This window comes from Sapajus apella, unplaced genomic scaffold (assembly GCF_009761245.1).
Source record: "Sapajus apella isolate SASKATOON/1434 unplaced genomic scaffold, GSC_monkey_1.0 scaffold46, whole genome shotgun sequence".
NCBI lineage: Eukaryota > Metazoa > Chordata > Mammalia > Primates > Cebidae > Sapajus > Sapajus apella.
Window position 1 is genome coordinate 18,101,281 of NW_022436986.1, and position 288,358 is coordinate 18,389,638.

The 288,358-nt window shown below is 41.4% G+C and overlaps 2 protein-coding genes and 1 non-coding gene across 18 annotated transcripts in view; 1 reads left to right on the forward strand and 2 right to left on the reverse strand.

The window, feature by feature from the left end:
- Nucleotides 1-50,171: 50,171 nt before the first annotated feature.
- On the reverse strand, nucleotides 50,172-190,364 carry SUSD1 (sushi domain containing 1). Of its 8 annotated transcripts, XM_032240355.1 has the most exons (17): nucleotides 190,206-190,364; nucleotides 171,774-171,887; nucleotides 166,396-166,551; nucleotides 160,279-160,431; nucleotides 159,140-159,343; nucleotides 138,807-138,986; nucleotides 127,212-127,309; nucleotides 126,084-126,270; nucleotides 115,264-115,373; nucleotides 111,705-111,897; nucleotides 92,730-92,821; nucleotides 90,031-90,217; nucleotides 73,335-73,431; nucleotides 68,815-69,073; nucleotides 62,132-62,171; nucleotides 51,245-51,338; nucleotides 50,172-50,874 (listed from the first exon to the last, which is right to left on the reverse strand). In XM_032240355.1, coding segments are annotated over exons 1-17 (2,268 nt in total). In that variant the 5' UTR covers nucleotides 190,309-190,364; the 3' UTR covers nucleotides 50,172-50,873. The 8 variants fall into 8 exon arrangements, with proteins under 8 accessions (XP_032096246.1, XP_032096239.1, XP_032096242.1 ...); XM_032240348.1 differs by lacking the exon at nucleotides 159,140-159,343; XM_032240351.1 differs by lacking the exons at nucleotides 62,132-62,171; nucleotides 159,140-159,343 and having other exon boundaries at nucleotides 50,174-50,874.
- LOC116524948 lies at nucleotides 154,924-155,027 on the forward strand. The gene has a single exon (XR_004257545.1). It is a non-coding gene; the product is annotated as a U6 spliceosomal RNA (small nuclear RNA).
- A 40,551-nt stretch (nucleotides 190,365-230,915) lies between the features above and the next one.
- PTBP3 (polypyrimidine tract binding protein 3) overlaps nucleotides 230,916-288,358 on the reverse strand; it is a 116,662-nt gene continuing 59,219 nt past the window's right edge. For 7 of the 9 annotated variants that reach the window (XM_032240362.1, XM_032240361.1, XM_032240360.1 and 4 more), the window contains 12 exons: nucleotides 287,509-287,678; nucleotides 280,748-280,894; nucleotides 275,112-275,276; nucleotides 264,680-264,790; nucleotides 262,928-263,102; nucleotides 248,174-248,251; nucleotides 245,393-245,532; nucleotides 244,795-244,828; nucleotides 241,487-241,579; nucleotides 240,205-240,421; nucleotides 236,485-236,562; nucleotides 230,916-236,335 (listed from right to left, as the gene is read on the reverse strand). In XM_032240362.1, the coding sequence (XP_032096253.1) occupies nucleotides 236,203-236,335; nucleotides 236,485-236,562; nucleotides 240,205-240,421; nucleotides 241,487-241,579; nucleotides 244,795-244,828; nucleotides 245,393-245,532; nucleotides 248,174-248,251; nucleotides 262,928-263,102; nucleotides 264,680-264,790; nucleotides 275,112-275,276; nucleotides 280,748-280,894; nucleotides 287,509-287,678 (1,541 nt within the window). In that variant the 3' untranslated portion in view covers nucleotides 230,916-236,202. The remainder of the gene's footprint in view (nucleotides 236,336-236,484; nucleotides 236,563-240,204; nucleotides 240,422-241,486; nucleotides 241,580-244,794; nucleotides 244,829-245,392; nucleotides 245,533-248,173; nucleotides 248,252-262,927; nucleotides 263,103-264,679; nucleotides 264,791-275,111; nucleotides 275,277-280,747; nucleotides 280,895-287,508; nucleotides 287,679-288,358) is intronic. The other 2 variants (XM_032240364.1, XM_032240365.1) reach the window with 1 other exon arrangement.

Consider the following 288,358-nt stretch of genomic DNA (forward strand, 5'->3'; position numbering starts at 1 on the left):
AACTGCCCCATGCACGTACACACAGGTTTATTTTTTCTGTGTAACATGTGTCCTTGTGGTTTGAGCTGCCTCATGAAGATGGAACTGACCGACCTCGCTGATGGCCTGAATGTGGAGAGTGAGAGAAGAGGAGGAATCAGGAATGACGCTGAGATTTTTGGCCCGAGCTTATGGATATAAAAAGGATTAATGGAAGGGACTTTCCAGTAAGCAACTCATAATTCCACTTCCTGAAAAAGGAATACCCTATCCAAGAAATTATAAATAGGAAACTTGGGAAGGATTCCCCAACTCCCTGAAATGGAGGAGAGGCCAGGGGCCAGGGCAGGCCATGGGACTCTTGGGACCCCTTGTGCTTGTGTCACCTTTTTAATTAATTTATTTATTTTTGAGACGAAGTCTCTCTCTGTTGCAGAGGCTGGAGTGCAATGGCATGAGGTTGGCCCAGTGCAACCTCCACCTCCCGGGTTCAAGTGATTCTCCTGCCTCAGCCTCCCAAACAACTGGAACTACATGCACCTGCCACCACGCCCAGCTGTTTCATTTTTACCATTGTAGTGAAACATACATTCCATAAAATTTACCATCTAACCAGTTGTAAGTGTAGAGTTGAGTGACATTAAGTACATTCGCAGAGTTGTGCAACCATCGCCACTATGCATCTCCCTCTTTTCATCTTGTAAAGCTGAAACTCTCTACTTATGAACAACTGTTCCCCATTCCTTCCTCCCTCTGGCCCCTGGTAATGACCTAGTCCACTTTCTGTCTCTATGAATTTAACTACTCTAGGTGCCTCATATAAGTAAAATCATACATTATTAGTCCTTTTGAAACTGGCTAGTTTCGGGCCAAGCGCAGTGGGTCACTCCTGTTATCCCAGCAGTTTGGGAGGCCACGGTGGGAGGATCATTTGAGGTCAAGATTTCAAGACCAGCCTCGCCAACGTGATGAAACCCATCCTAATACAAAAATTAGCTGATCGGTAGTGGTGGGTGCCTGTAATCCCAGCTATCCAGTAGGCTGAGGCAGGAGAATCGCTTGAGCCTGGGAGGTGGAGGTGGTGGTGGGCCAAGATCGTGTCACTGCAGTCTGGGTGACAAAGTGAGACCCTTTCTCAAAAAAAAAAAAAAAAAGAAACTAGCTAATTTCACTTAGCCTAATGTCCTTAAGTTTAATCATGTTGTGGCATGTGTCACTACTTCATTGTTTTTTATTGGAAAGTAGTGTTCCATTGTATGGGTATACCATTTTAAAAATCCATTCACCAGTTAATGGATGTTTGGATTGTTTCCCCTTTCTTTTTTTTTTTTTTTTTTTTTTTGAGAGGGAGTCTCGCTCTTATTACCCAGGCTGAAGTGCAATGGCGTGATCTCGGCTCACCGCAACCTCTGTCTCCTGGGTTCAGGCAATTCTCCTGCCTCAGCCCCCTGAGTCGCTGGGATTACAGGCATGCGCCACCATGCCCAGCTAATTTTTTTCTGTATTTTTAGTAGAGACGGAGTTTCACCATGTTGACCAGGATGGTCTCGATCTCTTGACCTCGTGATCCACCCTCCTCGGCCTCCCAAAGTGCTGGGATTACAGGCTTGAGCCACCGCGCCCGGCCTGTTTCCCCTTTCTGGTTATTACACATAAGGCTACTAGACACATTCACATCTAAGTTTTTGTGTTGACATCTGTTTTGATTTCTGCTAGGTGGATACCTAGGAGTGGAATTTCTGGGTATATTAGTTTCTTATTGCTGCTATAACAAATGATCACAAACCTCATGGCTTAAACAACACAAATTTATTATCTTACAGTTCTGGCGGCCAGAAGCAGGCCAGGCACAGTGGCTCACACCTGTAATCCCATCACTTTTTGAGGCCGAGGTGAGCAGATCACTTGAGGTCAGGAGTGCCAGACCAACCTGGCCTACATGGTGAAACCCCATCTCTACTTAAAAAAAACAAAAATTACTTTGGGAGGCTGAGGCAGGCAGATCACCTGAGGTCAGGAGTTCGAGACCAGCCTGACCAATATGGAGAAACCCAGTCCCTACTAAAAATACAAAATTAACCGAGTATGGTGGCACATGCCTGTAATCCCAGCTACTCGGGAGGCTGAGGCAGGAGAATCACTTGAACCCAGGAGGCAGAGGTTGTGGTGAGCCAAGATCATGCCATTGCACTCTAGCTTGGGCAACAAGAGCAAAACTTCATCTCAATGAAAAAAAAAAAACTAGCTGGGCTTGGTGGTGAGCATCTGTAATCCCAGCTACTCAGGAGGCTGAGGCAGGAGAATCGCTTGAATCCGGGAGACAGAGGTTGCAGTGAGCCAAGATTTTACCACTGCACTCCTGTCTGGGTGATAGAGCAAGACTGTAAAAAAAAAAAAAAAATAGGCAAAATGGGTCTCATAGACTAAAATCAAGGAGTGGGCAGAGCGTCATTCCTTCTGCAGGCTCTGGGGGTAATGAGCTTCTTGTGTTTTCCAGCTGCCCACATTCCTTGGCTCTGCATCATTCTAACTTCTGCCTCTGTTATCACATCTCCTCTGACTCTCCCCTCCTGCCTCCCACTTTCTCATGTAAGGGCTCCTCTGATTACACTGGGCCCATCCAGTGACCCAGGATAATCTTGTCTCAAGATCCTTAATTTATCACATCTGCAAAGTTCCCTTTGCCACGTCAGCAACATAGTCAGTTTCTGGGAATTAGGATGTAGACATCTTTGGAGGACCATTATCATGCCAACTACACTGGACTATAAAGTAATTCTATATTAAGTATTTTCAGAAACTGTCAAGCTGTGTTCCAGTTTGTCTTTCTATCAGCAGTGGATGAGGGTTGTACTTTTTCTACAGCCTCACCAGCACTTGGTATTGTCCCTCTTTTTATCCCTTTATCACAATGGGAATGAAGTGGCCTCTCATTGTGGTTTTGATCTACATTTCCTTAATGAGTAATGATGCCGAGAATCTTTGCAGGTGCCTAGGATCCACTGCCCCTCTTTGGTTTGTTTTCATCAGGGACTGGGGGAACTGCAGAAATAAAATGCATCCCTAAGCTTTCTCCATGCGCTATCTCTTGCCCTTCCACCCCTCTATCTTAATAGTATCTTGCACAATTCAGTGAAGTCGGGAAGGCAGCCACAGGGCAGAGCGTATAGACCCTGCAGAACAGAGGGCCTAGGTTGCCACCCTCAGTAGCCTGCCTTATGTCTCATAACTGGAACTACTCCTGCAAAGCCAAGCCCTTTCCCAGGTTCTTGGCTTGGAGAAGTTGAGAACTCAGCTACGGTGTGATAACATATCTCTAAGGGACCCCCTAGCCTAAAAACTGTCCTTACTCGGAACCTCCACATGTAAGCACTCTGTTGCCATTTCAGTTTTACAGATGGAATTACACAAAGCTGGGTGGGGTCAAGGGAGTTCTCTATGCAACAGTGATGAATCATTTATTTATTTATTTACACATTTTTTGAAATGGAGTCTCACTCTGTTGCTTAGGCTGGAGTGCAATGGCGTGATCTGAGCTCACGGCGACCTCTGACTCCTGGGTTCAGGTGAGTCTCCTGACTCAACCTCCTGAGTAGCTGAGATTCCAGTCATGCACCATCCCACCTAGCTAATTTTTATATTTTTAGTAGAGATGGGGTTTCATCATGTTGGTCAGGCTGGTCTCAAACTCCTGACCTCAGGTGATCCACCCATCTTGGCCTCCCAAAGTGCTGGGATTACAGGCATGAGCCACGGCACCCAGCCAATGATGAATCATTTAGCTATAGAAACTCAAGACCCTTCACGACTGAAGCCATGGCAGAAGCTCTCACCCGCACAGCAAGTGAAAGAAGCCCGGCTCAGAATGGCCTCTCCCTGCTCCTTCACAAACCTAGTGTCAACCTTCTAGCTTCTGAAGAGAAAGCCAGAAACCCTCAGGAATATTCACACAGTTCTGGCCCCAAAAGGCTTGTGCCAAACTTGAGCATGCTTGAGAGATGGTAATTCTAACCAGACTGCTCAACGCCCAGCCACAACAGAGGCGAACTCTCCACGGCCATCACCTATCTCTCCCCTCCTTACCTCTGTCCTCTTTATACCCTGGGCCCCTACCCACCCTCAGTTCAGACCTAAGACTTCCTAAGGCTCTTCAGTAAGCCCTGGAGATCTCTCATTCAGCAAAAAGACAGGCCCCAGGCTTGGGTTGACTAGGTCCCCAGTTCAGGCAGCTGAGTGACACAAATCATGAAGGAAGGGCCATCTGGTTCAGGCCTGCTTTCCCGTTGCCACCAGCTGTCCCCCACATTTCACAGTTCCCATTCGGCAGCCACCAGTACCAAACAAATGTGAGAAAAAGAAGCCCCTGGTGCACACAAAACCCACAGGATCTTATTTTCAGACTACAGCTGAGGCTGGTTAAGCCTAAGTGGCAAAACCCGCCATGTCTCATATCTTTATTTTTATCTCTCCTTTTCCACTGTTGCCAGACAATATGGCCTAGAAGACTTTTTACTTTGGGGAATGTATGATCATATTTTTCTGGCCAAATAATTGGTGTCATTAATATTCCATGGGCAAGGGATTCCGATTAATAAAGCAGATTGGCCGGGCGCGGTGGCTCATGCCTGTAATCCCAGCACTTTGGGAGGCCGAGGCGGGTGGATCACGAGGTCAAGAGATCGAGACCATCCTGGTCAACACGGTGAAACCCCGTCTCTACTAAAAATACAAAAAATTAGCTGGGCATGGTGGCGCATGCCTGTAATCCCAGCGACTCAGGAAGCTGAGGCAGGAGAATTGCCTGAACCCAGGAGGCGGAGGTAGCGGTGAGCCGAGATTGCGCCATTGCACTCCAGCCTGGGTAACAAGAGCGAAACTCCGTCTCAAAAAATAAATAAATAAATAAAGCAGATTGAGTGCATAAATGTATCACTCTTCATTTAAAAAAAAAACACTAAAATGATGTTAAAGGAAAGTTCTTCAAAAGAACAACGAAGATTGAAGAGAAAATTATAGTGGATTCATACGATAATAATTTTTTTTTAAATAGAAAGCAGATAGAAGAGGGGTAACTGACCTAGGAGGTAAAAGAAAGGAAGAAACCAAGAAGAAGCAAACTGATTCTCATCCAAGAAAAGCTCAGCTCTTGGAGATACTAGTACATTCTACAGCAATGAAAGAAGCCAGAAAACAGACAACAGCAGAAGAAACTTCTACAAGTAATCATTCTTCAGTTTGTCTTCCTCATCCTAAGGGAAAAAAATGTGGCCGGGCATGGTGGCTCACACCTGTAATCCCAGCACTTTGGGAGGCTGAGGCGGGCAGATCACTTGAGGTCAGGGGTTTGAGACCAGCCTGGCCGACATGGTGAAATCCCATCTCTACTAAAAATACAAAACTTAGCTGGGCGTGGTGGCGCATGGGAGGCTGAGGCTGGACGATCACTTGAACCCAGAAGGTGGAGGTTGCAGTGAGCTGAGATAATGCCACCACTGCACTCCAGCCTGGGCAACAGAGTGAGACTCTATCTCAAAAAAAAAAAAAAAAAAAGCATCACTCAATCAACCTCTGTACTCTTTAAGATACACGGTATCCCATAAAAGAAATAAGTTCCAAAAAAAAAAAAAAAGGAAGAAATAAGTTCCAGTGTTTTACAGCACTATAGTATGACTATAATTAACAATTTATTGTAAATTTTCAAATAGCTAGAAGAATGGATTTTTAATGTTCTCAACACAAATAAAGGATAAATGTTTGAAATGGTGGATATGTTAATTACTCTGATATGATTATTATATATTATATACATGTATCCAAATATCACAGTGTACCCCATAAAAATGTGCACGTATGTGTCAATGAATAATAATGATAAAGCAAAAAAGATATACTGTATCATCTCTATTTTTCCTTCTCTTCTGTAGTCAAATTGATCTTTTTTTTTTTTTTTTTTTTTTTTTGCAGAGTCTCACTCTTGTCTCCTTGGCTGGAGTGCAATGGCATGATCTCGGCTCACTGCAACCTCTGCCTCCTGGATTCAAGGGATTCTCCTGCCTCAGCCTCCCAAGTATCTGGGATTACAGGCGCCCACCACCACATGCCTGGCTAATTTTTATATTTTCAGTGGAGACAGGGTTTCGCCACATTGGCCAGGCTGGTTTTGAACTCCTGACCTCAGATGATCCACCCACCTCAGCCTCCCAAAGTACTGGAATTACAGGGGTGAGCCACTGTGCCCGGCCCGTACTACCAGTTTCAAGGGTAATCTTTGATTTTTGCGTCACTTTAGAGCTACATTTCCAGTTATTGTATATACTAAGTAAGTGAGTTTCAGTGCTGCCATGATGCTCCCATTCCTGAGTTCTTTCTCTAGCTCACCTTGGCTATTATACTTTTTTCAGGGAGCTGGGTAAAGGCATTCCTTGATGGGCCTTTCAAGAGCCAGATAGCAAGGCAAAATACCTCGTTACCATGCAAAACTGACACATTCGTGATTCATCACCAACAGGAGAACCTAGCACATGGAACAAGGCTGTGGTTTAAAAATATGAAACTTCTGCAAGGTTATAGAGAGCACTGCTCAGTTTTGAAAGAGGCATGTTTCTAAGACTAACTAGAGGGTTTTTTATATATAGCTCTGCAGAAAACTCTAGGGAAAATTATAGAGTGGCTGAACAAGGATGATTTCTGCATTCCCAGATATAAATATTACTACTATTCACAGGTGTTATAAAAATTTCATCTTGATTTCTAATATCAACCAATTGGAACTAGAAAAGACTTCATACCTCTCCCCACCAAACTAAAATACTATTGCAAATTATTTAGAAAATACAACTTAGAAATACTAATGGGATACTGTCATTTAATAATGCTTTAATTACTAGGAATAGCAAAAGATGTTTAACATTTAATGACAGAAATTTAAACAAAATTCATCCCCTAAAAACCAAGAAGATTACAACGATAAAGATGGAAGTGAAAGCTTACTAATTAGGAAACAAAAATGGACAGAACAGATAAATCAGCTCAAGAGCTGTTTCTCTGGGAAAACAAAAACCAATTAAAGAGATAAATCTCTGGCAAGCCTAATCATTAAATATATAAAGCAACAGGAATAACTGTTTATCCTGAGTTTCAAAAGAATTTAATTATTGACATGAAGATTTAGAGAATGTTAACAAATACCACAAACTACTGTGTGCTAATGAATATGAAAATCTCTGATACACAGGTCTCCATTTCTACCAAGATCTCTGGTAACCCAACACACTTCAAAGCTTTTCTCCTGGCTATAGTGGCCCTAAAGTAAAAAAATTTTCTCAAAGCAAGGCCGTAAATCAGCTCTTCAGATGTGGCAGGGCTGTTTGACCCCTTTCTCTACTAAAAATGCAAAAAGTTCAAGTTATATTGCAAACCTCGGAGCACATGCCCTTTCAAGTAACGTAAGCATGTCTCTTTTCAAGCTAAACTATCGTCCCATGCTCAGTCCTGTAAGCAATTTAAGCAAAAAATAAACTTAGAGAATGTGGAGACTAGAAGGCAGAACACCCAGAGTTTGGCCCCAGAAAATACTAAACTAAGGATTTTGTTATAAGAGAAAGCCAATGGGGAAGTGGGTTGGGTAGGGAGGGGATGACATGTTTCATGTAAAAAGTTAAACAACTTTGTACCAAGCTAATCAGTTAAGCTTCTGATCAAGTCCCATCACTTCTAAGTTTTGGTTGTATAACTTCCGATTTTATCTTTTCTGTAAATTGGAGATGATCACCACTTTTTTCAGAGAAATGTCAGTAGGAAATAAGGTAACATATGTGGAAATGTTTTGCAAAGCTTGATTTGGGGTATAGATGGATAATTGACCTTTAACTGTGAAACAAATATGTGAAAACCTCCTTAGGACCTAGACTTATATAAGGAAGCATAGACCAAAAAAAAAAAAAAATACTTCATTGCTAAAAAAATATAATGATAATCTGAGCCTCTAAGAAGTCTGAATCTTTTTGCTGGTGAAGGGTCTTGCCTCACTGTTAATGGCTGCTGACTAATCAGGGTGGTGGTTGCCGAAGGTTGGGGTGCCTATGTCAATTTCTTAAAATAAAATTATAATGAAGATTCCTGCATTGATTGACTCTTCCTTTGGTGAAAGATTTTTCTGTAGCATGCCATGCTGTCTGATAGCATTTTATCCATAGTAGAACGCCTTCAAAAATTGGAGTCTATCCTCTCAAACTCTGCCATTACTTTATCAACTAAGTTTATGAAATATTCTAAATCCATTGTTGTTTCAACAATGTTTCTAGCATCTTCTTCAAGAGTAGGTTTCATCTCAAGAAATCACTTTCTTTGCTTATCAGTAAGAAGCAACACCTCATCTGTTCAAGTTTTATCATGAGATTGCAGCAATTCAACCACATATTCTGGCTCCACTTCTATTTCTCTTGCTATTTCCACCATATCTGCAGTGACTTCCTCCACTGAAGTCTTAAACCCCTCAAAGTCATTCACAAAAGTTGGAATCAACTTCTTTCAAATTCTTGTTAATGTTGATATTTTGACCTCCTCCCATAAATCACAAATGTTCTTCCTAAAAGCATCTAGAATATTGAATCCTTTCAATATTCTAGATTGAGAGTTTCAATTTATTATACTTTACCCAGATCCATCAGAGGAATCACTGTCTGTGACATATCTAACCTTATGAAATGCATTTCTTAAACAAGACTAGAAAGTAGAAATGATTCCTTGATCCATGGGCTGCAGAATGGATGTTGTGATAGCAGGCATAAAAACAACCTTAATCTCTGTGTACATCTCCATTATAGCTCTTGGGTGACCAGGTGCATTGTCAATGAGTAGTAATATTTTGAAAAGACCCTTTTCTTCTGAGCAGTAGATCTCAACAGTCAGCTTAAAATATTTAGTAAACCATGCTATAAGTAGATGTGCTGTCATTCAGGCTTTGTTGTCCCCTTTATAGAGCACAGACAGAGTAGATTTAGTGTAATTTTTTTTTTTTTCTTTGAGACGAAGTCTCACGTGTTGCCCCAGCTGGAGTGTAGTGGCACCATATCGGCTCACTGCAGCCTCCACCTCCCAGGTTTAAGCGATTCTCCTGCCTCAGCCTCCCAAGTAGCTGGGACTACAGACACCCACCACCATGCCCAGCTAGTTTTTTTGTATTTTTTAGTAGAGACAGGGTTTCACTATGTTGGCCAGGCTGGTCTTGGACTCTTGACTTCGTGATCCATCCACCTCAGCCTCCCAAAGTGCTGGGATTACTGGCGAGAGCCACCACACCCGGCCATTGTAGTTTTTTTTTTTTTTTTTTTTTTTTTTTTTTTTTTTTTTTTTTTGAGACAGAGTCTCACTCTGTTGCCCAGGCTGGAACGCAGTGGCGCAATTTTGGCTCACTGCAACCTCCGCCTTCTGGGTTCAACCAATTCTCCTGCCTCAGCCTCCCGAGTAGCTGGGACTACAGACGCATGCCACCACGCCAGGCTAATTTTTTTGTATTTTAGTAGAGATGGGGTTTCACTGTGTTGCCCAGGCTGGTCTCGAACTCCTGAGCTCAGGCAATCTGCCCACCTCGGCCTCCCAAAGTGCTGGGATTACAGGTGTGAGATTTAGTGTCATTCTTAAGGATCCTAGGGTTTTGAGCATGGTAAACGAGCACTGGCTTCAGCTTAAAGTCACCAGCGGCATTTGCCCCTAAAAAGACAGTCGACCTGTCCTTTGAAGCTTTGAAGGCAGACTTTTCTCTAACTATCAAAGTCCTAGATGGCATCTTCTTCTACTAGAAGCCTATTTCATCTATGTTGAAAATCTGTTGTTTACTGTAGCCACCTTCATCAATCATCTTAACTAAATCTTCTGAATAACTTGCAGCTTCTACGCCAGAACTTACTGCTTCATCTTGTACTTTTATGTTATAGAGAAGGCTTCTTTCCTTAAACCTCTTGAACCAACATTTGCTGACTTCAAACTTTTCTTCTGCAGCTTCCTCATTTCTCTCTTCCTTCATAGAAGTAAAAAGAGTTAGGGCCTAGCTCTGGATTAAGCTCTGGCTTCAGAGAATGTTGTGGCTGGTTTGGTCTTGTATCTAGAGCACTAAAACTTTCTCCATATCAGCAATAAGGCTGTCTTGCTTTCTGATTTGTATGTTCACTGGAGTAGCACTCTTAATTTCTTTCAAGAACCCTTCCTTTACATTCATAACTTGGCTGTTTGTCATGAGAAGCCTAGCTTTCAAAGCTTATTTTGGCTTTCATCATGACTTCCTCACTAAGCTTACTCATTTCTAGTTATTTATTTATTTATTTATTTATTTAAGGATGGGGTTTCACCATGTTGGCCAGGCTGGTCTTGAACTCCTGACTTCAGGTGATCCACCAACCTCGGCCTCCCAAAGTGCTAGGATTACAGGCGTGAGCCACCGCGCCCGGCTAGTTTTTTATTTAAAGTGAGAAACACTTGATGCTTCCTTTCACTTGAACACTTAGAGGCCATTGCAGGGTTATTCACTGGCCTGATTTCAACATTGTTGGGTGTCAGGGAATAGAGAGGTTCAAGGAGAGGGAGCCAGATAAGAACAGCCGGTCAGTGGAGTAGTCAGAATATACACAACATTTATCAATTAAGTTTGTGGTCTTGGAGAGGGTAGTGGCTCATGCCTGTAATCCCAGCACTTTGGGAGGCCGAGGCAAGCGGATTATTTGAGGTCAGAAGTTTGAGACCAGCCTGGCCAACATGGTGAAACCCCATTCTTAAATAAATAAATTTTAAAAACCCCATCTCTACTAAAAATTAGCTGTGTGTGGTGGTGGGCACCTATAGTCCCAGCTACCCAGGAGGCTGAGGCAGGAACATCACCTGAACCAGGAAAGCTAGGTTGTAGTGAGCCCATATTGCCCCACTGCACTCCAGTCTGGGTGACAGAGTGAGACCCGTCTCAACAAAACAAAAAAGTTTGCTGCCTTAAATTGGCATGATCCATAGCACCCCAAAATAATTACAATAGTAGCATCAAAGATCACTGATCACAGATCACCGTGACAGATACCATAATGAAAAAGTTTAAAATATGGCATGAGTCACCAAAACGTGACAGAGACACAAAGTGAGCACATACGAAGAAGAAAATGGCACCAAGAGATTTGCTTCATGCAGGGTTGCCACAAACCTCCAATTTGGGAAAAATGCAGTATCTGTGAAGTACAGGAAAGTGAAGCGCAATGAAACAAGGTGTACCTGTATGTAGGTGAATATTTATATAATATTGGCATGTGATGGGAGGCAGAGGCGGGTGGATCACCTGAGGTCACGAGTTTGAGACCAGCTTGGCCAACATGGTGAAACTCTGTCTTTACTAAAAATGGAAAAAATCAGTCTGGCATGGTGGCCAGCATCTGTAATCCCAGCTACTCAGGAGCCTGAAGCAGAAAAATGGCTTGAACGTGGGAGACAGAGGTTGCTGTGGGCGGAGATCCCACCACCGCACTCCAGCCTGGGTGACAAAGTGAGACTCCCATCTCAAAAAAAAAAAAGAAAAGAAAAGAAAGAAAAAGAAAAGCCTTTAGAAGCATAGCATAAAAATCAGAAACTACAAAGGAAAACATTAATAAGACTAAAGGTGACGTAAAAGTAAGTACTCTTGACCAGGTGCAGTGGCTCAGACCTATAATCCCAGCACTTTGGGAGGCTGAGATGGGTGGATCACCTGAGGTCAGGAGTTGGAGACCAGCCTGGCCAACATGGTGACACCCATCTCTATTTAAATAAAAAGGAAGAAAAATGTTCACAGTATCTTACAAAATGGTTTATAGCATATGATCCTATTTTTAATACATATGTTATGTATTCTCATATATCCACATATAGAGAAAATCTGAAAGAATTTAAGAGTCATTTGGGCATGGTGGCTCACGCCTGTAATCCCAGAACTTTGGGAGGCCGAGGCGGGTGGATCACAAGATCAGGAGTTCGAGACCAGCCTGGCCAACATGGTGAAACCTCATCTCTACTAAATATACAAAAATTAGCTGGGCATGTTGGCGGGCGCCTGTAGTTCCAGCTACTCGGGAGGCTGAGGCAGTAGTCCTTCAACCCAGGATGCAGAGGTTGTAGTGAGCCGAGATTGCACCACTGCACTCCAGCCTGGGCGACAGAGCAAGACTCCACCTCAGAAAAAAAATAATAATAAGAGTTAAAGTTCTTTCGTTTGTAAGAAACTAAGACTGATCTAGTCAACTTAAAGAGAAAGAGATGGAGTGAATTTGAGGAAATGTTAGACTTATCTCATGAAATTGCAGAAAGTGTTATACTTTTAAGATCTGATCAGATAAGGAACAACAATGCCGGGATTCTTCTCAACAGATAGATTTGAGGAACTTCTTCCTCTACAACTTTGATGAAATGATTCCCATCTAATCTGTGTCTTTATAGTCCAAAGGTAGAATTTTAGGAATTTTTCTGATAGTCCCAATATGGTCCAGAAGTAAATGTCTGGAATAACAAACTATGCCAGATGAGTAGGAACGAGTGTATTCACATGGCAACTGGGGGTCACTCTCTGTGACTTGGGGCCATGATCAGAATGATGGAGCCAGACGGGTGCTTTATGCGATGCTACTGGGAGAATACACACCACCATGCGAAGATGGGTGATGTCTGAGGGTGAGATTGTGGGTGCGTGTTTGCTTTGTCTGTGTCATTCAAGGATGAGTTGGTTGCAGGTGACAGAAACTCAACTCTAACCATTAGGCAGAAAGTGGAAATTATTAAAAGGTTCACAGAAATGCAGCAAGGGCAAGATACACTGGCCTGGGGACAGCTGGAAACAGCCTCTTGGACACTGCTGCCAGGCTCCTCTCTGCATCTCTCACTTCTGATTTTCTCTAAATGTCAGGCTGACTTTCCTCTGAATTTCTCCATATGACAGGAAACATGGCGAGAAGAGGCTCCCTGGTCTTGCGTCTCCGTTTTGCTACCGGTTATTTCCTCCATCTAATTCCAAATTGTGCAACCCTGGCAGGGCACGGTGGCTTATACCTATAATCCCAGCACTTTGGGAGGCCGAGGTGGGCTGATCACTTGAGGTCGGTAGTTCAAAACCAACCTGGCCAGTGTGGTGAAATTCTCTCTACTAAAAATACAAAAATTAGCCAGGCATGGTGGTGGGTGCCTGTAATCCCAGCTACTCAGGAGGCTGAGGCAGAATCGCTTGAACCTGAGAGGTGGAGTTTGCAGTAAGCTGAGATCACGCCACTACACTCCAGCCTGAGTGACAAAGCGATACTCTGTCTCAACAAATAAATAAATAAAACACACTATGTACAACCCCAGAGAAGACCCTCATTGGCTTAACTTTGGCAGGAATCTTTACTCTCTTATTTGCCATTGTACCCATACTATCTGGCACGTGGCAGACCCTCAACAAACATATTAGATAGATGTGAGAGGAATGAAGAAGGCCTAGTCAAGATGACTCCTAGTTTGGGGACCAGTGGGTGGGGATATCATTAACTCAACCACGCTTCAGAACTGTAACAGTAGGGCCCAGAACAGTGGGTCCCAGAAGCATTGCTTAGCATTAGGAGTGTAACTAGCATAGTCAGACTGTTTGGATTTGAATTCCAGTTCCACCACTTACCAGCTGTGTGACTGTGGACAAGTTACCTCAACCCTCAAAGCTTCAGTTTCCCCACCCACAAAAAATGGAAATGAGAGTAATACCCAATTTGTAGGGCTCACTGTGAAAATTAACTAAAATACCTTGTGCAAAGTGCTCAATAAACATTAAGATTTTTATATCCCTCTTTCAACCATGCTGCATTTTGCTTTCAAATTCACTTTCATTACCTTTGCAGTTAGAACTGATTTTTTCCTTTTTTGTTTTTTTTTTATTTTTTATTTTTTGTTTGTTTGTTTTTTGAGATGGAGTCTTGCACTGTTGCCCAGGCTGGAGTGCAATGGCTTGATCTCGGCTCACTGAAACCTTGCAACCTCGGCCCCTGGTTTAAGCGATTCTCCTGCCTCAGCTTCTTGAGTAGCTGAGGTTACAGATGCCCACCACCATGCTGAGCTAATTTTTTGTATTTTTAGTAGAGACAGGGTTTTGCTATGTTGGCCAGGCTGGTCTGGAACTCCTGATCTCGTGATCCACCCGCCTTGGCCTCCCAAAGTGCTGGGATTACAGGTGTGAGCCACTGCGCCTGGCAGAACTGATTTTTTTCTAATGATATTGTAAGTTTCTTGTTTCAACATTTCCTGCCAGTTGATCAGTCTGTTTCTCCAGTAAGCAGAGCTAGGATATGTGCTCAATCATACTTGCCTCATTGGGAAGAAATAACTTTGCGGTTGTTTCTTGCTCTGGTCCATGTCATAGCAGAGCCTGTGCTATAAGAAGAGTTTGTAGGTTGCACAAGACATCACCAGGAATGCTCTTGGCAGGCTTTCAGAGGACAGTAGCTGGAAGATGGTATCTGCCATGTTACCAAATATTCAGAGCACAGGCCTGGCTCAGCAGATGCTGGGAGTGTGTGTGGACAAGTATACAGTCATGTCCCTCATTAGTGCTGTCACGCCCAAAGATGGGCATATCCAAATAGGTCTGGCCTCTCTTTCTCTTTTTTCCTTTTTTTTTTTTTTTTTTATTTTTGAGATGGAGTCTTGCTCTGTTGCCCAGACTGGAGTGCAGTGGCGCGATCTTGGCTCACTGCAACCTCCGCCTTGGGGTTCAAGCAGTTTTCCTATCTCAGCCTCCCGAGTAGCTGGGATTACAGGCAGGCACCATAATACCTGGCTAATTATTTTGTATTTTTAGTAGAGACAAGGTTTCACCATATTGACCAGGCTTGTCTCTAACTCCTGACCTTGTGATCCGCCTGCCTTGGCCTCCCAAAGTGCTGGGATTACAGGCGTGAGCCACCATGCCTGGCAGTTTGGCCTCTCTCTCTGCATCTTAAGGTTGAAGCTAATTTTCCCCTTCTCTAAGTTTTTAAGTAACAGATAAGGGGTTGAAATACATTTTTTAATGTAGAAAGGATGTAGGTTTGAAAGCAGAAACTATTTATACGGTCTTTTTTATTTCTCTGTATACAAGAACCAAGATTTTGGAGCCACCTGCTTGAGACAGGTGATGCTTGGAAGATATAAGTGGAACCCAGATGAGGAACTTTCGTGAGTAAATTTTACTTTCTTTTTTATTGGTAGAACATATTTTAAAATCTTATATAAAGGTCCTAATTTTTGAAACATCTATGTTGGAGTAAGTTATATTTTCCAAAGATTGCCTCACTAATACACAGCATGACCCACATGCTCTGAGTATAGATATGTGCAATTAACAATATGCTGACTACACCCAGTAGCTATTGATCTTTGAGTCATGAGCCAACATTCAGACCCTAACACTTGACTGAAAGTCTTCTCTCTATTCTGACGTAATGCAATGTTAAGAACGCAGGAGGTAGAGTGGAATTCCCTGGGCTTGCTTCTTGGTTTACCACTAACCAGTTATATGACCTTGGATGAGTGACTTACTCTGCTTCTTTTTTTGTGAGATAGAGAAATAACCGTCCCAAAGTCATGGAGTTGTTGCTAATTGAGTTAATAGAGGTAATACCCTAAATATCTTAGAACAGTTCTAAAAACAGTGTATGTTTAATATATACTAGCTGATATTCTTCTTCTTCTTCTTTTTTTTTTTTTTTTTTGAGACAATCTCAATCTGTCACCCAGGCTGGAGTGCAGTGAGGTGATCTTGGCTCGTTGCAACCTCTGCCTCCCTGGTTCAAGTGATTATCATACTTCAGCCTCCTTGGTAGCAGGGATTACAGGCATGCACCACCACACCCAGCTAGTTTTTGTATTTATAGTAGAGATGAAGTTTTGCCATGTCGCCTAGGCTGGTCTCGATCTCCTCACCTCAGGTGATCCACCCACTTTGGCCTCCCAAAGTGCTGGGATTACAGGCATGAGCCAGTTCGATTGGCCAAATATTATTCTGGGTGGTATCTCTCAAATGGCTGATACAGAAGAAAAGATAGAAGGAAACTGAGAAATATTGTAATCCAAGCACCAAGCTGATTTCTTTATTCTAGTTAATAAGTGGAGCGAGGAATCATCTGTTGACTCACTCTACTGATTTCTGCTCTACTGGTCATTTCTTGAGCTAGCAAGAACATGCTGTGGTGGGACTGAGTCTACCCCTGGAGGGAGCTGGCCTGATTCACACACTTTCTGGAAGCTGAGGGTTGGGAATGGGTGTGTGCGTGTGGAGGGGAATATGGAAAGGAGAGATCAGGATTCATCGGGGAAAGCTTACCCTAGGAGAAAAAGGACTAAATTCAGGATATTGGTTGCACCAAGAACAAAGCACATATTTTATTATTTTCCCCAACTTTAGGCCCCACACACTTACAGCAAGCCATGCCAACCCTCAGCCTTGGTGCAGGAGAAGGGGGCAAAGCCTATAAAGTAAGGGGCTAGGTTGAAGATGCTGGGTCAGAAGTGAGCTCTGAAGAGAGAAGAAGAAAGTCAGAGCCCTGAAACCTTCTTGCTTCATTCAAGGAGGAAAAAGAAGGGCCCCACCTCCCTCCATTTCCAGCTGAACCCCACATTCTTTTTTATTTTTAATTTATTTTTTTTGATTCAGAGTCTTGCTCTTTCACTCAGGCTGGAGTGCAGTGGCATGATCTTAGGTCACTGCAACCTCTCCACCTCCTGGGTTCAAGCTATTCTCCTGCCTCAGCCTCCCAAGTAGCAGGAATTACCGGTGCCTGCCACCATGCCTGGCTAATTTTTGTATTTTTAGTAGAGACTGGGTTTCACCATGTTGGCCAGGCTGGTGTTGAACTCTTGACCTTAGGTGATCCACCCACCTCAGCCTCCCAATCCTGCTGGGATTATAGGTGTGAGCTATCGTGCCTGGCCTGAGTTTGATATTTTTATGTCCAGGTAAGGATGGGAAATTCAGTTTCATGTTAGAACTAGAATTTAAATCTGGTGCCAGTTCCAAGACTCATAATTACACCACACTGACTCCCACAGTAAAAAATTAAATTTATTTTTATTTTGTTTGAGACAGGTGGCTCACTCTGTTGCCCAGGCTGGAATGTAGTAGCATGATCATGGCTTAATTGCAGCCTCAACCTCCCAGGCTCAAGCAATCCTCCCACTTCAGCCTCTCAAGTTGTTGGGAATACAGGCACCCCCCCCCACCAGCACGCCCAGCTAATTTTTGTATTCTTTGTACAGACGAGGTTTCGTCATGTTGCCCAGGCTGAAAAATATAAAGTTTTATTCCCATAAATCCAATCCCTCCCCTAACTACAGTTCCAGGAAAAGAAGAGAAAATTGGACAGTAAATGCTAAAGCAGACTGGAGGCCTATAATAACAGGATATGCTGAGCACAGCAGAGTTCTTGGGTTATCATAAGTGCCACTAACCTACTTTCATCCTGCCTGTTTACAAGTCAGGAAATGAAGTGAGGGAGAAATTGACAAGTAAGCGAACTCTAGAAGTTTTGCTCATCAAGATAGAAAAACGTCAACATTCCAGACAAGATGAGCATATAGCCCACGTCTCCTGCGGCCATACCAGACTGGAGGCCCAGTAAGATAAATGCCATCATGAGTGCTGCTTCCACCCACAAGGAGAACCCCTAGGGCACCAGCAGCTTCTTCTGGCCAATTCTGATTGAAGGGCTCATGTAGGCTCACAGACTCATAAAGACTTAGTTCAGATCCCAGCTCTACTGTGTCCCCTCATAGGGTTGTTGTGAGAAACACAATGAGACATCTGTTAAGGACTCGCACAGTAAAGTGCTCGTTCACCTCACCTGTCAAGGGTAGTTCTAGACTTCTCCAAAAGGTTAAAGAGTCCTGACAGTTCAAGGCCTTAGATATTTCAAATTAGCCTTCTTCCTCGGCCTCAGTTCAGGCTACCAGGATGCTCCACCAAAACATTCAATCTGACTTCATCATAGTCACATGAATACCAGTTTGAAAGGAAAAAAATAGTTTATAAAACAACTGGCCAGGCATGGCAGCTCATGCCTGTAATCCTAGCACTTTGGGAGGCTGAGGCAGGTGGATCACCTGAGGTCAGGAGTTCAAGACCAGCCTGGCCAACATGGTGAAACCACATCTCTACTAAAAATACAAAAACCAGCCAGGCATGGTGGCACATGCCTGTAATCCCAGCTACTCAGGAGGCTGAGGCAGGAGAATTGAACCCAAGAGGCGGAGGTTGCAGTAAGCCGAGATGGTGCCACTGCACTCCAGCCTAAGAGAAAGAGCAAGACTCTGTCTCCAAAAAAAAAAAAAAAAAAAAAAACACAACTGTAAGTGTGTATTCTACGGTCATGCCACATGCCTGCGGTGCACTGTTAATTAATATAATTTAGAAGTCCTCTTATGGCTATGTTATGGAATAGCATGTTCTGTGTTATGGGAAAGTGTGGTTTCTAGTTGTTTTGGTGGGAAGAGTCATTTCCAGGTTGGAGTTCCTTATCTCCTCGTCACGGCTGACCTTGAGTGCATCCCTGGTCCAGATGGCTTAATTCAGCAGCGGTGGTTCCAATTCTCGGGTAAACCACAGATGATTTTCTTTTTTCTTTTTTTTTTTGAGACAGAGTTTTGATCTTATTCCCCAGGCTGGAGCATAATGGTGCAATTTCTGCTCTCTGCAATCACCACTTCCCAGGTTCAAGCGATTCTCCTGCCTCAGCCTCCCAAGTAGCTGGGATTACAGGCATGTGCCACCGCCCCCCGATGGGGTTTTTGCCATATTGGCCAAGCTGGTTTCCAACCCCTGACCCCAGGCGAATCACCTGCCTCAGCCTCCCGAAGCCCTAGAATTACAGGTGTGAGCCCCCACAGCCGGTCATGATTTTTTTTGGACACTAGTGACACTTGGTACATTCACAATGCTGTGTAACCATCACTACTATTTTGTTGCAGAAATTTTCATTACCTTGAAAGGAAACTTCATACCCATTAAGCAGTCATTTCTGCAGCCGGGCATGGTGGCTCACACCTATAATCCCAGCACTTTGGGAGGCCAAGGTGGGTGGCTCACAAGGTCGGGAGTTTAAGACCAGCCTGACCAACATGGTGAAACCCTGTCTCTACTAAAAATACAAAACTTTAGCCAGGCATGGTGGCGTGCACCTGTAATCCCAGCTACTCAGAAGGCTGAGGCAGGAGAATTGCTTGAACATGGGAGGCAGAGGTTGCAGTGAGCCAAGACTGTGCCATTGCACTCCAGCCTGGGTGAGAAGAGTAACACTCTGTCTCAAAAAAAAAAAAAAAAAAAAAAGCAGTCATTTCTTTTCTCTCTCTTCTCGATGTTGGAAACCACTGATTTGCTTTCGATCTCCATGGATTTGCCTATTCTGAATATTTCATATAAATGAAATCATTCAGGTGATTTTTTAGGAGATGGGGTCTCACTATGTTGCCCAGGCTGCAGTCCAGGGGTCCACGGGGGCAATTGTAGTACACGCGGCCCAGAAATTCCTGGGCTCAAGCAATCGTCCTGCCTCAGTCTTTCAAGTAGCTGAGACTACAGGTATGCACCACCACTCCTGGCCAGGTAACATATTTTGAGAGCTAAAGCTAACCCATCTGACTGAGAGGTCCTTGCTTGGGAGGCCCTGGGCCAATCAAGGATCCCCAGTTCACTGGCCCCATCAGAGTCTATCCACCTTTAACAGCCCCCAATGAGTGGCTTTTTTTTTTTTTCTGAGGCAGAGTCTTACTCTGTCACCCAGGCTGGAGTGCAGTGGCGCCATCTTGGCTCACTGCAACCTTTGCCTCCAGGGTTCAAGTGATTCCCCTGTCTTAGCCTCCCGAGTAGTTGGGATTACAAGCATGCACCACCACAGCTGGCTAGCTTTTGTAGTTTTAATAGAGACAGGGTTTCACCATGTTAGCTAGGCTGGTCTCGAACTCCCAACCTCAGGTGATCCACCCGTCTTGGCCTCCCAAAGTGCTGGGATTACAGGCGTGAGCCACTGCACCCAGTCGAGTGACTTTCTTAGATGAGAAAAGAGAATTGGCTGAGCTGCTTCTTCAGTGATTCCCATGGGCTGAAAACCCAATTTTCTTCCCTGGGTGTATCCTGACCCAACCTGGCCTTACACATCAGAGCCAACTGCCCCAACACCATGAAGAGCCATCCTGTTATAAGGAGTGTGCTCTTCAATGGCATACAAAGCCAAGGAATTAGAGGCAGTCAGGTATACGATGACACAGAGCTCTGAGAAACTCCAACAGAAGAGACTAGATAGAGGAGGGGTTGTTAAAGGAGACTAAAAAAAAGTGGCTGGAGAAGTAAGAGAAAAACCCAGGACTGTGTGATGTCATGGGGAAAAGCAGACTGCAAGAACAAGAGAGGAATCAATAGTGATCAAATAAGGTGAGAACCGCAGGAAAGCAAGCTTCAGGAGAGAAGTTTTGGTGATGAGAAGCCTCAGCTGGAAGCCACACTGCTATGGGTTGCGGGTGAAATAGGAGGCGTGGAGACAGTGAGGGTAACTGACACTCTCAAGATGTTTGGCTGAAAAGGAGAGTAGAGAAAGTGAGATGCACCCAAAGAGGAGCATTTCCCAGGCACGGTGGCTCACACCTGTAATCCCAGTATTTTCAGAGGCGGAGGCGGGCAGATCACCTGAGGTCAGGAGTTCAACACCAGCCTGGGCAACATGGTGAAACCCCATCTCTACTAAATACAAAAATTAGTCAGGCGTGGTGGTACATGCCTGTAATCCCAGCTACTGAGGAGGCTGAGACAGGAGAATCACTCGTACCCAGGAAGCAGAAGTTGCAGTGAGCGGAGATGCCGCCACTGCACTCCAGCCTGGGCGACAAGATCGAGACTACCTCTAAAAAAAAAAAAAAAAAACCAAACAGAGGAGCATGGGCTCTAAGGAGGGTTATTTGAGTTTTTGTTTTGTTTTGTACTCTGTTGCCCAGGCTGGAATGCAGAGGCACAATCATAGCTCACTGCAGCCTCACCCTCCCCAGGTCCAAGCGATCCTCTCAGCCTCCCGAGTAGCTGGGACCACAGGCACGCACCACCACCCCCAGCTAATTTTTTTTTTATTTCGGTAGAGACAGGGTTTCACCATGTTGCCCAGTCTGGTCTCTAACTCCTGGGCTCAAGCAGTTCTCCTGCCTCAGCTTCCCAAAGTGCTGGGATTACAGGCATGAGCCACTGCGCCCAGCCTATTTTGGGTTTTTATGTGTTTGGTTTCGGACATGGAAGAAGAGAGCAGGTTTTCATGTTGATAAAAAGGTTCACATGGAGGAGAGATTTCAGGTGTAGGAGAGAGGAGCGTTACCACCTATTGGGCCTCAGAAGGCAGAGGACAGATCCAGTACAAAGATCTTTTAAAGGGGAGCCTGCCTCAGCCATGAAGGCCTCGTGGGTTACTCCACCAGGCACACAGTCTGTCACACATGTCTGAAAGCAGGGAGACCCTTGGCAGAGACTGTGAGGGAGAAGAAAATGGTAGTGGAAGGCACAGGCTGGGGTTCCAGGGTGACCTCAGCCTCTTCCCCAGACTAGTCTGTTCTCACATGAAAATGACTTCCTGGAAGTGTCTTAGATGAGGAATTGATAGAAGGCCAGCCTGGCTCCTGTCAACGTACCTCCCCAGGAACTTTCTCAAAGCAACTTAAAGGTGGACAACACCTCTATTTCAGTCTTTCATTGTGGAAAAGGAACAGAAAAAAGTATAGAAGCCGGATTAGAGCAAAGCTAGAAAACAAGGTTTCTGACTCCCAACCTCTGATCCTGACCCATCTGACAGAGGCGACATTCCTCCGAAGGAGCAGGTTCAGAGAGGCAAAGCAGCTAAGTGGTTTAAGGAAGTAATCAAAGTAACTGCACAGAGTACATTTCACAGGAAGAAGTACAAACAATATGTCCATTTTTTTAAATAAATAAACTTGGAGGGTTGTGAATCATAAATTAGCCTGTCTCTGCAGGATGTACTTCCTGAGATTTGCTTGGCCTCTCAGGGCTAACTGGCTCTCTTTCCAATGAGATTACACAAAAGGCAGGGCCAAGCAGGAGCAGAGAGGTAATTGTCACATCTCACGCAAAGCCACATTGTCAGCCATGGCACTGGTGGCTGGGTGGCAGATACCAGCACACTCCGAAAGGGCTGGGGTGTCCAAGTGTGGATCAGCTTGCAGCATCAGTGAAAGCATCAGTCAGATCTCCTCCGCTTCCTGGCCTTGGGGTCTCTCCAAGCCGCCTCCCCACTCTGACCTCTGATCCCATTCAAACTCTCCCCTAGCTATTCTCTTGGATGTTCCCATCATAGCCATAATCATGAGACTATGATGTGATTGTTAGAGGCACAGTGGGAGGGCGGGGGAATGGTATTAATTCTCAGGACTAGTTACAACCATCAAAAGAAGGGGGAAATGCATGGGGCAAAATGTTTTTTCCAAAGCCGGGCCTTAGCTTGCTAGCAGTGTGATAGCCACAGTCAGGAGCGTCAACAATTTTTGTATGCCTCCTGCGTTGGACTGCGAAGGAGACAGAGGTGCCCCTAAAATGCACTTTCAGGGTACTATCTCATTTAATTCTCACACTTCTGGAGGCACAGAGATTGTTGCTAGAATTTTGCAGATGAGAAAACTGAGGCTTGAAGATGTTAATGATGTGGGGTGATCATACAGCCAGTGGAAGGACCAGAGTTCGAACCCGGGTCGTGCTGATTCTTGTCCAGTATGGCTCACCTGCCTGAGACTCAGTCCCTGAACTCCAGAAACTCAGAAGAAATGTACAAGTGTATCTCATTCTGTTGTGCTTAGCTTGATTGCACTTTGCAGATACTGTGTTTTTTTACAAACTGAGAGCTTGTGGCAACCCTGAGTTCAGCAGTGTGTTGGTGCCATTTTTCCCACAGCGTGTGCTTACTTCATGTCTCTGTGTCACATTTGATAATTTTGCAATATTTCAAACTTTTTCATTAACAATCTGTGATCTTTGACATTACTATTGCAACTGTTTTGGGGTGCCACAAACCATGCCCATGTAAGATGGCAAACATAATTGATAAATGTTGTGTGTGTACTGACTGCCCCACCAAAGGGCCATTCCTCTGTCTCTCTCATTCTCCTTGGCCTTCATAGGGAAGAGGGATTCCCTGAGAGACAATAATACTGAAATCAAATCAATTAATAACCCTACATGGGTCTGTAAGTGTTCAAGTGAAAGGAAGAGTCACATGTTTCTCACTTTAAATAAACACTAGAAATGATTTAGCTTAGTGAGGAAGGCACGTCAAAAACCAAGACAGGCTCATAGCTAAGCCTCGTGTGCCAGACAACCAAGTTGTGAATGCATAGGAAAAGTTCTTGAAAGAAATTAAAAGTGCTACTCCAGTGAACACACAAATGATGAGAAAGCAAAATAGCCTTATTGCTGATATGGAGAAAGTTCAAATGATCCCTACAGAAGGTCCAACCAGCCACAGCATTCCCTGAAACCACAGGCTAATCCAGGACAAGGGCCTAATGTTCTTCAGTTCCATGAGGCTAAGAGAGGTGAGGAAGCTTCAGAAGAAAAGCTTGACACTCCCTCCCCCCCCAAAAAAAAGCTTGAAAGAAGCAGAGATTGGTTGGTGGGGTTTAAGGAAAGAAGCCGGCCAACTGCAGTGGCTCATGCCTGTAATCCCAGCACTGTGATAGGCCAAGGTGGGAGGATCACTTGCGCTCAGAAGTTCAAGACCAGCTTGGGTAATATAATGAGACCTCATCTCTATGAAAAAATGATTTTTAAAAAGTTGGCTGGGCATGGTGATGCTCACCTGTAGTCCCAGCTACTTGGGAGGCTGAAATGGGAAGATCATTTGAGCCTGGGAGGTCGAGGCTGCAGTGAGCCATGATCATGCCACTGCACTGCAGCCTAGATGACAGAGCAAACCCCTGTCAACACACACACACACACACACACACACACACACACACACACACACACAAAGAGGCTGTCTCCATAACATAAAAAAAGTGCAAGGTGAAGCAGTGCTGATACAAAGCTACAGCAAGTTATCCAGAAGATGTAGAAGATGTAGCTAAGATCATCGATTATCTAAACAACAGATTTTCAGTGCAGATGAAACAGCCTTCTATTAGAAGAAGATGCCATCTAGGACTTTCACAGCTAGAGAGAAGTCAATTCCCGGCTTCAAAGCTTCAAAAGACAGGTTGACTCTCTCATTAGGGGCTAACACAGCTGTTGACTTTAAGTTGCAACCGATGCTTGTTTACCATTCCCCAAATTCTAGGGACTTAAGAATTATACAAAACCTACTCTGCCTGTGGAGAGTGCTAGATCACAAAACATCTGTTTACAGACTGGTTTGCTGAATGTTTTAAGCTCACTCTTGAAACCTATTGCTCAGGAAAAAAAGATCCCTTTCAAAAGATAACCCCTAGTTGACAACGTACCTAGTCACCCAAGAGTTCTGATTGAGATATAAAAGGAAATTAATGTCATTTTTATGCCTACTACACAACATCCACTCTGTAGCCCATGGATCAAGGAGTCATTTCGACTTTCAAATCTTATTATTTATGAAATACATTTCATAAGGTTACATCTGTCATACATTTCATAAGGTTAGACAGCAATTCCTCTGATGGATCTGGGCAAAGTAAGTTGAAAATCTTCTGGTGAGGAGTCATCATTCTAAATACCTTTAAGAGCATTTGTGGGCAGGGTGCAGTGGTTCGCACCTGTAATCCCAGCACTTTGGAGGCTGAGGCAGGTGGATCACCTGAGGTAAGGAGTTAGAGACCAGCCTGGCCAACATGGTAAAACCCCATCTCTACTCAAAATATAAAAATTAGTGGGCATGGGGGTGGGTGCCTGTAATCCCAGCTACTCAGGAGGCTGAGGCAGGAGAATCGTTTGACCCCGGGAGGTGCAGGTTGCAGTGAGCCCAGATTGCATCATTGCACTCCAGTCTGGTTGACAAGAACAAAAAAAAAAAAAAAAAAAAAAAAAAAAAAAAAGAGCATTTGTGATTCACAGGAAGAGGTCAAAATATCAATATTAACAGGAGTTTGGAAGAAACTGATTCTAACCCTCATGGATGACTTTGAGGGGTTCAATACATCAGTGGGGGGAAGTCACTGCAGATGTGGTGGAAATAACAAGAGAACTAGAATTAGAAGTGGAGCCTGAAGATGTCACTGAATTACTGCTATCTCATGATCAAACTTGAATGAATGAGGAATTGCTTCATATGTACAAGTAAAGAAAGTGGTTTCCTGAGATGAAATCGACATGTGGTGAATTTCCTGTGATCACTGTTGAAATGACAACAAAGGATTTAGAATATTATGTAAACTTAGCTGAAGAAGTAATGGCAGCGTTTGAGAGGATTGACTCCATTTTTGAAAGAAGTTTTACTGTGACTAAAATGCAATTAAACAGCATGGCATGCTACGAAGAAATCTTTCATGAAAAGAAGAATCAACTAATGGAACAAACTTCATTGTTGTCTTATTTAAGACATTGTCACAGTCACTCCAGCCTTCAGCAACCTCCACCCCAATCAGTTAGCAGTCAGCAACACTGAAGCAAGAACCCCCCCACCAGCACAAAGATTATGACTTGCTAAAGGCTCAGATGATCCTTAGCATTTTTAACAATAGGGTATTTTTAAATTAAGGTAAGTCCATATTTTAGACATAATGTGATAGCACACTTAATAGACTCCACGATAGTATAAACATAACTCATCACTTTTTTTCCTTTAGAGACAGGGTCTTGCTCTCTCACCCAGCCTAGAGGGAAATAGTACAATTGTCTCTCACTGCAGCCTCAAACTCTGGGGCTCAAGCGATCCTCCAGCCTCAGCCTCCCAGGTAACTAGGATTAGAGGCATGCACCACCATGCCCAGCTAATTTTGAAAATGTCATCACCTGGCAGAAATGCCAATGCAGAATGACACTTTTTTTAAGAGATGGGGGCCTCACCGTATTGTCAGGCTGGTCCTGAACTCCTGGCCTCAAGTGATCTTCCCTCCTTGGCCTCCCAAAGTGTTAGAATTACAGATATGAGCCACTGCACCCTTGTAAACATAACTTGTAAACATAATTTTTATATGCACTGAGAAACCAAAAACTTTCATGGCTCACTTTACTGCCATATTTGCCCTATTGTAGTGGTATGAAATTGAACCTGCACTATCTCTGAGGTATGCCTGTAAATTAATTACCGTAACACGATGTGAGTAACAGCATCCAGGGGAGATTCGGAGGGTGGAGAAATCCCATCAAGACTTTCTAATTTGGGAGAAATGGTCCAACAGCCTGAGGAAAACTAGTTATGATATCTGAAAGTAAGTTCATACTGAAAAGTCTTAGGTGGACCTGCAAGTTGCAAAAGCAGACTACTAGGGGCAGAGAGGAGAGAGAACGTTTAAGTTGCGCTCTAATGGTAGGATTTGGACACGCTGAGATGGAGGAGACCTCAGGGTATTACTTCTAAAATGGGACCAGTAAGACTAAAGCCATGGTTGTCTAATAGAAAGTCTTTACCAGGGAGGCTTATGAGATAAAGCATGATAAAAATCAATTTGCAACACAAACCTGAACGTTCCAGAAAGATCACATGGCTTTATTTACTTTACATTAGATTACGGTAGGAATGACACTGAGCTTTCATTCTGCTTAACTAGCGGGAAATTTAATTTCAGAGATTGAGAGGAGTGCCTTCTCTTCCCCACCTCCAAGTCCCATGTCCAATCCCAGAGCTAATGAATGTTTATGTGAAGCAAAACATTCACGCAGCGTCTCTAGTCATTGGTGTGCATCAGAGATCCGCAAATGTTTTCTGTAGAGAACAGATAGTCAATATTTTAGGCTTTTCAATCCGAGCAGCTCTCTGTTACAACCACTCAACTCTGCCACTGTTGCTTAAAAGCAGCCATAGATAGTAGGAAAATGAATGAACTTGACCATATCCCAAAAAGACTTTATTTATGGACGCTGAAATTTGAATTTCATATAATTGCATGTGTCATAAAATATGAGTTTTTTTCTCAAACACTTTAAAATGTCTCCGTTCTAATCTCATAGGTTATACAAAAACAGATGGAGGCCCAGACTTGACCTATGGGCCAACCCTATCTACATGATTTCCACCAAGTTGCCTGCAGGTCGAGCTTATACCTGCAGATGGACATCCCTGTTGCCCCCCTGGAAATCTTTGCCAGAGCTGACAGCCTCCATACCCAGAGTCAGAAAGACCTTTCTGGGCTCATCATCCAGTCATTGCTCCCAGACATCCTGTCATCTCCTGAGATTCTATGGAGGGTGGGCCTCAGAGTCCCATTATTTTAAAAACTGCACATGTCCGTTTTTCCCTTAAGGAACAATCTTAGCTTTCTTGATACTAAGGACCCTGTCTCTCAAAAGCAGTCTACCTTTTCCTAGCGCAGTATGCTCAGATCCCTCAGTGTAAAGGAGGAAAAAGTCAGGAAGGGAAGTGAGGTGCAGGCACCTTCTTTGGTCCCTGCAGCAAAAAGCACAAAGTCCTGGCGACCTGCCCTGAGGGCTGAGTAATGCACAAAGAAAACAAAGACAAATAACTCAGTAAATGATCCAGCCTAGGACCAGCGCTTTCTAGCCCCAGAGCCAGCTCAGGCCTCAACATTCTAAGCTTAAGTGGTCAGGCGGTCCCTCCGTATTTCAGTGGGTACAGGTCTTGAGTTTCCTCAGAAAACCTCAGAAGGGAGATCACGGTTATGGGGACAAAGAAGGAAAGTGTTGGATTCAGGACAACAGACTCCACTGAAGGTAACTCATGGTCTTGGCTTGGAAGGAACCTTGCTGATCACTTTGACCAACCATAGGTCCCTGCCAGCTGCCCTCTCCAAGAGCGCTACTATTTTTATATCTGTGGTACAGAGAACACCTACCAGCTCATTTCCACTTCCCCCACAAAAGCCTGTTTTACTTCTGCTTTGGGTGAAAAGCTTCCCTCTTCCTGGTATCAAAGCACATACTCAACGGTGCCTGTTCTTCACAGTATCTGGTGCCCTTGGCCAATCTCAATCTCAGGCCCCCGTAGAAACGACTGGGCCTAAGCATGTCTCCTACAGCCACAAGCTCCAGTGGGGTAGCTAGGCTCACTGGAAGAGAATGTTCCCTCCATAAGGCAATCTGAGACAGAAAAAGTCATCCTTAGAAGATGGGGATTGGTTGACATTTGAGCCTGGGAAATGAGAACAATTTGTGCTGGGAAGTTGCTCATATAAAGAGTTCACAGAGCAGGTATCTGCTGCTCAGACTTAAACGCTCAAGTGGAAACTGGAAACCATCATCCCAGATTGACTTCTCACCCTCTGTCTGCGCATTCATCAGCCATTGACAATAAGGTCATTTTTTAGCTCCACACATAGTATATAAGGAAAGATTCATCCAAGCACTGTTATTATAGATGAATAAACGAAACATGTTCAGGAGGTTGGCCATAGAGTATTTGGCTCATTTTCCCTACAGCTCTACAGAAAGGACATTTTTTAAGGTCTATCATTCCGCAGAGTGCCCCCTGGCTTAATTTACTTAAATAATAATAATAATTATTATTATTATTTGAGACAGGATCTTGCTCTGTCACCCAGGCTGGAGTGCAGTGGTATGGTCATAATTCAATGCAGCCTCCAACTCCTGGGTTCCAGCAATCCTTCCACCTCAGCCTCACAAAGCACCGGGGCTATAGGCATAAGCCGCCATGCCCGGCCTTCACTTTTTTGTTTAACTTGACAAAATGGTTCTTAAGTTCACGATAGCTGCCACACATCTGCTTTCAAGACAGAAAGAGGGAGAAGAAAGAAGAAACAACCACAATTGTTCCCTTTATCAGCCAAGTAAAAACTTTCCCAGAAACTCCCCTAGTAGACCTCACTCCATCTTAAGAAAATAGTAATAATAACAAAATTGGCCAGGTGTGGTGGCTCACACCAGTAATCTCAGCACTTTAGGAGGCTGAGGCAGGTGAATTGGAAGGCTCCCTTGAGCCCAGGAGATTGAGGCAGTGAGCCAGGATCATGCCACTGCACATCCAGCCTGGATGAGGGAGAGAGACCTTGTCTCAATAGTAACAATAAGAAAATTAATGACATCCTCCCCATTGGTAAAAACAATGATGAGGTTTAATTCTCTGGCAAGTATGGTGACCCTGGGGGACAGACACAAAGGAAGAAGACTGGTGGAAGGTACCATCATCAGACCCCAAGAACTCCCAGCGATGCTGCCTCCCAAGACCCAAAGTAGTCACAATGATTCTGCTTGGCATGAACATTTTCCCTTTTGTTCTGCTCCCAACAGGACTGTGGCTAAACTTTCATCCTGGGACTGTGAGGCAGAGGTTTCCAAATTAAACTGCACATCAGAATTACCTGGGGAGTTTTTTTCTTTTTTTTTTTTTAATTTCAGTGCCTGGCCGGGCATGGTGGCTCATGCCTGTAATCTCAGCACTTTGGGAGGCCGAGGCAGGTAGATCTCCTGAGGTTAGGAGTTCAAGTCCAGCCTGGTCAACATGGTGAAACCCTGTCTTTAAAAAAAAAAAAAAAAATTCAGTGCCCATATGGCACTCCAGATCAATGAAATCAGAATCTCTGCTTGTGAGACCTGAGCACTGGTATTTTTTATTGCCTCCCAGGTGATTATGATATGCAGCAAAGGTTGCCAACCTCTGATTTTGGGCGTCTGCATCAGTTGACAATGTGATGCAGCTTTTTGAAACTGGGACATGTGCATTTTGAGCAGATCTAGAGTGAGGAAATGTTAGGAACAGGCAACCAAGATGCCTTCAGATGACAGAGTATTCTCTGTAAGCCAGTTTACTTAGAATGTCCTTTAAGGAAAATGCCACTGATGCCTTGAATTGGGGTATTTTGCAGTCTGCTAATGGATACCCAGGGGGTTTCCAAGACGGCCAAGAATTAGAAAAGAGTGCAAAGTGAGGTTCTTTGGTAGCTGTGCAGAACAAAAAATTCAATATCACAAGACATAAAAGAGAAGCTACTTCCAGTATGGAGTCGAGCGTGAAATTTAATTACAACTAGGAAGAAAGTAAGCTGGTAGCTCACACCTGTAATCTCAGCACTTTGGGAGGTTGAGGCAGCAGGATGGCTTGAGGCCAGGAGTTCAAGACCAGCCTGGGCAACATGAAAAACCCTTCTTTTAAAAAAAAAAAAACCTTTAAAAGAAAAATACAAAAAAGAAAGTCATTCATTTAGTAGTTTCCTAGGAGGCAAACTATTTATTTCTCAACTCTCCCAGTAGTTATAATACTGTTTAAACAAGCTGTGAAGAGTCATTTTAAAAAATAACTATCTTACAAATTGTTTTGACACACAGGCACCTAGGGCATATATTTAAAAATTAACTATCTTGGTCAGGCACAGTGGCTCACGCCTGTAATCCCAGGACTCTGGGAAGCCGAGGCGGGCGGATCACCTGAGGTCAGGAATTCAGGAACAGCCTGACCAATATGGAGAATCCCCATCTTTACTAAAAATACAAAATTAGCCAGGCTTGGTGGCGCATGCCTGTAATCTCAGCTACTTGGGAGGCTGAGGCAGGAGAATCTCTTGAACCCAGGGGTTGGAGGTTGCAGTGAGCCAAGATTGCACCATTGCACTGCAGCTTGGGCAACAAGAATGAAGCTCCATCTCAAAAAAATAATAATAATAATTAACTATCCTACAAATTTTTTTGACATGCAGGCATCTAGGACACATATTCACATCGACCCTAAAATCAAAGTTTGCAAGACTGGGAATATGTTTAGCAGGAAACAAAATGAATCATACTGAAACTTGAAAATAGCACACTAAGATGTCACTTTTACATTGAGAAGCAAAATGAATCATTTGGTAGTGTTCAATGTTAAGTATCAGTGGTCAGGTAATTTTTGTTTGAGGTCAGTCTCTTTTGGTCTCTTAACTGGAAAATAGGAAGTTGAGTTTATCAGCCAGAGAATCTTTTAATAAGGACGCAAATTTCTGCCTTGACGTATTTTTTTTTTTTTTTTTTGAGACGGAGTTTTACTCTTGTTGCCCAGGCTGGATTGCAACGGCACCATCTTGGCTCACTACAACCTCCTACTACTGGCTTCAACCAATACTCCTGCCGCAGCCTCCCAAGTAGCTGGGATTACAGGCACGCACCACTACACCTGGCTAATTTTGTATTTTTAGTAGAGACAGGGTTTCACCATGTTTTCCAGGCTGGTTTAACTCCTGACCTCAGATGATCCACCTGCCTCGGCCTCCAAAAGTGCTGGGATTACAGGTGTGAGCCACCGAGCCCAGCCTCGTATAATTTTGTATACGCAAAAAATTTTCAAGCTCAGGTTGTAGGGCACAAAGCCTTAGGTTAGGAGCCCTGGGTTGGGATCCTAGTTTTGCTAGGTACTAGCAGGTGATTCTGGATGACTTAACCTCCCTAAACCTCAGTTCCATCAACTTTAGGATTGATGATGATGATGATGATGACGATGATGATGATGAAGATAATTGTTTATAAAGTACTTGGCTGTATTCCTGTCATAGGTAAACATTCAATAGATAATAATCATTCCTCTAGCCATCTTCTATTTATGAACTGCCTAAAAGACCCAAAGAAAGGCCAGGCAGGTTGGCTTATGCCTGTAATCCCAGTACTTTGGTAGGCAAGGGGATCACTTGAGCCCAGGAGTTTAAGACCAGCCTGGGCAACATGGCGAAACCCTGTCTCTACAAAAAATACAAAAGTTAGCTGGATATAGTGGTGTGTGCTTGTAGTCCCAGCTACTCAGGAGGCTGAAGTGGGAAGATCATCTAAGCCTGGGAGGTTGAGGCTGTCGTGAGCCATGATCAATCACTGCACTCCAGCCTGGGTGACAGACCAAGAACCTGTCTCAAAAAAAAGACACAAAGAAATATCCCTACTTATGATTACTTACCTGTTACGTGAAGATTGCATAGAAATCGATTAAACGTTTGGACATTAATTTAAAAACATGTGGTTTCATTTAGAGATGCACTATTCGGAATCTTAATTCTTGATTTTGATCCCTCAGCTGGACCTGCTCTCCTTCCAAAGTTGGACTCCTCTCTCTTAGTTACTCTTGTGCCCTTCCTCTAGTAAAAAACTAAAAATACACCAAGTAAACAGAGTGCAAATTATTGGTTTATTTTTAAACTTTACAGATTCCCTGGGAGACATAACCATCTTCCGTAAGCCTGTCAGCTCAAGCTTGCTTTTCCTGGCTCTCTGCTGCTGCCATCATTCCCACAATCCCCACAATTGGAACCTCAAAATTCCCCATCTTCAGTGCCATCAGGGACTGCCCTCCAGGACAGGCATTATTTCAGTTCCATTTGTCAGTCTTTCTGTCTGCCTCCTACTTCTGCATCAATTCATGGTGCAGACTTTTCAAATAGTTTTGTACATGCCCAAATACAGGGAGGCTCCCTCATTAGTAAAGTTTATTTTATTTATTTATTTATTTTTGAGACAGAGTCTTGCTTTGTTGCCTAGGCTGGAGTACAGTGACCACGATCTCCGCTCACTGCAATCTTTGCCTCCTGCATTGAAGTGATCCTCCAGTCTCAGCCTCACAAGTAGCTGGGATTACAAGTATGCACCACCACCCAGCTAATGTTTGAATTTTTAGTAGAGATAGAGTTTCCCCATGTTGTCCAGGCTGGTCTTGAACTCTTGACCTCAAGTGATCCACCTGCCTTGGCCTCCCAAATTGCTGGGATTACAGGCAGGAGCCACTGCACCTGGCCTCATTACTAAATTGTAATCATTCACTTGTACACTAGAAGAGCCATACCTAGGATTTTATAAACACCTGAATCTCAAAGTTTCCAAATATTGCGCTCTATTCTCCCTGTTCTCTCTTCTGAAATCCTAATTATACGTATTTCGAATTTTTACCTTCTATCCTCCATATCTCAACCTCTCTTTTATATTTCACACAATCTTCTCTGTCTTGTCTTCATTCTGGGTAATTTCTTTACATCTGTCTTCCTGGTTTATGCATTCTCTCTCCATCTATATTTAATATCCTATTAAACTCATCCACTGAGAAATTTTTTTTTTTCAAGACAGAGTCTCACTCTGTCACCCAGGCTGGAGTGCAGTGGCGTGATATCGGCTCGATGCAACCTCCACCTCCCCGGTTCTAGCAATTCTCCTGCCTCAGCCTCCTGAGTAGCTGGGATTACAAGTGTGTGCCACCATGCCTGGCTAATTTTTTTATTTTTAGTAGAGACAAGGTTTCACCATGTTGGTCAGGCTGGTCTCAAACTCCTGACCTTGTGATCCACCCACCTTGGCCTCCCAAAGTGCTGGGATTACAGGTGTGAGCCACCGTACCTGGCCTGAGAAGGGTTTTTAATTTTACATTAATGCACATATTTTGAGGGTACATGTGATAATACATTCATATAATTTGTACAGATCAAATCAATGTACTTGACCTTATGTATTTGTTTCTCCTTTATGCTAGAAACAGTCAAATTATTCTCTTCTAGCTATGTTGCAATTTACAATAGATTATTGAAAACTCTAGTGACCCAACTGATCCATCTAACACTAGGTCTTACTTCTATCAAATTGTGTATTTGCACTCATTGATCAACTTGAGAAAGGTTTTATAAAAAGTATTTGTGTTTGGGCCAGGTGCAGTGGCTCATGCCTGTACTCCCAGCACTTTGGGAGGCCGAAGCGGGCAGATCACTTGAGGTCAGGAGTTTGAGACCAGTCGGGCCAACATGGTGAAACCTCGTCTCTACCAAAAATACAAAAATTAGCTGAGTGTGGTGGCACATGCCTGTAGTCCCAGCTACCTGGGAAGCTGAGGCAGGAGAATCACTTTAAACTGGGAGGCAGAGGTTGCAGTGAGCCAAGATCATGTCACTGCACTCCAGCTGGTCAACAGAATGAGAATCTGTTTAAAAAAAAAAAAAGCATTTGTGTTTCATTTATGTAAATTCTTCTTGACTTTTTCTTTCTCCTTCTTCTTCTTTTATTTATTTATTTATTTATTTTGAGACTGAATTTCGCTCTCGTTGCCCAAGCTGGAGTGCAATGGTGCAATCTTGGATCACTGCAACCTCCACCTCCCAAATGGATTCTCCTGCCTCGGTCTCTTGAGTAGCTGTCATTACAGGCATGCATCACCACGTCCTGCTAATTTTTTGCATTTTTTAAAATATTTTTAAAAAATAGAGATGGGGTGTCACCATGTTGGTCAGGCTGGTCTCCAACTCCTGACCTCAGGTGATCCACCCATCTCGGCCTCCCAAAGTGCTAGGATTACAGGCGTGAGCCACCATTCCCAGCCAATTTTTTTGTATTTTTAGTAGAGATGGGGGTTTTACCTTGTTGGCCAGGCTGATCTCAAACTTCTGACCTCAGGTAATCTGCTACTTCAGCGTCCCAAAGTCCTGGGATTACAGGCACGAGCCACCACACCGGGCTGCTCCTTTTTTCATTACAGTTTTTGAGCAGACGATAGAGCCACATGATTCAAAAATTATGTGGCTTTATCTGCTCAAAAACTAAATGTATACCTTAAAAAAAATAAATCAAGAAATTTCATTCCTACTCCATCCCCGCCTATCCCCCATAGATAATCACTTTAATTAATTTCTTGTGTATGCCTACAGTATTTCTTCATGCAGGAAACACATGTATTTTTATTTTTCTCTTTTTCTTACACAAAAGTTAGCACAATATATATGCTGTTACCAGTTTAATTTTCTTTTCCCTTTAAAAGTATAAGTAGGGGATGATTTAATTTGGTTACTTTTTTAATCTTCCCAGTCACAGTCAATACTGTCTGATTTCTTACCCATTTTTTAATTCAATCTTCTTTTTTTTTTGAGACAGGGTTTCACTCTTGCCCAGGCTGGAGTGCAGTGGTGGGATCTTGGCTCACTACAACCTTTGCCACCCAGGCTCAAGCAATTCTCCTGCCTCATCCCCCAGAGTAGCTGGGATTACAGGTGTCCCACCACCACGCCTGGCTAATTTTTGTATTTTTCAGTAGAGACAGGGTTTCACCAGGTTGGCCAGGCTGATCTTGAACTCCTGACCTCAGGTGATCCACCCACCTTGGCTTCCCAAAGCATTGGGATTACAGGCATGAGCCACCATGCCCAGCCTTATTTATTTATTTATTTATTTTATTTTATTTTTTTGAGACGGAGTCTTGCTCTGTCGCCAGGCTGGAGTGCAGTGGCGCAATCTCAGCTCACTGCAACCTCCGCCTCCTGGGTTCAAGCGATTCTCTTGCCTCAGCCTCCCAAGCAGCTGGGACCACAAGTGTGTGCCACCACACCTAGCTAATTTTTATATTTTTAGTAGAGACGGGGTTTCACCATGTTGGCCAGGATGGTCTCAATCTCTTGACCTCGTGATCTGCCCACCTCGACCTCCCAAAGTGCTGGGATTACAGGCGTGAGCCACCTATTTATTTTTTATTCAATCTTACTTCTATAAATATCCATGCATAGTTATTTTATATTCTGTGTCTAATAATTCCAGTATCTGAAGTCCCTGGAGTTTCCAAGTGATTAATTATAGATTTGGCTAACTCTCACAGGGATTTGTTTCCTTGAATGCTTTGTGGTCTTTGAGGTATATTTCATAATAATTAATGGGAGCCTGATCCAAACTGAAGATCTTTTCCTCCAGAAAGAATCTGCACTGGTTTCTGCCAGGAGCTAGGGACAAGGGGTATTACCAACCGACAATAAGCAAGCACCAATCCAGGGTCTTCTGCTTAATCTCAGTCTCTCGTTTAGTATCCCCTGTTCCACCCACTGGGAACTTCATTGTTACAAAATGTAGGCCTTCGTTGAAACATTGACACCAGTGTTTGCCTGGTGTACTTTCATTTCATATGTATTTTCATTTAATTGCTCTATTTCAGCACCAGTACCAAGTTATTTACTGCAAGCCTTATGGTAGAGTTTAATATCTGATAGGAAAAGTCTTTTCTTTTTCAAAATTTACTAGGTTCTCATAATTTATTTTCTCAAATGATCTTTTAAATTATTTGTTCATTGCTATAGTTTTGACATTTGCTCCACTCAAGTCTCATGTTGAAATGTAATCCCCAATGTTAGGGGTGGGACCTGACGGGAGATTTTTGGATCATGGGGGCAGATTCCTCATGAATGGCTTGGGCCAACCCCTTGGTAAGCTCTCACTCTGAGTAAGCTCTCACTCTTGAGTTCACATGAGATCTGGTTGTTTAAAAGTGTATGGCAGGCTGGGAGTGGTGGTTCATGCCTGTAATCCCAGCACTTTGGGAGGCCGAGGCAGGTGGATCACCTGAGGTCAGGAGTTCCAGACCAGCCTGACCAACATAGAGAAATCCCATCTCTACTAAAAAAATGTAAAAGTAGCCGGGCATGGTGGCACATGCCTGTAATCCCAGCTACTCGAGACGCTGAGGCAGGTTAATCGTTTGAAACTGATAAGTGGAGGTTGTGGTGATCCAAGTTCATGCCATTGTACTCCAGCCTGGGCAACAAGAGCAAAACTCCGTCTCAATTTAAAAAAATAAACAAATAGATAAAAAATAATAATAATAATAAATAAAAGTGTATGGCACCTCCCCCTCACTCTCTGTCTTTCTCACTCACTCCTGCTTTTGCCATGTGACGTGCCTGCTTCTTCTTTGCCTTCCACCATGATTGTAAGTTTCCTGAGGCCTCCCTAGAAGCCAAGCAGATGCCAGCACCATGCTTCCTATAAAGCCAGCAGAAATGTAAGCCAGTTAAAACCTCTTTTTGTTGTATTTCATTCAGTCCCAGGTATTTCTCTATAGCAATGCAAGACTGGCCTAATACACTCATGGACTTTTCCAAAGTAAAACAATCTGTGAGGACTTATAAGGAAAATGATGGCAGAAGTGCATGTTACCCTCCAAACCCTAGGTCAGCATAAACAAGAATGAATAAAAAGAACTGAAAATTATGAAAAGGACTGTATATTGCAGTGAGGAAAGTCCCTGGCACCATACCACACACTCTGAAGAAGAAGAAAGCCAAATATCATGTCATGTGGAGCCAGCTGACAGAGTCCCATGATCAAACACAAATCTCCAGTTCATGGGCACGGTGCAGCATGGCAGGTCCTAAGTGTAAGAAATTCCTAAGGATCCCACCAATATAAGTGCTAGGGGCATGAGCAAGCTGCTGGTAGAATAAGGAACACTCTTCCTTGGAGCCCATTGACCCATCATTGATTACTAAGGAATGTGGTGTTGCAAGACATTCTGCCCGGCTGAGCACACTTTGTTCTCCTTCATCCTTTTCCATCAGATTGGGTATCTGGAGGCAAAGTCTACTTCGTGATTACAGGGAGCATTGAATAATCCCATGATGACACAACTGGAAAACCAAATAAAAAATGATAAATAATTTATTTATTATTATTATTATACTTTAAGTTCTGGGATACATGTGCAGAACGTGCAGGTTTGTTACATGGGTATATATGTGCCATGGTGGTTTGCTACACCCATCAATCCGTCATCTAGGTTTTAATCCCCACATTCATTAGATATTTGTCCTAATGCTCTTCCTCTCTTTGCCCCCAACCCCCTGCCAGGCCCCAGTGTGTGGTGTTCCTCTTCCTGTGTCCATGTGTTCTCATTATTCAACTCCCACCTATGAGTGAGAACATGCAGCATTTGATTTTCTGTTCCTGTGTTAGTTTGCTGAGAATGATAATTTCCAGGAGATAATTTCTATGATAAACTATTCTAGGGTAGAGAAAGAAGAAATTCTTGCCAATTAACAAAAACCAATGTATGACTGTTTTATACAGATAATGCCCAGGAGAAAGCTAGAGATATCTCAAAATTGATTTTTAAAAGGTTCTTAATAAAGTATCAGCAAATATAATCGAGGAGCAGATTTAAATAGCAATATACCATGACTGCAACTTTTATTCCAAGAATGCATAGGTGGTTAAATATTAGGAAATCTATTAATATTGACAAAAGGAAGATAAAAGTGTATGATCCTATGGTAGGTATCAACAAAACATTTCATAAAACTTAGTGTCCATACCTGAAATATGTTCTTTGTAAAATGGGATCCAGTGAATATTTCCTTGCATCAAAACAGCTCTTAAACCAAAAGTTGATATCATGCTTAGTGATTTTAATCTTATTATCTCCATAAGATGGCTGCTATTATGTGATAGACATTGCAAACAGATAAGAGAACAAAATAAGTGATTTAAAAATTGGAATGAAGAAGACAAAATTATTATTTGTAGTTAATAGAAAGTCTAAGAGATTCAGCTGAAAACTATTAAAGAGTAAAAGAGTAAAAGAGAGCTCAGAAAGTTTTCAGGACATAATATTAATATTCAAAAATCAAACATGTTATAATGCATTAAAACATAATCCAAAATAAATCAATTTGTGAAAGTATAAAATACAAATAAATTTGAATTATATGGAAAAAAAAAAAGAGGAAGTTTTCCAGGAAAAAAAAAAATGTGACTAAATGAAAAGGCATACTCTGTGAGGGAACAGAAATATTTAGTATGGTGTAAAATACAAATTCTTCCAAAATAATCTGGAAAATCATCATCACTATACTCAAAATTCTAACAGGATATTGAGGAAGGGAGCATTTAAAAAATATTTAAATTAAATGATACAAAGGTGGCATCTCAATGGTGATTGGATAAAGATCATCATATAAATAATTGTATTATAATTATGATGAGTGAGATGAAGAAAAATACAGATTGGTGTGAAATGTTTTAAATACAATGTGGGTTCTTGTTTCACTCATTACACGAAGTAAATTCCAAATGCAACACATGTTTCAAAGTACAATTAAAATTGCAGGAGAACTAGAAAAAAATGGATAAATATTTTTAAATCTTGGGTGGAAAGTCTTTCTGAGTATGTCATGAAATTCAGTAATCACAAACAAAAGATGAGTAACAACTAAGTAACCACGAAAACTTTCCCATGGTAAAAACAAACAAAAGTCTTATAAATAAAGTAGAAAGATAAAGAGCAAAGATGAAGAAATATGTGCAATACAGAGCAGCTTGTGCTGCTCTAATATAAAAAGAGTCATGTCATTATTTAAACTAAATCACCCCTCTTCCCAAATAAAAAAAAGTATAGGTCTTCAGCCGAGGAAACGTTTTCTCCTGTCTCTGCTGAACTACTCTCCCATACTCTCAAATTGCAGGAAGGAGGTATGACCAATGGCAATTGCTATCACTCACTCTTACCAGGATCCTCCCAGTGCCCTTCACACACACAAACACACAACGCACACAAATGTACACACAAACAGACACAATGCACTCAGGTCTCACACACACACCACACACACAACATGTATACACAAACATGCACCCAATGCACTCAACTCAAATACACACAACACATATACAGCACATATCTTGGGGAGTTTATTGTGGGATCATACCTGCCTGCATAGTCTGATCTGTACCTCTGCCTCCCCTGTGTACCACTCAGCTTTTTCCAAGCTTTGCACTCTATCTGGACGCAGAATAATGCCAGTAAACGTTGTCATGAAGGGGGCATGTTTTGCCTGCTCCCCAAGGTAGAATCAGTGCATAGAATCCAATGGCTGCCTATTTGCTGGTTCAGGTCACGGGAAAGTCCTTTCCTCCCTTTGCAAAAGGGTACTGTTTTTGTGAAATGAAGCCAGGGTATGCTTCGTGCATACCTAAAGTCACAGCCTTCTGAGGTTCTTCCATTAGAGTGTCCATCTTCATTGTCGACGGTATTAGGAAATTCCCCTCCTTTCCCCAGCTTTGTTGGGTCTTCAAGGGCGACTGAAAGAGAGGTTCTTATTATGAGTCATTGCATTGAAGACTACCAGCCAGACACCACTGTGAGCCATAAACTGTCATATAACAGCTTTTCCAACCACAATAACAAAAAACATCCTCAGAACATAGATATACACAGAATACGGTCCCTGTGTTAGCAGTTGCTTATGGGGGCTCAGCACTGACAGTAGTGCAGTGACTACTCCAGATATGCCTACAATCCTTCTTTGAAGATCGCCATCAGGACCAGAAACACATATTTTTGGTATTCTGAGTCCACAAGTGTAAACTTTTTAGATTGTGTTTGATTTTTGGAAATGGTTAAAAGTCATTCGCCACATACTTCAGTTTATAAAAGAAACGTCCAATTGGCTGGAAAGGGTCGTGGAACGGGAGAGGGGTGGGAATGGTTAATGGGTACAAAAAATACAGAAAGACAGAATAAGGCCTAGTATTTGATAGCACAACAGGGTGACTATATTCCATCATAATTGAATTGTACATTTAAAAAATAACTAAAAGAGTGTAATTGGATTGTTTGTAACACAAAGGATAAATGTTTGAGGAGATGGATATCCCATTCTCCATGATGTGATTATTACACATTGCATGCCTATATCAAAACATTTCGGCTGGGCATGGTGGCTCATGACTATAATCCCAGCACTTTGAGAGGCTGAGGCGGGTGGATCACCTGAGGTCAGGAGTTCGAGACCAGCCTGGCCAACATGGTGAAGCCTTGTCTCTACTAAAAATACAAAACTTAACCGGGTGTGGTGGTGGGTGCCTGTAATCCCAGCTACTCGGAAGGCTGAGGCAGGAGAATCGCTGGAACCTGGGAGGCGGAGGTTGCAATGAGCCATGACAGCGCCACTGCACTCCAGCCTGGGAAACAGAGTAAGACTCCATCTCAAACAAACACAAACAAAAACAAAAAATCTCATGCACTCCATGAATAGGTACACCATGTACCCACAAAAGTTAAAAGTGAAAATAAAAAAAGAAATGTTCAACTGGCTAAGTTTTAATGATATATAGTTTATATGCATATATAATATTTTTACCCTACATAGACAGACAGAGACCGAGAAAACTGTAACGTAATGAGACTAATTGATGTTCTTTTGCAGCTCATAAACACTCTGAAGGCAATTCCCAAAGGCAACTTCTGAAAAAAAAAATTAACACCAATCGTGAGACTGGAATATGCATTTAGTCTTTCAAAGTAACTACTTAGAAGGACAAATATAATTCAGATGAATATCTAGTATGTTTTGAGGAAATCTCATTAGAGTCACAATTTGTCTAGAAGACGTCTTTTTAAATGTTGGTTTGAAAGACTTAATAAGCAAATTGTCCCCTACCTTTACCCACTGCCCTGCAGCCCCTCAACACTCAGCCAATCCAGTGCATTCTCAAATTCTTCATTTTTACTTTGTTAACGTCTCCTTTTCATTAGAACCTTCCTCTCTGATCCCTCTGTTCCAATCTTTAATGTTATTCTTCGTGCCATGTCAAGCCTTTGTTTACATTCTTATACACACACACACACACACACACACATCCCATTCTTGGAATTTCCCTTCTTGTCTTCTCTGCCTGAAAAAAACCCTACTAATCCTTCAAAGTCAGCTCAACTCCACCTGTGTGGCCCTTGCTGACCTCCTGTGCTTATTTTCTGTGTTGTTATGCTTGTCACTCTGAACCACTGTGTTAGGTGAGGTGTTGCTGGGTGTTGTGAAATGAAGGTTAAACTGATTTCTCAATCACAGGGGAAATTCAGCATCAAAATTAAAGCAAATGACATGAGTTCATTTCAGAGGTCCAATCTGCTAATAATTAATGCTAGATTAACAACAGGAAGAACTGAATTTATGCTTCCAGTCTCATTCCTTTGAAACCATATTGGGAGACTTCCTGGGTACACCCAGTATAGAGAATACACACCTACTCCCGCTTTGGGTTTAAGAAATATGACTCAAAGAGATGGGATAAATTGGAAGCCATCAATTAGAGAACAGGAATATTACTCAAGAAAAGACAAAATTAGTACTTGGTAATAGAAATGTTGAAGATACATAAGCAGGGTGCAGTGGCTCATGCCTGTAATCCCAGCACTTAGGGAGGCTGAGGCAGGCGGATCACCTGAGATCTGGAGTTTGAGACCAGCCTGGCCAATGTGGTGAAACCTAGTCTCTACAAAAAATACAAACCTTAGCTAGGCATGGTGGTAGTGGCCTGTAATCCCAGCTACTTGAGAGGCTGAGCCAGGAGAATCGCTTGAACCCGGGAGGTGGAGGTTGCAGTGAGCTAAGACTGTGTCATTGCACTACAGCCTGGGGGACAGAGCAAGACTCCATCTCAAAAAAAAAAACAAAAAAGGTTGAAGATGTTGTGTGAACTAGGATAAAAAAAATCACACCTACCATTTTGAGAGTGAAAATTTTGGTGAGCTGCCTGATACCTACCCAGATTTCTACTCCAATGTTCTCATGTTCTTCATTTGTTGCTTCATTTTCTCTGGTACAAAAAAAAAAAAAAAAAAACCCAGGTATGACACCAGAAGCCCAGGCAGCAAAAGCGAAAAAAAAAACAAATGGAATTACACCAAACTATAAGTTTCTGCACAGCAAAGGAAACAATCAGTAAAACACAAAAGCAATCTACAGCATGGGAGAAATATTTACAAACCATACATCAATAAAAATTTAATACAAAGTATTATATGTAAGGAATTCATGTAACTTAACAGCAAAAAATAAAGCAAGTAAAAGTAACTTGATTTTTTAAAAGATGGGCAAAGAACCTGAATAGATTTTTGTCAGAGAAGATATATAAGTGACCAACACATATATGAAAAGGTGTATGACACACTAATCATCAGGGAAATGCAAATCTAAACCACAGTGAGCTTTCACTTCATATCTGTTAGAATGGTTATTATCAAAAAGTCAAAAGATAACTAGTTTTGGTGAAGATATGGAGAAATGAAACCCTTGCACACTTTGTTGGTGGGAATGTAAGTGGTACAGCCACTATAGAAAACAGTATGGTAGTTCCTCAAAAAATTGAAAATAGAACTGCCGTATGATCCAGCAACCCCAGTTCTGGGTATATATCCAAAAGAAATACAATTAGTATGTGGAAGAGGTTATCTGCACTCCCATATGTATTACACAGAGTTGTTCACAATAGCCAAGACATAGAATCAATCTGAGTGCCCATAGACAAATGAATGGATAAAGAAAATGTTAACACACACACACACACACACACACACACACACGCACACAGAAGAATATCATAATATCATTCAGGTAAAAACGAAGGAGGCTAGGCATGGTGGTACACGCATGGAGGCCCAGCCCCAGCTACTCAGTAGGCTGAGGCAGGAGGATTTCTTGACCCAGGAGTTCAAGACCAGCCTTATCTTAAAAAAAGAAGAAGAAGAAGAAGAAGGAGGAGGAGGAGGAGAAGGGGAAGAGGAAGAGGGGGAGGAGAAGGAGGAAGAAAGCCCTGTCATTTCCAACAAGCATGAACCTAGAGGACAATGCACTTTTCCCCTGCAGAAGGATCGTACAATTTTTTTAATTGTTGTGTAACAATTTTATGTAGTAAGCCTATTCACTCCTTGTTAACCATATTTATTGCAAACAAGTTTTCCCCAAATGTTTAGACATTTATTCCCATTTATTCTCACACTTCCCTGTAATTCATTGAAATTGTAATCAAGGCTTCATTTTTAGCAGGAAGTTCTTGTACTTCTCTAAGTGACAGACAGGCTCAAACAGTGAGTTCAAGGGTGGACCCAGGGCAACTGCAAAGAGGCTGATTAGACAACAACATTCAGCACCTAGTAGTTAAAATAAATAAATTAAAACTGTGGTGATTCAGCAAGCTCATTTCTGGAAACAATTTTTTTTAAATCTACATACTTTGGTTTTGGAGTACATGGCATAAATATTGAATGTGGAGCATTTCCAAAATACAATATAACTCAGACTAACTTAAATAATGATTCCTTTTACTGTGCATCAAACCTCACTTGTTTGTGTTATGGATGACTAAAACCAAGTTTTCTTTCTTTATAAGCATTTGTCTTATTAAAGCAGACATAAATGGCTCTATAACCACTCTTGCAATGGGGCTCTTGAGGGACCGCCTCGAAATTAGATTGGAAATTCACTGATATCAGAGGATATTGGAGCTTTACAGTTGGAAAACACTTGAAAGTTTAATCTAGCTGGGCATCCTCTCTTTTGGACCCAATCTCCGGTTCTCATTTCACTCAGAAAGTGCCTGCTCAAAAGACGTTTGCTTTCCTGTTGCTCAATTTAGATCATTTATTTTCCTTTCAGCTTACCAGAAAGCAGCTTGATGGGTGACCAAGCAAGCAATTATGCAAAGCAGAAGTCACAGAGTGAAAATGGTCAATGGATTTGAAAATTACTTGAGTTTCCCAAAAGGCAGGCTAACATGCAGCAGCAAACTACAGGTGGTACCAACCATTTCTTTTTGGGAAATTAGTGAAGGCCCAGGGATTGAAGGCAAACTGAACAAGTTGGGTGGGAAGGCAAGGGCCACTTGGCAACCTAGTTGCAGCCAGGGACTGAGGACGATGACCTGGTTAGCCTTAGAAAACTAAACGTGTGATACAATCAATACAGACCGTCACAGGTCAAGTGTAGAGTAAATACGGTTAGCTCTCCCAGGTACACAGTCAACTGTCCAGAGCTGTTCAACAATCTGTATCTTTCCAATAAAGGCAGACTGCCTTATTCCCTCCAGAAGTGGTGTTTCGTTTCTTTTACTTCATGCCTTAGTCATTCTATGCCTGGCTCTTCCCGGGAGATCTAAGCTAGATCTCCTAGAAAGGTTTCAGCTCTGCATCTAGCTCCACCCCCATCTGAGTAGTGTCTCTACAGAAGCCCACAAGGGTCTGAGGCAGGAGAGCAGCAGCCTGCAGGTTGAAGGAGAGGAAGCCACAGGAGTGGCCGCAGAAATGAGAGAAAGTAGAGGAACATGGCTGACACCAGAGACGAACAGATGGAGACTCTGAGAAGTGGCCTCTGGGGGTCAGGATGGGGACCCGTCCTTCTGCCTTTGTGAAGTTTCTTCTTTTTCCATCTAATCCAGAGAACTGTTTTGGAGGCACCAAACTCAGACTGACATTCAGACCAAATGGTTGTGTATTCACTTTCCATGAGAACTCTGTTAAGAATGTTCACTAATGCAGATCACAGGAAGCCAAGTCAGGTTCAAAAAGCTGATTTCTGCCCTTGGAGCCAAGCCAGGGCAGTGGTGAGGTACTTAGGCTAGAGTCTCCAAGGCTGACAGCCCCCTACATCATCTCCTCCATAGGACTACATGCAGTGTGGACACGTACATTCTCTAGCCAGGACCTTGTCCAATGCAGGAGTTGCACTGCCCAGCTGCTGCTCTCCGACTATCCATTTCTAAACTCCATAATGGCAATTCCCCTTTCATGTTTAGGCAGAAGGCAGCATTGGAGAGAGCCTCACTTCTCTCCCTGACCATCAACAGTAGCACAAAGCCCATGCAAACCATCAAGGGTACTGGAGCTCATCTGCTGCACACCAATTCTGGTGTTCATCTCTGTGACATCCTGAGCCACAGTAATTATCCCAAAACAACCCAAGATCCCTCTGGTCATTGGAACTGAGTCCCTTTTCATGTCCTTGGGCCTTCCTTGGACGGAGAGAGTCATATCTCATGGCTAAGAGCTATAGGTGCCCCCCACTGCCTCTGCCTATCTCTGCTACTCACAGCTACTGCCAAGTTCTTGGCTTGGAAGTGCCATGGGGGCTAAGACGGACCTTTGTGCTCTCCAGTACTGGTCCCTGGAGTTCTCACCACCTCTGGAGGCTTTGAATCTGCTCAATGTCTCCTTACTTGCCAAGCCCACCAAGACTCAAGATGGCCAATCCCAGGAACTAAAGCAAGAGCTAACCCTTTAGGTCCACACACTAGGTTCTCCTCCATCTGGAGAGGAAGACTTTTGCAGACCAAGCTCATAAATTCTGAATCCTGCTAACCCCAAGGCTAGGGGATGGGACACATGCCCATGGACCCAAAGAAACGGTGCCCTTTCCCTCCCCCAAATCTCTGTGCTGAGTACATCTGGTCAAAGGTGAGAAAGTCAACTTAGAAGCCCAGCATGCAATGGCTTCTGGCAGCTTTGGCACCACATGGTAGAGGGTCCGTAGGTCCCTCAGTACAAGCCTGGAAAGAGGAGCTTCAAAGAGATCCCCACTCAGAGAATATGACTTGTGTATTCTACAGCATCAGAAGACACAGGGCCTTGTATCTGATTCTAAGGATAAGAAACCTAAGGGTCAAGAGGAGGAGGCTGCCAGCATAGTGGCAGGGCAAAACGAAAAGAAGCAAGCTCCATTTCCACCAGTCAGAGGACAAAGGCTCTAACAGGTAAGAAAGCTGAAGTCTGCAGCTGGAGCCAGCAGTGATGGCAGGATTATCCTCTGCTATGCCAAAAATCTGTGAGTTTCCATGGGTCAAGCAGACACTCCAGGAAGTAAATGTGCTGGAGGAGCCATCTTGATGTGATTTCCCAAAAAAGGCAGACTGGCAGAGCAAAAGTACTCCTGTGCTTTCAGGGACTAGAGCTAAGATGGAAGTCAAGAGTTCAGAATAACAAAATATAAAATGGCTAGACAAACACAACAGCATATGCATATGAATGACCTTGTAAATTACAAACTAGAATACTCAGGCCAGCCTCTGTAATCCCAGCACTTTGGGAGGTGGAGGTGGGAGGATCACTTGAGGTCAGACCAGCTTAGCCAACAGGGGGAAATGCCCCTCTCTACTAAAAATACAAGATTAACCAGGTGTGGTGGCACACCCTTGGAGTTCCAGTTACTCAGGAGGATGAGGAGGGAGAATCATTTGAAGCCAGGAGGCAGAGATTGCAGTGAGCTGCATTTGAGCCACTGCACTCCAGCCTGGGCAACAGAGTGACGGAGTGACAGAGTGAGACCTTGTCCCAAAAATAAAAAGGAATTAACAGGAAAATAATGGTAATTTATTCTTAGTTGGTATAAAGAAACCCTAATTCAATGGTACAGTAGGTGTACCTTTAAATAGATCAGTAGAACAAAAGAAGTTCAGAAATAGACTTTAGTATATGATCCAGTATATGATTTCAAATCACTAACAGAAAAAAACAGTCAATTAATTGTTTGTTTGTTTTTGGAAACAGGGTCTTGCTCTGTCACCCAGCTGGAGTGCAGTGGTATGACCATGGCTCACTGCAGCCTCAACCTCCCCAGTTCAAGGAATCCTCCTGCTTTGGCCTCCTGAGTAGCTTGGACTATAGGTACACACCACCACACCTGGCTAATTTTTGTATTTTTACTAAAGACAGGGTTTCGCCGTGTTGACAAGGCTGATCTTGAACACCTGGCCTATCCACCCGCCTTGGCCTCCCAAAGGGCTGAGATTACAGGCATGAACCACCACACCTGGCCCCTGCTAATTCTTATTTTTTGTAAAGACAGGGTGTCGCCATGTTGCCTATGCTAGTTGGAACTCCTGACCTCAAGTGATCCTCCCACCTTAGGCTCCCAAAGTGCTGAGATTACAGGTATGAGCCACCGATCTTGGTCTCAATGACTATTAATAGGACAACTAGCCAACCATTTAGCAACGATTTTTATTTAAAAAGACTTTCCCCAGCCTTACTCCCTATCCTAAAATAAATTTCAGATGGATTACAAATTTAAATGTTTAAAAAAATGCTAGATTATATTTAGTACCTTGAGGTTAGAAGGTCCACCATAAGCGAAAAGACTGACAAATTTTGACCATACGAATTTAAAATTTTTGTGTGGCAAAATATAATACAAACAAGGTTTAAAAAAAACAAAGTTATTGTTTCTAGAAATTACAAACCACAAAAATTGTTTACAAAATATATGACAGTTAGGAATTTAAATTACTAAAATATAAAGAGCTTTTTCAAATCAATGAAAGAAAAACAGGCCAAGTACTGAGAAAAAGACAACTCACAAAGAATTACAATTGACCAATCAACAAGCAAAATAATCAGAGAGATGCAGCAAAACATTGAACATCCTTCTTCACATACCAGATTAATCAAGATTAATAATACAACAGCACTCAGTGGCACTGAGGCTTTCTGCTGGTGAGAGTGTATAAATTTTTGTGTGAAACTCTTCCAGCAATCTGCACTCCAATGTAAAGTGTACATAGTTTCTTTTCCAACAACTTCACTTCCGGGAATGTGGCCAAAGTGATAATCGCATACCTTTATACAGACTTGTATAAGGACAATAAACATGTGCACAACAGAGTATTGGTTAAATGAATTATGGTACAAACTTATAATGCAGTCAAGAGTGACATGTAAGAATGTAGCCAGGAAATGTTGATGGGTGAAAGAATCATGTTACAAAATCACACACAATTTGACTCCATTTGGGTAACCCTGAGTTGAGTCTGACTCTATTTTGGTAACCCTGTGTTGAGCCCAAAAAGTATGGGTCTAGATGTGCAGCCCCTCCCCACACCGCCACACAGATACTCCATCACCACCACCACCACAATGATTCACTCTCCCTGAAACAACAGCACCCACTGCCTTTTAAATTGACTTGCTCCATTGGATCACCCTCGCACAAACTGGGGCACAGGAAAGGCCACACCCTCCCTCCCCAGAAGCAGACACTGCTTTGTTGGTTCAGTCTAACCAACAAAGGATGTGGTAGGCAAAAGGTTCTTACAATGCTATTTGATTGACTTCTATGAGACTGTTGCATTCCTCTCAGAAGAACAGAATGGGAAAACAGAAGGTTTAGAAAATCAAAATGTGAGATCAGGAATGAAAAGGGAGCATTGAGTATTCTTTTTATTTCCTTTAAAAATCAATTTAAATATTAACTTTATTCCAAGCTAATGTGGAATTTCAAGATAATCACTTCTGCTCTGATCTTACCTTAAGCGCCCCATTGCAATTTCAGGTCTTGAGTCAGAGAATAGACTATTACCTCTTCCCCCTTTAACCTCCTTCCGTTTGCTTGGTTGTTTGTGGCTGCTTCTAGAAGGGATGGGTGAAGGTGCCTTACAGTGAAAAGACAGGTATACCTACACACACACACACACACACACACACACACACACACAATATATATATATAAAATTTGGAAATTCAAAGGCCTGAAAATTCCTGGGAACCAAAAAGGCTGTCCAAAGATTAATTCCATAGCTAGCTCAAGGGCTTTCAAATGCTAGAAAAGAGAACTACTGCAGTCAGGAGACTTGGCCCCACAATTCAGGTACTAACACTGAGCAATTCTGTGTTCTAATTTGCAGCAGTTAGAGGAAATGCTGAAGTCCACATTTTTGCTTTTTTACTAAATTTTTTGGAGACAGGATCTCACTCTGACACCCAGGCTGGAGTGCAGTGGTGTGACCATGGCTCAATGCAACCTCAAACTCCTGGGCCAAAGTGATCCTCCTGCCTCCACCTCCTGAGTAGCTGGGACTACAATTGCATGCCACCATCCCTGGCTAATTTAAAAAAAATTTTTTTTTCAGAGATGGGGTCTTGCCGTGTTGCCAGGGCTGGTCTTGAAGGCCCTTCTGGGTACAATGCAGAAAATAGTTCCTCTTCAAAAGGTTTCAGTTTCTAGTTTCTAGTTCTTTGTTCTATTCTAAAAAGTAATCTTACCCATTCATCTATCAGCCTCCTTATCTCTGCTGTGACTAAACACACCTAAGCATTTCCCATCACCTATGTACCTGTCCTTCTTGTCAAAAGCCCACCCTTGCCTCCTTTGATGATGTCAACAATAGGAATCAGAATTAGCCTAAATTGTGCAGTCTGACCCCAGCTCACAGGAGGAGGACACAAGATCAAAGTCTGCATTGAAGATAAAAACTCTTGCCCTCCTTTGTTCTGAGTGATATCCCTTGCCTCTGCCTTGCATGCAAGAAGTACCCTTCTATAGAAGTAAATTGCCTTGCTGAGAAAGTTTTTGCCTAAGTGTTAGTTCCATTTTGCGGCACCAAGCACTTTTACTTCTAACAACAGTCACGGTTACTGAAGTTTAGATAAAAAAGTGTCACCCCCTATGTCAGCCCTCCCCTGAAACACATGTGGACTCTAGTCTGGCCATGGGCACAATACTGTTTTAAGCCACTGTAACTACACTCCCACCAAATCCCAGTTTCTAACAGGGGGCACAGAGCATTTTTAGAAGACGCTTGGTAACAAAATAATTAACCAAGGAAAAAACAATCTTAGTCACAGGATATTTTTACTGGAATTCAGACATTACTTTTGAATATAAGAAATTGGAATTGCATCAAAGCAATGCTGCCTAACAGACACAGCAGGAAACTTATTGGCATGGCCAGACTGGTATATTTTCTTATTAGTATATCAACTAATTGTAGGAAAACAACTGTTTCTAAAGTGCTTGAAACGTTTGCCTACGTGACTGCTCTCTTTTTCAATGACCTCCTTCATAAAGTCAAATTCTCTCCCAAACTTAAGCCCATCTCACTGCATATTGTAAAGAATGGATTATGAATGAATTAACAGAGATGTTTATATAGGAAGTTGCAGAGATTCTCTTGCAGTCAACGTCTAGAGGAGCTGACCCTCAGGCATCATTCAGAGGAAGTCCCAGCCAAGATCCACAGATGTGTAGCCTTTTGTCAATATCACACTGTACATCAGGAGTTTCAAGTTCATTGCACAAAACTAGTCCCATAGTAGGGAATACTCAGCATTCCTGAGTTTTCTCCTTTTGGGGGACCCCACAGGGATAGCCACCATCTTGATCTAGGAATGGCACCAAGCTGGGAATGGAGAAAGTTGCAGGCCCACATGCTCCCTGGATAGAAGTCACACGTGCCTCTGTGCTGGCACCTGAGAAGCTGTCAGAACAACTGCCCCAGCAGCAGTGCATCCTCCCCATGCAGTGTCCATCTGTAATCTAGACATGGAGAAGGAAAAGAAAAGAGACAAATATGAACACACTTTGGTTTTCCCACTGAGCATCTCTACGCACAGCTCACATGCACACTCATGGGAAGAGGCAAGGGGAAGCAGCACGGAAGCTCAGCCACCCCTCTGTGTGTGGCCAGGGCAGCCATCACTGGTCCTGCTCTTTTCCTGGGAAGGCCTCCCCTGTGCTACCTGGAGGTACAGGGTTAGCCATGTCTTTACCACTGAGTGTACTCTGCTGAGCTGAGGACAACTTCCACACACACCCCTTTTGACTCCCTTCATCCCCAGCTGTTCATGACTCGAATCCATCCTCCCCTCCATTCCACTCATTTCTCAAAAATGACACCCTCACATACCACACCGCTGAGAAGGAGAGGAATGCGAGAATGATCACAACAGCCACGGAGCCCAGTCCAACACCCACCATCTGCAGCAGGGTGAGTGACGAATCTGTGGGACAAAACCACATGCTGAGGGCTGAGTGCATGGCATTGCCACCTCCCAGGAGGCACACACCCCACTGCCCTCATTCCATTTTAACCCAGAGCTTGGCCCCATTTAACAAAGAATTCCAAGAATGCCCAGCGTGCCTGTGTGTCCCCTGAGCTGGCCCTGTGGATATGCAGCCTCAGTAAATTACAGTTACAGGGTATTTCTGAAAAGGAAGTGTAAAGCCAGACCATGTTAAAGTTACAAAAGAGAAAAAAGCTGATCTTGTTGAGCATACAAATACTACGCAACTTGCTAGGTTTTTGCTGGTCCTTTCTCAAGTCAATTACATGTGATAGATTTTTATGGCGCATTTTCTTTTGCATGGAGGGAGAAGTCTTTATGACATTATTTGAATTTGGTTCCAAAACTGATAGCCCTGATGATCAGATATAGCAAAGGAATATCCTTTGTTGAGTCACCTGTTGTTTGTCACCTGATTCACCTTTGTTGAGTCACCTGTCATTTTCTCTATACCTCAACAAGGATCAAACCTCCCTGCTTTGCTCAGCAGGTTTACTGAGAGGATAAAATAAGAAAATTGATGTAAAAATACTTTGAAAGACATACTTTCTGTTTTGGGACCATCATATGCCAACTCCAGGGAGAGAGATACCCGATTACAAACTAACAAACACCCACATCTGAGTTGCACATTTGGGCCAAGTGACTGACTTAGAGCATCATCTTCTAGATTAGAGCAAAATTTTCATTTTAATTTGCAAACACTTATTTAGCATTTACTATGTGCCATACACTGTTCTAAGCACCTCACACATATTAACTCAGTCTCCTAACCAGGCTTTACATTGGATACTATTATTATTTCCTTTAGGAACCAAGGTGGGGAGTGGTTAAGTACAGCTCAGGTCTTTACAGCCAGTTTAAGAGCAGTGCATTTCTATTGGAAACTCCGTACAGTAACTGGCACTAGTAAGAGGAGCCATAGAATACACCTTGTGTTAAACAGCCCTGCAGAACTTGAAACCGCCTTTGCAAAAATTATAACTGAGAAAATTATAACAGTGAAAAAGATCTGACCTAACTGACTCCATCTTGCTTCCAACCTCCAACTGTCCTTGTTCATTCCTGGGCGTAGGCTGAACTAACTTTGGGAGGAACTCAGTTTATAGGATTTTTTTTGTCTCTTGTTTGTTTGTTTTTTGACATGGAGTCTCACTCTGTTGCCCAGGCTGGAGTGCAGTGGTGCAATCTCGGCTCACTACAACCTCCGCATCCTGGGTGCAAGAGATTCTCCTGCTTCAGCCTCCTGAGTAGGTGGGACTACAGGCACACATCACCCTGACTGGCTAGTTTTTATATTTACAGTAGAGATGGGGTTTCATCATATTGGTCAGGCTGGTTTTGAACTCCTGACCTCATGATCAGCCCGCCTCAGCCTCCCAAAGTGCTGGGATTACAGGTATGAGCCACTGCACCCAGCCTACAGTTTAACTTTGAAACAAAGATGATAACAGCCCTTTCCCAAAACAAACCCTCTTCCTGCCTGGGGACTAGACTGCCTTTGCAGGACTAACAAATTAGCCATGAGATTAGAAATTACGGTTTAAGAGTCCTGCAGCTGGAGCTTGCAAGATTCTGAACCTCTCAAATTGCTCCTGGGGATAACATCACTACTGTAAAACCTAAGATCAGTGCTTGAGATATTTTGCAGACCCTGGAGCAGATGGCACAAAGGAGATCCATAAACTGGCTCATCTTACCTTGTGGCCCCCACCCAGGAACTGACTCAATGCAAGAGGACACCTTCGACTCTCTATGATTTCATCTCCAACCCAACCAATCAGCACTCCTGACTCACTGGTCCTGTACCCCCTACCCACTAAGTTATCCTTAAAACCCAATCCAGAGTTTTCAGGGAGACTGATTTGAGTGATAATAAAACTCCAGTGTCCCATACAGCTGGTTCTGTGTGAATTAAACTCTTTATTGCAATTCCTATCTTGATAAATCGGCTCTGTCTAGGCAGCAGACAAGCAAAACCCAACAGGCAGTTACTAATTCTCAAAAAGCACTGTTAAGAGTCTTTCTAGAAAACATGGTGTATCTTATTTGGTTGCTTTTAGTCTTTATAAGAAAAATGGCCTTGATACTTTAAGACAATAGATTACTTATTTTATTTTTATTTATTATTTTTTTTTGAGACAGAGTTTTGCTTTGTTGCCCAGGCTAGAGTGCAGTGGGATGATCTCAGCTCACTGCAACTTCTACCTTCTAGGTTCAAGTGATTCTCCTGCCTCAGTCTCCCTAATACCTGGGATTACAGGCATGTTCCACCATGCCCAGCTAAGTTTTGCATTTTAGTAGAGACAGGGCTTTGCCATGTTGGCCAGGCTGGTCTCAAACTCTTGACCTCAGGTGATCTGCCCACCTTAGCCTCCCAAAGTGCTGGAATTACAGGCATGAGCCACTGTGCCCGGCCAAGAAGCTAAATTATAAAATGGAAGGAGAAACCATGATTAAGTGAAGAATTAGCAAAGAAAAAAATATTAGGAGAGTGACTTGAATTGCAAGATGTAAAACAGTGCAGTATTAGTATAAGAATAAATATATTGGAACAAAATAGCCTAGAAACAAATCCAAGTATATCAAATACTTTCAAAGCTTGAATACTGGAGTCAGATGTCCAAGTCTTTATCTGAACACCACCACTGTCTGTGTGACTTTGTCCAACCTATGCATCCATTCTGTGCCTCAGTCTCCATGCTGAGGGATGCTGTAATAACATGGGAATTATAGCAATGCTACCCACCACTAGGTAGTGTGAGAAATCAGTGAGTTAGTACAGGCTAAAACAGTGCCGGGCACAGAATAAGCAATAAGAAAATGTTAGCTATTGTTAATTATTGTTTTTTGTTGTTGTTGTTGTTTTGATACTGTTTCAGATCATTGGGGAAATGATAAATTATTCATAACTAGTGCTGAGAAAATTGGCTAACCATTGAGAATCAATTAATTTTGATCACTAGAGCTTATACCATATACAAAATAAAATCCAAATTTTATTTTAGATTAAATTGAAACCTAAAAGGATCAGGAAATGTTAGTGAATATTTACCTAGTATTAAAGGGGGTAAGAAATTTCTAAACATATTTGTTAGCACAGAAACCTTAAAATAAGAGAATGAGAGATTTAACCACTTTACAAAGCACGCACTTCTTATACCAAAAACTACCATAAGCAAGATTAAAAGGCAAATGGCAAACTAGGTAAACTATCTAGATAAGAAGTTAACATATAGAGAGTGTTACAAATTACTAAAGACATACCTCCATAGCAAAATGAGCCAATTCTATGAAAAGGTAAATCACATGTAAAACATGATTACAGATGATCAACAAAACTTTGATCAAATGCTCTATTTCAAGTAATAAAAATGCAAATTAAGGCATTAAGATCCCATCTTTGTGCATAACTCAGAAACATTTTTTTTAATGCCATCTTTGCATACTAATTATCTCGGTTTGTTTTGTTTTGTTTTGAAGAGAAAATACAGTTCTGGAGATGGATGGGGGAGCTGGTACTTTCCTGTACTGGCATTTCATCCAATCTAGCCAGTATTCCTTCCAAATTCCGTCGTCAATTTTTTTCCTGGGTGTTTTTTCCTCTATACTTTTGCCCTCTGTATATTTTAATCACCGATTGATGAGTATGTTAAACTGAAGATGACTGTGGACAGAGATCCATGTCATGCATATTCTTGGGTTTGATTTCAACTCATTAATAATTGTTAATGAGTTGATGTCAACTGTGCTTAGTCATTCAGCTTGTTTGTAAGCCCACATAGAGCCCACATGTCACCACATTTTCCACAAGGACATTATTAAATGTTTGTTGAAGTCAAAATACATTATGCATGCCATATTTTCCTGTCCAATTACTGACTCTGTGCAAGAAGAAATGGAAAGCAATTGACTTAATCTGCTCTGACTCCTGGGAACTGCTGTTTCTTCTACTAGGAATACACAAGCCATCACTTGAAGACCTTGTCTTGCCTTGACTTCAGGTTACCATCACCTACACTTCCGGTGGCTCTTCCTTTGTACAAAGTTCCTTGTTCTTTGCTCATCTCTAGTCTTCTTACATCTCTCCATTTCCTTCAATATTTCTCAAAGATCACTTGCAATGGTTTATCATCTTATGTGAAAATTATATGAGCCTGCCAGAATGTGCTTCATCCATGTTGGAAGACTTGAACCTATGTAGGGGTAGTGAGCTCTTTTCTTGCTTCTAACTCTCCGCTCACAGACCAAGAGGACAGAAGCAAAGTAAGAGTTAAGGAAACTGACTTTCTCTTGACCATCCACCAGCAGGATCTACCTGGGCTCAACAATTCCTTACTCTAGACATAGTATTGTAAAATAATGTTTATTTATTCAGCATAGCACATTTGGGTTTTGGCTCCAGGAATGATTCTTGCTGGTAGACCAGTTCCTGGTTATATACCTTTTTGTCTGCTTTGTATATATACTCTGAAATCTGATTCAATCTAATCAAGAGTGCTTATGAGTGTTGCCACACAAGCTTCCTTAGAGACTTTTCTCATTAATTCCTTACTAAGAAAATTTACAACTGGCAAATTTGAATAGTGTTTTTTATAGCCTCACCATCCTTTGGTTATCCTCCCTTTCCGTGGTCTCATGCCACAGAACCATGCTTATTTTTCTTCTGAATCACTTGTAGAATATTTTTTTTATAAACCCAAGTGAATAAATTATGTATTATATCCCAGATCAGTTACTCAGTCTTGGAGAAAGTAAATCCGTTAGGACTAAACTTCACCATTCTCTTTATGATGGCTCCCTCAAGAGAGCTAGTGCTCAGGAGTGATGGGGCCTTCCTGGGCTTATCTTTTACCCCTTTCCTGATAGAAATATCACAGGTGCTGAAGAGGAAGTTAGAAAAGTCCTATTTCTACTCTCAGACTTTGTGACTGCTTGAGGACTTCCCACAGGTGTGGACATTTTTTCATGCATATACACAGGCCTGGTCACTTCCTGGGAAAGCACCAATTCTGTTCTCCAAATGGTAAAATAATAATAATAATAATTAGCAAAGTGACTTCTATTTACTCTGTTAAGTTTCTCTTTGCTATTCTGAATTCCATTCGGAGTAAAGATGGCAAAGGAAATCAAAGCAGAAAACTAATTTAGAGATCAATAATGCTTGTTATTCCATTTGTATGGAATAACATTGCTGTATTCCATTTTCATTGCAGCTTAACAAATTACCATAAACTTAGGTAGCGTTAACCCATTTATTAGCTCAGAATTCTGTGGGTGGTAAGTTCAGGCACATTGTGGCTCGTTCTCTGCTCAGGGCCTGTATTAGTCCCTTCTCACACTGCTATAAAGAATTACCTGAGACTGGGTAATTTAAAAGAAAAAAGGTTTAATTGACTCAGTTCCACAGGCTGTACAGGAGGTAAGGCTACGGAGGCCCCGAGAAACGTTCGATCATGGCAGAAGAGGAAGGGGAAGTAGGCACAGTCTTCACATGGCCACAGCAGGAGAGAACAGTGAAGGGGGAAGTGCTATACACGTTCAAACAACTGGATCTCATGAGAGCTCTATCATGAGAAGAGCAAGGGGTAGGTAGACCATTCCCATGATTTGGTCTTCTCCCACCAGGCCCTTCCTTCAATACATGGGGATTAAAATTCAACATGAGATTTGGGTGAGGACACAGAGCCAAACCATATTAGGGCCTTATAAGGCTAGAATCAAGGTCTCAGGTGGACTGCATTTCCTTCTGGAGTCTCCGGAGAAGAATCTACTTCCAAGCTCATTCAGGTCATTGGCTAAATTCAGTTCCTTGCTGCTATGGTTTGAGTTTATCCCCTCTGAAACTCACTTGAAATTTAATCCTTATTGTGGTAGTGTCAGGAGGTGGGGCCTAGTGGGAGCTGTTTCGGTCATGGGGTTGGAGCCCTCATGAACAGATTAATGACCTTCCTGAGAGGTGAGTGAGTTCTTCCTCTGGAGGGTCTGTATTACCAGGGATCTGCTCGTTGTAAAATCAAGTCAACTTCCTAGACTGTTTCTTGCTTCCTGTGTCATCATGTGATCTCTTTGTATATATACCTGCTGGCTTTTCCACTTCTCTGCCATTGGCCTGACCCAGCATGTAGCCCTCACCAGAAGCAGGCCAGATGCAGCACTATGCTCTTGAACTTTCCAGCCTAAGGACTCATGAGCTAAATAAACCTCTTTTCTTTATAAATTACCCAGCCTCCAGCATTACGTTACAGCAACACAAAACAGACACTTGCGGTTGTAGGACTAGGGTCCCCATTTTCTTACTTGCTACAGCCAGGCCATGCTCAGCTCCTACTGTTACGCTGCACTCCTTGCCATGTGGACCCCTCCATCTTCAAGCTGGCAGGAGAATTTCCCTGTGTCAAATCCATCTCATTCTTTGAAGCCCCAACTCTCCCTATCTCTAACTTCTAACCAGATTTAAAGAGCTCCTGTGGTTAGGTCAGGCCCATCTGGATAATCTCCCTGTTTGGGAGCTTAATTACATCTCCAAAATCCCTTCACAACAATAGCTAGAACAGTCTTTGAATGAATAACTGAGAGAAGGTAGATGTACACCAAAGACCAGGGATTTGGGAACCATCTTAGAATTCTTCCATCACAACTGTAAAAGCTTAAAATGATTGTGTGCATGAATATCCGTACAAATATAGTAAATACATATGTATACATACATACCAGGTTTATATCTTGATGTAAGTCTTCTTTGGCTTATTTAATTTGATAACTATGCTTCATTTCCCATAAAACTAACTGCTGGTTCCTCAGTAATCATTCAGCCCAATTCAATGCATTCTGATTGAATACCCAGTGCATATCTGGCTCTGTTCCTGCTCTTCAAATGCCCTCTAAGGGTGTGAAATGTAGTAGTAGAAGACAAAACAAGTGCACACCCATTGCTCTAAAATATAGCAGAATAGCCCAAGAGGGCCAGATCCTGTCCTGTTGAGGAGATTTAAAAAGCTTCAGGGAGGAAAGGACATCTGACTTTAATCTTGAAGAACAGATGAGATTGTAACAAGCAGAGATTCACAAGTAGGTGATTGGAAAATCCAGATAGAAGTCGTCAAGTAATTATATGAGCAAGGACATTAAGAGGAGAAAATATGGGCCAGAAAACAGCTGGCACATATGTTTGAATGGAGAAAAATAACAGATGGGATTAGAAGAGTATGTTTGTGTCAAACAGGACTTGGAAGCCAAATTAAAAAATAATGGAGGATCATGGAAATGGAGGAAACAACAAAATTAGTGCTGCAGAGGAAAATCCTGAACTCTATTTTTTTTTTTTTTTTTTGAGACGGAGTCTCCTCTGTTGCCTGGGCTGGAGTGCAGTGGTGCAATTGGCTCACTGCAACCTCTGCCTCCCGGGTTCAAGAAATTCTCTGCCTCAGCCTCTCAAGTAGCTGGGATTACAGGTGCCTACCACCACACCTGGCTAATTTTTTGTATTTTCAGTAGAGACAGGGTTTCACCATCTTGGCCAGACTGGTCTTGAACTCTTGACCTCGTGATCCCCTTGCCTTGGCCTCTCAAAGTGCTGGAATTACAGGCATGAGCCACCACACTCAGTCAAATCCTGAACTCTTGTGATGGGAGATGAGGAAGGAGAATTTGTCAGTCATCCATGCTACAAGTAGGAAGGCCTATGCTCAGGGAGTGAACAAAGAAATGAAAATCAGAGAGGCGTGCCCACAGTGCGAAATGTGGGTTAAAAGAGAAAGAGGAGTAGTCACGAATGACTCAGAGGTTTCATGCTTACAACTGGAGAATGTTCCCTGATTGCAGCTTATTATCACCTCACATATATCAGTTGACCTTGCTTTGTGACTCAAGAAATCACAGACTCATAGGACTCTGTGGCTGGAAAGGATCTCAGAGATCTCAGAGAGAGGGTGATTGAGAACTGGCCAAGTTAAATATCATTTCAAAGGCACTTGGCTGATTAATGGCAGGAGACTCAGGCAAGTAAGCTCAGGCCTCTGCATCTTCCATCAAACTGACTGCTGGTTTCCTAGTAATCTTTACAAAGCTCTTCTAGAGGCAATATGCAAAAGGCAAATAGCATAATTTGTCACTGGGCAGAGGCCAGAACGGGGCTGAGGCTTGGCACGCATGAACTGGCACCATTTCAGGACTAATTTAGATCTCACTTCTTTGAAGATTGCTTTCTGAAATGGCAGTCTCCAAAATTTTTTGAAAAAGTAGACTGCCCGAGATGGGTGCACAACACAGGCAAATGTTATACGTGGATAAATATGTGCTAGAATTGCCTTCAGGATTTCCACAGAACAGTGTTTTTCCTACTATCTTCCAGAGATTTCCAGTGTTTTAATTTCAAAAATTCAAACTCTCCTTCAATATTGGTTCTTAAGCTGAGGGGAGACCAGGGCACTGCCAAAGCCACTAAGATATTTTCAAAGCAAAATCCTTCCTGTTAACTCAATCATAGCAGAATGACTGTAACCAGCTCTTTGGCAATTTCTTCTACCCAGCTTGAAGGTTTTCCAATCATAGCAAATAGCTGCTGAGTGGAGGGGACTCTGGAAGCTATCGCTTCTGTGTCTTGAAAGTGTGCACATCTTAATTCTTCTGATAAAAGCATCTCTTTTCCTCATGAGAATGCCATTCCCAACCCTAGAGCTTCAGGGGATGGACTGGCAAAATACATATATATATATATATGTATATAATATACATATATATGTATATAATATACATATATATGTATGTACATATGTATATAAAATATATATATGTATACTATATATGTATATATATGATATATATATATATATATATGAATGTTGAATTGTGTGGCTGTTTCTTGTGGCCCTTATTAAAGTCCTACAAGTAAAGGGAGCTTGGCCCATCTGCACACAGAAACTGCACAGCACCCATCTTTGCCAAGAGAGGCCCTTGCTGCCAGGTAATCAGCAACCCAAGATGGCCAACGGTCATGGCCTTGCACCCTGCTGAAAAGCCAAGTCCTCTACCCTTGTTGCAGTTGGTTTGAGCAGAGGTAAAAAGATGAAAATTAGATTAGGAGAGAAGCAGACAAATAGAAGAAGCCTAATTACCCAGCCCCCTGCACAGTATTCTCTATTTACAGGATTAAAAAATCCCCCATTAGAAAGTGCTATCCACTGGAATCCTTAGGGAAGGAAGTTTACACCGGCACTTCCTCACCATGCCAGTTGATTGTTGTATGCTGCTCTGAAGCAGGGGAAAGGATGTAAAGGGTTAAACTGATACTGTGGGCGAAGGGCAGAATTTCTCAGCCTGTTGCTAGGACTCATAAACCACACGGAAAAGGTCCAGATTCCAAGGTCATAAACGGGACAAATTTCTGGTATTAGCTACAAACGAATGGAATTCCTGGGAATCAAATCCACTGGCTGCCTGCCTGTTGGTTTTAAAGAAATGTACCCATACTGCCAGGGAAATCCCTAGCCTGGAAAACAAAGACCTGTGATTGCTCAAACCCTAAGGCAATTTCCCCGCCTGAATAACTCTTCCAAAGCAAAGAAGGTTTAAGCTGTACAGCACTCAGTAAAGATGTTCCCCTGCATCTCTTAGGAAAGGCTTTGGAGGAAATGGACAAGGGGTACCATCAGGCAGACCCAAACTGACCACCCAAGTGACCCATTCTGCTGCCAGGGCAGAGGATGCTTGCTTCTCCTGGCCAGCAAGAGGTGATCATTGCTATAGCCCCCCTGACCACTACACATTATCTTTTCCTTCTTTCTAAATTAGAGTATTTATTGTGTTATTCAGTTTTCCCTCTCATATTATATACTGTGGTTTGAGGTTGGTTAAATTTGCCATTTAGTCATAGATTACTTACAAGCACAAGAAACACATCTGGACTTGATCAAGAGGAACATGCTATCCCCAGGATTCCTGGTCTTGGAGCTGGATGCAGTAACACACCCAGCTTTGAGTTGTTTTCCACCAGGGTTCCATGTGAGATTGTACATGGGATAGTTCCATTTTGTTAAGGGAAGATGTTTTTCTCAATATTATATGTGTATGTGCACAAGCTACGCAGCCAAATGGTAATGGACTGTTGTAGCCCTTGTACTGGTCTTTCAGCATCTTTTCCTGGGCTCCACTTCTTGATGGGGATTCTGTCTCCCTCTCGATTCAACCCTAGTGAACGTATTGGTCACATTGCTCTGCCTCCAACCAGCCATGAGGAGGCATAAAACCCAAGGGAGGCCGATCATCCTAGCCTTCCTCCTATTAACAGTGATTCATCCAATGGACAGTCACTAAACCTAGGAAGAAAGCACCTTTCCCTGAATTGAAAAGCTATGTGTTCCCAGTGAAATTGCAAAGCTGGGGAAGCTTGCCATCCCTCCCTCTCATATGCCTTGTTGTAGAAGGAAACGAAGCCAAGTCACGCTTAAAAACAGAACTGAAATAAGAGAAAGATAGAAAGAGAAGTCCCACTCACAGTGTTGAGTCCCCAGGCCCAGTTCCCAGAGCCTTGGTGGAGTAGCTCTTAATTCTATAAGCTCCCATCCACTCACCCTCCTCCAACCTTTTTCAGCTATGAAGCTTTTTGCTTAAGGTAGTATGAATTGGGTTCTGGTCACCAGTGACAATTTTAAAAACAGATCTCATCAATATGAACTTGATGCTGCAAAGAAGAAAGAAGGACAGCATTTGTAGACAGAAAGTAATTTTACCTTTCACCTGAGCCCAAACTGCACAGGAGTGTCTTCTCACCTATAAAGGAAAACAAAGCAATGCATTTAACCAGGTGGCACACAGTGTCAGTTGAAATAACACAGTTTGGAGGCTGAAGCCCTCTGAGTTTCAGCTTTTTCAATCTCTTCATATGAACTAGATCTTTAAAGTCCAATCTAGCTCTAATATCTTGTGATATCACTAAGTGCTCAAGGGACTGGCATGGATTGCACGGACAGAAGTGACCCTACAGATCACTTCTATAGGCTTCCAATAGGTCTTGGAAAGCACACATGATAGGCCAACAGCAGGAGTGGCAAAAAGGATCATTCCCCTGGCCAGCTCTGAGCAACTGGCATGGACTGCCTGGAGAACTATGCTAAAAAGAATTCTGAGGTCACACGTTCAGAAGGTTCTGCAAGAAGTGGTGATGCATGCTACAGGCAAAGCTATGGGAAGTCCCAGGATACAATACTTCACCTATCTGAATGTCATTTGGCAATGTCAGTTACCCAAATATGTCCATGAACCAGGAAGAAAGGAACAGGAACATATTTGAAAGTTCATCCATAGTAGAAGAAACCTACAGATTCATTGGAATGAACACCTCTTCCCTGCTACCATTATGATATGCGTATTTACCTCTTAGAAATGCTGGGGACTTGCTGTGTATAAGACTTGAAAATATTACCCAGAGGAAGCTGAATGGTGAGGGTTAGAGAAGAATCCTTCCAGCCGGGCACAGTGGCTCATGCCTGTAATCCTAGCACTTTGGGAGGTCGAGGTGGGCAGATCACCTGAGGTCAGAAGTTCAAGACCAGTCTGGCCAACATGGTGAAAGCTTGTCTCTACTAAAATACAAAAATTAGCTAGGCATGATGGCAGGTGCCTGTAATCCCAGCTACTTGGGAGGCTGAGACAAGAGAATCACTTGAACCTGGGAGACAGTGGTTGCAGTGAGCCAAGATAGTGTCACTGCACTTCAGCCTGGGTGGCTAAGCAAGACTGTCTCAAAAAAAAAGAGAAGAATCCTTCCAATGTCATTAGGAGATTCTCTTTCAAATGACAGCCTTGGGCATTCTGGTCTTGATTTTATTAATTTTCTTTTTAACTTAAGGTTAAAAATTCTGAGAAAAGCTGCTGGGTGTAATGGCTCACATCTGTCATCTGTAATCCCAGCTTTGGGAGGCTGAGGTGGGCGGATCACCTGAGATCAGGAGTTAGACACCAGCCTGGCCAACATGGTGAAACCCCATCTCTACTAAAAATACAAAATAGCCAGGCATGGTGGTGGGTGCCTTTAATTCCAGCTACTTGGGAGGCTGAGGCAGGAGAACTGCTTGAACTCAGGAGGCAGAGGTTGCAGTGAGCCAAGACCATGCCATCGCACTCTAGCCTGGGCAACAGAACGAGACTCCATCTCAAAAAAAAAAAAAAAAGTCTTGAGAAAATCTTAAAATAGCCATAAGTGTTTGAATGTGACTAACATTTGCTTTGATGCTAAGTGCAGAGATTATAAATGGAAGGTAATGTGCAAGAATAACCAGCGAAGGACATATTTCAAGACATTGGAGAATGGAAGGGACCTCAAATAGCAAGGCAGTTTGGGGGAATGGAGTATATTAAAGGAGAGAAACTGGAAGGGGCCAGGTGAAGGAGGGAGCTTACTAAACTGAAATGCCTTGATCATACTTGCATTTTATAAAACTCATGCTGGCAGTGAGTGGTATGGAGCAAGGAGATGGGTAGAATAAGAGACAGGAGATGAGTTAGAAAAGTGGTGTTCAGGTAAGAGATGACAAAACCCGAGCAGTGCAGATGAAGGAGAGGAAAGGATGATTTTAAACAGAATTAAGGTGACAGAACTGACATGATTTGCTGATGGTCTGGATAAGAAGGTAAGCAAGAAGGAAGAGACAAGAACTATTCACAGCTTTCTGTCTTAGCACCAGGAGGCATGGTGATGCTATTTATTAGGACAGACGTACAAAGGGAAAAACAAAATGAGGCAGTTGGAAGACTCATATTCCCTGATTTCAAAATTTAGTAAAAAGCTACAGTAAACAAAACAATGTGGTACTGACATAAAGAACAGACATATAGACCAATGGAATAGCATAGAGAATCTAGAAATAAACCCTTGTGTATATATCAAATGATTGTTAACAAGAATGCCAGACCATTCAATGTGGAAAAGACAGTTTTTTTTCAGACTTGGCACACTGGCTCACAAATGTAATCCCAGTACTTTGGGAGGCCAAGGTAGGAGGATCACTTGAGATCATGAGTTTGAGACCAGCCTGGGCAACATAAGGAGACCCCATCTCTACAAATAGTTTTTAAATATTAGCCAGGCATGGTGGTGCACACCTGTAGTCCCAGCTACTTGGGAAGCTGAGACAGGAGGATTAGGAAGATCACTTGAGCACAGGAGGTTGAGGCTGCAGTGAGCCATGATTGCACCACTGCACTCCAGCCTGGGTGACAAAGTGAGACACTGTCTCAAAAAAAATTTTTTTTTCTACAAATAGTACTGGGAAAACTGGATATCTACATATTAAAGAATGAATGTGGAAATGGATCAAAAACCTAAGCATAAGACCACAAACTATAAAACTCTTAGAAGACAGCATAGAGCAAAAGCTTCGTGAAACCGGATTTCTCAGTGACTTCTTGGAAATGGCACCAAGACACAGGCAATAAAAGAAAAAATAGACAGACTGAACATCATCAAAATTTAAAACTTGTATGCAGCTAAGAACACTATCAACAGTAAAAATGCAACCCAAAGAAGGGACAAAAATATCTGCAAATCACGTATTTCACAAAGCATTACAGTAATATCCAGAGTATATGGAGAACTCTTAAAATTCAACAAAAACAAAAACAAAAACAAATAACCCATTCAAAAATGAGCTAAGGTCTTAAATAGACATTTCTTTAAAGAAGATACACAAATGGCTGCTTAGCCCATGAAAATGTGGTCAACATCACTAGTCATTAGGGAAATGCAAACCAAAACCAGAATAAGATGTCATCTCATGCTGGGAGTAGCAGCTCACACCTGTAATCCCAGCACTTTGGGAAGCCAAGGTAGGTGGATCACTTGACCCCAGGAGTTCAAGACCTGCCTGGGAAACATGGCAAAATCCTGTCTCTACAAAAAATAGAAAAGTTAGTCAGGTGTGATGGCACATACCTGTAGTCCCAGCTATTCAGAAGGCTGAGGTGAAAGGATCATCTGACCCCAGGGGGGTCAAGACTGCAGTTAGATGTGACTGAGCCACTGCACTTCAGCCTGGGCAACAGAGTGAGACCTCATCCCCCACTTCCAAAAAAAAAGCTGTCACCTTGGGGCCAGACATGGTGGCTCCTGCCTGTAATCCCAGCACTTTGGGAGGCTGAGACGGGTGGATCACCTGACGTCAGGAGTTCGAGATCAGCCTGGCCAATATCGTGAAACTCTGTCTCTACTAAAAATACAAAAAATTCACTGGGCGTGGTGGCAGATACCTGCAATCCCAGCTACTCCGGAGGCTGAGGCAGAAGAATCACTTGACCCCAGGAAATGGAGGTTGCAGTGAGTCGAGTTCGCACCATTGCACTCCAGCCTGGGTGACAAGAGCGAAACTTCGTCTCAGAAGAAAAAAAAAAAGATGTCGCCTCACACCCTATATTATAATAGGATGCCTAATTACAAGAAGAAAAAAAACAGCAAGAGTTAGCAAGGACATGGACAAATTGAAACTCCTACACACTGCTGGTGGGAATGACAAATGGTGGTACTTCCTCAAAAAATTAAACATAGAATTATCATTTGATCAAACAATTCCACTTCCAGATATATATACAAAAGAACTGAAAGCAGGGACTCAAACAGATATTTGTATACCAATGTTCACAGTAGCATTATTCACAATAGCCAAAAGGTGGAAAACATTCCATTATTTATCCATGGATAAATGAATAAACAAACGTGGTATATTCATATAATGGAATATCATCCAGTCTAAAAAAGGAAGGTAATTCTGACACATGCTATCACATGGGTGCACCTAGAAGACTTTAGGCTAAATGAAATAAGCCAATCAGAAAAAGAAAATACTGAATGATCCTTATATGAGGTACCTAGAGTAGTCAAATTCATGAAGACAAAAAGTAGGGCCGGGTGTGGTGGCTCATGCCTGTAATCCCAACACTTTGGGAGTCAAGCTGGGAAAATCACTTGAGCCTAGGAGTTTGGAACCAGCCTGGGCAACATGGAGAGATTCCATCTCTACAAGAAATAAAAGATTAGCCAGGCATGATGGTGCACACCTGTGGTCCCAGTTAACTCAGGTGGCTGAAGCATGAATATTCTCTGAGGCAGGGAGGTTGAGGCTGCAGTGAGCTATGATCATGCCAACTGTACTCCAGCCTGGGCAACAGAGCAAGACTCTATCTCAAAAAAAAAAAGACAGAAAGTAGAATGATGGTTGCCAAGGGCTGTGGGAAGGAAGGAATGGGGAGTCATTTACTGGGTATAAAGTTTGTTTTGCAAGATAAAAAGAGTTTTGGAAATTGGTTGCACAACAGTATGAATGCACTTAATGCCACTGAACTGCACAATTTAAAATGGATCAGACAGTGCCCTTTAAAATGTACTGTATACTTTCAAATGGTTAAGACCATTTTATATTATATATATTTTACCACAGTTAAAAACTAAAATTAAATCACTATTGATTTTATTGTAATTATCACACAAATATAGTTGAAACCTATGGGAAAGTCATTGCAATTCAAATATGTAGATTCAAATATAAATTTTTTCAAAGCCCTTTCATCTTCCTTAACATCCTAAAGAATAAGCACATATTCTTTTGTTCAGCTGCATGAAAAAGAGTATCAAGGACATCACAGGAAAGTTTCCTGTCAGCCAGAATTTGTATGTGTGTCTGTGTGTGTACGTGTGTGTGTTTGTGTGTGTGAGAGAAAGGGAGAGATTGGAGAGACAGGGTCTCACTCTGCTGCCCAGGCTGGAGTGCAATGGCATAATCTCAGCCCAGTGCAACTTCTGTCTCCCAGCCTCAAGCAATCCTCCTGCCTCAGCCTCCCAAGTAGCTGTGACCACGGGCACACACCACTGTGCCTGGCTAATAAACCAGAATTCTTGTCTTCTTAACCTCCAACTTCATTCCCTCTATTATGAACCAAATGTGTGTGCCCCTGCTTACCACCCAACCCCTGCCCCAAATTCACATGTTGAAGCCCTAACCTACAATGATATTTGGAGGTAGAATCTTTGGGAGAGAGATAGATTCAGAAGAGGTTATAAGCGTGGAGCCCTCGTCATGGGATAAGTGTCCTAATAAATAGAGGAAGAGCAATCAGAGTTCTCCCCACCCAATTCCACCCCCACCCCCATGTGAGGACACTATAAGAAGGCGGCTGTCCATAAGCCAGGAAGAGAGCCCTCCCTGGGGAAATGAATCAGCTGGCACCTTGATCCTAGGTTTCCCAGCACAGACTGTGAGAAATAAATGTCTGTTGCCTAAGCCACCCAGTCTATCATATTTCACTATAGCAGCCCAAGCTGACTAATATACCCTCCCCAAAGAAAGTCTTAATCTAGGACAGTGGCTTTCTGAACCATCTCTAAATTTTACTCATGTTGTACTGCCAGTGTTTTGTCTGTGGCTAAAAACTTCAAGTCAGAAACCCCAAGTAATTTTCTAACAAAAAGACCTTGTCTAAGTTGTAAACATCTTTTTAGTAAGTTCAGGGCAATATATTCTGGGCTTTAACTTTCCTTTCTTTATTCCTACCTATTGTCACAAAGCACTACTAGACATCTTTGCTACTTGGACAGTCTTACAAGTAACTGTTGGTTTCATAGCAAGCATGTTTATGACACATTACATTTGCATCTTACACAGAATTTAATAGAGTGTCTCAGTTTTAAATATGTGATGAACTTTACACACAAGATGACAAGATACTTTTACCTCAAATTCATCAGTCAAGAGATGTTTGCATTAGTATTAATATAATCTCTCTAGTTTTCATTACCAACCCTCATGAAATGACAAGCTTAGGGTTCTCCTAGGTCAGCCATCACAGTGGTTCTTCCAGATCTTCCATCCCTGATGGACAACTGCAGCTCCATGATATTTACTAATCATCTAATGAATATTGAGTCCCATGTCTCAGGAAAGAACCACTGCTGGAAGAACACCAACCTTTCTAAGGACTGAGGAGGGGAAAGTGGGACCTAAGCCATAGCCGCAGAAGGGATGTAAGCAGCAAACAGGGCAGTGCTGTGCTTAGTCTTCTGCTCCCCAGGAGAATGAGGGAGGCAGCAGCCTGGCAGGGGCACAAGGAAGTTAACAGAGAATCTAGATGGTTTTTTCCAACTTAGACTTCAGCAGTGCAATACAATGAGGGCATCTGTAAAGCTTAAGAGCAAAAACAAAAATCAGTCCCAATGCTGATTCAGCAGGGTCCCCCAGGAGATTTAGAATCCCTATCATCTGTAAGGGTTTCACCTGTCCATCCTTCATAAAGGCAAAGTATTCACACACATTTTATGATTGTGACATGCAGTGTCCCTCTCAAACACTGGGAAAACGAATGTTCAAACGTTGACATTTCATGCGAAGAAGAAAATACAGAGCTCACAAGCACTTGGAAGGAAAGGTACCTTATTCCATTCACTTGTGATTCGTAATATAATGCAGTAATCCTTCCCTGTTTTCAAGGGTGCATTATAATAGTGCCCATAGTACAGTCTGTCTCCTATAGGTATCTCCATGGCATCATCTGGAACATCTTTGGCCAGTAGTTCTGCAGCCACGTATCCATCAGCATCAGAGGTGTTACTGAAGAAGGAGGAAGCGCCTTCAGAATCACAAGAAAATGCGCTTTGGAGGGCCAGGGGAAGCACTAATACCTGATATGAACTGGAAGAAGAAAGAGAAGTGTCCATCAGACCCTTGCATGGGGAATTCATTCATTCATTCATATTTATTGAGCACCTGCTATGAGATAAGCCTCTTTCTTCTTGTTTTGTTTTGTTTTGTTTTGTTTTGTTTTGTTTTGTTTTGTTTTGAGACAGAGTCTCACTCTTTCACCAGGCTAGAGTGCAGTAGCACAGTCTCGGCTCACTGCGACCTCCGCCTCCTGGGTTCAAGTGATTCTCCTGCCTCAGCCTCCTGAGTAGCTGGGATTACAGGAGCATGCCACCACACCCAGCTAATTTTTGTATTTTTAGTAGAGACAGGGTTTCACTGTGTTGGCCAGGATGGTCTCGATCCCCTGACTTTGTGATCCTCCTGCCTCAGCCTCCCAAAGTGCTGGGATTACAGGCGTGAGCCACTGCACTCAGTCAAGGTAAGCCTCTTTCTAGGCACTGGAGACATGACACTAGACAAGAAAAAGTCCTGGCCCATGTGGGATTTACAGTCTGATAGCTCCAACCATCATGGAATTGCAATTTGAATCTAAAGGGTTAATGCCAGATGACACAGGGCAAGGGACCTCTCCAAGTTCTGGCTGCAGAGGGATGCCAAGTACATCCTCTTTAGCTGGGACAAGTTGTTGCACATATCACTGCCCTGTGTGTGTGTGTCATAAAGTTGATCTAATCGGTGATTTTCACATGGGCAAATAAAGCCCAACTGTGGAAAGGGTTTAGTGGTCACATGGAGACCAAGTGCCTAGCACAGTGAATGTACTAAGTCCGGAAAAAAGGCTGCAGACAATCATGTGGTGACCTGAAACAGAGCTCATGTGATTTACATTCCCCACAGTTCATGGGCTGATACCAAAGTTCATGTGATATAAAGGAGACGCCAAGAGTGCAAAGTCACCGTCAGTTAGTTAATCTCGCCTGACAACACCCTGAAACAGCCAGAACAGTAACGTGTCACGTATGCACTGCAAAAATTGTTTCCAATTGTGGACAGAAAAATGCACTAACAACAGGTACTGTTTTTGTTATGTGTTTCACTATTTATCCCATCAAATAGAAAGCCTGGCAGTGAAAGGAAGTGTGAGAATAAAAATGCACGGAGAATGGATCACGCTTCCTTTCTATTCCCATCTATTCGGGGCTTAGCTCCTGCCTGTAGTACCGTGTTTGAACATCTGCTTGTCTCTATCAGGCTTGATAGTACGGATCTGAATGACTAACTCTTGTATTCTTACAACTTCTTGCACAGTTTTTTGGTAACCCCCACCACCAACAATTAATGCTTCTTAAGTTGAAATTTCAGAAAAGAGGAAAAGCATTCATCAGCATGAAATATGATTAGGGTAATTTCCAAAACTCACTAGGCCATGTAATTCTATTTTACCAGTAACTTTGCACTTCCTGCTTCACATGCCTAATACCCTATCTCCTGCTTCCTTCGAGCCTATGCATCACTAAAAGATTGGGTGTTGAATATGGAAAGTCTCCCCCCACCAGGTTCCTAAACATCCTAGGTGTCCTCAGGACCCTGATTTATTGTTTGTTTGTTTGTTTGTTTGTTTGTTTGTTTCTTTCTTTCTTTCTTTCTTTCTCTCTCTTTCTTTTTCTTTTTTTGAGAGGGAGTCTCTCTCTCTCTCTCTCTCTTTTTCTTTTTTTGAGAGGGAGTCTTGCTCTGTCACCCAGGCTGTAGTGCAGTGGCATGATCTCGGCTCACTGCAACATTCACCTCCCAAGTTCAAGCAATTCTCCTGCCTCAGCCTCCTGAGTAGCTAGGATTACAGGCACCTGCCACCATGCCTGGCTAGTTTTTTTGTATTTTTAGTAGAGATGTGGTTTCGCCATGTTGGCCAGGCTGGTCTTGAACTCCTGACCTCATGTGATCTGCCTGCCTCTGCCTCCCAAAGTGCTGAGATTACTAAACGTGTGAGCCACCGCTCCTAGCTGAGGTCCTGATTTTCATAAAGCCTTGGCTCATTTCCAGCCAAGGGCTTTCTACAAGAGACAAAGAAAACCTGCAGGGCAATAAGTTGTCACTACTAGCAAACAGTGCATTAGGCATCCACTGCCTCTGGGGAACATCTGGAACAACAAACTTTCCCTGAGACTTGAAGACATCCCTACATCATAGTTGCAGGCAAAAGTAAAAGTTGCAGCAGCTCCATGCTGTCTATAAGTACATCTTCAAATCCCTCTCATCTTTCTATGTAGGTGGTGGTGGTGAAGAGCAAGGTCAAGGCTCACCTGTTCCCATTTGGTTCTGCACGTTGCTCACTAGAGGCAGCATTGACAGAGTATTAAGCAGATCCCCAATTAGCCTGATCATAATCACCTGTGTTGCTTGATTATTATACAAATTCCCAGACCTCATCCCAGACCTACTGAATCAAAATCTCTAGGAGCAGAGTCTGGGAATTTGCAACGCTGATAAAGCTCCCAGGTGATTCCTATAATCTGGCAAGTATGGGAGATACAAGCATTAAGGGAGCCCAGCAACAGGCTACAACCTCTGCCCAACATCATCAAGCTCAGGAGAGAGACTTGGTCCCAAGGACCTTCCTCCATTATGTACTCCAAGACGCTGTCCCCAAACCGTGCACAAAGCACACTCAGGCCTGTCTCACACACTGGGAAAGCTGCTGCCCCCACAGCGCAAACCAGGTAGTCAGGCTGAGGAAGACACCCTGCCTGCTGATAATGAGCCGTGTGACGTTAGAGAAACAGCTGTGGCTGTTTGGAACAGGACTGTTCTGGAAGGACTTTTCTCCTCCTTTTCACCACCGCACTCCCTTGGATGACTCACAGATCTCCACTTCCTGTTTTGGAGGTGCTGGCCGGCATACAGCCACAAGGGGAAACAGTCATTGGGCTTCTCTTTTTTGCATTATGTAATTATTTGACTTAACTATCACATTTGCTCTTGCAAGTGCTCTCAGGAAGTGACATCACAACTTCTGTTCTCTTTATAATGACAGAATTACAATGCCTTCTGGTAAATGGTGGAGAATTAGAACAATTTATACAATGTCCATCCCTGGAAAGATCTTTGCACATTTACTGAATTTAAACGAATGTAAAAGCAGGAAAACCCTGAGTTTTATTGTAAATGGATATATAGATAATATCGCCAGACTTTGTTTTTTGTCATTTTATAATATCTCATTATTTTTTTTTTGAGATGGAGTCTCGCTGTCACCCAGGCTGTAGTACAGTGGCATGATCTCGGCTCACTGCAACCTCTGCCTCCCAGGTTCAAGCAATTCTCCTGTCTCAACCTCCTGAGTAGCTGGGATTACAAGCACCCACTACCACACCCAGCTAATTTTTGTATTTGTAGTAGAATGGGGTTTCACCATATTGGCCAGGCCGGTCTTGAACTCCTCACCTCATGATCTGCCCGCCTCAGCCTCCCAGAGTGCTGGGATTACAGGTATGAGCCACTGCGCCCAGCCCACATTTTTTTTTAACCTTGATTTTACTGAAGGGTCAGGAGAGACAAAGGCAGTGTTGGTTAGGTCATGTACATTGTCGGCTACTTGACCAGGTACCGAGAGAAAGCTGTTCATCTCTCCAAGCCAACCTCAATCTTCCTCTCTAAAAAAGGAAGATTGAGTAGACTGATGCTACTCTCCTAATCCTGCCATGACCTTTGCAAATAAAACGCTTAACTGAACACAGTGTAGTCCTCCAACTGAGGTAAATTAATTCCATCCTAATGCCATCTGGAATCCCAGAAGCAGTCAGTAATTATGCAGTGTCTTGCCCATAACTCAATACCTGAAAAGACAAAAAGATTTATCTAAATGATCTTTTCAGAAATCACTGCACAACCCCCAAGATCTGCCTTACATAAACAGCAACATATTCTGCCTTTGGGAAATGAAACGATGCCCCTGACCTGCCATTGATAAAGGATGCACTATGAGACATGAGTGCAAAGAACAATCCTGACATGTTCTAAGCATGCAACCAAATGCTTGCCCAGAAACCAAAGGAATGGATTTAATTTCTTGGGCTAAACTGCCCAAATGCTAGTATATGGTCCTTTAGAAGTCTCTCTATGCATTAGAAAGGATGCTGGTTGGGATTAAAGGCCAGTCTATACCCAAGGAAACAAAACAGGCCCCAACTGCATTGTTCTAACAACTCGAGTGCAGCCACCAACACAGAAGTCTTCTCCTCACTGAAATCAAAGTTTCCAAAACACTCCACGGGGATCACTGGGCAACCATGGAGAAAGGACGGCTACTGACCTGATTGGTCCATTTTTCTCCTTGGCTTTCCTCAGTCTGAGGCGTGGTAGAGGTCCTCTGTGCACCATAAAAAATTCTACTTCTGGAAGGGGAGGCTCTGAAAACATGTTGAAAAGAAGAAAAGGGGTATGATCAGAAGAAGTAAAAAGCAGGACAACAGTGGTCCTCGTGAGGGCTGCTAAAAGGGAAGTTTTAATTTCAGAAGCAAGGAGCATGGTCTGTACATGCCATAACATGGATAAACATGCTAAGTGAAATACAGCAGGCACAAAAGGACAGATTCTGTATCATTCTACTTAGATGAAAAACCTAACACAGGCAAATTCATAGAGACAGAAGAGGTTGCTGGGGGTGGAAGGGGCAATGGGAATGGGAATGTATTGCTTAACAGTCATAGAGGTTCTACTTGGGGTGATGAAAAAAATTTGGAAATACACAGTGGTGATAGTTGCATAACATGGCAAGAAACCACGTGCTTCAAGATGGTTAAAATGGCACATGCTATGTTATGTGTGTTTTGCCACAATAAAAAGAAGTGATGAGTATGCCACAGCACTGGCAGAGGATGGATGTGGTGGGCATTACAGTTTGCTTGGTGGGTTGATTCCCACTTGGTAGGGAAGACACAGCACATCAGACTTCTATATCCTCTCTAATCACAGAGCTCTCTGTCCTTATTTCCCACCCCCAGCAATAAGATTTCCCAAATAGGTTTTCCAACAGGAGGAAAATATACTGACTGGCTGACTGCAGTGCTCTTGCACCTCACTGATAGTTCCATTCACGGTGTAAACGTGCTGCCATTCTGCCTTGTGGGTAACACGCTAAGCTAGACATACTGGCACTAACCATTCACACTAGGTGTGTTCTATATATGCCTCATCTTACTTCAGCTCAACAAGGCTACCAAGTGGCTGGTGTTTATAAAAGCAATTGCTTGTTTCCTCTCTAGGGGTTCCTACCTTAGCCCATGCAAGGCAGGAACTTCTTCCCTCTCCAAAGTAGGAGAAAAAGAGCTTTCACCTGGCCCTCTCTCTCTGTGATTTGTGAAACAGCTAGTTCCCACCTGGCCCCATCCTTATTTTTTTCTTTTTTTTTTTTTTCATGGGATGGGGGTTACCTGGATGCAGGACAGGTGATTTCCCACCTCCTAGTCCCATTGTCCCTCTCTAAGCAAACCTGAGTCAAAGTAAGCCTGAAGCCTGGTCCACATTTGCCCTATGGCCGGGGTTCCCAGCCCCCAGACGGTGGACCGGAACCAGGCCACACAGCAGGAGGTGAGCAGTGGATGGGCGAGCATTCCCACCTGAGCTCCACCTCCATCAGATCAGCAGCAGCATTAGATTCTCATAAGAGCACGAATCATACTGTGAACTGTGCATGGGAAGAACCTAGGTTGCACATTCCTTATGAGAATCTAATGCCTGATGATCTGAGGTGGAACAATTTTATCCTGAAACCATCCCCCAACCCACTCCGGCCCATGGAAAAATTGTCTCTAGAGAAACCGGTCCCTGGTGCCAATAAGGTTGGATATCACTACTCTATAGCTTCACCTTCCCCATAGGTGGGGCACAAAGTGTAGGTATGGGAGGAAGTTCCAGAAGCTTCATTTTGGCCGGGCATGGTGGATCATGCCTGTAATCCGAGTACTTTGGGAGGCCAAGGCAGGCAGACCTGAAGCCAGGAGTTTGAGATCAGCCTGGCCAACATGGTGAGACCCTGTCTCTACTAAAATGCAAAAATGAGCCAGGTGTGGTGGCCTGCGCCTGAAGTCCCAGCTACTTGGGAAGCTGAGGCAAGAGAATCGCTGGGACCCAGGAGGCAGAGGTTGCAGTGAGCTGGGATCACACCACTGTACTCCAGCCTGGGTGACAGAGACTCGGTCTCAAAAAAAAAAGAAGCCTCAGACCCAAACCAGTTTTACCAGCAATAAAACTGTTTACTTTGATCCCTCTCTTACTCTTGTGTATCTTCTTCAATTTCCCCAGAGGTAGAACAAGTACAGCTTTTATCTTAGAAAAACTCATTTTATAGATAAGGAAACTGATACATGAAGAGATTGTTACTTGTCCAAGGGCACAAGTAGTAGTAGAGCCAGAATTTGAACTCATGCTCTGCTACACACCTCTCTCATTCACCTTGGGGTATCTTGAATATTTGGTTCTACCAGTTGATCCAACAAATTTTCATCACCTTTGAGTGAACTAATAAACTCTACTTTAAAAACACTGGCCAGGGGCAGTGGCTCACACCTGTAATCCCAACACTTTGGGAGGCAGAGGTGGGCATATCACTTGAGGTCAGGAGTTCAAGCCTAGCCTGGCCAACGTGGTGAAACTCTGTCTCTACTAAAAAATATAAAAATTAGCCAGGCGCGTTGGCACACACCTGTAATCCCAGCTACTCAGGAGTCTGAGGCAGGAGAATCGCTTGAAGCTGGGAGGAGGAAGCTGCAGTGAGCCAAGATCGTGCCACTGTACTCCAGCCTGGGTGAAAAGTGAAACTCCATCTCAAAAAAACAAAAATAAAAACACTGAATCCCCAAAGACTTTATAAACACATCAACTCCAAGAAAATGATCCATTTGCCACAATTACTGCAGTTAGAGGTCTACCCAATGTGATTCATATCAGAGAAGCTAGACCGTAGTTAAACTGCAGAAATAATCCACATGATGAAGTGGGTAGGAACACGGAACCTGGGTTGCTATCCTGGTTCTACCACTTACACCTCCAGCAGCCTCATCTGTTAAATAGGGGTAAAAATAATCTCCACCTTATAGGTCTGTCGAGGGAATTAGTAAGTCAATTAATAATGATTAACCATCATAGTTAATGAATCAACACAAGAAAAGATAATAAAACAGTGTGGAACACAGCAACCCTCAGCACCTGCTGGCATCCATCTAATATCACTTGAGCTACTAGTTGCCAATTCTATGCTAGGAACTTTGTCTCTGCTCTTTCGTCAAATCCTCACAGCAGCTCTGTGTGACAATCATCTCTATCTTATCAGTGAGGAAATCAAGGCTTTGGCCAGCTGAGTCACACCACTAGAAGACAGCTGGCCGAGCCAAGCTTAACACTCAGGGTAACTGGACTCCAAAGTCTCATTTGCTTGCCAGGCTCTGACAATACTTGTGTTCACTTTGCCTGAGATTAAACCACGACCTAGAAGTAGAAACCTGGAATTACAAATCCCTGAGGAATGAGAGACCTCTGTGCCATCCCCAGCCTGAGATGGTAAAGAACAGAGCTTGGGAGTCCTGGGGGTGTCACACACCAAGGATCTCTCAATTAGCAGATGTTCAAATGGAAGGAATGAGTCGAAAAGAAAGGACCCCAGGGGGAGGCCATAGGGACAGGTTTCGCTCTTTCCCAGCTTGAGCACACAGGAAATGTAATTCAGGGGACTGTGACTCGTAATACAGAAAGAGGGTTCCCTACAGGACAGGGGGCAGCGACAGAAGCCAGGCAAAAGAGGCAGTGTCCCTAAGTCAGGGCTGGAAAGCATTCTGCTGAATGAACAGGTGCTTGCAAGAAAATAAACCTAGAAGAGACCAAGGAAAGCTGCAACCCTGTAATTGCAAAACTCCCAAAGATGAGACACCTGTGCCTGAGATTCTCCAAGTCCGTATATGCTGTCTTTTCATATGTTACATACATTATATGTATGTGCTCAGCATCCCTTTTTCTGTGGAGAGCAGCCCTTCCCCTTCCCATATGGTTCTTACAGGGCCAGCATTCCCAGTACTCCAAATCCCCGCTGGCCCAGGGCCCGGTGATCATGGGATTGCCATTCCCCAGTCAGAAGACAGGTCAAAAAGAGTGATCTGTTTAACTTTAGGAGATTGGAGGCTTGGGTTTTTTATTGTTTATTTGTTTTTTTGGTTTTTTTTTTTTTAGATGGAGTCTTGCTTATTGCCCAGGCTGCAGTGCAGTGGCACCATCTTGGCTCACTGCAACCTCTGCCTCCCAGGTTCAAGCAATTCTCCTGCCTCAACCTCCTGAGTAGCTGGGACTGCAGGCATGCACCACCATGCCCAGCTAATTTTTGTATTTTTAGTAGAGACGGGGTTTCACCATGTTGCCCAGGCTGATCTCAGACTCCTGACCTCAGGTGATCTGCCTGCATCGGCCTCCCAAAGTGCTGGGATTACAGGCATGAGCCACCACGCCCAGCGTAGGAGATTGGAGGGTTTTATTCTTCTTTTTAGATTGTAGCTGTAAGTACCAGGTAGGCCAACAGTACAATGTCCATCCTCCCAGGTCTGCCTGGAAAAGTTTGGCAGAAAGAGGGACTCACGGCTGGATGAGCAACGGGGCTGTGGTGTCACCACGTGTGGCTGGAGCTTGCCATGCTCCAAGTGAGATCCCTCCCTGGCCTTCCCAGTTCTGCAATCCCACAAATTCCACATGCTTAAGCTGGTTGGAGTTGGGTTTCTGTTACTGCAACCAAAAGAGCCCTGGCTATAGAATGCATCCAGTGCCCTGGTATTCTGTGGAAGGGCAGAGCCCTCAGCTGTGTACTGGCAGGAACTCTGGTGCTAGACCAAGTGGACAGGATAGGGAAGCAGTCCTTATGCATTTGTGTGAGAAGAATTGCTGTGAATTTCAGGCCCATCCTAAACCCCTTGGGTGGTGGAGACAGTGAGGACAGCAGGAAGAACTGCCTTAAGGACTCCCTTCAGACACTGGACTAAACCATTTCTCCTTCAAAGTCTATCACTGCATCAGCTCAGTGGGGCAAGGGAGGAAGGGCACAGTGGAAGGAAAGAGAGAGATATTTTAAAAATTTGTACAAATGCCTCCCCGCCACCCACCACCCTAGCCCCAAATCCTGCCACTGTGAAATGAAGGACTCTGAGGCCAAAATAGATTCTCAAGACTGTATTTACCAGATTAGAAAATAGCTTTGGCATCGAAACCCTCAATCTCGAGTTATAATAAATAAAAACTTAGACGTGCCCGGACCTTGATGGTTTTTAAAGCTCTACCATATAGATCTGCTTCTTCATGTATCTGCTTTCAACAAGCACCCACTAGCTACCTCTGCCCCAGGCTCTGTGCTAGGCTGGGAGAGACAAGCATGGAAGACATGGTTTCTGTTTTCCAGGAGCTTGGAGTCTGATAGTGGAGATGGCTTTGTAAAGGTAGTGCTCAGAGCTGTAATGGAGTTATACACAGGGTGCTGTGGAATGTGAGGAGGAACATCTGACTGAAGGCAGGGAGGTGAGCCTACCAAACACAGAAATAGACATCTGCAGAGGCATGAGGGGGCGGTGGGGAGGGATGGAACCGCATGGAGTTCCTGGCTGAAAAGCTGAGGCCTGGCAGAGTAGAAGTAGGTAGTCAAATTAGAGGGGTAGGTGTGGGTCAGATCTGAGAGATCCGAGGTTCCAGAGGTAATGAGAGGCCATTTAAATATTTTTAATAGGCTGGGTGCTGTAGCTCATGCCTATAATCCCAGCACTCTGGGAGGCTGAGGCAGGCAGATCATTCAAGGTCAGGAGCTTGGGGAACGTGGCGAAACCTTGCCTCTACAAAAAATTTTTAAAATTACCCAGGCACAGTGGTGCACACATGTGATCCCAGCTGATCGGGAGGCTGAGGTGGGAGGATTGCTTGAGCCTAGGAGGTGGAGGTTTCAGTGAGCCAAGATCACACCACTGCACTCCAGACTAGGCAGCAGCTAGACCTTGTCTCAAAAAAAAAGATTTTTAGTAGAGCTGCACTTCAGAAATAGGATTTAGAGAGCTAATTGAAGGATGAAGAGAAAAAAAGCAAAAATGCAGGTTGCCTAATAATTTAGGTCAGAAGTGCTTGAGATCTGCTGCAAGTGAGGACACTGAGAATAAAGAAGAGGGGACAAATGGAAGGCTTGCTCAGGGGAGAGACGGCAGAAATCTGGCAACTGAGTCCGTGGTGATGTCATTTACCAAGTCTGGGGGAAGACAAGAAGCAGCTCGCCTCTAGATCTGCTCAGGTGGAAGTGTGTGAGGAATCCCCGGCAGGCAGTCAGAAGCATAGGTCTGGAGCCTAGGACCAAACCCTGTGGTGGAGAGGCAGAGGCAGCTCACCTGGAGGAGTGAACGTGGCCACCAGGAGATGGTATCCAAGTATCTGAGTGGAGATGGGGGCCAAGGGCGGACCACCGAGAAACCCAGGCTTTAAGACCAGGTGGAAGAGTAAGAGAACTTTGCGGCCTTTATGAAACAGTGTTAAGTCTGGAATTTGTCCCAGAGTCTCTTAGACACTGCAATACAGATCACGTTTTTCCTAAACCTGTGGGATTGCCAGGCACCCCAGGTCACCTGGAAGAGCCTCTGCTTACAGTCTAGGCCTCACATCACTCGTTTGTTGAAATAATAGTCTATGCTATTTTCAAAAGCAGTCCAGAGAGAGATTCCTGAAGATGCACCTAAGAAGACAACAGCTGGATTCCAGTTGGCAGGGCCAGGGTTGCGGGGGAAGGAAAAGCCCCCACGCCACCATGTCCCCCGCCCCCCGCAACTACCCCTTCCCCTTTGAGAACTAACTGCCCTCAGGCCCTTTGCTATCACCTAAATGCCCTTTCACTTGTGATGTTTTGTTGTCATAGGAAAATTAACTTTTTTTTTTTTTTTTTATCACATATTTCCTCTTTTCAGCCCAGGTAGAGATTAACTGGTTACTCTTTTCTGTGTAAGAATCCCCCCCACCCCAGGCTCTTTTAAGTTACTCCCCTTTGCTCTTCTCCAAGAGTAATCATTGTAGTTCCTCTGATCTCTTGGCTAACATTTTTTTTTAACCACCCAGGAGCAGCAGAACAAAGTGCTCGCTGAGCTCAGAAGAGGCAACTGCAGACTGAGCAGGAAAGCCATCCCCTACTTGATCCACGTGATGTCGCTCTTTCCCAATCTAGGGTCACAGCTTTCAAGGCACCACGATCATATGGTGGATTCAATCAACATGTGACTTTGAGACCGTTTTCAGCTTTGTTTGTCTAAGGCCTCCCCGCCTTCTATTTTATTTTATTATCTTTTCTGAGATGGAGTTTCATTCTTTTCACCCAGGCTGGAGTGCAATGGCACAATCACGGCTCACTGCAACCTCCTTTCTGGGTTCAGGTGATTCTCCTGCCTCAGCCTCCCAAGTAGCTGGGATTACAGGCTTCCACCACCACACCCAGCTAATTTTTGTATTTTCAGTAGAGACGGGGTTTCACCATGTTGTTCAGGCTGGTCTCGAACTCTTGACCTCAGGTGATTCCAACTGCCCAGACTCCAAAAGTGCTGGGATTACAGGCATGAGCCACCTTGCCTGGCCCCTGCCTTATATTTTAAACAGTCTACCTTTTCTCTCTAACGTACAAGCCTAAACCTCATCAGGCTGGTTTTCAGCACATTTCGAGGTTGAATAAGCTTGACTTTCAGCTGAATTTTCCAAGGTGCTCTTCCTTGTCTACGCAACTGAGATCCTGGGCAAACCTGCTCTCCTTTCCATCAGCCTCATTACAGTACTGACATAAACTGAATTAGATCCAAGGCAAGAAATGGGTGCTGCCAGTGCTGGAAAGTATAGTTCTTTCACCCTGGGTGTGTGCGATGGGAGAGGAACCAGAGGAGAGACCTTCAGTCCCATTCTCAGATGTCAGCAACATCTGTCCTCTGCTAGAAGCAAATGACAAAGGAAATTCCCGCATGGGAGGAAATGTGGGGAAAAGTAATGAAGGAGAACTTGGCTTTGCAAAAAAAAAAAAAATTAAATGTATCATAAATTACAACAATTAAAATAGTAAAGTACATTCACAGGACAGACAAAGCAATGAAAAAAAGCTAGTCAGTCTAGAAAGAGATGCAAATAAATGTATCAGGTGGCATGGATGGTCAGCATTTCAAAGGTGATAAGAAACTGGCTTATAGCTGGGGAGAAAAATTATCATGTAAATGTAGCCTCATATCAGACATCAAAATAAATTCCAAATGAACCTAAGTTTTTATTTTTATTTTATGTGATTTGTAGAAAAGTGGTCTCGCTGCGTCACCCAGGCTGGAGTGCACTGGCATGATCACAGTTCACTTGCAGCCTTGAACTCCTGGAATCAAGCAGTCCTCTCTCCTCAGCCTCCCAGAGCAATGGAAGTATAGGAATGAGCAACTGCACCCAGCCTGAACCTAAATTTTAAGTGCAAAAAAGCAGGCCAGGTGCAGTGGCCCCCACCTGTATCCTAGCTCTTTGGGAAGCCTAGGGAAAACGACTGCTTGGGCCCAGGAGTTTGAGACCAGCCTGAGCAACATAGTAAGACCTCATCCTTATAAAAAGTAGAAAATTATCAGAGCGTGGTGACATGCACCTGTAGTCTCATCTACCTGGGAGGCTGAGGCAGGAGGACTGCTTGAGTCCAGCAGTTCAAGGATGCAGTGAGCTATGATTGTGCCACAGCACTCCAGCCTGGTTGACAGAGTGAGACCCTCATGTCTAAAAAAATTAATTTTAATAAAAATAAAGAGGACAAATAAAATAAATGTAAAAAGAAAAACTATTAAGAAGGATAAGAAAATATTAGAGAATAAACATTGATCTGATTTCAGAGTGAGAAAGGCTTTTCTTGTCATGACCAGAGGCAGAAACTATAAAAGCATCAATAGAATTGATTATGTAAAAATTTTAAATGTCTAAATGTCAAAAAAATATTGAAAAGGCTGGGCACGGTGGCTCATGCCTGTAAACCCAACACTTTGGGAGGCCAAGGTGGACAGATCACCTGCGGTCAGGAGTTTGAGACCAGCCTGGCCAACGTGGTGAAACCCCGTCTGTACTAAAAACACAAAAATTAACCAGACATGGTGGCACACACCTGTAGTCCCAGCTACTTGGGAGGCTGAGGCAGGAGAACAGCTTGAACGCGGGAGGCAGAGGTTGTAATGAGCCAAGATCGGCCACTGCACTCCAGCCTGGGTGACAGAGCAAGACTCTGTTTCAAAAAAAAAAAAAAAAAAAAAAAAAAATTGAAGAGAAAATAAAAGAGTAAACAGCCTTGGAGTAGAAATTTGTAATATTTATCAAAAGACTAATATCATTAATGAAGGTAAACTGTAAAATCAACCAAAGAAAGAGGGTAGTATAAGTATAAATGTGTTAAAATTTCTCTATATAAAACCTATCAAAATGAATAAAAAGAACCAAAAACAGAAAAAAATTTATCTGCATCAAAACTAAGCAATATCTCAACTTTGTTCTATAAACTTCAAGTAAACACAAACAACTGAATTAAAACACAACCCCACTGCCCTAAAACCTGGTACAATGCTACTTTTCTGAAATTTCTATAATAAAAAGTAGGTAAAAAAAAAAAAATAAAGACACCAGGATGGTTCTTTTCTAATCCATAGGCATCTCTCCAGACATATCGTCCCACCCAAGACATGATAAATTAAAATTGAAGGCAACAGAAAAAATAGTAGCTTCCACCACAAGTAATCAGCTAGATAGATCTTCTCTATCAGTAAAGTTAGGAGACTTGACCTTCCAAGGAGAAGAAACCAATTTCTTTTCAGCTGTACATCCTCAGTAGGCAGCACAGGTCTTTGTACATAACTAATCGAAAAATATTTGCTGGTGGCTTCTCAAGAAATTTTTTTTTTTTTTTTTTGAGACAGAGTTTTGCTCTATTGCCCAGGCTGGAGTGCAGTGGCACAATCTCTGCTCACTGCAACCTCTGCCTCCCAGGTTCAAGAGATTCTCCTGCCTCATCCTCCCAGGTAGGTGGGATTATAGGCGCCCACCACCACACCCAGTTAATTTTTGCATTTTTAGTAGAGAGGGGTTTCACCATGTTGGCCAAGCTGGTCTCGAACTCCTGATCTCAAGTGATCCACCCACCTCGGCTTCCCAAAGTGCTGGGATGGGATTACAGGCATGAACTACCATGCCTGGCCAAGCCATGTCCTTTTTAACAAATACAAGTAAATAAATAAATATTTGCTAAATTAAATTGTTATATCTCAGTGTGCCCCTCCCCCACTCCCAACACACACAGAAACCCTGGTTTTCAGGCTTCTGATCTAAGAAAACCTTGTCATGCATGTTTCATAAAAGCTAAAGTTGGCTGGGATTCAGAAGCTAGTAGCAAGAGGGGCTGGGGGAGACACCCATCTTCACACAGCCATTTACTTGGAGGCTGGGAGTTTGTTTTGAAGCTAGAAAGCAGCTGGGAGCTTTCTGGGAATGAGAGAAATAGGTGGATTGTGGAAGCATGGAAGGGCAAACGTGCCTCTCCTAATGTTAGGGCTTCAGATATCCAAAGAGCCTGTGTCCACAGAAGACTTGGAAAGGAAACAGCTGCCATGAAGGCCAGTCCCTCTTCTGACCTGCGGTGCAGCTTCAGTCCCCTGGGAGCCAGGGCAACCCCCAGGGATAAGTGTGGTACCCTGGAACCAGCCAGAGGGGATGGGTTTCTCACTGAGGACACAGGGGTACGGCATCCTCGGATGGTTTGTGGGTAACCAACCACGAAAGAGTAGCCTCAGTAAAAGAAATCAAGAGACTTGGTCCAGCTCAGTCTTCCCCAAGAACGTCCCGTAGTGGAGGGCGGTGTCAGAGACAGGGGCAGGGAGGATCGAGGCAGTCCTGGCTAGAGCTCCCTGATAAAGTGACAATGTGATAAATGCCTGGGACACACCTGTGTTTTCCATTGTTTTTCTAACCCTCTGAAAAAGTATCTTCCTTTTTCTTGCTGTGAATACGATGAGAGACGGGAAGTTTCTCAAAGAATTTGCCAGCCTTAGTACTGAAGACATGGGAAGAAATCATTTCCTTTTCATCTTTTCTTCCCTTTGCTCCTCCAGCATGCTTGGTTCCATAATAAACATTTCACCCCAAATGATCACCATGTTGTATAAGACAAGTGGTCTGGTTTATCTCCACATTTATGTAGTATTGGCTTTCTCACACTCTCTCTCTCTCTCTTTCTACCCCCCATCCTCCTCTCTCTTCCCTCTCTGGTTTCCTCTATCTCTCTATAAGAAAATGTTGCCTACAAGCTTTTGGACTTAGCAAGAAAATAGCATATTCACCTGGGCGGTGGCTCACACCTGTAATCCCAGCACTTTGAGAGGCTGAGGCAGGCGGATCACTTGAGGTCAGGAGTTCAAGACTGACCAGCCTGGACAACATGGCAAAACCTCATCTCTACTAAAAATATATGTTTTTTAAATTAGACCTGGTAGTGCGTGCCTGTAATCTCAGATACTTGGGAGGCTGAGGCATGAGAATCGCTTGAACCTAGGAGGTGGAGGTTGCAGTGAGCAAAGGTCATGCCACTGTACTCAGCCTGAGCAACAGAGCAAGACTCTGTCAAAAAAAAAAAAAAAAAAAAAAAAAAAAAAAAAAAAAAAAAAAAAACAGGAAGAAACGGAAGAAAAAGAAGCCAGTGCAGTGGCTCATGCCTGTAATCCCAGCACCTTGGGAGGCTAAGGCAGGCAGATCACTTAAGGCCAGGAGTTCAAGATCGGCCTGACCAACATGGTGAAACCTCATCTCTACTAAAAATACAAAATTAGTCCAGGCATGGTGGCTTATGCCTGTAATCCCAGCACTTTGGGAGCTTGAGGGGGGTGATCACCTGAGATCAGGAGTTCAAAACCAGCCTGGCCAACATAGCAAAACCTCGCTTCTACTAAAAATACAAAAAGTAACTGGGTGTGGTGGTGGTATGCGCCTGTAGTCCCAACTACTTGGGAGGCTGGGGCAGGAGAGTTGCTTGAATCCAGGAGGCAAAGGTTGCAGTGAGCCAAGATCACACCGTTACACTCCAGCCTGGGTGACAGGACGAAACTCAGTCTCAAAAAAGAAAAAAAATACAAAATTAGCTGGGCGTGGTGGCATACACCTGTAATTCCAGCTACTTGGGAGGCTGAGGCATCAGAATCACTTGACCTCAGGAGGTGGAGGTTGCAGTGAACCAAGATTACACCACTGCACTCCAGCTGGGGCAACAGAGTGAAATTCTGTCAAAAAAAAAAAAGAAAGAAGAAAGGAGGGAAGGAAGGAAGGAAGGAAGGAAGGAAGGAAAGGGCAGAAGGGCGGGCAAGTAGCACACCTGATATGTGGATGCTCTTCTAACACTTTGGGGCCTACATCAAGAATGAAAGTTTCTTCCTCACCCTGTCCTAAAGGGGATATGTGCAGTGGGGCTGTCCTTAAGAATTCAGTTTGATGCACCCTCTGTAGCCTATCAGCCAAGAGTGAGAAACACCGTGAGGCCACAGCTCCATCTCACCCACCCCCTCGCCAGCCCCTGCTTTCCTGCATTCACCCAAACACTTGCCCCTGTCCCTCAACATTCCTAGAACCTTCACTGTCCTCTGAGGTCAGCGATGTATTTAAAGCACTTGTTTTCATCCTGTTCCCATCAGTAAGATTTAATGTAAGATACTCAGAAGGGAAATTCCACTCTCTTTCCTTCTGGGAAATGAGTGGCTACATTGTCCAGACCCAAATCCTTAGCCTAACATTTCTGCCAAAATCCAAAAGTTCATGATTTCACTGAAATAAGGCCACACACATCTTAGGCAACCAAAAGTACCTCTTCACATCAACATGTAAGCTTCACTTTTTCCCCTCCTTTTATAAAAGAAAGGGATTGGGTTTTTTTTTGTTTTTTTTTTTTTTTGTTTTTTTTTTTTTTTTTGAGACGGAGTCTCGCTCTTGTTACCCAGGCTGGAGTGCAATGGTGCGATCTCGGCTCACCGCAACCTCCGCGTCCTGGGTTCAGGCAATTCTCCTGCCTCAGCCTCCTGAGTAGCTGGGATTACAGGCACGTGCCACCATGCCCAGCTGATTTTTTGTATTTTTAGTAGAGACGGGGTTTCACCATGTTGACCAGGATGGTCTCGATCTGTTGACCTCGTGATCCACCCGCCTCGGCCTCCCAAAGTGGTTTTTTTTTTTTTTAACTCTTTCACAAGATCTAAGTAACTTGATTTTTGTGCGTGTGCTTTTTTAACATTACAAATCCTTTAAAGTGGATAGAGTTGGAAAATATTCATTTCAATGAACATTAAACAGCTCAACAATGTCCCCTGCTGGCCATGAGCATAGAGAGAGAGAACCTGAGCCACTAAGCCTCTATTCCGCCCTGAAAAACAAGATAGGAATAAGTGTCTCAAAATGAAACCCCCTACCCTCTACTCAAAAAAATATGCACTGGTCATTCAAACCAGAAAAGCACAGCATCCGAATATGATAAAGACCACAGAGTAGGAAATGGAGACGAAATCACTATTCATTTTAATAAGTAACCATGGAAAGAAATCCCCAAACTGATTTGTCTCTGCAGCCCAAAATGTGGAGAATTCTTTTTGGTTGCAAGTATTCATCTACTAACCAGACATCTCCTCAACATCAATACTACCCACAGGCTGTTGTTTTAAAATTTGGGGCTGTTATCTATTGGTACCATTCTTACCCATTGAGGATTTAATGTAAAACATACAAACAAAAATCACTGTCTTCAAGAAGCTCCTGTTTTAGTAGGAGAGAAAGAAAATGAACAAAAGAGCAAAAAGTTTTTAGAAAACAAGCTCTAGGCTGGGCACAACGACTCATGCCTATAATCTCAGTACTTTGGGAGGCCAAGGAGGGAGGATCACTTGAGTCCAGAACTTCAAGACCAGCCTGGGCAACATAGGGAGACCCTCATCTCTATTAAAAAAAAAAAAAGAAAAGAAAAAGAAAGAATCTTTTAAAATTAGCCAGACATGATGGTGTGCACCTATAGTCCCAGCTACTCAGGAGGCTGAGGCAGGAGGATTGCTACAGGCCAGTGGTTCAAGGCTGTAGTGATTTTAATTGCACCACTGCACTCCAGTGCCTGGGTAATAGAGTAAGACTCTGTCTCTAAAAAATAATAATTAATAATTTTTTTAAAAAAGCTCTATGAAGAGATTCAAGCAGGGATACAGAGTAGTAGCATGGAAACGTGATGGCATTTGAGCAGACACCTGAACAATTATGGAGAAGTCATATATTGACAGTGTCCCAGGAAGTGCGAACTGCCGATGGAAAAGTCTGGATCTTGAAAAACCTTTGAACCAGTTAAGGAACTGCAGGAAGGCCAGGGAGACAGCTGATGCTTAATAGGAAAGGAGGAGGGCAGGGGGAGATGACTCCAAAGTAGGCAGGGGCCAGATGACATGCTCCATGGTGAGGAATTTGGATTCCATTCTAACTTTAATGGAAACTCACTGGAGAGTTTTGAGCTGGTGCTGACATGTTCTCAAATGCATTTTTAAAAGATCACTCTGAGTGCTGAGTGATCTTTTTAAAGTTATGGTGAAGACAAAGACTGGAGTCCAGGGTGGGAGGTGTCATAGTCAAGAGGAAACCAGTTTGAAAACTACAGCAGGAGTAAGAGGTTGCTGTCTTGGATGAGGGTAGTCGTGGGAAAGGCACAGGTGAGGAGAAGTGGTTGAATTCAGGATATATTTCAGACAGCAAGCCAACAGCCCTTGTTGACAGATTAGAAATCTGGGGATGGGACAGAACCAATTGGCCTGAACAATTGGGTGTACAGGAATGCCAGTAACAGGCAGAGACAGAGAAGCCTGGTGGAAAATAGATTTGGGGGCGAGGGCAGAGGTGAGAAACCACAAGTTCTGCCTGATTTGCCCGTTAGATGTTCAATAGGATGTGTGTGGAAGATGGGTGGATATAGGAGTCTGGTGCTCAAAGGAGAGGCTGGGACTGGAAATTTATCTTTGGAAATCCTCTGCATATAGGTAATATTTATAGCCATGAGACTGATTGAGATAACCTAAGCAGAAGGGGTAGATAATGAAGAAACGGAGACTAAAGAAGGATCATAAAAGTAGATGGAGCTAGCAAAGAAGACTGAGAGAGGATAGCAAGGCAGAAGGAATCAAAACCAAGGGAGAGGGGATTTCAAGAGGAAGGGAGTGTCAATGCTGTTAAGGAAATCAGGTAAGAACAAAACTGGGCCAGGCACGGTGGCTCACGCCTGTAATCTCAGCACTTTGAGAGGCCAAGATGGGCAGATCACGAGGTCAAGAGATCGAGACCATGCTGGCCAACAGGTCGAAACCCCATCTCTAATAAAAATACGAAAATATCTGGGCATGGTGTCATATGCCTGTAGTCCCAGTTACTCAGGAGGCTGAGGCAGGAGAATCACTTGAACCCAGGAGGCAGAGGTTGCAGTGAGCCTGGATTACGCCACTGCACACCAGCCTGGCAACCGAGCAAGACTCCACATAAAAAAATAAAAATAAAAAATAAACGGGCCATTGGATTTGGCAAGATGAGGATCAAACAGCCTTTCAGTAAGGCAATGAGACCTATGCTTCCTAAGTTGGATGAGTGAAAGTGGAAAGAGGAGGTAAGCATGTGGAGCCTACAGAACAGCCATTTGTTTCAGGGAGTTTTCATAGAGAAACTCCTTGTTTCGTATTCACTCAGAACATGTGTGAAGCGGGGGTCACAGATGTGAAGACGGAGGAGCAAAGGAGCGGAAAGTGAATTTATTGGGAACCTATAGCGGGACTGCAATCACTGTTCCCTGATAGGAATCTACACCTTCTTTTTTTTCTTTTTTTTTTTTTTTTTTTTTTGAGACAGAGTTTTGCTCTTATTGCCCAGGCTGGAGTGCAGTAGGGTGATCTCAACTCACTGCAACCTCCGCCTTCCAGGTTCAAGTGATTCTCCTGCCTCAGCCTCCTGAGTAGCGGGATTACAGGCACCCACCACCACGTCTAGCTAATTTTTGTATTTTTAGTTGAGACGGGTTTCACCATGTTGTCCAGGCTGGTCTTGAACTCCCTATCTCAGGTGATCCGCCCACCTCAGCCTCCCAGAAGTGCTGGGATTATAGTTGTGAGCCACTGAGCCTGGCTAGTAATCTACTCTTAAAGCACTTGCAACAGAATGCCAACTAAATATTACTGAGAAAGAAACAGCCACAAGCATCTTTTGTTTAAGTATGAAGTATTTTAAATACTTTAAACATCCAGAAGGTATATAACCAACACTATGGACACACCCACATTTCTTCAATGCTAACATTTTGTTTCAGTTATCATTTTTTCCCCCTGTAGACTTCCCCCGTGGTTATGAGCTATCTTTTTAAGAATAAAACATAACAGGCTGGGTGCGGTGGTGTACACCTGTAGTCCCAGGACTTTAGGAGGCTGAGGCGGGTGGATTGCTTGAATCTAGGGGTTCAAGACCAGCCTGGACAACATAGTGAAACCCTGTCTCTACAAAAAATACATCTCCTCAATACCAATACCACTCACTAGCTCTTATTTTAAAGGTTTGGGCTGTTATGCTATCTATCAGTACCATTCTTACTCATCTCTACAAAAAACATTAACCAGGCGTGGTGGCCTGCCCACCTATAATCCCAGCTACTCAAGAGGCTGAGGTGAGAGGATCACTTGAGCCCAGGTCAACAGCCTCTGCGCTCCAGCCTGGGTGATAGAGCTAGACCCTGCCTCAAAAAAAGAAAAAAGAATAAACTGTAACAGTCACATCTGTAAGTGCCTTAAGGCACCTCTCCAATTCCATGTCCTACCTCCTCTCCCTGTTAAACTTTATTATATAATGATAAAAAGCAACAATGTTCCTCTTTATCTGGGCCTATGAACAGGTCTGTGGTAACTTTGTTAATCCAAATGCTGGTGTTCAAGATTTACCTGTTATCTGGGTTGTCAGGGAGATGACCACAGGAAATTCCGAAGACAAAGCCCGGAGACTGACATTGTAGTTGGTCCCCGGATGCAGTTCCAAGCACACCTCAGGATCTTGGCTGCTGGTGCTGATGTTAAAGGTCATTTCCCGAACAAATTCCTTCTGATACCATCTCTGGCCCCAAATGTGGAACTGAAACATAAAAAAAGCTCACTAGGTGAATGCTTGGCCTGAAAAACTTTAGATGCCTTGAAACCTCCCTTTTTTCTTTCTTTCATTTATTTTTATTTATTTATTTATTTATTTATTTATTTATTTTATTTTGAGACGGAGGCCTCTGTCACCCGCACTGGAATACAGTGGCATAATCTCAGCTCACTGTAGCCTCAACCTCCCAGGCTCAAGTGATCCTCCCTCCTCAGCCCCACAAGTAGCTAGAACCACAGATGTGTGCCAACACATCCAGCTAATTTTTGTATTTTTTGTAGAGACGGGGTTTCACTATGTTGCCCAGGCTGGAATCAAACTCCTGAGCTCAAGCAATCCGCCCACCGTGGATCCCAAAGTGCTGGGATTACAGGTGTGAGCCCCCACGCCCGGCCCTTTCCCTTTTCCATGAGCTTTCTTCCTCTCTCTCTCTTTGGGCTCTCATGTTTCTTCAAAAAGTAAAATGCAGCAGTAAGCAAACATTAGAGCTGCAATGCTATAAATATGGTACTTACAATATTATTAGCATAATGAATCTATTTTTAGATTTATTATAATAAAAAAAAACACAAAAGCCTGAGGTCCCAATACCAGCGACTTTCTCCTTGTTCTCACACATACAGTGAACATGCCCAACAAGAAAGTCTGTTGGCAAAACTGCAGGAGCAAGGACAAGAATGTTTTCCTAGAAAGAATATTAGGAATCCAAACTAAGCAGGAACTGAATTAGAATACTCATAGCTGGTCTGGTAGAACCTGAGAAGGGTTTTTCTTCTCTGCCTGCCTCCTTCTGGAGACTCTACCCTTTCCTTTACCACCCTGACATTTTGGCCAAGAGACACTCTTCTTCTTACTTAATTTCTTCTAGTAGAAGTTCATCCCACAGTCTTTCCTTTTTTTTTTTTTTTTTTTCTTTTTTGAGACAGAGTCTCGCTCTGTCTCCCAGGCTGGAGTGCAATGGCATGATCTCGGCTCACTGCAACCTCTGCCTCCGGAGTTCAAGCAGTCTCCTGCACCAGCCTCCCAAGTAGCTGGGACTACAGGTGCGTGTCACCACACCCAACTAATATTTGTATTTTTAGTAGAGACAGGGTTTCACCATGTTGGTCAGGCTGGTTTCAAACTCCTGACCTCAAGTGATCCACCTGCCTCAGCCTCCCAAAGTGCTAGGATTACAGACCTGAGCCAATGCACCTGGCTAGTCCTTCCCTTTCTTACTCACAACCACATTGAGCTTCAAAAGTTCCCCTTGGCTCTCCAGGCAACACATCCAGACCCTGGCCAGAGACACTGATAAGGACACAGACACACATGCATAGGCCACTGGACTCCTTCCATGGAAACCATCTAAGCATCAACAGCACCAAGATATGAGCACAAAGAAATTCTCGGCCAGGCGTGGTGGCTCATGCCAGAAATTCCACCACTCTGGGAAGCTGAGGCAGGAAAATTGCTTGAGGCCAAGGGTTTGAGACCAGCCTGGGAAATAAAATGAGATCTTGTCTCTACAAAAAAATTAAAAATTAGCCAGGCATGGTAGTGCACACCCATAGTCCCAGCTACTCATGAGACTGCAGCAGGAGAATCACTTGAACCCAGGAGTTCAAAGGTACAGTGAGTAATGATTGTGCCACTGCACTCCAGTGTGAGTGACAACGCGAGACCCTGTCTCTAAAAAATGAGAACATGTGGACACAAAGACGGGAACTCCGGGGCCTACTTGAGGGTGAAGGGTGGGAGGAGAGAGAGGATCAGAAAAAAAAAAATGCCTATTGGGCACTATGCTTATTACCTGGGTGACAAAATAATCTGTACACCAAACCCCCGTGAAACCTTAGGCCAGGCGCGGTGGCTCCCATACAATGTACCTACATAACAAACCTGCACATGTGCCCCTGAACCTAAAATAAAAGTTATATAATAAAAATACATTTCAAATGTTAAGAAAAAGAAAAGAAGAAACTCTTATGGCTGTCTCATCTCTCCCATGGTTTCTCTTTTTTTTTCTTTTTTCTTTTTTCTTTTTTTTTTTTAGAGACAGAGTCTTGCTCTGTCTCCCAGGCTGGGATTCAGTGGCATGATCTTGGCCCACTGCAACCTTCTCTCATGGGTTCAAGTGATTCTCCTGCCTCAGCCTCCTGAGTAGCTGAGATTACAGGCGTGCACCACCATGCTTGGCTAATTTTTATATTTTTAGTAGAGATGAAGTTTCACCATGTTGGCCAGGATGGTCTTGAACTCCTTGCCTGAAGTGATCCACCCGCCTTAGCCTCCCATAGTACTGGGATTACAGGCGTGAGCCACTGCACCTGGCCAAAGGTTTCTGTCTTTAACTATGCAGTAGAAGTGGCCATCTTCTTGCTTCTTGATGCAAATGCCACAGAAAATCATGTATTGATAATGATAGTTACAGACCTAGATGTTTAGGTTTGTGGATATTTTTAAGCCTCTCACATAAGACAACCATCTATAAATATAGTAACTTTCAGTCACTTACTAAATACATCTCCTCCATGTCAACTTTCTTGATGATATTCCATCTCAAGCAAGTTTCATTAAATCCTGAAATGTTACTGATGGTCTGTTTTACTGCAGCGGAAAAGAAATGAGAAATCAATTTACACTCTATAGAAAGAATACTACCTTTTAATTGAGTCATTTTTAAAATTAACACAAGGATAAGCATTAGCATAAGATGAGTTCAACAGTATTTTAATTTAGGAATTAGTGGTAGCAGTCTCAAAGAAATGCTACTTTTATATTTAGGTAAACTCAGTCTTAATGAAAAATTTCAGATCCAAAGATACCTAATCGGAGGGCCCCTCTTAAGAATTATTTGAGTGGCCCGGGCACAGTGGCTCATGCTTGTAATCCCAGCACTTTGGGAGGCCAAGGCAGGCAGATCACTTGAGGCCAGGAGTTCAAGACCAGCCTGGCCAACATAGTAAACCCCCATCTCTACTAAAAATACAACAATTAGCTGGGGATGTTGGTGTCCACCTGTAGTCCCAGCTACTTGGGAGGCTGAAGCAGGAGAATCGCTTGAAACTGGGAGACGGAGGTTGCAGTCAGCTGCGATCGTGCCACTGCACTCCAGCCTGAGTGACAGAGTGACACTGTGTCTCAAAAAAAAAAAAAAAAAGAAAGAAAAAATTATTTGAGTCTATTCACTGCAAAATTCCTTGGCTTACTAAGCTAAAATTGCAACTCTTGGTCCTGGGCCTTGTATACTCTCATTTATACAAATAAGTGTCAGTTTGAAATTCTGAACGGAGAGCAACATTACAACAGAGAATTGATCCTTGAGGAACTGAAAAAAGCACTTTCAAGCAATTGGATTTTCCATAAGGAAAAGAATGTTGGGGGCGGCAGGATTCTCTTTGTTTGGGCTTCCTTATCTCTTATGAGCAAAGAAATATTTCTTGTCCTCTGCTCAGTTTCGTGGTAATCAATCTAAAAGACAATTCAGTTTGATGTAGAGGTACACCCCCACTCAAGTAGTCAAGAAAGGCTATTTATTCAAAACCCTGACATCAGAGGTTACTTCCTTCAATAATGATCTCTGTCTCCAAACTGGAAATAATAGAGCAGACTTGCTAAGAAGTTTCACAGGAACACTGTGATGAATAACGAGTGACAAAGACAAATCCCAAATTACCTGAAAAAAGGAAAGCCCCACGAAAGGTAAGGCTGTATTTTATAACCCCCTGGCCTGTCAGGTTCCTAAGAATAAAGCCAAGTTGGTAGACATGAGCCCTCTCTATGGATTGGGCAGCTCGGCACAGAGAAAACCCCCCGTATAGGTCACAAGCTGTACCACAGAGCAGGTAAAGAACAGGAGGGAAAGACGAACAGGGGGTAAGGAACAGGAGGAATACAGATGATTCCGGGTAACGCAACCTCACAGCTGGGTACAGAAGACAGGTTTGGAGACATGTAGTACTGATCCAAAGTTACACTTCTGAAACTTTCAAAATAAAAATAACTCCAATAGTATTTAAACAGTTCTAGACTATACAGAAAGGTGGAAGATTCCCCAGGTCATTTAATATGACTAAATAATCCACAATGCCCAACCTGTGCAAGGATGGCACGCCAAACTCACTTGTTAATATAAACACAAAAATCCAAAATAAAATATTCACAAAAAGAAGTCGGTAGTACATTCAAAGAACAATACACTACTATGACCAAAGACGATTTATTCCCAGAATACAGAGAGGATCCTCATTGGAAAAGCTATTAATAGGCTTAAAAGAGAGAAATCATGTGGTTAGTTTTATAACTGAAACTGTTAATACACTTAATATACACTTTGTTAACTTGAAATCCTAGTGAGCTAGGACTTCATTTGACAGAAACTCCTTAGCTTAATACAGTTTATGAGAAACACCCATACTCAGTGGTAAAACAATTAAGCAATTTCCAGCAAAGTTAAGAACAATATAAGGATGCCTGTCTTGTAGCTATTATTGAGCCTTATTCAAGAGATTCTAGACAATACAGAAAAAGGCAAGAAAAAAAAATAAGCTATACATGCCAGAAAGAGAGACAAATATGCAACTGCCAGTAAATCCAAGAGACCCAACTAATCAAATATGAAACTGTTTGAAAATAAGAGAAAGGTAACATTAAGAAAACTGATCATTTTCTATTTATCTTCAAGAACAAGCATGGTAGGCTAAATAATGATCTCTGCCCCCCGCCAGCAAGTCTTCATCCAGTCCCTGGAAACTTACACAGCAGAAGCACTTTGCAGAGGTGACTAAGACAGTGAGATTATCCTGAATTATCCAGATGGGCTCAATATGATTACAAAGATCCTTAAAGAGGATGACAAGAAGAATAGAGTTAGAGAGAGGACTTAAGAACGGAAGCGGAGGTTAAACTGATAAGCTTTAAATATGAAGGATGGAGCCACAAGCCAAGGAGTATAGGCAGGCTCTAGAAACTGGAAAGGGCATGAAAATAGATTCCCCTATAGATATCCCCCTGAAGAAATACAGGCCTGGTCACACTTTGATTTCCGCTTAGTGAAACTGATTTCACACTTCTGACTTCCATAACTATAAGATACTAAATTCATGTTCCTTTTTGTTTTTGTTTTGTTTTGTTTTTTAAGACAGGGTCTCATTCTGTCACCTGGGCTAGAGTACAGTGGCCTAATCATGGCCCACTGCAGCCTCGACCTCTGGAGTTCAAGTGATCCTCCTGCCTCAGTCACTCAAGTAGCTGGGACCATGGGCACATGCCACCATGCCTGGCTTATTTTTTATTTATTTAATTGTTTTGGTAGAGACAGGGTCTCTATGTTGCCCAGGCTGGGCTTGTACTCTTGGGCTCCTACTTTGGCCTCCAAGCCATCCTCCCACCTCGGCCTCCCAAGGTGCCAGATTACAGACCACCATACTCAGCTAACTTTTGTATTTTTAGTAGAGACAGTGTTTCACCATGTTGGGCAGGCTGGTCTCAAACTCCTGACCTCAGGTGATCTGCCTGCCTCAGCCTCCCAAAGAGCTGCGATTACAGGTGTAAGCCACTGCACCTGGCCACCACAATTATTTTCTTATAGATCTATTTTATACTGGTTGAGAAAGCTTTTATAGACCAATACACATATTAAATTTTAATTGTGTAAGACAAAAATGTAAGCAAAATTAATTGAAACATTCCTAAAATTTCTTCATGGTCAATATATAACAAACACTTCCCTACAGCAAGGCCATTTGATATGAGAGGTAAAAAAAAATACTTCTCAATCACTTCTCAATTAAGAGTTATTGGTGCCTATATTTTTCCACACAATAGCATCCTATGTGCTATCTATTCAGAGTCTGGAGAGATAGTATTTCTTTAAAATGTGCTCTTTTTTTCCCACCGAACTTTCTTTCCACTAACACCCATTTTGATGCTGAAAGTTGATCTTATACGTGGCTGTTCTGTTCCGATGATGCTTTACACATATAATAACACTGTGCCTCAATGTCAAATCATAATGTAGCTGTTTGGAAAAAGTTTTAGTAGGTGATTGAACTCAAGACACAAATGGCACCACTAATGTCCATAAATAAACAGAAGCGACAGCACTACAAGCAACTATGACCAATACGGTACATAGATGGACAATGACAATTATGTTCTTGGGAGCCACCTGACTGTATCACAATTGTAAAATTTCATAGATATCAAAATATGAAAAAAAGATGCCTCTGAGAATCAATAAAACATAACATACACAAGTATATTAGCATACACCAGTATATTATTGTCTGTAATAACAAAAACTTGAAAGGGAAAAAGGATACCCAAATAACCTTCTATAAAGAATAAGCTGATAAATAGTATCCCTTCATATGATGGAATACTGTGCTTCCCTCAAAGAGAATGAGATGAAATTAAATGAACTGGTATGGAAGTATGTCTACAGCATATTATAAAGCCAAAAGTCAAAGAATAAAATAAAAAAGCAAAATGAAGAATAACACACACACATATATATAATTATTTCATTTTTAAAAATTACACACACACGTATGCTCAAGTAACCTAACAGTAGTGGTGAGTCTGCAGCTCCTTTTGCTCACAGGTAACATCTCACTGGCTCAGTTCAGTTCCACCTTGCTCAGGGAGTGACATTCTCACTCTAGGTTCCCTTCCCTCCTTTCAAGGGGCTTTATAGTTTGAGCCACAGGCAGGTTGAACCCATGACGTGTTCAATGGGGAGAAAGGGATCCCTGGGAGAGCTCATCCCAAGTCGCTTCCTAATGCTCTCAGATCCTTTGCTATGAAAGATATATGCCATGGTCTCTCATACAACTATTTCTCCTCTAATGCATTTGTAGTGGTTACTTTGGATTCTCTCTCTTTTCTCCATCCACTGGGACAATCTAATCTAGAATCCTGAAGTTGAAAAACTAGAACTGCAAGAATGCCTCAAAAAAGAAAATTAAGCTCTTAACAAAACTTTGTTTCTGCTTCATTAATACGAGCAAGCAACTCTGGGCAAAATCAATCACTATCTCCTCTCTGCTCCTGCAGTACCCTGCAAATACCTCAATTACGCTTTATGTATTGTATTACTGATCTTTGTCTGTAACTCTCATTGAACTGATCACTCCTTGAAGAGAGAGACATATTTTTCATCTTTGTACTCTCAGTGTCTAGAGCAGTAGACAGGCAGGCAGTGATTGTTTAAATGCAGACAATCCGTGGTAAGGGGAAATCTAAGCAAATGGTATTGCATTGACCCAGTGGAATATAAGTCCCCCGACTAAGACATGGTTTGTGCCTGTAACATGCATTCCATCTAGGAGAGAAGTTATGGCCTATACAAGTATAGTTTTAAAAACAAGGGAGTATATAATAAATGTCAAAAGGTAAATTTAAGTAATAGTTAACATTTAATAGACATTGATCATGTGTCAGGTATTGTGCTGTTTCCCCATATGCTTTAACCCATCTGGTTTTCACAATAAGCTCACAAGGTGGGTCTTGTTATTCTATTTTCACAGTGAAGGTAACTGGACACATAGAGGTGAAATAACTTGCCCAAGGTGACAGAGATAGCAAGTGGCAGATCCGGGATTTGAATTTGGATCATCTGACTCCAGAGGAACTGTGCCAAACTACCACCTATGCTTCCTGTTAAAATAGGTTATGGGAATTCTGAAAGGAAAATACTTATCATCAGCTTGAAAGGTGGGAAGTGGAGATCATGGAAGAAAGAAATCTATGAACTCAAGAAAAGGGAGGGGGTTCCAGCTAGAAGAAATGGCATGAACAAAGACATGGAGGTGGAAAGTTAGCACATAATAAATTACAGATCAGAGTTTCAGTCATCAAAGATAATGGTGGCCCCTTAAATATAACTCACTACACATCCTCCAAAATATTCTTCAGATCAGCAAGAAGATCAAATAAAACAACATATGTAGTAAGCAGAGATCGCACCACTGCACTCCAACCTGGGTGACAGAGTGAGACCCTGTCTCAAAAATAAAATAAAATGACATAAAACAGAAGCTGTCATCATAACAGGAAAACAGAAAACGTTACAAACTTTAAATTACTGTTAAGACCAGGTGCGGTAGCTCATGCCTGTAACCCCAATACTTTGGGGGGCCAAGGTGAAAGGACTGTCTGAGCCCAGGAGTTTGAGACCAGCCTTGGCAACATTACTCACCACAACTGATTTCTACCAAAAAAAAAAAAAAAAAAAAAAAGTTAGCTGAGCATGGTGGCTGAAGCCTGTAGTCGCAGCTACTCAAAAAGCTGAAGTGGAAAAGATTACTTGAGCCCAGGAGGTCAAGGCTGCACTGAGATGTGATCATGTCCTCCAGGCTGGGTGACAGAGTGAGACCTTGTCCTCTTAAAAAAATATTGTTGGCCGGGCACAGTGGCTCACGCCTGTAATCCCAGCACTTAGGGAGACTGAGGCAGACAGATCAGCTGAGGTCGGGAGCTCAAGATCAGCCTGACCAACATGGAGAAACCCCATCTCTACTAAAACTACAAAATTAGCTGGCCTTGGTGGCACATGCCTGTAATCCCAGCTACTCGGGAGGCTGAGGCAGGAGAATCGCTTGAACCTGGGAGGTGGAGGTTGCGGTGAGCCAAGATCATGACATTGCACTCCAGACTAGGCAACGAGAGTGAAACTCCATCTCAAAAAAATATATATATACTGTCAAATAGGAAAATAAATATGAAATTTCAGCAAAACTATCTCTCAATCTCCTACAAGTCCTTATGAAGAGCGAGGGGTGCCAGAAGGGATGTGTGAAGTAGAAAAGAGGGAAGCAAGGGGTGCAGAGTGAGCTAGGTTCACTCCCAGCAAAAGAAGCTCCACTCTAACTATGAAAATACTAAAAAAGACCTGGTGTATCGTCAGAGCACTGACTACAAGAAAAGGACTTAAAGTCCATGAGTTGTCAGGTGGTTGTAAGAGAAAGGCATTGCTTCTGGGAAAGAAAAGGATAAACGGGAAGGAATGGGTGCCCTCTGGACACCTATTCGTCTTTAAACAGTAATTTAAAGACTAAGCAGTGGTGGGCAAAAAAGGCGAGAGGGAAATGGAAGATCCTACAAGGCAAAAGAGAACTTAAAAACGAGAACACACAATTCATGCCCAGCCCTATCAAAAAACAAAACAAAACTTTTGAAGAAACCACATTTCACTTAGTGACAGAAGAGGGCACTCTTAACCTAGAAATCTTGTTAACCACCCTAAACCGTCAATTCTGCCCATGGAATTAACAGACAAAAGCAGTGTTTATTTTAAAAAAATTAAAAAATATGTGTGTGTGTATACACACACACACACACACACACACACACACACACACACACACACACACATATAATAAAAACAATGCAGCTTGTAAAAAGCTCTACATTTTTTTAAACCCACAAACTGGGGTGGGGGGAGTCCATTCATTAATAATCTGAAATAAGTATCCTCAAATAAGTGTTTGGGGTTATGAAGAAAACACCTTGAGTCAGAAATTTTAAAACTTTTTTTTTCCTTTTGAGATGGATTCTCCCTCTGTTGCCCAGGCTGGAATACAGTAAAATGATCTCTGCTCACTGCAGCCTCTGCCTCCTGGGTTCAAGCAATTTTCCTGCCTCAGCTTCCTGAGTAGCTGGGATTACAGGCGTGTACCATCATGCGCTAATTTTTGTATCTTTAGTAGAGATAGGGTTTTACCATGTTGGCCAGACTGGTCTCACACTCCTGACCTCAAGTGATCTGCTCACCTTAGCCTCCCGAAGTGCTGGGATTATAGGTGTGAGCCACTGCTCCAGGCCTGGAAAATTTAAAATGTAAAACATAAGTGGACAAAAAATATGGAGGCAATGAAACAGGAGACTGAGTCCAGGACAAAAAATGAAAATACAAAATCACATTAGAAATAATAAAGACTAAATTTCATGGTGCCTAAAAAAGGGCAGATTTAATAAAAGCCGTTGAAGAAATACAGGAAAACAATTGAAAATAATAAAAATGAGATTAAAAAGAAGTTAAAAGGGTCAAAAATAAAATGAATGAAGTGGAGTACAGGCAAAGATCCAACATATGTATAATTAAATTCTCTGAAGAAGATAAGCATGAAACAGAATTAGTATTTAAAACTATAATTCAAGATAACTTTACAAAAATAAAGAAACCGAAGTAGAAATACTAAAAGGATCCACTGGGTACCTGTGAAATCTGACCCACAACAATCACCCCAAAATGTACCCAGGTAAAACTATTAGATTTTAAAGATAAAGAAAGAAATCTCAGAGTCTTCACTCAAAGAAATAAACAAATAAGATCCAAGGGCAAAAGAATTGGGTTGCATCAAACTTCTCAAAAGCTACATAGAAAGCAAGGTAACAAAAGAAGTGAATCTTTTTTTTTTTATTTAGAGAATACTTTATTAGTTTCTGTAATCAAACCCATGTAGATAAGACCTTACATATTTAATAGTGTGTTACCCCTGTACAAATGGAAAAAAATTAAGTTTAACGTTTTTAGACCAATATGGCTGTTAACTTCTGTACAATGCCAACTCAATACAGTAAACTGGGATACTTTTTCCAAAGTTGACAGCACAGCTACAGTTTCCAAAAATTCAAATTATATATATATATATATTTATATATGTGTGTGTGTGTGTGTGTGTGTTTATATAAAAAGACCAATAATAGCAGTATGTTATGTAGCAATAGCAGCAATAGCTTTTCCAGGTTCTGCAGTCATCTGAACAAAATTATAGAGACATCCCTGAATCTTTTTAAGAAACTCAAATCAAGAAAGTATGAATTAAGATTTTCATATCTAGCCAAGCTATCTTTCAAGTATCAAGGCTATAGAGAAACAATTCTAAATATGCAAGAACTCAAGGAATACTGTGCTCTTGAGGAAGCTACTAGAAAATGAGGTTCATCCAAGACATAAACTTCAGTAAAAGGACTAATGATAAGTATTTGCTAAGTTCGATTGCAGCTCTAAGACAAAAATAAAAATGGGGCAAGGCAGAAGAATGATATATAAATGCTGTATGTTTTCATAAAGTAGAAATAATGCAACTGAAAAACTGAGAGGAGAAGGGACACAGAAAAAAAGAAAATAGAATAAACTAGTTGATTCAATAGTTGAATGTCATAAGGGAAAAAAACGAGTTAAAGTATGCTATTAAAAACTGTTGGCTGGGCGCGGTGGCTCAAGCCTGTAATCCCAGCACTTTGGGAGGCCGAGGCGGGTGGATCACGAGGTCAAGAGATCGAGACCATCCTGGTCAACATGGTGAAACCCCGTCTCTACTAAAAATACAAAAAATTAGCTGGGCATGGTGGCGCATGCCTATAATCCCAGCTCCTCAGGAGGCTGGGGCAGGAGAATTGCCTGAACCCAGGAGGCAGAGGTTGCGGTGAGCCGAGATGGCGCCATTGCACTCCAGCCTGGGTAACAAGAGTGAAACTCCATCTAAAAAAAAAAAAAAAAAAAAAACTGTCAAACCAGGCCACATGCAGTGCCTCAGACCTGTAATCCCAGCACTTTGGGAGGCCAAGGTAGGAGGATCACTTAAGGCCAGGAGTACAAGAGTAGCCTGAGCAATTTAGGGAGAACCTGTCTCTACAAAAAAAAATAATAACAAAATTAATCAAGCATGGTGGCTGTAGCCCCAGTTATTTGGGAGGCTGAGGTCAGAGGATCACTTGAGCCCAGGGGTTCAAGGCTATAGTGAGCTATGATCATGCCACTGCACTTCGGCCTGGGAGTAAGGCCCCATCTCAAACAAAAAAAACTGACAAACCAGTTGGGTGTGGTGGTTCACACCTGTAATCCCAGCACTTGGGAAGTGAAAGGTGGATCACTTGAAGTCAGTAGTTTGAGACCAGCATAGGCAACAAAGCAAGATCTTGTCTCTACAGAAAATTTTAAAATTAGCTGAGCACTGTGGCTTGTACATAAAGTCCCAGCTACTCAGGAGGCTGAGGCAAAAGATCTCTTGAGCCTGGGAAGTTGTGGCTACAGTGAGTTATGATCAGTCCACTGTACTTCAGGCTGGGCAACAGGGTGAGATCCTGTCTTAAAAACAAACAAATAAATAAACAAAAAACCTGACAAACCAGATGGGGAAAAGTTAAATGAGAAAACGGAAGGGAGACAGGACATTTTTTAAAGGTACAAAGGCAACCACTAGAAAAATATAAACCTTCCTTTAAAAATTAACAAATAGGGCGGGGCATGGTGGCTCATGCCTATAATCCCAGCACTTTGGGAGGTCAGAAAGGGCAGATCGCCTGAGGTCAGGAGTTTGAGACCAGCCTGACCAACATGGAGAAATCCCATCTCTGCTAAAAATACAAAATTAGCTGGGTGTGGTGGTGCATGCCTGTAATCCCAGCTACTACGGAGTCCGAGGCAAGAGAATTGCTTGAACCTGGGAGGCAGAGGTTGCAGTGAGCCGAGGTTGTGCCATTGCACTCCAGGCGGGCAACAAGAGCAAAACTCAGTCTTAAAAAAAATAATTAATAAATTTAAAAGCAAAGAAAATCCATCACATAGAGAAAGAAATGTAGAAAATATAACACAATTCATATAGTAGTTGTAACATAAAATAATAGGATGGAGTTGAAACCATAAGAAAATAGGCACTGCAATCCCTATACAAGACAAAGCAGAATTCACATTGAAAACCATTAAATATGACAAAGGACAATTTTTAGTGCTAAAAGCCACAAGTCACAATGAAAATATAGTACAACCACCTCTGTAAAGCAAAAGAAAGCATAAACTGGCCAGGCACGGTGGCTCACACCTGTAATCCCAGCACTTTGGGAGACTAAGGTGGGTGGATCACCTGAGGTCAGGAATTCAAAATCAGCCTGGCCAACATGGTGAAACCCAATCTCTACTAAAAATACAAAAATTAGCTGGGTGTAGTGGCATGTGCCTGTGATCCCAGCTACTTGGGAGGCTGAAGCAGGAGAATTGCTCGAACCCAGGAGGCAGTTGGTGAGTTGAGATCGCACCACTGCACTTTAGCCTGGGTGACAGAGCAAGACTCTGTCTCAAAAACAAAAAAAAAAAAGAAAAGAAAAGAAAGAAAGAAAGAGAGAGAGAGAGAGAAAGAAGAAAGAAAGAAAAAGAAAGAAAGAAAGAAAGAAAGAAAGAAAGAAAGAAAGAAAGAAAAAGAAAGAAAGAGAAAGAAAGAAAGAAAGGAGAAATTAATGATATAGAACGAGAATCAATAAGTTGTATGTATAAAGGGCCAGATAAGTAAATATTTTAGGCTTTCCAGGCTGACAGTTCTGTCACAACTACTCAACTCTGCCTTTGCTACAATAAAACTATTTATGAAAACAGGTGACAGGCCAGATTTGGTCTGCAAGTCATAGTTTGTTAATCCCTGATGCTGTGAGAGGAAGAGAAAAAAATAATAGATCCAATTAATAAGCCAAAATCTTAGAAAAACTAATAAAATAGATAAACCACTTAGCTAATTTAATCTAGAAAAAGGGCAGAAAATAAAAATAAAGGGAGAAATGATCACTGAGAGAAGAAAATTCAAAAAGTTAAAAAAAACTACTTTGCAGATCAGTATACAAATACATTTTAAAACTTGGATGAAATACATACATAATTCCTTAGAAAATATGGATTACCAAAATTGATTCCATTAGACAGAAAAAGCTTAAACTGAAACATTTCCATAGAAAATAAAACTGAGAAAGTCACCAAGGAACAACCCCATAGAAAAGTCCCATATCGAGATCATTTCATAGAATTTGATGAATTCTACCAAACCATCTAAAATCATATAGTCCAAACGCTAATGAATTGTCCCAGGGTACAAATAATGATGGGAACTTTACAAATTCTTTTTATGAAGAAAGGAAAATGCCAATGCTTAAACCTGATAAAGACAGTGCAAAAAAATAGAGAAAAGTATAGACCAACATCACTTATGAATATTGGTGCAAAAATACTAAAGAAAATATTAGTGAACAGAATCTAACACCACATAAAACAACACACAATGACCACATGGGATATATTACACGAAGGGGTAGGGGTGCAAGAAAGGGAAAATTTTGAAATCATATCAAATTTAAAAATTATAAGTAAATAAAAGTTTTTAAAATATCTTGTAGTTAGCTTTCCTTTGCATGGTACTAAGGAATAATTTAGACTAAAAAGTATGTGATCCTTTCTCTGATTTCAGCCAAGGTGAGAGCAGTTTTGGAGTGTGTGCCTGTATACATGATTAGAAAATAAAGGCCTTAAAAAGAATGAGATGGACCTATTGCCTTCAGAGCCACTTAGAACTCATTTAGCAGAGGGCGCCAATTCTAAACAACTTACTCATCTTTATGAGTAAAGGTTATGGATATGGTCCCACTGAGCTGGATCTACAAGGTCATTATCTTATCTGTTAAAAGAACAACGCTTACTCTCTCCATACTTGGCATATTCAGATGATTGTATATTCCATGTAAAATGTACACCAATTTCTGGCTTGACAACTGCAAGTATGGGTTTCTCAGGCTAATGGTTTGTAAGAAAAGGAGGTAGACTTCAGGCAAAACTCTTCAACCACAGAATACTGTTATAATATTTATCATTCTGTGGAAAAATATTAGAAAAAACATTAAATTATTTATGGTCTTTATTATCTTTTGTTCAGACTTTAATTCTGTCAGCAGGAATCCATTATGGGGGAAGTTTTATAAAGTCCACATAGATCTCAAATTATGCATGCTGTTTAAAACCTGCATCATAAAGATACCTTAAGAGTTATGGTTTTCTACAGGGCTTTACTCTCCGATAAGAGCGCTCTATTCTTTCTCTTTTTAGGATTTTTAAAAAATTTACCAACACTATTTTGGGAATATCTAAATGCATGCAATCTTCTGCTAAAAAGAACTAAGTAAAAGCATTCTTTTGTACATAAATAATAATGTACATAAAAATTAAATCTCTAATTAGAAGTAGCCTATATAGACAGTTGGCTTTGCAAGCTAAATATTGTCAAAAAGAAGAGCTATAAATCAAGTATGCTGAAAGCAAAGTTACTATTGTATAACTGTTCTATAAACAATGGTATCATCTTAATTATCCTTGATTTACATTTGGGGAGCAGTTTATCTTAGAGAGGGCCACAAAATACAATATGGTTCAAAGCTGGGAGCTTTACTGTTATTTTATTAAAATTTTTCTTGAGGCAAATTTGGTATCTGGTTAGAACTACTATGAAATGTTTTCAGGCTAAACACCTGTGACTATATTCTATGAAGAGGAATTTTGAGGGTTCAATCACCCATTCACTGGCAGAACAGATTCAAACAATTCCTTTGGCTGAGCTCCCTAGGCTCAACCTTCCAACAGAGGAGGGCAGCCTTCAATTCAAGCACAAGTTCTTGTTATTCAATTGGTAGCATAGAACAATTGCTCCCTGGGTACTTATAAGAGAAAACGGTTGCTAGCTCAGTGACACCAAACTTTCATCAAATCTCAGTTGGGGGAAACAATATTTAGGAAACAGTTCTTGAAAGAAATGGACTTCAATCATACCTCCCAATAATCTAAATAACCTAATCCTACCCCTGAATCAAGCCAGATCAGCAAAGAGCAGACATTTCTAAAGCACCTTTTCTGCCACTCTACACTGAATTGTACTTTTCTGTGTTCAGGGGCAATATAAAAAATTAGACTTATAAAATCCTCACAAACTGCTGCTCAGACATTGTCCAATTTATGAGAAACACTGCTGCATTGTAACATTATGGACAATGCAATCGTTTCCTTTCTGGCTGCATAGGAAGACTTAAACCTAAATTTGTGAGGTTCTAATGAACAAGTAAATAGGTTAGAAGGGCATGAATTATTCTTAACCTTACTGTATTCCTTTTTTTTTTTTTTTAACGTCTCCGCTTTTGTTTTCTTTCTTCTTTAGCCTAGACAGCTAATCTATTATCTTTTATTTTATATATCCATGCAGGTCACTTAAAGAAAAATAAGACAGAATATAAATACACTTTTGTTTTTAAAAATTATACACTTAATAACAATGTAATAGATCACAATGGAAAAGATCAATAGATTTAACTGTACAGCAATCTAAAACTTTTTTTTTTTTTTTAATTGATACTGAGTCTCATTCTGTCCCCAGGCTGTAGTGCAGTGACGTGATCTCAGCCCACTGCAACTTCTGCCTCCTGGGTTCAAGCGATTCTCCTGCTTCAGCTTCCCCAGTAGCTGGAACTAGAGGGGTGTGCCACCACACCCAGCTAATTTTTGTATTTTTAATCGAGATGGGGTTTCACCATGTTGGCCAGAGTGGTTTTGATCTCCTGACCCGCCTTGGCCTCCCAAAGTGCTGGGATTACAGGTGTGAGCCACTGCACCCAGCAATCTAAAACATTTATATGTCAAAAACACCATAAACAAAATTGAAAGAAACCATAAAACAGAAGAAAGAACATAAATAATAATCAAAGTAGTCATACCCTCAGTACATGAGTAAACTACATATGTCCATACAAACTCAAAATTTGATCAACAAATAAAATAATGATGGTATATCAATCAAGAAATTTAACAAATTGTTCCTTCAAAACAAATGAATTTGAAGGAAACTAAAAGTAATTTAAATTGCTTTCCTAGCATAGACTCCTGTAACTATGATGGACCTTTCCTGTTTACGATAATTACAGAGATCAGTGATCTTGGTGGAGTGTATTAAAGGTTGCTCTTTACCTGTCTTTCCAGTTCCATAAAGGAAAAGACAATTTTGTCTTCTCCCTGTCCCCTATATGTTAATCCTATATAGGATTACTATCCCTATATAGGGACAGTAAATATGTAATCTAATTGGTAGGAGACTACAATTCCTTGAGTCACATTTCCAAGTAATAAGTTTATATGTTATAGGTCGCCACCCAAACAAAATGCAGAATTACTCTCTAGGAAAGCAAACAATATAAAGAGAAATGGAATTTCTTGCACAGGTACATGGGGCACTCTGGGTATCTCCAGTCTCCAAGAGGTAAGTAACCAGTGTCTGTCACCACCCTTTCCTCTGCTATTCAGCCTGAGACTGGGTGGGTAAGCCAGGCAAGGCTCCTTTACGGACCCAACTGCCCCTACTTCCAGGGGAAAGCAAGCAGGAAGTTCCACTTGGCCACAGTAGCTAAACTTCATCCTTCAGCGTAGCTTTTACCTGAAATTCAGTGTTGGAGGAAAACTTTCCCAGATCCATAAAGTCCCGGAAACTTGCCCAGATCAATAAAGTTGATACTCTACTTGTCATGTGTCTATCTCTTTGTCCTATGTAAACTCAGATGGAAAGGAGAGGTAAGATTCAGTATCTCCCTGAAAAAGGTGGATATACTGATTGGGGCCTTGAGTATAAAGATAAGAGCTGCCACACAGGGAGCAAGGCACCATGGGGGAAGATGGGAGGTCTTGGTGTCTGCAGCTGGAATTTAGGAACAGATGAGGTAGGTAGACATCTGATTACCAGGAAAACTTTGTAAATCACAGAAAGCTTTAAGACAGGCTTTTTAGACAGGAGTAGAAGGAATTATTTTAGCTACCATTTATTTTTCTTTTAGTCTTTCTTTTCTTACCACATCTCCACCTGCAAGAACTTTGAAATTGCCCAGAAGTAGCTGAGGTTTATGTGGTTAGAGCAATGCGACTCAAAATGTGGACTGACAATATCAGCAAGGCCTGAGAGCTCACTAGGAATGAAAATTTCCTTCCCCCACCAAAGGCCTACTGGATCAGAACCTCTGGGATGGGGCCCAAGAACCCATGTTTTTGTAAGCTGTTTGGGTAATTATTACACTTGCTAAAGTTTAAGGTGCACAAACAGAGCATTAGTGGGAGATTTTAAAGAGCATTTGGGGGAGCTAGATATTAGTAGAGAACACTAGATTAGCTTGCCAAAATTCCATTTCTCTTTATATTGTTTGGAATTTCATCCAGGGCTAAGGAGAGAACTGCAGAAAGACTGGATCCGTGGTTTCTCCACAGGCTGAGTTCACCCCCACACCAAGGGCTTTTAAATGGCCTTGGATGATCTGTTTTGCAGAAACTCAGACTGGGGATTCTAGATAAGAAATTCTTTTAGGGTTTAAGTGAAAAAAATTCAAGTGGAATTATTATAAGCTCAAATGCTAAAAAGAAATAACAAAAAGTGTATACCTAGAACTCTATTCCTAGAAATGATTTTCCCATCTCTGAAAAAGGAATGCAATCAGTTTACAAAACAGGTGTTGGTCTCACAGATAGGATAAGATTAGAGAGAATGAAATAAAGAGAAGGAAATAACACTAAGAAGAAAATTTGAAATCATATTGGCCCAGTTAGAAAAATATGACAAGGAAAAGTTTTAAATAGAAGAGTGAGAATAGGCATTAATGAGAACTCTTCCTTTCTTCCTTAATAACTGGAACCGTGACACTCTGTAAAGAAATGTCAACATGTTTAAAAGGAGAAAGAATGATCAGTGAACAATCAATGCAGAATTCTTCAAGCATCACTAAGTGAGTTTCAAGGTGGCGTTTTTGTAGATGGGACAACCAGTATTGCACAGGCTATAAGGACATCTGCCTGGGAAATAGAGCTGTATTAAACAAGATCCAGGGAAAATGACAATTGATTAAGCCTAGGCGTGGGTTTAGGCTGAACTGAATAGAAATAAATACCTCTTAATGAAAATGAAAGTGGGAAGAATGTATTTTAACACTGGATGTTTAAGGCAGGTCCAGAGTTCTGTGACATCATTCTTTCTCTACAGAGACCCGAGGCAGATTCCAAAGTAATATGTGAGAACAAAAAATGAAAACTGAAAACAAAAAGCAAATATAGAAAAGGAAACTACTAAGACCTAGCAAGAGGTATGAGCCCTACCTGGGGATAAAGAAGGAACAGAAACAACTTAAATGGGAGGGTAAAGGCTTAGGGCTGAGCAGGACCTGCTAAGTAGGAATGTTCTCAGAGGGACCCGGAACATCCCAGGGCTATGTCTCTGATCCAGAAAAGGAAGCGGTGGCAAGAAGAAATGTTTCAGTTCCCACCAAAGAAGCACCGACCATTTAAGTCTTAGAAATTCAATTCCAAGAAGGTAGGGTTTGGGTGAAATCCCACTAACCCAGCGGATTTCCTGGACCTCATCAGACCAGTGAAAGTACAGGAAACAGCAGCTCACGGATCAGCCGAAGGTAATTCCCCATGGGAGACAAAAGGGAACCTCCTAACCCAGAAGTAGAACTCACAGGCAGACATTCAATACTTGGAGCCTATGGAGTCCAGAACTAAAACAATTTGGGGGATCTTTCTTCGGTTAGAGAAATTCAGAGAAAAGAGTCAAAAATTGAGACAGTGAAGGAAGCATGCAAGACAATGCATTTCATTTGAAGAGTTTCCTAAGATAAATGTGGGGTGTCCTGCCCAGAGAGAACGGAGGCTCTTTCACTAAACAGATACAGATCTTCAGCAGGAGTAAGGCTGGGCTAGAAAGAGGGCTCAAAGAAGCAATAAAAATGAAAAGCTTCTAAATCCTTGGAACGGGCATCAAGAAAGACCCAGAGCCACCACTGCAAATGCCTAACATTTTCAAGGACAGTACCTAGTGTCAGAATGAATCCAACCACCCTAATGAGAAGACATTTCCCAATCTAAGTTGAAATTAACATGTGGTAGACTCCAGACTGCTTGGCAACCTACAGAGGCCGAACTATGGCACGGTACATTATATTTACTACTAGTAGTTTAGGGAGGCAAAGGAGAAGGTAACAACAGACTTCTTTCTGAACTTGACACCATGGGCCTCTCATTCGTTATACTCATGCTAGAGTTTAGACCTCATCTCTCACCACTGTCCCCAGCTCTCTGCTCCAGCCATACTGGTTTCCATGACATTCCTAGAATATGCCAAGGATGCACCTGCCTCATAGCCTCGGCATTTGCCAGTCCCCTGTACACCAAAGAAGTAGCATCTATTACAAAACAAGATTTCTAGGATTCAACAGCTAGAACACACTCTCCATTTCAGCAGGACCCTCTAAGACTCAGCAGAGAAGATGGAGGATGGAAAAAATTGGGGACTTAATGCCTTTACAGTTTAGTTTATTTTACCAGGGGAGGTGGATTTTATTTATTCTTTATTTCTTTATTTGAGATGATCTTGCTCTGTTGCCCAGCCTGAAGTGCAGTGGCGCAATCTTGGCTCACTGCAGCCTCAACCTCGCAGGCTCAAGATCCTCCCACCTCAGCCTCCCAAGCAGCTGGGACCACAGGTGTCTGCTGCCACACCCAGGTAATTTTTGTATTGTTTATAGAGACAGAGTTTCACCATGTTGCCCAAGCTGGTCTCAAACTCCTGAGCTCAAGCAATCCACCCACCTTGGTCTCCCATAGGGCTGGGATTACAGATGTGAGCCACCACGCCCAGCCAGATTTTATTTATAGACTTTTATTTCTCTGAGAATTTAATAATTGGAGGGAATTCACATTCAATTTGTGAGCATTATTATGCAGCTGAAAATGTGTTGAGGAGTGGGTTTATGATGTCAGGAGGTACTCCTTGTGCAAACTCTGTTGATACAGATAGGACAAGATGCCAGGCTCAACCTGATATGAAAAATAGGATAAAAACTGAAGCTAGGCATGGTGGCTCATACCTATAATCCCAGTACTTTGGGAGGCTGAATCAGGAGACCTCACTTGAGGTCAGGAGTTTGAGAACAGCCTGGCCAACATGGTCTCCTAGAAGGTGGTTCTAGTTGTCGATAATGAATACCCTTAGGGTTCAGCTGTCTTAAATTTGGGGTGAGAGATAAAATGCTTTACAGAAGGCTGGGCACGGTGGCTCACACCTGTAATCCCAGCACTTATTATATAGATATAATAACCATGAAAGCAGAAACTGGCTGAGCGTGGTGGCTCACACCTGTAGTCCCAACACTTTGGGAGGCCAAGGAGGGGGACGGGGGGATCAGGAGTTCGAGACCAGCCTGGCCAACATGGTGAAACCCCATCTCTACTAAAAATACAAAAATCAGCCGAGTGTGGTGGCAGGCACCTGTAATCTCAGCTACTTAGGAGGCTGAGGCAGGAGAATCGCTTGAACCAGGGAGGTAAAGGTTGCAGTGAGCACAGATTGTGCCACTGCACTCCAGCCTGGGCTGGAGACTCCATCTCAAAAAAAAAAAAAAATGCTTTACAAAATTCTCAATTTAGGATTCCCAGGGAGCTCTGAATAAATCAGGCCACCCAGAACCCTGCAAGGAAGAAGATAAGTGGTAACATTCAGGCATCCTGAACCCCAGACAGAGTTAACAAAGTTTGTTAGAACTGGAACCCATGTCTCTTGACTCCCAGACTAGCACTCTTTATGCCCCGCCACACTCCATAGTTCGAATCACATAGGCAATTTGTCCTGACGCACAAAAAAAAGACATCTGCACCCACCTGCTGGGGGAGTTGCTATGGTTATTTGCACTGAGTGCGGCTTAGGAGATCTCAGTAGGCTCACATTCACCGTATAATCAGTCGTAGGGTACAAATTCAAACATACTACAGGCACTCGTTCCCTCGTTGTGAAGTTAAACGATGTTGCATGAGAAAAGTTATCCAGATACCACCTCTGACCCAGAACGGTAAACTGTCATGAAATTAAAAGAAAGTGTTGCATTACTTTCTGTGGGCTAGCAGGTGCCTAGACTATTAGCAAAAGCAAGTTAAAGCAGGAAAGTTCCTTTTATTTATCCTCACCCACTTAGAAGTATTTTTAAGACAATAGCAAGCTAATCTGAGGAAGGACTTTTCAAAGCTACCTTACCTGTCCTTAAAATCAGATATAGGACCAAGCTTAAAATGCATAACTACATCTCAGACCAAGAAAATGTTAGGCTATTCTAAAATAATCCCTTGATTGTCACCCAAATGAAAGAGATTACAAAAGAGATTACATTGAAGCTAATAGGCAAAATTATTTTTTTCTTCCTCCTTCCCTTCTGAATAGTTCTCTCTCTCTTTCTTTCTGTTTTTTTTTGTTTTTGTTTTTTTTTCCTTCTGAGACAGCGTCTTGTTCTGTCACCCAGGCTGGAGTACAGTGGGACGATCTTTGTTCACAGCAATCTCAAACTGAAGTGATCCTCGGCCTCCCGAGAAGTTGGAACTATAGGCACGCACCACCATACCTGGGTAATTATTTTTACAATGTATCTGTAGAGACAGGATCTTACTCTGTTGCCCAGGCTGGTCTCAAACTCTTGGCCTCAAGCGATCCTCCCATCTCGGCCTTTCAAAGTGCTGGGATTACAGATGCGAGCCACTGCACCTGGCCAAAATTCTTTTAATTTCTTTTCATTGTAAGAAATCCATGGACAAGCCTCATAGAACAGAGTACTTAAACTAGATGAGTTCCTTAACCCTATGCTTGGAGGAAGAAAAGAACCTATGCGGACCACTGCAGATTATGCATTCAAAGCAAATATCATTGTACTTCACTGGATCCTTCCTATTAGACCTCTGGTAACAGGGCTTTTGATCTGTGGAGTCATATCACACACTGTCACCTAATCATTTTCTACGCACTACCAGCTCCAGCAGGGAATTATAGGGAAAAACTTTTGTGATGGTCCCATAAGTAATATGATCAGTCAGTGTGTGTTAGCTGGTAGAGACACATGCTCAGTGTTGCCACTGATGCTGGTACCATTGTTTATACCATCTTCTAGCCCTCCTTATTCCTGTCAATCGCTGACTCTTTTCTATCCATTTCCACAGTCATCTAACACCCTCACACCTGGTTCATAAGGATTCCTCTCTCTCAAACTCTTCGAATTCTCTTGGATAACTTAAACATCCTTACAGATAAACCATCAAATGTTGGCCTCAGAGTTCTTTGAGCTCAATGCTATGAACTTCCTTCACTCTACTTTGGCCACCCATATCCATGGCCACAACCTAGATTGTGCTATCGTCAGAGCTACTCCCCCACGGCCTGGCAGTCCCCTATTCTTCTGGACCACTTACAAGTGAGACATAACGTGTTCATGTGTGTTTAGGCAATATGTCTATTCTCTTTGGCAAACCACTTTTGAATATTGACTTTTTTCCAGTCAATTTAAGAGTGTTTCACCTGTCACACAAATTAATCTTTATCTAACATATTTCTTAAAGCAACATTTTTTAAATTTTACCCTTTAATCATTTTAGTGTACAGTATGAAGTCATCACTGGTTTTCTTAACCAAGAAGCTAACCAGTTGTCCCAGAACCATTTACCGAATAAATCTCCTTTCTCTGCTGAGTTGAAAATTAATATTTATTATATATTAAATTATTTGGGTACTTGAATATGTTTCCAGCTCTAGTGTTCTTTCTAATATGGAAATTTCAACATCTCACTTGCCTGCTTAAAATCCTTCAGAGTAAAAAGAAAATGGGGAAAAAAAAAAGAGAGAAAACAAATACATAAAAAATAAAAAATCCTTCAATGGCTCCCCACAGACATCAAAATAAAATCCAAATTCAAAAGCATAGCATACAGGGCTCCTAATGATCACACCACTGCTTAGATTTGTGCCTCATCTCTTCCTACTCCCCTCTGCTTTCTCTGTTATCCAATATGTTACTCGACTTGCCCACAGTACCCTTCTTCAGCCCTCCTCTGCTCTTTCATCTGACTAATTCCTACTTATTTTCTATGACTCAGAATAATAGTCTTTGCTTGTGGTTTAAAAAATTGTACCTTGGGTTTGGCACAGTGGCTCACGCCTGTAATCCCAGCACTTTGGAAGGCCGAGGCAGGTGGATCACTTGAGGTCAGGAGTTTGAGACCAGCCTGGCCAACATGACAAAACCCCATCTCTACTAAAAATACAAAAATTAGTTGGGTGTGATGGTGCATGCCTGTAATCCCAGCTACTAGGGAGTCTGAGGCGGGAGAATTGCTTGAACCTGGGAGGCAGAGGCTGCAGTGAGCCAAGACCGAGCCATTGCACTCCAGCCTGGACAACAGAGCAAGACACCATCTCAAAAAAAATAATAATAATAATTTGTACATAGACATACACACAAACAAAATCTCTATTATTGTACTTACTTTTATTATTCCATTATTAATTTACTTTTTGTCAAAGCACTCACTATACCATATTGGAGTTGCCTATTTACCTAAATATTTCTACTAGTTTGAATTGAAACTTCCAGGTCCTAATACATGATATCCTTTTGGTAAATAGAATTAATTAATTAATTTTGGCCCAGACATGGTGGCTTACACCTGTAATCCCAGCACTTTGGGAGGCCAAGGTGGGTGGATCACTTGAGATCAGGAGTTCAAGACCAGCCTAGCCAACATGGAGATACCCCATCTCTACTAAAATTAAAAAATCTCAGGGCATGGTGGTGAGCACCCATAATTCCAGCTACTTGGGAGGCTGAGGCACAAGAATTGCTTGAACCTGGAAGGTAGAGGTCACAGTGAGCCAAGATTGTGCCACTGCACTCCAACCTGGGTGACAGAGCAAGACCCAGTCTCAAAAAAAAAAAAAAAATTAATGCAATACTTACTGAGTTTACTCTCTACCAGATGACTTTCTAGGTACTAAAAATGACACAAAAATAAATCTTAGTTCTTACTTGGATTTACTTATAATTTTTACTCATGATGTTAAAAAAAAATCTAGTTAAATGAGGGCCAATTGCCATGCAATGAGTTCCTTAAAACTCCATGCCCAAATGTGACTCTGACAGCACAATAAGCTGTATTATTTAAAGCACTAAAATAAAATATAAGATTGAAATGTCAGGCAGAGAAAATGATAGCAAGTCACCAAATATAGTATCTTTCTTCGAGTTAGTACCTCACTTACATCCATCTCACATCCATCTCTAGAAACAACAATCACAAACTGTCTAGAAGTTCATCCATTTTTAAATACTTTGGATACGTACTCGGAGATCACCCAAATTTTTAAATAACACAATTCTTTAATGGATAGCATAAGAGATCTCCTTACTTGGTACATGTATTCTGATCCAATTTTCCTAGAATGCCTGTTCAATTTCAAACAAGTTTCATTAAATATTGAAATATTGAACATTCCATCATCTTCTAAGATATCATCTTCTAAAAGACAAGAGAGAAGGTTATAGATAGGTTGCACCATCTTAGCAAAACGCATCATGGCTAGGTACAAGTGAAACTCTGACACCTTAAGAGAGCCAGTTGGGTGTTCAACACAAATAACATTAAATCTGGCATCAGCAGACTTAGCTTCAAGTCTTGGCTCTCCAAATTCTCAATTGTAATGACCTTAGCTAAGTCACTGAACCTCAGTCTCCTTGTTTGTGAAATCAAGTAATTCATCTTGCTTTTCTTAGGTCACAGGCTGCTGAGCTAATCAAATGAAGCATTTAAAAATTGCCATAAATTAATAAAGAAATCTGTGATATTTTTAGAAAGTTAATCCTATCATTTGGATCATCCATAGTAAAATGTCATAAAGGTAAGCTTAACAGTAGCCAGAAAGTCTGAGAATAAGGAAAGTGGTGAATAAAAATCAAAGGCTATAGATTTAAACACTACCAAGAGTGCACTCCAACCTATAAAATGACCAGAAAGTAGATGACCAAGCAAGAGGAAATTTGCTTTCACAGCAGACAGCATTTCAAGAGCACTCAGCTGAGTACTAAGGCAATAAAATAATCAGAAAGCAGACTTGTTTCAATCATTGTACAGAAAAAAGTCATTTCATACCTCCTTCAGTCCAATTCATTCTTACCATGTTCTATTTTCTTAATCTAGTTTAAAAGGATAGGCTTGTTACTAATGAATTAAAGAAATAACAGAGAGTGAGGAATAACATCAGTAATTTTCAAGAAAAAGCAAATTTCCTAACAAACAAGACTAAATTTTCTACCAACGAGAAAGGTGTAAATGTCTACCAAAGAGAAGTTATTTTATAACTACCTTTAATGTGTGTTTCTCCCATGGGAGTTTCTGCTACCTAAGAATAAGAATAATAAATTATTCTAGTCAAGATCAGAAATGTCCATAGCATTTTCAATATCACTGACGTATGTAGCACAAGGCAACTAACTGGGGAAAATATTCCTGCCTATAATTGGAAAGTGTAGAAAGATGGTTATGAGAGAGAATTTGAAGACCTATCATATGTGCTGTCCTTTATTTTCACAACTTTTAAAGATTTCATAAGGACATCAGAAATTAAAATTGCCACATATATGCATATGATTTTGAGAAATACAAACTGTTTGCATGTAAGAAATGCATGTATGTAAGAAATACCACATAAAGCTTCTGTCTCTGTCTGCACAGTTCGCATCTCAATATGATTTTCGCATAAGACAGTCATTATCGTCTGAATTCACGGTAAGATGGCAATGTGAACAAAGGCATCTGGCTCCCACTTCCCACGCCCAATACTGACAGAAGTGATGGAGAATAAGTAAAAATGGGTCAAAATTTGCATCTGGGTTGGAAAGAAGGGTCGGTTGCCATACACAAGGCAGAAACATGAAGACATTTCAGCTTAGCACAGCATGGAAGAGCCTGGGCTGAAGAAAGACCCTAAGACCTACTGTGCAACCTGTCTTCCAAGCAAAGCAATGTAGTCCCAAAGTTTCAAAGGAAAAAACTGGAGGAGAACTAGAGCCCATGGGAAAGTAAAGATAAGTCACAGGACAAATCGATGACACATGCTCCATCTGGAGCCATTTAGCCCAGTGGTTCCCAAACTGCACATCAGAATCACCCAGACATCAGCAGATTTGAAGTGATGCATGGACATCTGTATTTTTTTTAGGAGTTCACCAGACAATTCTTCTTCTCTCTCTCTTTTTTTATTTAAACAGGGTCTCATTCTGTCACCCAGACTGCAGTGCAGTAGCATGGCCTGGGCTCACTGCAACCTCCACCTCCCGGGCTCAAGCAATCCTCCCACCTCAGCCTTCTGATTAGCTAGGACTACAGGTATGCACCACCAAGCCCAGCTAATTTTTGTGGGGTGTGTGTGTGTGTGTGTGTGTGTGTGTGTGTGTAGAAATAAGGTTTCATCATGTCTCCAGGCTGGTTTCAAAACCATCCACCTGCCTCAGTCTCCCAAAGTGCTAGAATTACAGGTATGAACAACCAAGCCCCTAACCTCACCAGGCAATTCTGATAGGCAATCAAGTATATATATTAAAAAATAGTATATATACTACTATTGCTACAGCTAATAATAATAAGAGTCCTTTTTTAGCCCACTGTAGATTAGTAATGGGAAAGGACTTCAAAGTAGAAGCCTCAGGACCTGAAGGTACCATCTGGCACAGAGCCTGGGTTGACAGAAGGGGCTTGCCTCTTTCCTGCCTTGGGAGGCTGTAATCCCATAACGAAGCCAGGCCCAAGGCCAACAGCTTCCCCAATCATAGCAAAATGCTCAGAAATAAAGCACAGGGTGGTGGGCTTTCTCACAGCTGCTGCCCAAAGGACACTGGATCATCCAACCAGCAGTAAATCCTTCATGCTGAGATCTAACATCAACATACTAACATTATCTAATAAAAAGGAAGATCAAAGGGAAGGCCATCCATTTTATTATGAGGGAAATACCAGACCTAGACAGAACTTTTATCTTCTAAAGATAAATAATCCAGAAGGGGAAAAAAAAAAACCTGTTAAATGATTCTACAAAGAAGGAGAGGAAAAGAGAGGAAGACTGTGCTTGGGAGGCAAAGAATGAGCGTATTTATAAAAAAGAAAATATTGAGTGAAAGAATGGTAAAATTAGGCAGCATCTGTTTTGTACGGTTCAATAGAAATTCTTAAAATAGATTCAAACAAGAGATAAAGGATTAGATAATAAGAGAATGTGACAGCAGAGAGGAAACTGGTGGAGAGAAGCAGAAATGAAAAGAGAACTAGATGAAACCCAAAGAAAAGGAAATGAAAGTGCAGCAGCAAAATGTAAAGTGCATTAGAAATGGTAAAGATCGGCTGGGCGCAGTGGCTCACGCCTGTAATCCCAGCACTTTGAGAGGCCAAGGTGGGCAGATCACGAAGTCAAGAGATCGAGACCATTCTGGCCAACATGGTGAAAGCCCATCTCTACAAAAAAAAAAAAAAAAAAAAAAAAAAATTAAAAAAAAAAGAAAGAAAGCCGGGCGCGGTGGCTCAAGCCTGTAATCCCAGCACTTTGGGAGGCCGAGGCGAGTGGATCACGAGGTCAAGAGATCAAGACCATCCTGGTCAACATGGTGAAACCCCGTCTCTACTAAAAATACAAAAAATCAGCTGGGCATGGTGGCCCGTGCCTGTAATCCCAGCTACTCAGGAGGCTGAGGCAGGAGAATTGCCTGAACCCAGGAGGCGGAGGTTGCGGTGAGCCGAGATTGCGCCATTGCACTCCAGCCTGGGTAACAAAAGTGAAACTCCGTCTCAAAAAAAAAAAAAAAAAGAAATGGTAAAGATCGGAAATGTAAATGCAAAAATGCATATTTGTATAAGTGCATATAGAGAACAAACTTGTTATATATTCAAAGAAGGCAGAGGAAAAAGACATGGACAATAAGAAGGAGAAAGTGGAAAACCAGTGTGGACAAACAAGCAAGTCCACATAGGGGTATTTGAAGAGACAAAAACAAACTTAAAAAAAAAAAAAAGCAATAATCAGAGATGTAATAAAAGAAAATTTTCTTAATATTTAGTTAAACCAAATTCTAAAGACCAAAAACTCACAGGGGGCTTGGCGTGGTGGCTCACACCTATAATCCCAGCACTTTGGGAAGCCAAGATAGGCAGATCACTTGAAGTCAGGAGTTTGAAACGCATCTGGCCAACATGGCAAAACCCCGTCTCTGCTAAAAATACAAAAATTAGCTGGGCATAGTGACACATGCCTGTAATCCCACCTATTGGGGAGGTTGAGGCACAAGAATCACTTGAGCCCAGGAGGCGAAGGTTGCAATGAGCCAATATCACACCACTGCACTCCAGCCTGGATGACAAAGCAGACTCAGTCTCAAAACAACAACAACTCACAGGGTACTAGGAAAACTTAGTGCAAAACATGAACATTTGTATCTGCCCACTACCCAGACGGAGGTTCCATGAAGGATGATACTTCCGTGTCACCATCAAATTCCCAGTGCCTAAAAAAATCTGACATATAATAGGTGGTCAATAAACATTTGCTGGGTACATTAATAAATGATTAATGTTTTAATTTTATGGCTAAGGAAGCCTTCATAATATGCAAGCTGAAAACCAAACTGCTTACACTAGAATTTTTATTTATTTATTTATTTATTTGAGCTGGAGTCTGTCACCCAGGTTGGAGTGCAGTGGTGCTATCTTGGCTCACTGCAGCCTCTGCTTCCCATGTTCAAGCAATTCTCATGCCTCAGCCTCCTGAGTAGCTGGAACTACAGGCACATAACACCACCCCTAGCTAATTTTTGTATTTTTAGTAGAGATGGGTTTTGCCGTGTTGACCTAGTCTGGGTGATCCACCCACCTCAGCCTCCAAAAGTGCAGGGATTACAGGCGTAAGCCACCACACCTGGCCAGGATTTTTTTTTTTAAAAGAAAGTCACATCTTCTTCTAACTCTTCTTTCAAAGCTTTCAATTCTCAATATCAATATGAAATACTTCTAGAATTGCAAGAACAAAAGTTTATGACCTAAGAATTTTATCTTCAGTCAAGCTCTTATTTCACATATGAAGGCAACAAAAAAACATTCTCAGATCATCATGGACTCAGGAAGTATCCCATTCCCTCCCTGTGGGGTAGACAAATCACCACACAGAGAGATAAATAGAAATAGAGAAAAAACAGAGAAAGTGGTTTAAAAGGACTGTCAATAAGTACTGAAACTATTAAAATATATACCGAAGGTTAAATTCTCGCTACCAAGGTTTCTATAAATCAATATAAGAGTGAGCTCTTTGAAGAGATAATACATGTTAAAAATAAGAAACTGGTAATATAATGCCATACTAAACCAATAACAGAAGAGAAGAGAGAGGGAAAGAAATAAAAGGAAGTTTTATAAATAAAAGGAATGCTAACTTCCTTGTCTCATTCAGGGAAAAGTTAACAATATTTCAGTCTTAACACTGGTTGTAAAAGAAATACACACACTCAGCCGGGCGTGGTGGCTCATGTCTGTAATCCCAGCACTTTGGAAGGCTGAGGCGGGTGAATCACCTGAGGTTGGGAGTTCTAGGCCAGCCTGGCCAAAATGGAGAAACCCCATCTCTACTAAAAATACAAAATTAGTTGGGCGTGGTGGCACATGCCTATAATCCCAGCTACTCAGGAGGCTGAGGCAAGAGAATCACTTGAACCCAAGAAGTGGAGATTGCAGTGAGCCAAGACAGCACCATTGCACTCCAGCCTGGGCAACAAGAGTGAAACTTCGTCTCAAAAAAAAAAAAGAAATACACACTCAAATAGAGTTTGTCTTTTTTAAATGTGATCACTTGCAGAAAAGTAAACAAAATCTGTACTATCTGACTCACTGGAAAAGAAAATCTGTGTAAGAAAAAGAAAACAAAAGACAGAGCAAAGTAGCATAAAAAAGAGAAAAAACAGTCCAGGCACAAAGGCTCACACCTGTAATCCCAGCATTTTGGGAGGCCGAGGTGGGAGGATCCCGTGAGGCCAGGAGTTCAAGACCAGCCTGGGCAATACAGTCTTTACAAAAATTTAAGAAATAAAAAAATTAAATGATGGTGCACACCTGTGGTTCCAGCTACTTAGGAGCTGAGGTGGGAGGATTGCTTGAGCATGGAAGGTCAAGGCTGCAGTGAGCCACAGTTGCACCATGTACTCCAGTCTGGCCAACAGAGCTAAAGTGTATCTCAAAGGCAAAAAAAAAAAAAAAAGGGGGGGGCGGGCCATGGTGACTCATGCCTGTAATCCCAGCTGTAGGAGGCTGAGGCACAAGAATTGCTTGAACCTGGGAGGCCAAGGTTGCAGTGAGCCAAGATTGGGCCAGTGCACTCTAGCCTGGGTAACACAGTGAGATTCCATCTCAAACAAATAAATAAACAGAAGAAAGGAAAATATATCACAAATAACAATGATGTAAGTTGGATGACTTATCTACTCAAAAATGAAAGTTTTCCCAGGAAAGTTCTCAATACATGCTGTCTCCTAGAGTACATTTATAGCAATATTATTTAGATAGCTTTCAAGAAGGAAAAAAAGTAGACAAAGGAATATCATGCTAATGCAAGCACAAATAAATCAAGAAAAAATATTACTTTCAACATATAATTCAAGGCAAAGGTATTAAATAGGCTAAAATAAGGCATTTGTCACTAGTGAAAGAATCTATAATAAAGATATCAGTCGTGAACATAAATATCATATCAAAATGTGTGAAACAAACTAATAGGAATCTCTAAGAGGAACAGAAAATGACAATCCACATTGAAAATAAACAAAAACCAGAAGTCCTGAATAACCTTATTAATAAAGTTGACTTAATGATAGATCTTACTCCCCTTACAAGCAAATACTCTGCCTTATTATCTAGTACCTACTGAAATTACCAAAGTTGGCCAAATGGCAAGCCCCAAGAAAATGTCAATGAATGCCCCAAAACATGCCAAAATGTAATAAAACTAGAAAGTAACAACACAGTATAAATGTTAAAAAGAAAAAAATCTACCACTGTATAAAATGCTTATAATTAATTATTCAAAGGAGAAATCAAAATAGTAATTGTATAATGCTTTGAAAGTAAACGTAAAGAGAACACATATTAAAACACTCATAAATAATTATTTCATCAACCATAAAATCAGAATAGCAATTATATCATTCGTTGAAATATATATCAATGCCTAAAGAATTCTGCCAAAGCTCAAAACTGGAAGGGAGAAAGAATCATTAAAGACTTCTATTATCAAACAGAAAAGAATGGAAATAAGTTGAATTTTGTTATGCACTCAACTCAAGAATTTAGAAACAGAACAATATAACCAATTTAACAGAAATATGGACTGTGCACAGTGACTCACACCAATAATCCCAGTACTTGGGGAGGCTGAGGCAAGTGGATCGATTGAGCCCAAATGTTCGAGACCAGCCTGGACAACATGGCGAAACCCTGTCTCTATAAAAAATACAAAAATTTGCCAGGCATAGTGGTGCATGCCTGTAGTCCCAGCTACTGGGGAGGCTGAGATGGGAGGATCACTTGAGCCCAGGAGGTCGAGCTGTGATTGCACCACTGCACTCCAGCCTGGCTGACAGAGCTGGGTGTCTCGAAAAAGAGAGAGAGAGAGAGAGAGAGAGAGAGAAACATGGAGAAGGAAAAATAAAAACAAAAGGAGAAAAGAAATACAATTTTAAAACCCAATAGTTCATACCCCAGGGAGAAAAAAATTAGTAATAAAACTCACAACCCAAGCCAATCAACCTCTAAAAAGAGAATGAGAACCAAAATTAGGAGTCAGAATCACCTGGGATTATATAACCTATAGCCCCAGAGGAGATGTAAGCAAATATTCCATATGACATTCTGTCAATATGTGTAACATATAAACCAAATATACATTTTTTAGAAAAATATATAAATTATAAAAATTGACTCAAGAAAATGTCAGAAACATAAACACACCCAAACTCATGGAAGAAATTGGCAAAGTTGTCAAAGAATCATCTCCTTAAAGGGGTGAAACTTAAATGATCTTTTGAGCAAATGTCCAACTTTAAAGGAAGGGAATAATTCCAATGTTATATAAATTATTCCAGAGGGAAAAAAATGGAAAACTTCTCAATCCATTTTAAGAAAATAGCATAACTCTGATAATGAAATCAGACAACAGAAGGTGCAGGATCTGGAGGAAAAGGACGACAAATCTTTATGGCAGTACATAAATAAACAGAAGACTTGAGTAGACACTGAGTAAATGTGGAAACATACCTTGCTCCCAGTTAGGATGACTCAATATAAATCCTAATTCTCTCTAGATTAACTTGCAAATATAATCCAATTCCCTTTCGTCCAGAGACTAAACTTAGCCATGATCAGCCAGCTCTTCAATATAGAGTTAAGATGTAAAACTGGATCTGCCTGACTCCAAAGACCGTGTTTTTTTCCAAGGGAAAGGACCTTGAGCAGGTAATTGGATATTAATAAAAACCAAACCAAACAGCAACCGGTCATCCTCACTGAACAGTGACAGGTGAGTGATTATCATTTAAAGACATTTCCCTATAGTAGTTTACTAATAAATTTGTAAGACTTCTCTGATTAGTTTCCATATTAATTTTATAATATCTTTGCCTATTATTTACTTATAAAGAATTAATTTTGTTTTATTTATATACAAATATCAAGAGATCTAATTTGTATAATCTCATACTTGGTTTTATATTCTTAGGATTGGCAGACTTGGCTGGGTGTGATGTCTCACGCCTGTAATCCCAGCACTTTGGGAGGCCAAGGCAGGCGGATCACCTGAGGTCAGGAGTTCGAGACCAGCCTGGCTAACATAGTGAAACCCGTCTCTACTAAAAAATACAAAAATTAGCTGGGCATGGTGGTGGGAGCCTGTAATCCTAGCTACTCAGGAGGCTGAGGCAGAAGAATCGCTTGAATCCCAGGAGGCAGAGGTTGCAGTAAGCCAAGATCACACCACTGCACTCCAGCCTGAGTGGCAGAGACTCTGTCTCAAAAAAAAAAAGATTGGCAGACTTTTCAACTATTTCTGCGGAATATGTGTCATTTCCCAACTAGTCGGGTTAAGGTATATTTTAGGTGGGATATCAAACAGCTAATTAAGAACTTCCTCAACTCCCCCAAAATAATAAATGACATCAACCAGGTGTGGTGGTTCACACCTGTAATCCCAGCACTTTGGGAGGCTGAGGTGGGCAGATCACTTGAGGTCAGGAGTTTGAGACCTGGCCAATATGGTGATACACGGTCTCTACTAAAAATACAAAAATTAGCCAGGTCCTGGTAGCGAGTGCCTGTAATCCCAGCTACTCAGAAGGCTGAGGCAGGAGAATTGCTTGAACCTGGGAAGCAGAGATTGCAGTGAGCGGAGATTACAGTGAGCCCAGATCACACCATTGCACTCCAGCCTGGGCGACAGGGCGAGACTCTGTCTCAAAAAATAAATATATAAATGACATCAATTATTTCCAAGTTTGTCTTCAGAGTTTTTGTTTGTTTGTTTGTTTGTTTGTTTGTTTTCTAAGACAGGATCTTGCCCTGTCACCCAGGTTGGAGTGCAGTGGCACGATTATAGTTCACTGCAGCCTTGAACTACTGGGTTAAAGTGATCCTCTTGCCTCAGCCACCCAAGTAACTGGGACTATAGGCATGCACCACCACACCAGGCTAAATTTTCTTTCTTTCTTTTTTTTTTTGTTGTAGCAATGGGGTCTCACTGTGTTGAGACCCCATCTCTACAACCTGTGCCCAGGTTGACCTCAAACTCCTAGCCTCAAGCAATCTTCCTCAGCCTCCCAAAGTGCTAGGATTATAGGCATGAGCCAGTGCACCCCACCTATCTACAAGGTATTTAGTCAGTCCTCATACCCCATAACCAGAGGGTTGTTTTTTTTTTTTAACTTACTGGAATTGTCACAATGTTTTTAAAAAAAAAAAAAAAAAAAACCCATGTGACAATTATATACAACGAGGGCTGTTTCTACTTCTTTTTTTTTTTTTTTTTTTTTTTGAGACGGAGTTTCGCTCTTGTTACCCAGGCTGGAGTGCAATGGCGCGATCTCGGCTCACAGCAACCTCCGCCTCCTGGGTTCAGGCAATTCTCCTGCCTCAGCCTCCTGAGTAGCTGGGATTACAGGCACGAGCCACCATGCCCAGCTAATTTTTTGTATTTTTAGTAGAGACGGGGTTTCACTATGTTGACCAGGATGGTCTCGATCTCTTGACCTCGTGATCCACCCGCCTCGGCCTCCCAAAGTGCTGGGATTACAGGCGTGAGCCACCGCGCCCGGCTCTGTTTCTACTTCTTTAAGCTCCTTCCTTCCACTCCGCTTTTCAGCTAACACCTGCACCCTAGGAGTACCGCTGCTTCCACTTCCGTACTCTCAACTCGATCCCCTCAAAGTTAGTGGGTCAGCTTTCCTGGCATCTCCACTTTCACAGGCAAGGGTGAGAAGTGACTCTTTTTTTTTTTTTTTTTTTGAGACAGAGTCTTACTCTGTGGCCCAGGCGGGAGTGGTGCAGTGGTGCAATCTCGGCTCACTCACTGCAACCTCCACCCTCCGGGTTCAAGTGATTCTTTTGCCTCAACCTCCCAAGTTGTTGGGACTACAGGTGTATATCACCATGCCCGGCTAAGGTTTTCTATTTTTAACAGAGACAGGGTTTTGCCATCTGGCCAGGCTGGTCTGGAACTCCTGACCTCAAGTGATCCACCTACTTCAGCCTCCCAAAGCGCTGCAATTATAGGAATGAGCCACCACACCTGGCCAAAAATGACTTTTGAGTTTACTACCAAAGATAAGCCACATGGTTACCCTCTGTTGCCTTGGATATTTGAGAATGGACTGATCATCACCTAATGTTTTCTTTTTAAATGCCTTTTTATTACCTTCCACCTCTTCTGGAGGGCTCAGCTGAAAAAAAAAACACCCCAGAGCCCATTCAGCCTGGAACCAAGAGGATGGGGATCTCTCGACCAGCTGTGGTTCTGCCACTGGAGCAACTACATCTGATTATAAATCTCAGAAAGCAAATAGGAGCTCTCAAGCCCAGCTGATTCTGCAGCATGCTTCCTACATCCTGTGCTTAGCATTTTCTACAAGGAAATGGAAATGAGACTTCACCTCCACCTACCAGCTGTCTGGAAACCAATGACGGCTGGCACAGAGCGCCTGGGAGGTGCTATGGAGATGTGCACGGTGTAGTTGGTGCCTGGATACAAGGCGAGGCACACTTCTGGGGTCCTGCTGTCTGTGGTCAACTTGACTGTCTCCTCATGAACTGATTCTATAGCGTCCAACCGTTGTCCTTTTACGGATATCTTTAAGAGGAAAAGACAAGAGAACCCACTGTGACTCCAGTCAAAACAATCCAGAATTTGTGGTGCTGGAGCCCCTTCTACTATTCCATTTTATACTGCGCTGCTCAGCCAGGGAGCATTCATAAGGTAAACCTCTGCTACCAGGTATCTGCTGATAAATAAACCTCTGCTACCAGGTATCTGCTGATAAACTCTGATTCGCCCAGTGATTACTAAAACCCTAAAAAAGACATAAATGAGGAATCTCCCTAGGAAGTGCTCTCTCCTGCACACAAATGATCAAATAGAGGCGATTGCAACCTGAGGACCACCGGCTGCACTCTGTCACCAAGTCAGCAGACATTCCCAGGCTTGCTCTGGGGGAGTGAAATACAAGTGCTTGAAAACAAGCAATCATGAGGATGCCAAATATAAACGCATCCCCCACAATGCACCCTGCCGAATGACACATATGCTAAATGTAAAATAACGAAATCATCCAGTTATCCTTGAAAATCCTGTCCATTCTTTTTAAATGACAGTGGCATTAGAAAGCAATTAGATTGAGGCCAGGCACGGTGGCTCATGCCTGTAATCCCAGCACTTTGGGAGGCTGAGGTAGGCGGATCACCTGAGGTCAGAAGTTCAAGACCAGCCTGGCCAACATGGTGAAACCCTGTCTCTACTGAAAATACAAAAAAATTAGCCAAGCATGGTGGCGTGCACCTGTAATCCCAGCTACTCAGGAGGCTAATGCAGGAGAATTGCTTGAATCCAGGAGGCTGAGGTTGCAGTGAGCCAAGATCACAGCACTGCACTGTAAAGTGAGACTCTGTCTCAAAAAGAAAAAAAGAAAAAAAACCAATTAGATTGAGAAGCTGTCATGGAATTAAGTCCCTCTGACTCATATTCCCAGGGGTGACAGTGTCTATCCTAGAAGGAAAAAGTAGATCACTACTTACCACATATACAATCTTGGAGTTTATTCTTTCTGAGTTCATTTGCCATCTCACACAGGTATCATTAAACACTGATACATCATTAATTTTTGTCAGAATTTCTAAAAGAGAAAAAGGCAGTCGACTCACAAAATGCACCAATGGGCTTGGGGAAAATTCTAAAGGAGATTAGTCTATCTGCACAGCTGGTATCTCTGCAGGTCACCATTCATCCTCAGAGGCAGACACTGAGTTAGGCAATGCAACCTCTTCCAAGCCAATCACCCAGCTTCTCTTCATCATGAATGAGCGTGGCCCATTACCTGATTTAGAGGGAAGGGAAAGATTCCTGCTTGGGTACAGATCAGAATTCCAACCTGTGATTCACCTGACAGGCCACTGGATGCCACTGGCATCCCACTCGGGTAGGATCGAACAAGGCCCAGGGCTGGGTCCTGAGTGAGCCCCTCTCTGCAACTACACAGGTAAGACCTGCTTCCACCTTTCTCATCCCAGCAGGGTGGTGTGGCACTCTTCTTCAAGTCACTGCTATCCCAAGGGGGAAAATGTCATGTCTCACTACACAGGATCAAGCCTCAGAAGCAGGTTGGGGCAAACTGAAGAACTTCTCCACAAGGTTCCTAGGTAATTCTGGGACTCCTTTAACTGAAGCTATTTAATCCTGGTCTATCAGGAAGCCACTGATTTCTTTGGGTTGTTCTTCTTTTAAATATTCTGCATATATTCCAGGTAATATAGCAATGTGGGAAACCATATGAAGGCCTCGGTTCCCCGAGGTAACATAGTTTCCAACAGTCTCAGTCAATCCTCAAGTGGTTGTTCAGACAGGAAGAGTGGAAGGGGATCTAATTTTTTATTTCTTTAAAATCAAATTCCCAGCCAAGCGCAGTGGCTCATACCTGTAATCCCAGCACCTTGGGAGACCAAGGTGGGCAGATCACCTGAGCTCAGAAGTTTGAGACCAGCATGGCCAACATGGCAAAGCCCCATCTGTATTAAAAATACAAAACTTAGCGGGGTATGGTGGCACGTGCCTGTAATCCTAACTACTTAAGAGGCTGAGAGGCAGGAGAATCGCTTGAACTCAGAAGGCAGAGGTTGCAGTGAGCCAAGATTGTATCACAGCACTCCAGCCTAGGCGACAGAGCAAAACTCCGTCTCAAAATAACAAAATAAAACTCCCTACAGACAAGTAAAACTATCTCTACTTGTAAATTATATGATCTTATATATAGAAAACCCTAAAGAATCCACACCAAAAAAACTATTAGAGCTGAGAAAGGAGTTCAGCAAGGTTGCAGGATACAAGATCAATGTACAAAAATCTATTGTTTCTTTTTTTTTTTTAGAGACAGGATCTTGCTATGTTGCCCAGGCTGGAGTGCAGTGGCTATTCACAGGCGCAATCCCACTACTGATCGGCACAGGAGTTTTGACCTGCTCTGTTTCCGACCTGGGCCGGTTCACCCCTCCTTAGGCAACCTGGTGGTCCCCTACTCCTGGGAGGTCACTATATTGATGCCAAACTTAGTGCGGACACCCGATTGGCATAGCGCACTACATCCCAGAACTCCTGGACTCAGGCAATCCTCTAGCCTCAGCCTCCCTAGTAGCTGGGACGACAGGCATGCACCACTGCACCTGGCATAAAAATCTATTGTGTCTCTATACACTAGCAACGAGCAGTCCAAAGATGAAATTAAGAAAACAATTTCATTTACAATAACATCAAAAACAAACAGGCAGGGCACGGTGGCTCACGACTGCAGTCATGTCACCAAGCAGGGATATTCTGCAACCCCAGTTCATGCTTTCCCATTGAGGCAGACACCTCTTAAGAACTCATCAGCCTCTCTCATCTTCCCCTGCTCCTTGTCTGATCCCTGCATGGGTTTTGACAACATGAACAGGTCTTGTCTCCTATTCTGGGGCTTCCCTGCTGTGGCACCCACACCCCAGCACATGCCATCTGGACGTGCAGGGGAGTTAAAATCCCATAGGGACAGGAACTGGTAGATAAATCCTTCCTCCCTTCTTTCCTGTGAAGGGCTGTCCAACAAAGACTTAGTTTCTTCAGCATCTAAGGACACTGTCACACAGATGGGGTAATACCCGCCCTCCGTGGAGACCGGTACAATCAGGCATCCTACACGGGCTCTCCTTCCCTGGCTTTACTGCCTTTGGTTCCGCCTCCTGATGCCTAGGGTTTGATGGTCTACTGCATAATAAATATAAGCCCTCTGCCTCAGGTTCTGCTTTCTGGGAAACCCAACGACAGGCTCCTATCTAAGAAGAGTGAGAAAGTTAATTCTCCATGTCAGAAAATGACTCTCCACAACTCAGCTCCTGTTTCTCCCTTCTAGTTAATCTCACTTCGTAGTCTCCAAGTGTGAAAGGAAGCCTGCAGCTTAGATACCTGTAGGGTCAACCCTCTTCTCCTGTACTCAGAACCACTGCTAGCTTTGGATTGACCCAGATCTACTGATCTCTTTGCCAAAAGAAGTGTTTATTCTTTAGTAAATCATCCCTTCAGCAGCAATGCCTAGATTCGGTGTCCCACATGACCTGGTCTTGGGTCAGCCCAGGTCATCTATTAGCAAGTGAAAATCAATGGAGGCAGAGAGAGGAAAATAGGCAAACTCTTGCCGACATACCAGAAAGGCCACATACAGCTGTCTGCAGCATTCCTGGTTCTCCATATCAGTGTTTCTCCCCAGAACACAGCTGATTCGAAATCAAAGAAATACTCCAATTGTGGCCTAGGCAAGTGTGGTGGCTCACACCTGTAATCCTAGCACTTTGGATGGCTGAGACGGGCAGATCACTTGAGGTCAGGAGTTTGAGGCCAGCCTGGGCAACATGGTGAAACCCTGTCTCTACCAAAAATACAAAAAATTAGCCAGGCGTGGTGGTACACACCTGTAATTCCAGCTACTTGGGAGGCTGAGGCACTAGAATTGCTTGACCCTAGGAGGCAGAGGTTGCAGTGAGCCAAGATTGGGCCACTGCACTGCAGTCTAGGTGACAGAGGGAGACTCCATTGGAAAAAAGAAACAAAGAAAAGAAAAAAAAGAGAAATACTCCAATTGTGGGCATGGGTACCTAAGAGACACAATGACTTTATCAGTTCACCCCGGTGGGTAGCATAAAGATGATGTTGGCCCCAGTCTTTTATCAGCCTGAACAAGCCCCAGATATTTCTGGCCTCTACCCTCTTTGCTGCCCTTCAAAGCCCCAGAACTCATGGCATCTCTGCTCACTCACATGTCCCTTTGATGCTAACTCACTACCCGGTCCAAAAAGAAAAGGCACCAGCCCAGCCCTCATCTTCTCTCTGAGTTGCCAGCAAGGCAAATTTCTTTTTTACTCTCACTTCCTTTGTTATCCAAGCAGAGATTAGAAAGGAGTTTTCTTTCTTGTCCTTTCTTCTTGCTCATTCACTATGACAACTGTAAATGGCATCTCAAAGATGCCATCTGCCTCCAGCCTGTGCCATGCTCTCTGCACAGATGGGACCCAGATCCAATTATAGGGGTGTCAGATATTTCATCTCAGGGAGCAGTTTAACAAAGTTTCATTGCTTTTCCCTCCAGGTGCCTACAAATTAGTTGGAAAGACTTCTTTAAAAATGAATCAGATATTAAACACTTACATGAATGCTGCCCTTTAAATGGAGACTATATGCCCTAATTCCAATAGTACTGATACCTGAAAACATTTCTGGAAGTCCTCTTTGGAGCTATCCTGGGCTCTTCCATTCCCTGCTCACCACTAACTCAATGGCTATCAAAAGCCAAGTATCCTGCCACACCAGGTACTCGGCTGTGACGATGTTATCTGCTGACTATCTAGGGAAAAAGTTGTCTTGAAAGTTGTGGATATATGAACAGTAGTTGACGGTATGGGTGCAGGTGAGATATGCAGGTAGCACAGAGACAGTCAGGAGCCCAATGGCAGAACACTGGAAAACACTGAAACATGGCGGGGGCGGTGGGGGGGGCGGAGAACCAGAGGAGAAAGGCAATGCAGAAGAGAGTCAGGAGGCTGGTAGAATGACTGATGTCTAGGAATGAAGAAAAGGGAGGACTTGAAAGAGTGTCTCTTCCTTGAAAATTATTAGCCTTCCAAGACCAGGCACAGTGGCTCACACCTATAATCTCAGCACTTTGAGAGGCCAAGGCCAGTGGATTACTTGAGGCCAGAAGTTCAAGATCAGCCTAGCCAACATGGTGAAAATATGTCTCTACTAAAAATATAGAAATTAGCCAGGTGTGGTGGTGAACACCTATAATCCCAGCTACTTCGGTGACTGAGGCAGGAGAATCTCTTGAACCTGGGAGGCGGAGGTTGCAGTGAGCCGAGATCATGCCACTGCACTCCAACCTGTGTGACACAACTGTAAATGGCATCTCAAAGATGACAACAAGACTCTGTCCCTGAAAAATAAAATAAAATTAAAAATTTAGAGAAAATTAGTCTTCCTTTCCATTAAACCCCCACAGCCTTCTCATCCCCTAGCCAAGAAGGGCCTGGAGCTGGTCAAGGCAGCGGGGGCAAGTTCCATCTCCCTCTCTCCTCTCACACGGCCCTTCTTCCATGATGGAGTGCCCACAACATCAGGATTAGATCTGAGGTCTGACTTTGGGTAGAAGTGGGAAGAGCAGGCCCTTGGCCTGTCCAGCTATAGAATATAGAGAACTCTCTGGCTTAAAAGAAGGAGGCCCCCACAGGCTCCAGCTGAACTCTCATTGGATTTGGGGAAAGAAAGTCTCAGTGGGTGATAAAGCAAGTGCCTTTGTTTTGCTTTACTCTGTGTGTGTGTGTGTGTGTGTGTGTGTGTACACACATACCTATATATTATGTTATGTATATATACATAGATATAGATAGATATAATGTTATGTATTTTGTATTTTGTTAGCATCTAGTATTTCTGTATGTGGTACTTATCACATTCGTAACTAAATATGTAAGTAATTATATAACGATTACCTCTTCTGAATGTAACTTTACGACGGCAAAGACCATGTTTCTCTATCCTCAGGCCCTGGTACAGTTCCTTAAATATGGATATTAAAAATATGTATTATTTGGTTGACTTGTTGAATGGATGGATAAACGATCAGCAGTGCTAAATGTTGTGGAAAGGTTAAGAATGAGAGCTGAAACTGGAACATGAATTTGGCAGTGAGGTGGTGATAGTGACCTTGGTGAGATGCTACAGTGAGGTTGGGGTTTTACATGCCTGGTTTTCCCCTAGTAGGCTGAGAAGCGCAGAGGAGGGGAGGGAACAAGACAGTGAGCCCAGACTACTCTTTCAAAAGTCCCACTGTGCAAGGACAGGGGCTGGTCTAGTGTACTCCCTTGGTTTACAATTTTATATCCTTTTTCTTTGTTTTTGGAAGCAGCAAAGGGTCATACAGAATAAATCCAGGTAACCCAAACAGATGGTCAAGCAAGCTCAGTATCATTTCTAGTCAAAACAGCATCTGATTTCAAAAGGAATGTAACTGATCTTCTAATACGGCTCATAAATTACCTCCAAAGGCCATTCTCAAACAGGCAAACATGATGATAACGGCAGCACCGCAGAAATCAGGGTATGGCTTCCCATGGTGACTACTTGAATAAATGTATGTTTGGCTAGAAAAGTTTTAATGTGTTTCTTTTCTTTCTTTGAAGTCTTAGAGTCACATAAAATAAGTAGAAGTAGCATGGCTTAGAGTACATTAGCGTAAAATACATTACATACTTTAGGATGATTTTTGGTGGCACACAAATTTTTTTTTTTTTTTTTTTTGGAGATGGAGTCTCACTCTGTCACCCAGGATGGAGTACAGTGGCATGTTCTCGGCTCACTGCAACCTCTGCCTCCCAAGGAGCTGGGACTACAGGCGCATGCCACTACACCCAGCTAATTTTTGTATTCTTAGTAGAGACGGGATTTCACTATGTTGGCCAGGCTAGTCTCGAACTCCTGACCTCAGGTGATCCACCCACCTTGGCCTCCCAAAGTGCTGCAATTACAAGCGTGAGCCACCATGCTCGACCAGAAAAACATTTTTATCTGTTTGTTATTTATTGGTTTTTGTGCATAGCAGAAAAATATACCTACTTCATCAAATTCATGAGATCACATATATTGTCCTTAATAAATTTGAATTATAAATTTATGTTTAAGGAAACATTCTAAGTAAATAAAACTTTTATTATGGCAAACATTGTGTCAGGGTGGTATACAAATGATTCAAGCTTAGAAGACACTGACGTAGGAGAGAGAATGTGGGCTTTCTGGGCTTACAGGCCTCTGTTCAAATGCTGACTCCACCATTTGCTCATTATTGACCATGTGAAAGTCACTTAACCTTTATGAGTCCCAGATTACTCACCTAGGAAATGAAAATACCAAAGCTTACTTCACAAGGCTTTTAGGAGGATGAAATGAAATAGAGCATTAAGGCCCCTAGCTGGGCCCTGGGTGTGTAAGTTCATGCTCAGCCAGCAGTAGCTATAATGCTTGACGGTCCAAATCTCATTCACATATTCCAGTGCATCCGGCCATGTGGCTATTTATGTAAATGTGTCCATTTATTCCGGCTGACCTTTCTGTTCCATCTGAAATGTGTGCGGCTGCAAGTGAGCACTCAGTGGGCTGGAGAAGAAGGTCAGCAGCCAAACAGAAGGGGCAGAGGCTAACAGGAGTCCTGGAGGCATCAGAGCAGTGCCTGGAGCAGTTTAGGGGCACAGAAAGGATCCTACAGATAAACAGCCTCTGTTCCAGCAGAGACGCTACCCTTCCGAGAGTGCGGAGTGAGTGATTCTCAGCCTTATAATCATTAACTCAGATTCTAAACATGAAAAGCCAAATGGCCTGTGCAGAATGGAGCCAGGGAAAGTCTTATCAAGAATGAATCAGTCTCTTTGATCTTGAGGTAAACCGACTCATTAACATCAAGCTTCCACCTGGGGTTTTTCCAGACACTGAAGTGGTTGCCTAATTCCCAGCTGTCTGGAGTTTCCAGTCCAAACTGGCCTTGGGTGTGTATGTGGGGTGGGGGGTGGGGTCCCATCATCTTGATAGAGCTCACACCCCATTAAAATACGGATCTGTACTATTAATCCAATAGACTAGTGGCTTCAAAAATACTTTTAAAGGTAACTAAAAACAACCCAGGTAGAGTGAAAATAAATATTCCACTCAGTTTGGAACTAAACATATAGGTACAGGAAGATAAAGGGTGAAAAGAGGACGGAGGTAGAAGGCATTCAGAGAGAAACAGAAAAGTAGAAAAAGATGACAGCGGAAGCCAAAAGTGAACATTGAGAAAGGGAAATGTAAAATACACAAAGGCAGGAGAATTGCTTGAGGCCAGCAGTTTGGGAACAGCCCGGGCAACATAGTAAGACCCCCGTCTCTACAAATAATTTTTTAAAAAATTTAGCCAGGCATGGTTCCTCATGCCTGTAGTCCCAACTGCTTGGGAGGCTGAGGCAGGAGGGTCGCTGGAGCCCAGGAGTTTGAGGCAGTGGTGAGCTGTGATCACTGCACTTCAACCTGGGTAACGGAGTGAGACTCCATCTCCAAAACAACAACAAAAATACACAGAGACAGTTGGGATGAGGGGAGTGAAGAAATGGGTAAAAAGTGAAAAACGGGGAAAAGAAAAAAAGAAGAGGGGTAACTGAGCAAGAGCCATGGTAATCAGCAGCTCTCACTACATTTCCAGAAGCCTCTCCTACCTACCCATCCAGAGATCATCTGCACTGCACCATGAATTAATCAGCATGTAAATCACCCCCTTTATCTTCAGAAATTGAATTTAGCTGCCAATCCTGATTGAGGGCATAAAGGCCTCCTCACAGAAAGATCACAGCTTTCAGGGAGAATGCCTTTTCTTTCCTTAAATCAAAGCTCACATAAACCCATGGAAACAGCTGCAGCTGGAGCCACAGACTTTGTGGAAGGTAGCAGGCTGAGGATAGTAATTATAATTAGCAGTTACATAACATGTTTGTTCTTCAAAGTGCTCTACAAGCATCAGCTAATTAATAGCTTACTATGCCCCATGCAGATCCACTGGTTTTTCCTGTGGTGACTAATTCTTATACCCCCATTGAATTCTGAATGATGGAGGCAGAGTAGCTTGAGCAATGAAGCAAATGGCTGAGGGTCAGAAGCTATACTCAGCTCTTACCAAGTGACTCCAGTGGTGGCTCTGTGTCAGGAATGCTTCCCTAAATGTTGAATTCAGCATTCCAGGAGGCGGCTACCTCCCTTCCTTCAAATAATTCTTGGAGGTGCTATTGCAAATGCAATGATAGGTTGGAGTGACCATCAGTCTAGTCCAGTGTGGCATTAGCTCTTCTCAATTTCTCCAATCATTAAGACTGGAACGCTGGAGTCTTTGGTGTCAGTTACACGTTTCTCCTTGCTCCTCTGTGCAGGCTGAGCAAGTCGATGAGACCTCTCTAAGAGAAGGCTGCATTATATCTCTGGGTTCTCATCCAGGTCTATCCATCTTTGTTTTTCTGATTGCAGTCTCTGGCCTACATCCTCTTGAATTTGTGATAGAGATAAGCAAATGTAGGAATTGTGTGGCATACACAGGGCCTCAACATCAGAGCTGAGCTTTCCGTCTATGCCAAGAATGCTTTACTCAAAGATTTCAGGGGTCCAGAAACACCTTGAATTTACTCGTAAAACACTATATGTGCATGTGTATGTGCATATCTTTGGGGAAAAGGCTGTTTCCCCTGTTGCACTGCGGATTCCAAGAGGGTCATGCCAACAAAGTACCTGACATATAGTGCCTGCTAAATAGATTTCTACTGAATGAATGGACAGAGTTCCTCAAATTCCCACCCCCAACATAGTTATGAAACATTACTCTATGTGGAAATAATCCCCAGGGGCCTACATGTTTTATTTGCTCTAGCTAGACTTTCCGATGGAAAATGTTGATGGGCAAGACCTGAGATGTTCTACCACAATTCTGCTGCTAGTCAAACCGGAGACCCAAATCAAAGTTCCTGGAGATTTCACTCTTCAGAGACCTGTCTTCAGAGCCAAGCAAGTCAGTAGCCAGAAATATATTCCCAGGGACTATGTGACAACCATTTGTCACACCTTCTGATCAACTATCACAAATGGTAAGAATCACTGCCTTTTCTCACCTTGTCCCTCGGAGGCAGAGGTGTGAAATGAATCATGTAGAAGTGCACACTTCTGATTCATAAGAAGGTCCTCACGTGAGGCTAACAACTTGAGGAAAAAGACTGACATGTTCATGGTGCTTTCAGCTTTCTAAAATGTACCCAGAGATGATCTCATTTGATGCCTTCTCAACATTCTTTGAGGTAAGAAAGACAGACTTTAATTCCCCCTTTTATAGATGAGGAAACCTAGGCTCTGAAAGCCTTGCCTAATGACACACAGCTAATATATGGTATTGCTAGAATATGAACTGAAGTCTTAAAACTCCTTTTTTTTATTGAGACAGAGTCTCACTCTGTTGCCCAGGCTGGCGTGCAGGGGCATGATCTTGGCTCACCACTGTCTCTTGGGTTCCAGTGATTCTCCTGCCTCAGCCACCCGAGTAGCTGGGACTACAGGTGTGCACTACCACACCTGACAAATTTTTAATTTTTTGTAGAGATGGGGTCTCACTATGTCACCTAGGCTGGTCTTGAACTCCTGGGCTCAAGCAGTCTTCCTGCCTTGGCCTCCCAAAGTGCTGGGATTACAGGTGTAAGCAAATGCACCCAGCTAATTTTTGTATTATTAGTAGAGATGGGGTTTCAGCATGTTGGCTAGGCTGGTCTCAAACCTCTGACCTCAAGTGATCCACGTGCCTCAGCCTCCCAAAGTGCAGAGATTACATGCATAAGCCACTGTGCCTGGCCACAAAACTCCCTTCTGCAGCAATTCCAATTCTGGATATATACCCAAAAGAATTGAAAGAGATCTCAAAGAGATATTTGGGGTCTCAAAGAGATATTTGTACATACATCTCGTAGCAGTATTATTCATAATAGCCAAAAAATGGAACATACCTGAGTGTCCATCAATAGATGAATGGATAAACAAAACGTGGGATACTCATACAATGGACTATTATTCAGTCTTAAGAAGAAAGGAAATGCTGATGCAGGTTAAAACATGGATAAATCTTAAAGACATTATGTTTAGTGAAATAAGCCAGTCTCAAATGGACAAGTACCACATGAGATACCTACAGCAGTCAAATTCACAAGAGACAGAAAGTAGAATGGTGATGTTCCAGGGGCTGTGGGGAGGGGCGAATGGGGAGTTGCTGTTTAATGGGTATAAAGTTTCAGTTTTGCAAGATAAAAAAGTTCTGGCGATTGGTTGTGCAACAACATGAGTATACATAAACATATATACTACAGTATACATAGCATACTTAGAAATAAGTAAGATGGTATAGTAATCAGTTTCATGTTGCTATAAAGGAATACCTGAGACTGGGTAATTTATAAAGAAAATATGTTTATCTGGCTAATGGTTCTGCAGGAAGCATGGTACCAACATCCGCTTCTGGTGAGGGCCTTGGGAAGTTGACGAAGTGGCAGAAGGCGAAGAGGGAGCAAGCATGTCACATGGCAGGAGAGGGAGCGAGAGAGAGAGAGAGAGAAGGAGGTGCCAGGCTCCTTTTAACAACCAGCTGTCATGTGAACTAAGAGCAAGAACTCATCACCAAGGGGAGGACACAAAGCCATTCCTGAGTGATCCACCCCCATGACCCAAACACTTCCCGCCAGGCCCCACCTCCAACATTGGAGACCACATTTCAGCATGAGATATGGAGGAGACAAACACCCAAACTATATTAGATGGTAAGCCAGGGTCAGTGGCTCACACCTGTAATCCCAGCACTTTGGGCCTAGGCAGGCAGATCACTTGAGGCCAGGAGTTCGAGACCAGCCTGTGCAACATAGTGAAACCCATCTCTACTCAAAATACAAAAATTAACTGGGTATGTTGGCGGACACCTGTAATCCCAGCTACTCGGGAGGCTGAGGCAGGGGAATCACTTGAACCCAGGAGGCAGAAGTTCTAGTGAGCTGAGATTGTACCAGTGCACCCCAGCCTGGGTGACAGAACAAGACTCCATCTCAAAATAAAATAAAATAAAATAAAACTATATTAGATGATACATTTTATGTTTTATGTGTGTTAACACAATTAATAAACATCAAAAAATGATTTTTTGTCATACCATCTTTTCTCTGAAAAGTGGTCAATAGGTGTTAAGTTAGGAGTATGCCCCTCTGAGGAAATTGTTCATGGAGAAAAATTTCTCAGCCAGCCAAGCAGAGGAGACAGGAATTGCAGCGATTTAAGGTAAGTCTCAAGAGATGGATGCATAATATTTTCCATCCAACTTATTTTCCCAATCCACCCTCTAAATCTTCAGGATTTAGCTGACAAATCTAAAGCCAGGTGTACAACTAGGTAAATAGCAGAGTTGGGCACAGTACATAGAGGGAAGCAGCAATCAGATCGTTTTAGGCCCTCAGCTTCCGCTGGCTGTTTTGTTCCTGGGTAGCAGAGGCCCAGAAGAACAGAATCTGTACCTGTGCATGTTAAAGTGCTTTCTCTCCAGGTGCCTTTCTCTGTGCAAACAGAAGTGATCTTTCCTCCAGGGCTCTCAAAGCCCTCCTGACAGATGTAGTGAGCCACACCACCCAGCCTGGAGCTGTGATTTTCTACCAAGATGGCATGCCGCATTTCTGGAGGGTTGCCACAGTTGATCTCTGCAATGGGAAACCAACACATCACTGGTTGTAAGCCCTGACTTCAAGTCCTACAATTCTTATCTTTAAAATAAATATTTAATAGTGATAGAGGCTACTCAAACGAGAAGAGAAAACACTAATCCCATCAAATAATCCAATGTAGGTATGTCTGAATTTAATAAAATTTCCAAACATGCACACATAGAGAATGGTCAAATTATGAGATTATTTACTTATGAAGAATTCCAGTCTGGGTGCAGTGGCTCATGCCTGTAATCCCAGCACTTTGGGAGGCCGAGGTGGGCAGATCAACTGTGGCTGGGAGTTCGAGATCAACCTGACCAACATGGAGAAACCCCATCTTTACTAAAAATACAAAATTAGCCAGGCATGGTGGCCCATGCCTGTAAGCCCAGCTACTTGGGAGGCTGAGCCAGAATTGCTTGAACCCAGGAGGCGGAGGTTGCGGTGAGCCAAAATCTTGCCATTGCACTCCAGCCTGGGCAACAAGAGCAAAACTCTACCACAAAAAAAAAAAAAAAAAAAAAAAAAATTCCTTGGTCTACGAAGTAATATATCTTAGGGTTCTTTCAAATGCTACAGTTCTCTGGTACCTTTTACTATGTATCTTCAGCTTATCAACCCCAGAATAGATGCTAATGCAACTGTAGCAATTATCGCCAACTGATTGTTAAATAGACTACATTCAAAATGTCTGAACTTTTTAAAGCAAATTAATGGAGAAAGTATTTATCTCCTAAAGATTCAACTTATATGCACCTTTCAAAGAAAAAAAATCAGTTGCATAGAAGGAGACAAACCCAGAATTACAAAATTGATAGGAAATTTTTTTTCTAAACTCTGACTACTAAAAGACAATTAAATATTTATGAAGAACTATCTAAAGGTAAAAGATTATGACATGACCATTCCAGACCCAGCCAAACTATACTTCACTTAAGAGCCCAAGAAAGATATTTTCAGATATTTTAGAATTTTTAAAAAATCTATCTGTGTATCTTTCCTGGTGAAAAAAATCAAAAAGATGAATCAGAACAAATATTGTAAGAATAAGTGTGCAGGGTGGACAGGTTTTAGAAAAAAATACCAAGGAGCAATGAAATCAGCAAGCTGTACGGATAAGTTTCCATAATCATTTAAACGTGATTGCAGAGCTTGATATAACTATTAGTAAAGGATTCTAGAACTAAAAGCTGAACAATGTAAAGGAATAATAAAAATAAAATTTCAAATTATTTCAATAAAACCAGAGCAGTGAGTTGATAGGAAGACGTAAAGCATACCAGTGTTTCATGTTATACAATAGCACTCATGGATACAATGTTATTCAATAAAGTATAATAAATATGTAATAAGATGGTTATAATAATTTCTAATGTAACCAATAGTCCAAGTTACACCAAAATACAGAAAGAAAAAAAAAATCTGTTCTGCCATGGTGAGAGAAAAAAAGAAAAAAGCTTATGGCATTCATTCTGATTTTTAATTTTCTCCCCAATCTGTAGAAAGCCAAGACAATTAAGCCCTTCTGACAACGAGGCTTTTTAAACAGAAGTCCTTTTATTGAAATAACAGCATTCAAACTAGAGAAAATTATATAACCTGTTCCCATATCCCCATCAACCATCCTTGGCCTTAGAAATAGATGGCTTCTTTTAAATGAGCCTCAGATACAGAATGCGTGGATTTAATGGAATTGCACTCTTTTCCATCTTATTATGGATGCTTGATCTGTTGCAGGACTCCAGAGTTATTTCCAGGAGGAAGACTTCCCAGAGCAGGATCTCATCTAATTTCCAATCCTGTCTACCTCTCACGTCCCACATTTTCCCACAAAGCTTTGTTCACTTTTCATGCATAGTCACCAGACACAAGACCCCTTGGCCCTCATCATGTTTTCCCAGCATCAAACCTTTAGACATGTTTAATGGCCCCAGACATTCCAAGAATGAATATATTTGTGTGTACACAAGAAACCAACCAAACAGATGGTTAATGTTTCATAAGACTGCCTAGTCATTGTTGACATCTGAAACATCTTCTAATTTAAGACAGAGTTCAGTTACAGCAGGAAGTAGAGGGAAAATCACTAAAGAGGTTGGAGGTATAGGTTCATGTACACTGAAGGTAGAAGGTTAAAGTGCTCAGTGGAGAAGTCTGGGAGGGAACCCAGCAACAAATCATTGGATTAGAGAAGAAGCACAAATACAAGAGGGATGAAAGTACAAAAGATAGCTAGATTGGCTTCCATCTTGGATGTGACCAAGAATACTGGAAGGCATGATGACTTTAGTTGGGACTGCAAGATTTTTTTTTTTTTTTTGAGACAGAGTTTCACTCATGTTACCCAGGCTGGAGTGCAATGGCGCCATCTCGGCTCACAGCAACCTCCGCCTCCTGGGTTCAGGCAATTCTCCTGCCTCAGCCTCCTGAGTAGCTGGGATTACAGGCACGCACCACCATGCCCAGCTAATTTTTTGTAGTTTTAGTAGAGACAGGGTTTCACCATGTTGACCAGGATGGTCTCGATCTCTTGACCTCATGATCCACCCGCCTCGGCCTCCCACAGTGCTGGGATTACAGGCTTGAGCCACCGCGCCCGGCAAGATTTTTTTTTTAATTACTACCAAATATCACCCAATTGATAAGAAATGAAAAACTTGTTCTCTAGGGATTAAGTCTCAAAGGCTCAGGTGGATGCCCCATTGGGAAGCAGCCTGGATCTGTGGCTCTGTGAGCTCCCCATTAACAGAGCTATTCAAGTTGGACAATCCCTCAGCAAGAGATATTTGGAGAGGATTCCGGCATGGCTTGGATTAAATGCACGGTTCTAACAGCTATACATCTGAATCCCCTGGGAAACTTTAGAAAAATGCATGTGCTGGATGTGGTCTTTTAAAACCCTAAATCAGATTTTTAAACCCCCACCCACAGTTAACTCTTCTGATTCAGTAGTACTGCACTGGGTTCTTGATATCCATGTTTCTACAAAGCTCCAAGTTTGATTTCGGTGCACTCCCTCAGCTGAGAATCTGAATGAAATCCTGGTGCAAATGGCTACCATTTGTCATCACATGCATTCCAATAGGATCCTAAGTATAAAGTGTTACTATTCACAATAACCGTCCATGTTAAGGATTATTTTCCACACTGTACAGGTGAAGACAACTCAAAATTAAATGATACATCCAAAGTTACACAGGCAATTACAGGAAGGCAAGGAGTTGAAGGCATGTCAGCCGTATTCCTTTCCCTACACCCACTTCTTCTTGAAAGTTGGCCAGGCGCAGTGGCTCACACCTGTAATCCCAGCACTTTGGGAAGCCAAGACAGTCAGATCACTTGAGACTGGGAGTTCAAGACCAGCCTGATTAACATGGAGAAACCCTGTCTACTAAAAATACAAAAATTAACTGGACGTGGTGGCATGCGCCTGTAATCCCAGTTACTCAGGAGACTGAGGCACGAGAATCACTTGAACCCAGGAGGCAGAGGTTGCAGTGAGCTGAGATCATGCCACTGCACTCCAGCCTCAGCAACAGAGTGAGACTCCATCTGAAAAAAGAAAAAAAAGCTGTTCCAACTCTGCAATTCTACAGTCCCTGCACATCCCATCTCAGCTTACTCTCCTCTGCTTTTGCATTTACACCTTCTTCTCCAGGTACACTCTGTCTCCCTCACACTGAGCAAAGTCCTTCCCAGTGCCTGAACTGACTAACAGAGGAGGAATCCTGTCTTCCTCTGAACTGTTATGATCCATGTTCATTTGTTTATTTATTCCTATATTTATTGAATGCTAGTTACTATAACAGTGAACAAAATGGGTAAGATTTCTGCCCTCATGGAGCTTAGGGACAGTCAATAGACAAAAAATAAAAATAAGTCAACACATAACTGTGATAGTGGTAAATGTTATGTAGGAATAATAATAACGTTTATTATTAAGTGATAGAACGGAGAAAACTGTCGTTGTTGTTGTTGAGGTGATCTCACTCTATTGCCCAGGCTGGTGTGCAGTGGTGCCATCATAGCCATCACAGCCTTGACCTCCAAGGCTCAAGCATCCGCCCACCTCTGCCTCCTGAGGAGCTAGGACCACAGGCATGTACCACCATGCCCAGCTAATTTATCAGGTTTTTTGTAGAGACAGGGTCTCTCTCTGTTGCCCATGCTGGTCTCATACTCTTGGACTCAAGTGATCCTACTGGCCTCAGCTTTGAAAACCCTTTTTTTTTTTTTTTTTTTTTTTGCATGGCAGTTGGGGGGGCAGTTGTGTTATGTGTTTTGTTTGTTTGTTTGTTTGAGACAGAGTGTCACTCTGTCTCCTAAGCTGGAGTGCAGTGGCACAATCTCGGCTCATTGCAACCTTCGTCTCCCGGGTTCAAGCAATTCTTGTGCCTCAGCCTCCCAAGCAGCTGGGACTACAGGCATGCACCACTACACCCAGCTAATTTTTTGTATTTTTAGTAGAGATGGGTTTTTGCCATGTTGCCCAGGCTGGTCTTGAACTCCTGAGTTCAACTGATCTGCCTGCCTTGGCCTCCCAAAGTGCCAGGATTACAGGCATGAGCCACCATGCCCGGCCTTCAATTTATTTTATTTTACTTTATTTTATTTTATTTTATTTTATTTTATTTTATTTTATTTTATTTTAATTTTGAATGAAGTCTCACTCGTTGCCCAGACTGGAGTGCAGTGATGCAATCTCGGCTCACTGCAATCTCCGTCTCCCAGGTTCAAGCAATTCTCCTGCCTCAGCCTCCTGAGTAGCTAGGATTACAGGCACCTGCCACCATGCCCAGCTTATTTTGCATTTTTAGTAGAGTCAGGATTTCATCCTGTTGGTCTGGCTGGTCTCAAACTCCTGACCTCAAGCGGTCCTCCCAGAAAAACTTTTTAAATAGAGTAGTCAGAATGATTTGATCTCTCTGAAGAAATAACACATACAATAGGACCTGAAGGATGAGAATGAGCAAGCCATGTTTGGGACTAGAGGAAGAATTATTTCAATCAAATGAAAGAACCAATGCAAAGACCCTGAGGTAAGAAAGCTCTCGGTGGGTTCCAAAACAGGAAAAGCCACCTGCATGGCTGAAGCATAGTTAGTGAGAGGGAGGCTGGCATGAGATGAAGGTGCAGAAAAAAGCAGAGCCGAACCACAGACGGCCTTATAAATCTTGGGCTTTATTTTAAAAGCAACTGAAGCTCTTGTTGGGTTTTAAGTAAGGGAATGAAGAATCTGATTTAGGTTTTTAAAAGACCGCATCAGCTGTTAGGTAGAGGACGGTTGGGAGAAGAATAGGAATAAAGGAAACATCAGCCAGGGTCTACAGCAGTAGTCCAACAGAGAGATGACGAGCTCTTGGATGGACTTCAGAGGGGGCGGAAATGGAAAGAAGAGATGGCTTTGCGATGCATTCTGGAAGCAGAACTGAATGTTCTTGGTGATATATTGGATGTGAGGTGAAAAGGGGAAAAGGGAGGTGGAATCAAGACTATTACCTACACTTAGAGATTTAAGAAGTATACAGTGTTATCTATTCTTTCTGTTGTTCCAGGTTTTTTTGTTTTGAGACAGGGTCTTACTCCTGTTGCCAAGGCTGGAGTGCAGTGGCACAATCACAGCTCACCACAGCTTCGACCTCCTGGGCTCAAGTGATCCTCCCAGCTCAGCCTCCCAAGTAGCTGGGACTTCACACCTGTACCATCACACATGGATAATTTTTGTATTTTTTGTAAATATGGGGTTTTTCCATGTTACCCAGGCTGCTCAAACTCCTGAGCTCATGAAATCTGCCCACCTCGCCCTCCCAAAGTGCTGGGATTATAGGCGTGAGCCACCACTCAGCTGAGTATTATCTATTCTTATACTAGTATTATCTATACCGTCCATATGACCTTTATTTCCTGCCTTTCAGATTTGTGTCTTTTTATGAATACATGTCTTCCCAAATATAAGGACAGTTCCTCAAGGACAGAGTCTTTGTCCTATAATTCTTGTACCTCCACGAGGCCCACTTAGAACTGTATGTTTTATACAGTTGTTCACTGATAGCTTGCTACTACTTTATCTCAGTTCAAGATGCAGTAAATGCTGCTATGATGTGCCAACAGCCCCTCAGGAAGAAACCAGACATCAGTAGATCCTAAGTCCAAATAACAGGACAGACATTAGTTCTATATTTATTATCCAACACAGGTAATTCGCATGTACCAGACACCAAGTAATGAGAGCTGAGAAAAAGCCCCCAAAATCCAGTATCAATCTTGTGCTAGGGAATTGTAAGAAACCTGTTCAGGTCTCAATAATTTGAATAATAATAGCATTCAGCTGGGCGTGGTAGCTCATGCCTGTAATCTCAACACTTTGGGAGGCCAAGACAAGAGAATTGCTTCAGCCCAGGAGTTCAAGACCAACCTGGCAAACATTCTGAAACCCTGTCTCTACTAAAAATACAAAAATCTGTCAGGTGTGGTGATGCATGCTTATAATCCCAGCTACCTGGGAGGCTGAGGCAGGAGGATTGCTTGAACCTGGAAGGCAGAGTTTACAGTAGGCCAAGATTGCAACACTGCACTCCAGCTTGGGCAATAGATTGAGACTCCATCACAACTATGAAAGAAAGGAAAAGAAAGGAAGAAGGAAGGAAGGAAGGAAAAGAAAGGAAAGGGGAGGAAGGAAAGAAGGAAGGAAGGGAGGGAGGGAGGCAGTAATAATAATAGCATTCATAGAAATACTACCCAACACAAGGTAGTCTACTAGATATATACTACCTTCTTTGTTCCTACAGAAAATCCTACAAGGTGGTCAGGTGACGTGGCTCATGCCTGTAATCCCAGCACTTTGGGAAGATGAGGAGGGCAGATCACTTTGAACTCAGGAGTTCAAGACCAGCCTGGGCAACATGGCAAAATCCCATCTCTGCAAAAAAATACAATAACTAGCCAGGCATTGGTGGCTCATGCCTGTAGTCCCAGCTGCTTGGGAGGATGAAGTGGGAGAATCACTTGAGCCCAGGAGGTAGAAGCTGCTGTGAGCCAAGATCACAATACTGCACTCCAACCTAGATGACAGAGACCCTGTCCCCCAAAAAAACAACAAAAAAATTTTTTTAAAGGAAAATCCTACAAGGTAGATGGGTTTTTCTCATATAGTTTACAGATAGGAAGACAGAGGCTCTAAGAGCTTAAGTCACATTCAAAAGTCATACCACTAGTAAAAGAGCCGATATTCAAACTGTGGTTTGTATGAGCCCAAAGTCCAGGTCTATTAAATTTGGGCAGCTTCACCATGAGAGGCTCCACCTAGGCCCTTACTCGGTTCTATAACCTTACAGGTTAGCTAAAACCTAAGGAGAAAAAGTTGCCTGAATAAGCATCCAAGTCAGTCTGGAAGGGTTCTGTGACAACGCTTCCTGCCCAATCTTGTTTCCAAGAACTTTCCCAGAGCAAGAGAGCTGCTGAAAAAAGATGTCTCTCTGTAGCTCTGTGACTTCCTGAAACCTCTTGGCCTGATGTTTAACCCTATGTATGATATTAGAGTCTGGCCTGGGGCTTGCCTAGAACATGACCCCGTCCGTCACAGATATTCCCAGCTACTGCCACTTCGGCTCAGATCAAATGGCATCCAAGAAAGTAGGTAGTTCCAACTGGGCACAGTGGCTCACACCTGTAATCCCAACATTTTGGGAGGCTGAGGCGGGTGGATCACGAGGTCAGGAGATCGAGACCATCCTGGTGAATACGGTGAAACCCCATCTCTACTAAAAATACAAAAAATTAGCTAGGCGTGGTAGTGGGCACCTGTAATCCCAGCTACTCAGGAGGCTGAGGAAGGAGAACTGCTTGAACCCAGGAGGCAGAGGTTACAGTGAGCCGAGATCATGCTACTACACTCCAGCCTGGGTGACAATAGCAAGACTCCATCCCCAAAAAAGAAAGAAAAAAAGAAAGAAAGTAGGTAGTTCCTACTAAGAAATACTCAAAAAATCAATCCAACAGAGGCCACGGTGGGAAATAAAAATATAATCCTTTTTAATACATGAAACCCCCCGCAAAACTCTTACTATCACAATAAAATAAACATTTAAAAGCAGTCTATACCCCCAGGAAGGAAAAAAATAAGCAGCACAAATTTGCATTGCATATGCATAGGGGCATTCATTAAAGCACATGTTTCTGTGGCTAATTACGTTATTAAGTAACAACGTTTGCATCTGCATCAGAAATACAGTCAACTAATTATGAGCATGGCTGGGAATTTTTCCTTACTCTCCCACTGTCTGTGATTTTATTCAAATAATCAGCTTCAAAATAGGACTCCCAGAGGAGTGGGGGAGAATGCGTTGTGCTGGTTTCAAGGACCAAATTTATAATATAACTTATATCTCATATCTTGAAGATAAAAGTGTTTATCCACAGTGCTAGCTTTCATATTCTACCAAGGAAATATTCCAGAAGGAAATTTGTTTGATGAAAGGTACAGGCAACTTATGGCATCTAATCAAAAAGAGACTGTATCACAAATGTCACCCATATTGGCTGCCGTTTATTATACACATCAGCACAATAACATAGATTGATGACAGAAAGAATCTACTAATATAAAGGCTCCATCTAAGGCTCTTTAGAGATCAATAAATAACAAGCTGAGAAAGAAAAAAGGTGACCAACAATGCCTGTAAATTGAGGCAGACATTTTGCCAACTGCCAGGGGAATTAGATAGACCTATTCCACTTGTTAAGACTGACCCCAAAAGAAAATCTTCTCAGAAAAATAAGTGCTACATGTAAAGCTTTGCAAAAGAGCAGAAGCAAGTGTGAAAAACTGAAGAAAATCACATTCAAGTCAGTTTTCATCTTTATCCAACAATAATAGAAATGTCTCTAGCGTGCCTTAGAATCAAATCAGAAGGCTAACACATCACCTAGAAATTAGTAGAACGTGGTAGGTTGTAAGGGCCTAAACAGTCCAGACAGATTAACACCAGGGTCTGCGCTATGCTTATGTTTCAAATTAGATAATTCAGCAAGTCACCTATACTTACTTCATTTGTTTCATCTATTATAGTGTTTTCTCCCGCACTAAATGGTAGGCTCTTTCTGGGCTGTGCATAGACCCTGTATTTTTAAATATCCCCTACAGTCCTTTGAATTACAAACATTATTTTGAAGATTAGTCATTGTGATGTTCCTGTATAAGTAACATGGCCTAAGGAATTGATGGAACATGATTAACCTTCAAGTTTCATGCATCTTGCAGCATGTCTGCATATTACCACGAATGCCTATTGTAGTTAGACCCTCATTCCAGGATCCCTTGGACACTGAATTACAAATATCATTCATGGTAGGAATTGGAATCTAATGTCTCAATATCTAACAGGTTGAACTTAGAAAATGTTATACAGCAGAAAGAACAAGGGTGGGCGTGGTGGCTCACTCCTGTAATGCTAGCACTTGGGAAGGCCAAGGCACAAGGATTACTTAAGCCTAGCAGTTCAAGACCAGCCTGGGCAACATGTTAAGACCCTGTTTCTACCAAAAAGAAAATAAAAAATTGTTTTAATTAGCCAGGCATGGTGACCAACGCCTGTTGTCCCAGCTATTCAGGAGACTGAGGCAGGAAGATCCCTTAAGTCCAAGAATTTGAGGCTGCAGTGAGCCATGACTGCACCACCACACTCCACCCTGGGCAACACAAGTGAGACCTCATGTCTGAAAAAAAAAAAAAAAAGCCAGGGGCATTATATTACTGGACTTCAAACTATACTACAAGGCTACAGTAACCAAAACAGCATGGTACTGTTACAAAAACAGACCTATAGACCAATAGGTCAATGGGACAGAATAGAGAACCCAGAAATGAAGCCACGTGCCTGATTAGTCATTTGATCTTCCACAAAGAAATCAACAATAACAAGCAATGGGGAAAGGACTCCCTATGCAATAAATGGTGCTGGGATAGCTGGCTAGTCATATGCAGAAGAATGAAACTGGACCCCTACCTTTTGCCACATATGAAAATTAATTCAAGATGGATTAAAGACTTAAATATAAGACCATAAACTGTAAGAATGCTAGAAGAAAATCTACAAAACACCATTCTGGACATCAGCCTTGGGAAATAATTTACTATTAAGTCCTTAATAGCAATTGCAAATAAAACAAAAGTTGACAAGTGGGACCTGATTAAGGAGCTTCTGTACAGCAAAAGAATCTATAACAGAGGAAATCGATAACTTACAAAATGGTATAAAATATTCACAACCTGTGCATCTGACAAAGGTCTAATAGTCAAAATCTATAAGGAACTTAAACAATTAAACAAGCAAACAACAAATAACTCCATTAAAAAGTGGGCAAAACACATAAACAGACATGTCTCAAAAGAAGACACACAAGTGGTCAAGAAACATGAAAAAATGCTCCACATCACTAATCATCAGAGAAATGCACATCAAAACCACAATGAGATTCCATCTAATACCTGACAGAATGGCTATTATTAAAAAGTCAAAAAACAACAGATGCTGGTAAGGCTACAGAGAAAAGGGAATGTTTATACACTATTGGTGGGAATGTAAATTAATTCAGCCACTATGGAAAGTAATTCGGAAATTTCTCAAAGAGCTTAAAACAGAACTACCATTCAACCCAGCAATCCGTTACTGGATGGATATACATCCAAAAGAAAATAAATCGTTCAATCAAAAGGACACATGCACTTGTATGTTCATCGCTGCACTATTCACAAAAGCAAAGACATGGAATTAACCTAGGTGCCCATCAATAGTGGATTGGATAAAGAAAATGTGGTACATGTACACCATGGAATACTGCACAACCGTAAAAAAGAATAAAATCATGTCCTTTGCAGCAACATGGATGCAGCTGGAGGCCACTTCTAATATCCTAAGCATATTAATGCAGGAATAGAAATTTCTAATATCCTAAGCATATTAATGCAGGAACAGACAATCAAATATCACATGTTCTCACATATAAGTAGGAGCTAAACATTGGGTACTCATAGACATAAAGATGAGAGCAATAGATACAGGGGACTAATAGAGGGAGACTGGAGGAAGAGGGTCGACACACTCACTGTTGGGTACCATGTTCACTACATAGGTGACAGGATCATTCATATCTCAGCATCACGTAATATACCCTCGTAACAAACTTGCACATGTTCCCCTGAACCTAAAATAGAAGCTGAAATTATTATTTTTTTAAAATGTGGCCAGGCACAGTGGCTCATCCATGTAATCCCAGCACTTTGGGAGGCCGAGGCAGGAGGATCATCTGAGGCCAGGAATTCAAGACCAGCCCTGCCAACACGGTGAAATCCTATCTCTACAAAAAATACAAAACTTAGCCAGACATGGAGTCAGGCGCCTGTGGTCCCAACTACTCAGGAATCTGAGGCAGGAGAATCACTTGAACCCGAGAGGCAGAGGTTGCAGTGAGTTGAGATTGTGCCATTGCACTTTAGCCTGGGTGACAAGAGCGAACTGTGTCTCAAAAAAAAAAAAAAGAAAAAGAAAATAAAATGTTACTGCAAGCATTAAAAAAAAATAAGAGGGTTATAGTTTGCCGTGAAGCATATTCTCAAGAGTGGTTTATTAATTGCTAATGAGCTCATTAGCACCCAAAAGTCTACTGGCTCTTAAGGCAATAGAAAGAAAAAAATTACTTTTTGATGCATTTTGTATTCTAAATTCTTCCATGAACTTTGTTAGCCTTGACTAACAAGGTATTTTCTTCAGATCATATTCATAGAGGAAGCTCATTTACAGGAAAAAGAAAATTTTCCTTTTCACATCACACTTATCATCAATAAATAGTGTCTAGTATGGGAACAACTGGAATCTAAACACTTCAGAACTACTGAGGAGGTGGTAGGGTACATAAAAGCATGAGTGTTAGGAGAAAAAAGGGCTTAGCGTATCTCTTATAATGATCTTCCATTTGCAGAGGTGACAATAATGTTTGTCAATGCTATGAACTGCCTATGAATATGTCTTTTTCTCAAAGGATAACATGCAAACTCTTCATGTTAATGTTCTAGTTGTAAATAGAATGTCTGAATGGAAAACAAATAAATTGAAAGTAAAAACTGAAGAACTTCAGACCTTATCATTTTATAGTAGGAAGTTTCAGAAAGATCTTACATTTTTGATAAGGAAACCTGCCACTCCTCAGTAGAAAATGGCCCACTGTTCATGACAGTAACATCGATCCATACCTATTCTGCCTTAGCCATAGAGACAAGGGGCTTTATTCATTATCCATTAAATCTTCACAATAACTCTTAAGGGATGAACCCCATTTTATTCCCTTCTACAAAAGGAAACTGGAGTTTAGAGAGGTCCAGAAGTGGCTGCACAACTAGTTAGTGCCCCAGACAAAACTCACACAGATCTTTCTGAGCCATAGGCTCATGTGTCATCCCCACTCTATTGGCAGCCTTATAACCAATGTCATCACTCATTTTGCACATTCAAATGACTTCAACCATTTAAAATATGGAGACATATTTTAATGGCATTTACTTGGCAAAAGTGTGACCCAGCAGAGCTGCTGCATGCAACAGGTAAGTCAATGGTTTTTAAAAATGTGTTAAAAGATCAAGTATATCGTGAGGTTCCAGAAAATGTATTTAATTTTATTATTTTTATTCATTTAATTAAAAAAAAATTAGAGACAGTGTTCCCCTGTTGCCCAGGATGGAGTGCAGTGGCATGATCACAGCTCACTGTAACCTGGAACTCCTGGGCTCAAGTGATCCCCCCACCTTAGCCTCCCAAGCAGCTGGGACTACAAATGCATACCGTCACACCCAGACAATTTTTTATTTTTTGTAGAGATAAGATCTCACTATGTTTTCCAGGGTGGTCTTGAACTCCTGGCCTCAAGCAATCTTCCCTCCTTGGCCTCCCGAAGTGCTAGGATTATAGGTATGAGCCACAATACCCAGTCCATAAAATAATTTCAAATGAACAAACATCCTATCACCTGGAATACAGATGATATACACAAGGTAAATGTGCTCCCACTCGCTCCTCCCTCACCCATGGTGGCATTGTTAGTTAATCACAGCATTCGTCTGTGCTGAGTCTGGATGTGGCCTCAGGATCCTTTCCACACCAGCACTAAAAATCCAGGCAGTCGTGCAATGAAACTTATCTGCCACTCTTCATTTGAATGCACTCAACTGTGGTACAATTAATGTGGAAGGTTTTTCAGACTCTCCATCTTTGTAGAGATAAATCAGTCTCTTCTAATAAAAATCTCAAAAGATGAAGAGTTGACTCGGCAACAATGAATACCCTTCCGGCTGGGTCCTATACCACACTGTGCATGCAGGTGTGCTGGTCTCGGCATCCCTCTCCTAGGGCCCTTCAGGTTTTTCATCATCACCTCCCATCTCCAGGGCACACTGACTGGGGCTGCCTTCTACAAAAGTGCATTGGGCTCTCATCTTGGTGCACAGCTCATGACATACAGTAAGTCACTTCCTTACCCTGGTCCTTAAACTCCTCTGTGAAATGGGAAATAATACCAATCTATTAACCTTAAATAATACCAATCTATACACCTTAAAGTGCTGGTCACCTCTAGAGAATCAGGCTCTGCTGTTATTGGACTTTGGAAACCATGTCGCACTCTGTTGACCAACTCAAAGGAGAAACTCTGCCTCTGCAATAAGCCTATCATGCTGGGCCACCCACCCCAGAGATATGGGGAAAACCAGGGGTCAGCCCAAGGCCTCTGTTTCTGCTTTGTCAAAGCCCAGAGATGTCATGCCAAGAGAGAAGCAAGCATGAAGGTCTAGAAGACAAAGCAAGGAGGTGCGGAACTGGGAAAAGACATAAAGCTGGGGTCAAAAAAACAAAAAGAGAGCAAGAGTTTCTACAAGGCTCAGCCACACGATAAGCTGGGGGGCAATTCAGGAGCCCATTCCACAATGCCTGCCATCGTCTGCGGTGCCTTTTGAGGGGACCTCCAGGTGCTTCCACAGGCCTTGGCTATGCCAGGCACTGTGTCAGGTGCTGGTGAGATCCTGCTAAAGAAGGCTATACGGTCGCTGAGCTCCCAGATTTACAGTCCAGTAGGGGAGACTAATGAAAGTCATGAAATCAAGCAGAAATAATAAACTTACTTATCAGGTACTAAGAAAGAGAATAATGTCAGAGGTGACATTTAAGCTGAAACTTGAAAGAAGAAAAGGAGCTTGATAAGCAGAGAGTCTGCACCGAGAGATGAATGGATAAAATGTGATCTATCCACACAGTGGAATATTATTCAGTCTTAAAAAGGAATCACGTTCTGATGCGTGCTACAACATGCATAAACCCTGAAAACATGCTAAGCAAATAAGCCAGACATAAAAAGACAGCTATTATACGATTCCACATGTATAGGTGCCTAGAATAGGCAAATTTCTAGTGACAGAAAGCAGAATAGGGGTTACCAGAGTCCAGAGGGAGAGGGAATGAGGAGTCAGTGTGTAAAGAGTACAGAGTTTCTGTTTGAGATGATGAAAAAGTACTGGAAATAGATAGTGGTGATGGTCACACAATATTGTGAATTTACTTAGTGGCGCTAAATTGTCCACTTATGTATGGTTAAATAGTAAATTTCATATTATGTGCACTTTACCCAATAAAAACACTTTTTTAAAGCAAGGAGGCCAAGTGCAATGCCTCATGCCCGTAATCCCAGCTACTTGGGAGGCTGAAGCGGAAGGATCACTTGAGTCCAGAGTCTGACGCTGCAGTGAGCTATGATCATACCACTGCGCTCCACCCTGAGCAACAGAGCAAGTCCCCATCTCTAAAAGATATACATAAAAATTTTCAAAATTCGGCCATGTGTGGTGGTTCATGCCTATAATCTAGCACTTTGGGAGGCTAAGGCATGAGAATCACTTGAGTCCGGGAGTTTGAGACCAGCCTGGGCAACATAGTAAGACTCTGCCTCTATGAAAAATTAAAAAAAAAAAAATAGCTGGGCATGGTGGCACACATCTGTAGTCTCAGCTATTCCAGAGGCTGATGTGGGAAGATCACTAGAGCCCAGCAGGTTAAGACTGCAGTGGGCCATGGTTGTACCCCTGTACACCAGCCTGGGTGACAGAGCAAGACCCTGTCTAGAAGAAAAACTCAAAATCAAAGAATGCCCTTTTCCTCAGCAGCAACCAAGTTCATAATTTGCTAGTGTTTTTAGTGGAATTCCCAATTCCAGTGGCTTTGTAACTCTTGAGATAAAAATACAATGTCAGTTGGCACCTGGCCCAGATTCCAGAGTCCCAAAGAAGACTGAAGGGTAAATAAGTAGGGGTGTGTGAGCTCAGAAAAGAGCAGGCACAGCAGTGAGAAATGGAGGCCATGTGGTGACACGGGGGAGGAGGAGGAGGAAGGTGTCAGCGGGCAGAGGGAGCAGTTATTAGAGAAGAAAAAAAGAAGCAAAGATCTTTTAAATAACAGTTCTTTGGGAAAATGCAGCAAGCATTCTCCTCTATATTAACTTTCTACATTCTCAGTCTAATAATCCAGATGACTACTAATTTTCAAGGCAATATAAATGATTTTATATGGGGTTTCCTATATAAATCCTTAGAGGGTTCTTTGATAGGCATTATGGCACATTTTAATCTAAGTTCTGCATTTTAGTTGATCCATTGAAAGATCATCTTAGAACTAAAATGTATCTTTAGAATTTCTTAACCCCTGAGGATGATAATTAACCATCAAAATGAATTTAGAGCCTGCACAGCAAGTCAGCATATCAAAATGATTAACTTTGCCATGCACATCACTGGGGTTTCTTAACTATGCAATAAATTTAATGAAAAGTGTAAGGGTTTTTCTTTTGCCCAAAATGAAAACAGCTTTGTTTCTTTGCCTGATATGTGAAAAATTCCATCATGCTCACTATGGCAGCATATATACTAAAATTGGAATGATACAGAGATCAGCATGATCCCTGTGCAAAGATGACATGTAAATGCATGAAGCGTTCCGTGAAAAAAAAATTCCTTCAATACAGAAAGTATATGAAATATAAAAATCGTCCAGGCACAGTGGCTCACGCCTGTAATCCCAGGACTTTGGGAGGCCGAGATGAGCAGATCGCCTGAGGTCAGGAGTTTGAGACCAGCCTGGCCAACATGGCGAAACCCTGTCCCTACTGAAAATATAAAAAATTAGCTGGGTGTGGTGGTGGGTGCCTATAATCCAAGCTACTTGGGAGGCTGAGGCAGGGAGAATCGCTTAAACCCAGGAGGCAGAGGTTGCAGGGAGCCGAGATTGTGCCATTGCACTCCAGCCTGGCCAGCAGAGTGAGACTCCATCTCAAAAAAAATAATAAATACATATAAATACACACATATATATGTATGTATATATATATATACACATACATATATGTGTGTGTGTGTGTGTGTATATATATATATATATATATACACACACATATATGTATATATACATATATAAGCTTATCTGTATATGGGAACTTTTTCAAAATTAAGATTGTTATTCACAGAATTTGTAACTCTGAAACATACTATTAATACTTACCTATGTCAATAAATATTCTTTTTTTTTTTTTTTTTTGAGAAGGAGTCTTGCTCTGTTACCCAGGCTGCAGTGCAGTGGTGTAATCTTGGCTCACTGCAACCTCCACCCCCCAGGTTCAAGTAATTCTCCTGCCTCAGCCTCCCAAGTAGCTGGGATTACAGGTGCACACCACCATGCCCAGATAATTTTTTGTATTTTTAGTAGAGACAGAGTTTCACCATGCTGGCCAGGATGGTCTCCACCTCCTGATCTCGTGATCTGCCCACCTCAGCCTCCAAAAGTGCTGGGATTACAGGAGTGAGCCACCACACTTGGCCTATAATAAATATTCTTTTTTAAATACTGTTTTTCTAACATAATTTTATGGATACATAATATTCCATTTAAGGATATGCCTTGATTTACTTAACCAATCTCTTATTGTTAGACATTTCAGATTATTTCTAATATTGCACTATGATAGTTATAACGAAATATAACTACAGCAAATTAGAAGTATGAAGGTTTTATACATCTTTTCACAAATAAATTGGAAAATCTGGATGAAATAATTTTCTAGAAATACATAAATTACCAAAATTGATCTTAAGAGGGAAAGAAAAATACACCAGTAAGTATAGGAAGAATTTTAAAATAGTCCAAATAGTCCAAGGGCTACCTCTCCAATCACGTCACATCCAGGTAGTTTTTCAGGTGAAATCTCCAAAATCTTTAAAAACTCTGTCTATAGTATCCCAGAAATAGACAAAGAAGGATATTTTTACATTCTTTTTTAAAAAATCAGAATAACGTTAATACCAAACTGAACAAAGATGGCACAGGAAAAGAAAATAGACCAATTTCACTTATGAATATCAATGCAAGAATTCCAAGTAAAATTTAGCAAATATAATCCAAATGAAAGGAATAAAACACCGAAAATCCCAGATTAATTCATTCCAGCAATTAGAACTGATCATTATCAGGAAATCTAACAATATAACCCTCACATTATCATTAATTTTTTTTTTTAATGCGAGAGGGTCTCACTTTGTCACCCAGGCTGGACAGCAGTGGTGTGATCACAGCTTACTGAGGCCTCAACCTCCCAGCCTCAAGTGATCCTCACACCTCAGCCTCCCAAGTAGCTGGGACAACAGGCATGCACCACCACACCCAGGCTGGTCTTGACTCCTGGGCTCAAGCTATCTGTCTGCCTGGACCTCCCAGAGTGCTGAGATTACAGGCATGAGCCACTACATCTGGCCACATTATTCTAAAAGACATGATTTTTAAAAAAACTTATTTTTAATTAAAAAAATTCCTTAAAAGTGGGAATAAATTGATGCTTCCTTAAGATGGTGTACATAGAGTCAAAAACTAGTGAAATGATAATTAAAAAAAAATTTTTTTTTCACTTTTCAGGTGGAAACAAGCACATAAAATGGTAATATTTGTAGACAGAGAAACAGAAAGCCAGGTCAACCATGGTGGCTCATGACTGGAATCCCAGCACTGTGGGAGGCAGAGATGGGCAGATCACTGAGCCCAGGAGGTCAAGACCAGCCTGAGCAACATGGCAAAACCCCATCTCTATAAAAAATACAAAATTTGTCGAGGCATGGTAGCTCATGCCTGTAGACCCAGGAGGCTGGAGTGGGAGAATGGCTTGAGCCCAGGAGGCGGAGGTCACAATGAGTCAAGATTGCATCAGTGCACTCAAGCCTGGGTGGCAGAGTGAGACTCTGTCTCAAAAAAAAAAAAAAAGAAAGAAAGAAAAAAAAAGAAAATGAAACAAAAAAGAAACAGAAAGCCAAAATTAAAAAAAAAAAAAACTAACCAAAAGCCAGTATCATCATAAAAACAAAAGCAGTATAACAAAGTGGATGAAAACAATTTTGAAACTAGAATTCCTGGGTTCAAGTTTAGCTCTGTCTCTAGTTGTATAACCTTAAACAAATTACAGTAATGCATCACTTAACAACCAGCAAACAAATGCATAATGGTACATTTTAAGAAATGCACCATTAGGTGATTTCTTTGTTGTGTGAACATCACAGAGTGTACTTACACAAACCTAGATGGTAGAGCCTGCTACACACTCAGGCTGTATGGTATATCTACTGCTCCTAAGCTACAAACTCATACAGCATGTTACTGTACTGGCTACTGTAGGCTATGATGTCACTAGGCAATAGGAATTTTTCAGTCTCATTATGACCTTATGGGACCACTGCAATGTGGTCCATCATCATATATAAAGTGCTTAAAACAGTACTTGGCACACAGTGCCATACTGAGAGGGGAGACCCCCTCACCTCCTTTAATTTCACCTCCTCCCTCCCATCCTTCCAGATGGGAAGGAGGGTGAAGAAGGAAAAAAAATGAAATAAAATACCAAAGAGCTGGGAAAATGACTCCCTTTTTAGTTCCCAGCATCTCTGCTGTCTGTTAGCCTTGAAAGAGCTGCAAATGAATGTTATCCCTGCTGGCTGGAGCCCGGCACTGGGTCATGCCCCCCACATCTCCACGGATCAGGCTCCCTCCTGGAAACACCTCTGCCAACAAACAGCTTGTTGCTTTTGTGTTGTCTCTATAAGCCCCCTCCCCTGCTAGTCTCCATTCACACTGCAAATAAATTAGCAAATCAATAAAGCCAAAAGATTATAAGGTCAGAAGTCCAGCAAATGGACAATGACATAGTTCTGCCTCAGTTTCCCTTTTAGCATTGTAAGCCTATAAAAGGGGAGAGAAGCTGCAGCTTGGGGAGCTTGGTAAATAAGGCTGTAGCCTCCCGCAGCTCCCAGCTGAATAAAGCCACTTCCTTCCTCAGTTTGGTGTTCAAGAGGTTTGTTCCCCGCCGCTCCTGCTACAATATGAATGGACATGATTAGATATACCTAATATCAGCCGGGCACAGTAGCTCACATCTGTAATCCCAGCACTTTGGGAGGCCATAGCGGGCAGATCACTTGAGATCAGGAGTTCAAGACCGGCCTGGCCAACATGGTAAAACCCCATCTTTACTAAAAATACAAAAATTAACCAGGTGTAGTGACAGGTGCCTGTAATCCCAGTTATTCAGTGAATGTGGCACGAGACTCACCTGAACCCAGGAGGCAGAGGTTGCAGTGAGCCAATATCGTGCCACTGCATTCCAGCCTGGGTGACAGAGACTCTGTCTCAAAAAAAAAAAAAAGATATACCTAACATCAAAAAACTACTATCAGGAATGAAGAAACACCAAAACCATTTCCCAAAACATCAGGTATAAAAAAAAGAATGTTCAAAGGAAACACTACTATTTAAGACTTTGTTTTGAAAATACAAAGTGATCAATCAAGAGAAAACCATAGCTTTACAAAGAAAGAAAAATTTTAAAATGGAATTATCATTATTTGCAGATGATATAATACTATTCCTAAAAATATCAAGAAAATCAACTGAAAATCTATGAGAAACTAATAGGAATTTTAAAGATGTATTTAACTCATTTATTCCCTAAAAGTGAAATTTAGAGAAAAATATGAAAACAGTCTCAAGGTGGTATGAACTGGGAGTTTGAACTTTTCAAAAGCTCACCGTGGCAATGTAATTTTGGGGACTCCCATGCGCCCTGGGCTGTGCAGCTTGAAACTGTATCTTCTGGAACACTGAAAAATCCTTCTCTGCAAGCATAACAAACCTGGCTGCCCAGCCTAGACACATAATTTTCTATGATATAACGATCCGTAATCTCAGGAGGGGTGCCACAGTCTATTTCAGAAAATAAGTTAATGTCAAATTCTTCACCTTGTGAATGTAAATCTTCAAAATTCATAATCTCTCTCCACCTCTACCTTATTCCTCACACACACACCCTGAGCCATATTTTAAGTACGCTGGTTCATTCCCACGTGACTTCCGGGAACATTTCCCACAATTGTCTTTCTTCAGTCTTTTGGTCTTCCATAGTTAACGCATCTATACATGCACAAAGCTGATAGAATTTAGCAATCAACCCTCACTAATTTACACTAACTAAAGAGAAGCCTCGTCCAATGAAATAAAAATCTGAATTGCAAAATACCTTAAGATATATGTACCTTGATAATTTTCAGGGTCCCTTTTGAGATGCAAGGTCCTTACCAAATCATCAGTATTTACTAGCTAACATAGTAGTTAATATCAGAATATCCATTAACTGCTAATAAAAATTCTTTATGTTTACTAATTTTAGCTTTTAGTTTTTTTTTTTTTTTTTTTTTTTGAGACAGAGTCTCACTCTATCGCCCAGGGTGGAGTGCAATGGCATGATCTCAGTTCACGGCAACCTCCGTCTCCCAGGTTCAAGAAATTCTTGTGCCTCAGACTCCCAAGTAGCTGGGATTATAGGCATGTGCAACCATGCCCGGCTAATTTTTGTATGTTTAGTAGAGACAAGGTTTCACCATGTTGGCCAGGCTGGTCTCGAACTCCTATCTTCAAGTGATCCACCCACCTCAGCCTTCCAAAGTGCTGAGATTACAGGCATGAGCCACAGCTCCTGGGATTAATTTTAGCTTTTTAACATGGCCCCCTCTAACTTGATTGTTGTTATTTGCTTTACTCCACAGGTTGTAGAAAATGTGCAAAGGATCAGATCACCTCCACCCATATCCCCAACACAGGCTTGGAGCAGAAGAAAATCACCGTCAACAGAATTTCACCTTGAGATGCTGCATTTGTTGGCAGAAACCCACCTGTGCATGATGTGGCATCGATGGTCGGGTGGAAAGGCTCAGACCCATTCCTCAGCAAGTATCCATCCATACAGTAACATTCAAAGCTCCCAGGAGTGTTCACGCATCGCCCTCCATGCCTGCACAGGCCAGAAACTTCACACTCATCTATGTCTTGAAGCCCAATCCAAATGGAGAAAAGGAGAGAAAAACAGGAAAAAAGAAAAACAACAGGAGAGGATATTTGTGATAGTCATTTTTTCACATTTTCAAGTTATTCTTATAAAAGGATGCATTTGTTTGCAATTGTATCAGAAATTTTATTTTATGCCTTACAGGTTCTTCTCATATATCATTCACATCATAAGCACTAAAAACATAGCAAGTGCTCAATAAATGTTTGTCAGTGTGTTCTGGGATTTTACAAAACCAATAACCATCATCAACTCTCTGACACCAAACAAAATGAGCTCAAAAACATAAATACATACAATCATTAAAAAATGTCCTGGCCGGGCACAGTGGCTCATGCCTGTAATCCCAGCACTTCAGGAGGCCAAGGCAGGCAGATCACTTGAGATCAGAAGTTTGAGACCAGCCTGGCCAACATAGTGAAACCTCATCTCTACTAAAAATACAAAAAATAGCTGGGCATGGTGGCACACACCTGTAGCCCCAACTACACACGAGGCTGACTCAGGAGAACCACTTGAACCTAGGAGAAGGAGGTTGCAGTGAGCCAAGATCGTTCCACTTCACTGCAGCCTAGGTGACAGAGCAAGACTCTGTCTCAGAAAAGAAAAAAAAAAGAATGAATGAAAAACCCAATCACTGAAAACATCCAATCACTACAAATATATCCAATCACTAAAAAAAATCCAATCACCATAAATATATCCAATCACTATAAATATATCCAATCACTAAAAAATATCCAAACACTAAATACATCCAGTCACTATAAATATATCCAGTCACTATAACAAAAGAACGGTCCCAACCTCATACTAAAACATCTAAAGTAGCTTCAGAGAGAAAATATTTGCAGGCCTGGCACAGTGGCTCATGCCTGTAACACTAGCACCTTGGGAGGCCAAATTGGGAGAACTAATTGAGTCCAGGAGTTTGAGACCAACCTGGGCAACAAAGTGAAACCCTGGCTCTTAAAAATAATAGCTTAAAACATAAACAAATTTTTTAATGTTTTAAATAAGGAAAACAATCTCCAGGAAAGTGAAAGTGCCAGCTCATGAGTATAGGATGGTATGGCAGGTAGCAGGGTGGTAATTTAATTAGGAAAGGTCTCGCTAGTTTTATAAAAATCAGAAGGGCTTAAAACAGGCTTCAAGAAGGACAGGACATGCCCCTTTGCAGACTTTTTCCATCTGACTGAAGACTACCAGAAACAGCAGGTACAGGGTAAGAACTGCCCAACAAGCCAGAGGCTGGAGAAGAAATTTCTCTGTCAGTTAGCAGTTTTTCCCCTCAGAACTGACTTTAAAACTTTAAAAATTCCATCAGCTGGGCATGGCTGTGCATGCCTATGGTCCCAGTTACTCAAGAGGATAAAGCAGGAGGATTGCTTTTAGTCCAGGAGTTCAAGGCCAGCCTGGGCAACATAGCGAGACCCTCCTCTCTAAAAATAATAATAATAATATTTTCATCAGAGCGACACAGATCAATTCTACTTGGAGGAAAAATAAAAGTACCCTAACAGAAATTCCTAGGCCATTTGTATGAAAACATCAGGGATTGAGCAGTAGATAGGAAGCAGCATAATTGAAGAAAGTCTACCATAATTTCTTTTTTTTTGAGTCTCACTCTGTTGCTCAGGCTGGAGTACAGTGGCATAATCTCTGCTCACTGCAACCTCTGCTTCCCGAGTTCAACCAATTCTCCTGCCTCACTCTCCTGAGTAGCTGGCACTATAGGTGGGCGCGACCACACCCGGCTAACTTTCTGGGCTTTTTTTGTAAAGGGTTTCACCATGTTGGCCAGGCAGGTCTCAAACTCCTGACTTCAAGTGATCCACCCACCTCAGCTCCCAAAGTGCTGGGATTACAAGCATGAGCCAACACAACTGGCTGTAATTTCTTTTATTAAAAGGATATTTTAGGACCAGGCATGGTGGCTCACGCCTGTAATCCCAGCACTTTGGGAGGCTAAGGCAGGCAGATCACTTGAAGTTGGGAGTTCGAGACCAGCCTGGCCAATGTGGTGAAACCCCATCTCTACTAAAAATACAAAAAATTAGCTGGGCATGGTGGTGCACGCCTGTAATGCCAGCTACTCAGGAAGCTGAGGCAGGAGAATCGCTTGAGCCCGGGAAGCAGAGGCTGCAGTGAGCCATACCATTGCACTGCAGCCTGGGCAAGAAGAGTGAAACTCCACCTCAAAAAAAAAAAAAAAAAAAAAAGAAGGACATCTTAGCCCCCAAAAGAGAAAAGAAATAGTCTCAGAATCATTTTGAACTTTTTATATTCTTTATTCTCCTTCCTTTTTTGGTCTTGGATCAATGAACACCTCTCCCCTCACACCATTGTTTGGGAACTGGTAATTCTATTCAATTGCTGAAGGAGCCCATCCAAGTCAAACCACCCTCACACAGGAAGAAGTGCCACTGAGCTTCGGCTTCTGGGTTGTGGCTCACGGAGGTTTCCATGATTCCCAGGAGTCATTTAGGGGATGGTTCTAAGGGTCAGAACATCTGCCAGTTCTCCAAGACTGGCTGGAATCATCTCACACTAGAATCCCACCAATTCATTCCTCCTCTATCTAATGTTGGTGACGTCCAGAGGCCTACCTGCAACCAGCTCCTGAGCTTGATGTCGACTCTGCAAAGTACAGTAAACACCTGGATGCAGGATTCCTTGGAATACAGGAACTAGGAATCACATCCTATGGTTCCAGGCAAACAGTGATCAACTGCTGATTCCCCGAAACTTGCTAACCTCTGCCCTGGCTAAAGCCCACTGACATTTCTCTGGCAACTGTGATTCTGAAAGAAACAGTCTTATCAAGAAAAGCAGTTCATCAGCTTTTACAAAGTGATAGCTGGAGAACTCACAAGGAAAGGTCATGGGAATGGCTGCCAGTGGACATGGTCTTCATGGTGGGAGATTGAACTGCTCTAAAAGAGCCGGTGGTGATGCTAGCACAACTTTGTGAATATACTGAAAACCACTGAGTTGTATACATCAAAAGGGTGAATTTGATGGTATGTAAACTATAGCTCAATTTTTTAAAAAAGAGAAGGTCATTAAATAATTGCAAGAATAGAATAAACAAAAGTAAAGCCTACATCTGGATTTTGTTCCAGGAAGATTGGTTGTAGTTTGGCTGATACTTATGTGGCCCTTGCATAAAGTATTTTCTTCTCTTTCCTCTTCTCCCCTTCTTCCTTCCTCCTGTTCCCACCAATCTCCTCCCTCCTCCTCTTCCATCTCATTCTTCTTCCTAACTTAAAAAATAAAATTTAAGACAAAGTCTCACTCTGTCACCCAGACTGAAGTGTAATGGCACAACCTTGGCTCACGGCAGCCTCAAAGTCCTGGGCTCAAGCGATCCTCCCACCTCAGATTTCCAAGTAGCTAGGACAACAGGTACATACTACCACATCCAGCTAATTTTCTTATTTTTTTAAAAGATCAAGTCTCACTGTGTTGCCCAAGCTGGTCTCAAACTCCTGGCCTGAAGTGATCCTCCAGCCCTGGCCTCCCAAAGTCCTGCAATTACAAACATGAGTCACTGCGCCCAGCTTTCTTCATAACTTTTAAAAGTTGAATTCATCTCTTGGAACTATAAATATACTGATAAATATACAGTTGTTAAGTTTTTCCTGGCAAACTCCCACAGCCTAGGAAACACCATTTCAGAGATCATATTTTCCAGAAAGTTCCCAAGTCCTTCCTCACTGCCAAGATAAGTTACCCCTGGATTTCAGTAAATGCCATTTGCTTACCTATGACTAACACTTTATACTGAAATTAGCTGTCTGCTCATCACCTCCTCCTAGCACAGCCTTGGCACATAAGAAGTGCATGAGAGGCCGGGCACAGTGGCTCACGCCTATAATCCCAGCACTTTTGGAGGCCAAGGCAGGTGGATCAGCTGAGGTCAGGAGTTCGAGACAAACCTAACCAACAGATGAAATCCTATCTCTACTCAAATACAAATTAGCCGGGTATGGTGGCAGGTGCCTGTAATCCCAGCTACTCAGGAGGTTGAGGCAGGAGAATTGCTTGAATTCAGGAGGCAGAGGTTGCAATGAGTCGAGATCATGCCACTGCACTCCAGCCTGGGTGACAGAGCCAGACTCCATTTTAAGAAAAAAAAAAAAAAAAGGAAAAAGTACATGAGAAATGTGTACTGAATAAACAGAACACTAGATCATCATCTTGTATGCTATTTTTTTCTGAGTGTCTTTTCTTCTTAATATACCAAACTTAATACTGCAACACTGTACTTCTGCAACCATGCAGCCAATAATTCGCTACCTAAAATAACAGGATATTATAAAATGTTTTCTCTGAAGGAATATGTTCATTCATGCCTAGAATAAATTAAATGTATTCTTTGAGAGATTCTGCCTTGGTACAGGTCAACAGGGAGGACGAATCCGAGCATAAGAACCTGTGGTTCCTGGTAGCTAAGAAGATAAAACATATTCCCTTTCTTTTTCTTTTCCCTAAAAACCTTCACAAAGCTTTTAAGCAGAGTCATTAAGTCTACGCAAAAGCATCTTAGAGCATCTCCTGTGCAAAAACAGGAGGTGTTTTCTGCCTTTCCTCTTCATTATTGTTCAAAGATTTTCCTAGAAAGCCAGATAGCAACATTACTGTGGCATGCTGTAAATAGAGTTCAGATAACAGAGGAGCCGCTAAAAATTAGGAGGGTTGGCTGGGCGTGTTGGCTCATGCCCGTAATCCCAGCACTTTGAGAGGCTAAGGCGGGTGGATCATGAGGTCAGGAGATTGAGACCATCTGGCTCACATGGTGAAACCCCATCTCTACTAAAACACACAAAAAAATTAGGTAGACATGGTGGCGTGTGCTTGTAGTCCCAGCTAATTAGGAAGCTGAGGCAAGAGAATCGCTTGAACCTGGGAGGCGGAGTTTGCAGTGAACCGAGATTGCGTCACTGCACTCCAGCCTGGTGACAGAGCAAGACTCTGTCTCAAAAAAAAAAAAAATTGAAGGGTTTGTTCTCACCCTGTATTGAACCAGCCTGTGCTCAGAGATCTAACCTACAGAGTTACTGTGTTCCAAAAAGTTGCACTCCTCACTCAGTGCACACATGTGGGAGGCAAGCCCACACCTCTAACAGGGACAACTCTGACCTCCTGTGAGCCAACAGCCCAGTGCCAGCCCCTAGGTTAGTATGCTCAGAGCTGGGGAGTGCCACTCACCCAAAAAATCCCCCACCTGCAGTTACAGGAACCTACAGGAGGCATACCATCTCCAGAGAGTCCCTCCTTACTGTTCATTATCAGAATGATCAGGCCAGGAGTGGTGGCTCATGCCTATAATCCCAGCACTTTGGGAGGCTGAGGCAGGCAGATCACTTGAGGCCAGGAGTTTCAAGACCAGCCTGGCCAACATGGCAAAATCCCATCTCTACCAAAAATACAAAAATTAGCTGGGTGTAGTGGTACGTGCCTGTAATCTCAGCTAGTGGGGAAGCTGAGGCAGGAGAATAGCTTGAACCTAGGAGACGGAGGTTGCAGTGAGCCGAGATTGCACCACTGCACTCCAGCCTGGGCGACAGAGTGAGACCCTGTCTAAAAAAAAAAAAAGTTCAAACACACAGACCTGTAAAAAGAACATTACAATGGAAAAAAAAAAAAGACTATTACTATGAACTCCCCTAGACCCACATCCCCCCAAGATTCAATCGTTGTTTACATTTTGCCATTTACAGTAGCTTACACACTAAAGGAATACTGTTACAGATACATCATCAGAACACCACAAGATATCTCAGCATGCATCTCCCAGAATAAGAATATTATTCTTTATGCTCAATACCATTGTCCCATCTAACAAAATTCACATTAATTCCCTAATATTAACAAATACACAGTCCAGATACTATCCTGCCATCACCAATTGCCAACACTGCAGCCCCCTTTTGAGTACCTGTACAAAAGGTGCCATCGTTGGGAATGAATGTCTTGTTGTTGTTTGTGGCTCGATATCCTTCCAGGCAAATGCAATAGAAGCCCCCGGGGGTGTTGTGGCAAGATGTGTGGTTCCCACAGACAACGGTGGCTCCAAACTGGCACTCGTTTTTATCTGTTGACACATAGACAAGGCGCTGGAAGAGCTATCAATCCACACCGACTTCAACAGCCCAGACTGTCCTCCCATGCTGTGAGCTCGGGAACCGACGTTCTGTGACCACACCTTAGTGATCTATTTCTCCAGCCTCTTCTCCTTTCACGATGCTTCCCAGACTACAGAACCTGGGCCCCTTGTAGTTACGTGCCAGGAGTGTATGAAACCCCAAGAGAAATACAACACCTCAATCTGGCAATCCATCTGATTTGAAAATTGGGGAAGAGGGCTCTCTTTGAACTTTTGCAAGCTTAAAAAGATCTTTTCAGAGACCTGCGGAAACAAACCAGCAGAATCCCACTTTTCCAGTACAGCCTTTTTCATGGTTTTTCATGAAAGTCAGGGTAGGATGATTTTACAGCCAGTGATTAACTAGAAAATTTGTTCTTTCTGAGCTACCAGGAAACACAATGGAATTAGTGCTGCAGCCTCATCCGGGAGCAGGGCTAATGCAGATGTGGGAACAGCTCATGCTAATGGTCAATGGCCCATGAGAATAATGTTAGTCCCTCAGTGTGGGGCCTGGAACATGGGGGCTCCGTGAGTCCCCAGAAGTCTCCCTGTTTTGAGATAGAGTTTTGCTCTTTTTGCCCAGGCTGGAGTGCAGTGGCTCAATCTAGGCTCACCACAACCTCCGCCTCCCGGGTTCAAGCGATTCTCCTGCCTCAGCCTCCCAAAGTGCTGGGATTACAGGCATAAGCCACCACATCCAGCTTTTTATATGCTTTTTTCTTCTATTATTATTATTTTTTTTTTTTTTTGGATAATCAGGGTCTTGCTTCATCACCAAGGCTGGAGTGCAGTGGTATGATCATAGCTCACTGAAGCCTCAACCTCCTGGGCTCAAGGGATCCTCCTGCCTCAACTTTCTGAATAGCCAGGACCACAGGTGCATGCCACCACACCAGCCTGATTTTTTAATTTGAAAAAAATATATACTGTTTTTACTTTTTTAACTTTCTTGTTAAAAGCTAAGGCACAGGCCAGGCAAAGTGACTCATATCTGTAAACTCAGCACTTTGGGAGGCCAAGGCAGGAGGATTTCTTGAGCCCAAGAGTTCAAGAACAGCCTGGGCAACATAGTGAGACCTCATCTCTACAAAAAATAAACAACATTAGCCTGGTGTGGTGATGGGCCTCTATATTCTCAGCTACTTGGGAGGCTGAGGTGGAAGGATCCATTGAGCCCAGGAGGCGAAGGCTACAGTGGGCCAAGATCACACCACTGTGCTCCAACCTAGGTGACAAAGTGAGACCCTGGCTCAAAAAAAAAAAAGAAATCCTAAGAAACACACACACACACACACACACACACACACAATAGCTTAGGCCTACACAGGGTCAGGATCATCAATATCACTATCTTCCATTTCCACATCTTGTCCCACTGGAAGGTCTTCAAAGGCAAGAACACACACATGGAGCTGTCATCTCCTATGATAACAATGCCTTCTTCTCTTCTGGAATACACTCTGAAGGACCTGCCTGAGTCTGTTTAATAGTTAACTTTTTTTAATAAGTAGAAAGAATACACTCTAAAATAATGATAAAAGCATATAGCATAGTAAATACATAATCTAGTAATATAATCATTTATCATTTTCAAGTATTATGTACTGTATATATATATATATATATGAATTTTTTTTTTTTTTTTTTTTTGAGAGAGAGAGAGTTTCACACTCTGTTGCCCAGACTAGAGTGCAATGGCAGGATCTAAGCTCACTGCAACCTCTGCCTCCTAGGTTCAAGAAATTCTCCTGTCTCAGTCTCCCGTGTAGCTGAGATTACAGGAATCTGCCACCACACTCGGCTAATTCTTTTATTTTTAGTAGAGATGGGGTTTCACCATGTTGGACAGGCTGGTCTTGAACTCCTGACCTCAGGTGATCCTCCTGCCTTGGCCTCCCAAAGTGCTGGGATTACAGGCATGAGCCGCCGCGCCTGGCCTATGTACTATACATTATTGTTTGTGCTATGCTTTTATACAACTGGCAGCGCTGTAGGTTTGCTTACACAAGCATCACTAAAAACACATAATGCATTGTGCTGTAACATTATGACAGCCACGACATATCTAAGTGATAGGAATTTTTCAGCTCCATTATATAATTTTTATGAGGCCAGCATTGTACCTTCAGTCCATCATTAACCAAAACATCATTAAATGGCACATGACTGTATTACATTTTTAAAATTTAATTGGCTTTGGAACATGATTCATCATATTAAAACTATCAGTGGGGCCAGGTGCAGTAGCTCACACTTGTAATCCCAGCACTTTGGGAGGCTCAGGTGGGCAGATCGCTTGAGCCCAGGAGTTCAAGACCAGCCTGGGCCACATGGCAAAATCCCGTCTCTACAAAAGGAAAATACAGAAAAATTAGCTGGGCATGCTGGTGTGTGCCTGTAGTTCCAGATACTCAGGAACTGAGGCAGGAAGATCACTTGAGCCTGGGAGGTCGAGGCTGCGGTGAACTGGTCACGCCACTGCACTCCAGCCTAGACGACAAAGACTCTGTCTGAGAGGAAAACAAACAAACAAAAATCTGTGTTTGGGAAGATTTGCGAAAGACCTTAGAGGGACAGAGCAGACTCTCAAGCCATAGTTACACCAAGTGTCCATCCCGGGTTACAGAACACTATCCAGTGGTTTCAGAAACAAGTCCGGCTGTCCAGAAAATGGAATATTCCGATCCTTTGTTGTTGTTTCTGAAACATGACTCCTCTGTGGACCTCACCAAAAGGGACATTTTGGTTTGTAGAGGAGTCTAGAATTCTCAAGACCCTGGACTTAATACCACGTTATAGCACCTCTGGTACATGTATAACCGCACCTGCAATCTATGTATGGCTCAGTCTCAGCAGGCCAGGCACTGGGATACGCAGTGCCTAGGGTTTGGGAGCGGTACCACATAAATTAATAAAGCCCCCTCCACCCATTAAGAGGAGTTTCTTTGTACAAAAATCAAAGGACAGGGCCAGGCGCGGTGGCTCACGCCTGATATCCCAGCACTTTGGGAGGCCGAGGCAGGTGATTACTTGACGTTAGGAGTTTGAGACAAGCCTGGCCAACATGGTGAAACCCCGTCTCTACTAAAAATACAGAATTTAGCTGGGCATGGTGGTGTGTGCCTGTAATCCCAGCTACTCGGGAGGCTGAGACAGGAGAATTGCTTGAACCCGGGAGGCGGAGGTTGCAGTGAGCCGATATCACTCCACTGCACTCCAGCCTGGGCCACAGGAGACTCCATCTAAAAAAATAAAAACAAGTCAAAGGGCAGACAAGAACAGGAGGAGGAATTCCTTTGGGAAGGGAACAGAAAAGTTCGTTCATTCTCAACTTAATTTCTATCTCACTGCTCGCAAGTGCATGTGAGGGGTGGGAGGGTGCGAGGCATTGGGAGAAATTTCCCCTGGAGCCTCAGACTGCAGGGCAGCCAAACTTCTCATGGGTACAACTCTAAAAAACAAGAGTCAAAGAAGACTTAACTCCAGCCTGCAGAATGGACAATGGTGAGCGACTCTAAAAGCTTGTGTCTGCAAAGTAAAAAGTGACTTTTTGAAGACAAGACAAAATTGGGTTTTTTTGATGGTGTTTTTTTTTTCTTCTATTTTTAAGAGATGGGGTCTTGTTCTGTCTCCAAGGCTGAAATGCAGTAGTGGCCAGGCGCAGTGGCTCTCACCTATAATCCCAGCACTTTAGAAAGCTGAGGCAGGAGGATCGCTTATGCCTAGGAGTTCAAGACCAGCCTGGGCAACATAGTGAGACCCTGTATCTACCAAAAAAATGAAGAAGAGGAAGAAAAGGAAGAGGAGGAGGAGGAGGAGGAAAAGAAGGAGCAGGGGGAAGAAGGAGAAGGAGAAGAGAAGGAGGCGGGGGAAAAGGAGAGGAGAAGAGGAAGAAGAAAAGGAAGAAGAGGAAGAAGGGAAGAAGGAAGGAAGGGAGGGAGGGAAAGGAAGAAAGAAGGAGGAGAGAAAGAGAGAAAAGAAAGAAAGAGACAAAGAAAGGAAAAAAGAGAACGAAAGAGAAAGAGAAGGAGAAGGAGAAGGAGAAACACTAGCTGGGCATGGTGGCAAGGTTGTAGTGAGCTATGATCATGCCACTGCACTCCAGCCTGGGAAACAGAAAGCCCCTGTCTCAAAAAATAAAATAATAAATAACTCGCTGAAGCTTTGAACTCCTGGGATCAAGCCATCCTCCTGCCTCAGCCTCCCGAATAGCTGGGGGTACAGGTATGTACTACCACACGTGGCTAATTTAAAAAATTTTTTAGAGATGGGGGTCTCACTGTGCTGCCCAGACTGGTCTCAAACTCCTGGCCTCCAGTGATCCTCCCACCTCAACCTCCAGAACAGCTGGAATTACAAGCTCTAGCCACCATGACTGGCTGCTATTTTTCTTTAGGGAGAAGAAAAAGCACACAAAGATATCACAACAAGGCTGTATACACAATTTATCCACAAGCGTAAGGTAAAATCATCAATATTTTTAATGCATCTAACAAGGTTGCTGGGAGGAAATTGGAAGATTATTGCAACATTTACTATTGTAAAATTGTTGTGAAAGTCTCCCTCTCTCTGAATCGAGCTTGAATCTGGATAGTGTCTGACTGTCATAGCATGGTAGATGTCATAAGGCAAACAATAATTTCAGATGCTTCTAACCTAAAGGGCTTTGAATTCCTTTAAGTCTTCTAAGTCCCTAAAAGTACTACAACTACCAAAAATTTGGAGGATGAATTCTGATAGACGTAAGACCCAAAGCAACAGTATTTCACCAATTAACCAAAAAGTCCAATAGCAAATTGTTTTGTTTTTCCTCGTGGTACTAATATAAAGAGTTTTATATCAAAATAACCAGAGAAATTAAGGAATGCAACATTCACTTGAGTTGCAAAGTCAAACTTAAAACAGATGTCAAATTTGTGTTAGGTCCCAGAGTTTCCAGAGATTCGACTTCAATTACCTCTAACGTGAGGAATACTACCTTGGAAACACTAGAGAACGAATGTATCCAAACGCTAAAACAAAGAATTATTATAATTGACAAAACTTCTCATAATAAAAATATGTGAACAAAATAAAAACATTCTCCCCCAAGGACATCAGCTCTTTAACACAAGAGAATCTTGTTTCGTGATTCACCATTTCAACTTAACCCAGGATTCAGAACTTACCAACACACTGAGTCCTCCCGTTACCCACAAATCCATAGTTGCAAATACAGATCCTCTTCCCTTCTCTTTGCTGGCATGTGGCATGTTCATGGCAAGTGGCACAGACATCTAAACCTGAATCATAAATTGTATGTTTCAGAAAAAGAAAAATGCAAGATGAGACACATGTAGTTAGTGGACATTTACAATGGAGAACCAAAATTTGAAGACCAAAATAACACGGGACACACCTAGTCTCATCCTTAAAAACCTTCAGTGGCTGTTTAGTTCCCACAGAATAATGTGTAAAATCCCTTCCTCTGTGTAGCAAACAATGTCTTCTTCTTCTTCTTTTTTTTTTTTTTTTTTTGAAACATTGTCTCACTCTGTCACTCCAGGCTGGAGTGCAGTGAGTGGTACAATCACAGCTCACTGTAGCCTCAACTCCTGGGAGCAGGTGAACCTCCCACCTCAGCCTCCCAAGTAGCTAGGACTGCAGGCACACATCACCACACCTGGGTAATTGTTTCGTTTTTTCTGTAGACACAGGGTTTTACCATGTTGCCCAGGCTGGTCTGGAAATCCCGGGCTCTAGCAATCCACCTACCTCAGCCTCCCAAAGTGCTGGGATTGCAGGCATGAGCCACGACGCTGGGCCACAATCAATGCCCTTAGTGGTCTCACTCCAGACACACTCCTCAGCCTCATTGTTTCCAAGCCCCAACCACACATGGTACTTGCCAGACAGCAGAGGCTGACTACTCTTTCCCAAACGGAATATCTACTATCCTACTTGCATGCTACTGTCACCATACTCTCTGTACCTAAAATGCCTATGACTTCTTCTTCTACCTAGCTAGTACCTATTCATATTTTGAGACCAGCTTAGCCTGGGCGTGGTGGCTCACGCCTATAATCCCAGCACTTTGGGAGGCTGAGGCGGGCAGATCACAGGGTCAGGAGTTCGAGACCAGCCTGACCAGTATGGTGAAACCCCATCACTACTAAAAATACAAAAATTAGCCAGGCGTGGTGGGGCCTGCAATCCCAGCTACTCAGAAGGCTGAGGCAGGAGAATCGCTTGAACCAGGAGGCGGAGGTTGTGGTGAACTGAGATCATGCCACAGCACTCCAGCCTGGGTGACAGAAAGAGACTCCATCTCAAAAAAATAAATAAATAAAGACCCAGCTTAAATGTCACATTCCCTCTGAGGTCCTCCCCACTACTCCATTTTTTCCTTTTTTTTTTTTTTTTTTGAAGTAGAGTCTGACTCTGTTGTCCAGGTTGAAGCACAGTGTCATGATCTCGGCTCACTGCAGCCTTGATCTCCCAGGCTTAGGCAATTCTCCCCACCTCAGCTTCCCAAGTAGCTGGGACTACAGGCGCATGCCACCACACCGGTCTAATTTGTGTACTTTTTGTAGAGATGGCGTCTCCCTATGTTGTCAAGGCTGGTCTCGAACCCCTGAGCTCGACAGATCCACCGGCCACAGCTGCCCAAGAAGCTGGGGTGACAGGTGGGAGCCAACGTGCCTGTCCCAGTCCTCCATTCTTAAGGAAAACGAAATGCATCTTCCTCTGTGCTCCCCTAACACTTGAACGCTCCCCAATCAATCATGTTAATGAGTCATTACATTTGGTTCTAGCTTTGTCTTCCAAGCTCGGTATTATGAATGAGCCGCTCAAGGATAGGGATGATATCATTTGCCCATATGTTACGATGGCACAGTGCAGACACTCAATATATTTTTATTGACTGCTTGGATAGAGAAATCTGAAATCCTACTTGCTGCAACTCAGAAAGCAAATGGAGTGAAAGGAACAGAGCTGCCTATTACTCTACTCTTTTTTTTTTTTCAAAGAATAAAATGTGTTTAAGATGACAGTGACATAACAGCCAAGTCCCAGTAGGATGACCAGATCCCGATTATTGAAATAAACAGCAGAATTGTTTGAGGCTAAAACTTCGAAAACATCCAAATCTACCAGATGGTGAAACATGGCTCAAGATCAAAAAAGAATTTCTACCCAAGGCTATGTGGTATATTGTGTTTCGCTCTCAGTGCCTCTGTAATTTCAGGAGTGACCTAGTAAAGAGAATCTTTCCAGCATTGAATTTCGTTTTAGTTTTGGCTCTGTTATCACCAGGTAAGAGAGCCTAGCCCTTAGGCTGCTCCAGGCATGAAACTAACTGAGACTGGGGATTTCTAAACATGCTAACCATACTGCTGTTTTTTTGTATTTAAAAAAAAAAATAAAAGATAACACAAAAATAAGACAAACACTAATTTGGCTAATGCCATATTAGCCATGGAATATTTACAAAATTTATTATATCTCAGACCATAAAGAAAAATGCAACAAATTCCAAAAAAGTAAAAATGTAAAGGCCGAATTATCTGACCACATAATAATGTAATAAAACTATCAAGCAAAACATAAGACTGGCATCCCCAAAAGAAACCTACTTGCAAACCACAGAACATTCTCCTAAATAATTCTTAGAACAAAGGGCATATCAAAATTGAAATGGTTCACACTAGGTATAAAAACATATTTACTCCAGAAAATGTGAGTTTTATGTGTTTTTATACCTTAGGAGTATACTTTAATGCGACCTTTAAAATTTTTACCTTTTTCAAATTTGTTGCATTTTATTTTATGGTCTGAGATAGAATAAATTTTGTAAATAAATATTCCATGGTTTATTTGGTATTACTTAGTGATGATTAGTGGTTTGTCTCATTTTTGTGTTATCTCTGATTTTAAAAAGGAACACACAAAACAGAGGCATGGTTAGAATGTCTGGAAATCTCCCAGCTCGGTTTCATGTCTAAAAAAGAGAGAGAAAAAGCAGGCAGCCGAGGAAAAAAAAAAGAAAAGAAAAGCTAGAATTTTAACACAAGAAGCCTGAAAAAAGGAAAAAAGAAAATGAGGGCTTAGGGATTGGCAAATAAAAATTTAAAGATATTAAAGAATTAGAAAATATTATCAAATACACTGTGGGGGGTGTAATTACATAAAAGACTAGAAAGGTATAAACCCTGGGAGAGAAGATGATGGCAGACAAAGGATGCCAACAGTATTTCAGAAGATGAGAAAGAGGCCAGGCAGAGTGGCTCATGCCTGTGATCCCAGCACTTTGGGAAGCTGAGATGGGTGGATCACTTGAGGTCAGGAGTTTGAGACTAGCCTGGCCAATGCAGTCTCTACTAAAAATACAAAAATTAGCCAGGCATGGTGGTGGGCACCTGTAGTCCCAGATACTCAGGAGGCTGAGGCAGGAGAATCACTTGAATCTGGGAGATCGAGGTTGCAGTGAGCTGAGATCATGCCACTGCTCTCCAGCCTGGATGACGGAGTAAGACCCTGTCTCAAAAAAATAAAAATGAAGATGAGAAAGAGACAGATGGGCCAGATACAGTGGTTCATGCCTGTTATCTCAGCACTCTGGGAGGCCTTGATCCCAGGAGTTTGAGACTAATCTGGGCAACATAATGAGACCCCCATCTCTGTTCTTAAAAAAAAAAAAAAAAAAGGATATGGGTGCATAGTAATTGTCTTAGCACAAAGGAAGAACTAAAAGCCAACCCCAGAAAGGCCCAGAAAGTACAGTCTTGGCAAATTTCAGAAGATAGACATAAGGAATAGGAATGAAAGTTCAAGGAACTGGTTGAAAATGTCTGCAAGGAGTAGTTAAATGTCCAGATTCCTTCACTGACACTGCACAAAACATAATTTTACAACCGGGAGAAGATGGACCAGAAGGCTCCAGATTAGGACAACACACCAAACTGAAGTGAGGATGAGTCCCAGTACCTAAGTGTCCATCATATGGGTTAAATATATTTAACCATCTTAACACATTAACATTTTAGCACAAAACATTTTAAAACCATGCGATCAGGACGTTGTCAATTCATAATGACATGCAGGGCCAGGCACAGTGGCTTATGCCTATAATCCCAGCACTTTGGGAGGCCAAGTCAGGTGGATCACTCAATGTCAGGAGTTCGAGAACAGCCTGGTCAACATGGTGAAACCCTGTCTCTACCAAAAATACAAAAACATTAGCCATGCATGGTGGTACACACCTGTAGTCCCAGCTACTCGAAGGCTAAAACAGGGGAATTGTTTGAACCCTGGAGTCACAGATTGCAGTGACCCAAGACAGCACCACTGCACTCCAGGCAGGGTGACAAAATGAGACTCCATCTCAAAAAAATAAAAATTTCAAAAAAGTAATGACATGCAACTAAAATCTTGGAAATACTTTCTAAATAATGGATCCTGGGTCAAATTAAAAAACCCATTTGTGATGAACACTAAAATGAGGAACATATGAACATTCTCCCCAATTTAATTTGTAGATGGAATGCAATCTTGGCCAGGCATGGTGGCCCATGCCTGTAATCCCAGCACTTTGGGAGGTCGAGGTGGGCAGATCACCTGAGGTTGGGATTTCGAGACCAGCCTGATCAACATGGTGAAACCCCATCTTTATTAAAATACAAAAACTAGCCAGGTTCAGTGGCATGCGCCTATAATCCCAGTGACTCAGGGGGCTGAAGCAGGAGAATCCCTTGAGCCCGGGAGGCAGAGGTTGCAGTGAGCCGAGATTTCGCCACTGCACTCCAGCCTGGGTGACAGAGCAAGACTCTGTCTAAAAAAAAAAAAAGAATGCAATCTTATTAAATACCCTAAATCTTGGGTACAGTGTTGCAGTTTGGGATTATGAAAAAGTTCTGAAGATGGATGGTAGTGATGATTGCACAATATACAACTTGCCTCTCAACTGTACACTTCAAAATAGATAAAATGGTCAAAGTTTGCCTTGTCTCTACTTTACCACAATAGTAAGGAAATACTGAAAATTACATTTTTTACTTTAAAAATCAACTTTATTGAGCTATCATATGCATAAAATAAAACACCCCCATGTTTAAGTGTACAGTTTCAGTGGGTTTTAAGAAATGTATACAACCATAAAATAACTGCTAACTCAAGATGCAGAATACATGACACACAATTTGCATCTGATGATAATCTGATAATACATGGTGCACAATCTGATGATAAACATTTGCTTTGTTTTCACTTGGGGACTAACATAATTAAAGCTTTGACAGCAAAAAAGGGGAGGGAAAACGCAAATTTCTATAGGGAAATCATTTTGTTTCTGGATCCCCAATTTCACGTGATGCCATGGAGAGACAGTAGACAGCAGGTACATAGCTTTAGAGAACAAGTGACTAAAGTAACCCAAGCTAAGGAAGCCTATAAGAATTTTTCATTGAAAACCAAAGAAGCCCATTATAAAATACTCCCCCAGTGAACAGACAACATAAACACACTATTCAAAGGCTAAAAACCTTAAGTAGACATTGAAATCACACACAGATGTGTGCAGTACAATAGTAGACGTAAATGTGATAGTATTGAAGCAACAATACAATGTGTGAAATTAAATAATTTAAACTTAAAGCGTTGAAACTTCAAGTTATACCAAGCCTTGAGAGGAATGTGGCTATAGAGTTTGAGTCACAAAGTATACAGCTGCAGCTTCTGCCTTTCTCTCCCCCTGTAAATAATTAAGACCAAATGGCACCAGAGATTTGACCCGCTCAGATCCAGATCGCTACCTCTCCTCATGGAGTAATAAAGTCATTTACTTGGAATGTAGCAATCTGTAACCAACCAAATCCTGTGGCTTATGCACTGATCTTGTATAGAAAATATAATTCTACTACAATTTCTACATAAATGAAACTGTAACTTCCCCACTTTGGAGTGACACTCCGTTCATTTGAAGTCAGCATTTCCCAGTGGCCACGCTCAAGTTTTATGCTTGAATAAACACTATATTTAATCATACATTCTGAATCTCATTATTTAAGGTTGACAAATGGAAATTTTTAAATTTTTTTTCTTATATAAAATACTCGTCTAGGGTAGGGTACAGTGGCTCACACTTGTAATCTCACCATTTTGGGGTTTTTTTGTTTGTTTATTGAGACAAGGTCTCACTCTGTCACCCAGGCTGGAGTGCAATGGTGTGACAACGGCTTACTGCAGCCTCCACCTCCTGTGCTCAAGCTATCCTCCCTCCTCAGCCTCCAGAGTAGTTAGGACTACAGGTACATCCCTGTAGTCCTAACTACAGGTGTGGTTAAAAGATTAACCACACCTGGCTGATTTTTTATTTTATTTATTTATTTTTTTAGAGACAGGATCCCACTATGTTGCCCAGGCTGGTTTCAAACTCTTGGCTTCAAATAATTCTCCTACCTCAGCCTCCCAAAGTGCCAGCCTAGTCAACATAGCAAGACCCCACCTCTACAAAAAAAAGCTTTTTAATTAGCTGGGTATGGTGGTGTGTACCTGTAATCCCAGCTACTTGTGGGGCTGATATGGGAGGATCTCTTAAGCACAGGAGATCAAGGCTGCAGTGAGCTTTGATTGAGTCATTGCACTCCAGATTGGGCAACAGAGCTAGACTGTCCCTTTAAAAAATTTAAAAATAAAAAGCATGTTGTTATAAAGATGCAGAATTTATATAGCTCCATTTGCAAAAACTCAGCCGGGTGTGGTGGCTCATGCCTGTAATCCCAGCACTTTGGGAGGCCAAGGCGAGCAGATCACTCGAATCCAGGAGTTCGAGACCAGCCTGGCCAACATGGTAAAACCCCCGTCTCTACCAAAAATACAAAAAAGTTAGCCAAGCATGGTGGTGGACACCTGTAATCCCAGCTACTCAGGTGGTTGAGGCAGGAGGATCACCTTTACCCAGGAGGCAGAGGCTGCAGTGAGCCAAGATTGTTCCATTGCACTCCAGCCTGGGCAACAGATCAAGACTCTGTCTCAAAAAACAAAAACCTTAACATCAGCTGGAAAATGACTCTTTCATGTAACTACTGAGTACATCTAATAAACATAAAAAATTGAAGCGAAGAGGTGGGACTCACTCCGATAAATTAAAGGAAGTCTAGTCTGAATTAGTGAAGGACAGAATAGAAAATGTTTTAAAAGAAACTGAATTAAGTTCAAGTTTATTTAATAAATAGGCCCAGACAAACACATGGCCTTAGAGGAAGGCAGCCAGGTATAGGAGAAGCACTGGCCTGGAAAGCTAGTCAGAACTGGATCCTAAATCTAGCTGGGTCTAATTCACTGTGTGACCTTGAGCACATCACTTAATCTTTCTGGATCTCAGTTTTTTCATCTTTAAAACAAGACTTTGGGCTTCTCAAATTTTAAAGTGCATTCAAAGCACCTGGGGAGGCTGGGGCAGGAGGATTGCTTGAGCCCAGGAGTGCAAAGTTACATGAGCTATGATCATGCCACTGCACTCCAGCCTAGAAAACAGAGTGAGATCCTGTTTCTAAAAAAAGAAAAAAAGAAAAAAAACTCATCTATCTCATAAATATACATACCTACTATGTACCCATAAAGATTAAAAAATACATACATACTGAAAAAGAAAACTACAAACAAACAAAAACACACCTGGGGATCTTAACCTTTGTTAAACTGCAGGCTCCAATTCAGTTGGTCTGAGAAGCCTGTATTTTGCATTTCTAACAAGCTCACAGGTGGATCACATTTTCAATAGCAGAGGATAAACAGCTCCCTAAAGTCCTTTCTCCCTCAAGCTCTGACATTTCCTTATTTTTTATTTTTAACTTTAACTTTTGTGAGTACACTGTAGGTGTATATATTTATGGACTACATGAGATGTTTTGATGTGGGCATGCAATGTGTAGTAATTACGTCATGTAAAATGGGGTATCCATCCCCTTATGTATTTATCCTCTGTATTATAAACAATAGTCATGGTCTTTTAGTTACTTTAAAATATACAATTAAATTATTATTAACTATAGTCACCCTGTTGTGCTAGGTCTTTGATACTTTTTTTCTTTTTTACTTTTTTTTTTTTTTTTTTTGAGACAAGGTCTCGCTGTGTTGCCCAGGCTGGAGAGCATTGGCACAATCAGAGCTCACTGCAACCTCTGCCTGCCAGGCTCAAGTAATTCTTGTGTCTCAGCCTCCTGAGTAGATGGGACCACAGGTGTGTACCACCACACCTGGCTAGTTTTTGTATTTTTAGTAGAGATGGATTTTTGCCATGTTGGCCATGCCGGTCTCAATCTCCTGACCTCAAGCAATTCACCCACCTCAGCTTCCCAAAGTGCTAGGATTATAGGCATGAGCCACCACACCCAGCCTTTTTCCCCTCTTTTGACACAGGGTCTCACTCTGCTGTGCAGGCAGGAGTGCAGTAGCATGATCACAGCTCACTGCAGCCTCGACCTCCTGGGGTCAAATGATCCTCCCATCTCAGCCTCCCAAGGAGCTGGGACTACAGGCACATACCACCACACCTGGCTAATTTTTGTATTTTTTTGGAAAGATGGAGTTTCACCATATTGCCCAGGCTGGTCTGGAACTCCTAGACTCAAGTGATTTATCTGCCTCGGCCTCCCAAAGTCCTGAGATTACAGGTGTGAGCTACCACACCTGGCGTACACTTCATTCTTAGGGTACCTGTTTTAATGACCTATTAAGAGTAATTTATTTAGATGAGATACACACATCAAAAAGAAAGAGAAAGAGAGAAGAAAGAAAGAAAAAGAAAGAGAAAGGAAGGAAGGAGAAAGAGAAAAAAGAGAGAGAAAAGAAAGAAAAAGAAAAGAGAGAAAGAAAGAAGAGACGGGAAGGAAGGAAGGAAGAAGGAGAAAGAAGAAAAGGAAGGAAAGAAGGAAGAAGGAGAAAAGAAAAGAAAGAAAGAAAGAGAAAGAGAGAGAGAGAGAGAGAACGAGAGAGAGAGAAAGAAATTTAGCATAAGTATAACCCCAAAGACAGTATCTGGCACGCAGCAGAATTTGTCTCGATATGTGTTTGTTCCCCATACCAGTAAAAAAACTAAGAGGGGTTCCAGGCTGTCAAGGCTTCTCAGGCTATCTGCAGATGAGAAGGTGATTTCTAAAGAAATACAGGCAGGGGTGCTTATTATGCAGCCACGATGAGCCTATTCTGCAGGACTTTGCAGGGCAACCCTCTGGCCCCACGAGTCTACTGTTCCACAGCCTGGGGCTCAGTTAAGAATCACCTGGAGACAGAGTGCTAATGTCCTCGTTTTAATACAAACAGTCCTGTGTCCTGGGAAACCCCTCAATTCTGTGCAAACCAAGACAGTTGGTCATGCTTCCTGGAGATCCTGTTAAAACACAGCATCCCCAAAGATTCGGACTCAGCAGGGGAGAGGCAGGGCCTGAGAATCAGTGTTTCTAAACTGCTCCCAGGTGGACCACACAGAGAGGTGAGCTGGCAGACTACCTCAACCTCAACCTCAGGGACTGGAGTCAGAATCCAGGGGAAGAAAAGGCAATAATGAAAGCAGTCTTTCACCAAGTCAACTGCCGCATAGCACAGCTATGGGACAAATGTAATAGAATAACCCATGGGAGAGGAATTCTCCCGGCCAGAGAAAGAGTGCTAAGCATTTGCTACGATCTGAGGGAGAGCTGTGGCAGGGGGTTCTTGGTACCCACGTCAAGAATGGCTTTAGTTCTGTCATCAGCACACTCAGGGCCTGAAAGCAGAGAGGTGGTTGCCATGTAGTAACCGAGGGAACTGCTGCAGAGGAGAGGGACCCTGAGGGACGTCTAGAATTACTGGCAGAGAAACAAGAAAGTTGAAGAGCCCAAAATCTAAAAGGAGGAAAAGCCTGACAAGTGTTCTTTGTTACTATTACCACATCCCCCAGCTAAGGCTGCCGACCTAGGTTTATTGCCTGTCTCAGCTCTGAAGTCATGACCCCATCTAAAACTACATCTAACAATGAGAGTGTGAGACAGGTTTTGGTGTCTCACCCAGGGTCAGGGTTCTGCTCCAAACTCCAAGTTGGAAGCTTCTCTCCTGTTCCCTGGCGATGTGATTTTAGCAAGTTAAACCGTCAGTTCTCCAATGTTGTTGTTTTTTGGCTCACTCTGTCACGCAGTCTGGAGTGCAGTGGCACAGTGGTGGTTCACTGCAGCCTCGACCTCCCAGGCTCAGGTAATTCTCCCACCTCAGCCTCCCGAGTAGCTGGGACCACAGGCATGCACCACCATGCCCAGCCAATTTGTTATTATCATTTTGCAGACACAGGCTCTCCCTATGTTGCCCAGGCTGGTCTCGAACTCCCGGTCTCAATCGATACTTCCACTTGTCTCCGGAAGTGCTGGGATCACAGGCATGAGCCACTGTGCCCAGCCAAGTCTCTAATTTTAATCCATAAGATGAAGACGTTGTGGTCAAGATTAAATGAGAAATATAAACACTGAAGCGTAAAGTGATATGCAAATGTGCGAGACAATTTACATGAATATTTGTGTCCATTTCCATAGATTTTGTTACTATTGTTAGAATCAGTCTGCAAGATGCAGTGCCTGGTATTTGGCCTGGTGGTTAAGAGTGCTTGGGTTTGTTATAAACCTAGCCATGCCGCATACTAGCTATGTAATACTTGGTGATCTCTGTGCCTCAGTTTCCTGTAAATCTGTAAAACAAGAATAATAATAAACCTACTTCATATGGTTGTTGTGAGGATAAAAGAGTAAATGAGTGTACATTAGTCCATCTTCATGCTGCTGATAAAGACATACCTGAGGCTGGGTAATTTATTTAAAAAAAAAAAAAGGTTTAATGGGCTCACAGTTCCACGTGGCTGAGGAGGCCTCACAATCATGGCAGAAAGCAAAAGGCACGTGTTACATGGCATCAGGCAAGACAGAATGAGAGACAGTGAAAGGAGAAACCCCTTATAAAACCATCAGATCTCATGAGACTTATTTACTACCACAGGAACAGTATGGGGGAAACCGCCCCCATGATTGAATTGTCTCCCACCAGGTCCCTCTCACAACACATAGGAATTATGGGAGCTACAATTCAAGATGAGATTTGGGTGGGGACACAGCCAAACCATATCAATGAGTTAATACATGAAAAGCAATTCAAATATGTTAGACATTGTTATAACCAACCACTCAACAACTCTTTGTTAATAAAAGAAGGTATTAACACTGATGGTTAGCTAGCCAACTCCCAATTACACCAATGGGAAGAGCAGTGGAGAAATGCATTGATGCAAAACTCAAGAGCAACATCTTTGTGTATTCGGGTGTCTACCCATTGATGGGCTGATATCCTAGAAACCATAATATTTGAATTTACATAATCACTCCCTGTCTTCCCCACATCCTCCCAACCTTCTGGGTAACAGCTGACTCTAAAGTTGAAAGTTCAGCTCCTCAGCTTTTCAGCCCTGCTCACCTGTTCTTCCTCTCCACTGCAACCAAGAAAAGCTGCAACTCAGGATGGGAGGGAGACCGCCAGCTTCTGAGAACCACTCTAACTCTTTACTTCAATACACGAGCAACAACTTCAGTGTACTTCTGAGACATTAGCTGATGGACTTTAATAGCACAGTAAAGAGATGTTCTCAGTCAAGGGAAGAAGGTAGTTTAATAGAACAAATGCAGGCCATGCACAATGGCTCACACCTGTAATCCCAGCACTTTGGGAGACTGAAATGCGAGGATCTATTGAGCCCAGGAGTTCATGACTAGCCTGGCCAACAACCAAGACCCCATCTCTAAAAACCAACAGGCAACAACAACTAAAAAGCACAAATGCAGTGCTTTAACCCAATTCCCAACCATTCACAGTCAGACCAAACAAATCCACTGTGCAACCTTCCTGAGATTCTGTCTCTCAAATTTGTGGAGACAGATCAAACAGCCAGAGGAAATAAGCCAAAGGGGCCCAAAACTCAGGAAGAAAAAGCATTCCCAAGTTGTCTTTAACACTACATAAAACTGCCTTGCTCTTGAAAGACTGCATCAAGTTCCAGAGGTGGAAGGATCTGAAAAACCTCATGTTCTCTCCTTTCCAACATCCTTGACAAAAAACATCCAGAAACAAAAGCATAGCCTCTGCTTTTAAACCCCTCCAAGACAGAGCACTCTACTCTCTCCAACAATGTAATATTTGCAGGGCTATTCAAACCGTCATATATTTCCCACGCCTACCCAAATTTAGGACTGACACTCCCCATCAAGAACTCTCTTAAGCTGGTCCGAACGTAGTGAGTTATCTCCATTGATTGTTCACCGTCAGTTACAGATCGAGCTCCCTGTTCTACTCTTTCTTCCTTCTCACTACTGCACTTGACTAGTTAAAAAAACAACAACAACAACAACAAAAAAAGAACTCTTAACCTTTCCTCATACGAGGAATGACTCATACGACCTGATCTGTTCATTTTCTTCTCTGACCAAGATCAACCAGCAGTGCAGCCCCCATACCCGGCCTCAGGACCAGAAACCCACACTGTGTGCCATTAACTCAGACCACACCTGAAGGTTCGTGCCGGGCAGTCATTCACTTAACCCCTACCGGTTCTTTTCACACCTGTCTCACGCTTGACTCATTCTCCAGAAGGGTGTTCCCTGCCCACCGCCGCCGCCCCCCTCCCCTCCACCCCGACCCCCCCACCCCACCCAGACAGAATTTCGCTCTTGTTGCCCAGGCTGGAGTACAATGGCACGATCTGCAACCTCTGCCTCCAGGGTTCAGGTGATTCTCGAGTAGCTCGGATTACAGGCATGCACCACCACACCTGGCTAATTTTTGCATTTTTAGTAGAGCCAGGGTTTCACCATGTCAGACTGGTCTCCAACTCCTGACCTCAGGTGATCTGCCCGCCCTGGGCTCCCAAAGTGCTGGGATTATGGGCATGAGCCACCACACCCAGCTGGGTACCCTTTTTCTTAATCCATGCAATTCATTTTCCCTCTCTCTTCTGCAGAGCTGAGGCCAACAGACCACTTGTGATTTTGAGCTACAGAGACCTAGGATCCCATTTTAGAATTTGACCAGAAGTCCAAGAATACACCCAGGACCAAGTCCCTGGAGGTGGAAGACAGGCCATGATGGGCATCTTCAACAACTCTAATCCTGCACCCTCATTTTAAGCAAATTTAAGTCACTCGAAAACAATCCGCCCACTCTGTTTCTCTTCTTTCCCCCTCTGGCTCACCCTGAAGAGTGAATGTGCTGCTGTGATTCATGAAGACAGACTAAAGACCAAGCGTGAAATGCACGATGAGTGAAGGCGGGCGACCTTTGTACAGCGAGAACAACTTCCTGACCCCCAGCCAGGCCTGAGCCAACAAGCCCCAGACTCCAGCAACAAATGCCAGAGAAAGGTTAAGAAACAGGACTGACTGGTTCTACCCCTCCTCACCCATTCCTGCCCTCTGGACTCCCCTGGGCCCTGCACCCCACCCAGCCACCAACACCCTCCTGCCATATCAATCATGCCAAGCACACTTTCCTCACACTCCGGTCACCTGACTTCAGCTCTCCTCCCCAAAACATTTTTGATGCCAATTAATGTCATTTGGCCCTTTTGGCCAGTGAGAGGCTAAATATACAAATGGACAATAGCCAGATCATATGGAATCTTGCTTTGTCACCTAGGCTGGAGTGCAGTGGCATGATCTCAGCTCACTGCAACCTCTGCCTCCTAAGCTCAAGCAATTCTCCTGCCTCAGCCTCCCAAGTAGCTGGGATACAGGCACCCACCACCATGCCCAGCTAATTTTTTGCAGTTTTAGTAGAGATGGGGTTTCACCATGTTGACCAGGCTGGTCTCGAACTCCTGACCCCAAGTGATCCGCCCACCTCAGCCTCCCAAAGCATTGGGATTACAGGTGTGAGCCACCGTGCCCGGCCCATATATTAAAATAGAATTCTGACCCACAATCTGCAGCAATCAGTCAAGGAACTCTGTAGCAATCAGCCCCAAATTGTCAGGTCTTAATCAGGAATGGCCAACTACCCTAATTTTTGCCCCAACTTCCAACTTCGGACCAACCAGAGAAGCCAGGTATGGCCCCCTCATCAATCACATGGGATGCACGCTACTAGTAAGCTTCTCCAGCTGGGAGTACCTGAACCACCCTCCCCCAACCTCCTTCCTTTTTCTGCTATAAAGCTTTTCCACCTGGCCTATTTTTGAGTCTCTGCCAAATGGAAGTGATGATGACTGACTCCCTTGCCACACTAAGCCCTGAATGAATAGCCTTTGCTTATTCCAGCCCGGATGGTATTCATTTATTTGCATACCAGATTCCTAATATAAGCCACTGCCCCTACCCACAAGGAGCTTTTAGTTTAGTAAACGATCACATTCCAATATGGTATAAGTGTATAACCAGGGCATGGACATGGTATCACTGGTGCTGCAGGGAGATGCGGATAGCTACCAGACTTCCTAGGAGGAGGGAGGATGCCCAGACTTACTTTGAAATATGAATATTGCTCACTAAGTAGCCCGCCATGGGAGAAGGGAATCTTCTTCCTCACCACCCCACTTTCAGAAACTAACCTCTCCCACTTATGGCCCAAGTTTCATTTTTTACCTTCTCTATCCATTAACCATCTCATTTATTTTTGTTTTTCAATTTTCCCCTCTCTACTAAATAATAGCCCTCAGTCTAAAATACGTTTGAGTCTGTTTTGTATTCCCTAAAAATCTTAGACTGATTTGACCAGCCCAACTGAATGCTACCTTCGTTTTCCTTCTAACTTCTTTAAAGAGTATCTACTCCAAGGCCGGGCGCAGTGACTTGTGCCTGTGATCCCAGCACTTTGGGAGGCTGAGGCAGGCAGATCACTTGAGGTCAGGAGTTGGAGACCAGCCTGACCAGCCTGGCGAAACCTGTCTCTACTAAAAATACAAAAATTAGCTGGGTGTGGTGGTGTGTACCTGTAATCCCAGCTACTCAGGAGGCTGAGGCAGGAGGATCCCTTGAATCCAGGAGGCAGAAGTTGCAGAGAGCAAGATCACACCACTGTACTCCATCCAGCCTGGACAACAGAGCGAGACTGTCTCAAAAAAAAAGAGTATCTACTCCATAACCAAGGCTCTGCCCTCACTCTAAAGCCCCCACATCTAGCTGTCACCCTCTATTCTCTGCTAGCTCTGGGTCTCCATTGACCAGAGCCATCCAGTTCAAAGCCTTTCTCTCAATCTCCCCCCCTTGGCTTCCCCTCCCCTGGTTTCCTTGACTAAAGAAGCCCAGTCTTCCTCCATACTAGCTGGTTGCTGCTTCTTTCTTCTTGACTTGCATCTACCAACTGAACTCCAAAAATCCACTCCAAGAATCTGTCCTTCATCCTCTCAATCTTGTCAACCTCAAGGTTTCAAGCAACCATCAAGTCTGCATGGCTTGCATACACCTATCACCCGCAGCCCTAGCTGTCTGCTGATTTCATCTCTCTAAATCCATAACAGCACCTCAAATTCAGGATGTCCAAAACAACTAATCATCTTTCTTTCCCGATCTTTCTCCTCCCATGAAATCATACACCCGGTCGCCCAGTCGCCAAGCCTTAGTGTCATCTTTCCCCTTCTGTTCCCTTGCACCTTCACATCTGTTATTAAATCCTTCCTTCCTGTCCATTTCTTTTTTTTTTTTTTTTAAGACAGAATCTTTCTCTGTCTCCCAAGTTGGAGTACAGTGGCACAATCTCAGCTCACTGAAACCTCTGCCTCCCCAGTTCAAGCGATTCTCCTGCCTCAGCCTCCCGAGTAGCTGGGATTACAGGCACCTGCCACTGTGCCCAGCTAGTTTTTATATATTTTAGTAGAGATGGGGTTTAACATGTTAGCCAGGCTGGTCTTGAACTCCTGACCTCAGGTGATCCACCTGCCTCGGCCTCCCAAAGTTCTGGGATTACAGGCTTGGGCCACCACACCTGGCCCTGGTCCATTTCTTATTGTCTACATTCAGTCCTCTTCTGCTGTCATTACTGTGGGCCCAGTCCTCAGAACTTCCAGGCCAGCTACTACAACAACTTCCTCAATGGGCTTGGCCAAGCCTCCAGTCTTTCCCTACATTGTCCACTGTCAGGAAACCTGCCCTGCATAAAACCAGGTTCTCCAAGGTTGAAAATGAAGGAAGAGTGTCTATGTAAAGACAGGAGGCTCAACCAGGAAGCCTTGACTTCTGTTTCCCCAAATTCACCCTAAAGCCTCTAGTTTCAGATGACCTTAGGTAGCTGCTAGCTGCATTCAGTTATCCTGGCCTAGCAATTCAATGGGGCCATGCTGGACAGTTTCCTACCTTAGAGAGATCACATGAAGATCCTGAAATAGATGCCAAGCATCTACAAGTCCTAGGCACACTGTCCTGGGACATGGAGGCAAGGAAGTAATCCAACCAGAGCACCTAATACATCTAATATATATATATATCTTTTTTTTTAAGATGGAGTCTGACTGTCGCCCAGGCTGGAGTGCAGTATGTGATCTCAGCTCATGCAACCTCCACCTCCCAGGTTCAAGCGATTCTCCTGCCTCAGTCTCCCGAGTAGCTGGGACTACAGGAGTGTGCCACCACGCCTGCTAATTTTTTGTATTTTTGGTAGACACAGGATTTCACTGTGTTACCCAGGATAGTCTCGATCTCCCGACCTCGTTATCTGCCTGCCTTGGCCTCCCAAAGTACTGGGATTACAGGCCTGAGCCATCACGCAGGGCACCTAGTATTACAAAAATGGCCACTCCAGAAGATCGAGCTATCAAAATACCCACCAGGCAAAGAGATTCCCAAGGTGAAGAGAATGGGGGTGGGGATGGCAGGGAGGAATCTCAACCACAAGTCCCCCTGTATCTCATCACATAGAAATTTCCTTCCATTTCCATATGACGATCAGTGTTTGGTATTAGTAAGGAAGATTGGGGTTCCTTAGACCCTCTCCCCCCCATCTCAAGTTTATTTGTACAAATAGCAAAGGAGGACACCAGCCCCATGCAGATAGCAGCCCAAGGACAATCCTTCTGTCCTCACATTGGCAGACAGAGATCTCTACTCTAAAGCCTTTGTAGGGGCCTGGGCACCTTTGGGAGCCTGAGCTGGAACTGAAGCTGGAGCTGCAACCTGGGCCTTGGCTTGTCCATGGCCTTGGCCTTTGGCTGCCACAGCCTGACACCCTTTGGAATCTTGGGCTTAACCTCCTTGGGCTTTATAAGGGCAAGGCCTCAGCAGGTGCACTCATGGCCTTGGCATTGTTCCCCTGCATCTTCTTTAGGCCCTTCTTGTGCTTCTTGGCAAAGTGCATGTTTGTATATTTGTGATTGGGGTTTCTTGATGCCGTTTCTGTGCCATTTTCGGGACTGGTTGTGTATGGTGTGGTTCTTGGATTTGGCCATCTGCACCGTAACCCGCGGCTCCCTAAGCACCTGGAACCGGCTGGACCCACTTTTCATGTCACTCCCTGAAACAGCTTCCAGTGGCTTCCAGCCACAGCTAAGTCCAAAGGCCTAGGTCTGCCAATCAAAGCACTCTGCCCTCTGCCTTCCGTACCTCCACGTGCTTCCTTCCCTTCTACCCCTGTCTGAAGTCTGAAGGAATTCATTCATTCCACACATTTGTGGAGAGGCGGCAGTGCCTTCTGCTATGAGCTGGGATGTCTTTTCCACATTTTCCCATATCCAAATATAACTAGTCCTTGATGGCCCAGCTCAGGGGTCACTACCGATTTCCCAAGCTAGAAGGAATCTTTCCCGGCCCTCACCACCTAGGCCGTCTCAGAGCACTCATGCCATTCTGCCTTGTATTACAGTTATTTGGATGAATGTCACCTCCCCTGCGTGTCTGAATCCTCTGTGTAATTCCTACTCCGCTCAATATTGCACTTTGCAGAGGAGCAAAGACAACTCCCTCGATCGCCTGGAAATGGAACACGTACTGGTCTGAATCCTCCAGACAATTAGCTCCAGGAGGGCCCGCACTGCCCGCCGTCATTTGGCACAGGGAAGCTGCTGGAGGGCCGTCTGGTGAATGAATGAGTGAATGAATGGCTTCATTCCTATACTCTTCCTTACACTTCTTTCTCACCGTGTTGCGCATCCGGCAGTTCATGAACGTGATAAAATTAAAAGTGGAAAGAAAATTGCTTCGGGTCAAAAATGTGTCATGCAAAAGCCGGCGCAGAGCCGGAAGCGGGATAGGGCCGCGGAACGCCCCGGCCCTCCCCGCCCTGCCCCGGGCGCCGCCCTGCCCAAGTCCGCGCTCGCGCCCAGCCCCCACCCCGCCTCCCGGGCAGCGGTGGTCCCTGGGGGCCCAGCCAGGTCGCCTCAAAACCTGCGTCCCACGGCGATGCGGGTTCAGGCGTAGTCAGGGAAGCCCAGCCGGGAGCTCCCCCGCCATCTCCCGCTTCTCTGAGCTCCTCCTTCCCAATTTCCAATAACCGGCGCGGGCCCCACCTGCGCCCCACGCCTTGGCACCGCGCCGCCCGGGCCCAGGGACCGGGAAGCATCCGAGCGCCTAGCGTCCTTGAGGCCCTGCCAGGGGCCCCACCGGCCGCCAGTGCCCGTCCCCGCCCGCACTCACCGTCGGTGCCCGGTTCTCCGGCGGCGCCGCGGGCCAGGCGGAGCAGCAGCAGCAGCGGTAGCAAGCGGCTAGTCGGGCCCGCGCCCCGGGCCCTCCGGCCCATGCCACTGCCAGTCCCTCCCGGCGCGCCCGCGCCTCCTCCCGCGGCCCTCGGGGCGCAGAGATAAGGCTGTGGGCATCGCGGGGAGGGCACCAGCCGGCGGCTTCCGGCCCCGCGATGGAGAGCGGGGGACGTCCAGGGGTCCCCGATTCCTCCCGGCCAGGCCTGGGCGCGGGACACTCCCGTTCCTCCTCTGTCCCTGGCTCCGCACCGTCACCCCTTCCAGCACTTGCTACGTGCCAGGCCCTGTCGCCGCTCACTTTCGCAAAAGGGGACAGACACTCATCGGGTAATGACACAGCTGGACGCAGAGCTCCGGAGGGTGCTGGGGAGGAAATGTCGCCGGGCATCCAAGCCCCTCGGGGACTCAGGGAGGCACCCCCGGGGAGGGGGATGAGGGGGTCAAGGGGCGGAAATCTTCGAGGACGTAAAAGGGAGCTGGATAATGTGACCTCAGCGTAAGGCTCAGGTGAGATGTCGGAAGCCACAGGCCCAAACCACCCAGGGGCGACAGACATGACCAGGTGACACCTGATCACCTTGTGTGAGAGTAGAACTGTGATGGAGGAAGGGGCTGGCATAAGTCCCCGCTGCTCCGAGGACACCCAGCATGGGAAGCACTGAGGCCAGCCCCTCCCTCCATCACAGCCGTACTCCTTCCCCAAGGAGGGAGTAAACCCAGACCCAAGGATGAGAAGGACGTTGGGGAGGAATCCACGCGGGAGTCTGTTGTAGAAATGAGGAAGGAAATCTCTTTAGGGTGGTAGCAGAGGGTTGGAGAGAGGCGTTGAGCTGCAGAGGGAAGTTAGCCCTTCTAACCCAAGTGAAGGAGGTCGCTGGGAAGCTGTCACAGTTTTAAGCAGGGAATGACTTCATCACTGACACATCTCTGTGTCTGTTCTGTGGGACTAGGGTTGGGATTGGGATTGGGACTTGGAAGGCAGAGAGTCCAGCCCGGAGTTGCTGCAGGAATCAGGCAATAGAATACATGTCCTGGAGGTCGAGGTGGGCGGATCACTTGAGGTCAGGAGCTGGAGACCAGCCTGGACAACATGGTGAAACCCCATCTCTACTACTACTAAAAAAAAAAAAAAAAAAAAAAAAAAAAAAAAAAAAAAAAAAAAAATTTGGGTGGGCATTGTGGTGGGTACCTGTAGTCCCAGCTAATTGGGAGGCTGAAGCAGGAGAATCACTTGAATCCAGGAGATGGAGGGTGAAGTGTGCCAAGCTCACGCCACTGCATTCCAGGCTGGGCCACAGAGTAAGACTCTCTCTCCATACATATATAAAGACGTGTCCTGCAGCTGGTCATTGACAAACGAGTGTGAAGAGGGCAGTGTGTAGGAGTGGAATCCACTGGATTACGACTAGTGGGGAGAAGGAAAGAAAGAAGATCCAGTTTGATGGCTTTGAGCTTGTAATGTCTGTGGGAGAGCATGTGAGAGCAGGCACCCCACTACTTCACCCCATATCCTCACTTGCTTATTCTCTGCCATGAGCCTGCCCTAAATCTAACCACTTTCAAACACACCCATATAAGGGCTAAAGTTGTGCAGTCTTAAAAAGTAGTTAAAAGTCAACTTTAATCTGGGTGAGGTGTGGCATGCCTGTAGTCCCAGCTGCCAGAGAGGCTGAAGGGCAGGAGAATTGCTTGAATTCAGGGTCCACCTGGGCAATACAGTGAGACCCCCTCTCTTTAAGAAAAAACAAAAACAAAAACCACCTTATCTTCCTAGGCTCTTTTTTCCTCTTGGGGAAACAGGGTCTAGTTCTGTTGCCCAGGCTGGAGTGCACAGCTCACTGCAGCCTCACCGTCCTGGGCCCAGGCAGTGCTCCCACCTCGACCTCCTCGGTAGCCGGGACTATAGCGGCGCAGCATCACACCCAGCTGGTTTTTAAATTTATTTTGCAGAGACAGGATCTGACTATGTTGCCCAGGCTGGGTCTCCAACTCCAGGTTCAAGCAGTGCTCCCACCTTGGTCTCCCAAAGTGCTGAGGTGACAGGAGTGAGTCACTGCACCCGGCCTCGAAAGCTCTTTTTTCAGTAGGCTTTCTTGATGATTATTTTTGTTCAAGAAAGACAGGGGCCTGTTTGGGGAGCAATAGATGGATGGTGTGTCTCTCTGATTTAGACAAATGTTTTAAGTTCAGCTCTCCATGAACTTTGAACTTGGAAATCATGTCATTGTTTCAGTAAATATACTGTTCAGTTAAGATTTTTAACCAACCTATGCCTGTCCATCCCCACCGCGCCCCCTTGCAAAATAAATAAATTTAAATACATATGTATACATACATATACAGATATATATAGATAATGTCAGAAAAAATTGTCCAAAACTTGGAAATGAGTAAAAGAGATTACTGGGTATGCTTTCAGTGGGGTGCTGGGTGCACCTTGGGTGGCTTTCTATTGATGAGGCTATTTTGCAGCCCTAGAAGGCTAGAAGTTAACTTGCAGAAAACGGATGATTATGCAAAAGATTTATGTCCATAGCAGTGAAAACAAATGTTTTCCAGGAGAAATATAAGTGTGCAGTCCTTTCTGCCAGAAAATAAATAAGTTAAACCCACTAATCTCATTTTGTCCTATATGATGTTAACTAGCCAGTTTGGCATCTATTTGCAAATTCCTGTCTCATTCCTGATGTCACATTTTCCTTTGAATCTTAGCATCTTACCAGTTTGAACTCCTTTGAGGTCAACAACTTACCAAGTCCTTCATTAATCAATTACGTGAATAGAATCTTAGATAGGTTTTCATCTTATATTTGCATAAGTCATGTTTTCAATTTTCTGAAAATTATATTTCAGTACAATCCATCTTACTCTATATTTCACATTAGATTGCATGACTTTCATCAATTCACTGGCTCATTTTTAAATTTCAAATACATATTTTTGGTTAAAAAATACTTCTTACTCAATGGTGAGTTCATTGGATTGCATAATGAAAAATTATCTCCTCATCCAACAGTATTTGTCACCAAAATTAAAACAGAATCTTGAACCAGTGTGAAATTTGAGGAACAGTGGGATTATTGCTGACAAAGTATTTGACTTAAGAAAAATGTTCTTTTAAGAGAGCATGGTCAATATACCAGCACTTTCTAAAAAAGAACTTGAAAGAAGCTTTCTTCTCCTTCTCCTTCTCCTCCGCCTCCATCTCCTTCTCCTTCTTTTTTTGAGACAGGATCTCACTCTGTCACCCAGGGTGGAGTGCAGTGGTGCAATCATGGCTCATTGCAACCTTGATCTCCCAAGCTCAGTGATCCCCCAACCTCAGCCTCCCAAGTAGCTGGGACTACAAGCACATGCCACCATGCCCGACTAATTAAAAAAAATGTAGAACAGGATCTTGCTATGTTGCCCAGGCTGGTCTTGAACTATTGCCCTCAAGGAATCCTCCCACTTCAGCCTCCCAAAGTTCCGGGATTGCAGTTGTGAGGCCCCATGCCTGGCTGGGACTTAGTGTTTAGTGGGTATCCACTTTCAGTTCTGCAAGATGAAAAATGTTCTGTGGATGGATAGTAGTGATGATTACACAACAATGTGAATGGACCTAACACTGAACTGTACACTTAAAAATGTTTGTTTATTATTTATTTATTTTTGAGAATGAGTCTCACTCTTGTTGCCCAGGCTGCAGTGCAATGGCACAATCTCAGCTCACTGCAACCTCTGCCTCTTGAGTTCAAGCGATTCTCCTGCCTTGACCTCCCAAGTAGCTGGGATTATAGGCACTTGCAACCATGCCCAGCTAATTTTGTATTTTTAGTAGAGATGGGGTTTCACCATGTTGGTAGGGCTGATCTTGAACTCCTGACCTCAAATGACCCACCCGCCTGGGACTCTCAAAGTGCTGGGATTACAGGCGTGAGCCACCATACCTGGCCTTAAAAATGTCCAAAATTGCTTTTAAAAATTCAATGACAAAAAATGTACATGCCAATTTTTATTTTTATTTTATCAGAAAGGCAAATATTAAGGACTTTCCAAATTAATTTGGTTCTGGCAAATCTATATGGAATCAGGTTTACACGAAAGATCTCTTGGAAAGCCCCACTTTCTAATATTCCTGAGACATTGTGAATGGGATTTCAGGAGAACTCTGAGCAGACTCTGGGGAGCCATGGCTATGGGGAGGTGGAGGGCAGGCAAACAGAAAAAATTCATTCTGAACCCTGGTTCAGTATCTCTAGGGCTTTTCCCCCAAGCTGCTCTTCTCAGTGTCAGATTTCAATGTGAAGAGGTTTGGGGTTTGTGCAGTGGGTTCCCATCTGGCTACAAGGCCAGAAGGAGAAGCAAGGAGGGAGACTGGATACTAAATATCCTGGGACACTCCCGGAAGAAAAAATCCATTCTTATTTACCACACTCCTGACCACAAATGATGTACAGAGACTGCTTTGGGATGGCCACGGGCAGGCTTGCAAATTGTATTTTTGTTTTTAATTTATTTATTTAGAGACAGAGTCTTGCTCTGTCGCCCAAGCTGGAATGCAGTGGTGTGATCATAGCTCACTGCCACTTCCAACTTCTGGGCAAAAGCAATCCTCCCACTGCAGCCTCGCATCAATTGTAAATAAATTGTTTATATGTGGGCATTTTAGGAATGGTTTGAATATCTCATTGTAATGAGTTTGATATACTCTGGGGTTGTATGTGCTGCTTGAAGTTTGCTTACAAATGATTTAAATATTTGAAGCCTTTGAATTACATTGGCTGAAAACTTGTGTGTTTTAAACAAAGTAGCAGTCCCTCTGTAACAGTCTGCTCCACCCCCACCACATCTAACCCTGGCTGACTCAACGTCTGTGAAAACTCCAAGGCCACCTTCAAAGAAGCCACATTGCCCCTCCCAGAATGGAGTCATCATCTCAAGCAGATTTGTAAAGGCTGATAACAGGGACCTGTGCCTCTGGAGAAATGCCCTGCTGATGAAGTCTCTAACTCAAACAAAGGCAGACTTCTCATTTTTGGAAGCTTAATGACTCTCAGATACTTTGTTGCTATTGGAGAAACAGTAGGATTACTCTACCTTCTCCAGCCCACTTCTCCCTCCCCGCAGACACACACACACACACACACACACACACACACACACACACACACACAATCGCACTACCTGCACACACACACACACACAATCGCACTACCTGCCTCACTTGCAAAAGCCTCAGCTGTTGGTGTTTAATTCCACAAACCCTGAAAGGAAGCCTGCTGACAGCCTATTTCCGGACCCAGAATCAGCCACTCACAGCCCTAAAGAGAAGCGGGCCAAGGCAGCAGGGGCAAATCAGCAATGAGCAGCACAGTCACTGAGGAAGCCACAACAGCTGTGAAAGCAGATGGTTCCAGACCTTCACTGAAAGAGAGACCAGCTGACAGTGAAGACCCGTATCCCCAACCTGGACAAATAGTGCAATCTTCAAAACAGAAATACTTTACTCAATTATTTTGCAATGGACTTAGCTACAAGCTTTATTGGTTTCTTTGTTCACCACTGTTTTTTATGTCCTGTGTCTTCCTCTTTCCCCACTTCTCCTCCTCCTTCATCTTCTTTGGGGACACCATTAAGTATCGGTTTCAGAAAGTATTCCTGGGTGGTGAGCTTTGAATCTTTGCATGTCCAAATACATATAATTTTGCCCTTATAATTTTTTTTTTTTTTTGAGACAGGGTCTTGCTCTATCACCTAGGCTGGAGTGCAGTGGCCCGATCTTGGCTCACTGCAACCTCGGTTTCCCCGAGTTCAAGCAATTCTTGTGCCTCAGCCTCCCAAGTAGCTGAAATTACAGGCATGCACCATCACACTCGGATAATTTTTGTATTTTTAGTACAGCCAGGGTTTTGCCATGTTGCCCAGGCTGGTCCTGAACTCCTGACCTCAAGTGATCTGCCCACCTCGGCCTCCCAAAGTGCTGGGATTACAGGCATAAGCCACCACACCCGACCTGACAATTTAATTATATATTAACTGAGTATAGAATTCTGGATTCAAAATAATTAGGTGATAGGTTAATGTGGTCTAGAATTCTGGATTCAGATGGAGTGTTGCTGATGGAGGGTCCATGCTACTATGGCTGTCAACCCCTTACAGGTGACATGTCACTCTCCTATCATATCTACCAAGCTTTGAGGGATTTTCTCTTTATCCTGGGAATTCAGAAATTTCATGATGACATAATGTTTCATTATTCTTGCCCAGCACTCATTGGACCCTTTCAGTTTGTGGAATTAAGACTTTTTACAGGAAAGACATTTTTTTCTATTAATTATTTGGCTATTTCAATCCCTCAATTATTTCTGTTTATCCCTTCTGGAATGTATGGAAATTTTTTTTAATATACACAGAGTCTCACTTTGCTGCCCAGGCTGGTTTCAAACTCCTAACTTCAAGCTATCCTCCCTCCTTGGCCTTCCAAATGCTGGGATTACAGATGTGAGTCCACCATCCCTGGCTGGGAATTTTTTAAGACTTGCCTCTAGCCTCCATGGCTGTTAGGATTTTTCTTTGACTCTCACTTTCTTGGCCTTCATTTACTGAATATGGGAGATTGCCGTAACTCAATTTAGTGTTCATAAATTGGATCCTTATCCATGCCATTCTGCTCTTCAATTTATCTATTGAAATATTTTTTATATCGGCAATCATGCTCTTAATTTCTAAGAACTCTGCTTCTTTGCATAGAATGGCTTTTTTTCTGTAGTTGTAATGACTTCTGTTTCATTAGGAAGTTGTTCATTTACTTGCTGAGTTTGATGACTCTTATTCTGCTGGTTTTCCTCAATTGTTTTGTGATTTTTGACTGTCCTTATTTCTACATGAGGGTCTCTCTGTTATGAATTAACAGTTTGTGAGAATGACTCAGGTGGTGATATGGTTTGGCTCTGTGTCCCCACCCAAATTTCATCACCAAATGTAATCCCCACATGTCCAGGAAGGGAAGTGATTGGATTACAGAAGCAGTTTCCTCTATGTTATTCTCATGATAGTGAGTGAGTTCTCATGAGATCTGATGGTTTTATAAGGGTCTCTTCCCTCTTTGCTTTCTCTTCTCTTGCCTGCCGCCATGTAAGATGTGCCTGCTTCCGCTTCCACCATGATTGTAGATTTCCTGAGGCTTCCCCAGCCAGGCAGAACTGTCAGTCAATTAAACCTCTTTCCTTTATAAATTACCCAGTCTTGAGTATTTCTTTATAGCAGTATGAAAATGGACTGACACAGGTGGGTTTTAAAAAAGAAAAAAGGAATCGATAGTTTGACTCTATTTCTCCAGGTAAGAATCTCTGCTTTCTTAGGAGTAAATGGAGATTTGGTTACAGTGGTTCTAGGTCCAGTGGTTGTGCAAAGTGGGATGTAGGAGTGGGGAGATAAAGAGAGTGCATTTGAGGCATCTTTTTTGGTTGCCATACTTTCTCTGGCCCCAGTACCTTCTCTGGAAGCCTCTTTTTGTATCACAGTAAGTTTCACTTAAAGTTGTCACTTGGGATGGGCATGGTGGCTCACATCTGTAATTCCAGCACTTTGGGAGGCAAAGGTGGGTGGATCACTTGAGGTCAGGAGATCAAGATCATCCTGGCTAACACAGTGAAACCCCGTCTCTAAAAATACAAAAAATTAGCTGGACATGGTGGCAGATGTCTGTAATCCCAGCTACTCAGAAGGCTGAGGCAAGAGAACTGCTTGAACCAAGGAGGCAGAGGTTGCAATGAGCAGAGATTGTGCTACTGCACTCCAGCCTGGGCAACAAGAGCAAAATTCCATCTCAAAATAAAATAAATAAATAAATAACATAAAAATAAATAAATAAATAAAGTTATCATTTGGGGAAAAAATTAAGAACTAGCCACTTCTAAAACAGAAAATAGGTGAAAATATTTGTAGCTCATGAATAAATTACCCGTTCATTTTCCCTGTCTCTGCTGTCTCTGATCCTGATATAATTCTGGAGTTCTAATAGGAAAATGTATTATTTTGGAGATGCTCTCTTTCAGCTTTCATGAGATTGTGCGTGCTGCAGCTCTGTTGTGTTTTTATCAATCTGATCACATCTGCTTTATGTTTTCAGCAAATCTCTGTTTTGCTGCTCTCATAATACCGTGCCTGGATTTCCAGTACTGCTTTCAAGTGATTCTGCTCCCCACTACCGCCTCCATTTAAAAAACAAAATTGAGATGTAACTTTCATGCAGTGAAATATACAAATATTAAGTATACAGCTCATAAATTTTTACACACACCAAATATCCACCACTCAGGCCAAGACACAGCATTACAAGCTTCCTGGAAGCTCCCTCATATATTTACCAGTCTCCCAAAAGTAATCAATGTTTCCGACCTGTATAATCACCATAGGTTAGTTTTGTCTGCTTTTGAATGTCATGTAAATTGTACCCTATTTACTTTTTTTGCTTGTGACTTTTTATACTCAGCATTGTATCTGTAAGAGTTACATCCATGTCATTATGAGTAGAAGTTTGTTTTCTTCATTTCTGTGTAATAGTCTAATGCAAACATGTATATGCAACAATGGACTTACCCATTCCATTGTGGATGGACATTTGGGCTATTGCCAATTTTTAGTTCCAAATAAAACGCCTATGAAATTTCTTATATTAATACATGTTTTGGGGGGTATGTATAGTGTTTATTCTGCTGGGTAAATATCCAGGATCATAGGGTTTATAGATGGCTGGCTTTAGGAGTATTGCCAAACAATTTTCCAAAGCAGCTGCTGTTCACACTCCATGACTGATGCAGAGTTCCAACAGCTCCATGTCCTTGCCAACATTTGGTTTTGTCAGTCATTTTAATGGTAGCAACTTTGATGGGTATATAGGGGCCTCTTATTGTGGTTTTATTTTCATTTCTTTGTTGACCAATAATATTAAACACATTTTCATGTTTATTGACCATTCTGAAATCCCCTGAGACATGCTATCACATATTTTGTCCATTTTGTAAAATTGGGTTATCTGTCTTTTTCTCATTGAGCTCTTGGAGTTTGTTTACATTCTGGATTTAAGTCACTTGTCAGACAAATGTATTCCAAATATCTTCCAAGCGTGTGACTTGCCTTTTGACTCTCTTAATGATGTCATCTGATGAATAAACTTAACTTTAAAGAAGGTAATTTATCAACGTTTTCTTCTATGGTTAGTGCTTTTATGTTCTGTTTAAGAAATTTTTGCCTATTTGGAGATCATGAAGTTATTCTGTTTTCTTCTAGAATAAACTTGTAGAACTTCTTGATTATTTTACTTTTCACACTTATAACTAAAATTCATCTGGAATTAATTTTTATGTATAGTGTGAAGTTCATTTTTCCTCATGTGGATATCCAATTGTTTCAGCATCATTTATTAAGAAGACCCCTCTCCCTGCCCCCCAATAATTGCAGAGGAGCCTTCATTATGAATCAGGGAATTGGGTATATGTGGAGTCTGCTACTAGATTCTATTCAATTCCATTGACCAATTTGTCTATCCTTGCTTTAATACCACTGTCTTAGGTACTGTTGCTTTATTGTAATATGGTAGCAAAAATCTTCTGGTTTTATTTTTCTTCAATATTGTCTTGGTTATATTTTTAGCATTTTTTATTTTTATATTATATATATATATATGTGCGTGTATATATATATATATATATATATATATATGATGTAGGCTGAGGCATGAGAATCACTTGAACCCGGGAGGCAGAGGTTACAGTGAGCTGAGATTGCACCACTATACTCTAACCTGGGCCACAGAGCAGGACTCCATCTCAAAAAAAAAAAAAAAACTTCCAGCATGGCACACAAGACTCTTTATAATCAGGTCCCTGCTCATCTCCCATATACGTTTCTACTTCCAAAGTCCCCCATATGTCACGTTTACCACTTACTCTGTGTATCAAACTGTCACTTACTTGTCTGTCTTTCCCATTAACTTAGAAGTTTTGCAAGGACCTGGAGTGTACAATATTGACCAGCTATCGTTGCATCCAGGAAGAACTCCTGGATGTGACTAGCTAGCTATTTCGAATCCATCCCTTCCTAGTTTAACATACACGCATTTTCTTTTTTTTTTTTTTTTTTGAAATGGAGTCTTGCTCTGTCCCCAGGTTGGAGTGCAATGGCATGATCTCAGCTCATTGCTGCAACCTCTGGGTCCCAGTGTCAAGATATTCTCCTGCCTAGTAAGTGTTCTACATATTTGGGGAAGGAAGGAAAAACTGGAATTGATCACTGTCAGCCATAGGTTGCCAGTGGGTATTAATATTCAGCTCACCTGTGCATCCTTGGAACAAGCCAGGGTAGAAAAACGTCAGATGAGTCATCCTCCTACATGTCTCATTTCCTGTTCATTCAAAGGCTTGGTTCCTGGATCGTATATCCCCAGGTGACTGTCTCCCACACTGATTATCTCCAGGCACTGACGATGCCTCACATTGTACTGACTTGCTCACACAGTTGTTTAAAAATGGAGGCTGAGTGCAGTGGCTGATGCCTGTATAATCCCAACACTTTGGGAGGCTGAGGCTGGTGGATCACCTGAGGTCAAGAGTTCGAGGCCAGACTAGCCAACATGGTGAAACCCTGCGTCTACTAAAAATACAAAAAATTAGCTCGGTGTAGTGGTGTGCACCTGTAGTCCCAGTTACTCGGGAGGCTGAGGCAGGAGAATTGCTTGAACCCAAGGAGGCCAAGGTTGCAGTGAGCTGAGATCACGCCACGGCACTCCAGCCTGAGCAACAGGAACAATGTTCCATTTCCAAAAATAAAAATAAATAAAAATGAATATGAGTGAGAAATTTTGAATCTGTGCCAAGGTGGGTAATGGAAAAGGAAGCCTATTTATTAGCCAGTTCAAAAGATTTCTTATGCTTTGATTTTCTCTAGCACATTTGTGGAATAAACCCTCAGCACTCATGGGTAATTTTAAAATCAAATTATTGCTTCTGATTGTGGTAGCTAATTCTTAAATTCAGTTTGCTAATGTTGGCCACAATATTGGGCTGACAAGCCACAAGCCTTAGATCCTCACAGAAAACACAGGTTGTCACACATCATTTAAATCAAGTCACTCGCACCCATCCAAACTGGTCAGCAGCCATCAAAATTCCTCTTTCCTGGACACCCCTCCTTTGAAGCTCTGCTCTGTATACTTAGGAGACTTTTGGTTGAAGTGACATAAAATATGATGCAAAATGTTGAAAGAAAAGCTGAAATTTATGGGCACCCATAACCCAAAACTTTCAGTCCCAAGTCTGACTTAAGACGGCCTTGACCAGTGACTCAAAAAATGCCTTCTAGTGGCTGGGCACGGTGGCTCACGCCTGTAATCCCAGCACTTCAGGAGGCCGAGGCAGGCAGATCACCTGAGGTCAGGAGTTCCAGACCAGCCTGGCCAACATAGTAAAACCCAGTCTCTATTAAAAATACAAAAAAATTAGCCAGGCATGGTGGCGGGCACCTGTAGTCCCAGCTACTTGGGAGGCTGAGGAGAAACCTCCTGAAGAATCACTTGAACCTGGGAGACGGAGGTTGCAGTGAACCGAGATGGCGCCCCTGCACTCCAGCATGGGCAACAGTTCAAGACTCTGTCTCAAAAAAACAAAACGAAAACAAACAAACAAAATACCTCTAGAATCCAATTTCTCCTTCCAACCCTACTCTGTTCTGGGGTTTTGTCTCATGACCATAAGACGACTGCAGCTACGGCCGCAGTTTTTACCTCCCCTCAGCTTCAAACCTGACACACAGAGAAAGATTCTCTTCCCACTGAGTGACACAGAGATTGAGACCTCCATCTCTGGGGGAAAGTGCTCATAACTAAACCAACCAGACTACTACACTGAATAATTGCATCAATAGTTAGCCTCCATCAGCTGGGGCTCAACCTAAGTGTGGGGTCAGCCTCTCCCAAAGCCCAGAACTGAGCTGGGAAGGAGCGGTTTCCAGTGGAAACTCACAGAAATGTTTTATCAGAAGGGCAAAAGGATTCTGCACAGAAAATCAGCACATGTGACTAGCTAGCTATTCCTAAGAATCCGTCTCTTCCTAGTTTAATGCACACAAATTTTCTTTCTTTTTTTTTTTTTTTTTTTTTGAGACGGAGTCTCGCTCTGTCCCCAGGCTAGAGTACAATGGCATGATCTCAGCTTATTGCAACCTCTGACTCCCAGGTTCATGCGATTCTCCTAGTAGCTGACATTATAGGTATGTGCCACCGTGCCTGGCTAATTTTTTTGTATTTTTAGTGGAGACAGGGTTTCACTATGTTGGCCAGGGTGGTCTTGAACTCCTGACCTCAAATGATCCACCTGCCTCGGCCTTCCAAAGTGCTGGGATTACAGGCATGAGTCACAGCACCTGGCCCATACATGTATTTTCAGAAAGCATAACTTATTTGAGTTGGAAGGGTTTTTTAACCCCCTTTCCATGTGGCATTACTGGTGCAAAAGTAATTGTGGTTTCTGCTATCAAAAGTAATGGCAAAACCACAATTACTTTTGCACCAACCTAATAGGACTTGGTTTTAGTTCTGTCATCGCTTTGGGTAACTCTTTTTTGTCTTGTTGTTTTTAAGCTATATCTACCTAAAGAGTTATATAAACCCCCAAGTGAACACAGTTCTCTGGGCTAGTCTGACCACTGTAAAATCAAGTGGAACTTTTCCATAGGTCCTGATGTTAAACCTCAGTAATACGTTGAGAATTTTTTTTGTAACTCAAGTGCAGAGCCTTAAATGCCTACCCTTTACACTGTACATTGTTCGATTCAGTCCATTGCATCTACCCTCCCTTAGTATATCACTCCAGAAAACACTAGAAATGGCTTTCTGGAGACCAACTCTCCCTCCAGCTGTGATGAGCCTGATGTCACCTCCGGCTAGCTCCAGGGGCCTCTCCAGAAAGGTCTAAAGGGGGAGATACTGGGTAAGGAGACGCATGGCTTGCTTCAGCCACACATTTATAGACTCTGCAAAGCTATAGGAAAGATTCTGGTTTCTAGATTGATAGAGTTTTTTTAATAAGCAAACAAAGGCCTGTCTTGTGCAAACAAAGGCCTCTGGGGCCTCAGGAAAAAGGAAGAAACTTCCAGCTGCCAAGATCAGGAAGATATTGAGGAGGAGGCCCTCAAGCTAGATAGATAGGTTTTCTTTTTCTTTTCTTTCTTTTTTTTTTTGTTTTGTTTTGTTTTTGGTTTTTGGGTTTTTTGACAGGATCTTACTCTGCTGCCAGGCTGGAGTGCAGTGACTTGCTGTAACCTCTACCTCTCAGGACTCAGGTAAGCCTCCTACCTCAGCTTTGCAAGTAGCTGAGACTACAGGCATGTGTCACCACACCCAGCTATTTTTTTTTTTTTTTTTTTGAAATGGACTCTCACTCTGCCATGAAGGCTGGAATGCAATGGTGCAATCTCTGCTCACTGCAACTTCCGCCTCCCAGATTCAAGCAATTCTCCTGCCTCAGCCTCCCGAGTAGCTGGGACTACAGGTGTGTGCCACCACACCCAGATAATTTTTGTGTTTTTAGTAGAGATGGGATTTCACCACATTGGCCAGAACGGTCTCGAACTCTTGACCTCACGATCCACCCGCCTCGGCCTCCCAAAATGCTGGGATTACAGGCATGAGCTCCTGACCTTTTTTCTTTTTTTGTTGAATCAAAGTTTTGTCATGTTGCCCTGGCTCATCTTGAACTCCTGGGCGCAAGCAATCCACCTACCTTGGTCTCCGAAGTGTTAGGATTACAGTTGTGAGCCTGGCATCCGGCCTACAGACATTTTTAAAAATAAATGTATTGGCTAGGCACGGCGGCTCACGCCTATAATCCCAGCACTTTGGGAGGCCGAGGTGGGTGGATCACTTAGGGTCAGGAGTTTGAGACAAGTCTGGCCAACATAGCGAAACCCCATCTCTACTAAAAATACAAAAATTAACCGGGCATGGTGGTGGGCTGCTGTAGTCCCAGCTACTCAGGAGGCTGAGGCAAAAGAATCGCTTGAACCCAGGAGGTGGAGGTTGCAGTGAGCCAGAACGGTGCCACGGCACTCCAGCCTGGGTGACAGAGTGAGACTCCGTCTCAAAACAAACAACAAAAAAAGTATTATGGCAGGGCACAGGGCACAGTGGCTCAGCCTGTAGTCCCAGCACTTTGAAAGGCTGAAGCAGGCAGATTACTTGAGATCAGGAGTTCGATACCAGCCTGGCCAACATGGAAAAACCCTATTTCTATTAAAAATACAAAAATTAGCTGGGCATGGCAGTGTGTGCCTGTAATCCCAGCTACTCAGGAGGCTAAGGCAGAAGAATTGCTTGAACCCAGCGGGGAGGTGGAGGTTGCAGTGAGCTGAGATGGCACCACTGCACTCCAGCCTGAGTGAGAGAGTGAGACTCCATCTCAAAATTAAATAAATAAATAAATAAAAATGTATTACGACAGAGCAATACTCTGTCTCAACCAAAAAAAAAAAAAAAACATGTATTAATGCACAAAATAACACTTTGTAGTTCATCACCTGGTTATAAAAACAACACAAGAGAATTATGGAACATTTTAATAAAGAAAAATTATAGAGAACAAGACAAAGACTTATCATGAACATTAAAAATTAATTTATCCAATATCACATGCCCCATCACTCAGGATCCTATCAGCATTGGTGTAAGCGACCTGTAACTCTGAGCAACCACCCTGATGACAGAGCCCATCCTGACCCAGGAAATGCTTTTCTACATGTCTTGCCCCACAGTCTTTTTTTTTTTAGACAGAATCTCACTCTGTTGCCCAGGCTGGAGTGCAGTGACATGATCTCAGCTCCCTGCAACCTCTATTTCCTGGGTTCAAGCTATTCACGTGCCTCAGCTTCCCAAGGAGCTAGGACTACAGGCGCGCACAACCACGCCCAGCTAATTTTTTGTACTTTTAGTGGAGACAGGGTTTTACTATGTTGGCCAGGGTGGTCTCGAACTCCTGTCCTCAAGTGATCCACCCACCTTGGCCTTCCAAAGTGTGGAGATTACAGGCATGAGCCACCATGCCTAACCTTGCCCCACATTCTTAAAAATAATAGGTGACAGCTTCCAAGTGCCCAGAAAGTTTGTCATTGGATCACTACCAACAACAGCAATAGATGCTTCCTAGTGTAGAGAAGATAGAGAAGTGAAAGTACATTTTAAAAACAAGAAAAGGCAGGTTAGGAAATGTACTAAATCCCTCCTCTGACACAGCACAGCATGCAAAAGATTCTTGCATGATGCAAAATCATTTCCAACCAGTGCTGATATCTATTTTCTTGATTTATTTCATATTCTGTCTGATTCATAGCTCCAGAAGCACTCACAAATTTGCACAGTATTTGCAACAATTGCTCATGACAACTGAGGAACATTTTGCAACATTAATAATTCATATTACTCTTAAACTGTGACTACCTAGGTTTGGATCTAATGCTTATGAAGCAAATGCCAATCCTTTATTTCAGCAATTAAATAAATGTTGAAAGCTAGAATCACGAATAGTTTTATTTTTATTAAATTTATTATTTTATTATTTTTATTTATTTATTTAAGACAGAGTCTCTCTCTGTCACCCAGGCTGGAGTGCAGGGGCATGATCTCATCTCACTGCAACCTCTGCCTTCCAGATTTAAGCAATTCTCCTGTCTCAGCCTCCAAGTAGGCTGGGATTACAGGTGCCCATAACCATACCTGGCTAATTTTTTGTATTTTTAGTAGAAACAGGGTTTCACCATGTTGGCCAAGCTGGTCTCGAACTCCTGACCTCAAGTGATCCACCCACCTTGGCCTCCCAAAGTGCTGGGATTATAGGCGTACCTGCCCTGTAAATGAAGTTTTATTGGAAAGCAGCCACTAACTCACTCATTTACATATTGTCTATGGATGTTTGCATATTGCAGTGGCAGAATTGAGTAGCTTTCACACAAACCATATGGTCCATAAAATCTAAAATTTGTGCTATCTGGTCCTTTATGGAAAAAGTTTGACGACATCTGCTTTAGATGATTACAGCCAACAGAATACAAATTATGTGAAAATCTTTACTATATCAACATAATTTTCCAGGAAAGAATACAAGAAAAACAAATTTTATGGAAAATACATATATTTTATAAATTTTGTATGTCTTTATTTTATTACTCCTGCAAACGTGACTGGCTTCTCAACAGAACACCCAGACTTGTGCAGTCATAATTCAATTCAGTTGTCTTTAATAGCCTGCCAACTTTTAGCTGAATAAAAGTCAGAGCTTTTCATACATTTTTCAGTTTTGCGTTTCTGAAGATGTAGTTTCCAAATACAATATGTTTCATTTACTCCTGTTCCCAGTTCTGCAAATATAATAGTCCTGCCGGAGGGTGCTCCAAGCCATGCCACACTCTGCTGCATTGAGGGCTAAGCCTGGAATACTGCAGCTGCAGAGAGGGGTCTCTGGGCCTTTGATGAGAATTTGTGGAGGACGGCAAAGTCCCAGAGTAGAACATGCCTCCCTTTGTTCCCTGCTTCAGATTTGGTGGCCACCAAGACATTAGGACAGACACAGTGCCTGGTAAGACTCCTCTGTCCTCCTGTGAGTGACCAGGTGGGACCAGCTTTGACCCTGGAAGCCCAGGTAAGCTTCCAGGCCAGGTATATGAGAGGCTCTGGCCTTGGGGAAAGGCTGTTGAAGGACTGTCTGCAGAGACAGCTCCCTGACCACACCAGCAGCCCCACATTTCCGCCAGTATCTGTGGTCTTCTGGCCATTGCTGGGGTGCTGCTTTGCCTGCCCTGGGGGAATCCACATCCCAGCCAGAACTATGAGTGCCCATGACAACTGTGCAGCTGGAAATGTCAGTCTGATGCTCAGCAACCCCATCTCTGCTGCTGGCTGTGGCAACTGCTTACCAAATGTTGGAAACCTTTTCTTAACCAGTCCCAGCTTTACCAAATACAAATACAGAATACCTTGTTGTGTTACTCTGTTTTCACACTGCTGTAAAGAACTGCATCCAGATGAGGTGGCTCACACCTTTAATCTCAGCACCTTGGGAGGCTAGGGCAGGAAGATTACTTGAGGTCAAGAATTCGAGACCAGCCTGGTCAACATGGTGAAACCCTGTCTCTACTAAAAACACAAATATTAGCTGGGCATAGTGGTGTACACCTGTAGTCCCAGCTATTTGGGAGGCTGAGGCAAAAGAATCGTTTGATCCTGGAAGGCAGAGGCTGCAGTAAGCTGAGATCACACCACTGCACTCCAGCCTGGGCGACAGAGTCTTACTCTGTCTCAAAAAAAAAAAAAAAAAAATCTTCCTATAAACAAAAGAGGTTTAATTGACTCACAATTTTGCATGGCTGGGGAGGCCTTAGGAAACTTACAATAATGGCGGAGAGGGAAGCAGGCACTTTCTTCACAAGGTGATGGCAGGAGACCGAGTGAGGGCACAGGCAAAATTACCATTTATAAAATTGTCAGATCTGGTGATGATTCAGTATCACAAGAACAGGTTGGGGGAAACCACCCCCATAACCCAATCACTTTCCTTCCTTGACACGGGGGGATTACATTTCGAGATGAGATTTGGGTAGGGACACAGAGCCCAACCATATCACCAGTTAAATTTGCATTTCAGATAAACAATGAAAAATGTTTTAGTGTCAGTATGTCTCATGCAATACTATAACAAATATTTGTAACAAATACTGCATCAGATATACTACAACATTATTTGTTATCTGAAATGCAACTTTAGCTGGGCATACTGTATTTTATCTGGCAATGTCAATTTCAGCTCAGCTCATCATGCCAGGATGGTCCTTATCTATGCTACAGTTTCAAGAAGAAGGAAAAAGGTTTCCAAGCATGTCCCACAGCTGCTGATATTCTGGTCTAAAATTTTACTAACAGAGGATAGAGTTTTTTTGTGTTGCCACTGGCTGCAGATTTTATCTCAGGGGCTGTACAGAAAACAAGAATCTGATGGAAAGGAGGATGGCAAATGCTGAAATGATGAAAAACACTAAAATTTATGTAGCACTTTCTCCATGCCAGGTACTTTTCTGAGCACCTTACACATTTTAACTCCCGTAATCTGTACAACCACCTAATAGCAGCTACTATCATCCTTATCTTACAGACGAGGAAACTAAATGACAGAGAAGGAAAATAATTTGCCCAAAGTCTCAGGTTGCAGAGCTAGCATTCAAACCTGAGCAGCCCAAGTCCCGAATGGATGCTTTAGCCAGCCAGCTATGACAATTCTGTGACAGCTCCAGGGCCTGGAGGCCGGGGATGGCTCAAAATGAGTCTTGCTGAAGGTCTATGGGGGCTTGCTAAAGGAATGGGCTGGAAAAGACCTGGACAAAAGCTGCATCGCAGTTTGGTTAGTGGTCCCCTAGTCCCAGGAGGTGAAGTCCTAATTCCTCAGCCTGGCATTGTATTGGCGGTCTTCACCACACCCCAATTCTCGCCTAAAGTCCAATCTAGCCTCCTATCTAGCAGGTACTTAGTGCTGCTCCCCAAACCTCCCACATGCCCTTATTCCTCTTCCTTAGCATATTCTGTTCCCTCCCCCATCCTCTTCCATGTGAATGCCAACTTATCATCTGTTCAGAGAGCATGCTCACCAAATATCTGTTAGCTCCTCCACCTTCCCTAGCCTCCCTATCAATTAGATTGGGGCCACATAATTCTGGCCAGTGGATCATGAGCAGAAGTGATACGTGTCACTTCTCAGACAAGGTTATTTAAAAGCTGGAGTATCTAAGAACCAGTGTTCTCTTCCCTGCTGAGGAGACTTTGGAGGCTGTGTGGTTTAGATGGGGCAGCTGCAAGGTGGAGGGCAGTAGCCCAACCCATAGAAATGAACTTCTGTTGGTGATAAGATGCAGATTTTCACGTTTATCTGCGGCCACAACATCACCTAGCCTCTTGACCAGGATATCATTCAGACTCTGTGCAGGCTGTACTCTGGCACTGTCCCTTCCATTGTGCTCCCCCTGGTGTTTTCCTTCTTTTTTTTTTTTTTTTTTCCTTTCCTTGGAGACAGGATCTTGCTCTGTTGTCCAGGCTGGAGTGCAGTGGTGCAGTCACAGCTCACTGCAGCCTCGAGCTCCTGGGCTCAAGTGATCCTCCCACCTCAGCCTCCCAAGTAGCTAGTGGACTATAGGTACACACCACCATGCCTATGTTTTATATTTTTGTAGAAATGAGGTCTCACTATGTTACCTAGGCTGTTCTCAAACTCCTGTGCTCAAGTGATCCTCCCACCTTGGCCACCCCGCATGCTGGGATTTGAGGCATAAGCCACTGCACGAGACCTCTCCTTTTGTTTCCTAAACCCCTCCCTTAGTTCTTAGTAAAGCTCAGTAAATGCCTGCCTGCTTAGTTCTTTTTCTCCCACTAACCAGGGCTCAGGAGCCTTGTCTTAGATCTGACTTTGTGACTGCAGAAATTTACATAGAACTTTAGCCTATGCTGAATGAATGAATGAGCCAATGATTTCCTGAGTTTAGAGTCAAGACTTATCTTTAAATTCTTTTCACCCAGGCTGGGCACGGTGGCTCAAGCCTGTAATCCCAGCACTTTGAGAGCCTGAAGTGGGCAGATCACAAGGTCAGGCATTCGAGATCAGCCTGGCCAGCATGGCGAAACCCCGTCTCTATTAAAAATACAAAAATTAGCTGGGCATGGTGGTGCGTGCCTGTAATCCCAGCTACTCAGGAGGCTGAGGCAGGAGAATTGCCTGAACCCAAGAGGCGGAAGTTGCGGTGAGCCGAGATCGTGCCATTGCACTCCAGCCTGGGTAACAAGAGCGAAACTCCGTATCGAAAAAAAAAAAAAAAAAAAAATACAAAACATTAGCCAGGTGTGGTGGTGCATGCCTGTAATCCCAGCTATTCAGGAGGCTGAGGCAGGAAAATCACTTGAACTCAGGAGGCGGAGGTTGCGGTGAGCCAAGATCACGCCACTGCACTCCAGCCCGGGCGATACCTTTTTTTTTCAAACTAAAAAAAAAAAAAAAAAAAAATCAGATTTCAAATTCTAAAAAAAGAGAGAGGAAAAAAAGCCAGGCTTGGTGGCTCATGCCTGTAATACCAGCACTTTGGGAGGCTGAGGCGGATGAATCACCCGAGGTCAGGAGTTCAAGGCCAACCTGGCCAATATGGAGAAATCCCATCTCTACTAAAAAATACACAAAATTAGTTGGGTGTGCTGGTGGGCGCCTGTAATCCTAGCTACTTGGGAGCCTGAGGCAGGAAAATCGCTTGAATCTAGGAGCCAGAGGTTGCAGTGAGCCAAGATTGTGCTACTCTCTCCAGCATGAGCAACAGAGCCAGACTCCATCTCAAAAAAGAGAAATTATTTTCAACCTAAGATGATACTTGTGGAATTGCCCTGGTCACGCAAAAGACATTACCTCTCCAGGTGTTACCTCTGCTATTCCTTAAGTAAAAGATGGCCTCCCTTTAAATAGGTCTGAAGTCTTTGGAAATTCAATTACATGTAGCTATAGCTGGGTTATTTATATAGTGGCTGGTAACCAGAAGAGAAAGAGATTGTGGGTGATGACATTCATTCTTAGTCACAAATTAAAAGGGAAACATGACAATGACATTTCCACCATGAGAGAAAAGGTCACCTGGCATTGAGAAGCCCTAATTGCAAGGCTGTGTTTGCATTCTAATCATCTGTACTTCCTGGGGATGTCATCACCAGTGATGCAGAAAGGCTAAGTCCATCGTCTATTTAGCAGAAAGAAGGAATATTATTTCCCTAAACATTTTCTGTCTTGAGATCAGTGATTCTCAACCAGGGGAGGCAGGCGGATTGCCTGAGCTCAGGAGTTTGAGACCACCCTGGGCAACACGGTGAAATCCCGTCTCTGCTAAAATACAAAAAATTAGCCAGGCGTGGTGGCACGCACCTGTAGTCCCAGCTACTCAGGAGGCTGAGGCAAGAGAATTGCTTGAACCCGGGAGGTGGAGGTCGTGGTGAGCTGGGATCACACCACTGCACTCCAGCTTGGGCTACAGAGTGAGATTCTATCTCAAAATAATAAAAAATAAATAAATGAAGTTTGTAAGTGGCCAAAGAAATATTCACTTGGCTAAATTTAGAAACTGTTGCCCTACTTTGGGACAAGACTAACATTTTCAAACTTTTCAAAAAAGGCTAATGTGCAATTGACTTGTTTTGTTTGGAATATAGAGTTGAGGCTCTGAAGACATTTCATCTGAAATAGGAATGCTCAAATACCAACTTTGTTGTTCCTTTCAACATTTATTACAAAAATCTATTTCTGGAGTCTTCAAGTTGATATTAAAGTATCTTTTCTTCACAGCTTACTGGGAGCAGGAAAAAAAAAAAAAAGGGTCTTTTTATTTTTGCATCTTGATGACACTCTAAAAGGCAAGGATTTTGAGATTGGTTACCAAGAAAAACAAACTCCAACCTCCTCCAGTCCAGCTGCAGGATAAATTCAAGCTATCACTTTTCCTTGTGTCAGAGGGGGATCCAAATTTTCTCTGTGAAACTCCAACGGGAAACTCTTTCTTCCTGATACTTTGTCTCTGCCAGAAAAAGCCTCAAAAAGGGTTTAAGTAACACAACTTTGAGTCAGTTGCATAAGAAAACATTTAGAAAAGCACATTCAAAAATTCAGAGATAAAGTAGTTCTCTGTTTACCAAAAAGAAGAGAACCGACTTTACATGCCATTTTATCAGTTCCCTCAATGTACATGTGCTAAGCTGATCTATCCGTACCTCTGTCTCTGTCAATCAAGCAGTGGAGTGCTTGACTTTGAAAAAGCTGTGGCTGGCTGGGTACAGGCTTGTGCTTGTAAACCCAGCATTTTGGAAGGCCAAGGTCTGTGGATCACTTGAGCCAAGAGGTTTGTGACCAGCCTTGGCAACATGGATGGAAAAACCCTGTCTCTACAAAACACACAAAAATTAGCCAGGTGTGGTGGTGAGAGCCTGTAGTTCAGCTACTTGGGAGGCTGAGGTGTGACGATCACTTTAGCCTGGAGGCAGAGGTTGCAGTGAGCCAAGATCATGCCACTGCATTCCAGCCTGGGCAACAGAGCAAGAAGACCCTGCCTCAAAAGAAAAAAAAAAAGAAAGAAAGAAAAGAACAAAGGGGCTGGGCATGGTGGCATGTGCCTGTAATCCCAGCTACTCAGGGGGCTAAGGCAGGAGAATCACTTGAACCTGGGAGGGAGAGGTTACAGTAAGCCAAGATTGTGTCACTGCACTCCAGACTGGGTGGCAGAGTGAGACTGTCTCAAAAAAAAAAAAAAAAAAAAAAAAAAGAAAGAACGAAAAAAGAAAAAGAGGAAGAGCTGTACCTTCCTCACAACATAAGGCTTAAGACAAGCCAGTATACTCAGTGCTCACTTTGATACCACACTAGTAAGGTTAAAAAAAATGTTTTTTTTTTAAATAGCCAGAATATATTTGTTCTCAAAAACTGCCATGCTTTATGTGTTTTTGGCCACGATGTTTACATTATTTTGACCCTTCTAATGATCCTAAAGGGGAGCAGTGGATTTATGTTTATCAAAGGAAAATAAAAAAGAGATGAGAAAAACTCCTCTAAATAGAAGGAATCATATTGAGAATGAAGATGCTGGTAGAGGGATAAGGAATGGTGTCTGCAGAGGCTCACTCATGCTGAGGTTTCATTTAAATTCTTGTCCAACGTTGGAGGGCATATATGGCCCCTTGAGGAGGGTGACTTTCAGATGTGCAACACTCCAGATTTTATCAGGCTTTGGTTCTGAGATCAATGTGCAGATTTTTACTCCTCCACCTGGCCTTTTAATAGTTCAGATTCCTGGCCAGCACAGTGGCTCACACCTGTAATCCCAGCACTTTGGGAGGCCAAGGCAGGTGGATCACAACGTCAAGAGATTGAGACTATTCTGACCAACATGGTGAAACTTCGTCTCTACTAAAATATAAAAAATTAGCTGGGCATGGTGGTGTATGCCTGTAGTGCCAGCTATTCAGGAGGCTGAGGCTGAGTCGCTTGAACCCAGAGGTGGAGGTTGCAACAAGACAAGACAATCAGCCACTCCAGCCTGATGACAGAGCAAGACTCCATCTCAAAAAAAAAAAAAAAAAAAAGGAAAATATGATAATTCCGATTTCTTCCCAGAGATCCTCTGCATGTGAGTGGGGCAGGGCACGCCACGCAGCTCCCTCCAGCTTTATGCTTATTTCCATCACTGTCTGGTCATTTGGTCCAAACTACTATTTTGACCTGATTGACACTTCCCTAAGCTGATGGCATCTTTGGACCCATACACCTAGTTGAAGACACCTTTGACTTCTAAACACCTACCTGAGGTCTGGGTGTGGCGGCTCACACCTGTAATCCCAGAAATTTGGGAGACCGAGGCAGGAGGATCAATTCAGCCCAGGAGTTTAAAACCAACTTGGGTAACATGGTGAAACATGGTGTCTACAAAAAATATAAAAATTAGCCAGGTGTGGTGGCACATACCTGTAGTCCCAGCTACTCGGAAGGCTGAGGCGGGAGGATCACTTGAGTTGAGGCTGCAGTGAGCTGTGTTCACATCATGCACTCCAGTCCAGGTGACCGAGTGAGATCCTGTCTCAAAAAAAAAAACCTAGCTGAGACAATTATCTCTTGGGACACAGCCAAAGGAACATGGCAACTTTTCTCCCCACTGCATTCTCTGCCTGCATCTCTGTATCAAGGGCTACATCCTTGGGAATGCCAGAGAAAGGGAAATGTCTCCACTCAAGGAAAATGTAGAGCTTCTGGGTCTTCTCCATATTTGGAATGAAGGTCAAGCATAAAATCTGAGGACCCAGACTGTTAGATAACTGTTCAATAATGGGTAACTTTTGGATAACATGTATTGTGTGCCAGGCACCATTCTAAGAGTTTTGTATATAGTAACTCATTTATTCCTCACAACTACTTCATGAGAAACATTTTACTATTATCTCCACTTTATAAAGAAGTAACCAAGGCACCAAGTGTTATGGACTGAATGGTGTACCTTGAAACTTCCTATGTTGAAGCTGTCACCCACAATGTGACTGCATTTGGAGACAAGACTTTTAAAGAAGAAACTAAGGTAAAATGAGATCATAAGAGTGGGGTCTGGCCTGGCTCGGTGGCTCACGCCTGTAATCCCAGCACTTTGGGAGGCTGAGGCTGGTGGATCACCTGAGGTCAGGTGTTTGAGACCAGCCTGGCCAATGTGGTGAAACCCCATCTGTACTAAAAATACCAAAAAAAAAAAAAAAAAATAGCCAGTGGCTCATGCCTGTAATCCCAGCATTTTGGGAGGCCAAGGCAGGCTGATCACAAGGTCCAGAGTTCGAGACCAGCCTGGCCAACATAGTAAAACCCCGTCTCTACTAAAAATACAAAAACTTAGCTGGGCGTGGTGGCAGGCACCTGTAATCCCAGCTACTTGAGAGTCTAGGCAGGAGAATCGCTTGAACCTAGCAGGCAGAGGTTGTAGTGAGCCGAGGTTATGCCATTGCACTCCAGCCTGGGGACAGAGCGAGACTCTGTCTCAAAAAAACATATATTAGCTGGGTGTAGTGGTGGGTGCCTGTCATCCCAGCTACTCGGGAGCCTGAGGCAGGAGAATCACTTGGACCCAGGAGGCAGAGGTTGTGGTGAGCCAGATTGCACCGCTGCACTCCAGCCTGTGTGACAGAGACTCTGTCTCAAAAAAAAAGAAAAAGAAAAAAAAAGAATGTGGTCTTAATCCAATAGGACTGATGTACTTATAAAAAGAGGGAGAGACACCAGGCATGCATATACACAAAGAGAAAAGGCCACGTGAGGCCACAGCAGGAAGACAGCCATCTGCACGCCAGGGAGAGGCCTCAGAAGACACTAGCCCTGCCAAAACCTTGATGTGGGACTTGCAGCCTCCAGAGTTATGAGATAATAAGTGTCTGTTGTTTAAGCCACCCAGGCTGTGGTACTTCAGTATGACAGCCCCAGCAAATTAATACACCAAGAAGCCGAGAAATATGCCCAGCATCACACAGCTCTTACGTGGTAGAGCTAGGATTCGAACCCAGGCAGTCTGACTTCAGAAACCATGCTCTTGACCACTGCACTCTTCCGTCTTCCTCCAGTGGTTTAAAGCAGGACTTTTCAATAGAAATATAAGGTCAGACACAAATTTGGGCGTCATATAGACTTTTAAATTTTCTAGCAGTCACATTTTTTAAAACAGGTGGAATTATTTTTAATAATTTATTTTACTTAACCCAACATACCAAAGCATTGTCATTCTAACATGTAATCAATAGGTAAGGTTATTACTATTTCACATTCTTTCTTTTGTACTAAATCTTGGAAATGAGTGTTTATTTTACACTTACAGCACATCTGAATTTGGAGCAAGCACATTTTAAGTGCTCAGTAAGCCGTGTTAGACAACCATATTAGACAGCACAGGTTAAAGGTCTTTTATGGCTCTCTACTGTGTACAAGATAGAGACTTGACACTTCCTGAACTGCCTGCTCTTTGAGGCCTGCCGTGATGCGGCTCCACCCCTGTTTCGGGCTCCATCTCATGCCACTCCTAGCATCATACTTTATGCTCCTTCAACTGGCAATACTTAAATGTAAGCCCTCTGCTCACACCACACCGCTGCTTTTTTTTTTTTTTTTTTTTTTTTGAGACTGAGTCTTGCTCTATCATCCAGGCTGGAGTGCAGGGTGAAGTGTTATGGGCATATATAGGAGGGGTATGCACTTCAGTGTGGCGTATCAGGAAGGCTTCCTGGAGGAGGGGAAACCTGAGTGGGTATCACAGAATACATAGGAGGCAGCTGGATGAATGAGAGGAAGGACATTCAGACCACGAGAAAATCATAAGCAAAGATGCCACGATGAAAAGCAGCGTGGTAGCGTGGTGTGATCAGAGGGTTTGCATTTAAGTATTGCCAGTTGAAGGAGCATAGAGTGTGATGCTGGAAATGATGGGAAAAGCTATATACATCCCCAGCTTCCCTTGCAGTTGGCCATATGACATAGTCCTGGCTCATGAGCTGTAAGGAGGAACTTACACTTTCCTGAGGAAATGGGTAGACACAGCTGGCAGGGTCCCTTCTCCCTCTTTTTTGTCTTGAATGTGCATGAAATACCAGAGCTGGGGTAGCCATTTGCATTCAATGAGGGAACAAGCCAAACACTAAGGATAGTGAGGTGGTCAAATAGAAGAAAGCTCACTCTTTGTCAGTACTGTGGAGCTGCCACACCAACTCTGGTCTTGCTACCAGGAGAATTTATATAAATACAAATCTATTGCTTAAGCCACTGTTATTAGGTGTTGGTGACTTGCAGTGAAAAGCGATTCTGATTCACTGCTTCTATTTGTAGATTTTGTAGCCACTACTTCAGGCAGAAATGCAGATGGAAAAGCCATCCCAACTGAGTAAGCCTAGGCAAGAGTTGTCACAAGGGAGCTGAATGTCTTGGTGTCACTACATAATTAGAATCATCAGATAAAAATGTGGGGTGGGAGGTGGCATTCACATTGGGAGAGTCTCTGAAGCTTTGAGGAAAGTCGGGGAGTGGCCAGAAAAAAGAAGAATATTTCTGAGTTTAGGCCCATCTACACGCAAGTTAGCTCTGGGTAACAGAAACATTTGCCACTAAAGCAAAACCAGGGCCGGGCGCGGTGGCTCACGCCTGTAATCCCAGCACTTTGGGAGGCTGAGGCAGGTGGATCACAAGGTCAAGAGATCGAGACCATCCTGGTCAACATGGTGAAACCCCGTCTCTACTAAAAATACAAAAATTAGCTGGGCATGGTGGCACATGCCTGTAATCCTAGCTACGCAGGAGGCTGAGGCAGGAGAAATGCCTGAACCCAGGAGGCGGAGGTTGGAGGTTGCGGTGAGCCGAGATCGCGCCATTGCACTCCAGCCTGGGTAACAAGAGCGAAACTCCATCTCAAAAAAAAAAAAGAAGCAAAACCAAACCAATGTGATGGTTGCGGTCCTAGCCATGGAGTCTGCTTAGATCCCCCTGTGCCCCAAAATTCTAGGCCATGAAGATTGTTTCATCCACTAGGATCTACTTTTTAACAGACAAAACTAACCAGGCCTTAACATCCAATAGTAGTCAAGGAAGGGAACTGGTAACAAGGCCTGGCTAGGTGGCTAGAAGACAGACCTGCATATTTGTAAATACAGAGTTTTTTAATAAATTGAAAATTTGTACAAGTAAAAGAGGAGGCATCTGTTTTCCCCAGAACATCCAGGTTTTTCTGGGTTTCATAGGCCATGGCCGTTGCCCCTTCCTCATTTCATTGCCTCAAGTGCCCCATTTATGAATCCGACAAAAGTTACTGTATTTCTTGTTATAAAAATTATACATGGCTGGGCGCAGTGGGTCAAGCCTATTATCCCAGCACTTTGGGAGTCCAAGGCAGGCAGACTGCTTGAGTCTGGGGTTGGAGACCAGCCTGGGCACAAAGTGAGACCCTGACTCTACAAAAAATACAAAAATTAGCTAGGCACGACAGCGTGCAACTATAGTCCCAGCTCCACCTGGGGCTGAGATGGGAGGATCAGTTCAGCCCGGGAGGTCAAGGCGGCAGTGGGCGGAAATCATGCCACTATACACCAGCCTGGGCAACAGAGTGAGACCCTGTCTCAAAAAAAAAAAAAAAAAAAAATTACATTATGGAAAAAAGTGAAAAATGCAGAAAAGCACAAAAAAATCCATCATCTCACAATTCAGAGATAGCCATTGTTAACATTTTCAAAAATGTCTTTGAATCATTTATTTACCAAGGATGCTTTCCATGGTAAATAAATGAAAAACCCAATCCAAAATGGTTCAAACAATGAGACAGTTTATTATATCATGTTAAAAAGAGTCAGAGATGGGCCATTCCAGGATTGGTTAATTCCACAGTTTGCTGAAGTCATCAAGGATCCAAGTCTTTCCATCTCCCTTCTCTGCCACCCTCAAGGTTTAAGATGGCTGTTACAGTTCCAGACATTATATCAAGATTCAATGTTCATAGAAAGAGGGCTGTTCATTTCTTTCCCAGACGGTTCTCCCATATACAGTATCCTGTGTCTACTTCTAAACCAATCACTACTAAGGTGAAATTGACCTACGACATTTGGATTAGACTAATCACATTTACCCTTTGAGTTAGGGATAGAGTCAACTTCTATGAGCACATGGCTGAGCCAAGGATAAGCATCCGACCAGCAAGAGAAGACATAACAGGGGTGCAGGGTTGGAGATGGGAGAGGAGTATTAACACAGTAACCAGTTATGTCTGCTACGATCTTTTTTGCCTATTTTGATACTTACATACACACCTAGAAAAAGTTTCAATACAAAACCATGTATATACTGACGATCTTTTTTCAAGTAGCAATACACATGGCAAATATTTCTCCATTTCAAGAAATACTTTCTTGTAACATCTTTTTTTTTTTTCTTTTTTAGACAGGGTCTCACTCTGTCACCTAGGCTGAAGTGCAGTGGTGTAATCTTAGCTCACTGCAGGCTTGACCTCCCAGGTTCAAGCAATCCTCCTATTTCAGCCTCTCAAGTAGCTGGGACTACAGGTGCACACCACCATCCCTGACTAGTTTTATTTATTTTTTGTAGAGAAGGGGTTTCGTCATGTTGTCCAGGCTGGTCTCAAACTTCTGGGCTCAAGCAATCTCCCACCCTGGCCTCCCATAGTGTTGGGATTACAGGTGTGAGCCACCACATCTGGACTTTTTTTTTTCAACTTTTATTTTAGATTCAGGGACACATGTGAAGGTTTTTTATAAGGGTAGATTGCACGATGCTGAAGTTTGGGGTGCAAATGAAACTGTCACCAAGGTAGTGAGCATGGTAACCAACAGGCAGTTTTTCAATCCTACCCTCTTTGCTTCTTGCAGTCCCCAGTGTCTACTGTTCCCATCTTTAAGTCCATGAGTACCTAATATTTAGCTCCCACTTGTAAGTGAAAATACGCTGTATTTAGTTTTCTTCTGTTAATTCGCTCAGGATGATGGCTTCCAGCTGCACCCGTTACTGCAGAGGACATGATTTCATTATTATTTTTTCCCTGAACGCTGCTAATATTTTTTTATTTTTATTTTTATTTTTCTTAAGATGGAGTTTCACTCTGTCGCCCAGGCTGGAGTGCAGTGGCGCAATCTCAGCTCGCTGCCACCTCCTCCTCTCAGGTTTAAGCAATTCTCCTGCCTCAGCCTCCAGAGTAGCTGGGACTACAGGCACATGCCACCATGCCCAGCTAAATTTTTTTTTTTCCAGTAGATATGGGGTTTTACCGCGTTGGCCAGGATGGTCTTGATCTCCTGACCTTGTGATCCGTCCACCTCAGCCTCCTAAAGTGCCGGGATTACAGGTGTGAGCCACTGCGCCTGGTGATTTCATTATTTTTTATGGTTGTGCAGTGTTCTATTATGTATATATTCCATATCTTCTTTATCCAATACACAGTTAATGGACACCTAGGTTGATTCCATGTTTTTGCTATTGTGGAAAAAAAAATAGCTAGGCATGGTAGCACGTACCTGTAATCTCAGCTACTCGGCAGGCTGAGGCACAAGAATCGCTTGAACCTGAAGGCAGAGGTTGCAGTGAGCTGAGATTGTGCCACTGCACTCCAGCCTGAGTGACAGTGAGACTTTGTCTTTAAAAAAAAAAAAAAAATCTGTGCTTTAAAAGGAAAACCACCTTAATGGAATCCTTTCTATTACATTCATAATTTTGGAAGATGAAAGAAAGTATGGGAGAATGTGTGTAGGGTATATGCAAACACTACACTACTTTTTATATGAGAAGCTTGAACATGTGTGGATTTTCATACCCCAGGGGGTTCTGGAATCAATACTCCATGGATATCAAAGTATAACTGTATATTACCAAGCTGTTTTCCAAAAAAAGTACTAGTTTATACTTCTATCGGTGGAGTGTGGCAATGTTTAGTTCACTTAATCCTTATTAGCATTTTAAAAAACACCTTTTTAATTCATTACTCTTTAGATAGATGTCATCATTCTTGGAGAAAGCATGTGGTTGCTCTATAGAGAGGCATTATTGGAAATTCAGCTTTGGCCCACAGATGCTTTCTGATTCTAAAGGCAAATGAGTTCAAATCAGAACTGTAAGCCCCAGGTCTCTTTTCAGTGGGTTCTCAGAAAAGATGCTGTCCTCTCTTCCCTGACCCCACCTATATGCATATGACTAGAGGTCAGAGAAGTCTCCTGCTTCCCCTGGAAGCTGAGGCAGAGGGGTTACACAAGGCTTAAACTTTTTCTTCCACTTTTCTTCTTCTTTTTTTTAATCTAAATCAAGTTACAGTTACCTTGGCAAGCCATTTCTTTTGATTGGGTGATTTAATACATTTACATTTAATGCTATTCTTGATATACCATCAATCCTCATTATTCACAATTCCTTATTTGCAAATTTTCCCTGCTTGCTAAAAGTTTGTAACCCCTAAATCAACACTTAATGTTTTTTCATGGTCATTTGCAACATGCACACAGTAGCAAAAATATTTGAATTGCTCGACATAATTGTTCCCAGCTGAGGCTGAACAAGGTGACACTCCACCTTCTTGTATCAGCTCTCCTACTGTAAACAAGTGTCCTTCTTGTGTCTATTTAGTGCCAGGTTTTTTTGTGTTTTTCTTGGTGATCTCACAGTTTACAATGGGCCCCGAGAGCAGTGCTTAAGTGCTGTCTAGTGTTCCCAAGTGCAAGAAGGCCGTAAGGTTACTTGCTTTTAGCCTGAACTTCCTTTAGTATTTCTTCTAAAGCAGGGCTGCCAACATTAAATTCCCTCCATTTTATTTTTCTGGGGAAATCTTTATCTTCATTTTAGAATCACAGTTTTGCTGGAAATAGGATTCTTGGTTGACAGTTTCTTTCTCTGACACTTGAATATGCTATCCCACTACCTTCTGGCCTCCATTGTTTCTGCTAAGTCAACCACTAATTCTGTTAGGGTTCCCTTGTAAGTAATGAGTTATTTTTTCTTGCTGCTTAAAGATTTCCTCGTTGTCTTTAACTTTCAACATTTTTCTTATGCTGTGTTTTACATTTCTAAGGTTCTCTTCATTTTTCTCCATTATTTTTTCTCTCAGTTTTTCAGTGTTTCTAGTCTCCATTAGTCTATTATTCTTTCTTCTGCCAGTTCAAATCTTTTGTTGAGTCCTCTGGTGAATTTTTCAGTTATTGTGCTTTTCAACTCCATAATTTCCATTTAGTTCCTTTAATAATCTCAATTTCTTTGTTGATATTGTCTATGTGATATGACATTGTCATCCTACCTTCAATTACTTCTTTAATCATGGTTTCCTTTAATTCTTTGAACAGGTTCATAATGGCTAAAGTCTTTTCTGATAAATGCAACATGTGGTTCCTTTTACAGTCAATTTCTGTTGTCTGCTTTTTTTCTGCTGTTTGGATTATACTTTCCTGTTTCCTGCTGCTTTGTAATTTTTGGTTTAAAACTATACATTGAAAATCATATGTTGTAGTAACTCTGGGTGCTTATAATGTGCTTATTTGTGTAGCAAATGACTGGATTATTTTAATGAAGTCCATTTTCTCCACACTGTGTTTAGCCACTAATGTTGTGCCTTCAGAAGGTACAGCACTGGTCTACAGTCACTCTGGAATCAGGGGTTTTGGTGGGTCTCTCTTTCTCTCTTCCCTGACCCCACCTACCTGCTAAAACCACACTATTATTAGCTTATTGCTCTAGTATTTTCAAGAGTACCCTGGGAGCACAAATTGCTCTAAAATTTATACAATTGAATTCTGGCTTCTTCAACTGAACAAATTTTTAGGTCAGTGTTCGATTTTTGTTCTGACATCAGGAGGCTACTCTGCCAGCTATCTTATTCCCAGTTCTCACCTACAAACCAGCCTTCTACGGTTTAACCTGTATCTTGAACATTCTCCCAATTGCCTTTTATCACACCTCACTGACCTTGAGAGTGCTTTTAGACTTGAAATTCTTCACTCTGCCGCAATGAGCTGAATTCCTTCTGAAAGAGATGAAAAGCGATCTGTGTTATGGTGGGTTTCTCCCTGCAGGCACAATCTCTGAGACAGGGCACTGGAGCTGGGGGAGGGAACGATAGTAAGCTTCTCTCTGAGTGACATCCCTACTCTTAAGGACTGTACCCTTGATTGTGAGGGAGGTGTTAAAGAAAAAATTGTTTTGACACTTGTTAAGATGAGAAATGACTTTATTCAGAATGATCCTGATAGGTGTCAAGATAATTGAGGCTGGGTACAGTGGCTCACACCTGTAATCTCAGCATTTTGGGAAGCTGAAGTGAGTGGATCACTTGAGGTCAGGAGTTCTAGACCAGCCTGGCCAACATGGAAAAACCCTGTCCCTACTAAAAATATAAAATTAGCCAGGCACAGTGGCAGGCACCTGTAATCTCAGCTACCTGGGAGGCTGAGGCAGGAGAAGCATTTTAACCTGGGAGGTGGAGGTTACAGTGAGCTGAGATCGCACCACTGCACTCCAGCCTGGTTGATAAAGCAAGACTCCATCTCAAGAGAAAAAAAAAAGATTATTGAGATAGTAGAGATCAGGCTCAATTCCAAACTTATCAGGAAAAAGTAGGGATTTATAGGCAAGGAGTAGGTTGGGGAAGGCTTGTCAATAGATGGAAAATTACTTAGAGGAGACAGAAATGGAGGGTAAGGAAAATTCTTGCTATATTTACCAAACAGGACTCTTGCTGAAGTCAGGTCAGGGTAATCAGATATAAAGGGTCAAGGAGATTCTCTATAAACTGACAGGGTTCTTGCTAAAACTGGGCTTTTGAGGACAAGGTCCAAAAATAAGATCCGGTCTAAAAAAGTTTCTAAGCCTGACTAAAGTTTGGGTAAGGAGAGAGCCTCTGTCAGTGCAGAGCAGCTGGGGTCCTCTTGGCTTGCCTCTCTTGGCATGGAACAACCACTTCACAAGCCAAGACCAAGGCCCCAGTATCTTAGCATGTCATGACCATGGACGCCTCCAGCCCATGAGTGGGGTCTGGGTGGAATAAGGGAGCCTCAGCAACAGGTGACCAGGGGCAGGATGAGAAAAGCTGTTGTTCTGCACCTTCCAGGAAGAAACCCCTCTGTGAGGGGATGTTCTTGGCTGCAGCAGCCTGTCTGGGGGCCTGGGTAGAACAAAAGGGCAGGGGAAAGGTAAATTTACTCTTTCTTCTAGAGCTAGGACACCACCATTTTTCTCCAGCCCTTGGACATCAGAACTCCAGATCCTCCGGCCTTTGGACTCTGGGACTTGCACCAGCAGCCCCTTGGGTTCTCAGGTCTTTGGCCTTGGACTGAGAGTTAGACCATTGGCTTCCTTGGGTTTTGAGGCCTTCAGACTTGACTAAGCCAACCGCTACTGGCCTCCCTAGCCTGCAGACAGCCTGTCTTAAGACTTATCGGTCCCCATGATCACAGGAACCAATTCCATCTACCTGCCTACCTATTTATCTATCCTACTGGTTCTGTCTCTCTGGAGAACACTGACAAATCCAAAGCCCTAGTCCACAGCACCTCAAAATGTGACTGCATTTGGGAACAGAGCTTTTAAAGAGGTTAAGTACAATGAGGCCATATGCGCGGGCCCTACTCCAATGTAACTGGTATCCTTATAAGAGGACATTAAGACACAGACACACACAGACCAAAAGATAACAACCAACCACATGAGAACATAGGGAGAAGCCTCAGAAGAAAACAAACCTACTGCCTGACACCTTGATCTCAGACTTCTTGTCTCCAGAATTTTGAGGAAATGAGTATCTGTTGTTTAAGCCACCCAGTTGTTGTATGTAATTTGTTACGGTAGCCCTAGGAAACTAATACAATGTACACAGGACTATTTTGGCCTCCTTGGGATTGCCCATATATATGGGCAATCTATGCTTCTGGGGGACATCATGGAAGAAGTTATGGTTATCACAAAAAAGTACAGGTCAGAGGCAATAAACACTGGTGAGAGTATGGATCTATGAATCCATACACTCAAATATAGTGATGCTGTTAGAGTTTGTCACTGAATTCCCGAAGCCCTACATAGAGAGCAGATATTTCCATAGGTTGAGGCAAGACTCCATTTCCTTCTGTATCTGCTCAGCTCTCTAGGTATTTCATTCATCAGATGGCAGCTTGGCTTAGAAACAGTGTTGGTCTGTATTAACCCAACTGTTGTCACCAAGTCACTTGGAGCACCAGAGTTCTATCAATAATGATCTATCTCAGTGGCTTTGTCATGGGGACTGCCAGGAAACAAATTTGGGGCTGGTTCCATCAGAAGCTCTGAGCAGCTGAAAGGAAATGGCAAATATTCAATTGATAAGTTACTGTATGCTGGTCTCTGCATGGATGCTTTATTTCTTATAATGAAGACCCTACTTCTTACTAAATAGGGGTTGTCACTAGAACCCTGTAATCTCTTGAATCTTCATGCCTTTATTTAAAAGAATTTAGAATAAATTCATTCTACTTGTCATACGCCAAGTACACAAACTAACAGTTAATTCTGTAGCCCTGGGAACTTTTTTTTTTTTTTTTAAATGACAGAGTCCCACTCTGTAGCCCAGGCTGAAGTACAGTGGTGCGATCTTGGCTCACTGCAACCTCTGCCTCCCAGGTTCAAGCGATTCTCCTGGCTCAGCCAGGAGATGGGACTACAGGCGTGAGCCACCATGCCTGACTAATTTCTTTTGTATTTTTAGCAAACGTGGGGTTTCACCATATTAGCCAGGCTGGTCTCAAACTCCTGACCTCTGGTGATCTGCCTGCTTCGGCCTTCCAAAGTGCTGGAAGTGCAGGCATGAGCCACCGTGCCCAGCCAGGAACTATTTTTTGAATAAAAAACATGGAAGTGTTCTAAAATACAGTGATAGTCTGCCCATTCTAGAAAATCTGGGGCTGGCAGCTACTATTCTTGGACCATATTGAGAAATGGTTAAAAACATTAGATGCTCACTAAATCAGGTAAATTATTTAGATTTAATTTGTAAGCTAGTTCATGCTGCAAGAAAGGATACATCAGTGCTTTCCATCTTTATTATAATGTTCCTTGATGGCATGGCTAGCCTTTTACAACTTTGGATCCTCTGGCAATGTATGTATCTGTCAAATCAGCCTACACTAAAGCACAGCAGTAAGAGGCATTGGGGTGAGGGAGCCATTAGGACAATCCTGAATCTTGGCATTTTTTCCAGATGAGATCGGGTGCAGTCAGGGTAGTATGGCCGCAGATGCTTGTGTTTTTTAAAGAGTAATTCCTACCGAAATAAATTTTTATTCCTACCTAGTTATATTTCATTCTCAAGTTCATATCTATTGTTTTTGTCATAAAAGATAAATGTGCATTGAAAATTCATAGGATATATAGGGCAATCTAAGCAGATAGCTATGATTAACGCATCAAGTCACACAAAATAAACAGTATAAAAGAAGCATAAAATAAAGCTAAAAATAAAATGAAACATTAATAAATAAAAAAAAAAACATTTGCGAGGATCAAAACGTGAAAAGCGGCTCTTTCAAAATGCATCTGCAAGATGGCTCAAGAAAAGGAGAAAAGGCACAACTGAAAAACAGTAATTAAATGTGGGTATAGAGGCTGGGCACAGTGTCTCACACCTGCAATCCCAGCACTTTGCAAGGCTGCATGCAGCAGGCAGATCACTTGAGGCCAGGGGTTCGAGACCAGCCTGGACAACATGGTGAAACCCCATCTCTACTAAAAACACAAAAATCAGCCAGGCGTGATGGCACATTCCTGTAATTCCAACTACTTGGCAGGCTGAGCCAGGATAAATGCTTGAGAATCGTTCAAGAATTGCTTGAGCCTGGGAGGTGGACATTGCAGTGAGCTGGACACTGCACGCCAGCCTGGGTGAGTGAGACTCAATCTCAAAAACAAAAACTCAAACACATACACACACAAAACAGACAAATAAACAAAAAAAACATGGGTATAGGCCAAGTGCAGTGGCTCATTTATACATACTCAGAACTTTGGGAGGCCGAGAGTTCGAGACCATCCTGGGAAACATAGCAAGACCTCATCCCGTAAAAAAAAAAAGTATAATTACTAATGAGGCAGAAATTTTTAAATATTATAAACTTTTAAACAATACATTTGAAAACTACTATATGAAATAAATTAATAGTTAATTACCTACCCAGTAGAAGGCAAGAGGGGCAGGAGTATAGAAGAGACAGAAAATATGAATGATGTAAGTTAGGTGACAGAAACAAAGTTTCATCAGTCTTTCTATTTTTATAAATGTTTATGTTCCAGAAAAACAGGCTTTAAAAAAAGGCAAACTTTTGAGAATAGGAAAGAAAAAAAAAACACCAAGCACTTATTTTGTCTTTTCTATAGAAGCTATACCTCAAAGTAACCAAATAGTTGATAGGGGGAGTTTCTCTTATATAGAAGAAATCCAACTTATACAGGCAAAAGGAATTAGAATTAGAGCTTTGCCATCATACAGTCCTTAAAAATTAATGGATCTAGGCAATGATCAATGGATACTGCCATGAAAAGACACATTATGGAAGTACACAATGCCATCAATGAAGTACTGTAACAAAAAAAAAAAAAAAAGAGAAAAAAAAGGGGAGACAGGGAGAAAGAAGAAAAAAACAGAATCAGAATGAGCTCTTCTTGATTTACATGTAATTGGCAAAATTCATGTTAGAATTTTTTACAGAGCAAATAGCTGTTTCTCCAACAAATAAATTACAAAAAAAAAAGGGATGGAAAAAGGAAACGGTAAAAGCCTTTATCAACTGCAATGTTATGTATGAACTTCTATACTGAAATGTTTATAGATGAAATTATATGATTGACTGAGATTTGTTTAAAAGTAATCCTAGGATAGCCAGGTGTGGTGGTGTGTGCCTATAGTCCCAGCTACTAGGGAGACTCGGGCGGAATTGCTTGAACCCAGGAGGCGAAGGCTGCAGTGAGCCAAGACCACACCACTGCACTCCAGCCTGGGCAACAAGAGACTTCATCTCAAACAATAAAAATAAAAATGAGAAAATAAAAGTAATCCTAGGAATGGGGAGAACAGATTAAACAAAATTGGTCACTAGCTGCAGTTGGGTACTGGATACATGGGAGTTTATTAGAGTAATACTTATTTGTGTATTAAGAATCTTATTGACTCGATGTCAATAATACAGTATATGTTTGTGCATGGCTTCCTTCGTTTAACATCACATCTGTGAGATTCTTCCATGTAGTGGAAAGAGCTTCATTTTGTTCAGTTGCATTACCATATTATATAATTCTATCATTATGAAATCTATCTCTGATAATGCCTTTTGCCCTAAAGTGTACTTTGTCTAACATTAATGTAGTTAATACCAGTTTTATTTTGGTTGAAGATAATCTCTTAATAGGTTAGAATGTGAGATTTGTATTCTGCAGGATCAAGGACTTAGCAGATAATTCTCTAATTTTAGGCATAGAATAATGATAGAAGTGCTTATCAAGTGATTAGAGGGCAATTTATTCCAAAAGAAATATTGAGTTTTTCCTGTTACCCTATCTATATCCTTAGAATAAATATAGGGATAAAAAAATAGCGAACGTTGGGCACAGTGGCTCACCCCTGTAATCTGAGAAGGGAGGATCGCTTGAGTCCAGGAGTTCAAGACTAGCCTAAGTAACAAAGTGAGACCCAGTTTCTACAAAAATAAAAAGTAAAAAAAAATTAGCCAGGCTTGGTGGCACATACCTGCAGTCCCACCTACTTGGGAGCCTGAGGCAGAAGGAAGGCTTCAGCCCAGGAGTTTGAGCCTGCTTCAGCCTGGGCAACACAGTGAGACTCTGTCTCAAAACAAAACAAAAACGGAAAGAAAAATAGACATATGAATCTGCTGGGAACATTAGAATCATTAACTTTTCTGGTTTCTTAAACTACATCAGAACCCAGTGGCTGCAGAATGTGGTGGTAATTCCAGCAAAATTATTACTAGAGTTTTATCACTTCAGCATGAATTGTTTTGATAAAAACACACAGCAAATAGTGATGAATTCCTATTGTAGGTTGAAAGACAACAGAAAAAAAACTTTTATCTTTGTTGCCACTTCGATTATTCTTTTTGTGGTATTTTCTTCCATAATATTTCATTTTAAAAAGAAGTTCTTTATGAACTTAGTGTCCATTGTCATTCAGTGTTATTTTTTTCCATTCTTTTTCCCTGTAATTTTGGAATTTCTGGTCCTGGAAAGAATGAAACAAAATCTTAAGTTCTATGAGAACTTGGTTCATTGACAGACTTTGCTGAAGAAAGAAAAATTAAATTGGTAGTAAAATAATCGTTTTCAAGTGTAAAAAAAAAAAACAAACTTTTATGTAGAAACAAGACTACAAATAGGTTTATCACTTCTGACTATCAACAAATGTTAGATATTTAATATTGGGCACAGCTTGATGATGTCCTCTTATTTCTACAACTGATCTTTAAGTAACGGCATTTGTCTTAGAAATAATCATTGCTCTGAAATGGATATTTATTTCTAAGAGTAAAAAGTAGATAATTATGGCAAGGTCATTTTCCTACATATTCACAACTAGCTGTAGGATAGTTACAGCCATTTGTATTCTGATTAGAAGTGCCTCAGAAGGTCCTCATGATCCATTTTTGGGGATTCCTATTGAAGGCAGGAGTTCAAAAGCACTGTTTTGATTTGTGGATTAGGCTGACATTTCTACTACATTACACATTTCTAAAAGATAAGTCACCATGTGCTTAACTCTGCATTTCTCCCAACTCCTAGCTCAAGTGCTGGTACAATCAGTGCTTGAACTGAATGAATACAAGAGTGCTATGGGGCTGAATTTTGTGTCCCCCACCCCAAATTCCTATATAGAACACCTAATCCCCATAATCTCAGAATGTAACTACTTTCAGAGACAGACCCTTTAAAGAATTACGGTAAAATGAGATAATATGAATAAGCCCTCATCAAATTTTGACTCACATCCTTATAAGAAGAAATTAGAACGCAGACACACTCAGAAGAAAGAGCTTATAGAAGGCACAAGGAAAAGACAGCTATCTACAAACCAAGGAAAGGCACTATTGGAAATCAACACTGCTGACACCTTGATCATGGACTGCTAGCCTCCAGAACTATAAAAACTCATTTTGTTGTTGAAGGCATCCAGTCTGTGGGACTTTTTAATGGCAGCCCTTGCAAACTAATATCAACAGTCATCTTTTGAGTTAGTTTTCTCAAATTTAAAATGTGAAACATTTAAAAAATTTTCATAAGTAGATAAGGCATTTTTCCCCTTCATCAGAAACACTCTCACCACGTACTCAAATGTCTTTAAGTTGCAGTGAGCTATGATCGTGTGGCTTTTAAGAGAAAACATAAGTACTCCAATACTGTGTACAGATCTTCAAGATTGTAACCTTACCAGCACTTGGAAGTATGAAACTGCGAACCTGGGTGCAAGAGTGCACTAGACCAAGTCACAGAGACCTGGCTTCCTTGCTGTTGATTGGAAATTGAACTAGGTGGTCTCTTAGGTCACTGCATGACTCTTAATGATGGTTATAACCCCTCTGCTGTGTAAATAAACATTTCACAGTCAATTGAGTTTATAAAAGCCTCATTTAGTCATATGGCTATTTTATCTTTTCCTGATGAAAATGCCTCATGCTAAAATACATCAATATTTACCTGTTTCTCTAGTAATATTTATGGAGACCACAGATTTTACAGGTAAGCCAGCAAAGACAGCAGTGATTACCTAATTTTCTATTCCATTCAAAATAAATTCCCACCACCAAGAGACTAAAATATACAATGAATGCTAAGTCTAGACTTCTGCAATCCAACAATGTTTTGAAGATCTGAGAAGTAAAACATTTGTCTAAGGAAAAGCAATATATCATCAGCTGGTATCTGTGTTATCTTTTTGAAAAGGATACAAACTTGGTTTGAGATCACACTTTGTGTCTCAAAGTATATATATACTAATGCCACAGGGAAGCCAATACTGAACTAAACTGGAAATAGTGTTCCAACTGGACTCTGGTACTGCATATATGGGGAGAGAGAGAGAAAGGGGAGTGAGTGTGTGGGCAATAAAGCATGCTATCATGCCCCTGCACTACAGGGGGGTGCTGGAGAAGGTGCATCACAGGAAAATTAGAAAAGCACTTTGCTCCTCAAAATGAGAATTATTCCTAAATGAAGGCAGAGACACATTTTGTGTTTTTCGCATTTTGAACATTGTTTGATGTGCTCGCTGTTATCTAATCATGAGACGTTTACATGGATGGCTATGGAAAAGAAAAGAAAATAGGACATCATTAGAATTACAGGTAAGACAAGGGAAAACCCAAAGCACAGACAAGAACACAGAAAAATTTTAAGAGAGTACAGATGTCATGACATTTATTAAAAGGCATGCTACAATGCTATATTTGTTAGGAAAAGAGATTAGAGATATCAAGTAATAGTCAGCAAATATACAAACTGAACGAAAACGGAATATACTGCAGTGTACAGAAGCTTGAATTAACCATGCACTACGCATTTAGAAAATATGTTTTTTAATATTTTATCTTCTTTGCATTTATAACATAATTCACTTCAACAATCACAGAATCCTTTTTCTCCAATGCCACAAACTCTGTTACAAATGAAAGCTGGTACTGCTGCTTATTCAAAATATACAAGACAATTGATGTTTTATATAAAACCACTTTATAAGTTCATTTGTTCCCAAAAACCTTTTTGTCTTTTTTGGCCTTTTTAAAAAAAATGTTGTTACAAATATTTACAGCATTTTCTTCTGTTAGATGAACATTCTTACAAACTGAAAAGGGGGATTTTTATGAACAGACCATGTAAAACACGAGACAATGTCAGAGGCTCCTAGCTGTGCTATTTTTTTTTTTTTCCTTAAATACAGTACTGAAAATGCCCATCAAACTCTTGTCATCCTAATCCATTCTGTTCACACTGAAACTCCCATTTTCTCTAAGTAGTCTATTCACCAGTAGGAAATAGAAAGTAAAGGCCGCTCTGCACTGGGTCTTCTTTCAGAAAGGAGCTTGGGGAAAATGCTTCACAGAGAGGAGTTAAAACCAGAACAGTCAGTCTTTGGTCAGAGCAATGAGGTGACATTTTGATGCAAAGCTTTGCTTGGTCAGTGATCTTTTTAATTGGTACTTTCTGGATATGGGATGAATTTTTAAAAGATCTGGGAAACAATGGCAAGGGGGAAAAAAGGCCAGAGTATGATTTTAATGGCATCAAAAAAATAGCTATTTAAATATTTGTTATTACAACTACTACATAGATCCAAGAAGTGAAAATAATACAACAATAACAAACCAGGTGACAATGCTGATTTAAGCATGCCATAGGCAGCTTTCAATTATGACTATGATCACCAAGGTCACTGGACCAGACAAATATCCCTGTTCTCTGGAACATATGCCTCAGATTACAAAAACTAAGGAAACTACCACGAAGATTTTGAGCAGCTCTCTTCTTGGACCTGCACAATGCTCTATAATGAATATTATGTGATAAAAGCAAAAGTGTAACTGCGACTTCATTTATACAGTTACAATTCTTTGCCTGGATGAATAGTTGGCGGGACAACATTCTTTTAAAACTATATAGTACATATTTCCTGAAAACCAGAATACTGATACTATTTTTGTCTCAAATAGAAAGAAAAGGTCAATTAAGACTACTGAAGAAGGCACATAAACTTTGGTCCGTTTTTTCTCCCACTATAAAACCCCTCAAACTAAGATTTTAATAATTTTCTATTTTTTAAACCACTCACAACTAGCTGTTAAAATTTGCTCTGAAAAAAGACTGCTAATAGTCTTGTAGATAACAACACAATCTTAAAAGACAGCTGAGTTATATTTTCTGATTTTGTGCAATCTAAGTTGTATTTCTTTTAGCACAATAGTAGAGTATTTTAAGTCTGGCAGTTTTGTTCTTGTTGACAACAGATCAAGACAAAGGAAAGGCTAAGAAAAAATGCTTTACACATCGTCATGCTGTCTCTTTTTGGTTTTAAAAATAGCGGTACACATTAGGTTTTCTAAGAGATAGGTGGGGAACAAGACGGTACTTTTGAGTTTGTCATTTTTTTGTCCAAAAATATCTAGTGAGAACAGAAGATAAACGGCATGATAATATGCTAAACATATGAGCATTGCTGACTGATGGCATGGAGACTTTGAAAAGAACAAGAGTCAGGCGTGGTGGCTCATGTCTGTAATCCCGGCACTATCGGTAGCCGGAGGCAGGAGGATCACTTGAGCCAGGAGTCGGAGATCAGTCTGAGCAACACAGCGAGACTCCCCATCCCCCAAAAATTTAAAAAAAGAAACTGAACAGAGGCAGTCATAGGAGCCAATTCTTATCAACTAAAGCAGAACCCATGATCATCATACTAGCTGGAGCCAAAAGAGGCCACATTCTCATAATGAAACAGGTAGGCAGAAACTGTATCTCCAAAAACTGAGCTCTGCAATGTTTAACAGTAAATCAGAAACATTACTTCAAATAACTGATTATAATATTTAGTCCTAAAGAATTTATGGCATTCTGTAAGGGCTACTCTCCATTAAGTAGCAATTCTGATACTCCCCAGAAGTAATTCTGATACTCTCCAGTAAGCAGCAATTAAGATACTGGGTCATTTTTCTATTTGTATGTTACATAAAACACATTTTATTGCTATGCAAATTATTCAGATCTCAAAGTAAATCACTTTGGTGTAATTTGCTACTGTTAAATGTGTACTGCTATTTTTTAATGTCCTGAATATATATACTTTGTGTAGAAAAGTCAAGACATCTTGAAAAGTGATGACAATACTCCTTAAAATAAAGCAAATAAACTTAAAAATAGGATACTATGATAGATCAACAGAGAAAAATCAACCATTGCTAGAAGATACTGAATAAATGCATGCCGAAACAGAAATACACAGATCTAGTTCTTCCACCGTCCTGATATTTTTTAATCTTTTTACAAAAACTATGCCAACACAAATACTGTAATTCAAACAGCGAATAGCTAAATATGGACAACATCCATGTGCTACAGCTAATTTTAGACATAAACTGATGGTTTCAAACATGCTATTTTAAAACAAGAACATCCCACATCTCCAAATCTTAATTTGGTTAATTTTGTCAATAAATTAAAATGTATGTAATGTGCATATGTATATACAACTTTAGAAGAGTGTATTTATGTATATACACTTATCTACACACACACACATACACACACACACAAACACACCCCTACACAAATCCCTGAAAAGGATTCAAATGTTTTCTCAGACTTGAAGGCCATTCCCTACTTCAAAATTACATTCAACACCATTATGATCTCCCTTCTGTTATTAGCAACTTTTGCTACACTTATGCTGAATGTTGTTAAGAATCATGAATTAATAAATTACACAGTAATTCCTAACTTAAAGTAAATGAAATAATCCAATTTAGCATGGCACTGTAAATTATAATAGTGCCTGGGTGGGGAGGGGAGAAGCAAATTTTGGGAGATTTTGCAAGAACATCTGTTTCTTCCTTCATACACCCCCTTGTGTCTAGGTAAAAATTTATTTCCTAAGTAAAAAAACAAAAAAAAACCCAGAACTATATACATAATTATACCTATCTATTCAGTGAAACTGATCCATTTGAAAGGTCTTAATTTAGTATGCTCTTTTCTATTCTACCAACTAAGTGTTGCTCAGTGGTGAGTGAATTCTGCTTTTTATTTAAACAATCTGTATCATCTCTTGCAGTCTCTATTTTTTGGTAAAATTTCTACTGTAAAAAACCTCCTTATGTTCTCATTAATCACTAGACTATAGCAAAGAGATTGAGATTTTTAAAATGTTTATTTTTTAGAGAAGGGGTCAGTCACACCATGCTCCAAGGCTGGAGTGGAGTGGCTATTCACAAATGTGATCATAGCACACTGCAGCCTTGAACTCCCTGGGCTCAAGTGATCCTCCCCGCCTGTGGCTGGGACTACAGGTGCACACCACCATACCCAGGAAGATGTTCTTTATGCTTTTAAAAGTTGAAACACTTTGAGAATCTGAAAACTGTAAAGGGGGTAGACAAAAATGACCCTTTCGACAAATTCTGCTTTTAAAAATTCTGATTAAGAGCTGAAGGAATAATAGCAAAGTTTCTTATTAAAAAGAAACAATTTTACATTATACAATCACTGAAGCAACATTAAAATGTACTCGTACATTCAACCAAAAAGAGAGGGACAGAATATGAGAAATAACCCACCCTCTCATACTCCAAATATGTGGGCACTCAGTAATGAAGTTACAATAACGAAGAAAAGCAAGTTCTCCCTTGAGTATTGAGAAAAACCAAACAATCCTGAGACAAATTCTGATGGGTGATAAAGATGAAACTGAGATTGCACTCTACAGCCCCAAATTGATATGCAATAATAACTGGCAATAAACCCTATTAGTCACAATGTAAAGAGGCCTACAGGTATGCGCTGAATTATTCCCCAAACCATTCACCCTTCCCCACACCATCTCTGCACCAAGCACCAAAAATTTGATAAAAACTATTACTTATTGAAAACCACTTAAAATTGCAATTAAAAAAATTTTAAATCCTTACCAAAAGAGAAAGAGAAAACAAAATGCTTACGAAGTCTGCAATATAGCTCTCAAGATATTTAGATTAAACTCTAACCTATTGTATCTTAAGCACATAATAAGGCACATAAGAAATTAAGTAAATACACAGTAATTTTGAGTATTAGAGATTATAGTGGTACAAAAAACCCTTGAGATTAATTTTTTTTCTAAAAGAAGACCTTACCAAAAATAACTTTTAAAAAATCTGTCAAACCATATGATAGACCTGAATATTTTCCTTAAGACTGTAAACTTTTTTTTCTGAAAACAATTATAAAAAAGTAGTTTATAAGTAGAATTATTTTTCTTTAAAATTTTCCAAGATCATATTACTTGACAAATAATCACTTGAAATTTAAAACATGATTTTTTTCCTAATAAAATTATTAGTTATTCTGACATCTTCTTAACAGATCCTAGTTGGATTCCACTTAATTTCCCTGTGGACAGCTGAGACACTTCGTTTTTCCAAATAGTCTTAAAAAGTTAAAGATAGGCATTATTTAAAGGAGTGTCTTACAGGGAAAAAAGATAACTTTGAAAGAAAACATGCAGGTTTATAAATCTGCTGCCACACAATTCAATGTGTTTATGCATAATAACCACTGATATATGGCAAAGATCTGATGTAATTTATAAGTGAACAGAATTTCCTGCAAGGGTCAGACTTCTGATTCATAAGGTTAATAACATGGTCATAAGCGATTTAAATTACTTCCATCAAGTAATTTTAGAAGTCTGCATGTTTAAATTTTTTAAAAGTACAAAGGAGTCTAGATATGTTGTATAAGGCTGATCTGGACCCAAATTAAAACAAAGTTAATTCTCTTCAAATCTAATTTAATATAGGGAATAAAATTATTTAAAAAAAAAAACAAACATTTTTTTCCTGATTTTCTTTTTCCTGAAGGTTATTTTCATAGAAACCATGGTACAAAGGGAAAAGAAACCTTTGACTGGCAGTGGTGGGGAAGGGGGGATAGAAAAAAAGAACATCCCTTGATTTTTAAAATATACTTGAATATCAAACTCAGAGTTATTTTTGTGAAAGAGGCAAAATTGGTCATGAGCTGCTTCAGTCTATGTCTGAAGGTTTTACTGAAATTACGGTCCAGTTTTAGGAGAAAAATTCACAGAAAAGAGGAAAATTCTCAGATTGTAGATTTTGAGAAGGAAACTCTGAGGTGGTGATTTTCTCCAAGGTCATGGTTATGAAGCTCAATGAGGGCCTGAATTGCTTCTTCCACAGATCCCAATTGAATGAGCGCCATTTTGCGATCTTTCCTGAAAATGGTATAAGAAATACAGAAAGTATTTAGAATAAAATTTGCTTCCAAACTCCTTCCCCCACCAGAAGACTTCACTGAACTTCCTTGAAAATTTGCATACCATACTAAATAATTTTAATGTATTTTTTTAAAGCAAAGACTTACTGAAAGAATTTAAAAGCCTTCACTGAACATCCAGCTTCTATGAAAAGGTTCTTCAGACCATCCACTGTAACAGAAGGGCTGTGAAAACATCAGAGGGAGTCAACTAACTGGGTCCCATCACAAGTGAAGCAGATTAACTCTTGCAGTCATCAAATCTCTAGAGTATCTTACATTTCAAACAGAATTATTAAGCCATATGACAAAGACTTGATTTGGAAGTTCCCTGAAAGATGTTCAAAAACAGACACATAACCTCAAGTAATGGAATTTTGTCTCAAATCTTTACAGAAGACATGGGCAAGTATATAAAGGGCAAGAAAAATCTCTCTCCCTCTCTCTCTCTCTGTCTCTGTCTCTCTCTGTCTCTCTCTCTCTCTCTCTCTCTATATATATATATATATATATATATATATTTTTTTTTTAAGCAGCTGTGCTTGGAATCTGTTTTTATTCTTATTACTTATACCACTGGCTTCAGTAATCAACTGTGGTACTTCCAAAGTTTCCTAGCTCTGACTTGTCTGCTACAGTCTGGAGTTCTACATTTTCAGCTGTTTGCAGGGTAATTCTGAATGTGTATGTGTGGCTGCCAGGCTCTAAGATGGCCCATAATTACTCTTGCCTTCTCATATTCACTCCCTTGCTTATTCCCCACCCATAGGAAACAGAGGTGTCCTCTGTAAACACTTAGGATACTGTAGAAATGACAAATGTGACTTCTGAAGCTGAGAGACACTGTGGTTTCTACTATGCCCTCTCCTGAATTATTAGCTTTGGAAGGACACCATGAAGGCACTATGGAGGAGTCCTCATGACAAGGAACTGGGGCCTTTGTCAACAAACAGGCACATGACTAAGCCATTTTGGAAATGGATCTTCTACCTCCAGTTGAAGCCTTCAGATGACCACATCCTTGCCTAGCATCTTGACTGCAACCTTAAAACAGGCTCAGCCAAAGCCACCAGCTAAGCCACTTCTAGATTCCTGACTCGCAGTAACAGTATGAGATAATAAACATTTACTACTGTGTTAAGCTGTTAAGTTTGGGGTGATTTGTTAGACAGCCGTACATAACTAATACAGTGGTCTACCACATGACAGTCAACTGACTAAAAGTAGACTGATCTCACAACTGCCAGCAAGGATGGTGTAGCAGAACAATCAATAGCTCTGTCGGAAGACAGATCTGAGTTCACATTCTATTCCTCACTCATTTGTATATCACTTTGACTAAATTATTTAACCTAAGTCTCAGTTTCATTAATACAATGAAAAGACTGACCTTACTTCAAAGGTTATTATGAATAATGCCATATAATAGTGGATACCAGGAGCTGGGAGTTAGGAGGGAAAAGGTGGTTACTGCTTAATGGATACAGAGTTTCAGTTTGGGATGACGAAAAGGTTCTACAGATGGACAGAGGTGACAGTCACACAATAATGTGTGAAAGTATTTAATGTGAATGTATACTGCACTGTACATTTCAAATGGTTAAAACTGTCCATTTTATGTGCACTTTATCACAATTTTTTTTTAAAAAAGGTTATGGAGATTAAATGAGGCAACATGTGTAAAGCACCAGTACAGTACCCAGAACTTAGAAGAATATTAATATCCTTTCCTCTTCTTCCTACATGTCCTATGTAGGTTGCAATTGGAGACCACTCTTGAGTAATATGATATATTTAAAAAGCTAACAACATTTCTCAGGTGATGGGTGAAGATAGATAGATAGATAGATAGATAGATAGATAGATAGATAGATAGATAAAGCTAACAACAGAGCTGGGCACAGTGGTTCTTGCCTCTAATCCCAGCACTTTGGGAGGCAGACTGCTTGAGCTCAGGAGTCAGAGATCTGCCTCGGCAACATGGTGAAACCTGTCTCTACAAAAAAATACAAACAGCCGGGCGCGGTGGCTCAAGCCTGTAATTCCAGCACTTTGGGAGGCCGAGGCGGGTGGATCACAAGGTCAAGAGATCGAGACCATCCTGGTCAACATGGTGAAACCCCGTCACTACTAAAAATACAAAAACATTAGCTGGGCATGGTGGTGCGTGCCTGTAATCCCAGCTACTCAGGAGGCTGAGGCAGGAGAATTGCCTGAACCCAGGAGGCGGAGGTTGCGGTGAGCCGAGATCGCGCCATTGCACTCCAGCCTGGGTAACATGAGTGAAACTCCGTCTCAAAAAAAAAAAAAAAAAAAAAATACAAACAGTTAGCTAGGCATGGTAGCCCACACCTGCAGTCCCTGCTACTGGGGAAGCTGAAGTGGGAAGATCACTTGAGATTGGGAGGCAGAGGTTACAGTGAGCCAAGATCACACCACTGTACTCCAGCCTGGGCAACAGAGGAAGACCCTGTCTCAAAAAAAAATGTATTAATTTAAAAAAAATTAAAAGCTAATGATGATAGGTGCCTGCCTCGGTATCTAATTGTTGCCCACTTACCCTATACTCCATAGTAATGAGCTGCTAAATTTCTAGGTCCATGTAATCTACTTTTAATCTACTTTTCTTTTTTCCTTGACTCCACCAGCTTCCTGACTGGCATGAGGTTTGATCCATTGCCCAACTTGGATTCAAGGTTTCTCCATGTAGCCTAACTGGAAACCAGCAGGGAGGCTGGACATTCAACACTCTTCTGAGTAATTATTCTGTATTCCTATTCAGGTCCCGTTCTCATTCTCAGTAGTGTTCCAGACTCCACCCCTTTCTATACCCTCAAGGTTTTAAATTTTTACACACATACACACACATATTCCCCCACAGCTTTTAATCTCTCCTTTCCAAAGCTTATCCCCCTTTATGTATCAGTCCAAATTATACAAAACTGCCTTTTTAAAAAACAATTTCCAAAGTCCATGAACTGAACTGCCATTTTTGTAGATAAAGGACTTTAAACCATTAGGACAGAGATTGCCAGATATTTTCTTTAAAGGGCCAGACAGCAAATATCTTAGGCTGCATGGGCCGTATAGTCTCTGCTGCAACTAATCAGTTTTGCTGCTGTAGCTCAAAAGCAGCCATAAATAGCATGTAAGTAAGTGAATGAGTATAGCTATATTACATGAAACTTTATAAAAGGTGAAATTTGAATTTTATATAATTTTCTCATATCACAAAATATTCTGCTTCCATTTTAAAATGTAAAAATCATTCTTAGCTCATAGGCCATACAAAAATTGCCATAGCCTACAGTTTGTCAATCCCTGAGTTTGAAGATAACTAAAGCACACCTACAACACCAGTTAATAAAGAGACTTGTACGGTGGCTACAGGAAAGTAACTTTTAGCTTTTAAGTAATTAACGTATCTATGGCTTTACAGCTTGTGGATAAAAAGTACAAAATCTGTTTTTACCAAATTCTTAGATACACTATTTTGATTCTGCTCTATTGGTTAACATAAATCGTTACTTCTACAAAGGAACAGACAAATATGTGCCAATGGAAGATTTCTGCATAATTATTTTTATGACCTTTTATAACTGAAAAATAGTTGCAAATTCTCTATTTGGAAAGAAAATTTCAAAACCAGTATCTTTCTATTTTAGAGTGTAGGACTGGAAATAACCTTCTGAAGGCATGATGGCAAATATATTATCTTCTAAGAAATTATTGACCAGGACAAGTGCCAGGTTAGAACAATTTCAGAGGTTTTAACCTCTCCAAAATCACATATTATAGATTGGGATTAATAACTTATTAGGTACATACGGAATGTTGGAAAGATGCAGAGTGGCTGAAGGTGGAAAGATATTCTGGAAGTTTTTAGAGCCCGGCTTTTTAAAGCGATGCAAAGGACTATTGCTGAAATCCTTAGTCAGACCTTGGTCTTCTTGTCCCTCTCGAGGAAGCTGCACTGCTTGATGTTTGGAGAGTGTAGCACGAAGCACTTTCCCGTAAAGTCTCTGACCACTTAGATGGTTCATTGCTAGTGCATGGGAAGAAAAATTTTAAAGTTTGGGTATTAGGACAGATTTCTCAGTAATATCTGTCAACATTACCATAAATTATTTTTATGTATTTAAAACTGTATTGTCAGTTTGAGGGTGAAAAGGGTTTCAAAATCCAAAAAGCCTTAAGGAAATACATTAAATGACTTCATTTTACGATAACAAAAGCAATTTAAAATAAACAAAAAATAACTATTTTCTAAGCAGAGTGCTATGAAGTTTGAGTGCCTGGAACATAGTAAGTATTCAAAAAATGGTTACTGAGTATATTAGTTTTATCTCAAGCAAAGCATTTTTATAAGAAATTTTGAGTAACACTTTTTTTTTTTTTTTTTTTGAGACGGAGTTTCACTCATGTTACCCAGGCTGGAGTGCAATGGCGCGATCTCGGCTCACCGCAACCTCCGCCTCCTGGGTTCAGGCAATTCTCCTGCCTCAGCCTCCTGAGTAGCTGGGATTACAGGCACACGCCACCATGCCCAGCTAATTTTTTGTATTTTTAGTAGAGACGGGGTTTCACCATGTTGACCAGGATGGTCTCGATCTGTTGACCTTGTGATCCACCCGCCTCGGCCTCCCAAAGTGCTGGGATTACAGGCTTGAGCCACCGCGCCCGGCCTTGAGTAACACTTTATCAGCTTTTATAACAGTGAAGCCACTGAACTCTTCCTTACATCATCATTACAAAGTTTGCCCAAACTTTTAAGCCATTCAATGGTTACAGAAAACTTAATTTGGAAGGAAAAGAAATAAATAAAATGAAATAAAACAAATCACATTTATTAAACTTAATAGAAAAATCCTCGGGTCAAAGCTCTAAACATTAACAATGTGTTCAAGTACATAAATGAATTTCAGACTTAAAAAGAGTAATGAATATTTTTGAATCTTAACATAGAGAGGTACAAATAATAAGACATTATCACAAGGAGGTGTTCTTTTGTAAAATCATATTCCTACTATCTATGTTTGTTTATTTTCAAGGAAAATACACACACAAAAGGGGCATGTTCACATTATTAATAATTATTAATCATTAATACCTAGCTGAGCTTGATTTGCATCTGCCATCTGAACCAAGGCATTTTCTTTCTTATTAAACATAATCTTCACTCGATGTACATCACCATAGACTCCTAATTGAAACAAAACAAAGCACTGTTTTTAACGTCTGATTGTGTTGTGTTTAATTAATTTTACCTATATACTTACAGAAGGCATTTCTTACACTATATACTCTCCCTTGACAATTCCATACATACACTCGCAAACGTTTATCACTTCCAAATTCCAGGTCTATTTCTGTACTTACTCTTTTTCACGTGGACATCCCATAAATAACCTTAACATACCCCAAAGTGATTCCTCCCTGCTTTCCTCTCCCCACTCTGTTCACTAACTCTGTAGATAAATATCGTTATTCACATAGTTGGCCCAGTCAGACACCTGGAAGTCATCTTTTGACTTCTTCCTTTCCTCAAACGCTTACACCCACCCAATCAATCACCAGCACCCATTGATTCTACGGTCTATCTCTCACATTTGTCCATCTCTCCCAATCCTCGCTACCATCAAAGCTATCAACACTATTTCATACTGGGACTACCACGACCTAATTGATCCTAACTAATCATATTATACTCGATTTTTCTATACTAGTGTTCCCCAAAGTGGGTTCTATCTCCTAAAGGATGGGTAAAATGATTCACTGAGGTATAGAAAGATAATAAGCACACTCTTATCTATACTAATCTGCTTACACAAACCAATATGAAAAAAACTACAGTTTTTGAATTTTTAATATATAGATAAAATTATAGCTAGAAGGTTCTACAAAGTTAATTCCAGTCTTGCTCAACTTTTTCATTCAATGTATTACAATATATTTCAGCTTATGTGCTACATGGTATCATCAATATTATAAAAATAAGATCTTTCAGCAGTGTGCAGTGGCTTACACCTATAATCCCAGAACAATGGGAGACCAAGGTGGGTGGATCACTTGAGGTCAGGAGTTCGAGACCAGCCTGGCCAACATGGTGAAACCCTGTCTCTACCAAAAAATACAAAAATTAGTCAGGTGTGGTAGTGCACACCTGTAATCTCAGCTACTCAGGAGGCTGAGGTGGGAAAACTGCTTGAACCTGGGAGGTGGAGGTTGCAGTGAGCCAGTGAGCCAAGATCATGCCACCACACTCCAGCCTGGGCAACAGAATAAGACCCTGTCTCAAAAAAAAAAAAGAAAATCTTTCAATAGCTGCATCATTACCATACTAATGGCACTTTAAAAATTTTAAATAGAGACAAGTATTCTGAATTTGCTACCTTTCTCAGAAATAACAAGATGGTGATGTACCTATTCTTTAAAAACTAAACATACACAATTTGTTTTTCAAAATGTGGGTGTTTATTTTTTGTAGAGATGGGGTCTCACTATCTGGCTGAGGCTGGTCTCAAATAATCTGATCCTCCTGCCTTGCCCTCCCAAAGCGTTGGGATTACAGGCATGAGCTAATGCACCCAGCTGTTTTTTAAATGGGTGAGAAATTTAACTGCTTTTAGTATAAAACACGCTTTGTAAGAGTCATATTAAAACATACTGTTAATACATGGCTTTATTACTGAAAATTACATGCATCAATCATTAATAAAAACTTTTATAAGTGACTGTAAATAAGCATGAGGAATTTCTTTGGGTGATGAAAATTTTCTAAAATTGGACTGTGGTGATAGCAACATAACTGTGAATTTACTAACAATCTTTGAGTTGTAAATCCAAAGCAGGTAAACTGTATGGCTGTAAATTATACCTCAAAAATTTCACTTAAAAAAAAAACCAACAACCCTATCAGTCGGGTGCTGTGGCTTACACTTATATGCCCGCTACTCAGAAGGCTGAGGGAGGAGGACTGCTTGAGTCCAGGAGTTTGACACTGCAGTGAGCTATGATCACACCACTGCACTCCAGCCTGGCAACAGAGTGAGACTCTGTCTCTAAAACTATCAGATGCAAAAACGTTGGAAACAATTTCCAATCTTATTTTAAAAATCTTACAAATGAAGCATACCAATGAGTTTTAACTCTGTTTGTTACACATATTCAAATATAACAGTTTCAAGATCCACTAATTTAAGAGGAAAAAATTGAACTTTTCTAGGTAAAGCATGACAAAGATTGGTGGATTACATGAAAAAATTAGTGAAATAATTATTAAAGTGCAGCAACAATGAAAACCCTGCTTTTAGATTATATATCTTTATGACTTATCTTCCTCAGCTATGACAACCATTAAAGTCAAGTCGTGAAATGATCTACCCTTGGAATGCTGAATCAAAATGAAAATAAGGATTTTTTAATATCAAAGCGTATTAAATCATATTGCTCACAAAATGCTAATCATTTTTTATGGAAAAATAAACTGTCATTAATTAAAATCTTGCCAGGTGCAGTGGCTCACACCTGTAATCTCAGCACTTAGGGAGGCCGAGGCAGGCAGATGACAAGGTCAGGAGATCGAGACCATCCTTGGCCAACATAGTGAAATCCTGTCTCTACTAAAAATGCAAAAATTAGCTGGGCGTGGAGGCACATGCCTTAATCCCAGCTACTCGAAAGGCTGAAGTAGGAGTATTGCTTAAACCAGGAGTTGGAGCTGCAGTGAGCTGAGATCATGCCACTGCACTCCAGCCCGGGCCACAGAGCGAGACTCTGCCTCAAAAAATTATAAATAAATAACATAAATAAAAATCTTTAAAATAGTAAATATTGCTTATTTCACTGTTCTAATTCTATGCTGTTGGAAAGTTTGGAGGCTATTTTAAAAACCTGAATCACATTATGTCACTCTCTTGCCTCATAACTATTCAATGGCTTCCCATTGTTCTTAGGTTAAAAACCAAACTCCTTAACAAAGCTTTCAAAAGCTCTTCATGATTTTGACCCCAGGCAGCTGTCCACCTTCACGAGGTCTCCACTATGCTCGCCACCAGGCTTCCTTCCTGGTACTTCCATGTACCAGGACCCAACTCTCTCCCCTCCCCTCCCCTCCCCTGTGAAGACACTGCCCTCCCTTTCTGCCTGGCTGATTCTTACTCATGTTTCACAAGTCAGCTTAACTATCATTTCTATTGAGTCCCTCTGCTAGGTTAGGTCTCCCTGCATTACACAAAACCTCTGTTTCCCATATTATAAATCATCACTGTAATTACTTGCAAAGTCTTATTCACTGTTTTATCCTCAGTGTCAGCACAATACTTGGCACACAGAAGTAATCAATAAATATTACTAAATAAATGAAATGTGCTCAATTCACACCTGTAGACAATATTAAAATGGCAAAAATGAACTTACCAAATAGGATAAAAAGCCCATGTGGTGTGATAAGCTGTAAAGGGTAACACAAAATAAGTGTCTGACGATAATTTAAGTAAAAATTGAAAATAAGTTTATACTCTGACAGTTTTTATTTTAATGCAATGGTTTTATATACTAGTGATGAATTTTAATAAAAGTCCTTAAAACAACTTAAGCATTTTAATTTGAATACAACCCTGGATCAGAAGCTACCATAGCCGGGCATGGTGGCTCACACCTGTAATCCCAGCACTTTGGGAGGCTGAGGTGGGTGGATTGTTTGAGCCCAGGGGCTCAAGACCAGCCTGGGCAACATAGCGAGATCGTATTTCTACAAAATAATGCAACAAACAAACAAACAAACAAAAAAACCCCAAAAAACATTAGCCAGGCATGGTGGTGAGCACTCGTAGTCTTAGCTACTTGAAAGGCTAAGATGGGAGGATCTCTTGGGCCCGGGAGGCAGAGGTCACAGTGAGTGAATGCTGCACCACACTCAAGCCTGAGTAACAGAGTGAAACTCTTTCTCAAAAAAAAAAATCGCTACTATACCTTCTCCTGAAAGACTATTTATATAGAATACTTTTCAACTCACATCAGGATTGAGATTTGTGACGAGTAGAACAGAATTTCCTGGTATACCACTAGCCCCAGGAATGGCCATCCTTCCAGTGACAGCAGAGGAGGTGATTGTGAGAGGACCGAGAGCTCCAGGAACAGCTGGAACCGACAGACCTTTTAAAAATACCAAAAGCATTTCATATTCTAATTATCAGAAGAACTGTAACACTTGACAGAATTTAAGCAAATAAAGAGGAAAGCAAAAACACAGAAAGAAAATGTGTCAAGGCTACCATAAAGATACTGAAGGCTAGTTTTCTGCCCTACAGAGTCTGCCTGCAAGCTGAGCTCCTCATCTGTTGACATTATTATACTTTGTGCTCTATTATTCATAAAGTGCTCTGCAGACTAACTGAAATCACTGGGCCTAACGCTGTTAGGCTTTTCAGAGGGTCTATCAACTACAAACACTCCCTTTGTTTCTTACAATAGATATTTTCTAGCATCTTTCTATCAAGTGTATATATTTTTCATACTGGCTTCCACCATAAAATCAGGTAAGTATTCTTTTTTTTTAAGTCCTTCAGGAGAAGTCAAAAACATGCATGCTAGGTAGTGCTATATGACATTTTATATGGGAAAAACATTTTGTGACTGTATAAAATGCTATATAAACATTATTCTGACCAAAATAGATTTACAGTATTCAATACTCTTATTGTAGCAGAAATATTCAGAGCTCTCTACTTTTCTAGGTATTTTGGAACTACTGAAAGCTCAGTAACACCAGAATATTGACACTATACTTAAAACAGCACACTTTCCCGCTATTTTGTGTTCTCAGCTAAAAAGCGTCTAAGGTAAACCTCTAGTTTATGTAAAGTGAACCAATTCCTTAATTTAATGATTCTTTAAAATAAACAGTCTGGCCACTTTACCACATACCATGTAATTAAATTGTAATATATTTTACATTCAGCATATTCTGCTTAACAATCTAAGAAGGTCATAACTACCATCATCCACACTGCTGAATTCTAAAACTGTGCAGACCACATTCTCAGGCTGAATACTATTGCATGAAATCAATAGCCCCCACATGACCTATTCCCATGCCCCTCCAGTCCAACTCCAACAGTTTTGCATAACTTTTGCCATTTGTATGTCTGTTATACAAAGGCTAAGAGCACAGTTAAGCTACACTGTAGGGTGTGTGCGTGTGGTGTCTGTGTGTGTGTGTGTGTGTGTGTGTATGTGTGTGTGTGTATCCTCTATCAGCTCAAAAGTCTTATCAAGTCAGAAGCCCTCTTTTATTTACTTTTCACCTTTCTTAATATTTATTACTTAATATTTGTACATAGAGTGTATCTAAAAGAAATATCCAAAATGAGGGAAAACATATCAAAATGTCCACTGATTAAACTTGGAGGAGCTTCGAATAAATAAAACTATGTTTTTAACATAATAGGTGGAATATTCACTTAACTAAACATATGTTAAGATATACTAAAAACCACCAAGATGGTAAAATTTAAAACCTCAACCTTCATATCACTCTTTCTGTTTTGGTTAACTCCATCCTCTCCATCGAAAAGAGAGTAGTTACTGGCCATGTGGGATGGCTTACCCTGTAATCCCAGCACTCTGGGAGGTTGAGGCAGGCAGACCACTTGAGGCCAGGAGTTTGAGACCAGCCTGGCCAACATGGCGAAACCTCATCTCTACTAAACATACAACAATTAGCTGGCCGTGGTGGCAGGCACCTCTAGTCCCAGTTACTCAAAAGGCTGAGGCATGAGAATCGTTTGAACCCGGGAAGTGGAGGTTGCAGTAAGCTGAGATTGTGCCACGCCTAGGCGACACAGCAAGACTGCCTCACAACAACGAGAGAGAGAGAGAGAGAGAGAGAGAGAGAGAGAGAGAGAGGCAGAGAGACAGAGACACACAGAGAAGGGAGAGTTAAAATTCCCAGAATTCAAAGGTTAAGACAGAAAGATTACGGCCAGAAAGCAGCTATGTTGTAATTTAAAATGCAGTTATAGTCATGAATCAGTTATAAGTTGAAAATATGTAGAGAGAGGCTTACCACTCTGCCATTCCCCTATTCACCAACCTCAGTGTTTTCTTTAGACATCAGAGATAAAAATCATAAAGTAATATTTTCTCTTTTCCTTAAATTATAATCAAATTCATTTTGTTTACTATTTGAAAAATGGGAGTCATTATCAAAGTATTAATCAACTCCTATCTCCTAATTACCTCCATTAGCTAAAGAGACAAAATATGTATCTCCCCTGAAATACACAGCATGCATACCCATCTACAGTAATCTTCAAAACCCATTAATAACAAAAGATTTTCTGAAGAAGCTGAATAGTGAATGTATAGTATGACTGCATATTATTTGTTGAGTACTGTCAAAGGCATTAAAGACTCAGATAAGACAAGTCTGTTCAACACATAATTGATAAGCTTATCAGTAAAGACAGAAGCAGCTTATATATTTTATATACCAACTGGAAAGGCAAATCTAAGGTTATTTAATGTCGTTAACCCATAGTTACTTGTGCCAATGGCAAACATAAATGATGCAGAACATATAATGGATTATTGGAATTAAGAATGGAACCAGAGAGAATTATTCATAAAAACAAGGAAGGTATGTATCATACAAATCAAAAATCTTCTACAGCTGATATGCATAATACTTTTATGGTAAATTCTTCAACTATGATAACATTCTTCATCTTGATAAGTTCCTAGAAAACATACAACTTCATTGAAAATCATTTCAAATCCAACTTAAAAGAGTCACCTGTAGCTTGAGGAAATCCAATGGCTGGGGCAAATCCAGCAGCCCCTGCATATGGTGAAGAAATTATACCTGGTGCACCTAATGGGAAAGAGAAGCCAAAGTAAATATACTACCTTCTATAAATATGGTTATCAAAGCAATATAAAATGGCCATATGAAAGTATATGACTAACAAAGGGATTCTGTTACAGAGTAAAGACCTGTTCAACAAGTGATCTTTAACATATTAAGAGCTTCTGCCACATCCAAAGGCTAACCCCTTTCAATTGGGTTCAAGGATCAACAGTACAGCCTGAGATTCTTTCACTTATTTAGAGCAATATTTTATAATAAAAAAATCAATTACTCACTAAATGTTATTAAATCATACTGTACCTGTGGGGTAAGTATGCTAATAAAAAAGTTAAAATCCTTGCCTCTGAGAGGCTTACAAACTGAAAGTACGAATAACAGGAGACTCAAGATGAGGGTAGAATGGTAAAAATTCAAATGTACTACAACCGGACTAAGAAGTGATCACAGAGGATTTGTTGTGACTGGTCATGTAAGTTTTCTCTGGAGGTAAAACCTGAGCTAGCTATTATGTAATCAAAGACGCACAGTATTTAGTGTGTACCAAATACTAAACAAATGCTGGTCTTCTCTTTCCTTTAAAAAGCCCGGTGACTGTGTATCATCAACAAAAATAAGAGTTCCAGTGAAGGAGTCACTTTTAGTAGACAAATGATTAATTTGGTTTAGGGCATATCAAATTCAAGATAAGACATTCAAATAGAAATGCCAAAAAGTGGAAATAAAGGAGCAAACTCAGATTATTATAAGTAAACACATAAATTTGTGAATTCACATAAATTTGCGAATTACCTGTGTAGACATAAATGTGAAAGCCATACAAATGAGAGCTCCACTAAAAAGGGCTGAAGACAAGAAATGAAGGCTAAAGACACAGCCTGGGGGTAAAGGTACACTTAAGCAATAGAAGGAAAAGGAATATCCTACAGAAAGAGAATAGCCTTAAAAATAGGGAAAAAACAAGGAATTATAGTACAGCTAGTGCTCGACTTACGACCGTGATTGGCTCCGACAGACCGGTCGTAACACGATTTGGTTGTAAGTTGAGTAGGCTATATGCATGCGGAGATGGCAGTGCTGCCGGAAGCTGGTCCGCACTGTCGTACGCCCAGCTGGGCAACATTTGCGCTGCCAGACGCGGAGTAGTCGTGGCTAGCAATTGTGGTCGTAAAGTCGAATGGTCGTAAGTTGCATAGGTCGTAAGTCGATCAATACCTGTACCCCAGACTCTAGAGGAATGGTTTCAAAACAGGGATGGGAAGGACCTTCAATATAGTGCACAGAGAAGGAGAAATGAGGAAGGTAAACAACACTATTACAGAAATAGTGAGAGGTTAGACTGCAAAGCTCAAAGAGGGGAGTTTGCTTTTTTAATGATAGGGAGAAGACCATATTTATAGGCACAAGTATGTAGGCTCCATTTTCCAAGAGTTAAAAACTCATATAATTTCATTTTCTTCATTAAAATGAATTACTTAATATAATTTATTAAATATGTAACTAATTATAGTAATTCAAGAAAATACAGTCACAAGAGACTGCAGGGATAGAATTAGCAGAGAGAATTGATATTGAGATACAAAAAATGAGAGTAACTGACAGAATAGCTGGTGAAGAAGGGAGAGTGAAATCCATTTAACAAATACATGTTGAAAGCATATCATGAGTTACAGCATTCTAGTCAGAGACAAAGCAGACAAGATTTTGTCTTTGCTAAACACATGCAAGTAAGCTCAAGATCATGGGTAAAATGATTCATTTTTATAACAGAAAAAAACTATATTTAAGGCACAAAGAAGACTTCACAAAGAGGCTTCAAGATAGACCCAAGCAATTATGAAAACCTACACTAGAAAAGCTAAAAATAAACATAAGGAGAGCTATGGTAGCTACTGTATTATTGTTGCAAAATATCTGTTTGCTCCCTTCTATATAACTGGCCATACATGACTTGCAATGCCTTTTGGCGGAGGAGCACACATTTCCACACAGTTCACACTGGGCTTGATCATGGCACGTTTTTCCCAAACAATAATGGTGGAACAGAACCTTTAAGTGGCATTACGGGTTTATACCTGCTCCCTTATTCTTCACTGTCGGCCACAAGAATGCCATGTCTCAAAAAGGAGTGGATCTTTGGTGTTGGCCCTAGATTAAAAAGACAAGTGGAAGATGGCTGCAAGAGCTTATTCACAGCTACTGAGGCATGTGGGAGAGAAAAACGTTCCTTTCTATAAACAACTGATGAAGAGGGGTAGTTTTTAGGCATGGCAAAGTGGCTAATACATATGGCTACAGCAGGGGTGAGGCAGAGCTCTAGCAAGCAGTATATCTGAGAGAAATGAGGAAAGATTTTGAGATAACTATTACAGAACATTCAACAGAAATACATAAAAGAACTGGCAAACAATTATCACAACCAAATTTAAATAACTGTTTCCCTGTAAAATAAGATAATAAGAACATTTGCTAATATTTGACAAAACAGGCATTCTTCAAGTGTCTATATAATCTACACTACCTAAATGAGCAGAAACAGAAACATTATATAGCAAAGTAATCTGTTAGACAACGCATTCGTATCTTCATTTCATGAAAAATGTTTCAGGTCTGAATGACTAAGAACAGATTCTTCACATTTAGAAAATGTACCACCATGATAGCAACTAAGGGAATACAAATTAATACATGAGATAACATTTTAACCTATGAAATCAGTTTATCACAGTGTTATTTAAAACAGCAAAATCCTAAAGAAACAAGCTTAATGTCTAAATTGGAGAATGATTAATATAAACCAACCTTACTGCAGAAAATGCCCAATGAATGAGTATAAAGACTTTCTTTAAAAAAAAAAAAAAAACAAAAAAAACTAAAAGTTGCCATGATTATAAGGAGTAACTAGGCTAAAACTCTAACCCTGTGACACTGAGCTTTGGTTTGGTCAGCTTCATGGGTTGGCAGGCCAGAAGTAAATCCCAGAGTAGCCCAAGGTGGGAAGTCAACAGGACACTCTCACTGCATTAATCTATTAGTATAGACTGAAAATAATCTACCCTATCTACTACTACTCCCATCTTCAGAGGACTACCAGGAAGGTTAGCTTTGTGACTAGCACGGAAAGAAGAAAAGTCCCTGAAAAGTTCTAACAAAAAGGAAGCCTTCACAAAAATTTACAATCTAGATTTACATTTCTTGGAAGTCTAAAGGAAAACCAAGCTATTAATTTAGGTTAAAATGATCCCAAATGTAGAGCCTTTAATATTGCAGGCAAATTCTCTCTGGAGGAACAAACACCTTGATCCTGAGCCTCAAAGAACAATCATAATTAATTCTCCAAGTAAAATGAATAACTCATCCCCACCCTCTCCCACAAAAAACCCAAAAAGTCAGAAATATCTAAGCAAAAAGAAAACTGTAAAAAATCTGAGATACTAAATTAAGCAGATGAAGATTTAAACAGTAAGTTTGAAAAAAGGCATACAAAAAAAATCTGTAGTACAGGAGACGCTTTTTAAAAATGAACCAAATAAAATTTCTAGAAATGAAAGCCACAATTGCTAAAATCTAAAATTACAGGACAGATTTAACAACAATTAAATCAAGTTGAAGAGCGCCATCAGTGAACTGAAAGTTAGGTCCTAAGAAATTCTTCAGAATGCAGCCCAGAAAGGAAAGTAAGTTTGATACACTGAGGACAGAGTGGGGGGGAGCTATAACATGTCCTATTAAAGCTCCAGAAAGAAGAGAAATTGTGACAAGGGGAAATATATGAAAGGATTTCTACAACCACTAAAAATAACAATCCACTGACTCAAGAAGTCCAATGAGCTCTAATTAGAATAAAATCCTTAAATGAATACATCATACTGAAACCACACCAAAGAAAATGGACACCAAAGAAAAGAAAAATCCCTAAAGAATAGCCAGTAAAAAAAAAAAAAAAAGACGACAACAAAGCAGCAATTAGCTTGACAACTTTCTTTTTTTGAGACAGAGTCTCGCTCGCTATGTCTCCAGGCTGGAGTGCAGTGGCACGATCTTGGCTCACTGCAACCTCCAGCTCCCAGGTTCAAGTGATTCTCCTGCCTCAGCCTCCCGAGTAGCTGGGATTACAGGCACGCGCCACCATGCCCAGCTAATTTTTTGTATTTTTAATAGAGACAGGGTTTCACCATGTTGGCCAGGATGATCTCAATCTCCTGACCTCATGATCCGCCCGCCTCGGCCTCCCAAAGTGCTGGGATTACAGGTGTGAGCCACCATGCCCGGTAACAACTTTGTAAGAACAACAATGGAGACCAGAACATCATAAAATGGTATCTTTAATATGCTGAAAGAAAAATATCTCTCAACCTGGAACTTTATACTCGGCAAAAATAACTCTTAAACTTGATAACGAAAGATACTGGCCGGGCACAGTGGCTCATGCCTGTATCTAATCCCAGCACTTTGCGAGGCTGAGCTGTGCAGATCACCAGAGGTTGGGAGTTCTAGATCAGCCTGACCAACATGGAGAAACCCTGCCTCTACTAAATACACAAAATTAGGTCCAGCACGGTGGCTCACACCTGTAAGCCAAACACTTTGCGAGGCTGAGGTAGGCAGATCACCTGAGGTTAAGAGTTTTGAGACTAGCCTGGTCAACGTGGTGAAACCCCATCTCCACTAAAAATAAAAATAATTAGCCGGGTGTGGTGGCATGTTGTCTGCAGTCCCAAATACTTGGGAGGCTGAGGCAGGAGAGTTACTTGAACCTGGGAGGTGGAGGTTGCAATGAGCCAAGATCGCACCATTGCACTCCAGCCTGGGCAAACAGAGTGAAATTCCGTCTTAAATAAAAGATAATTGGGGGCAAATAACTTCAAATACGTTACCACAGACCTTTCCTAAGTGAAATACTAAAGAGTGTCCTTCAGGCAGAATATAACTGTTTTCAGATGGCATGTCTGAGTTGCAAGAAGGAATGAAAAGCCTAAAGAGTTATATATGGTTTAATGTAAATGAACACTGATTGTACAAGACAATAACAAATTGCAAGATTAAAGTCAAATAATGTAAAAATAAAACAAAAACATCACAGGTTCGGAGGACGTAAAAGGAGTCCAAATGTTCTAATATTCTTCTATTATGTAAGAAAAGGTACAGTTATTAATTGACATTAGATTTTGGTAAAATGTGTAAAAGTTAAAAATTCTAGATAAAAACAAACAGTACTAAACTTCAAACCAATAGTGGAAAAACAGAATAATAAACATTCATTCAGCAAATATTGTTTACATGGTTATTTTGCTTCAGGCATGGGGAAACATTAATAAACTAAATAGGCACCCTACTCTCTTAAGTCCGCCCCGGTGAAGCTTAGTAGAGATAAAAATAGAATAAGCAACACATACAATATACAGTAAGTTAATTGTATAGCATGTAAGAAGGTGACAATATGGAAAAAAACAGGCTGTGCACAGTGACTCACACTTAGAATCCCTGGTACTTGAGAGGCCACGGTGGGAGGATCACTTGAGGCCAAGAGTTCAAGAGAAGCCTGAGAAACATAGTAAGACCACCCCCTGCACAAAAATTTAAAAAATTAGCCAGGCATGGTGGTGCATGCCTGTATTCTCAGCTACTCAGGAGGCTGAGGTGGAAGGATTGCTTGAGCCCAAGAGTTCAGGCTGCAGTGAGGCATGACTGCACCACTGCACTCCAGCCTGGGTAACAGAGTGAGAGAGACCTGCTGAAAGAAAGAAGGGGGGGGGGGGGGGAAGAAACTAAAGAAAAGGAAAGAAAGAAAAAACAGAAAAAACCAGGAGAGTTCTGAGGAAGAGCTGCTCAAGACAGGTCAAAGAAGGCAGATGAGAAAAATCTCTCTCAGTGTAGCTGGGAGAAAAGCACTCCAGGCAGAAGAAACAACCAGCGGAAAGATCCAGAGGTTGGAACATACCTAAAATGTCTGACAATAGGGATATCAGTATTGGCGGGTAGAAGGATGATGTAGGGGAGCATGTAAAAAGAATTGTCAAAAAGAAAAAAGACGGTACAGGGCCTGTAATCCAATGTAAAGACGGGGGCATCGACTCTGAAAGAAATAGAAACTTTTGGAGGGTAGTCGGCATTAGAGTAAAATGATTTTACTTAATTTCTTTTCTAACTTACACACAATAAAAGGCATATATACATGTATATGTATTGTATTATGTGTTTCTGTGTATGTACAATGTGATGAGTTTTGATATACTGTCATGCACAGCAGTCAATAATGAACCACATATACAATGGTGGTCCCATGCCATTATAATGGAACTGAAAAATTTCTATTGCCCAGTAATGTTGTAGCCATTGTAACACTGTAGTGCAACATAGTACTCGTATGTTTGTAGTGATGCCAGCATAAACAAACTCAATAATAAAAAAGTACAGTAAATATAATTATGTACAGTATATACTATACAATGTAGTAAGTAATAAAGAATTATGTTACTGGTTTATATACGTACTATACCACACTTTGTATTGTTATTTTAGAGTGTACTCCTACTTGCTTTTGTTTTTTTTAAACTTAACTGTGAAACAGCTTTAGGCAGGTCCTTCAGGCGGTAATCCGTAAGAATGTATTGTCATTATGGGAGATGACAGCTTCATGCGTGTTACTGTCCCTGAAGACCTTCCAGTGGGACAAGATACAGAAGTAGAAGCCAGTGATATTGACAATCCTGACCTTGCGTAGGCCTAGGCTAATGTGTGTTTGTGTCTTAGTTTTTAATAAAAAAGTATAAAAGGTAAAAAAAAAAAAAAAAATTCTTAATAGAAAAAAGTTTACAGAATAAGGATATGAAGAAGAGTATTTTTGTACAGCTTGTACATAAAAAAGTTTGTACACAATGTGCTTGTGTTTCAAGCTAAGTATTATTACAAAAGAGTCAAAAGTTAAAAGTTTATAAAGTTAGAAAGTTACTGTAAGCTTATTTTATGTATTTATTTTATTTTTTAAAAACTGAGTCTCACTCTGTCGCCCAGGCTGGAGTAGTGGCATAATCTGGGCTCAATGTAGCCTCTGCCTCCTGGGTTCAAGCAATTCTCCTGCCTCAGCCTCCCCAGTAGCTGGGATTACAGGAGCCTCCCACCACACCCACCTAAATTTTGTATTTTTAGGACAGATGGGGTTTCACCATGTTGGCCAGACTGGTCTTGAACTACTGGCCTCAGGTGATCCTCCTGCCTCGGCCTCCCAAAGTGCTTGGATTACAGGCATGAGCCACCATACCTGGGCAAGCTAAGGCTAATTTATTATTAAAAAAAGGAAAATATTACTTCCAGTTCTGCAACCTCCACTCATGGGAAGTGCCCTATACAGGTGTACCATTTGTATCTTTCATTCTGTATTTTTACTGTACCTTTTCTATGTTTAGATACACAAATACTTACCATATATTAATTTGCCTATAGTATTCATTACGGTAACATGCCTTACAGTCTAGGTGTGTAGTAGGCTGTATATACGTTTGTGTAAGTATACAACAAAACTGCCTAACGACACGTTTCTCAGAACGTATCCCTGTGGTTAAGCAATGCATGACTGTATATTTAAAGCATGTGAAATTATCATCACAGTCAAGATAACAAATATTCCCATCATTCCTGAAAATTTTCTCATGACCCTCCGCAATCCATCTCTCTCCAAACCTTGTCCTCAGGCAGCCAATGACCTCACACTATAGGTTAGTTTGCATTTTATCAAAATAATATACATACAGAATTATACACTAGGTGTTCCTTTCTGTCTGGCTTCTCTCATTCAGCATAATCCCTTTGCCTTTATCACAACTTTACTCCTTTTTATTGCTGAATAGTATTTGAGTGCATGGAAGAATCATATTTTTATCTATTCACCTGTTTGTAGAATACGTCTAGATTTTTGGCTATTATAAATAAAACTGCTATGAACATTTATGTTTAGTTAGTTAACACTTGTCATTAAGTCACATTTTAATGTATTTATTTATATATTTTTTAGAGATGGGGTGTGCCTGTGTTGCCTGAAATGGAGTACAGCAGCTATTCACAGGCTTGATTAGAGTACACTCCAGCCTGGGCTCAAACACATCCTCCTGCCTCAGACTCCCAAGTAACAGCGACTACAGGTGTGCTGGCCACTGTGCCCAGCAACATTTTTAAATCTCACAAATGACCAGGCTAGGTAGGTGCCAGAGGTTTTGCCAACTTGGAGTGATGTTTGCCTTTTGGTTTTCTTGACGGTATCTTTCAAATGGAGCACTAAAATTATGATGTACACTAGGTAAATTATTTCCTGTTATGTTTTGTGCTTTCTGTGTTCTAATAAACTCTGCATATCCCCAGGTTACAAAGATTTTCTCCTATGTCTTCTTCTGGAAATTTTTTAGGTGTCAATTTATTTGTTTTTAAGAGACAGGGTCTTACTATGTTGCCCAGGCTGGAATACAGTGGCTATTCACAGGCACAATACCACTACTGAACTACATGGGAGTTTTGACCTCCTCCATTTCTGACCTGGACCAATTCATCCCTCCTTAGGCAACCTTGTGGTCCTCTTCTCCCGGGAAGTCACCATATTGATGCCGAACTTAAGCGCAGACACCTGATTAGCACAGCGTACTATAGCCCAGAACTCATGGGCTCAAGTAATCCTTCCACCTCAGCCTCCTGAATAGCTGGAACTACAGGTCCACACCACAAATTTTACATACAGGACTAAGACCTATTTTAAGTTAACTTGTCAGTATGCCACAGGATAACAGTCAATGCTTTTTATCCCAAATACTAATATCCACTTGTACAAAATCCACTTGTTGAAAGATTTTCCCTTTCCCTAGTGGATTAGATTGGCAACTTTGTTGAAAATCAATTGACCACATATGTGGATCTACGTCTAGCCTCTCTCATTATGCTCCATTAATCTCTGTAACTATCCTTCTAACATTACCATACTGGCTTGATTACTGCAGCTCCATATTAAGTCTTACAGCTTAAAAAGAAAAATGTTTTCAGCAGCTCTATTCTAAATACTTTCCTTTTCCATTTTTATATTAATTTTAGAAGTTTGGTCTATCTCACTAAAGCAAGAAAAAAAATTAAAAGTCCCAGGGATTAGGCCGGGTGCGGTGGCTCACGTACTGTAATCCCAGCACTTTGGGAGGCCAAGGTGGGTGGATCACTTGAGGTGAGGCAATTGAAACCAGCCTGGCCAACATGGTGAAACTGTCTCTATAATAAATACAAAAAAATTGCTGGACATGGTGGCAAGTACCCATAATCCCAGCTACTTGGAAGGCTGAGGCATGAGAATCACTTGAACCTAGGAGGTGGAGGTTGCAGTGAGCTGAAAATGTGCCACCGAACTCCAGCCTGGGTGACAGAGCGAGACTCTGTCTTAAAAAATAAAAAAAGGCCCTAGGATTAGAAGAAAGGATATAAACTGACATTATTTGTAGATAATATGATTATACATATTGAAATGCAAAAAGAATCCACAGGCAAATTACTAGAATTCATAAGTTTATTAAGGTTTCTGAGTTATGAAATCAAGAGATAACAATGTTGCATTTCTATATTACCAACAGTTAGAAAACAAAACAATAATGATAGTTCAAACCTACATTGTGCTTATGCTAGTTATCATTTTAAACTCTTCAAGTACATGAGCACATTTAATGTTGGAAACCCTACCAGTTAAGAATTGTTAAGCATTCCACATAGAAAGAAAGGGAAATGCAGAGCACTTAAGCAACTTGTCCAAGATTACACAGCTTATAAATAATGGTCCAGAATCAAAATACAAAAAGTATGGTTCTCAGCCACCATACTATGCCATGTAAAATAAAATTAAAAGTGAGAAGTGCTCAGGAATAAATGCAACCAAAAAAAAGTGCAAATCTTTAAGTCACCCAATGCTACCAAAAGACATTAACAAACATCCAGGCTACAGTGGCTCATGCCTGTAATCCTAGTGCTTTGGGAAGCAGAGGTGGGAAGACCACTTGAGACTAGGAGCTCTAGATCAATCTAGGTAACATAGTGAGACACTATCTCAACAAAAAAATTTTTTTTGATTAGCAGAGCATGGTGATGTGTGTCTGTGGTCCTGCCTACTCAGGAGGCTGAGGTGGGAGGATTGCCTGAGCCTAGAGGTCAAGGCTGCAGTGAACCATAATTTCACCACTACACTTTAGCCTAGGCAACAGAGGAAAACCCTGTCTCCAAAAAAAAAAAGTCCAAATGAATTCAAAGACTGGAAGATTCTATTGTAATGATGTCAATTATCTTCTAACTCATTTGTAAATTCAATGTCATCCCAATCAAAACCCTAATAGCTATTGCTACTTTTTTTTCTTTTGGAACTCGACAAGCTGATCTTAAAATTCATAAAAAATACAAATGGTCAAGAACTGCCAAGATAGTCTTGAAGAAGAAAAAGATAAAAAAGACTTCAGCAGAGACTGACTTCTGGTAATGACAAAAGGAGACAACTAGACCAATGTAGCAAAGCCCAGAAAAATAAGTCTAGTAAATATTAAGCTACACTGGGCGCGGTGGCTCACACTTGTAATCCCAGTACTTTGGGAGGCCGAGGCAGGCAGATCACTTGAGGTCAGGAGTTCAAGACCAGCCTCGCCAAAATGGCAAAACCCCGTGTCTACAAAAAAATATTCAAAAATTAGCTAGATGTGGTGGTGCACATCTATAGCCCCAGCTACTCAGGAGGCTGGGGCATGAGAATTGCTTGAACTCGGGAGGCAAAGGTTGCAGCCAGCCCAGACTGTTCCACTGCACTCCAGTCTGGGCAACAGAGTAAGGCTCTGTCTCATAAAAACAAATGAACAAACAAAAACTTAAGTTAGCAGTATGAATAAATGAATAAAAGTGATGATGGTAAGAAACCTCATCCTCCCAGGTGTAAGCCAGTGTTCTCAGCTGAGAAAAAACACTCTTTTCTATTTTTATTTTTTTCTGGAGATGGAGTCTTGCTCTGCTGCCCAGGCTGGAGTGTGGTAGCACGATCTTGGCTCACTGAAGCCTCTGCTTCCCAGGTTCAAGCAATTCTCCTGCCTCAGTCTCCCAAGTAGCTGGGACAACAGAGACGCGCCGCCACCATGTCCAGCTAATTTTTGTATTTTTAGTAGATACGGTGTTTCACCATGTTGGCCAGGATGGTCTCGAACTCCTGACTTCGAATGATCCTCCCACCTCGGCCTCCCACAGTGCTGGGATTACAGGCATGAGCCACCGCGCCCGGCCAAGAAAAACATTCTTTGTAATAAAATGCTAGCTAATAAAGGTAGAAGAAATGATGGAATTAGCAAATTACCTCACGGCAACCATCACAGTAACAAATAATTTTGGTAACAGATGTGAAAAATAAAAGGTAAAAAATGTTAAGAACAGGGTATTTATTATCTTAACCAGTAAATCATTACAAAAGGAAAAATAGTAACATTACAGGGAAGACACCTGCAAGATCACTTAAATAAGTGACCAAAGCTAACACCACAAGAAAAAGAATAAATTAACATTATGTGTCTCCTAATGTAATGAGGTAGGAAAGACACAAAATTATTTCTGTAGTATTTCCATTCAAAAACATGTATTATGATAAGGAAAAAACAGACACCTATATGGAAAGATATTCTACAAAAAATATCCTCCCCAAACTCTTCAGAAATGCAACAGTCCAACCTGGGCAACCCAGTGAGACTCTGTCTCTACAATAAAATAAAAATAAAAATTAGCCAGGTGTGATGGAGAGTGTCTATAGTCCCACCTACCCAAGAGGCTGCGGTACAAGGATCACTTGAGCCCAGGAGGTTGAGGTTGTAGTTAGCTGTGATCGTACCACTGCACTTCAGCCTGGGCAACAGAGTGAGTCCCTGTCTCAGTGGAGAAGGGGGCACAGGGGCACAGAGAAGCAATAGTTATGAAAGACACAGAATAAAAAAATGTTCTGAATTAAATGACTCGAAAGAAACATGACAAATAAATTAGCCTAATACTTGTTTCGATCTTTACCAGAAAAAATTCTGGGAGAAATTTATTTCCAACACAAATAACACACAATGAACTAGTAACTGGAATACACAAAGAATTCCTACAATTAAGTAAGAAAAGAATGAGAACTAAAGCATAAAAATAGACAAAAGAATTGAACAGGGATGGGGTGAGGTGTAAAAGACTACACATTGGGTACAGTGTATACTGCTTGGGTGATTGGTGCAACAAAATTTCAGAAATCAGCACTAAAGAACGTATTCATGTAAATAAAAAATAGAATTGAACACAAAATTTATAAGGATGAAAAATAAACAAAAATACGTTCAACCTCATTAGTAATTAGGAAAATGCAAGTGAAGACTATGTTAAGATACCATTAAACATACACTAGAATTAAAAGAATGAAAACATCTCATTCCCTTCGTAGAAGACAGCTTGAAAAAATTTTAATCTCACAATGCAGTTATAAACTGGTGCAATCATTTTGAAAACTGGCATTATTAATGAAACTGAAGAAATATGTTCTCTATGACACAACAATTCCTTTCCTACGTACTTCTTGGAGAAAGCTCTTGTCTGGCAGACAAGAACGTTCATAGTAGCATCAAACTAAAAACAACCAAAATATTGGTCAACAGTAAAATGGATCAACAAACCAAAATATATATTATATATTCTTCCAGTAGGATACTATAGACTTGACCGTGCTGAGAATGAATGAACGACAGCCACATGTATGAATATGGATGAATCACCAAAGATATACAGAGCAAATAAAGTCACAAGAGAAAACCAGCAATAGTCCATTTATGTTAAGTTCTAAGTGCAGCTTTAAAAAAAATTTTAAAGTTGCATTTAGGGATATAAAATGAGTGGTAAAAAAACAACAGGAAAACAGAAAGGCAAGAGAATGATTACCACCAAATTTGGAACTGTGGTTTTCTTGGGGAAGGGAGAGTGAAAAAAATTGATGAAGAAAGGTACACAGTGTGCCTCTTCAGTATGTATAAATATTTTATTTCTTAACCTGGCTGGTAATCACATGGGTGTTTATATACTTACATGTTTTATAAGTTTTTCTATAGGTATAACAAGTGTCACTAAAAGAAAGAACATAGTGCTTGTGACTCAGCCCTAGAAACTGTAAAGGGTAACCTTTTGTAAGAGAAAGGACAGCCAGTGAAGTAGGAAGAAAGTAAGGAGAGTGGTGTTTCAGAAGACAAGAGAAAAAACAAGAGAATAGTGAAACTGTGTCAAATATTAGTGAGAGGCAGAGCAGAGAAACTTTCAAACAATATATAAAGTGCATTGTTCTCTGATGAATTACTTATTTTGGGATGTAGACATTGTTTTGCAGTGACTAAGGATTAACAACATTAATGAGAAAGGATATAAACATTCTGATATTTTATATTCAGAAATCAAACTTCTTAACCATATTTTTAAAATGTCCTCCTCCCATAATATAGAACAATCGTACCAAGAGTATATAATTATTAGGACAAGTGAATTCTGACATTTGATAGCTGAGTTTTGGCAAACTTTAATTTGCCCCAATACATGTATTTTTTTGGCCCCAAATATTTCTATCGTTTGTTATTGAAATGGTAATGACAAAGACCTTTGGCTCTGCCAAATCAGGTAAGTAAGTTAGGGGCTGGTAACAAATATAAAACACAAAAATTTGGTCAAAGACGCCAAAACAGAAATTTTAACAATATTATAAAGATGTGTTGAATCATTTGGCTTTTTAAATTAAAAATAATAAAAAAGCTTTCACTTTAAAGTAATGAACTATTTTCTAGAAAAGTTTGGACAATCATTTGATTGTCTTAATTTTATAATTGATTGCCTTAATTCTTTTCATTTTCTCACCTATAAAACATGATGAACTAAATACTATTAAAGTCCCAGTTAGCAATATTTTATGGTGTCATTTGGGAAAGGAAAAATCAATCACAAAAGGTAGTAATACTTTTTCTAAATAATAAACCACACTTTTGAGAACTGTAATACCAAACATAGCACATACTAACCTAGTAAGATACTCAAGCCAGGCCATCCATTGCTTTTTCCTTAAGAGGGTTACTTTAAATAAAAGAGGGAGGCTCTTCAAAGCTACAATTTGCAGAGACAATTTAGAAGGCTGTATTTTTACTAATACAAAACGCAACTTCACACAAGCTGAAGATACAGCTAGAAGTTCTAAAGTTTAAAAAATCAAAATAAATCTTCTCTGGATAAAAGATCATACTATTCATTTAGGTTTGATTTAAAACATCATTATTTAAAAACGGAAAAGGATTTTTCTCAAGAGCATATATAGCAAAATTCTTTTGGCTATAAACTAGCACATTTAAATTAATGTTAATAAGACCATTCATTAGAAGGAAATGGTTTGTGGCTTTTAAAGAATGAATATTATAATGTTGGAAAATAAATTTGTAACTCAATTTCAGATATTCATTTGTTTTGTCAACTAACAGAACCTCCTAATATTAATATTTAATTAATGGGAATGCTTCATTCCATGATTCTTGCTTTCCTTTATAAATCCTGAGAGAACTCAAGAAGAAAATGGCTTACTAACATACATGGCTTAATAAACGAAACTTGTAACTTCAGAAAACTTGCTTTGTGACCCAAAAAGGAACTACTCACCAAAAGCAGCAGCCATAGGGGGTTCAAGGGATGGCTGGCCATCACCAGTAGGAAGGTCTAAGCGAGTGAAGTCTCTGCTTTTGTCATTATTATATTTCACATTAAGGCTGGTGAGCTTGGAGAAGTCAATACGCAGGGTGCAGCATGCATTATAGATATTCTGGCCATCCAGAGCCTAAAGCATGTAAGAAAGGGACTGGTTTTGGCAAGACAACAACACTGATAACCAAGAAGCCTCTATTGACAAAGAGGGGCAATCAGGTGTGAGGCAGAAAGCACTGACTAAAAAGCCAGAGTCAGGTTTATTTTTACCTCACAGTCATTAACTATGAGTCTGAGAAAAAGGAAATCTCTAAGTCTCAGTTTTTATCTGTAAAATAAGACTGATAATATTTATGTTGTCTGTGGTAAGATCAAATAAGAAAGGAGAAATGTGAAAAACTGGAAAACTATTATCTATCACAGAAATGTTCACTATTATGATTATTTTGCCTGTATCAAAAGTTTTAAGATACTCGGATTTTACATTCCATTTTAATTCATTTTAGTATAATTCACATTATACTAGGATGTATAAGCTTTGCTTGGATGAAACAAAGCTTTTGTAAATGCTACTTGTCAGAGCCACAATACATAAAATATTATCTATCACTTATTTTTTTCTCTTGTAAATTTACTTTGCAATACTTTGAATAATAAACTGAGGGAAATGTGGAATCAGTTGTGACCAAAGATTAGCAACCCCTTCCTTTGGAAGAATAAAAATTTACCTTGGGGTATTTGTGGCCACTTATGACATTCGCAAATGCTTGAATTTATAAAAATAGACACCAGAAACCAAAGCACATAAAAATAGAACAAATATAATATAAATCCTAATTTATAATAATGGTCATTGAGAAGTATGCCATCATAAAGGTACAAAATAATATATGCAAGTTCAGGGTACAGCAAATATAAAGGCTATACTCCCAATCAAGTGCCAGACATAGTGTGGTACAAAAAAGTACCATAAGCCTTAGTCCTCATCTTTGACCAAAATGTAGAAACGACTAGCAAAAACTGCTACAAGATGAAATTAGAGTTAGGGATAGACATCAATAGGAGATATGTCTAAGATAACCGAATTGAACGTCGTTTTATACCTTGTCAAAATAGTCAGGTTTTTGTGTACTAAAAAAAAGACAACATGAATTGACAGCAGCGTATTTCCTAAGATTTAGTATCTCTACCAATTCAGAGCTCAACAGGAATAAACACAGAATATAGCTGCAAAAATGGTGAAATCAATCTCTGACTGATTTAACAAAGTAAACGGTCTATAGCCATACCACCCTGAATGTGCCTGATCTCAGAAGCTAAGCAGGGTCGGGCCTGGTTAGTACTTGGATGGGAGAAGTAAATGAAAGCGCAAAGGTAACGATGGCTCTATTAGTCAGCTCACATCAGGAGTACTGTGTTCAACTCCAGACTTTAAACATAACAAACAGAAATTAGTCTCAGAGATGTGAGAGGTGATAGGAAATTTGAGACCATTTCATATGAAGAAATAATGATTTTTAGCTTAGAAAAAAAAAATACATGCAATCATACACTTTAAAATGACTAAAATGGTAACTATTATGTATATTTTAACACAATTTAAAAAGAAAACACATGGTAAAGTGGGGCATGAGAGAAGATATGATGACTTCCTTCAGGTATCACTGGTGTGATTAACAATTGAAAAATGAAACAAAAGATCATAATTACCATTTTGGCATAATGTGCATTTACTGGGTCAGCATACTGAAGCAAGGCTTGAAATTGATTATTCTTTGTAAAGGTGATAATCTTCAAGACTGTGCCAAATTTAGAAAATATCTGGAAAACAGTTCACATTAGGTTACATGTAAGAAAAGTACTAAGCTAATGTATCTTTATAAATACAACTTGGTTCATAAATCCTTTTAAATGAAAATTTTCTCTTTAAAACTGTTGGTACCAAAATGACTTATGCCTAAAACATCAACATTTTAATGCCCATGCCTATCTTAGAACAATGTCTGGCACACAACAGGCACTCAAATAACTAGCCTATTTAATGGCATATATAAATGGCACATTATTAAAATAGGAGGCTACAACAGAAATAATCGACAGGATGAGATATGTTACAAAGCATATGAATAAAAGTGAGAGTCATGGGCCAACTATTTCATGCTGTGAAGAAGCCATCTACTTCTTGAGATTTCTGTAGCCACTAAAAGATGTTCGGCTAGAAGCTGCTCTATTAATTTGCCAAATATTCACGGAGGATTGTTCCAAGCACTGGAAAGACAGCAGTAAACAAAATAGAGACAAAACTATGCCCATATGAAGACAGACAATAAAGAAATGACAAACAAATATCCTAATATCTGGTGATTTTAAAAGTCTTAAGAATAAATATAAAAGAAGGAAAGGGATCTGCATGAACCAGAACACAAGTTGGCATAGTACAGGAGTGGTGGCCAGAGAAGGCCTTTCTGAAATGTCTTTTCAGAGGAAAAGAGGGGAAGGCTTCCGACACCAATATCCTCAGAATACATGTTTCACCTCAGTACCACAAGGGTTCATGGCCAGGGTCACTATTAACAGTAAAAGACTAAATAGGGGGGATAAAACAACTATATATTTAGTTTTCCTCTGTTGGTACAATTTGGCTCTGTGTCACCACCCAAATCTCATCTCAAATTGTAATTCCCCAGATGTCGAAAGAGAGACCTGGTGGGAGGTGATTGGATCATGGAGGCAGTTTCTCCCTTGCTGTTCTTTTGATAGTGAGGGAGTTCTCAAGAGATCTGATGGTTTTAAAAGTGGCAGCTTCCGCTGTGCACTGTCTCTCCTGCCACCATGTGAAGGAGGTCCTTCCTTCCCCTTCACCTTCTGCCACAACTGTAAGTTTCCGGAGGCCTCCCCAACCATTCAGAACTGTGAGTCAATGAAACCTTTTTGTTTATAAATTACCCAGTCTAGGGAGTATCCTTATAGCAGTGTGAAAATGAACTAATATTTACTCAATTTTAAACTTCAATCTTAAAACAGAAACTTGTTCTGCTTTTATTAAAAAGGTAAGTATTCCCTATGCTGGTAAGATTTTGCTGTTACCAACCACTGTGGTATGATAATGGCTTCACTGCAGCCTCCACCTCCCAGGCTCCTCCCATCTCAGCCTCCCAAGTAGCTGGTCTACATCACACCTAATTTTTTATTTTTAAGGTTTTATAGAGATGAGGTCTATGTTAGCCAGGCTGGTCTCAAACCCCCAGGCTCATGTGATCCACCCACCTTGGCATTCCAAAGTGCTGGGATTACAGGTGTGAGCCACCACACCTGGCCTTGCTTTCTAATTCTCAAATAGAATGCTCAAGAATAACTACCCTTCCCTGATAGTCTAATGGTTAGGGAAAAAACATGAAAGAAAGAATATTCTAAAGCACCGGTAATGAAAGAAAAATAGATAAACTGGACTACATCAAAATTAAACACTTCTGTGCATCAAAGGAAACCATCAACAGAGTGAAATCAAATCATGTATATGATAATGGGTTAATATCCAGAATATATAAAGAACTCATGCAATTTCAACAATACAAACAATGCAACCCAAAAATAGGTAAAGGACTTGAATGGACATTTCTCCAAAAAAAAAAATCAAACAGCCAATAAGCCCACAAAAAGATGGGGCTTATTATCAATATCATTAATCATTAGAAAAATGGTAATCAAAACTACATATCACCTAACTTCCATTAGGATAGTTACAAAAATTTTTTAAACCCATAAAATAACAAGTATTGGGGAGGATATGAAGAAAATGGAACCACCATGCACTGTTGGTAGAAATGGAAAATGTTACAGCCACTATGGAAAAAGTATGACCTTTCCCTAAAAAAAGAACAATAGAACTACCACACGATCCAGCGATTCCATTTCTGGGTATATAGTCAAAAAACGGAAAGCAGGAACTCAAAGAGATACGCATATACCCATGTGCACAGCAATATTATTCAAATTGGCCAAAACAGGAAGCAACCAAAGTGTTCATCCACGAATAAATAAACAAAATATGATATATATACCTACAACCAAGTATTATTCAGCCTTTTTCAAAAGGAAGGAAAACTCTGAACATGGACAAACCTTCAAGACATAATGCCAGATGAAATATGCCAGTCACAAAAGCACAAATACTGCATGAGGAACCTAAAGTAGTCAAACTCACAGAGACCGAAAATAGACCGGTGATTGCTGAGGGGGGAGAGCAGATGAATAAAGAGTTCTGTTTAATGGCTAAGGGAGTTTCAGTTTGGGAAGATAAAAAAAATTCTGGAGACGTGGTATTTGGTGATGGTTGAAAAACAATGTGAATGTTCTTAATGTCACACTGAACTATATAATTAAAAATAGTTAAAATGGTAAATTTTTTGTTATATATATTTTTTTACCACTTAAATCACTTATGGCAAGACATGAATCAATCTATGTATTATACCTGCATCAACTCCATGTTTTCTCTCAATAGAGTAACATTAGACTTTAAAAAAAAGGTTGGGGATGTAATATAAAAACTGTCTGACCTCCCTTCTTCATTCCAACAGCCCAGGTAGTGTTCTAAATTATAAGTCAGATTATATTTTCCCCTGTTTAAAATCCTTTACTACCTCCCCATTATCTACATGGTAAAACCTAAACTCCTTGGTATAACGTAACACTCTTGCCCTGGTTTACCTCTGCAACCTCACTTCCTGACATTTCTTACATCACATTACTCTATTTACATAAACAATATGTAGTTGCCTATAGTTCTCCAAATTTACCAAGTGATTTCAGATTTCTACGCCCATATATGAGGACTCTCCCTTTTCCTAGAAATCTGTTTAACAGCGTAAGCCTTCATTTATCTTTTCCAAAATTCAGCTCAGGGAACAATGCTACCACAAATTCTCAGCCCACCCCAAATTCCTGTAGAATTATTTTTCCCAAGTAGTGTCCACTTTTTGGTTTTATATAAGGATTATCTTACTGTTGTACTTCGACTCTACTATAAATTTATTTATATATTTGTCTCCTTTAATTAGACTGAAAGCTCCTTGAAGAAATATACCTTGTCTTAATCATTTCTGTATCATTAAATACAATTCCTGGCACGTAAGAGATACAGACTAAAATGCTTATTATTAACTGATAAAGAATTATAATGAGACCTGGTTGGAGAATTACAGCAATATGCAAATTTTTTTTTTTCCTTTTTAAGAGACAGGGTCTCACCCTGTCACCCATGCTGGTATGCAGTAGCGCCATCATAATTCACTATAACCTTGAACTCCTGGGCTCAAGCAATCCTTCTGCCTTAGTCTCCTGAGTCCTACAGGTGCACACTACCACACATGGCTAATTTTCACATTTTTTTGTAGAGATGAGGTCTCGCTACCTTACCCAGGCTGGTCTGAAACTCCTGACTTCATGTGATTCTCCTACCTTAGCCTCCCAGGGATTACAGGCCTACTGGGATTATAGGCATGAGTTACTGTACCCAGCTGGCAATATATTTAACTTTTTTTCCTTTTTTTAAAACTGTTTTTAAATTTTTATTAAAAACAAACGAACAAAAAAAAAAACACTTCTTTTCACGCCAGTAAGTCAGGAATTTTAAAAAATAATGAATATTCTTGATATAAAATATCTCATTAGTGAAGGAATAAAAACACATAATTTGCTCTAAAATTTGGAAAAATTATATACTAAATTATGCTATATAACTTAACTTCCACTTACCTTTCAGATTTTGTTATGTTTACTTTCCTTCTCTCATTTAACTTCAACAATGACCTGAAGTACATCCTCACTGACAGCCTGGTGTTTTGCTGTGTGGTTTTTATCTGAATGTGCTAAGAGAATAGAACTTGCCTAAATGGGCTAACCATGAATAGCACTCTAGTCCCCTGGATTATATTCACTGAGAGAGGAGCTACAAAAATCAATCTGACACTTCTGAATAAAGTAACTGGGCACCAACATCAGGTAATCCAGGAATGCCTGAGGTGTGACTTTTAACACCTTTTTATAATTATCAAAATAGTAAATTTTAAAGAGATTTGATATCACAAAATAAAATTCAGGAAAGTTTGATACATACGTATCTATTTTTAGGAATTATAAGGTCTTTGATTCTGTTTCCCTAATATATTTTGCTGCCAAAAATACAAATGCCCAACTCTATATGCCTCCTGTGAATTTTAATCTTTCAGACTACAACATAGGACTAAAAAGATACTAAAGATCAAATTCTGATAAAATTCATCTTCAGTGATTTTTATAAAGGTAGAATTTGTCAGAAACTGAAAATGTCCACTAGTATGCACTTATAAAAAGTGTATTCATGGCTGGGCGCGGTGGCTCACGCCTGTTAATACTAGCATTTTGGGAGGCCAAGGTGGGCAGATCACCTGAGGTCAGAAGCTTGAGACCAGCCTGATCAAAATGGTGAAACCCCACCTCTACTAAAATACAAAAATTAGCTGGGCATGGTGGTGGGCACCTGTAATCCCAGCTACTCAGGAGGATGAGGCAGGAGAATTGCATGAACCCAGGAGGTAGAAGTTGCAGTGAGCCAAGATTGTGCCACTGCACTCCAACCTGGGCGACAAGAGCTAGACTCCCAACTACAAACCAAAAAAAAAAAAAAAAATAGTATGCATTTACATTAGAATTTTTTTTTTTAGCATCAAGCACATTGGCCACAACTTATTTATAAAGGTTTTTGTAACCTATGAAGTAGTAAGATTTAAGAACCAGAATTTCACATTACTAGGATTGACTCTTTTATTTAGTACCATAATGTCCAGCTTTCATAAGTTATTTTTATTACAATTCAAAAAGACTGGTCCTTTGTCCTGAAGAGATTCATCTACTGGACATTTAAAAACCATTCCCATGTATAACAGTACTCAGAAGTGATGGATTACATGAGAACACTGTTATGAGCTACTGCTTTCATGCAAAAAGACACTTTTTAATATGTAGGATTGAGCATATACATAATGACAGTTGAATTCTTTCTATCTACAAATATTCTGAGATGATGTCGTCCAGTTCAATGGCTTTAATTACCACACCTACGCTGAAGGTTTCCAAATCTCCAGCCCGAATTCTTCTCCTGAATCCAGACTTAATTTCCATTTATCATCTCCCACTTTAGTATCTAATAGGTGTCTTAAGTTAACATGTTCAAATCAAACTCTTGATTCCTGCCCTACCTCCAAACCCCTGCCCCAAATCTTTTTTTGTGTTTCTGCTTTTATTATTATTATTATTACTATTATTTCTTTACCTCAGTCTTTATATCTTAGCTCCATTTTACCAGAGGCTCAGGTCCAAAATCTGGGAGGCATTCTTGATTCCTCCCTTTCTCTTCAGAACCACATCTAATCAATCCAGCAGCAAATCTTTCAAAATATACCCACAAAAGCCCTGCATGGTAGCCCGTACCTATAGCCCCAGCTTCTCAGGAGGTGGAAGGATTGCTTGAGGCCAGGAGTTTACGGCCAGCCTCAGCAACATAGCAAGACCCCATCTCTAATTTAAAAAAAAAAAAAAAATCTATTATCACCACTGCCAGTGCCTATGCCCTCACCCAGGCCACCATCATCTCTCATTTGAAGTAGGACAACAGCCTCCATTTAACCCTACACAGCTTATTCTTTTTGGGGGCGGGGAGACAGGGTTTCACTCTGTCACCCAGGCTGGAATGCAGTGGCACAATCTCGGTTCACTGAAACCTCCACCTCCTGGACTCAAGCTATCCTCCCATCTCAGCCTCCCGAGTAGCTGAGATACAGGCATGTACTAATATTTTGTATTTTTGGTACAGATGGGGTTTTGCCATATTGCCCAAGCTGGTCTTGAACACCTGAACTCAGAGGATCCACTGGCCTCAGCCTCCCAAAGTGCTGGGATTACAGCCGTGAGCCACTGTGCCCGGCTACAATTTATTCTTAACACAGCAACGAGAGTGATTCTGTTAAAATATAAATGACATAATCTCGCTGTTCTACTCAAAATCCTCCAATGGTTTCCCATCTTACCCAGTATAAGAAATTATAAAAGCTTTGCATCATCACTGCTCTGATGTCATCTCACATAGGGCTTTCTTACTCTCTCCATTCCAGTGACACAACAAGCACACACACTTCCACCTTAGGCACTTTCCATCTCCTGTTCTTTCTGACTGGATCATTATTTCTTCACAAACATACATAACTTTATATCCTGTAAGCCTCTGCTCAAATATCATATTGGAATGACTTTCCCTAACTTCCTTCATCTAAAATAGCATCAATCCCATTTCAGTCACTCTCAATTCCCTTACCATGAGCTAAAAGGAACACTAGTTTCTATAGATGTTAGACAGCAGTTGAGCCAGAGCCAATTTTCAGCAAATAATATGCTAAAATAATTTGCTAATTAGTTATAACAGATACAACCAACTCCACAATTCTGTATATTCCCCTACCATAATATTCATCACATTTTATGCCATTATTTATGAAATTAGTGTCTTACCCATAAAAGTACAAGAGAAAGAACCAGTTTCTTACATTGCTCTTTACTAGCATTTGATCAATAGAGCTAACACTTCTTGGGCCGGGCGCAGTGGCTCACGCCTGTGATCCCAGCACTTTGGGAGGCCGAGGCGGGTGGATCACGAGGTCAAGAGATCGAGACTATCCTGGCCAACATGGTGAAACCCTGTCTCTACTAAAAATACAAAAATTAGCTGGGCATGGTGGCGCACGCCCGTAGTCCCAGCTACTCGGGAGCCTAAGGCAGAAGAACTGCTTGAACCTGCAAGGCAGAGAGGTTGCAGTGAGCCGAAATTACACCACTGTACTCTAGCCTGGTGCCTGGTGACGAAGCAAGACTGTCTCAAAAACAAAACAAAACAAAACAAACAAACAAAAAACAAACAAACAAAAAAAACACTTCTTGGGCACTTAATTCTTTTTATTGTTATTTTATTATATTTTTTGAGACGGAGTCTTGCTCTGCTGCCCAGGCTGGAATGCAGTGGCACGATTTCAGCTCACTGCAATCTCAGCCTCCTGGATTCAAGTGATTCTCCTGCCTCAGCCTCTAGAACAGGTAGGAATACAGGTATGTGCCACCATACCAGGATAATTTTTTATATTTTTAGTAGAGATAGGGTTTCACCATGTTGGCCAGGCTGGAGTTGAACTCTTGACCTTAAGTCATTCACCCGCCTTGGCTTCCCAAAGTGTTGGGATTACAGGTGTGAGCCACCACACCCGACACCTTCTTGGGCACTTAATATGTATCAGGCACTATCCTATGTAATAAGTACTTTAAATATATTAACTCATGTAATCCTCGCAATGAAAAAATAAGAACACCATCTTCATTATAAAGAAAACAGAAACAGAAGCGGTAAGTTACTTGCCCAACGCTACAGAGGCAGTCGAGTCAGGATTCAAACTAGCTCCAGACCCTGTATCTGTAACCATTATGCCAGACTGCCTCTTGGTTGGCTAATGGCATAGAGTGCCAGGGGCGAGGGCTTGCTTAATGTAATTGGATTAAAGCTCCCTGAGGAAATAACATTTGAGCTGAGAGCTGAATGATGTCAATCCTGCCAGGTGACTACCTGCGTAAAAAGTGTTCCCGGCCTAAGAAATACAAGCTAGAAATGGACTTAGGACAGAACTAAGCATCAGAATAGGGAGGGAGGAAGGGACAGTGCCAGAAAAGACAGGTGTTAAATAAGCAGAAAAGTGTTAGGTAACGAAGATAAAGAGATGGGGGAGAAGTCAGCATTTGGGGGCCTTCATAAGGAGTTGGTTTTATTTCAATAGCAGTGGTAAAGAGGGCTAAACAAGGGAGTGCTATAGCTGAAAGACTCAGAGTCCTAACCCAGCAGTTGCTATTGAGGACACTCAGAATTAGTCCTCCTCACCTTCAGGTCTCTTGAGGGAAAAACAAAATTTGTTACTGTGGTCAGGGAGATGATACATGGAATGATAAGACAGGACCACATGACGATAGCTAAACTTGCAGCTGGCTGAGAGCAGTGTTGGGACATAGGCACAAGAACATTTTTTATAAAAGAGTGTAAGTTAGCAATGGCTACAATGTTACAGTAGCAACCTGGAACAAACACTGCTGAAGATCACATTAGTCTTCAAGGCCACTTTGTGGGATAAACAGAAGAGAAGAAAATCCACAAGAACCGTGAAACCAATCACTTAAGCAAAGGCTAAACCCTTTCATAAGGCAACCGTGGCTCTGGATACCATTGCTCAAGTCCTCCTTAGGACATGCTTCACAAATGTATATGTTTTTAAAATGGTAACTCAGAAACCTATCAAAGGGGAACACAATAGGCCTACTCAATGGCATATTTTAATATATACGAGCATGGCACAAAACTTTACTAAGAAATGTGTCTGAGCTCTACTGCCAATCGGTACAAGGACTGTGGGAAAGCAATTGAACTTCTAAGTACCCTAGCTTCTTTTTTTTTTTTTTTTTTGGCAGCGGAGTTTCGCTCTTGTTTCCCAGGCTGGAGTGCAATGGCGCGATCTCGGCTCACCGCAACCTCCGCCTCCTGGGTTCAGGCAATTCTCCTGCCTCAGCCTCCTGAGTAGCCTGGATTACAGGCACGAGCCACCATGCCCAGCTAATTTTTTGTATTTTTTAGTAGAGACGGGATTTCACCATGTTGACCAGGATGGTCTCGATCTCTTGATCTCGTGATCCACCCGTCTCAGCCTCCCAAAGTGCTGGGATTACAGGCGTGAGCCATCGCGCCTGGCCTGCCCTAACTTCTTTATCTGTAAAATGTGAGCCTAGAGTAAGATGCATTTCAATTCTTACATATACAAGCACACACAACCCCCTATGACTCTGCACATACTACAAACCCAAAGGCATGACTCTGTTAAATGAAAATAAGCAAGGGATGTGTTGTAGTATTTTAATATGTGGGTTGATAAGTGTAATGAAATGAAATCAATATATAGCTAAAGAGGACAGAAACTGACTAAACTTTGGGGCTATATGTCAAATATTTATATTCACAGATTACCAAATAACTGTATATTACATTTTGAAGGTATACATATATAGAAAGAGAGTATTAGTAAACATTCAAAAACAAAACATTGGAAATTACATCAGGAAGCTTCAATTCTAACTGGCTCTTCAATTATTCTCTACAATATTCAATACTTGCCAATTATTTGGGTTTTGAATTTATTTACTACAAAATTATGAAACTAGTTGATCTTCAATTCTTAAATTCTACGTATTACTCACCATGATTTGTTTTATCAAGGAAATTTAGATATATCAATGGGTAGTGTATGAAGCTTAGGTGGGGCATCAGTCAATGGCATATTCATATTACACAAGAAGACTTATTACACACTTTTTCTTTAGAATTTTTAAATCAGTAATAAATGTAAGAAGTAGTCAACAGAAATAAATTAGTTGTACTCAATAGTGACATTACTTTCTAATGAATAAGTACTACCTGGACTTTTCACAGTATCCTATGCTTTGTTCATTTTCATGCTTACCTATAAGAAAAAAATCAATATGTTTTACACCCTTTTTAATCATTATTCAAGTTAGAAAAAGGAGGCTGTCAAAAAGATACCTCTAACTGATACTATTTCTTGTATGAAACACAATGATAAAGATTTTTTTCACTATTTAAACAAATATATCAGCTAGTGCAGTGGCTCACGCCTGTAATCCCAGCACTTTTGGGAGGTTGAGGTGGGTGGATCAGAAGGTCAAGAGATCAAAACCATCCTGGCCAACATGGTGAAAACCCTGTCTCTACTAAAAATACAAAAATCAGGTGGGCATGGTGGCATGCACCTGTAGTCCCAGTTACTCGGCAGGCTGAGGCAGCAGAAACACTCGAACCTGGGAGGTGGAGACTGCAGTGACCTGAGATCTTACCAATGCACTCCAGCCTGGCAACAGAGCTAGACTCCACCTCAAACAACAACAACAACAACAACAAAACACAAATATATCAACCAAAACCATTAAGCTAAAAAACTTAGATATAAAACTTCACAAGTTTCAGAGGCCATACTTGACAATTTTCTTAAGAGTATTTATTCCTCCTTACCTGATGAAGAACTTCCAGAGTAACAGGGTAAAAGAGGTTTTCAATAATTATTCGAAGCACAGGGCTCTGCCCAGGTAGGACTGTGCCTTCATTGGAAGGACCTCCAGAAAGGGCCAGGCTTCCTGACTGGACGGCACTGACAGCCTGCAGTGCAGCTTGGGCTCGCTATAGAACAACCCAGAATGAGAACTTTTGATTAAACAGACGCATTATATGAATCCTAAAATTTCGTTGACATAAAACACTATGAAGCAATATAGCTAAGTAAAACAAGATTTATCTACTTTGTCTAGAGGTACATATTCTAGATTTGTAATCAGTCAACAAAGACCTGCCCGCTTACCATAATGACACAGTATTTTTAAAAGGTGCTTAAATTTACTTGAAGAAAAAAAACACATGGAGAAAAAGAGAACATTTGGATATAATTTTTATTTTCTAATTTTCAAAAGACAATGAGGGAAGAAATATGAAAGCAACATTAAAGACTATGGCATGGGATGTTTATACCCAAGCAAGAGTAGGCAAGACAGGCTTCTAAACAGTCTTCACTAAATGGAACCAGGGCACTCTAAAAGAAGAGCTGGTTCTAGAACTGGGACCCAGAAATCACAAGATGAGTATAAAACATTTTTGTTTTGTGGCAGGGGGAGGGAACATCGGTCAGAATGCAAGGAAATGTTCAAAGAATGATAGGGATATTCCAAAGGACATAGAAACCAGCTTGAAGGAGCCTGCACTGGCCAAATATAGGACAATTTGTGTATCAAAATACTAGCAACTATTAAAAACAAAAAACCCATCAAATAACATAGGAAACCTTTAGTCCATACTCTCATAAATTAACAGCTGATGAGGAACAGTATGTTTACATAGTCTTAAAGTACCTTCCCACAACATGCTACTCTTTCCCCTTTGTAAGTAGTAACTTTATAGTTGAGAAGGCTGGCAAACACCACCCTAATCAAGTGATCAAAGAGCCCATCATTACTAACACAGCAAATGGAAATTTTATCCTGTAATGAAAAGAGCATTATTTCTGTGATGCTCTGTCAAAGACAGATATTCTCAATTGAATCACAAGGAAATGTCAAATTCAAATTGAAGGATATTCTTGAAAATAAATTGCTTATAATTTTCAACGGGGTCAAGGTTATGAAAGGCCTTAAAAGGTAAATTAAGAAGGTATTACTATTAAATGGAAATGTGATCCTAACTGAATCCTTCTGCTATAAACAAAAATTATTTGGGTCAAATGGCAAAACTTATACATGGGGTATGAGAAATGGAGGGAACTTATGTATCAATGCTAACTTCCTAATGTTGACTGTTGTACTCTGGTTAACAAAAGAATGTCCTTGTTTGTAGGAAATGCACACTAAAAATATTGGACAGGAAAGAAGGACCAGAGTGACAACTTATTCTCAAAAGGCTCAAGAAATCAAAACTTCTTTGTACTATAACAGAAACTTTTTTCTAACTTTGTGATTCTCTCAAAATGTAAACCAACTATTATCATCATCTTTGGAGCCACAGAGCAAGATCCTGTCTCAAAAATAAAATAGAATAAGTGTGTCTGATGCTAAAAATTATGAAAAAGCAGAACTCCTATCATGGAAAATAATTTTAAAATGGGTAACAAACTCTCTGAAATAGTTAAATTACGAAAGGAAATAATAGCAGTAGTATGATCAGGAAAACAGATTTAATTAATATGGGATAAGAAGTAATGTATACGTCATATAAAATTTTTAAATGCCTGGAAAATGTAAAAAAGACATTTCTCAGACTGAGAAGATGAAAATTAACATACAATAAAAAATGCGCAGATCTTGCAAAGTGTTAAGTTTGATGGCTTTTTAGAGAAAATCCTTCTACGGTCATCTCATGGCAGATTTATAAACTTTCATCCACAAGGTCAAGAAAAACCAATACAATAATGACTGCCATTAACACAACCATTTCTCAAATGCTGTATCTCATATTATCATCTAAATTTTACAGTTGTAATTTTAGTTTAAATCAAGGAAACAAAAACACTTAATATTCACCTGATCTTCTGTCAATAAGTCCATAAACTGGAAAAGTAATGTGCATATTTTGGGATAGACTGCTATTCAGAGAACAAAAAGGAATGAAACACTCATCTATCAGCTTTCTGGGAATGTCAGAATAAAAAGACATTATAGTACTTTAAAAATATCAAACAGGTAATGTAACTTTGATGTCAGGTTTGATGTAGGAGTTTGAATTTTAAAAATTAATGTGTTTTTCCCAATTATGCTCAGTCTAAAATAAAAATAAAAAATAAAAAACGATTATTGTATTTTATCAAACATCAACGCATAAAAATTGTACAAAAGCGGGCCGGGCGCGGTGGCTCAAGCCTGTAATCCCAGCACTTTGGGAGGCCGAGGCGGGTGGATCACGAGGTCAAGAGATCGAGACCACCCTGGTCAACATGGTGAAACCCCGTCTCTACTAAAAATACAAAAAATTAGCTGGGCATGGTGGCGTGTGCCTGTAATCCCAGCTACTCAGGAGGCTGAGGCAGGAGAATTGCCTGAACCCAGGAGGCGGAGGTTGCGGTGAGCCGAGATCGCACCATTGCACTCCAGCCTGGGTAACAAGAGTGAAACTCCGTCTCAAAAAAAATAAATAAATAAAATAAAAAAATTGTACAAAAGCAACAAGATGGAAAAAGTATTGGGAAGAAATGAAGTCTATCTAAGAATAAACTAGGTCATTTAGGCTGGCTTTGGTTAACAAGCAACTGGGATTTCTCACTGTTTCTCTTTGGAATAATCCAATCTTTGAGAGTTATTAAATTGTTTTTTCTTCTTCTAGATTTATACTAACATATTTGGGAATCACACTAATGAGAAAACTGCAGGAGTTACATGAAGGAAAATTTAAAACTCTACTGAAAGACATAAAAGAAAACAAACAAAACTTCCTCCTTAAACGAATCAGAGTAACATAATTAATTTGCATAATTAATTATCTCAAATTAATCTATAACATCAACCCAATTCCAACTGTGTTTTTTGAGGGACAAGAGTTACTAAAATAATTTCAAACTTTATCTGGAGAAATAGGCAAAATATTCAATCAGTTAATTTCTGAAAAGAGAGTAAGAAATAAGGTCTTGCCCTACCATATATTAAATCTTAGGGGCTCCTAGCACTTTGGGAGGCAGAAGAGGGTGGATCACCTGATGTCAAGTTCCAGACTCCTGACATTGTATTTTTAGTCTCTATTAAAAATATAAAAATTAGCCCGGCGTGGTGGTGGGCACCTATAATCCCAGCCAAGATGGTGCCACTTCACTCCAGCCTTGGCGAAGAGCAAAATTCCACGTCCCCCCACCGCCCGCAAAAAAAATAAAATAAAATAAGCCTTAGGGCACAGATGCAGGAATGGAATCCAAGCTTTTGGAATTCAAAAGGCAGTCAAGGTTAATAGCATGTGAGCTCACACACACGAGAGTGCAATGTATAAGCAGAATACATAGGAAGGTTAGACAGGAGTGCGAGTGAGTGTGTGTGTGTGCATGTGTGTACATATGATCAGCAGGCATAGTGTGTGTATGGAAAACTAATATATGATAAAGGACAAGTTTCACATTAGTGCGTAATAAATGAGTTATTCAAAAATAATGCAGGAGAAACTAGTCTCTTAGAGTAAAAAAAGACTGAAGCCCTACCCTCATTCCCCACATCCAAAAAATTCCTAGTAGACATAAGAACCATATGAAAGAAAACATAAGTAGATTATTTTTTAAATTATTAATTATTAGAAGAAAACATATGTAGATTCTTTTTTTAATCTTGGTGTACTAGGTCTTTCTTAGCATGGTACCAAAGTCAGACTGTATTATTACATCCTAAGAGATTTGACTATACATATAAAAATATTTAAAAATTCATAGAGACTGAAGGTAGAATGGTAGTTGCCAGAGGTGAGAGGGAGAAAGGAATAGGAAGTTACCGTATGATGGATGGAGTGTTTCAGTTTGAGGTGATGAGAAATGGCATCTAGAGATGGAGTGTGCTGGTGACTATACAACAATGTGAATGCACTTAATGCCATTAAACTACATTTTAAAGTGACTGAAATGGGAAATTTTATGTCACGTATATTTTACTATGATTTTTAAAATGGGGAAAATGGCACTAACAGAAATCCGTTTAGGCATTTTACAAATTGTCAAGTAAAAGTAAAAAATAAGATATAATTACTCATCTACCTATTAAAGACTAGAAAGCCACTTGCTCATCCATTATATTGGTGGGACTCTAAGCATATAATCTCTACAGAAAGCAATCATGCAACATATGTCAAAATTTAAAAGAGGCACATGCTTTGTCCTGGCAATTTCATACACATACACTGGAATATACATTGTATTGTACGGCAATACACATTTTATTGGATTGGAATATACACTGGAAACAACTTCAGTGTATATCAAAAAGAAATTGGACAAATTACAACTCTCCTATACAAGGGAGCATTATAGTCATTAAAAGCTGATGAGACAATGCTGTATTTGTTGTAATAAACCCATGTCCATAATATCACACAGAAAAATAGATTTCAAAACATTTTGTATAAAATTAGATATATAGACACTAGTTATTAGTTATCTCTGGGTAACTGGATTGGTTTTGGTTCTTTTCTCTTTTTTTTTGATTGAACAGTGTACCATAAGCATGTATCTGATATACAATTTGTAATGACAACTTTAAAAAAAAAAAAAAAAAGTCTATTCTTTTTTAAAACACCTAATATTGTATTTATTATAAGTTTATATAGTTTATTATATGCCATTAATATTGCCTAAAGTAAGTTAAGGATTGTATGCAGTAAATGTCGCTGTTTCAAACAATGTGGATAACTAATTTAATCTCAGCAGCTTACATTATACTGCCTTTCAACACAAAATCAGGGAGCTGGAGGAGTTCTTTGTCTAGAGCAAGAATACAGAGGCCAAACATGCCCTTAAAATCATAATTTAAAAAAAAATACTTTCTTAAAATGTATTTATTTTGTGGATAAAGATTTTCTCTCCTTAAATAACTCCAAATTATACTATTTTTAACCACTTAAAAATCAACATGGAAAGACACAAAAGACTCAATGGTTAGCTACACCAAAGTAACAGAAAAATGGGTAAGAAATGTTGCTATGCTACATTTCACATTCATCTTAAGGAGTCAAAAACCATTTAATGAACAATTCTAAACCAATTCTTATTAATGTCTTAAGTTCCATTACTTAATATCCCACAATTTCTCAATGCCTTTGTTACAGTCTATAAAAAGATGATTGAAATGAACGATTTCCAAAAGTTCCTTCAGATCTGAGATTTTAAGGTGTATATAACAATAAATATTTTTTCCCCTTTTTTTATTGTGAAAACAGTTTCAAGAGAAAAAATGAACTTCTAATATGTTTCTAAATGGCACTGTTTTCTTATTCTTAAGAATTTGGGGAAGAATTTACATATACAGTTATCACTAGTAAAGTATCCTAAAATGATGAAAAACACATTCAGTTTTCTTCATCTGTAAAGTATCTAAGTTATACTATGTGTTCCTATATCTATTTTTAAAAACACCTTTAATACTTACAGCTTGATTAGGTAGATTGTCAGTCTTAAGTTCTCTGTGATTGGAATACTGAATATAAACAGGCTGGCTTCGAAGATGAGGAGTAATAGGAGTGTAATAATTCACCATAGTAACAGCAGCTTCCTCAGAAGCCATTTCTAAGAAAGCCTGCAATAAACACAAGAAGGTAAAGTGAAAGCTCACTGTTTTGAAAGACAAGAGATACGTTGCCATTCTAGCTTGCTCTAAACCCACGCATTCTCAAGTAAAATGGTATTACCTCCAAGGGGGGAAAAAGCCTTTGCTTCAAAATATCATGGATGTTAATTAGAAACATCTAAAAAGTTGGGTTCACTGAAGAACTTGAGAAGCCAGGCATGGTGGTTCACAACTGTAATTGCAAACACTTTGAGAAGAGAAGATAGGAGGACTGCTTGAGCCCAGGAGTTCAACACCAGCCTGGGCAACATAGGGAGAACCCATTTCTACCAAAAAATTTTAAAACTTAGCTGGGCATGGTGGCACATCCCTGTGGTCCTAGCGACTTGGGGCTGGGGGACGGGGTGGTGAGGGGCCGAGTAGGAGGACTGCTTGAGCCTGGGAGATTGAGGCTACAGTGATCCATGTTTGCACCACTGCACTCCAATGTGGGTAACAGAGTGAGAAACTGTCTCAAAGGATTTGTTAACTGCCAGTTGATTAAGTGATTTTATGTAAGTGAGTTTTTGGTTTTCCTTTTATTTGTTTCTTTTAAAATCTAGAAATAATTTAAAAGATCAAAATAAATGTGTACATCACCATTGTAAATGGATGCTTTCAGGGGTTGTGATTTAAGTTTATCATTAAAAATACTGAGGCTACGGCCGGGCATGATGGTTCACGCCTGTAATCCCAGCACTTTGGGAAGCCAAGGTGGGTGGATGATGAGGTCAGGAGTTTAAGACCAACCTGGCCAACATGGTGAAACCTCATCTCTACTAAAAATACAAAAAATTAGCCAGGCATGATAGTGGGTCTCTGTAATCCCAGCTACTCGGGCTGCTGAGGCAGGAGAATCACTTGACCCCAGGAGGCAGAGGTTGCAGTGAGACAAGATCTCGCCATTGCATTCCAGCCTGGGTGACTGAGCAAAACTCTGTTTAAGGAAAAAAACAGCTACAATACATAAACAGATACTAAACTTAATGGGGACAATTAGAGAGTAAAAGGGCTAAAAAGAGTCTTTAAGGGAACAGAAAGAAAAAAACTGAGAAAAAAACATTGAGAAACACTTCTCTAAAATACCCAGATTCTTAGAAGGGATGGGGCAAAACAGTTTGTTCTCCTTTCACTCTTTTTTAAAACAGCCATTTATAAATAAAATAGTGCATTCACTTTCCAGTTTTATTATCGCATACTTTACCAACATACATGATAGCAAGAAATGAGAACTAGCATGACATGGTAGAAAGGGAACCTGATTAATATCTATGCTTAGCTATGACAACTTAATCATTAACACCTCTGAGCCTTAGTTTCCTCATCTAAAACATGAAGCACTGCCTAACAGGATCTTTAAGTCTCTTCATAGCTCTAACATGAGATGAGTTTTAAGTGAAATGATTTTTAATTCTTGTTAGTTGAACTGTATGAGATTTTTCGGAATAAAACTACTAAACTCAGCTTCTGAAAAGCATCCCTGTAAAATGGTGATCAATACTCTGGTTTCTCTTCAAATGGCATAAATCTTTCACCTTTTACTCACATGACAGTGCACACTTTAGATTTGTCTTTTTAAGTATTTCTAGGAAGAAACAAGAAAAAAAAAAAAAAAACACATAAAACCAGTTAATTAAATGGTAATTTTCCAATTCCAAATCTTTTTTTTTTTTTTTTTTTTTGAGATGGAGTCTCACTCTGTCACCCAGGCTGGAATGCAGTGGCATGATCTCGGCTCACTGCAACCTCCGCCTCCAGGGTTCAAATGATTCTCCTGCCTCAGCCTCCTAAGTAACTGAGATTATAGGCATGCACCATCACACCTGGCTAATTTTTGCATTTTTAGTAGAGATGAGTTTTCACCACGTTTGCCAGGCTGGTCTCAAACTCCTGACCTCAAGTGATCTGCCCACCTCAGTCTCCCAAAGTGCTAGGATTACAGGCATGAGATATTGCGCCCAGTCTTAGGTTCCCTTTTAAGTATTAAGGCATTCATTAAAACAGACATGTACATATACGTCATATTTAATTCTGAGATACAGGCTGAGTATTCCTTATCCAAAATGCTTAGGAAGTGTTTTGGATTTCAGATTTTGTAGTATTAAATATTTGCCTTAGATACTTACCAGCTGAGCAATCCTAATTAAAAAATTCAGAATCCAAAGTGCTCCAGTGAGCATTTCCTTTGATTGTTATGGCACTCAAAAAGTTTCAGATTTTAGAGCACCTCGTTTTCAGATTAGAGATATTCAACCTGTATCAGAAAATAAGGCCAGGTGTTGTGGCTCACGCCTGTGATCCAAATACTTTGGGAGGCTGCAGCAGGCAGATCACTTGAGGTCAGGAGTTCAAGACCAGCCTGGCCAACATGGTGTAACTCCATCTCTACTAAAATCACACACAAAAAATTAGCCAGGTGTGGTGGCAGGTGTCTGTAATCCTAGCTTCTCGAGAAGCTGAGGCAGGAGAATCACTTGAACCTAGGAGGCAGAGGTTGCAGTGAGTCCGAGATCACACCAGTGAACTGCAGTGTACTCCAACCTGGGCAACAGAGCAAGACTCCGTCTCAAAAGAAAAGAAAATAGCTTATAATCTTCCAAATATGGAATATTTTTAAAAATAATGTATAAAGGATCAATTATTCAAATTATGGAAATCTGAGAACTTTCTACACTGAGTCAATATTAAGTCATTCAAGTGATTTGATATCTGTAGTCACTGTACTAATAGTAGATATCTGAAGAATGACTTGGGAAGAGCTGAGGTGGCAAAAGCCACTTGATATTTATATCTTACTGTAGACATAGTTTCCTCTTACAGGAATAAGATACTTACAAAGCTTTAGGTGGTAGATTTTGTCCCCCTATCTTAGTCTATTTTTTTTTTTTTTTTTTTGGAGACAGTCTCACTACAATGCAGTGCAGTGGCGAGATCTCAGCTCACTGCAACCTCCACTTCCTGGGCTCAAGCAATCCTCCCATCTCAGCCTCCCAAGTAGCTGGACTACAGGTGGGTGCCACCACACTTGACTAATTTTTTACAATTCTTATAGAGATGAGGTCTCACTATACTGCCCAGGGTGGTCTTGAATTCCTCAGCTCAAGTAATCCTCCTGCCTCAGCCTCCCAAAGTGGTGGGATTACAGGCTCAGTGAACCACTGGGCCCAGCCTCTGTCCCCCTATGTTAATGGTTAGTTAGAAAGATAAACTATAGACATTAACCATTCTGAGTCCTCAAAACCACCTGTAAGAACATCTCAAATTTAAAATGCAGAAACCATTCCTGATCCAAATCAACACAAATTTCTAGACAATCCAATTCCTTATTTACTACAGAAGAAGGTATTTATTTATTTATTCATTCATTCATTCATCCATCCAGTTTTTTAAGAGACAGGGGTCTTGATATGTTGCCTGGGCTGGAATGCAGTGGCTATTCACAGGCGTTATCTCACTACTGATCAGCACAGGAGTTCTGACCTGCTTGGGTTTTGATCCGGGCCCGTTCACCCTCCTTAAGCAGCCTGGATCATACTGATACCAGATCGGCTCAGTACACTACAGCTCAGAATGTTCAGACTCAAGCAATCTTTGAGGCAAGTGCCACCATACCCAGCCACAAGAGTATTTAATTAGCAAGCATTTATCAACCACTTCAAGTTATGTATAAAACATTTACAATTTATAAAATATTCATTTGTTAACAATAAACTTTACTGAACACATGAAATGGCAAATATCTCTAAATTAAAACTATTTCTTTGTTTATAATTACCTTGTCAAATGTTTCCACATAAAGTCTAGAAAAACAATATTAACTGGACAGATGTTAAACACAATGTATAACTGTACCAACCAAATGTAACAACTGAACCAATGAAATGCTCCACATGAACCACCAATGTTCTACAAAACAGTGATGTTAGCCATGTGACAGTGGATGAAACATCACAAATCAACCCACAATAAACAAAACTCTCCAAATAAATAAAAATTCCACCATTTTAAAAGAGCAAAATTGACTTCAAGTCATTTATACTATTTAAAAGGTAAAAATATCCATGATGCACTTTGAAGCCATTATCCACTTGTGTCAATAATGTATTTTTTCTAATTTTTCTAAGACAATAGGATAAAAATGATCAAGGCAGGAGAAATAGCTATGGCAACTAGCTAGTTTCTAACTAACTATATTTAAATCATCTTCCAACAAACAATTTGTAAACAATAATATTCACTGTTTGGGCATATTTCTGCAATCTCCTTTCTAAATGTTAAGAACAAACTCAATTTCTAACATCAGTCACATAAAGGAAAAGCTAAACAATGTATTTAGAATACATGATTCTTGTCACAGTATTTTCTTTCTTAAAGTATATAGAACCTAAAATTTCATATGTAAAAATAATGTTTTCCACAAGGAGTCCAGTAATTACTTACATTTTATTTAAGTATCTAGTCAAAAAATCCAATTTTCATAGTATGGAGTGGAGAGACAGCCAAAAGTCACTACCCAGAGGAAGGCTGGTAAAAATAATCCCCATTTGGCCCCCAACACTCCACCCTTCAGATGCCGTGGGAAAGGTTATCACTTATGAGTGGTTCTAGTGACTCAAATCAGAATCTCTTACTAAAAGTGTATTACTAAAAAGACATTTTCTAAACAGGATTTTTCATCAAAACACAAGCAATTAACATAACACGGTTATCTTACCGATAAGATAAACCCAGAACCAGTAGCAGAGACAAAGAAAATTATGATGTTGCCTGCTCGGCCTTTTACAGGCAGGTAGCCATTAGAAACGGCCTTGTTGTCTCTGTTCAAATCATACAAACCATACTATTCTCAATAGCAGCAATTGTTAAAGATCTAATTTGCATGAGGCCGGGCGCGGTGGCTCAAGGCTGTAATCCCAGCACTTTGGGAGGCCGAGGCGGGTGGATCACGAGGTCAAGAGATCGAGACCATCCTGGTCAACATGGTGAAACCCCGTCTCTACTAAAAATACAAAACATTAGCTGGGCATCGTGGCGCGTGCCTGTAGTCCCAGCTACTCAGGAGGCTGAGGCAGGAGAATTGCCTGAACCCAGGAGGCGGAGGTTGCGGTGAGCCGAGATCGCGCCATTGCACTCCAGCCTGGGTAACATGAGTGAAACTCTGTCTCAAAAAAAAAAAAAAAAAAAGATCTAATTTGCAGGAATGCACTGTCTCCAAAGGATTTAAGACAAATGTGGAACTACGACAAGGGCCAAATATTAAGGCATGTTACTTCTCCAAATGTTGGTAACCTCATCTGAATTAAAGAGGATATTAATTAATTTACTAAAGATAGGGAACTCAGTTAGACATCATCATCCAACCTCTTTCACGCCCAATGCTTGCCAATCTATTTATTTATAAATGTATTTACAATGTTTCTTAAACTTATTATTTACCAATAGCAGAAGAAACACAGTAATATACATCACAATATACTACAAAATACCTAGGGCCTAGATTTGTTGTCCTCTTCTTTACAGTAATGAACAGTGTAAAATATTTTTAGGACAACCAAAAACTTGGAAAGAACTAAAGAATTCATCCCAGTGGGGTCTGAGTTGGAACAAGAGGACATACAATTATTAAAATCAACATGACAAGTATTATATTTTTTGTCATGGTCACCACAGAAACAAGTTCCCTTATTCATCTTAAGAACCTGTGCACTTCTCAAATGAAGACTTTTTACACTCTCTTTAGAATTATGAAAGAAGCCACATATTAATTCTATATCTAAAATATTCTGTTAAACTTTTTGAGAGGATGTTATTTTGGACTAGCCTCCTGTACTATGCCCCAGCAGACCAGTCCAAATCAAAATGGAGTCACCCAGGCAAAGCATAGCAGGTAAATCCCCAAACAAACCAGTTTTTCCTGAAAACAAGAGATTTACAGCAACCAGTCAGAAAGAGTGTGGCCTACCTGAATCAGCAGAATAAATTCCCTCTGCTCTAACCCTTACAGGAAAAGTAATGCAATAACCTGATGTTAACAAATTCACTTTTTAAACAATTGTCACTTCCTTGTTACCACCTTATAAAAAAAAACCAACGGTTCTGTCTTGCCCAGTGGAACATTCATTCTATTTTACAGATTGAGGTGTTGCTTAGCTCTAGAATCACAAATAAAAGCCAATCAAATCATGTTTACATGTGTTGTGATTTTGTCTTTTGACAATACATTTTTATCGAGATTTTTGAAAACTTAACTGTCCTTTAATTTGCCAAATGAGGTATAATTTGTATCTATGAGTGTTTTCTGCTAATCATAGGACATTTGATAAACCACTGTGTAATACAAAGAAAATTAAAAACAAATTAACTAAAAAATAAAATTGTAAAATTTGTTTCTTGTTAAGAAAAAAGATTAACTTATTGTTTGTTGCTTCCTGTTACAATTCCCCCAAGAAAATCTACTTTTAAAACTAATTTATGTTCATAGTATGAAATTTTAAAAATACAGAAAAGCTTAATAAAATAAAAATTATCAGTAACACTAACACCTAGAGATAATCACTCTGTGTCAATCTTTAAATATTACATACCTGCCTTTTTTCTTTCAACATCAAAAGATTAGTTACTCTGCCAAATGGTAGACCTAATGATATGATCTCTGCTTCGGTGACATCACATGGAATTTTTCGAAGATGGAGAACACGGGAAGGCGAACAGGGAGGTCTATCTCGTTTAAATTTCTTGCTGTCATTCCCATTAGCTAAAAAACATAAGATTCTTTTTTAAAATACTGAAACTAATTTGGGTTGACAAACTACATTAACCATATTGTCACATTTAATCCTAAACGAGTTTTGGGTTTTGAACTTGAGGGAACCATGGGGCTGATGGGGTAGGTGGAAAAAGGGTAAAAAACAAAACCAACTACCTCTTAATGAATGGGTGCTTTTGGGTTTTCACTGTAGGTATTACATTTTTTAAAACTGAAGTCTGATTTTTAACTGCAAGGAAAAGTATAAGGGTAAGTGAATTATATTATTTCAAATATTTCTAAATACTCAACTTTTTCTTATAAATAGAGAACACTACTTACGATGTCTTTAATGTATTTTAAGGACATTTTTCTAATTTATTCTATTGCTAAATAAATTAGAACAATAAAATTTTAGGAAAGACCATGATAAAAATCTTTTATTATCACATCCTAAGGAGATTTGGATTTGAGTTGTATATTTATGAAAATTAAGTTTATTTCTTAGGTGTTAATAGTCTTTATTTTTTAGAAGCTAAATTGTGGTGTCCTATGATATAATCTTATTCCCTATTATGTAACAGTAATTCTTAACATAAGTACCACCTTGCTGAAAATGCAAATTTCCAACTCCACCCCAGACCTACTGAAGCAGAAGCTCCAGGAATGGAACCCAGTGACCTGCTTTA

Bases quoted from the DNA above. Each gene is read 5' to 3' on its own strand.
- SUSD1 (XM_032240355.1), bottom strand. From the start codon at position 190,308: ATGGGCCGGAGGGCCCGGGGCGCGGGCCCGACTAGCCGCTTGCTACCG. The intron at 171,888-190,205 runs GTGAGTGCGGGC...TTTATGATTCAG, and splicing joins CGGAGAACCGGGCACCGACG to GTTTAGATGTCTGTGCCACT. The intron at 62,172-68,814 runs GTACCTTTCCTT...TTTCCTTTATAG, and splicing joins TCACAAGTGAATGGAATAAG to GTGAGAAGACACTCCTGTGC.